A 217,379-nucleotide genomic window follows, 5' to 3' on the forward strand; every position below is an offset into this window, starting at 1 on the left:
GACATCAGGGACTGGTTCGATCATTTGGTGGTACAGCGGTCAGACAATCGGCTGTTCACTACAGCCGTCACACTGATCTTAACTCGTTCCGTAATAGAACGCTGTGTTATGGTAAAAATCACTATGCTATATGGGACTCCCACCCCCCCACCCCCCACCCTCCCAGCCGCCGAGATAATTTATCATCCCAACGCACAGACATAAAGACATAAAAAATATGTCTGGTTAAGGTCATCGGGATAAGGTCCTTATGTTATCTTGTTCCAGCTTCAATTGTTGGTGAGGTGAGGTGAAATGGGGTTTAACGTGCGTGTGTGTGCGCGTGGCCGCTTGAACTCCGGACGTTATAGTGTGTTGCCGACTGCCGCAGTTTAACATGGATACCCCACCCCAACACAGTATACGGACTCCGAGATAAAGCGTCAACTACGCTTTTCTATGTTTTATTTTTCACCTTGATAAGTGTAACTCTCTTCTTCTCGACCTTCCAAAACACCAGATTTTCAGGATGCCAGGTTCATACGGGGAACTAGCAAATAGGAACATATCGCTCCTGGTTTGAAGGATGAGGACAGAATCAAGTTAAAAGTATACGACTCTTCGAGCACTCCTCGCTCAAACGTCTGCGTATCTCGCCGAACCTGTCCAAGTACAAGTCGAGAACATCCTAGCGGTCTATCAGTCAGCATTAACCAACACTACCCTCGCTGCGGTCACCATCAAGGTATTGAACTCACTTCAAGTTGAGTGAATTTACAGAATTGAGAAACTTTTAGATCTCTTCTGAATATTTAGATATTCAAAGCCTGTTAGTACAAACAAAGAGGGGCGGTCGGGTAGCCTAGTGGTTAAAGCGTTCGCTCGTCACGCCGAAGACCCGGGTTCGATTCCCGACGTGGGTACAATGTGTGAAGCCCATTTCTGGTGTCCCCCGCCGTAATATTGCTGGAATATTGCTAAAAGCGGCGTAAAACCAAACTCACTCACTCACTCACAAACAAAGATGTGCAAACCAAGAACTCAAGTTCTTGCAGGACTGATGCCTCACCACTTTACAGTACAGTACACTACGGTTATAACGAACTCAAAGGGACCACTAATTTTAGTTCGTTATAACCGAAGTTCGTTATAAGCATATATGCAGCATATATACAGCAAATAGTCGGGACCAAAAAAGTAAGTTCGTTATAACCGTCAGTTCGTTATAAGCGTGTTCGCTATAACCGTAGTTTACTGTATATTACATTTCTTTAATTTTTGTTTTTAGCCATACCCAGAACACATCATTGCTCCAAAGTACATGTGAGCAGTTAAGATTAATAGAAAATAAGCACTGTATAAATGTATAGTTGTATTTATGCCGAGCACCAGATACTGCAACAACAGGGGCGGTCGGGTAGCTTAGTGGTTAAAGCGTTCGCTCGTCACGCCGAAGACCCGGGTTCGATTCCCGACATGGTTACAATGTGTGAAGCCCATTTCTGGTGTCCCCCGCCGTGATATTGATGGAAAGCTAAAAGCTGCGTAAAACCATACTCACTCACTCACTACTGTAACAACAAGTACGAACTTTTGACGTATTTTGGTATGAGGCGGCAAGGGCATCGAACCACCGAGATTCCCCTCTCTGGCAGACGCTGTATCCATTACACCATGGATGTGGTTGAGCTTTAAACGGATAACGCGAAGGAGCGACTCCTAATCCGGAGTCAGGAGCTGAGTGTACTATTCTAACAGTGACAGGAATAGATTCAGCTATTTGTAGCAAGCTAATATTCAGAGCATGTGTATCTAGTTGATATAGCCGTGTGGTCGTAGCTTGGTGAATGTTGTAGAGATAGGTTACATGGAGCTGCTGCGTTGTTTGTGTCATAATTTCATGCTAAACATGGCGTCGAAAGTTACACGCATGTCAGAAATAATGTGGGCTTTAAAATCGCTGTGACACCTTGACAGAATGCTCTCCAAGATATCCAGAGCAAATTAACACCCAGTAATTTTTTTAATTGAAGTTTACACGATATACGGCTTTTCCATTGGACGAGAGGTCGGTCACATGACCGCGAAATTGACGTTCCTAAGTGTATGGACGTCACAATTTGACGTCCATACTTTTTTAACGAGATCGTGTTCATGAAATGACGTAAACACTGACGGACTACTTCCACATTCCTGGGGAAACCCATGGGAATTCCCTAGCACGAAAATATACAAAAGCGTTCTTTCTGATCATTTAGAACCTTTATTCTTGGTCTCAGCGTTTCATATTACATTGAGAAATGTCAGAGAGCGTGACTGCATGATTGTTCACGAATATCCTCGCTGCGGCCTATCCTAATGAACAAACGATGAAATCCACATCTAAACTATCGTAGTGTCGACTCGACGCGTGTCTAAGCTGACATTGACCGTCTCCAGCAATCTATGAATTTACCTTAGTGTCTGTTTGAAGCATCTTTATTCACCTTTCAATGATCGGCAAGTTGATCAATGATGACTAACAAATGTAACCGCCACAGGTTCATTAACAACTTCGGAAATCTCTCCCGTCATGTTTATCGTGTCGGCCATTTTGACGTCATGTACTTGATGTAAATTTATTACGACGCGCTGTCATTGTGACTGATTTACTGATGTAGTTCTTTACAGACCTTTCTCATCTAATGAGGATCTGATTTGAACACACGTGTTGCGTAAGATATTTCAGAAGAGCAAGTTGTGCATCCATACGCCCATGTCACCTCTCTTTTTTAAGGAACTATTTTACTCCGCGATATAGCTGGTTGTTGTATGGCTGCCAGTGTAAACATGAAGTCACACGTACTAATTAAAATTTTGTTTAGATCTGGGCCTACATCCTTTGAAGTAAGAAATTGTGATATTTTTTTTTTAAGAATTGACTTTCACTTTGTGTGAGTTCATTGGAGTATGAACCTTCATAGAATGTGGGCCAAACATACAGTTTGGCCCTCACTCGATGAAGGGTTAATACTTCAATGAATTCACACAAAGTGAAGGTCAATTCTTAAATACTATTCCCATCCCCATCCCCGCAGCATAAACTCATCTCCTTATCAGGTTATACACTCATCTCCTTCTCAGCTCTAGCAGCCTTTTCTGAGTGCGGCGTTAAACAACAAACCAACCAACCAACGGTATATGTTATGAAAGTGACCCTTCATTTAACTCATCTTGGACTGCTGGTAGAGCGTCCGCCCGGAGAGCGGAAAGTCCGGGGTTCGATCCCCGACTGCGTCATACCAAAAGACGTTAAAATATGGTAATTGTTGTTACCCTGTCTGGCGCTCGGCATTAAGGGGCTAAAACAAGGACTGGTCGGCTCGGAGTCGGTATACTGTGTCTGAGTGGGGTATTCATGTTAAACTGCGGCATGGTATCTCAGTGAGCTAGCACTATAAATCGGCATCAGTCCGGACTAGTACAAGCAGCCACACAAACACACACACGTACATGCACGTCGCTATATAAGTGCAGTAATCTTGGACGCGACATTAAACCCCATTTCACCTCACCTGTAATTCTTTTATTAATATATTCCTACATGAACGGCCACCATTGATCATCCATAATTGATGGTAGCTAATGTGGAAACAAACATGACATGTTTTTTCGATGGTGATGTATTTGGTATGGGTATCAAATTAGACCCTAAGTCAACTTAAGGTCATTTCAAGGCGCCAATGTCGGCAATCTGACCGTGGTTGCTGTAAATAACGAGTTGTGCCAGAGACCAAGGTATAAGGTTGTGCGATCTACCGATCACTTCACACACAATTTCGCCGAAAATAATTCAAACAATATCATAGGCGATATTGAACCTTAAGTATGCAGTGTTTCGGCGACTTTGTTTCAGCCAAGAAACGTTTTGAAAACTGTTGTGATTTGTTGGTCAAATCCAGTTGTCATATGTAAATGTTCTTTTGTGTCGCAGCTCATATTAATCTAGGCCTGGTTTAATGTCATTGAAACTGAACGCTCAGAACTTCCTCATTGTAATAGGTTTTGACACAACTTGGAATCGTGCTGTGCGACTTGTTAACCTGCTTACTAACATAAACTGACTTTGAACAATCAGTTGATTCTGTTTGAAGCCCAGCTGAAACACGGCTTGTCAAGCTGACCCACAGCGAGGCTCCTTGTGAGTCACGTGATGTTCTACAGCGTACAGGAATGGACGGTGATAGATTAGGTGATATCGACACTAACTAATGGCTGCAGTGACGATAATTATCCGTTATCGATGCCGAGTCGAATATACTAGCGAGCAGTAATGAAAGGAAAGGGATGCCTGTCACAGAGTGCCTGGGCTCCGTTATCAAACAACTCTGATGTTCACCTGCACAAACATCGACGGATCTGATCGTTGTTACCTTTAACCTTTGTCTTCCTGAGTGGACAGATGTGGGCAGGTAGGTCCTGATATTGATTCCATCCTCGTTTATCAAGGGTATAATATTATCATGACAAACACCCTGGACCCATTCAACACTTGTCTTATCAGTAACTGATATTTTCTCTCTAAAGTTTGTTGTTTTACGCCGCACTCAGCAATATTCCAGCTATATGACGGTGGTCTGTAAATAATCGAGTCTGGACCAGACAATCCAGTGATTAATATCATGAGCATCGATCCACGCAATTGGGATAAGATGACATGCATCAACCAAGTCAGCGAGCCTGACCACCCGATCCGTTAGTCGCCTCTCACGACAAGCATTGTCGCCTTTTAGGGCAAGCATGGGTTGCTGAAGACCTGTTCTAACCCGGATCTTCACGGGTATCTTTACTGGACTGCTGTTTTTAGTGTTACGTATTTCGAATCGGACTCAAAACGAAATGGTTCGGGGGTATTATCACAATAGATGCAGATGTTATACCCTGAAATGTCGAGAATAGTAGATAAGGGATGTTTTTCTTTTATCTGAGACTAGGTCCATTGGCGTAAACGTCTGAGACGTTATGTCACCCGTGACAAATACTACTGGTTGGTACGTTCTGTTACGCCGCCATATGGCTGAAATGTTGCTGAGTGCGTCGTTAAACAACAAACAAACATTCTGATACATGTAATATTTCCAGACAGTCAGTTTACTGCTTAATATTGACCATATAAAAAAACTATAGAGCTTTTTTTTTATAGTTATTTCAGTTATAATAGTTTGAACCTATTTCATAGCTTATGGCAGGAGATAAGTTGTAATTCTAATCATATCAGTGGCTAGTCAAAATATGCAGCGTGCGCCTTATGAATTATCACAAGAGAACATTTCGTTTGAGTTTTTAATCACAATCGCTTCCTCGGGTTCACCGACTGATTCAGCTTGTCGTGGATATAGCATGTCCTCTTGGGAGGATGCATGGCAATTGACCATGGTACGATGCCAGATAAATATCAGTAGTTGGTATCTCAACCTAGGCTGTCGATAGCCTTACATAACGGCAGTCTTGGTACAATAATAATAATAATAATAATAATAATAATAATAATGATAATAAAAAATAAAAAGCAACAAAAACATTTCCATAATCATATAAAATCTCTGCTTTAAGACAGAAATGAACAGACACTTTTATTTGAAGAAAAAGTCAAACGGAAACATTTTGAACAATTATATAAAGTTCACGACTGCCGCCATAATGTTTTCGTGTTGTGGCATGGGGAAGTCATATGTTTCGGGCGACGAACTTAATTGGTATTCGGGAGAGAAGTTTATAAAAAAGGCCCTGGTATGGAGATTATTAGCTACACAATGAATAATGACAGGACTCCGACTCACAGTTTGACTTGGCGTGAGACAGAGCGGCGCTGTGAGGTCATTACGACAGTCATCGACAACTGCAGGGCTCCATGTGTGAACAACTCTGATGCAATATCTGTCACGCGTTCTCCTGCATCCTCGGACTATTGTTCACAGCCACTGGGGGCACATATATGTACCTGCTTACCTTTGTTTCTTAAATAATCTCACGTCAAGCTTAATGAAGGGGGGGGGCACACATATCGGCAACAATGTACAGTAAAGTACGGTTATAACGAACTCAAAGGGACTACTAATTTTAGTTTGTTATAACCGAAGTTCGTTATAAGCATATATACAGCATAACTAGAGCAAATAGTTCGGACCAAAAAGTAAGTTCGTTATATCCGTCAGTTCGTTATAAGCGTGTTCGTTATAACCGTAGTTTACTGTATGTCTGTGTATGTCATCTGTACCATAATGATTGACTTTCATCTACAGTTCTTAAGTATTTTTTCAGACAGAATGGATTGTTTAGATGCTTTATTAAAGTAAGTTGAGATGAGGTGAAATGGGGTTTAACGTTGCGTTTAAGATTATTTCATTTATAAAGCGACGTGTGTGTGTGTGTGTGTGTGTGTGTGTGTGCGTGTGCGTGTGCGTGTGCGTGTGTGTGCTTGTACTAGTCCGGACTTATGCCGGTTTTATAGTGTTAGTCCACTAAGATTCCATGCCGCAGTTTAACATGAATACCCCACTCAGACAAAGTATACTGACTCCGAACCGACCAGTCCTTGTTTTATCCCGTCGATGCAGTGCGCCAGGCAGGGTAACAACAAGTACCATCTTTTAATGTCTTCATATGACGGGGTAAAAAAAACATCCGGACCTTCCTCTCTCCGGGTTTTCAAGTTGATCGAGGAGTCTTTGTTTGGTAGTGAGGCGGGCGACGATGATAAGCTAATCATTAATATTTTATGACTTTAAAAGTCAGGTTTCTTGTCAAGGGAAAGGCAACGTACATTACATATATCATCAAACACTGTTTTAAACTTTCAAGCATGCACCGTTTTGTTGCTAATTTGGAATGGCGCTGAGCTATACATAATAGTTGGCGGTAAAGATTACAAATAAGCCGCATCAACAGTACTGGAGTATTATGTCACGTGACTGACATTAACTTCCTTTGTTCCAGATTATCACCGAGTGGGGATGAACGACACAGCGACAACAACTAATTACACAATAACGTCAGGAACAGCGTGTGGATGAAAAACAAGAAACTGTTTTTTTCTTTCTTTTTTCCAAACTCGTTCTGCAAGTATGTGTTTCCTGAAGTGAGGTATGATCCTGCTGGAAGGTCCGCGGAAAGACGCTTCCCTCAGAGGCTGGTGCGATGTGATGCTGGGACAAGGGGCTCTCTGCTAGGATCTACTCGGCATTTGGCAGTCTTGCTTCAAGATGACAACAAAATATTTCTGTATGACGAACTCTCGGCGTCTAACGTTACGGCGGACAGCGTCCGTCCTCGTCACCTTGTGCTTGCTCTGCTTTCTGCTTCATTCGTGGCTTACCCAGGTACGTCAGCAGGTACGTCACATCGTGCGTCCCAGGGTACGTCTCATACATAGGGGCGTTTTGTATGATGTAGGTGACACGTTTTCAGAGACATCACACACCTAACATTCATGTAATACGGCAGGTCAGAGTGTTGCCACACACTGTTAGAATGCATACAGAGTTACACTGTTACACTATGTACAATGTTTGTCCATGCAAGACACACTGTTACACTATGTACGATGTTTGTTCATGCAAGACACACTGTTACACTATGTACGATGTTTGTCCATGCAAGACACACTGTTACACTATGTACAATGTTTGTCCATGCAAGACACACTGTTACACTATGTACGATGTTTGTCCATGCAAGACACACTGTTACACTATGTACAATGTTTGTCCATGCAAGACACACTGTTGCACAATGTACGATGTTTCTCCATGCAAGACACACTGTTACACTATGTACGATGTTTGACCATGCAAGACACACTGTTACACTATGTACGATGTGTGTCCATGCAAGACACACTGTTGCACTATGTACGATGTGTGTCCATGCAAGACACACTGTTGCACAATGTACGATGTTTGTCCATGCAAGACACACTGTTACACTATGTACAATGTTTGTCCATGCAAGACACACTGTTACACCATGTACGATGTTTGTCCATGCAAGACACACTGTTACACCATGTACAATGTTTGTCCATGCAAGACACACTGTTACACAATGTACGATGTTTGTCCATCCAAGACACACTGTTACATTATGTACGATGTTTGTCCATGCAAGACACACTGTTACACTATGTACAATGTTTGTCCATGCAAGACACACTGTTGCACAATGTACGATGTTTGTTCATGCAAGACATACTGTTACACTATGTACAATGTTTGTCCATGCAAGACACACTGTTGCACAATGTACGATGTTTGTTCATGCAAGACACACTGTTGCACAATGTACGATGTTTATTCATGCTAGACACACTGTTACATAATGTACGATGTTTGTTCATGCAAGACACACTGTTACACTATGTACAATGTTTGTTTATTCAAGACACACTGTTACACTATGTACAATGTTTGTTTATTCAAGACACACTGTTGCACAATGTACGATGTTTGTCCATGCAAGACACACTGTTACACTATGTACGATGTTTGTCCATGCAAGGCACACTGTTACACTATGTACAATGTTTGACCATGCAAGACACACTGTTACACTATGTACAATGTTTGTTCATGCAAGACACACTGTTACACTATGCACGATGTTTGTTCATGCAAGACACACTGTTGCACAATGTACAATGTTTGTTCATGCAAGACACACTGTTACACAATGTACGATGTTTGTTCATGCAAGACACACTGTTACACTATGTACAATGTTTGTCCATGCAAGACACACTGTTACACCATGTACGATGTTTGTCCATGCAAGACACACTGTTACACCATGTACAATGTTTGTCCATGCAAGACACACTGTTGCACAATGTACGATGTTTATTCATGCAAGACACACTGTTACACAATGTACGATGTTTGTCCATGCAAGACACACTGTTACATTATGTACGATGTTTGTCCATGCAAGACACACTGTTACACTATGTACAATGTTTGTCCATGCAAGACACACTGTTGCACAATGTACGATGTTTGTTCATGCAAGACATACTGTTACACTATGTACAATGTTTGTCCATGCAAGACACACTGTTGCACAATGTACGATGTTTGTTCATGCAAGACACACTGTTGCACAATGTACGATGTTTATTCATGCAAGACACACTGTTACATAATGTACGATGTTTGTTCATGCAAGACACACTGTTACACTATGTACAATGTTTGTCCATGCAAGACACACTGTTGCACAATGTACGATGTTTGTTCATGCAAGACATACTGTTACACTATGTACAATGTTTGTTTATTCAAGACACACTGTTACACTATGTACAATGTTTGTTTATTCAAGACACACTGTTGCACAATGTACGATGTTTGTCCATGCAAGACACACTGTTACACTATGTACGATGTTTGTCCATGCAAGGCACACTGTTACACTATGTACAATGTTTGACCATGCAAGACACACTGTTACACTATGTAAAATGTTTGTTCATGCAAGACACACTGTTACACTATGCACGATGTTTGTTCATGCAAGACACACTGTTGCACAATGTACAATGTTTGTTCATGCAAGACACACTGTTACACAATGTACGATGTTTGTTCATGCAAGACACACTGTTGCACAATGTACAATGTTTGTTCATGCAAGAGACACGGTTACACTATGTACAATGTTTGTTTATTCAAGACACACTGTTACACTATGTACGATGTTTGTTCATGCAAGAAACACTGTTACACTATGTACAATGTTTGTCCATGCAAGACACACTGTTACACTATGTCCGATGTTTTTTCCTGCAGGAGACAATAGTGTTAAACGTGTCATAAAACAGATGAGAAAAACGTGCCATATCGACCTTCAAAAAACAAAATGTGTCATTTCCATCAACGACTAATTCGTACTTAAGTGATGGGTTGTCCGTCGTCTGTCCGTCGTGCGTTTACATTTCCTTACAGGTACACGAGATGTTCCTCCAACTCGCCCGATCCAGGACTACCGACCGGATGTAACATGGAATACAATGTGTTTATTTTCTCTTCGCAGGGCGGTGTTCCAGTTGAGAGACAACCTGATCTGAATTGGCATCTGAACATCCGGACCACCGTACCTCATGCAAATCACTCCGCCCTTCTTAAATTATCCAATCAACAGACGTACATCCTGTCCGCCATCATTCCTGCTGACCAATCAGATACCGCCAACCCTGTTGTCGTCGTGAATGCCTTTGACGGAAGTAACGTCAGGCTCGTCTGCTGTGTTTTAGAAGACGGCCGGAAGTTGCATGTCACGTGGGCTTCAACACTGAGACAGTACCATCATCTCATGTTCTTGAGTACATTGACCGAACTTTTCTACACAGCCCCCTACCCAGCTCGACAAATAGCCTGCCCACTAACGTCACCGGTAGGTAGCGCCACCCACATATCGTTGTCATCAAGCACGTGCAGCACGCACCCAGACCAGTACCAGACGATCGTGCACGTGCCAGAACGTGCAGGGCAGCTCGCAGTGTGTGGGAAGATCGCCTATAGCCACGCCCTGATGCCAGAGCGCCTCGTGGAATGGTTCGAGTTCCAGAGAGTGATGGGTGTGGATATGGTGTTGATATTCACTTTGGATATTACCCGCGATGTGCAGATGGTGTTTGATTTCTATGCCAAACAAGGATTACTGACGACAGTGCCGTATCAACTACCAGGTGAGCTATATATCACGTGTCATTGAAGTCACGGCATCGTCCCACAAAACCTTAGATATAGTCATCCAGCGCTCACTCGAAGCGCTGCTTTATCCCACAACGAGGCTGTATACATTATTACATTATTGTAAGTGTCATTGGGTTTTCTACACATATTGCCGAGTGGTTGGTTGTTTGTTTCATGTTGTTTAACGCCGCACTCAGCAATATTCCAGCAATAAGACGGCGGTCTGTAAATAATCGAGTCTGGACCAGACAATCCAGTGATTGACATCATGATCATCAATCCACGCAATTTGGATACGATGACATGCATCAACCAAGTAAGCGAGCCTGACCACCCGATCCCGTTAGCGGCCTCTTAAGACAAGCACAGTCGCCTGTTAGGGCAAGCATGGGTTGCTGAAGACCTATTCTATCCCGGATCTTCACGGGTCTATTCCCAAATGGTTTTTATGACACTGGTGTCTTGTAAAAAGAGGGTCATAGTACTTTGATGTATTTTGGTGACGTGTTACTTTAGGTTCCAAGTATTTTGATACCGCTCGATGACTTCCTTATTGCTAATTTTACTGTAAATTTGTGTTAAAGTAGTTACGATAAACAAAATATTTTCTTTCCCAATATAACATATCACTGACCCGGAGAGAGAGAAGGGTTGTTATAAATCACCGTGTTACCCAATATTGCATTAGGTGAGGTGAGGTGAAATTGGGGTTACCGTCGCGTCCAAGATTATTGCACTTATATAGCGACGCGCATGCACGTGTGTGTGGGTGTATGTGGCTGCTTGTACTAGTCCGGAGTTCATGCCGGTTTATAGTGCTAGCCCACTGAGATACCATGCCGCAGTTTAACATGAATACCCCACTCAGACACAGTATACTGACTCCGAGCCGACCAGTCCTTGTTTTAACCCCTTAATGCCGAGCGCGAGACAGGGTGACAAGTACCATCTTTTAACGTCTTTTGGTATGACGCGGCCGGGGATCGAACCCTGGACCTTCCGCTCTCCGGGCGGACGCTCTACCACTAGACCACGGAGGCGGTTCAATATTGCATTAGGTTCCTGACAACCTCGGGTAAACCTAAAAACAAGCTCTTCTTCCAAACCAAGGTTTTGAAATGGGTCAAACTTGCTTTGAGGTTTTACATATCAACTGTAATACCCAGGTTTTACAATTGATGTTTTACAAAACTTGACTCTTGATATGAACACAATTGTGTTTGATGACTGGCACATTTTTTTTACTACACGAAAATTCCATGACGTGAAACGAACCTGCAACCTCACATATCGTGATAAGTTCTGTAACCTACTGTTTTCCCACTGAGCAACCTGCGCATGTGATGAAAGGTCTAGTTATCATGTCAATGCTCCAGCTAGTCCATATTGCACTTGTTTTTTCTCTCGCACGCTTTGATCGAATTCCTTTTATACCGCGACACAGTGTATTGTTTCACTATAAGGTATGTCGATGTTTTCTTATTTTTCCGGGTATTTCTTGAATTAAGACGGTTCATAAGTTGGATAAAAGTCGACCCGTCGGTTTTGGTTGAAAATGTGAAACAGCGAGCGAGGGTAAGGCCCGTGGAGTGTTTTATCCTATTCTTATAAAAAAAACACATGAATCATACAGATTACTTGTGCGAAATACGCTTAATGTCGGAAAGCGCATGTTAAATCTCCAATTGTAAGTAAGTTAGATTACTTGATATTTGGGACAATACGCCGCCCCTGGCGCTGTTAGATAAATGCCTTTGTTGAGCGTAAGGCCAGGGTGCATTGTTGATTGATGAATGTAATTTGTTCACTCAACCTCGTCAGTGAAAAAATCATATTCGTCCCGTCAAATGTCAATATATGATCTATCTTCCCGTCGTAAGAGGCGACTAACCGGATCGGGTGGTCAGGCTCGCTGACTTGGTTGATGCATGTCATCGTATCCCAACTGCGTGGATTGATGATCATGATGTCAATCACTGGATTGTCTGGTCCAGACTCGATTATTTACAGATCGCCGTGTTATTGCTGGAATATTGCTGAGTGCGGCGTTAAACAACATGAAACAAACAAACAACCACTTGGCAATATGTGTAGAAAACCGAATGACGCTTGATGCATGTCATCGTATCCCAACTGCGTGGATCGATGCTCATGATGTCAATCTAACATCAGACCCGCTTGAACAGGTGTCAGTTATGTTGTGTTCTCTAACTCGTCAGTCTTGTTCTGTTCTCTAACCCGTGTGTCATGTTGTGTCTGCTTGTAGGTCATCTGGAGAGGAGTTTCCGGAAGGGCAACCGATCTTTCCCTCAATTCAGTCACGATGAACAACTGGCCATCTTTGACTGCCGCGAGAGGCTGTCGGGATATAGTCACGTGGCCGGGATTGACCTTGACGAAATCATTGTACCAAGGTCAGGCCAGACTCTAAAGCAGTTGTTAAAGGTAGGATGTTTATAGGAAACAAATGATAATTACAGTTGATGCAGTGTATGTCGACGGGGTTTGGCTGTACAGAGAACTTAAAATGTTTAATCTGGTGCATACGGATGAGTGAGTGAGTGAATTGGGTTTAACGCCGCTTTTAACAGTATTCCAGTTATATCACGGCGTGTCAGCTTAACGTGGGAGGAAAGCCCGAAGTGATGCAGGTCTCAGACGTTTACCACTTCGGTGAAACCCACGAGCACGGGTATGGTGCTGACAAACCTAGAAACATAATCGGGGCGAACCAGGATTCGAACCCACGGTCATAGGTTTCTGGCGTGCCCAAGGGATGCAACTCTGCACAGCGAATCGCGGGGCCTTAGACGACAGGGCCACCCTTGCCCCCCACACGGTTGAAGTATATCTTTTGTAGTGAAGACTGCATTGTAATTGAGACACGCTGGGAGTCTTGCGTAAATAAAGATAGTGTCCACGACATTGTGACACGGCGTGGTATAACTGAAATACTGCTCAAAGCGCAGTGAAACCTAGCTCTCTCGGTTACGGACATTCCTAAACTATTGCGAATAGATTCACGATTCATAGATGAAGGTTGACACCTATTGTAGTATTTTTGTTTTGCTTTTGTTAGTTGTAACACATGTTATATTTGGGATAACAGTTTCTTGGTTAAGTACAGATTCAAGTACTTTTTGGGGTCGAGTCCCATCCGTGACTCGAACCCACACTGCCAGAGTGAGGCACCTAATCGCCAGCACACCAAGTCAGCGATCTAACCCAATCAGCTGCCCAAGGCTTCCACAAAAATGAAAATTCGACAACTGGTAGTCTTTTGTTGGTTGTTTAAGGCCGCATTAAGCAATATTCCAGCTCTCTGACGTCTGTAATGTAAATATGATCGCAATAAATAGATCATACGCGAAGTGACAAATATCTTTAATTACAGAACTCCCTGTCAAAAGAGCATCCTGACGCTGGCGCATACTACTTCTATCAACAATTTCACATCACTGACTGGGGTCCGTCTCATCCGAACAACACGCTGACCACCATGCGCTTCTTACAGACGGACCCTCCGCGATGGGAGTCGCAGAAATTTGTCTACATTCCTGACCGGACAACTTATGGCCGTACGCACGAAGTGTTCGTTAAGTCAGGGTACTCAACGTACGTATGACAGGTTCAGTACATACAAGCAACTTCCGGTTGTAAATAGGAACTACAAACAATGGTCACGTGTCCTACATGCTGTACTGTAATAAGCTGGTTCCCTGCTCCCGATGCGCGTCGTCAACTTGCGCCATTGTGATATTAGAGACGGGGCCCAGCTTAGTATTGTAATAGCTGAAGTGAAATGGGGTTTAACGAGGCGTTCAAAATGGTTACATATGCGTGTATATGTGTGTGCTTGTACTAGTCAGGTTTAATAGTAGCTAGCCCGTTCACCCGCCGTAATATTGTTGGAATATTGCTAAAAACAGCGTAAAATCATACTCAATCACCAATCGACATATTTTGATGTTTAATACCGGTTTGTCATCTTCCAGATACACCATTCCACCGGAAGTAGCCATAATACACCACTTCCGGACATGCCCAGAGACTTGGTTAGACTGCCAAACGCGGGCGAGGATTGTTGACACAGACACACTGCGCTACCAGGAACAGATGGACTTCAGTGTCAAGACCGTCATGGAGGAACTTCAGGGCAAGGGAGTTAACAGCTAATGAATCTCTCGAAAACCGGCCGATTATTGCCTTCACGGGTTAATATCAGGGGAAACTGATGACCGTTGACTGTAGGGACGGAACAGCGACAGGGAACCAGTTTAAAGATAACATTCGCCACCATTCGGCTTATCCCGGAATGACACGAGTGGTCACGAAAGAGGAAACCGAATCTGACCGATGTGTGCTGACTGACCAGTGGACAAACAACGAGTACGCCCAGTACCCATAAAGCTTCCGAGCTGTATCAGGATCCACAGATTTCATTACTGAATTTGTTGAGACCTGACTGACTTAACCGACCTCAAATTATGCGTGACCATTTTCATCATTTGAGGCTTGCGGAAGTAGGCCTCACAGAATCGTTCGTATTGAAAAGATGTAATATCGATCCATTCATTGACTCGACACACACGATGCAGAGCTGTTATTGTGCTATTTTCTGTCAAACGTTTTTATATCTTACTTGTATTTAAATTATACAAGTTAGGGTGTGATAACCTTTCTTTGACCTTGACATACTGCGCCAGAATGAGCCAAAGCTACTGTCGTGCCGACGTGCAATTTTCTGTTGACGAGTGTTTCGATATGCCCCTCCATTTTAGAGCAAGCCAGACAACAGTTTGATGTTGCGCTCACAACGCCTCCTGTGTACTTGTGTGTACAGACGCTAGTGTGGGGTGTATTTTCAAAAGCTAAATGTCAACATTGTGTCCATAAAGGTAAACTGATTATTACTGTGGCCCATTAGGGACATTGAAATCTTTTCGCAAAGTGTGTTTCGATTTACCTTCGTTTGTTACACGTTCTCGTTCGGAATTCTGCACGATTCAATCTTTGTTTCAGCAACATTTCGAAACATACTACAAAACTACCGAAACATAATGAAAGGTAAAAACTTGAAACTTTGAAAGACAAATACCAAGGAAAAAATATATATTGATAACATCTCTTCAAAACCAAACAGGAAACACCAAGTGTTTATTGAAACGTCTATAAGTCAGGTGAGAATCACTCAAAATTTAACGAAAACCGCTGTAAAAATTGTTTTTGAATGTTTCACCAAAGACGTGTATTTTCGTGATCCACAAGAGACCGTGTTCTCTCATACATAATGAGTCAATATTATGAGACATGTATTGGGAGAGACAGTTGTTGAGATGGTGTTGTGAGAAACAGTTGTTGAGATTGTGCGAAACAGTTGTTGAGATGATGTGAGAGACAGTTGTTGAGATGATGTGAGAGACAGTTGTTGAGATGGTGTGAGAGACAGTTGTTGAGATGATGTGAGAGACAGTTAAGATGGTGTTGTGAGAGACAGTTGTCGAGATAGTGTTATGAGAGACAGTTGTTGAGATAGTGTGGTGTGAGGGTGTCACAAAGGTGTTCTATCAGATGGCATATTGACTTCTGTCCGTGTCAGTCAGGATGGTTTACCCTGCTTAATCAGTATTTGGAAGTGTGGTGCAAGTGGGCTTCCAAAACTGTGACGAAAGTTTGTAATCGAACCAGGATCGCCAACAGGCAACACTTACTTGCCCAAGTACTTTGATAGAATCCAATAGTGAATTGAAGAGGAGGTTGGACGTCACTACCTCATGACGTTGTTTACCTCCCGTTGTTGAGTAACCATGGTAACCGGAGGCGCCTACAGTATTCTTTTTTTGTTCAACAAGAAATAAACACCGACAGTATTAAAATTCACAACAAAACCTTCTTGCTGATCCATATTATCCAAATGAAGGACATTTTACTGGCGCTGTGGTCTTGATTGATGAAAATATCGTGACACGGAGATATTTTACTCCGATACGACACCTCTGTACAGAGACCCTATATATGGTCTCTGCTCTGTATAAAGACCCTGAGACTCCTCCAACGGAGGTCGCGTCAAGTGAACTTTCTTATCAGCCAATCAGCGTCGATGCCACTATATTGTCGGTACGAGTGAGCGAATCATTCGAAACGGTACATCTGATTTCTATATCTCGAAAACGAACTAAACCGAGACGTTCCGAAAGTAGAAAACAGCAGCGACTCTCTAAGTTTGTGTGTGGCTATGTTATATACCCTGTCCTTTCTGTGCGACATAACGTCTCCGTCGGGAAAAGGAGACAACAGAAGGAATATGTGTTCTGTGTGGACTTACATTTGTAAAAATCAACATTTTCGAGTCGAGGGGTGAGTAAATGAAGACGAATCATGTTGGAAAGCTGACAGCTGATAGCGTACCCATTGGGCCTCAGTTGGACTCGGATTCGCTCAGGATTCGCCTGGCGCGACTTTCAGTGGAGGTGTCCTGAGAACTTATAGCAGGAGGATATCGATCGGAGTCGAAAACAGATTGTAATGAGAGTGTGAGAATGAGAATGGTCTGTGAGTGAGTGAGTGGGAGGGAGTGCAGTAAGTTGGGTTAAAACCAACTGTGGACAGGCTGTTTATACATTTCTGGATTGGCGAATAGTTTTAATAAAAAATGCGACAAAACCATTTGTATATTCATAATAAATCTCTGCTATTGTACGATGTCGACAATATCACGAGCATGTGATTATAAATAACTATCAAATAATGATGGTAGCAGGTGATGAAGCAATGCCTTTGTATAGTGTAGTCGTTTCTACGATTCCACTTGACATTATGCACCGGAAGTACTTCAATAACCAGAAAGTATGTTTGTTGTGCGGGGTCATCATGGTCAAAAAGCAGGTCGGGCGGGACATCATGGTTCCGTGAAGATCCGGGGTAGAATAGGGGTGTTTGGGTAGTTAAGCAAGGATGGAAACTGGACATTTATAGTCAGCGAACTCCCTTGCCTCGAGAAGATGTATATGATCAAACAAGTGTCAAATTCCAGCGTATGTAATATAGATGATACATCTGAACCGTGAAGATCCGGGGTAGAATAGGTCTTCAGCAACCCATGCTTGCCGTAAGAGGCGAAGATGCTTGTCGTAAGAGGCGACTAATGGGATCGGGTGGTCAGGCTCGCTGACTTGGTTGATGCATGTCATCTTATCCCAATTGCGTGGAACGATACCCATGATGTCAATTCCTGGATTGTCTGGTCCAGACTCGATTAGTTACGGACAGCTGTCATATAGCTGGAATACTGTTGAGTGCGGCGTTAAACGACAAACAAACACAAATGTAGAAGTAGTATTACCCGGTACATATCATAACAGTTAAATCTGCTTGGTTCACACATGGAGTGCGCTATTATCCATATTTCCAGTACCAGGCGTCCTGTAGGATGTGCGATAGTAAAACTTGCCGATGCCGATGTATATTATGTGATAATTCCATATGAGTGAGTGAGTCAGTCGTTTGTGCAGTTATTCGCGGCGAGCGAGTCAGGAAATGTTTCCCAAATATTATCAAAATGTATTTTTCTGTTTAGGGAAACTAAAATTTTGAAATCTACAATGCCAATTGTAATATAAAAAATAAATGAAATATGTCACTTTGTACATGTCACCATGAGTTGTGCTAATTTGTGTGAAAATGAGGCCGGGAAGTTAGAGGGTCAGTGTGTCTTCACTGCATGTGTTGTACAGGGGAGATAACACTGGGTGTGTTGTACAGGGGAGATAACACTGGGTGTGTTGTACAGGGGAGATAACACTGGGTGTGTTGTACAGGGGAGATAACACTGAATGTGTTGTACAGGGGAGATAACACTGGGTGTGTTGTACAGGGGAGATAACACTGAATGTATTGTACAGAACAGATAACAACGCATATGTTGTATAGGGGAGATAACACTGAATGTGTTGAACAGGGGAGAAAGCAGCATTTATTACTTGCCCGTGAAGAGATCACCCGTTTGATAAACATACAGTTGTATTACACATTGTGTAATACCAAAACGCGTGCTTATGCACACTCGATGACCCCAGCAACCTTGTTGCTAGGCTGACATCACATGGCATTGTTTGGCAAGTAATAAATAAAATACTAAACTCGCTCCCGTGTAAAACCAATTTTATGAAACTCATGAATAGCTTTCGCTCATCAGATACAACTATTCACTCGTTTCATAAAATTGGTACGACACGGGAGCTCGTTTAGTATTCTATGTGTTGTATAGGGGAGATAACACTGCATATGTTGTACAGTGGAGATAACACTATATTGTAAAGGGCAGATAACACTGCAAATGTTGTACAGGGGAGACAACACTGTGTATCGTAAAGGGGAGATGACAGAACGTGTTGTACAGGGGAGATAACAGTTACACTGACCAGATGGGTGGACATACCTGATCGATTTCACAGAGAAAGTAAGAAAGATGCTGTTTTAAGCAATAGTCCAGTAATATGACGAACGAGCATGGTATAATGCTGCTTTTAACAACTAGGCTACCCAAATGTATTAGAAAATGTAATCATTAAGAGGTTTCAGTGAGTGAGTGAGTGAGTGAGTGAGTTGGGTTTAACGCTGCTTTTAACAGTATTCCAGTTATATCACGGCGTGTCAGCTTAATGTGGGAGGAGAGCCCGAAATGATGCAAGTCTCAGACGTTTACCTCTTTGGTGAAACCCACGTGCACGGGTATGGTGCGGACAAACCTAGAAACTTGTCGGGGCGAACCGGGATTCGAATCCACAATCATAGGTTCTGCACAGCGAATCGCGTCGCTTGGGTCAACCGTGCCCCCTACAGAGGTGATAGAAAGAGGAGTGGTTTTACATGAAAGAAGATCGGGTGATTGAATTTTGTTTTACGCGTCACTAATGTTTCTGATTATCAGGGTGCCTGTAACAAGAAGTTTGGACAAGATGAGGTGATTCTAAGTTTATACACTCCTTGCACTTATATAACGATGTGCATGCTTAATGCTGCTGGTAGTAGTGCGGACCTGTGCCAGTTTAATAGTGCTGTCGTCACAAAACGAAGAATGTGTGATACATTAAAATCAGATCATTTACTTTCTGTGTTCAGATGTGATGACACCTCCATACGCCGAAATCAGTTATCCGCCTTCTAAACGATGATTTCACTTTACACCATGTCGATTAGAAAATTTTGTTTTTAACAAAATAGAATCCACGCAGGACACAAAAATCTCCCGTTTGAGTGTACATCCCATAGTCCTTAGAAATAAAGTAGTTCCAGTCATGAGTGCTCTTGAGCGGATATTGTCTTGATTGCTTTTGGTTTGAACACTGATTTTGTTTAAGGAAAGTCCAATGTGATATATCTTTGGTGATTCAGGACAACCCCACAGGCTCCCCTGTGGGGCAGCCAAGCCAAGTCATCATCTGGGTTTATCATGGATTGGAGTCGCCAAAAGATCCTGGCAGAGCATTGGCCTCCGTGGCCACAATGATCCTTTAACAGATCAAATAACGAAGGATTAATATCTACTTTTTATTACAGGGTAAGAATACAGAAAACTAAGTGATTACAATTGGCAGGTTAACTAAAGGTAAACATATGATGCGCACAGAACTAATCATCCACTGATCAGCTAATTCAGTGTTCAACGTAATCAGGACTGGGACAAACACCTCCACCTTGGTCTGGGATCAAGGTGGTCACATCTCCATGGTTACCAACCATATTACCTGTGGCCATCAAGGAATTACATAAAGGGTTGCTGATGTTGTCTAATCTCCAGAGTGGATCCTGTAGCTCACTTCCACTCTATTGCTGTAGCTCACCTATCAGATGTTTAATGAACTGAAATTGCTCAAATCTTGGATTCGAACAACTTGGGTATTTAGATCACGGCCTTAGTGTTGCCAAATAAAACATCAAAGATTCCTGCCTCAACAGAGAGTGTCAAGAATACCTGGCCTTGTATTTCAAGCTGAGATATTGGTAAATCTCATCAATGGCATTTCTTAGTCTCCCTTGGACACCTTCATGAACAGCAAACCCAAGTACCAGACCTTTCCATTGAGAAGACTAATCTCACTCTGGACGTTATGCCAACAGTCGGGTGTTACATACTGGTAACCATGGGGAAATAATTCTTTCCAGAACCTAAGGTTTTGAACAGCATGGGATATAACAACACCAATAGCATCGGAAATAAAACATTACATTCAAGAACAATTTATCATCCAAAACAGGCTTCCTACTTGGAGAGACCAGGCGGTATCTCCTAGTGCTACAATGAATTTGCATCACAATGCTTTGCAGACCATTGTGATGTCATTGGTTACTATGATACCACAATCAAATTACACCACTTTTCTCCCTGCCAATGAAGATGGTTAGCTCTCCTTTTACACTCAAGGCATGGGTTGTTATGGTTTACAAACTGAAAAAGTTGGAAGAATGATTTGGATAATAAATAGAATCTCAGCCTCTCCTTTGGATATCAAACCATATCAACACACGTCGATAAAAAGGTAAAACTCCTCAGCAAGCCTCTGCATATTAAACCTTTCTTTTATCGACTCTTTACATATATTTTAATATCCAAAAAGACACATGGATGAGATTCTCCATATATTGGAAGCATGTATCAAGACAATATCATACCAGACAGTAATGCTGGAACAGTAGATAAAGATATTGGAACATAAATTTGTGTGATTATCTTATGTAACTTAATGCCTTCTCCAAGTAAACATGTGGAACTGAAAATGAAAAGATACATTGAAATATATCCAAGAAGAAATCCAAGTACACCACAGGATTGGATAAACTGAAACTACACAGGTTTTAGTTTGGAAGGTTACTTATAAATCCTTCTAGTCAGTGTGAATACTGTGAGCAAAGACTAGGCATCAACAGTGTCTAACTGAACAGAATGTATATAACAAACACATGCAAACATTTTTCACATTACAGTAATGGTGATAAGAGTTTACATCAAATAATTATGTACTGCTAATACAAACTTATGTAGACAAATCCACAACCCATCTGCAAATGCCTAATATGGACAGACACAATATATGGATAGCAGACTTGAATATCATTTCCGTAACCATGGAGGAAAAAAAAAAGGGGGGATCACTTGGTAAAAAACTTGAAATTTGACAAATTGCTCAAACAAAGAAGTATGAAAATGAGCAAAATGTTGTATTCAGTACAAAGATGGTACAAACCAAGTTTAAACAATGGGAACAGTCATTCCATTATCTTTGACGCAGCATGTGTGTGCAGAGTACCAACCTGCTGTGTGATACCCTTATAAGAATTTTCTGCTGGAGCAACATGACCTTACAAATGTATTAAATTATAAGCACGAAGACATTCATTATCAACACTGGTATATTACAGGTTTTGATTACCAAGTTCTTTTAATACTATCCTTCAAGTGAATATTAAAGTTCTGACACTGATGATGAAAAAGTATCTCCTGGAAACCAAAAGTGTTCAAGCTACTCATAACACTCATAAGTGAGTGAATGAGTGAGTATGGTTTACGCCGCTTATAGCAATATTCCAGCAATATCACGGTGGGGAACACCTGAAATTGGCTTCACACATCGTACCCATGTCGGGAATCGGACCTGTGTTTTCGGTGTGACAAGTGAACGCTTTAACCACTAGGCTACCCGACCGCACCCCCGTATCACTCGTGACTCACGAGTCATGGGCATATACCATATAGAACATAGATGCACCATCTTACTACACATCATTAGATATTCAATAGCTTGCTGTGTGATACAGAAAGACCATACCTTGTCCATTGTCAAGAGAGACAGATAAACACAATGTGCACTTGGTACATATCTCTACCTGCTATGGTTATTACAATGTGGGTTCATATACTGATATACAATTACTTTACTGAGAACTATTTTGCCTTTCAGAAAACTGATCTGTATGTAGGTTGATCATAATGCTTTTTCAATGTATATATAACAGCTTAAGCTGCATCCTTCAATATCCTGAGTATGTAACAAAGTGAAATAAAATCACATTTCTATTACCTTAAAATCTTGCATTATCATGTGTCCTATATCATCACTCTATACCATCCCCTTTGTCTGGGAAGCAATGTCACCATCACAATGAGATTTAATACTCTAGGATGATATGACGGTGCAACAAAGCTATGTAATTGCTGAACTTGTTAAAAGCTGTTCCTGTGTGGGATGAAAGTTCATGGTATGCCAAGTCTCAGTCTGAGACCAGAAGCAAGTGTGGACTGTTTCCCCAATGTCCTTGGTTACCATGACAGGGTCACTCATTTATTGGAGACGAGAAGCGAGAACATTCTCTGATCAAGTGGTATTTGTAACCGTGGAGGAATTTATAAAAAGATCAGAAACTTCAGAAAAATGTTTCCAAATCCTCAATGACAATGACAGGGTCACCCAGTTACTTAAGAAAAGAAGCCAGAACATTCTCTGATCAAGCAGTATTTGTAACCGTGGAGGAATTTATAAACACGGATCAGGAGTCTGAGAAAAATGATCCCAAATTTGATACAAGAAATATTACATCCTTCGAATCAAGCAGTATTTGTAACCGTGGAGGAATTTATAAACACAGATCAGGAGTCTCAGAAAAATGTTTCCAAAATGTCCTCACTTACAATGACAGGGGAGCTCAGATATTTGATACAAGAAATATTTCATCCTTCGAATCAAGCAGTATTTGTAACTGTGGAGGATTTCACAAACACAGATCTGGCATCCCAGAAAGATGTTTTCAAAATGTCCCCCGGGTAAATGACAGGGAAACCTACAAAAGGCAAGCTGAGCACCAGGTTCATGTCCCAGGATCAAGAAGCATTTGTAACAGTGGAGGATCTTACAAGCACAGTCAACTCCATCCACACTTTGTTGGGAAAATTGCCTCCATTCACATGACTCGACCCTCAGCCTCATGTCAGCAGTCATTGAATCAGAGGAGGTTTTACTAAGACACCAACCTCCATAGTTTGACTGATATCTGTAGGTGCTGACTGCAGCTGATTGCTTCATGTTGCATAGCTTGTTTACAGATATTTAAACATTGATTAACATTACTCACACTGTCCTGTGTGTATCATTGTAGCTCACCTGATTTCTCAAAGATACCAGGCACAAAAAAAATATGAGGCCCCTGAAACTTGTTACAGGGTCACCTAATTGTGCCACAATGGCATCATCTTTCATATCTTAGCTGTGTGCCTACATGTGGCAGACAGCACTCTGGTATCATTGGATGGATGGATGGACGACATGCTACGGAGCATATGATCTAAGTTAGCAGCTAATTACTCAAGCTTTATCAATGTGTCACAGAGTAACCTGTGGTACCAGTGTGACAGATTTTGTACTTACAACTTTGTTTAATGGGTTGTGTTCACAGGAAAACAAACTTTTGAAAGCCTTCCTTGTAGCACTGCTTGTCTTGAACATGAATGAATACATGCCTGTGGAGTTGGAGTGGGGAGAAAAAACCTGGACCATCATGGCGGCCCACTTTGTGTACCCTACTTTAAATCAGATGCCTGGCATTTCATTGAGATCAAACAGTAGTTTAAGGACTTCAGCATGTTTCCCAGGGTGTGTGTAGTGTCTCAAAACAGCCTTCAATTTAGAGCTGATTTAGTATGCAACATTTTCCAAAATCTGACAACCAACCTGAGCTCCACCTACAATAGTACTAGTTGCTCCTTGATTTGAAAGCACTTGCTCTAAGTGGTTACCAGAATAAGATATCATGGTGGTTTGGCTGTCACTAGTGTCTCGAGATCTTACCAAGTTATAACTTCATTATTTGAAAGTGGATAAAATATTTGTTATGAAATAAATCCCTTTTCAGGTAAAAATAGAGCCAAAAGAATATGTAGCTCATCTTTGGATGTTTGCAAAGTCATCAATCAAATAATTTGAGTAAAACATTTAACCAAAATCAAATTGAGTCATTGTAACTGGGATCATAAATACATGTATCACCAAAAGACATTTTGTGTAACATGCGAAGATCAAAAGGAATAAATGACCCAAAATCCAAATGCACAAAATATTTCTGTATCTAACTTCAACTCAATGTGAAGAAATAGCAGAAGCATCAACCAAACATCTTCCAGAGGCAAGTGAGTTAACTGACTATAAAAGTCCAGTTTCCACCCTTGCCGAACTAAAAAATACTCACGGAAATGAAAAAAAACCTGTTTTTTTTCGATCTCAGAGTTTAAATAAATAGTTAATATACAAAATATATACATATTCAAACAACTCAATTAGTACTAATTGGGCCGTGGCACAAATACAGCGTACCAAAGGTTTTTATGTCTTTTTACACGTAAAAGTGTGTAAAAATATGAAAACAGACTATTGTGAAACTGAGCATAACCAGGTGTTAGTAGATCAAGGTGAATGTCCATGACCTATGACACCTTGATGACAGGTGAAAACAGGTGCTTGAAACCCACGTGCATGTGATTTGTCAGTCATTAGTGATTTGTGAGTGGCATTGTGGGATAGTGAATCATCGTCAAAATATCAGAACGTAAAAGTAACATATTCCCTTCTCAAACAACAACTTACATGTCATTATTATTATGTACATAAACATAGCTGTTATTTTTATTGTTGTTTTGATAACTTTTTTTTCAAGCTAATTTGCATAATGCCTATAGCCTGTTTCTGCCATGTCAAGTTTTATTTTTGAATGTTGAAGTGCCTACAAATTACCTCCTGTGAAGTACATTTTGTATTGAGTTCGGCAAGGGTGGAAACTGGACTTTTAAAGTCAATTAACAGTCTTGCCTCGGGAAGATGCAACCAAATTGAACTAATATATGGCTGAGCTGGATCAGATTAGAGTAATTTGTTCACAAAGTTTTAACCTTGCAAAATGGTTTCAGAGCTTTGTCAAAGGTTGAAAGTCGATGGACGGACAACATGCCATGACATACACCAACCTCAACCGATGGTACAGGCAAGGTAGAGAATCTCAGACCATTCAACAAGTGTTGCAGAAAGGATGGACATTATAAAGGAAACAAAGATGTTACATGGGAGGTTCCACAGGAATGTTGGCTGCATGTTTAGCACTTAGTTCAACTGATCATCATTGTCATGTAATCTTTTCTTAGAATTGAAAAAGATTTGCTTGATATAGAATAAGTGAGTGAGTATGGTTTTACGCTGCTTTTAGCAATATTCCAGCAATATCACAACGGGGGACACCAGAAATGGCCTTCACACATTGTACCCATGTCTGGAATCGAACCCAGGTCTTCGGCGTGACGAGCGAACGCTTTAACAACTAGGCTACCCAACAGCCCCCGATATAGAATACAAGTAAAATCCTAGATATTTTTTTATATTTGTATACTTATCCTGCATTACTCCTTAATGCATATTACTGCTTGTTTCTTGACAGAGAAAAAGAGCTGTGTGAGGGTCATTGCTTGAAGAAGTTGCTCTAACTAGCTGAGAGGCCAGCCCATCACGCAGCTCCCACGTGACCAAAGGAAGTGACGTCACAGATCCTCACATTACTCTTGTCACTTGATGAGAGAAGACCTGTTTCTTTTGCTGTAACATAAAACTGATTCAAACCCTCACGTGTTTGCTATCTGAGTTAATGTTGTCTTGTCTTTGTGTTGTGCCTACGGTTTGTATTTTGTACATTCTATGTTTGATTAACAGGTGCATAACGTTATTAGATGCTTACTGGCGTTTTCTCTGTCAAGAAACAAGCAGTAATATGCATTAAGGAGAAATGCAGGATAAGTAAAAAATAACAGAAGTTAAGGAACACTAATCTTTTATAGCTGGTGGGTATTGTTAATACACAGTTTTCTATTTCTTGGTGTTCTTTAACTTCTTTGGGGTGGTATACTTTTTTTCAATATTTTGCAAATCAGCTTTATACCAACTTGTCTGTAGGACCAAGGCACCTTAATGGCTGATCTATCTTCCAACACAATGTTGTCACTACGAAATGGACATCTACCATTGTAGACGTTCATCTGTGACAGGTAGATTGGCTTGAGTTACCCCTACTTGGTCTGGGAGAATTTAAAGAGGGGACTTTGCATGGGTAAAACGGCTATTCTAGGACGTTTGAATCAAGTCCCAAAACACTCCTTGTCAGTTGCAGTGGCCAACACATATTCCATGAACAGTGTACAAGCATATTGGCATCAACAGACGAGTTGCAGCCTCAGTTAACTGCTACACAGGCTGTGATGATCCTTCTTATGCCATACTCACCAGGGTGAGTGAGAATGATTATGCAGCTGCTAGCAATATTCCAGCAATATCAGGGCAGGGAACACCAGAAATCAGCATTAGAAATTGTCACAAGTCTTATAGTCCTTGCCAAATGCCCAATAGTTAGGGCATCCTTAGGACTCATAGTAAATTGCCCTTCTTAAGGGTATTGCTATGTTTTATAAGGATTAGTGGAATAATAATGTCAGTTTCTAACACTGCAGAAATAATCAGTTATCATTGTGTACAATTGAAAATGCATTTCCTGCAAAGGACATGGTTATCTTCACAACTCATAGATACGTTACGATTTTATAGTGTGATTACAGCCCAAATAGGAAATGATGGCTGAGATGAAATAGAGGGAATTATGGGCTTCAAACACTGTACCCACATGAGGAACTGAACCGGGGCATACTGCGGGATGTTGAACGCTTTACCCACTAGGCTACCTCACCGCACCAACACTGACAATAACACTTCAAGGGACACGATGTTGACTGTTCTGAAGCATTTTTTGTAAACATATTTTTTGTAAACATTAGCTGACAACCTCCGAGCTTACGAAGTTTCAGTGACCACACCATGGGTGTACGCTTATCATGTGACAGACATACTACTACATTGGTTGGATGGTTTGTTGTTTAACGCCACACTCAGCAATATTCCCGCTATATGATGGCGGTCTGTAAATAATCAAGTCTGGAACAGACAATCAAGTGATTGATATCATGAGCATAGATCCCCACAATTGGAATACGATGACATGCGTCAACCAAGTCAGCGAGCCTGACCACCTGATCCCGTTAGTCGCCTTTTACGACAAGCATAGTCACCTTTAACAGCAAGCATGGGTTGCTGAAGACCTATTCTAACCCGAAATCTTCACAAGTCTCATACTACTACACCTGAGACAGTGAGGTGCATGAAATATAGCTTTACACATCGAAGAGACCGTATAGCTTGCTCTCCTTAGGGCTTTAATGACAGCACGTGGAGGATAAACATGCAAATGAAAATAGTTTTTCACATTTTAGGATATTTTCTAAAGGAAAGTTATGCTTGTCTAAATGTGTAGACTCAGACAGACAGGCTTTCTCTTCAATTTGCCTCTAATAAAAAAACACGACTGAAGCATGTTTATTCTGCGCAGCGCTTGCGTTGTTGGCTTTGCTTTGTTGTTTTGGTTTGAGAATTGAATTGGGCATGTGACGTCACTTGGAAACTATTTCACGCATCATTAACACATTAACAAAAACACACAGAACTGTCAATATACTGACCATCAGCAGCTAGTCAGATAAAACATATTTAAATTTCAATACATTTCTCTTTTTACAGGAAAATTAACTCCAGTAAAATCTGGAAAGTAATAACTAAAGCATTGATCTTTTTAAGAAATGTAATAAATTGGTGCAATATGCTAACTTGATCAGAACGTTTCATCAGTAATCTCTGATTGCTGATTTGAAATATTCGTCATGGTTTTGCAATAAAGTCAAAATTTGGCACAATTAGAACAAGTGTTCAACACGTTAAAAGCCTCAAATATCAGCATATATCAAAACCCAAATACATATCCAAAAGCACAAATCACTTCCCTTTCAAAAAGATGTGGCACAAATAAACTTCCATCATTGTACGATCTTTATGACTTCTTTCTGGTCACAAAACATAAAATGATATTTCTACTGACAACAATAACAACGGTGTAACGTGGAACATCTGGAGGAAGTCTGCTTGTCCTCAGCGTCGGCAGCAGAAGCTGAGAAGAAGGAGCAGCAAGCTTCCCGTGGTGGAGATCAGCAACAGCTGTTGCTGACGATGATGTCGGGGACATCTACTTCTTCTTTTTTGTCTTGCTAGCAAGTCTGAGCTGCAGCTCTTCAATCTGTTTACGTAGAGCCTCTTCTTCATCATCATCTTCATCATCAACTGAAACAAGTATAACAAATGGAACATGATGCTTGACGTGTTATGCTTATATTGTTTGTTTGTTTAACGCCGCACTCAGCAATATTCCAACTGTATGACAGCGGTCTGTAAATAATCAAGTCTGGACCAGACAATCCAGTGATTGACATCATGCGCATTGATCCACGCAATTGGGATCGATGACATGCATCAACCAGGTCAGCGAGCCTGACCATCCGATCCTGTTAGTCGTCTTTTACGGCAAGCATGGGTTGCTGAAGACCTATCGTAACTCTTCACGGTTATATTCTGAAATCAAATAATGCATCTATCAATACATATTCATGAAGACATCTTGACTTTTAGGATGTGATTCACAGTTTGCAGGTGCATGTTAATGCACGGTGAACAATTTCAACGTTTGTTTGCTTGTTTGTTTGGAGCATGAAACTCATACATGTGGTTCTTGAATGTGAACAGCACACAATGCTTGCTAAGCTTTGAGGCGCTCAAAAAGACATTTTCGCTTAACCCTAAATAACATCTGAGACAATTCGTGGGTTGAGTCCAAATAGTCGCACAACTGTACGCCACCGGTTGAGGGAGCACAACATCTGGCCCAAAGTCCATCAATGTGCCCAATTATGCTTCCAAGTTACCGTCAGCTTCGTGCAGGCAGCATGGGATGTTCAGAAGACATGACTGGGGCAGTATGCTGTTCACATAATGGGTTATGTTTCATCTGGACAGCACTGATGGTCATGCAAGGGTCTACAGGTGTCCTGAAGGACATTTCAGTGACTCTTGTGTTACTTGATGTTGGCAGTTTAGGGGGAAAATTGAAATGGTGTGTGGTGGCATCGCAACTCACGGGAGAACAACATCGTTGTTAATGGCAGTATGAATTGCGTATGCGTCAAGGACAACATCATTCAAGATCATGTTCTGCCCAAGAGCAAATGCAAACGCAACGTTATGTTGCATCAGGATAATGCCAGCTCACATGTTGCATGACTTTTTTAATGGGCAGCATAACATTGCTTTACTGTCATGGCTGGCTGTTTCTCCATACCTCTCCCGCATGTCTTGGATGAGATAGACGATGCCTACAACAGGACCAGAACCAGCCAGTAAGGCTAGGTCAGTTGGGACAAACTTGTGTTGACATTCTGAACAACACCCCCCTGGGTTCAATGCACAGCCACTGCCTGGCCTGTATCAGGTGGTGAGGTGAAATGGGGTTTAACGTCGCGTCCAAGATTATTGCACTTATATAGCGACGTGCATGTACGTGTGTGTGTGTGGCTGCTTGTGCTAGTCCAGACTGATGCCGATTTAGAGTGCTAGCTCACTGAGATACCATGCCGCAGTTTAACATGAATACCCCACTCAGACACAGTATACTGACTCTGAGCCGACCAGTCCTTGTTTTATCCCCTTAATGCCGAGCGCCAGACAGGGTAACAACAAGTACCATCTTTAAACGTCTTTTGGTATGACGTGGCCGGGGATCGAACCCCGGACTTTCCGCTCTCCAGGCGGACGCTCTACCACTAGACCACGGAGGCGGTCTCTCGCCTGTATCAACACACATGGTCACACCCGATATTGACATTGTTGAGTTGTTACACTACCCCTCTTTTAGGGCGTGTCACCTGTTGCCTGTTGCCAGGTATGGATTTTGTCAATGAATTTGTAGTGATAAAACATTTATCAGACGAATGACCCAATATTATATTGTTCTTTTCAATAACATAACATTTATACCACTTTATATGAATCACAGTTACTTTTTTTCTGTTAGTATACATGTCATACTACAGACTGAATTTCAACGTTAGACAGACGTAATTTAACAAGGTATTATACCACAGATTGAATAATAAAGTAGGGTGGGACATAACAAGGTGTGATACATATTATCATGGCTATACCACAAACTAAATATAAAAGTAAGGTGGGATACAACAAGGTGTTATACATATCCTGGTTATACCACAGATTGAATATGAAAGTAGGTGGGATATAACATTCCTGCTGGTCCTGTGGGCCGGGGCAGATACAGCAGAGATCCTATTCCTACGGAAATCAGTGAATCAGCAGAGCAGTGGGCCAGTTAACAGCGTATACTCACATATTCTCATTGGATGTTCATATTTGTTATTCCACAGGTGAACAAAAAGTACAGGAGGTCTATTTGAATTGTTAACATGATTCTATTTTCCAGTCAATATTAAGGAAGGCCAGTTGTTTTGAACACAAATCGGCATTAGATGTTCATGGTAAACTATACCATGTTAGTAAAATGTTAGAAATCTCACCTGGGCACTCTTTCTGGAACATTGAGTTGATGCTCGTGGCACCATCGTCCAGGCACATCTTGACCTTGTACACCCCATCCTGCACAGAGGACGCAGTGATGGTCAGCTTCTGGTTGTCGACCTTCTCGGCAAGCTTCATCAATTCCTCTGTGTTATTCCTCACGTCCACCCCATCCAAGCTGCACTTGACCACTTGCTCCGGCAGAATGGCGAACTCCGACTCCAGCGTCTTTATCATCTGTAACTCCACTCTGTCGAAGTTTCCATAGTCACAGAAGAACACCTTACAATCAGTATCTGTGACCTCCTCAACCCGCGCTCGATACCACGACTCGTACTGACTGTAGAAGGCACAGACCATATCCCCAACTTTTGGGGTGATGGTGTTTGGATTACTGGAACATCTGGTGTTGATTTCCTTCATGAGAGGTTCCAGTGCCATTGCTCCTTCGACAGTCTGGATACTGATGGCATTAAAGTCCTCAATGTGTGTCACGCAAGCTTCAACTGACGATCCGTCTACCGGGATTTCATTACAGGTCATTACCTGGGCAACAGGTGTGTTGAGTAGGTCGTTAATACTTTCCCCTTCCACCTGAATCTCAACTTTGTAACCTTGATCAATTTTGTCTAAAACAGTCACCTGTAGTTTCACACCACTAATTTTCTCTTGCAGCAGAGCCAGTTTCACAGGATCATTTCGGACAGTTACATTATTGAGGTGACATCTGTGTCCCTGGATTGGTAAAGATCGGAATTGCTGCTCCAACTTTTTGATATTGGCAGGCAGTACGACATCAGAGTTACCATAGTCACAGAAGAAGACCTTGTATCCTCCCTCCTTAGCTTCCTCCTCCACACGCGCTCGGTACCAGTTGCTGTCACGGGTGAACAAGGCACAGACGTCGTCTCCAACTTGGGGTGTGAGGGAGTCCGTACTGCTGGTGCAGTAGACATTAATCTCCTTCATCAGCTCGATCACCTCCATGTAGCCTTCAAATGTCTGGAAGTAGATACAGTCAAAGTCCTGAATGTCCATCACAATGGCGTCAAATGTTCCCCTCGGAAGTTCAATTGTGGCCAGAGCGTTTTCATCTTCAGAAGGTGCTACAGCAAACATGTCATTGATGTTGGTTTCATCTACCAACATTTCCACATTGTGTACATTCCCATTCTTGGAGAGTGCCGTTACTGACAACTTAACATTGGAAATTGTATTCTTCAACTCTTCAATTTTCTCCGGATTGTTTCTGATGGTCACCGTTGGCAAAGAGCACTGGATGCCTTGGATGGGGCAAGTCAAGAAGTTATCAGGCAGTTTTCTCAAATCGTTCATCTTGACCTTATCCGAATTTCCGTAGTCCAGGAAGAAGACATGACAGAATGTGTCACCTACTTGATCGATCCTTGCCCTGTACCATTTGTTATCGACAGAGAAAAGAGCACACACAGTGTCCCCCACAGCAGGGGTGACCGAGTCGGATGTATTCGTACAATGCACATTCAGCTCCTCCATCACTGGCTGGAGGTTAGTACAGCCTTGGATCGTCTGGATGGTAATACAGTCAAAGTCATGGACATCTGTCGCTAGAGCATCGACTGTGGTTCCTACATGCAGTTCGGCATACTCCACCATCCGCAACTCAGGAGGGGATGGACATGGCGAGGTTTCTCCTGATGATGGAGTTACGGGAGGCAATGTTTGAGAGGGTTGACCTTGGGGTGTTTCAGATTGCTGAATGTTTGGAGGGGCTGTTTGAGATGGTTTTGTTTCAAGAGATGCTTTTCCATTATGTGTACGGAAGTAGTCGTTAAGGAGTTCCTCGTCCACCCTGATTTCAACGCTGTAGACACTGCCACTCTTGCTCATGGCGCGGACATCGAGATTCTTGTTGGTCATCAGCTCCTGAAGTTGGGTGATGGTCTCAGGGTCATCCGTCACAGGAACACCGTCCAGCGAACAATGGATTCCTTGGATTGGGAAACAACGGAACTGATCGTCAAGCTTCTTTATCAATGAATATGGAACCATGTCAGAAATACCAAAATCCACAGAGAACACCTTACATTCTGAGTCTCTCAGTTCATCAACCCTCGCCCTGTACCACACACCAACAGCGTTGAAGAAAGCACAAACATAATCGCCAACCTGCGGGTTAACAGAGAAATGGTTGTTGGTACACTGAGCATTCATCTCTGCCATCAAGTCACAGAGAACGCTGTTTCCGTCTAATGTCTGTATGTAGATGACATCAAGTCCTTGAACAAACGTAGCAACCGCTCTTGTGTCAGTCCCATCTGTGGTCAGGCTTACAAACTTCATTGGCTGTTTGTCTTTCTCATCCTTTTGAAACATGTTGTTTATGGTGGCGCCATTGACCTCCATCACCACACTGTACACATCGTTCTGTCTCCCAACAGCCTTCACCTTCAGATGCACACCAGCGATCTTCTGTTTCAGTTTTTCCAGCATCTCAGGAGTGCCGCCATCAATGCCATCCAGCCGACATTTTATACCCTGCCAAGGTGGGCTGCCCAAGTGTGCATCAAGCTTCCTGATCTGTGAAAAGTCAAGAGTGTCCGAGTTCCCAAAATCAACAAAGAAAACTGTACATGTGGAGTGTGTCACTTCTGTGACCAGAGCTCGATACCACACACTGTCTTCACTGAAACATGCGCAGATATAATCATCCACTTTAGGCGTAATGGTTGCTTCGTCCTCCGTGCATGCTGTGATTAAAAGAGCTGTGAATTCATGTAGAGCTTTGAACCCATCCATGGTTTGTATGTATATTGACGAGAAGCTGTGGATGTCCGTGGCAACTGCTTCAACTGATGACCCGTCTGCTGGCAATGCAGCAGACGGCAACATTGGGACACATACAGAAGCAGATGTCTCTTTGGGTATAGTCAGGGAGTTTTCATTCAAGATGTCTTCCTTTAGGACAATGTCTGCTTCTGACAGGAACAGCTCATTGATGTTATGTTGACCAGCCTTGATCTGGACACTGAAGATGCTGCCAGAAACGCTGACCACCTTCACAAGCAGCTTCACCCCTGACACTCTGTCCTGAAGTTGTTTCACCTTTTCCTTATCATTCTTAATGCTCACCCCAGCCAGGCAGCAATGAATTCCTTGTATGGGAAGCTGACAGAACTTAGGATCCAGCTTCTTGATTGACGAGAAAGGCACATTATCGTAGTTCCCGTAATCAACGAAGAAGATTCGACAGTTTGTTTCCTTGACTCCATCCACTCGTGCCCGGTACCAATCCCCCTCGAACGGAGCAGCGACCATCTCCCCCTTGCCAGGTGTGAGGATGGCATTGGAACTCTGGCAGACCTCATTCAGTTCCTGCATCTGGTCTCTCAGAGCAAGGGCGTTATGCATGATCTGGAGGTACAGGTCGTCAAAGTCCTGTACGTATGTGGCGATGGCTTCCACCTCAGTGCCCGCCAGTGGCAGTGATGATTTCTGTAGGCTTGCAGCTATGATAGGTGGATCACTGGAGGCTTGGTTGGGGCTCTCAGCTGTGGAGAGGAACACAATTAACCTATATGGGGAATCAAACCTTGGTCTCTCAGCTGTGGAGAGGAACACAAGTAACCTATATGGGGAATCAAACCTTGGTCTCTCAGCTGTGGAGAGGAACACAAGTAACCTATATGGGGAATCAAACCTTGGTCTCTCAGCTGTGGAGAGGAACACAAGTAACCTATATGGGGAATCAAACCTTGGCTATAACCACTAGGCTACACCGGCTGCCCCAACCAGTGTTATTATACCATTCATATAACAATGCATTTGAGTATAGAGAATTACTTAGCATTATTCCAGCCAAACACAGAAGGGGACACCAGACATGGACTTCACACACTGTAACTGAGGCAGTACAGGTGACTGAGCCAACGAGCCACTAGGAGACCACATTTGGATGGAGTGCACTGAAGACACCAGATGATTGAAAACAGCCTATGGGCTGTTGTTCCACTTGTCAACCAATGAATGGTCCAGCTGAGCTAGCATTACTGGCTGTGTACTGTTCACATTAAAAAACCAAGTACATGAGTTAAATGATCCCAACAAACATTCAAATGGTGAAACGTGCAAATCATGAATCAGGCGAGATGTCTTCATGAATATGTATTGAAAGATGCTTGATTAAATTTTTATTAAACCTTATATGAAGCACAGTTACTTTCCCCCCAGTGAGAATATAATAAATGTTTCGCCATATTTTTTATTGCAAATTTGGAAATTTGTTTCAGACTTGGGGCTGAGTATTGGTCTCCGAGTTGGCCTAAAGAAATCTCTGCTGACTACAGGACCATTTCATCAAAAGTCTAAAGTTCTCTACCTGAAACAGCCAATTCTTGACCCACAAGTATGGCGCTGACTTGGACAGCTTCATTACCACTGTCGGACAGTTGGACCTGGTGGACATCGTCGATCGTTCCCTTGGGCAACATCATCAACAGCTGCCCCTCGATCCGCTTCACTGCATCTACTGCATCTTGGCTCCAGGTGGCGCCCGTGGGCTTAATTCCTGTTGTGTCAAAGGGCAAGTGTAAGATTTGACCAAGGCTTAAGCAGCATAGCAGAACATGAACGTGTACAAGTATGTCCTGCACAAATGATGAAAACTAACTGTAGCCACACTCAGCAATATTCCAGCAATAGGGTAGGTCTGTAAATAATTGAGTCTGGACCAGACAATCCAGTGATGAACATCATGACCTTCGATCCACACAATTGGAATACAATGACATGCATCAACCAAGTCAGCGAGCTTGACCACCCGATCCCGTTAGTCGTCTCTTACGACAAGCATAGTCGCCTTTTCTGGCAAGCATGGGTTGCTGAAGACCTTTTCTACCCCGGATCTTCACTGGTCTGTCTGTACATAATCGAGTCTGAAACGGACAAGGCAGTGATCGATATCATGAGCATTAATCTACGCCAATTGGGATACAATGACATGCATCAACCAAATAAGAGAGCCTTGCCGCCTGATCCTTTAAGTAACCTCTTTAGACAAGTATGGATTGCTGAAGTTCAATTCTACCCTGGACCTTCATGGGGGACAAGCATGCAAGGCTGAAAGCCAATTCTACCCCGGTCCTTCACAGGGAAAAAGCATGTGTGGCTTAAGACCAATTCTACCCTGGATCTTCAAAGGGGACAAGCATGGGTGGCTGAAGACCAATTCTACCCTGGATCTTCACAGGGAAGAAGCATGGGTGGTTGGAGACTATTTCTACCCAGGATCTTCAAAGGGGACAAGCATGGGTGGCTGAAGACCAATTCTACCCAGGATCTTCACAGGGGACAAGCATGCGTGGCTGAAGACCAATTCTACCCTGGATCTTCACAGGGAAGAAGCATGTGTGGCTTAAGACCAATTCTACCCTGGATCTTCAAAGGGGACAAGCATGGGTGGCTGAAGACCAATTCTACCCTGGATCTTCAAAGGGGACAAGCATGGGTGGTTGGAGACTAATTCTACCCCGGATCTTCACAGGGGACAAGCATGCGTGGCTGAAGACCAATTCTACCCCGGATCTTCAAAGGGGACAAGCATGGGTGGTTGGAGACTAATTCTACCCCGGATCTTCACAGGGGACAAGCATGCGTGGCTGAAGACCAATTCTACCCCGGATCTTCAAAGGGGACAAGCATGGGTGGTTGGAGACTAATTCTACCCAGGATCTTCACAGGGGACAAGCATGCGTGGCTGAAGACCAATTCTACCCTGGATCTTCACGGGTTCTGTGGCTTAGTACTGGTAGATTTTACACACTAAGCCTCATGATATTGTCCTGATACAATAGTATCTCAAAACTTAATTTGCACAAGTTTGCAATAATCATCAATATTTCAGTTTCACACTGCGCACCTAGATCACCCATGAATACATATGGCCGATGTGTGCTGCAATAGAGACATGCATGTTTTTAGTCAGTGGATTGTGTGCGTAGTTGGGGTCTCAGGGGATTTCTTGGTCACAACAGTGCTGAGCGGATGAATGTACTTATGTAGATTATTTTTAGGAATAAGATTTCTGTCTGATATATATGACTGTCTCCCAGCATGCCCTGTACAGATTACTCCGTACTGTGGAGCGTGTGGGACTTCCTGTAGCACCTAACAGGTCCCACTGCAGTCTACACAAGCACTACAGGGTGATAACGGTGCAGCCAGCATGTCAACAGGGGAAGGAAGGACGTATCAAGTGAGTTGGATAAATACACGAAAACAAGTCCAACCAGTAGGAAATAGCAGACGTGTGTTAGCAGGATAAGAAATATTATACATTTATAACCTTTTTTCAGTTCTGAACATGTCAAGGACTCTCTGAAAATAATTAGACAAAATATTTTACATACCTTGTAATAAAGGGACAAATTATTTTTAGGGATTTAAAAATAAGATACAACATTTTCCAGTTTTATCATTATTTAAAATGCCTTCATATATAAGCACAGATTAAATTCTTGGAATAAGATTTCTGTCTGATATATATGACTGTCTCCCAGCATGCCCTATACAGATTACTCCGTACTATGGAGCATGTGGGACTTCCTGTAGCACCTAACAGGTCCCACTGTAGTCTACACAAGCACTACAGGGTGATAACGGTGCAGCCAGCATGACAACAGGGGAAGGCAGACATATCAACTGAGTTGGACAAATACACAGCTCTCACAAAATATTGAAGTATGGTTTCAATGTACTGCAAAACAATTTTTGTATTGTGTGGTCTAATGTATGGGGATCGTTATGCTTTATCCACCAGTTGGTTACTGCTTCCATATCCACCAGCTGGTGTTACTGCTTCTATATCCACCAGCTGGTGTTACTGCTTCTATATCCACCAGCTGGTGTTACTGCTTCTATATCCACCAGCTGGTGTTACAGTTCTCCAATAAGTCTCCTCACCATGCAGGGAACACTTGAACACTAGAACCGGGAGCTCCAGGAACTCTGGCTGCATGGCCCGCAGGTCTGTCACTGTCATCTCCTCTAGAGATCCCACATCCAGCAGGCGAACACGGACCGCCACACCCTTCCGCTCGACCACCACACACCGGTACCACAAACCTGTAGAGCAAAGACGTAGTGAGACAGGTCCAGCATGACAGAGGTCCAGAGGTCAAGAGGTCAAGAGTAGTGCAAGTTTGGGGGAAAAAAAGGTCATTACCAGCCATTGAATCTAGGTATCAATCACCATCTTGATAAACCAACAAAACCAATCTGCTGAGAAATGTGGACATCAGGATGGTCTTGTGGAGATACCAGTCTATTCAACTAACAAAGTCCTGTACACCCCAATAGTGACACATCAAACAAATTGGTGGTTTTTTTCGACATTCAATACCTTCTCTTTTAATTGGAACATAGTTGGGTGAGTTGAAAGTATTTGACCAATATGCTTATCTGGGATTGATGCATTTCTTTGACTAACCCCTCCTTAGTCCCAGACTCCCCCCCCCCCCCCGGTCCTGGTCTCCTCCTTCCCCCTCCCCAGTCTCAGACACCACCCCCCCCCCCCCCCAATGTGCCTGACTCCCACCTCCCTAGTGCCAGACTCCCACCTCCCCAGTGCCGGACTCCCCTCCCTAGTGCCAGACTCTCCCCTCCCTAGTGCCGGACTCCCCCCTCCCTAGTCCCGGACTCCCCTCTCCCTAGTGCCAGACTCCCCCCTCCCTAGTCCTGGACTCCCCTCTCCCTAGTGCCAGACTCCCCCCCCCCAGTGCCGGACTCCCACCTCCCTAGTGCCGGACTCCCCTTTCCCTAGTGCCAGACTCCTCCCTCCCCTGTGCCGGACTCCCCCCTCCCTAGTGCCGGACTCCCACCTCCCTAGTGCCGGACTCCCCCCTCCCTAGTGCCAGACTCCCCCTCCCTAGTCCCGGACTCCCCCCTCCCCAGTGCTGGACTCCCTGTCCCCTGTGCCAGACTCCCACCTCCCCAGTGCCAGACTCCCCCTCCCTAGTGCCGGACTCCCCTCTCCTTAGTGCCAGACTCCCCCCTCCCCTGTGCCAGACTCCCCCCTCCCCTGTGCCAGACTCCCCTCTCCCTAGTGCCAGACTCCCCCCTCCCTAGTGCCAGACTCCCCCCTCCCTGACTCCCCTCCCCAGTGCCGGACTCCCACCTCCCTAGTGCCGGACTCCCCTTTCCCTAGTGCCAGACTCCTCCCTCCCCTGTGCCGGACTCCCCTCCCCAGTGCCGGACTCCCACCTCCCTAGTGCCGGACTCCCACCTCCCTAGTCCCGGACTCCCCCCTCCCTAGTCCCGGACTCCCCCCTCCCCAGTGCTGGACTCCCTGTCCCCTGTGCCAGACTCCCACTCCCTAGTGCCAGACTCCCCCTCCCTAGTGCCGGCCCCCCCTCCCTGGTGCCAGACTTACCCTCCAATTCCGTACAGAAGAGCTGGTTCACCTGGGGGTCAACAGCAGGAGTTGTCTGCTCCTTGTGGAACAGCCCCATGTTGCGGGTCAGAATGACGAAAGCTTCTTTGACTGTAAAAGAGGAATACAGAATGGTTAATATTCGAGAACTTGTCCAACATGTCCTGAAAGACTGTCTACTAATCATGACAACAGAGGAATCACCCATCAATCTCTGACAAAATGATCCCCAAAAATCACTGGATTCCCATCTGACATGCTTGATTGCAAAAAATGAAATAATTTCTTGATTTCCTATTATTCTCTTTTTTTCTTAAAACCGACTAACATACACCTACATCAGTCTCATGTATCCATTTGTCAAAGCCCCAAGCAGTGCAACATTCACGAACAATACACTACATACATGTAGCTTTAAATATGTGAAATTACGTTTGGAAATATATGACTTGACACCATTAATTGCGTCTCAAAAACCAAACAAATATTTCAGTTATCATATCACATGTCATGCCTTCAGAACATCGTCCTTGCACTACGCACACCTGACACGTTCCACTCACCATGCTGGTCAGCAAGTTGGCAGTACAGAGAACCAGGGTGTTCAACACATGCCACAATTACAGGTGACTTGCCATCAGGTGGCGTTGTCATGGCAACATCCTTTAGCGTGTAAACTGCCGAAGATGTCAAAGGAGGAGACAACTCATCATTCAAACATTGCCCATCCAACAGAGTGACCTTCACATCGTAAACGCCATCAGTCTTGGACAGAGCCAGGACCTGTACGACCGTGTTTGTGTGTTGCTGGAGGAGCTCAAAGTGGCAGGCGGAACCCTGTGGTACTTCTGCCAGTCGACACTGGATGGCACGGAGTGGAAGTAACCAGGCAGAGTGGTCCAGTTTCCTAATGTCGGCGAATGGTACATTTTCTCTATTCCCATAATCCGCAAACATGACCTTGCAGTGTGAGTCGGTGACGCTTGTTACGACCGATCTGTACCAGTCCTTGTCTACACTGAACTTAGCTCCAACCATTTCTCCCGGGGCCGGCGTCGTGTACGCGGGAGCCTCCGCACACTTCTCCAGTGCGACCAACACCTTCCTTGCTGCATCCTCATCCTCATCCTCAATCTGCACATACTGCACGTAAAAGCAGTCACTTGACACAACTTCAGTGATGGCAACCTGGACCGAAGTACCATCCAAGGGCAGTGTGTCGGTTTTGGGAACACCTGGAACATGTTCTTTCAATTTCCCAGCAACAGCAACAGAAATTGGCTCATCATTGACATCATACAGTTCAACACAAAGTTTTATGTCTTGTTTCAGCTTCACAACTGCCCGGACTTCCGTTCTAACTCCACCTGTGCCGGCCAGTCTTTTAAACAAGTCAGTGACGTCTTTTGGCCAGACTCCTGATTCAGGGGCAGTAACTCCGTGAAGCTGGCAAATAAGGCACTGTATTGGGAATTGTGCAAAGGCCTCCCTGCCAGCACGAAGACGTGTATAGTCAATGTCCTCCACGTTGCCGAAATCCACGTAAAGGACCTTCACCTTCGTCTGGTCCACTTCTAAAACTTCGGCTCGATACCAACCATCATCTTTAGAGAACTGACCAATGACAAACTCTCCAACTGTAGGGCTGCAAGATAAGAGTGAGTGAGTGAGTTGGGTTTTACGCCGCTTTTAACAGTATTCCAGTTATATTGCGGCGTGTCAGCTTAATGTGGGAGGAAAGCCCGAAGTGATGCAGGTCTCAGACGTTTACCACTTGGGTGAAACCCACGAGCACGGGTATGGTGCTGACAAACCTAGAAACATAATTGGGGCGAACCAGGATTCAAATCCACAATCATAGGTTTCTGGCGTGCCCAAGGGACGCAACTCTGCACAAAGAATCGCGGTGCCTTAGACGACTGGGCCACCCGTGCCCCCCTGCAAGATAAGAAGTATATAGATGTATTATCAATGAAGTCAAATGAATGTGATGAGGAGTGTCAGCGACCAGGAGTTTCACGCTATATTGATATAACGATTAAGAAGATTAACTATTCTGTATGAGTATACATAAGAAATTACCTGTACACCGGCAATTTCATGCTAAATATGAGTGAGTGAGTGAGTGAGTGAGTGAGTGAGTGAGTGAGTATAGTTTTTAGGCTGCTTTTGGCAATATTCCAGCAATATCACAGCGGGGACACCATAAATGGGCTTCACACATTGCACCCATGTCGGGAATCAAACCTGGGTCTTCGGCATGACGAGCGAACACTTTAACCACTGGGCTACCCGACCACCCCTAGATGTAAATGAAACATCATGTGACACCAACCACTGTTTATCAGAAAAACAATGTGGTGATTTGGGTTCTGAAGTCGTATCACTGTTAATGCAATGATCTCCTTCTGCAACCGCAAAGATCGATCGCCAGGTAAAATGACTTGAGCTTGTATCACTAAGTATTAGTAAAGACTATCTTAAAATGATGTCAATTAAAAGCAAGGGTCTCATTGCAGAACGTATCATGTCACAGTGCACTAACAATTTGCTCTCTGTGATAGTTCATGCAGGTAACCAATTCGCGAAATCTTTTTGCAAAAATCATAATTTGGCGGAGGACAAGCGTAAAAGCGTAGTTTTAGGCTCAAAATCGAAATGGTTGGCATCTCTGAACTGGAACTGGAGTTTGATTTATGTCTAGATCCACCCACCTCCGCCTTCATGAATGTCAAACAAACTAAAAGATGATGCTTTGAGAACAATATTTATGTTATTTGTAGCATGGTGTAAAACATATATATTCACCATAAAACAAGAAGTAAACACAACAGCTGTACAAGACCCAATACTCCCAAAGTTAACAACAACAGGCTCACCACTTAGGTCTCAATGAAGGGAAACTTCCCTTGAATTTTGTTCTAATCCAACAAAACATGCTAAGATATGGTTAGAATTGCTTGACTTTCAGTCAGTTTAGCTGACAAAGGGGGCCGTTGTGCAACACAAAGCAATCTCAGGGCTACAACCATCCCAAGTCCCACACTTTAACATTGATTTATAACAGTTGAAGTGCTAAGATCGCTTTGTGCAACAGGCCCCTGGGTGGCCAGAAAGCAATGGCAGGCAGGTCCTGACCTGGTGTGGGGTCCCTCCTGGGTGCACGCCGTCTCCACGTCCTGGAGCAGGGAGCGGAAGTTGGCCACGTTGTCGGCCTGCATGAGCTGGGCGGAGAAGTTGAAGGGCGACACACAGTCCAGGATGAGGATGGTCAGCTCCTGCCCCAGCTGCAGGGTTTGGGACAGCGACGTCATGTCCGTCGCAACCATCAGGGGGCTGAAACCATGGAAATCACAGAACATGCATCACTGGAGACTAAATTAATAATGCATACATTTGTAAGTCTTACTCTAAATATATTGTAAAATCCTTTATCATAGGGGCGAAATGTGTATTTGTAGATGTTGATCAATGCCTCATTTACGTGATCATGTGAGTGAATGTTGTTTTATGTCTCAGAACATGCTATTCCAGCTGTATCAAGCTGGCATGTGAATATGGGGAATCAGGTAAGTTAATTTTGTTGGATGGAAAACATGCAGGGCGATTATCCACCCCTCACCTAAACTTTAGAAATTCAGATTTTGATCTAATTTTGACCTTTTGAACAACGAGCAGATCACAGCAGTCGAAGGGAGGCAACTCTCATGGGGAAATGTTCCACAATAGGATTTAAGTGCAAGGACTACTGTAAACCCATATTGAAATATGGGAGCTACGATCGTCATGGCACTAACATCCCTTTATGGGATTGGTACCAGGGTACTGTTTGTAGAAAGAAGGATGTGACTCGACAACTACAACTCACCCCTTTGACCGAGCAAGTTTCTTCTCAATGAGCATGTCCTTCACCGACGCCCCTGAAACAAACAACAGGTCAGTTCAGAGTGGAAAATACAGTCTTTTTCTTCCTTTTCCCTTTGTCAACATTCAACAGACTCTTGTCAAGTATCCCCTCCAGGAATTCTGCATATAGGTATTCTTCAATGTTCATTTTTTTAGCGAATTATTTTTTTATGGGCAAAATATCTCCCAGGATTCACTGTACAGATTTGGTCGCCTCTTATGACCAGCATATGTGGCTGGAGCCTATTCACATGGGATCATTGTGTGGAGGTAGCTTTGTGGAACAGGACCCAGATAACATTGGTTTATGTTACAACATACAAGTGGATATGGACTATGCACAGGGGAGACAACTGCTGTACTGGGCTAACACAAACAAATGACATTATTCATAACCTATATTAGCTCCTAACATGACTCTTTTGAAAAATTTTACACAAAATAGTTTAAATTCCTTCATATATCAGCACAGATTAAATTCTTTGAAAAAGATTTCTGTCTGATATATATATCTGTCTCCCAGCATGCCCTGTACAGATAACTCCGTACTGTGGAGCATGTGGGACTTCCTGTAGCACCTAACAGGTCCCACTGTAGTCTACACAAGCACTACAGGGTGATAACGGTGCAGCCAGCATGTCAACAGGGGAAGGAAGGACGTATCAAGTGAGTTGGATAAATACACGAAAACAGGTCAAACAAGTAGGAAATAACAGACGTGTGTTAGCAGGATAAGAAATATACATTCATAACCTTTTTTCAGGTCTTAACATGTAAAAGACTCTCTGAAATAAATTAGACAAAATATTTGATATACCTTGTAATAAAGGCACAAATTATTTTTAGGGATTAAAATGTCTACTTCTTATTAAAAGTATTTTAAAAAATAAGATACAACTTCTTTCAGTTTTATCATTATTTAAAATACCTTCATAAAAAAGCACAGATTATATTTAGGGATCATCAGTTCTGTCTGATTTACATGACTGTCTCCCAGCATGCCCTGTACAGATAACTCCGTACTGTGGAGCGTGTGGGACTTCCTGTAGCACCTAACAGGTCCCACTGTAGTCTACACAAGCACTACAGGGTGATAACGGTGCAGTCGGCATGTCAACTGGGGAAGGAAGGACTCTACACTGAGGACTGTTTACTGGAGTCAGTCATACCTTCGTCAGGTAGGAACATCTGGCCTGTGTATCTGCCCTCCTTCTGTCCCTCGGCCTGGAACACACACACGCCCTGTGACAGCTCGGAGTGGAGCACAGACACTACCTCCTGGCTCCATCCCTCCTTCACTGGACGCACATCGTCAAGGCAACAATGGACTGCCTGCGGATAGAAAATTGATTGACTGATTGAGCGAATCAAAATCGAATGAGGATACAATACAGTGGGTAACAGAAGAGTGATTGATTGATTGATTGATTGATTGAGCGAGTAATTGTGTGATAAGTTACAGACAGGAATGAGGTGGTGATGACCCTTCAAAAGGTGGCATCTAATAGGCCCATGGCGTATCAAAATCGAATGAGGATACAATACAGTGGGTAATCAAAGATGGAGTGAGTGAGTGAGTGAGTGAGTGAGTGAGTGAGTGAGTGAGTGAGTGAGTGAGTGAGTGACACTTTTGAACAGTTTTCAAATCCTTTCATGCTATGTAAGTTTACTGTGGAAGGAAAGCCCAAAGTGATGCAGGTCTCAATATGTTTACCAGTTTTGGTGAAACCCATAAGTACTTGGAAACATCATTGGGACAAACCAGGATTCGAACCCACAGGTTTCTGTCGAGCCCAAGGGAGGCAACTCTGCAGAGTGAACTGCGGCATCTTAAACTGACCCCTTGTGCTTCCAAACAAGGGCAGAAGTGATGTCACAACTATAACTGATGTTCTCACTCGGTGTGTGGGGCCTTAAAACTAGAATTAATGCCCTCGGTGTCACTATGGGAGGGGGCAATTGTTGACCTCGTTCAATATGGTGTAGTTATATCCTCATTTCCACTCACCTGGGCAGGGAGTTTGCACATTTCTTCCGTTACATTCCTAAGCTGCGAGTACATCATGGTTGCCGAGTTGCCATAGTCGAAGTAGAACACTGTGGCATTATCCGGTGCTTTTAGAGACCTGACAACAGCGCGATACCACTGCTGCTCAAACTGTCCTGCAACTACATCCCCCACCATTGGCGTTGTCACCTTGTCCGAGCTGCTGCCACAGACCTGAAAACCAGCATGTCATACTTCACTAGTACAGTCTGGGTTCCCCCCAAGTAGTCGGGGTGAATCAGGATTCGAAATCACAATCATAGGTTTCGGGCGTGCCCAAAGGGGACACTACTCTGCACAGCCAATTACAGCGCCTTAGACAACTGGGCTACCTGTGGCCCCAGAAATGAGGAGAAACTTGACAGAAGACAAATCTTGTTACAAAACAAAACAGTGTTGTAACTTGTTCTTGTTGAACAAAACAGGTCCCTAGTTACCACACAGAACATTCAGGTAATAACAATGCATATTGTCCATGAAGAACAATCAGATGATAACAATGCATATTGTCCATGAAGAACAATCAGATGATCACAATGCATATTGTCCATTAGAACAATAAGATAATAACAATGCGTATTGTCCATTAGAACAATCATTTTATCTCTGAACATGAGCCATTTTATATTTATGTTGGTTCTCACCATCGACATGTATTGTAATGATTCACTGTTGCCATAGCTACAGGTCAGTGTACCTTGTTCATCTTCTCCTTCAGCTGCTCCAGTTTCTCCAGCTCCTCGTAGACGGCCAGCTGAATCCAGATCTCTGTTGGGCTCTCCACATGGGTCACAACAACCTGCAACAACAAGCACCCATCAACAACCTGCAACAACAAGCACCTGTCCACAACCTGCAACAACAAACACCTGTCCACAACCTGCAACAACAAACACCTGTCCACAACCTGCAACAACAAACACCTGTCCACAACCTGCAACAACAAGCACCTGTCCACAACCTGCAACAACAAACACCTGTCCACAACCTGCAACAACAAACACCTGTCCACAACCTGCAACAAGCACCTGTCCACAACCTGCAACAACAAACACCTGTCCACAACCTGCAACAACAAACACCTGTCCACAACCTGCAACAACAAGAACCTGTCAACAACCCACAACAACCATTTCAGGCCCTGGTTAATACATGCACTAAGTATTGATGAAAACTTTCAGTTTTCAAGTTAAGCTCCGGAAACGAAACACTGATGGACAGACAGACTGGATAATGACTAAATCTCTCTAAAGACGATCATAACTCCCACACCTTAACAAAGACTTACAACAATCGTAGGGCAAAGACTCACCTGAACAGCACTGCCGACAGGTAGCTGTGTCTTTGTAATGTTCTTGAACAAAAACCGAGTCACCACCTTTGGACTCGAGACTGTTTTCTTTCCGGCTAGACTTGCAGCTGCACCCTGTTTCCCACCTGCTGGCTGCTGGTGAGATTTAGTATGGCCACCACTAGCTGGCTTCTTATCTTTAGGAGGAGAGTTTTCACCCTTTATCTTATTTTGCTTGGCCTTGGTGTTTGTCTTTCCTCCACGCCCATGGCTGCCACGCCCACCACCCCTCCCACTTTCAGAGGAGGAGTCGCTGACGTCCCGCGATGACTTCCTTCCAGTCTTGCTGTAATATTGCTGTGAGGAAACAATCACTTTCTTGCCATCATAAAATAAAATGTTAGTCTCATCAAATGGCGCAACGATTTAGGCACAAATTATATTTAACAGTAATAATAAATTTAAAAATAATTTAAAAACAATACCTATTTCAAAATTTATTTCTATGTTCCAGTAATTTGGGTAAAAATACCAAACAAGTTTGGTTATTATTTGTATCATTTAAACTAAAATATACACAGAAATTCATCACAAATGATTTCTTCCTTTATAATTTATTGACAAAACAATGGAAACGTGGAAATGACTTTTCTCTCACACTGTTATTTCCCCTGTATCCATGACTACAAAATGTCAGCAATTGGCCATACTGGCCTTGACATCATCATATGTATGGAACTGCCGTGATATAACGGGAATATTGTTCAAAGAGGTATTAAACCCAACTCACTCACTTACTCCCATACAAGAAGTTACATCTGTCACGAGTGGGGTGTACTGACTTTTCAAGTGAAAGTCAAGGCATGTACACAAATACTCAGCTCAAAGTTGGCATACAATGCATGTAACAAATACATCATTATGAGTTGACATCTTACAAAGAACTATTTTTAATGAGTGAGTGAGTGACAATAAATTCTATGTTGAAACCGGACTCTCTGAATGGCAACTCAGGTGTGAACAGAATCAACTGTGGCGTGACAAGTAGGGGAAGCATCACAGTGTGACACGATGTCCGTATAGGCTGCTCGGCTGACTTGTAAGGTTTTTTTCAAGATGGAAACGGCCTAATAAAAATTCTGTGAAGAGTTTGTTTAACGCCACTCTCAGCAATATTCCAGTCATATGACGGCATTCTGTAGAAAAATCGAGTCTGGACCAGACAATCCAGTGATTCACATCATGAGCATCGATCCATATAATTGGGTTAGGATGACATGCATCAACCAAGTCAGTGAGCCTGCCCACCCGATCCCGTTAGTCGCCTCTTACAACAAGCACAGCCGCTTTTTACAGCAACCATGGGTTGCCGACAACCTATTCTAACCCGGATCTTCACGGGTCTCCATAGAGAGTAATGATACAATGACCCACCTCTAAAAAGTCGTCATTCACATAAACCTCAAACCGGTTCTCCAGTTCCTCTATCGAACAACTTCCCATTTCACTACAAACAGAATAAACACACAGTAAACATGGAGTAAAGTAAACACTGAAGTTTGATGCATAAATACCTTTCAGGACCATAACTTCATTTTGGACACTACAGACCATCAGCGGATAATAAGGGGCTGACCGCTTGATTTTCTGGCACATGAAGCACCGGGATTTATAAAAGAAATAAATGATTTACTCCTGAATATGCTGGAAACATAATAATTTTCTCTCTCTCAGATTTGAAAAGATAAGTATATTCTGTCTCACCTTATTTCTTGACAGCAATTCTTGTGTCGCCCTTCCCAGTCCTTCCGCTGACACTCAGCGGAGCAGTACGGCATCTTGCAGCGGGTGCATTGCAGCTTGCCTGGACAACAAAGAACTCGGGGTGTGAACGAGTTCCAAACAATGGTCAGCAGCAATGTCTTGTTTGTTCTCTTTAACACACTACAGTGCGGGAAGGGGGAAATGGTGGTGGTGGTCCGAAAGGACTACCATTTTTTTTTTGAGTGTAGTGTGCACCCAAGTATAATGTGCACACCCCTCTAGAGGATTCAGTATTTTGGAAATAAAATTTTAAATATTATGCAGAGAAAACTCGCAAGAACTACATGTTGACATAGAATCGTCAAACTACAACAAATATGACTTTTAACGAGTCAAAGTATGGCATTTATGATATATGTAACTAATGTTCGTTTCAAGGCATCAATAACGGTAATCTGACCATGGTTGCTGTTAATAACACAATTTAGCTGAAATTAATTAAAACAATATTAAATGGAATTTTGAATAAAATTGATGAAATAAGTTACAATCAAAGTCTTTATATACAATGAACTCTTTTTATAACCAGAACAGTGTAATTACATGATTAATTTGCACACTTCAGTACAGATTTGTTGACATGGTATTTCCGGTGTTACATGCTCACGGTAATGTCTTTGCATTGGGGGAACAACGCATCAAAACTCATTACGGCGTGTATAATGCGCACGCCCTTCTACACAGCTGTGGTTTCTTTTTTAGAAAAGTGTGCTATATACTAAAAAAGAAATACAGTAAGCCTGACAGTTCAATGACCACCATTCTTTTAGTTACGCCTAGGACTGTCCTTGAGGTGTGGTGTCAGTGTCTTAGCAGTGACATCCAGTGTCTACACCATGGCTAAACTTGTTTTGTTTGTTGTTTAACTCTGAACTCGGCAACATTCCAGTCTGGAAATAACTGAGTGTGGAGCAGACAAAACAGTGATTGACCTCATGAGCATCGATCTATGTAATTGGGATATGAAGGCATGTATTAACCCAATAACCGAGCCTGACATCCAGATGACCAATTCTAACCCGGATCTTCACAGGTCTACTTCACTACATAGAATCTAAGAACCACATATGGTTAAACAACAGTGTGTTGACAACCTTCTTCACAGCTCACCTTTCTTCTTGCAGAACAAGCAGGGTCGCTCGCTGCCCACTGTTACGGGCTTCTCTGTAAAGAAATGAACATGGATGTCACGTGTGACGTCCACACAAGCTCTCCAACTCGAAGCAAATACAAATACACTGTAAACAGGCAACTTCTGAGAATGATCCCAAAACAAAACTTATCTTCAGCATAGGTGAATATTTTTCTCAAATTGTAACAAAGTCAAACACATACTGTCCAATATTTCAAGGGTCCGAAATAGCTCACCTGGTGCCTGTATATTAAGACAGACTGATGCTTAATATACACCTGATTGTGTGATTTGAAAGTGACACACACTGGTATTGTCACTCTGAGAAGTTGCTTGTAAACAGGAGAGTACCCTGATCAGCATGCAGCATAATTGTGTCTTAGGTCAGAGTGAGTGAGTGAGTGAGTTGGGTTTAAGCCCGCTTTTAACAGTATTCCAGTTATATCAAGGTGTGTCAGCTTAATGTGGGGGGAAAGTCCGAAGTGATGCATATATCAGACGTTTATGCTTCAGTAAAATCCCAGAGCACGGATATGGTGCTGACAAACCTAGAAACATAATCGGGGTGAACCGGGATTCGAACCCACAATCACAGGTTTCTGGCGTGCCCAAGGGACGCAACTTTGCACAGCGAATCGCGACGTCTTGGACGACTGGGCACCCTGTCTTAGGTCAGAAAATCAGTGTAACAATAAAGAGGTAGCCCCAAGTGAATGAATAAGGACAGGTTTACTTTGTTGTAAGTAATATGTCAGCAGAGAAGAAAAATGACTTTGGCCTTCTTTAATGCAAGGTCTAGTCAAGGTAATAATTCCATCATCGCAACTGATCACGGAAATAAAGAAATTTCTTCTTTGATAAATACATTGTAAATCAATATTATACAAATATCAATACATTTACATTTTCTGAAAACGGAAAGATTGGGGATGAGAATGGATATTTCCCTTTTCAGCTGAAATGTCTTTTCAACAGAGCATGGTCCATAATTTGAGAATTTTATGGGGGAAGCCATCAGATTTAACAAATTTGTGGTCACTAAAATTCGCATTCCTGAAAGATGTGTTGATGGAGAGGTACGAAACATGATCACTACACTAAAACGTTATCACTTTCAGCTCACAACCAACCTCTTGCTACTCGCTCCGTGTCTGTGGAGTAGCCAGACCTATTTTGGTCTGGGGCAGTGTTCACTTGACCTCGACCGCGTCCACGTCCACGTCCATAGTAGTTTGGATTAACTTCCTGAAATGGGAAGGTGTGCGCCAGGGGCCCGCACGGCATGCCTCGGCCCATAGGGAACGTCCTGGTAGGATCCTGATAATGGCCGCCCCCCTGGAAGTGGCCTTGGTAAGGGAAGCTCCCAAATGCTCGCCCCATCCCTGGTCCATTGTACATATTTCCACCATCACCGTATCCCCCCCTTCCACCGAAACCATGGAAACCGTTCATGTCTCTTCCTGGGGGTGCAAAGTTGTTATTGGTATTTCCAAATCCGACACCAAATCCTTGCCCCATCCGGCTCAACGGCAGCTCCAAACCTTGGCCCTGACCACCAAGGTAGCCAGGGAAGTGACCAGGGTTACCATGGTAACCTCCTCTGCCACGATGACCACCTCTGCCCCCTTGACCTTGGTAGGGGTAACAGCCAGGGGCCACTACTCCTCTCTGACTTTCATAAGGATGACTTCCAAGTAGGCCATTGTTCCTCTTGTCTGCAAAAGAAATAAGCGTTTCTTGAAAACAAATACCAATGGCTGCTGTGGATATGAACCTCTTGAACAAATTGGGGCATCATTGGTGGGAGCAAGTGTGTGAAGTTTCAGTGTCATTGGTCCAATGGTTTCTGAGGAGATGATGCCGAGCAACCAGGCCATGGTATAAGCTCACCTGACATTCACTCAAGTTATCAAAAAATAGGCAGGTTCATGTTTCACAATTTTAATTCTTATTGTTGGATAATTCATCATAAATATTAAATATGTCAAATCTGGCAACTCCTGATTTAAATGAGTGAGGTTGCACTTTGACCCGTGTCCAGCAGCTAGACCACGTTACTAGAATTACAGAGCTATAGAATCAGGCCAGCAACACAACGGGTGAGGTGAAATGGGGTTTACCGTCACGTCCAAGATTATTGCACTTATATAGCGACGTGCATGTACGTGTGTGTGTTTGTGTGGCTGCTTGTACTAGTGCAGACTGATGCTGATTTATAGTGCTAGCTCACTGAGATACCATGCCGCAGTTTAACATGAATACCCCACTCAGACACAGTATACTGACTCCGGCCGACCAGTCCTTGTTTTAGCCCCTTAATGCCAAGCGCCAGACAGGGTAACAAGTACAATTTTTTTATGTCTTTTGGTATGACGCGGTCGGGGATCAAACCCCGGACCTTCCGCTCTCCGGGCGGACGCTCTACCACTAGACCACAGAGGCGGTCGCAACAAAACAGCCATCTGAAAGTGAGGGCTTTTGGACCAGGCACACCGCTGGTGGATAACATGGGGCAGTCAGCGCTTTCAGGGCATGAAGACAAGTCAGCCGTGTCTCACTATGTCCGCCTAATCAATGCACCATACACTAGGCACACCACTACACGATGTAGTGTGATGACCAAGGAAGCATACCCGGAGAGACACGTCGCTAAATGAGACACACCACTACATCATACACCAGTCACACTATGATGTAGTGTGATGACCAAGCGAGCATCCTCGGAGACACATTGCTAAATGAGACACACCACTTCACTATACACCTGGCACACCACGATGTAGTGTGATGACCAAGGGAGCATCCACTGACCTTGACCGGGCCTGCGATCTGTCGTCTCTGTATCCGTCAATTCATCCAACAACTCTGCTCGTCCCCGACCAGTTCTATCAATGGCAACATAACAGATTTACTGGTATGTCATGTTTATAATGTATTTCGTAATAAAATACATCTGAAAACCAAAAATATATATCAGCATTTCACTTGAGAAAAAAAACAATGCCTGAAACTACTGTCAGTGTGCCTCAATACAAACAATACACAAGTGTACACACCAGTCTCATATACTACTACTACTACTACTACTACTACTACTACTACTACTACTACTACTAACCTTGGTCGGCTGCCTTGGAAAGATCTACCCTGCAAAACAAATAGTTCTTCCGTCATATATTTTCACATCAAGATTATAGCTTCAGTAGAAAACTAGTCCTGTAGAAAACTAGTCCTGTACCACAAAATGGCAGACGTGGCAACTAGAATTTTCCATAATCAGGTAATCTGTGATATGAAGTTTCATCACTGGATAATATGATGATAAATGGAACAACAGAGAACATTCACATTAAACACGGACCCTGCTGTAGGTAAGACCATCTGCGTCTCCCGCCAACACGATGGTTGATGATGGCTTGTTGTTTAACGCCGCACTTGACAATATCCCAGCTATATGACGGCGGTTTGTAAATAATCGAGTCTGGACCAGACAATCCAGTGATTGCCATAATAAGCATCGATCCACGCAATTGGGATTGATGACATGCATCAACCAAGTCAGCAAGCCTGACCACCCGATCCAGTTGGTCACAAGGGTCTTGGAGATCATGTTGGGCAAAAGAGCCACTGAAGACGCTGATAGATCGTCATTCATTTCTAATTAGGACTTCGGGAGTAAGAGCAATGTGCAATATGTAATGCAGGATAAGTAATAAATAGAAAATATATCCTGTCGCACACTATACATTTCATCCTTTATCTTCGATCCTGGTGTGGAAACGATCTGAGAACAAAGTTTCCAGCTTAAATAAGTCTTTTCTGAACATCCATTGTGACCTTCAGATTACCATACCACCTCTAAAAACATTGTCAAGTTATATTCTGCCAATATTTTCCAGTGGTTTTAATGTTATCCCACTCCCATTCCACACTCCTGCTCTTAGTTGTCGGTTTGTCTGGTCCACACATGACTATGTACAGACTGCTGAGACAGAGCTGTAACACTCCAGACTAATGCATTATTATAGCTAAAATGGATAAAATTATCGATAAACCGCCCGCATGTTATCAGAAATGAGCGGGTCACTGTAACTTGATAATGCCCTCATATTGCTTGACGACAGGCCATTATTACGCCCGTTGTTAGGTGACGTCATAGGATAGGATAGGTGACGTCACGTTCAATAGTGACGTCATCTGGTTTGTTCTATGACGTTTCCATATTTGTAGAAGTGGGTCAGTGACATTCATGTTGATTGCAGTAAATGTTTCAAACCCGATATTGTTTCTTTTTATTTGATAACAAATTCCATCCATTTCAGCTATAATAACGATAACGCTATTTTTCAGGGCATTATCATTTGCAGAAGCCCTCGGTCTTTTCAGCTGCCCTCCTTCGTAGGGCAGTAAATGGAAAACCTAAGGCTTCTGTAAATCATAATGCCCTGAAAAATTGCATTACCCTTATAACATTACTCACTCTCAATGCTACTCCAATGCTGCCACTGCTTACCTTGTTACTGCGTTCATCGGAGTCGCTTCCCATGTTGCTTCTTCTCCCACAATTCAACTGACTGAGAAACTCCTCGTCTTCCTGCAAGGAGGGAAATGCACTACACAAACCTTATCCTCGAGTGCTGATAACCTATTCAACATCACCAAACAGATCGACAGGGATCCCATTATCAAGGGATGCAATCAGCAATCATAAGTTTGTGATTTTCAATTTTCAATATCAACAAATAAGAGCTTCGGACTCCATTGGCACAGAAAACCGAGCCTTGTTTCACATTTGGCTTGTTCTAATGTCAAGAGGCAGGAATAACTATAAAATATTAAATAATGTTGATTTCAAGTTAAAAAATTTCAACAAAAACTGGCTTTTACTGATCTTTTAAAATGAGTGAGTGAGTTGGGTTTAGCGCCGCTTTAAACAGTATTACAGTTATATTGCTGCGTGTCAGCTTAATGCGGGAGGAAAGCAGATGCAGATCTCAGACCTTTACCACTTTGGTGAAACCCGCGAGCACGGGTATGGTGCTGATAAACCTAGAAACATAATCGGGGCGAACCTGGATTCAAACCCACAATCATAGGTTTCTGGCTTGTCCAAGGAAAGCAACTCTGCACAGCGATCTTTTAATGTTAGGAAGTTATTAAGGGTAGATTGATAAGAAAACAAGAATGTAATATTCCAAATCCAGGACTTGTAGGAATTTAAGACATACCTTTCTTTTGCGTGCTCGGGCTGCTTTTTCTTCCTGAGAGAGAGCAACCTGCACTTTCAGTCGGTGGTTTCTGATGACAAAACCGTCCATCCTCCGGATTCCCTCCTCCGCCTCTCGGATGGAGGACATTTCCACATAGCTGAGCAAACAAACACATCACAGTAAGTTGTCAACTGACAGTCAGAAACAAACATCACAGCAAGTTGTCAACTGACAGTCAGAAACAAACATCACAGCAAGTTGTCAACTGACAGTCAGAAACAAACATCACAGCAAGTTGTCAACTGACAGTCAGAAACAAACATCACAGCAAGATGTCAACTGACAGTTAGAAACAAACATCACAGCAAGTTGTCAACTGACAGTCAGAAACAAACATCACAGCAAGATGTCAGCTGACAGTCAGAAACAAACATCACAGCAAGATGTCAGCTGTCAATGGTTGGGATTGTAAAGGTGATAACCTCCGTATCTCCCAGGGATTCAACTTGGACTCCAAACTTGGTGCCCACAGCAGGCATGTTTGAAATTTTAACTTGTTCTAAATTGGGATTTTTTTTACTTTTCTTATTTTTCTAAATTCAGAGGAATTGGGGAAAGTTTCCATTCCCATTTGTGAATTAAATTTTTTTACTGACTGTCACATACCACATCGTACCCAGGAGGGAGGAAGTGTTACAGGCAGTCAGCAGACGTCCAGCCACAGCACAGCAGCAGATGATCAAGTGTAAACCAGGGAAACCAGTGATCAGCCAATTCATGGAGACCGATCCAATTTCACTCCACTAGGACTCTGGACTAAAGTGGTCCACAGAAACCCATGCTTGTCAGTGGAGCTGACTAAAGTGGAAAGGGTTGTTGCCTCGGTGACTTCAGTGATTGGATGTCACCATACCAATGGGACATTCCCCATAATGTGCTTGTTGGTTGTTCAACGTCAAAGTCAGCAATATTCCAGCTATATGACGGCAGTCTGTAAATAATCCAGTGACTGACATCATGAGCATCAATCAAGCATAGACGCCTTTTACGGCAAGCATGGACTGCTGTAGACCTATTCTATCCCAGATCTTCACCCCATAACATAAACCACCAGCTTGTGGAGCATCGACTCTACTAAGAGGCTGCTGTAAAATGGCTGGAATACTGCTGATTGTGCAGGAATAAAGCATCAGTCCCTACCCAAACATGCACTGGGAGTTGTCCTTCATGGAGATGGCGACATGAGAGTTCAATACGGTGCCGACAGCCGCAAACAGGTTCATGAGTCCTTGCTGCAACACAGTTAGAGATGTAGGAATAGTGAGTGAGTATGGTTTTACGCCGCTTTTAGCAATATTCCAGCAATATCACGGCAGGGGACACAGAAATGGGCTTCACACATTGTACCCATGTCGGGAATCGAACCTGGGTCTTCGGCGTGACGAGCAAACGCTTTAACCACTAGGCTACCCGACCGCCCCTTGTATGAATAGAAGACGAGGTGTGTGGGTTTCGGGTAAACCTACATGACACTTGCAACTTGATGTATCATGAACAATACTAAGTCACAAAAGAAGGGTTTTATGGACTCGTTCACATCAAGAGTTGACCTTAATAGATTTACATTGCAACTCTTGATGTGATACAAAATAGTGTGGTTGTTGGACTCTTTTATAACATTAGAAGTTTAGTAAGAATTTTGGAATTTGAACAGCCCTGAGTTTATACATGAACTTGCTGCAATTCACAACATTACATCTAACATTAGGATCACGTTACTGCATAAAAACAACCTATCGGATTTCAAGTTTTCATGATCTCTCATAGTGTGCCCATAACTACTGAAAGTGATAACATAGCAAGTGATATAAAACTGCCATTAATCTTTTTAAAATGCCATTGTAAATGAATTAAAAGAAGTTCAAAATTAATAGAAAACAGCTGTTCGATTGAGCTGAGGTTAACTTGGGCCAAGTCACATGACTTTCATTGCCTCCGATAAAAGAGTGCGGCCTTTTGCTTCGAAGCAGTGTATAAGGGGATTATTCTCCTGCTCAGAAACTCCCTTCCAGGTGGAATACATATTATTTTTCAAGATGACCTGGACCAATCAGATCTTATCATTCTGACATGGAGGTATGATAAATGGTATGATAAATACTTGTATCTCAATATATTGCAATACGCTGAGAGCAGATAATGACAAAGATTCACCGTACCCTGTCAATTTCAAGTGGCAGGTTCTGCACATACAAGGTGATTCCATTGATGGTATTCCGGTGTCTGAAACAGAATAAAGAAGGATGTTCTCTCAGTGTTCGGCAATAAGATGGCTAATATACGATTCCAAGACTAATGCTATGACTTGTACATATTACACTAGGAATTTGATTAAAATGCTTTAAAACGATAATTTCAATTGACTGGCTACCTATAATATTGCACTGACTTCTTAATTTTACCAGTGGCTACCTAGAAAAAGATATTTGTACATGGTTACTTGGTAAAAACTTACACAAACCTGTAGAGGTTATGAATTCTCTGATGAAATCCTCTTTGGGGCACCTTTTGCACTTTCCTTGCTCAAGAAAATCTACATGACATAGTTGTAACCATTTTCCTTAATAAAAAATGTTACCACACAAAAAACTTCGTTTTTGTATGATATACGACCACCCTTACGGGGCCTCACCCTCCACGGCGCGCCACGCCAGGGGGAACAACTCTCACCCAAATCACTTTCCGTATGTCTAATGCTGACAGAATGTGGGGAGGTGGGTGGCTGTGCCCCAAGGAGGATTTCATCAGAGAATTCATAACCTCTACAGGTTTGTATAATTCTCTTTCAGATTAAATCCTCCTTGGGGCACCTTTTGCATCAAGATAGACTCCTAAATATAATATAGGAAGTGGCATCCGTCAGCAACAGGCGTAAATAAATACATCGTATTTGATTATTCAACAGAATAAAATATAGAGTTCAATAAATGGAACCAACCTTATCGTGAGACACCACCGTCGAAAGGCGGGGGCTAGAGACAGGGCGTAGTCGACCATATATTATGATAAAGCCTCTATTTGCGGCTTGTCATTAGTTGAGAACTCGAAACACCCCCCACCCCCACTTATTTGAAAAAGTGATACAGGGGCGTAGATAATAAGAGACTATAACCCGCGCTGAGCTAGGTCAGAGGGTCCCCGAGGATGGAAGGAGTGCGTGTGCAAAATACGAGTATTATCGAGTAGTAAGGACTGATATTTATCGACCGCAGAAGATAAAATCCGGACCATTACTGAGCAGTATAACCGGAGGACTGTCTAAAATCTCGAATGCTCAATCGGCTAGAGATTAGAACTTTGCCCAGTTCGGAGAACTGACTGACTGACCAAACCAAGCATGCTCGCTTGAGTGTTTGTCGAGTTGGTAATGTTTGATGAACGTGCTCGGCTGGCTCCAAATAGCCGTGGAGCAGATCTCCTCAATGGGCAGAGCCGCGGTGTACGCTTGTGACATAGCCACTGCTCTAACCGAATGAGCCTTCAACCTGGTGGGCGTAGGTAGGCCTGTAAGCGTATACGCTGTACAAATGGTTGAAACTATCCACCTCGATATGTCACCTACCCATCTGCCGGACGTCACCGCCACAAGGAACGCCGTCTTCCAGCTCAACAGCTGAAGAGAGAGAGACGACAGATCCTGAATGGAAGGACCTGACAGAAAATGAGGAACAATTGACAAGTCCCAAGGGGGACTGATCCGCCGGACTGGCGGTCGGATCCTGTCCACACCTGCTAAAAAGCCCTGCACTAATGGGTGTGCACCCAGAAGTGCCCCGTCGACAGGGATGTGAAGAGCTGCTGGGATTCGGGTGGAGGGCCCCGTTCTGGGATAGGAGGTCCGGTCGTAAAGGTAATATAACAGGAGGCTGAGCTAGAAACTTGGGTATTATTGGAAACCAACTCTGCGCCGACCAAAGAGGTGCCAGGAGAATAAGTAGTCGCGCAGGCTGAGTGGCTAGCTGAGACAGGACCTTGGAAATCAGAGGTACTGGGGCAAATGCCCACAGAACTCTGTCCGTCCAATCTAGCTGGAAGGCGTCCGGTGCCACTGATCTCGGGTCGGGGACTCGGGAGCAGACCGTTGGTGACTGGTGATTCACCGCAGACGCAAACAGATCCACCTGTAATGACCTGTATAACAGGGAGAAAATCCCGAATATCCCCAGTGAGGAGCGAGGATCCGGCGAGACAGAGCGTCCGCACGGACGTTGTCCACGCCCGGGAGATAAACAGGTATCACCCTGATATCGTGAGAGTCGCACCATAGTAGGAACTGCCACGTCTCTTGGCGAAGCGACGGAAACGCCATTCCCCTCTGCTTCCGGAAGTAAGTCATCACCGTTTGGTTGTCCATCTTTAGACGAACCACTTGGCCAAGAAGCAGATCTAGGAAGCTTTGGAACACCAACCTGACCGCTCTCAGTTCTAGCACATTGATATGCAGTTCGATCTCCTGCTGGGACCATAGTCCCAAGGCAGTGTGATTGTTCAGAACGCCTCCCCAGAGTGACGCGTCTGTTTGAACTGTGAGAGACGGAACGGGAGTGTCGAGGGGGAGCCCCCGGAACAGATTCCCGACCTTGGTGCACCACTGAAGGTGTGTAATGAGCCACTGCGGAGTCTCGAGATCTTCTGAGTTCGCCCAGTCGACGGAGTGCTTGTTGAATGGGACTCATTCTCAAGCGCGCCTGCCAGACCACATCCACTGTCGCCGCCATGTTGCCCAGTAACTGGAGCCATGTACGAGCAGTGTGACTTGCGGACATAAGGAACTTGCTATCTTGTGATAGAGATACAAGTCCGCTCACCGTGTTGAAATGCGCCCCTAAGAAGACTAGATTCTGAGTAGGGCTCAGATCTGACTTCTTGAGATTGACTATCCACCCTAGAGTGATCAGAATGTCTATCACTTCTTGTGTAGCTATCTGACTCAGGGATTGCGATAGAGCTCTTAGTAACCAGTCGACGAGGTAGGGATGGCAGATCCGACCTTGACCTGGCCACTTGGGCAGGAATCAACATCAGCTTGGTGAACACCCTCGGGGCCGTGGAGATCCCGAATAGTAGAACCCTGAACTGGTAACACCTCCCGTTGAAAGAAAACCTCAGGTATTTCTTGAACTCGTGGTGTATGGGTACGTGGAGATAGGCGTATTTTATGTCTATTGACGTGAGCCATTCTTCACGTTAGAAATTCTTCTGTCTCGACAGCTGAGATCACTGAACGCAGTGTCTCCACCCTGAAGGACGGTACCTCTATAAGTTTGTTCAGCCTTCTCAGATTGCGAATAGGCCTGAACCTTCCGTCTTTTTTGGTGACTAGGAAATAAGTCGAGTAGAAGCTCTCGCTTTCCTGTCGATCGCAGCTTTCATAAGAAGTGCGTTGACCTCGGCACGGAGAAATTCCGCCTTCTCTCGGGTAGCAAGCACCGTAGTGTGCTTTATCCCGGAGAAGGGGGGGCGGATGATGTTTCCATCGAGGCAAATGGCCATCCCTTAGAGTGGGCAGGGTCCAGGGATTGGGATGTAACTTCAGGAATAGAGCCAGTCGGCCGCCTACTGGGACATCCGGCTGTCGGCAGTTCGATAACTTGCGACTGTCGGTCCACCTGGGGCTCTTCGGACGTTAATTGGAACCTGATGGGTTCCCGGCCCCGCGAAAAAGCTGCCTCTCTTGCTCCTCCCAGCACCCTTACCTGAAGGAAGCGGCTGCTTCCAGGCAGGTGTGGACTTCTAACCCGGTGCCTCAGCAGGAGGAGTCAAGTGGAGAAGTCCGCTTACGTGGTCTTTGATGGAAGTATACAATTGAGTGGCCTCTCGGACCACCTGCTGAGCCCCAGGGAAGAGGGTGGCACCCATCTTATACGGCAAAGCAAGGAGGTCTTGGCGTGTCGAAGTCGAGTATTTAGATACCGACATCAACAGCCGACATTCAAGGGAACCCACCTGGCTCTGTGCTAGGTATCCACTAGTGGAAGCCTCGGCCTCGGAAGAGGCGTCTGGCTCTGCTAGGGAAAAATTGTGCGTCGGTAGTGCACGGGCCGGCGCCCGCCACCCCTCCGCTGGGGAGCGACCTCGAGCCGGAGCCGAAACCCGGTCTCGAAGCTGCATCCGGCCGGAAACGGGGAAGGCTTTAAAGTGGAGCAAGCTAACTTGTCTCTTTTTTGGGGCCCGTGGGGTAAAGGCAATGCCTATCCTCTGCCAGACATTTTAGGCAGCGTTCATGCCGGTCTTAGGGGGGATGGTAGCAGAACAACCCGTACACAGTTGAAGGTCTGTAAAAAAAGAACGTAATTTCAGAGGTGGGCGGGAAGGGTATTAAAGTGTATCAGTGCAATATAAAGATCGGAAAGATACGTGCATAAATTGTGAAACTAGAAGCAAAGGCGTAATGTAGAATGCGATTTGTAACGAGATATTAATAGCCAATGTCGTAGTATAATTATAACACCAAAGGGGGGCGTGTTGCGCACAAAGGTGTAAAAACCCGTAAAAAAGGTAATTGTAGTTTATAAATTAACACACCACCTTGGGTTTATGTAAAGGAAAAAATTGTAGACCAATGCTGTATGATATAAAAAAAAACCAAGCCGTTTTTCCAATGGCCTTGGTGTTACATGTAACAGCCCGTGGAACTACAATATGGACGCCATTACGGCCATTTGAATTCAAAGGTACCGTACACGTGGCGTATAATTACAACTCTATAACTTTACAATGCGAGGTATTACGCCTTTGCAATGAAAGAAATGTACCATACATACAGTTTGGTCAGCCATGGTTCTTGACGAACGATAGTTACTCTCTTATTTTGTCTTGTGTGAAATATCAGCACGTCTGTCTCTTACAGATGACATAAGGAAAGTGGTTTGGGTGAGAGTTGCTCCCCCTGGCGTGGCGCGCCGTGGAGGGTGAGCCCCCATAAGGGTGGTCGTATATCATACAAAAACAAAGTTTTTTGTGTGGTAACATTTTTTATTAAGGAAAATGGTTACAACTATGTCATGTAGATTTTCTTGAGCAAGGAAAATGCAAAAGGTGCCCCAAGGAGGATTTAATCTGAAGAGAATTAAAGTTTGGGGCCTGATGGTTACATTATAAACAGATTCCTGTCCATACAGTACCAGCCCCTGGGTTACCATGGTTACTAGGGCTTGGACGGGTAACTCAGGTACCCGGGTCGGGTGGGTACTGAGTAGGACCCGGGTACCCACAGGACTACCCGGACCCGTGGTTAGTACGTGATATATTGTCTAATGACTAAATTTATCTGGAACTCTATGGTTACACTACAAGTCATTAATGTTCGCTATTCTTTCTGACTATGCACCCATTCCTTCTGACTTTTCATATGGTTGAATAAACATATACTTTAAGTCAACTTCAATGTATGCATGACCAGATTGACACATGTATCTAAATACGTTTTGCCAGCGCTATGCTAAAAACGTTCCTATTCGGACATTTTGAGACATCAAAAGACGTAGAGTGGGTACCCGGGTAGGGTTGGGTAATAGGGGAGCTGATACCCGGGTAGTAAATTTGGACTTGTCCCAGCCCTAATGGTTACATTATCAACAGATTCCTGTCCATACAGTACCAGCCACTGGGTTACCATGGTTACATTATAAACAGATTCCTGTCTGTATAATACCAGCCCTTGGGTTACCATGGTTACATTATAAGCAGATTCCTGTCTATACAGTACCAGCACCTGGGTTACCATGGTTACATCATAAACATAATCCTGTCCATACAGTACCAGCACCTGGGTTACCATGGTTACATTATCAACAGATTCCAGTCAGAAATCAGAGTCAACCAGTGGGCCATATAACAAGAGACCTTAAACAAACTGCACTTCGAAGTAAGTAATGAAAAAAGAATTTCTCAGATTCTTAAATAAAATGGAATTAAGTTTTTACCGGTTTTCTAAGTTTTTTCCAGGGCCTTGATTGTACGAGTTGAACTGTCGGTTGTCGTAGTCTTCCTGACACGGATCCCATCTGTCAAGTTCAGCGCCACCCCTGCAGCAGAAAATACCGGGTTGGTTCTTACAACACTACTTCATGCTATTCTTGCTAAGTTATAAGATGAGATAGGCTTTATTGTGATATGTATAGCAAGAAATTTTTAAAAATTGTGTAATGTATCACTATACAGACTTGTCAGTCATAGACACTAATAGTTTTTGTCCACTAGTCCTTATAATGATAACATATAGAAAAACCTTTAAAATGCAAATTTCTACTAGTCCTTATGATACCTTAACCATTGGACACTTTTGCAAGGACTAAACATGCTAAAGGACTAAAGTACTGTCGGAAATGCTAGAAAACTGCTTTTTGTCTGTTAAAATGGGATATAATTTTTCACATACTGTTGTTATTGAAATATCGAATAACTACCGATCGCCCTACAAGTGGTTTGAAGTATTTCAGTCACAAGGAGTCCTATCGACAAGTTTCCAGGAGACAAATTTGAACGAAAACAGGAATTAACATTTATTTTAAGTCCAATGATGGCAGTCTGAAACGGACTATAGAAATATGCGCACGTGACTCTGTTACAATGATAATAATGTAGTCTTCATAAAACATCTACTCCATACACAAAAATCATTTTGAGAACATTCTACATGTGCATCTTCTAAAAGTTACAAAATGATGCTGTGTTTGTTAGGTTAACATTGCTCCCATGATGCATGTTACATTACACTTGCATAGCCATAACCATGGTACACGATATGGAGTCTGTACTTGGAAATGCATACAAGTTCTTTACACTTGAGAGAGATAGAGGGAAACTATTTATTAATTTAGATAGGGTGAATTACCGAACTGCCCAAGCTATGGTGTTTTTAATTCATATCATCAAGTCTACGGTATGATAAGAAAACAGAAAAAGGTATAGGGGTGGTCTCAAAAAAAAAACTGGGGCGTAAAAGGATATTAGACAGCTTTGATACAGGGTGATTAGGTGTATAGTGTACAAGCTTTATGAGCAGAAGGTAACCCTGACTTGTAGTATATTTTGGGAGGAATTAAAGATACAATTAATGTTTCCCTGACTTCACTATTGCTCTCCAAGAGATGGGATTTCGATACACTGCGCGTGGCGATAACCGAGCACTTTTCAGGGGAAAATATTCCATCCTGTCTATGAGGTCACATTATCTCTGAACCATTCATAACTATCACAGTCAGAGCGTTCAGATAATTACCCCGGTGAATCATTCCACTGACTACATGTGGCTATAGGCAGATGGACAAAAAACACCCATGGTACCATCAGGTAAAGGTAATCGTGTCATTGTTTTGAACACTGCAACTCATGACATGGGGCTTATTGATGGATGTTTTCGAGACGAAAAAGAAAAATGGTGATTTTCATAAGGAAATTATAGGAGGTGATGTGTTCATAGACTGGTCGGAACTTCAGCTATTGCCCATTTTAAACAACGCCAGTGTGATTGTCATAGATAATGCCAGTTAATATAACGTCCGGGAATCAGATACTGTCGCCCAAACCATGAGTAGTCTGAAGGAGACCATACAGGAATATATGACATTGGTCGACTTCAGACCATATAAAACAAAAGTACAACTCATGGAAAAAATTCGGCTGAATAAGAAACCAGTAAAGTACAAGACATGTGCTGGTGGCACAACACGGTTACGTTGTCTTACCTACGGCAGTCAGACATTCTGAGCTCAACCCTGTTGTGTCTATCTTGGCTAAATGTACAGGGTTTGTCACAGACATAACATAGCATTCAAAAGTACAGATTCATATACGTCATCAGCGGAGATAAATGCTACCTCAAAAGGCCAACTGTAGAACAACAAATACTTCTGGATTCCCAAACCGCAACCTTCCAATACTCATCCCGTTTCATAGCTCCGAACTAGTCCATCATGTTTCCAAGCAAATATAATGCAGTACATATCCTAAATTGCTACCTCATCAACGCATGTCAATTAAGTACAACAACAGCAATATTTTGAGACCACCCCCAACTCGGTGACATTTGCACCTGTGAGAATGCACGGGCCGGTGTGAGGTCATCACCTCGGGACAGGTGTCAGGTAAATACCTCAGGTTATAGGCCGTTTCATACATGCATGACAACATCATATACTTTTATAAGTTTATCATCATTTTACCTGTAAAAGTACATTTTAAGGGTAATCACAGTGTCAGTTAGGACAGGCTAGATTAGGGCAATTCGCGTTATTTTGATATATGCTCTTTTTTTAGTCCTACGACTCGTATTTATTATATGAAGCCAGAAAAGCAGTTATCTTGCATTTCCGACAGTACTTCTAACGTGCCAATTTCTAACACTGCTTTCGAATTGCAATATCGTGATACGCTTCAGACTTCCAATACCCATATAATACAAATTAAATAATAATAATAATAATAACAATAATAATAATAAATATATATATATGTGTGTATATATATACTTATATATATATATATAAAAATAAAATTAAAACAAGAGTTTGCCACTAACGTGGCTATATCCCCCACCCCTGTTGCAGAATTTATGACATAATTAAATCTAAACAAACCCTAACCTTTTATAACCGAGGTGGAACTTGTCATGGAATTTGTAAAAAAAGATGAGTTTAGAACCTAAGTCCATCTTGTTGCCATGGAAACGTAAAAAATAAATACTTCTAAAATTTCTAAATATCAAAAGGCACCAGTTCAGCATGTACCTGACAGACCTGCAAAGTTTGATGAAAAAATATTGAACGGTTTTTGAGTCCGGAAACGAACCCTACCCTCACAGAACCTAAGTCCATTTTGTTGCCATGGAAACGTAAAAAATAAAAATTTCTAAATTTCTTAATAGCAAAAGGCACCGAACGGTTTATGAGTTATGCTCCGGAAACGAAACGTGACGGACGGACAGACGGAACCCGTTTCAATATTCCCCGCCAACTTCGTTGGGCGGGGGATAATAATAGTGGTCAAGAGGGGAAACTGTCATGGATGACTGGTTACTAAGTACTAATGCTGGCTGTCTTCTTACAGAGACAGGGACATGAAAGAACTGAAACGTGAAATGCAGTATCTGTTGTTTAATGCCCCACTCAGCAGCATTCCAGCTACACAAGGGTGTATGTAATCAAGTCTGGACCAGATAACAGTGATAAACTGAGCTGTCCTGTACACTGACATGCCATCTAGCAAATCACTGAGTCTGACTACCTCACATGTCACCTTGCAAGACAAGCCTAGGTTGCTGGGGGCAAGTTAGTGCAGAAATCCAGAGCTCCAGATAAGCTTTTGGTATTTTACCCATGAATTTTAAAATCATTGGGTATCAGTAATTCTATCTGCGTATTCAAAATTCTGTTACCCACTACTTTTTACAAATGTGGGTATTTAAGTTAAATATTTAAAAACACTATTCATCTAGTCCCTGCAAACTGGTGTCGTGTGGGTTCGAGAGCTTTATAGGACTCAAAAATACCACAATACTTCCACAAGAAAGCGTGATGGCAAATGATCATGATGTAACCGTCATCGTGGAGTTTGGCAAGGTTGACGGAATGCCCGTTTATAATTTCAAAATAAGTTGCTGATTTGCTAATCGAATACGCAGGGTTACTTCACAATATTTTGATGATACGCACAAGTTTTATTTTTGTAGCATATCTGTAATGTTCGTTGCGTATTTGATACGCTTGGATTATATTTGACTGTGTATTTCTACATTTCGGATGCGTATTTCACGCAGATACGCGGCTTATCTGGAGCTCTGGAAATCAGACAGACACAAAATGGTTTGTTTCGACAGGAATCATTAGCTGCAGGCCGCCAAGATATATGCTGCAGCTGACAACTATGGCATAAAACAATTCTCCTTACCCCATGAAAATCCTCTCCCTTTGCCCGTAAGCCATCATCTTCTGCAATGACAAATATATACTGGTATTAAGCATGCTTAACACAACGGGACAAATGTTTGAAACATACTACTCAGCATGCTCAAATGAAATCATGGCATGACATATTGACTATGGTAATAAGAAAGCATAGGGTGGTCCTTTATCTTCCTTTGAGGAGTATGTGTCAGTTGTCACATACGACATACAGCTTCTGTCCAATCACAAGTCACTTGGAATTTATACATCTCTTTCTGTGAGGGGTAAGTCTCATAAGAACTGGTTGTGAATATAGTGACTTTATTGTTCATTAATCCGAGATGCAATAAACATATTTACAAATTCATAAGCTGAGCTCCAGACAACTTTTTGAGCAATTGAGTTTTTACTTGAAGGTTTCTATTTTAATTGGGTTATTACATTTTTCATTGGGTAACCAATATTTTTTCCCCTCATCTATTCATCACTCTATTGGGGTTTTCCCAAAATGAGTAAGCAAAAAAAATGAAATATGGTTTTAGATGTTATATGAAGGTTCTAAACATTGGCTTGACACAGAAAGTTAATTAGCTCGTAATTGTGCTTCGGAAATTAGCTCCATTGTACGCATGCTGAAGAAGCTTTATTGGGTGTTTACGTGTGCTGTTTTCAGACAACTGAGTTTTCCATTTAATGCATGCGTTTATGTACGTAAGTTAATTGAAAGTAATTGGGTTTTGAATAGTTTTGGTGGGTATTTTACGCAAATACGCAGCTCATCTGTAGCTCTGTATAAGTTAAGTTCACAAGTCTTGTACAAATTCTGTGTCAGTTCCATCTTCATTTTAATGAATTCCAAAAATGAAGGAAACATTTGAGTTGAAATGTGACAGCCAAAAGTTACGTAACTGACACATGAATGTTTCGCATGGCATCTTTCTCAGATATTACGTATTGCAGCAACAACATCTAATGTCCTATATTTAGCATCAATGGAATTGTCCTAAAATTTGAATATAGCTTTGTCACGCTGAATTAAGACTCCACATGATTTAAACAAAGCTGACATGAAGTATGTCTTTTTAATCATTATGCTGACAATTACGTGCAGAAGCAAAGCCAGGATCATCGAAAATTTTGACCTTCCTTCATCATGGTTACTGTCAGGTGCACCATGGGAAACATTCTGTGTATCCCAAACAATTTGTGGTCGGCGATTCAGCGATAACGTCATTTGAAGCAGAAACATGTTTGGCATTATCAGAACTGACTGCTATATTTGAAAAAAAATGTAAGTTCGATTCTGTCTGGACTACTTGTGACTTTCAGCCAATGAAAGGTGTTGACAGTATTTGCTTGTTTTGTTTGTTGTTTAACGCTGCACTCGACAATATTCCAGCTATATCACTGTGTAATTAAATAATCGAGTTTGGACTGGACAATCCCAGAGCTCCAGATAAGCTTTTGGTGTTGTGGGTATTTTACCCATGCATTTTAAAATCATTGGGTATCAGTAATTTTATCTGGGTATTCAAATTTCTGTTACCCACTAGTTTTTACAAATGTGGGTATTTAAGTTAAATATTTAAAAACACTATTCATCTAGTCCCTGCAAACTGGTGTCGTGTGGGTTCGAGAGCTTTATAGGACTCAAAAAAACCGCGATACTTCCACAAGAAAGTGTGATGGCAAATGGTCATGATGTAACTGTTATCGTGGAGTTTGACAAGGTTGACGGAATGTCCGTTTATAATTTCAAAATAAGTTGCTGATTTTCTAATGTATTACGCAGGGTTACTTCACAATATTTTGATGATACACACAAGTTTTATTTCTGTAGCGTATCTGTAATGTTCGTTGCATATTTGATACACTTGAATTTTATTTCACTGCATATTTCTGCATTTCTGATGCGCAGCTTATCTGGAGCTCTGCAAGCCAGTGATGGACATAATGAGCATCGATCTACTCAATTGGGTTACGATGACATTCATCAACCAAATCAGCCTGCCTGACAACCCGATCCAGTTAATTGCCTTTTACAACAAGCACAGTCGCCTCCCACAGCATGCATGAGTTCCTGAAGATCTATTCTAACCTGGATTTTCATGGGTCCGCTGATAGTAAACAATGACACATACGGCAACAAAATTCAGATGTTTACCATGTTTACATTCAATAATCGCAAAGCAGCTTTCCAAGTGATGTTAAATAATTTTGAGACAGTAAGTAACTCCACTAATTACACAAGAAATACCAATCTACATGTATGCACCCAATGTTCCACTGAGTGTAAGGTGAGGTGAGCTGAGGTGAAATTGGGTTTACCGTTGCGTCCAAGATCATTGCACTTATATAGCGATGTGGATTCGTGTGCGTGGCTGTTTGTACTAGTCTGGACTGATGCCGCTTTAAAGTGCTAGCTCACTGACATATCATGCCGCAGCTTAACATGAATACCCCACTCAGACACAGTATACTGACTCCGAACTGACCAGTACTTGTTTTAGCCCCTTAATGCTGAGTGCTAGACAGGGTAACAACAAGTACCATCTTTAAATGTCTTTTGGTATGACGAGGCCGGGGATCGAACACTGGACCGTTAATTGCAAAAGAACTCTAAACTGGGAATAGTCTATTAAATGTCAATATGTCTGAGTGGCATAGGAGCTCGCACTTGTCCTGCAACGCGAGTGGAGTAGGACCACAAAATGTTATCCCGACTGATACTGTCCATGAGAATGCATTGTGTGGCATGCATTGCAACCAGGGACCAGTACTGACTGTGTCTTTGGACCCCTTGTGTGTTCTATTTCCTCTACATTAAAACTCTGTATCCTTTCCAATGACACTTGTCATTACTAATGTGGAACTAAGTTATCTGAGTGTGATTGTAGTGCACAGACAACACCATATAAAATTTGATTTAGTGTCAATGTCACTTTTTACTCTGGTGCGTTTACAGTGCGTTTCAGTATATCACGTAACTAACCACAGGTCCGCGTAGTACTGTAGATCTAGTTACCAAGATCATGGGTACCAGAGATACCCGTCACGGCCCAAGCTCATGTACTCGATAAATGCAAAACACATCGAAGTCAATTATTCGATATCCACTAAGTGTCTGGCCATATGTTGTTATGAACGTTTCAAATCACTGTCGACAGTTGTCATGAAATCATGGTAGCCTATTCCAGGATTGAAATAACCTCGTGCTTCGGCTCCCGCCATCTTGCAGACGTCCCCCAGACGAGGACTGTCTCAATGTGTCTGGAGATATTTTCACTCAAACTATCTTCAAAACTAAATTATAAAGATATGGCAACGATGCCATAAAACTAACCGTTATTTGCCTTTTACCTGTCAGTTACCTCGACAAGGCATTTACTGTCTTAGTTTCCTTATTTTCTCGATTGACATTATTTTCATAACTTTTCCCCCATTCTCGTTTTTTCCACATGCCCGGCGATACAGCAGTTATTCCCCTTTGGGTGTGAGTGAAACCTCGACCGCATGGCATGGATTTTTCAGGTTTGTTCAGGTGGAGTAGGTTTTAACAGAAAACGTTGTTACGATGTTTGGAGTCTTTTATTGAGATTCTAGGGCAATTATTTGGTTAAGACTTTAAAAGTATGTATAATGAGAAAAAGATATTTTCTTCACGGCGAAGTCATGTGATCTGTTTGACGTTTCGCCATTTTGGATATGTTGGCAGCTTCCGTTTCAAGATGTCGAGTTTCCACAAGGAAATCTGACAAGTTTTTGTCCTAATACTTCCTATTGTACTTCTAGTTTGATTCCAAATACACAGGTATAGTGTGAACATTGCCTGATCTTTGTTGTTTGGGTTAATGAGAAAAAAACGCCTTTTACATTATGAAATGAAAATGTTTATCAATAAATCGAATATAGTCTTCACGAGTTCGGTCCCTTGAATGAGCTGTCAGCGACCGTGTCATTTGCTTGTTTACTTCCTAAGAATTGACAAAACTTTTTAAATATTACAACCGAAGAGGATATTTGCACTCATTAGCTCTGTATACAATGTTGGCTTTACATTATTGTTAGACTGCAAGCTGTCCGATACTTACTGATAAGCAATTTACAGTAAACAATATAGTCAAGTTAGAGGCTTTTCGGGCCAGGTTTTCTAGTCTGTCTCACAGTCCCTGAACCACACTACTCTCCCTGTCGTTCAGCCCTTACTCTAATGGTTTGGTCATAAATGAAGCAAGTCCACATGTTAAAAATCTCCCATCTCAATGGGGCTCCATTACAATTGCTTGTTTCTGGCAAAATTATATTTTCTTCAGACTACACATTAGTCTTTGGGTTTTCTTGGATGGGCATTTCTGGTGCATATTTTTTATCTGTATGCTGTAGTAAATGGCATGAGTAGAATTGAAACATTGTCTATCATTTATGCAGAACTGTAAATTGTAATTACCATAGGATGTACAGTAATTGTTAGATACAGGTCATAATCCTAAGCGGAGAAGTATCCACAAGTTATCAGTTTTTGTGCATGTAAGAACTGGTGCTTGGATGAAATACAATGTTAACTCATCATTTCAAAATGTTCATATTATGCATGAACCTTAGAGGATATATTGTTTCAATTCCTATTTGCACCTCATAGCAACAGTAGCAGCTGACATACAAATAGCGGCTTAGGAATTATGTAAAACTGGTAAAAGTAAGCCAGTATATTCTAATTGTGATAAGACCACCTCCGTGGCATAGTGGTAGAGCATCCATCAGGAGAGCGGAAGTTTGAGGTTCAATCCCTGACTGCGCCATACCAAAAGACGTTAAAATATGATACTTGTTGTTACCCTACCTGGCGCTTGGCATCATATGGGCTAAAACAAGGAGTGGTCGCTTCAGAGTCAGTATACTCTGGACATGTGAAGATCAGGGTTAGAATAGGTCTTCAGCAACCCATGCTTGCCGTAAAAGACGACTATGCTTGTCGTAAGAGGCGACTAACAGGATTGGGTGGTCATGCTCACTGACTTGGTTGATGCATGTTATTGTATCCCAATTGCGTGGATTGATGCTTATGATATCAATCACTGGATTGTCTGGTCCAGACTCGATTATTTACAGAACACCGTCATGTAGCTGGAATATTGCTGAGTGCGGCGTTAAACATAAACAAACAAAAACAGTATGCTGTCTGAGTGGGGTATTCATGTTAAACTGCGGCATGGTATCTCAGTGGGCTTGCACCATAAAAAACGGTATTAGTCTGGGCTAGTACCAGCAGCCACACACACATGCCTGCCTGTAGCTATGAAATTGCAATAATCTTGGCCGCGACCTTAAACCCAGTTTCACCTCACCTCACCTAATTGTGATAACTATGTGTGAATATTTTCTCCGGCACCCTCAAAATAACAGAAAAAACAGCAGTATTAGTGGGGTGGATGGCATAGCTTAGTAGTTAAAGTGTTCACTGCTTTGGCTGGCCCAGACCTGATTATGTACCATGGTTACATGCTGCTGTGATATAGACCAAATATTGCTGACTGTGGCGTTAAACAACATTCGCTTGTTCACTGTTAGAATGAAATATAAACTATTAAATTGTGGATTCATGTGTCGTGACATTTGACTTTTTTCTATTTATAAATAGGATCATAATTGTAAAATTCATATTTTGAGCTGATAGTATTTTCATGTTTTGTGCTGCCAGAGAAGTCAAATTTTGTCAGATTATGTCTGGTGTCAGCCTATAAGTGAACGTCAGGTTTCATTGCATGTGAAACCACAAGCTGTTACGAGCCACAGCGAGGTAATTTGTGCAATGAAGGCATGGATTACCTGTTAAACACTGCACATGCTGGCAATCTCTTGAGAGAAGTTCATTAGTATGTATTTCAATATGTGAATTGTAAGTTGATACAGCATGGGACATACAATGTCAATCAATATGGACTTGGCGTTCATTCTAGTTACCATGGCAACGTTTGGCAAATATGGAAGTATGTCCTAAAAGGACCCTTGAAATTAATAATGGTGATCCCCTGGACCCCTAGTTTTGTAGGTCAAGATCAACCCCTGTTGATTTGTGAGGGTTTTGTAGTTGCAAAGTGCTACATGGCTTTTTGTGTGTTATAATACATAGTTGCTCGCTTCCTAATCTGCTGGCTCGCCTGGCCCAGAACCAGCCATAATCTTGCTGGAGTGAGTGAGTGAGTGAGTTGTATGGCGCTTTAACAGTATTCCAGTTATATCATGGCGTGTCAGCTTAATGTGGGAGGAAAGCCCGAAGTGATGCAGGTCTTAGATGTTTACCTCTTTGGTGAAACCCATGAGCACGGGTATGGTGCTGACAAACCAAGAAACATAATTGGGGCGAACCAGGATTCGAACTCTGACTCATAGGTTTCTGGCGTGCCCAAGGGACACAACTCTCCACAGCGAATTGCGGCGCCTAAGAAGACTGAGCCACCCGTGCCCCTTGGTCTTGCTGGAATTTTGTTGAAGTATGGCTGAGTGAGATGTTGAACAGTATTCATTCATAGACCTTGTAGATCTGTTATGTGCATGATGTCTATTGATTCATAATTGTTGACAATTTGAATCAAAGAATCCTAATTGTGAAATGTTTTCATTTTAGAAAACTTTTGATGAGTTCTCATATTCGGCATGAGTGAGGGGCATCAGGAGAGTGGAGATATTGTGGAAAACCCTGAACCTGAAGCAGATGCAGAACTTCCTGTGATAGGCGGCGCAGTGGAAGATGATAGGGAGGTATTTCAGGCAGATGTGGCCGACCAACCAGAAGATGACGGTGAGGTAGCTCGGGCAGATGTGACTGACCAACCAGAAGATGATGGGCAGGTTGCTCGGGCAGATGTGACTGACCAACCAGAAGATGATGGGCAGGTTGCTCGGGCAGATGTGACTGACCAACCAGAAGATGACGGTGAGGTAGCTCGGGCAGATGTGACTGACCAACCAGAAGATGACGGTGAGGGAGCTCGGGCAGATGTGACTGACCAACCAGAAGATGATGTTGAGGTAGCTCGGGCAGATGTGACTGACCGACCAGAAGATGACGGTGAGGTAGCTCGGTCAGATGTTACTGACCAACCAGAAGATGACGGTGAGGTAGCTCGGGCAGATGTGACTGACCGACCAGAAGCTCAGGCAGATGTTGTTGACGAACCGGAAGATGGTGGGCAGGTAGCTCGGTCAGATGTGACTGACCAACCAGAAGATGAATGTGTGGGAGCAGAGCTGGAAGCTTCAGAGAGTGAACGACACACAAATGGATGTGATGATATTGTCGAAGACTTGTTGGATGTAGAGGGAGAGGCTTCGGAAAGTGAAAGACATTCGAATGAAAGTAATGACATAGTCGAGGAGGACCAATCACTCAGTGTTGAAGGAGATGCCTCAGAGAGTGAGAGACATGCTGATGGCAGTAATGACGTTGTCGAAGAGTTGTTGGATGTAGAAGAAGAGGCTTCGGAGAGTGAAAGACATTCTAATGGAAATAATGACATTGTTAAAGAGTCAATGGATGTGGAAGGTGATGCTTCAGAGAGTGAAAGACATGGAAATAATGAACACTCCCTGCATGTCGAGGGGGAAGAGGCCGAGGGAGTCTTCCCAGTGCAGATTGGTTCTGTTGCTGCCCTTGAAGCAAAAGTAACTGCCCCTGAACATGAACAGGCAAGAGTAACCTCCCCTGAATGTAGTCGATCAAGGGAGACCACTCCAAAACATAATGGTGCAGATCCATCTGCAAAATGTGGTGTGGCTGGCCAAAAATCTGTTTTTGTAGATGCGTCATTTTCTCAGGCAGACCAGTTGTGTTCTTCTGGGTCCAATTTCTCTGTTGCAAGTGGCCATGATTATTCCGAGGAAGATGAGGTATCACAAGATGCTGTGACCATGAACTGTGATGGTGGCACACACAGTGCAGAAAACAGTGTTAAGGTTGTGAATGAAGGGTCAGATCGAGAACGTGCAGATCTGTGTCCAATACAAGCAGTTGCTCCAGAGGAGGGAGATGCCAGTGAGCTTGTAGAAGATCCTCAAGCTCCTGAGTGTGATCGGAACTTTGCACTTGGACTCGACTCTGGAACCGAGCACAATTCAAACGAAGACCATCCATCATGTGAGCCCCCCAAATCTTTGGAAGGAGCTGTAGGACGTTCTATATCAGACATTTCAGGTGGTTCAAATGTGGAGCTGAAACTGCCCTCTCCTTCAAAATGTCCTGACAGTTCAAACTTGCCATCATCGGATGTAACAGGAGTAGGTGCTCAGTCGGGTCAAGTTAATGGAAACCCAGACAATGTGGAGTGTGGTACAGAGATAGGTGTGGAACTATCAGAAGAATATTCCGACGTTGAGTATAGCAAACAACAACAAAGTGTCTCTGCTGTTTCATCTACGGCAAACCAGAAAGAGACACAAAAAGACATATCTACTCCTCTGTGTTCTGTTCAGTCAAATTCTCTATCTCAAGCTAAAGCTAGTCCCGGTGGTTCTCTACCATCACATCTCGGTCACCCAAGTCCCGAACAGTCTCGTGTTTCAGGGGTGGACTCGGGTGATGTAGAGGATGACCTCCTGTCAGAACTCGATGCAGCATTGCATTCACACACCGATGCGTCCCAGCTGGAACCTATTGTAGAGAAGGCCACAGACTCTGCGATGGAACCGTGGATGGAAGGTGAGCAGCTGAGTGGCAGTGATTCCCTTCCTAATGGATTCAGTGTGGCCGAATTGTGTGACTCTCCTCAGGTCAAGGCGATCTATGAGCAACTGATGCGAATGCAGAAACAAGTGGAGGACAGTCAGACAAAACTTAGCAGGTACGTAACCCAGTGATTTTGCAGGAGTCAAATGGCAACATGGCATTTCCATTAGATCATCAACTTTGATATGACATTCGTCAATCGCATTACCAAATATGGAAAAAAAATCTTAAAACATTTTGGATGAGAATCAGTCAATATTCTAGAAAATGAACCAATCTGAAACCATGGTAACCATGGTAACCATGGTAACCAGTGAAGCTGCAGGATTGTTGTTGTCCTAAATCATGTAAACACATGCTAAATAATCTCCTTGAAATAATGTCTTGCCTCCATACCATACCTGAACACCTTGAAATAAGTACATATAATTTTAATAATGCATAACATCATAGCTGGGCACCCTGAATGTGCTGACAGGACCCGAGTCAAGCCAGTTCCAAGTCCTCTGCTGCTTGTCATAAGACTAAGAGGCGACTCCATTGGATTGGATGGTTGGCAATTGCCATGTTCTGTGACTTGGTTCATCACATTGCGGGCAGTGGGGTACCCTGATGGTAAAAGCATTTGCTCGTCATGCCAAAGACCCGGGTTCAATTCCCGTTTACAATGTGTGAAGTCCATTACGCCACCCCCTCACCCCTGTGATTTTGCTGGAATATTGCTAAAAGTGGGGTAAGACAATACTCACTCTAAGCAAATGCTAAGTGGTGGCAGAAATTGACCCCCATTCCCCCAGTCCTTGACCCCCATTCCACAGAACTACAGAACACTAAGACGTTGTGACTCCGATGCCATGTACATGATGTACACTTTTGACACAGATTTAATCTTGTTGAATGACACAGAGCATGTCACATGTATGACACCTGAAGACTGAGTAATGGCGTTTTGAGTAAGGACACTTTGATCATGTCGATAAAAAACATGACATTTTTTTTAACCTACTGAAACATAAGGAAGAGAAAAGATGGATGTCAACTTCTTGATTATAAGGTACACAACGTTTTGGTGTATATACTTACTCTTCCATCAGGTCTATGAATCCCATGACTTACTTACTTACTTTGGAGATTTAATGTGCGCTTTCCGACTGATGCGTATTTCGCACACGGGCCCGGCCAGGCCATTTAATGTGTTTCCGAAAGGGCGAAAGTGGTCTGTGCAACCCAAGAGGGGGGTTTAGGGGTTGCTTATATAGAATTTGGGAATTTTGAGATTTTGAATAGATGCCGATGGGGTTGGGGAGGAGAACTAAGGGAGCTGGGTATGGTGGATGTTTGTTTGTTTATTTTATTTTGATTTGGTAGGTTATTGTGTTTTTAGATGTGTTTTATTAGTTCTGTTTTTATTAAGAATACGCCTAAGGCCTTGAAGTTTTCTAGTTTATTTTGTGGGTTTAGTATTGCTTCTAGAGTGAGAGCCTTGTTTAGATTGAGGGTGGTTTGTAATGCGGTTCGATGTGTTAGGTAGTGTGTGCAGTGGATGAGTGCGTGTTCTGGGGTTTCTGGTTGTTTGCAGTGTGGGCAGTTACCTGTAGTGTGTTTTTTTATATATTTTTTTAGGTCGTTATTTAGGTTGGTGTTTCCTGTTTGGAGTTGAGTGATTACTCTGTCGATTTTTTTGATAGATGGAGAATTTTTGGTTTGGTTAATGGTTTGCTGAGCACTTTTTTTATTTGGCTATTCGAGTTTAGATATAGGTTATGCCCTTTTTGTGATTTTTTGCTTGTTTACACTTTTAATTTCTGATTTTGAGATGGGTAAGTTTAGGCTTATTTCTGGGATTTTGAGGGATAGTTTAGCTGCTTTATCGGCGTTTTCATTACCGTATATTCCTACGTGGGCGGGTATCTACAAGAAGGTTATTTGTTTGCCTGCATTAGTTAGGTCGTTGGAGCTTTTAAGTATTTGATTTATTAATTTAGGTCGGTTTGGGGTATTTTTGTTTTGGAGGGCGAATCCCATGAGGCAGAGAGCATATATATATATATGTACATGTAAGGTCAGGACATCAAAATTGATAAGCTAACAAAGGGTAGGATCTAACAAGGGAAACCAACAGATGATTGGCGCTAATAGGTGATCATCAAAAGACACTGGAAGCCAACACTTTGCAGTAATTAGGGCTCATGGTATGGAAGCCAGTATTTAAGTTATCATAGATAAGTAATCATGGTTATAGGTAATGGACACCGGGCAAACGGGAGGCAGGGGTAGTTAGCACTGATAGGTGAAAGAATGGACAGCAAAGAGCAAATTGAAGCCAGCTAGGTAATTAGCACCGGCAGAGATCAACACAGATCAAACAAAAAGTCCCAAGCACGAGGCAGATATGTTTCCTGGTGTCTTCTGATGTCAATGGCTTCTTGTAGTTTTCCTTGTCGCCAGTTTTCTTTGTCTTTGAAACATTTTAGATCTTTAACACTGCTTCATGTTTTAAACAATGTTGAAGTTACCTTGTGGCCACAAATCTACTCCAAAAATCTCTTAATAAAATACAACAATGGGCTGACAAATGGGGCTTCTCCCTTAACTCAGAAAAAACAACAGGAATAGTATTCAAACATAAAAACATGAAACCCGCCTCCCCAATCCTCCAGCTAAACAACCAAACAATCAAATTTCAAAAACAAACCAAATTCTTAGGACTTATTTTCGATGAACATCTCACCTGGGATACTCACATCCAAAACCTAACAACTAAATGCAGTAAAGACCTAAACACCCTAAGATGCCTAACTGGCTCTAACTGGGGAGCCTCCAAAGATACTCTCCTCTCTCTCTACATATCCCTAATTAGATCAAAACTAGACTACGGCTGCGCCATATACAACACCCTAAACAACTCTCTATCCAAAAAACTTGACTCAATACAATATCAGGCTCTCAAACTCATTACACGCACCCAACATGGCACCTCCTACACCTCACTTCAGGCCTTAACAGGAGAAATGCCACTAAGTCTACGCAGGGAACAGCTCAGCTTAAATTTCTGGGCCGCGTCCCAATCAAACCCTCTCATCCAAAACTTAATAAACCAAAACATCAGCCCTAAAAACCAAGCTCTAGCTCGTAAACACCCATTACTTACCCCAATATCCCAAAGAATAACAAACTACCTAAATGAACACCAAATTAAAAATCTTAAACAAAACTGCAAACAATCAAATATCTTCACCCCTAAACTTAAAATACCCAAAATAGACACAACACTAGCTAGCCAAATAAATAAACAAACCGACCCAAACATAGCTAAAACTACCACACTAGCATACATACACAAACATTGGCCAAATTGGTGTCACATTTACACGGACGGATCCTCAGATCCGACCTCCAAACACACGGGTTTCGGAGTCCATACCACACAACCAACTAAAACCACACAATCCTTCCGACTCCCAAATAACCAATCAATATTCACGGCCGAACTAATGGGCATGGCCTCAGCCCTCCACAATCAAGAATCCAAAAACAACCAAAAAATCCTAATACTTACTGACTCCCTAAGTGGACTACAAGCCCTCCAAAACAAAAATACCAAAAACCGACCTAAATTAATAAATCAAATACTTAAAAGCTCCAACGACCTAACAAAAGCAGGCAAACAAATAACCTTCTTGTGGATACCCGCCCACGTAGGAATATACGGTAATGAAAACGCCGATAAAGCAGCTAAACTATCCCTTAAAATCCCAGAAATAAGCTTAAACTTACCCATCTCAAAATCAGAAATTAAAAGTGTAAACAAACAAAAAATCACAAAAAAATGGCATAACCTATATCTAAACTCAAATAGCAAAATCAAAAGAGTGCTCAGCAAACCACTAACCAAACCAAAAATTCTCCATCCATCAAAAAAAATCGACAGAGTAATCACTAAACTCCAAACAGGACACACCAACCTAAATAACCACCTAAAAAAATTTAAAAAACACACTACAGGTAACTGCCCACACTGCAAACAACCAGAAACCCCAGAACACGCACTCATCCACTGCACACACTACCTAACACATCGAACCGCATTACAAACCACCCTCAATCTAAACAAGGCTCTCACTCTAGAAGCAATACTAAACCCACAAAATAAACTAGAAAACTTCAAGGCCTTAGGCGTATTCTTAATAAAAACGGAACTAATAAAACGCATCTAAAACCATAATAACCTACCAAATCAAAATCACATAAACAAACAATCATCCACCATACCCAGCTCCCTTAGTTCTCCTCCCCAACCCCATCAGCATCTATTCCAAATCTCAAAATTCCCAAATTCTATATAAGCAACCCCTAAAGCCCCCTCTTGGGTTGCACAGACCACCCTCGCCCCTTTCGGAAACACATTAAATGGCCTGGCCGGGCCCGTGTGCGAAATACGCATCAGTCGGAAAGCGCACGTTAAATCTCCAAAGTAAGTAAGTAAGTAACCTTGTGGCAGTTATGAAGCAAAATGGGTGGTTACTGCTTTCCATTATTAGAAAAAAAATTCTGTGAAAAATATTTGTGAAACATGACTGACTTCTTAAAACAATCTACGTGTTTCAAACATTGCTAATGAAAATTATCCTGTTTATTCGGTCAATACACAAGTACAGGGAAGTAAGCTGGTATACATGTTGGTGCATGATAGGTAAATGAATTCAACTGTTGTGCTTCAACCTTTATGTTCTGTCAGGAGCCCTGACAGTATTGATTTGGCTGTCTGATCAATGAGAAGTGCAAACACTCTGATTGTTGTGATGAAATACTGCAAAAACACAAACATGGAGGGTGGCAGATATTGATGTTGACACAAATGTTACCATAGCCCAGCGGGATATCTGGCACCATGTGTACTCAGACTGGCGAGTTGCACAGATTTATGTGATAATCATGATAATGCCTGTTACTGTAGCATGATCATGCTTATGTGTATCACATCTAAATGCCTTTCAAAGACAAAATTTCACCCATTCTCGATGTACGTTTATTTTAATTGGACACTACTCGTGAATAATGTAATTTCAATGAGAAAACATTTATGGGGGATGATGTCGTGTGAGATAGTTAACTCAAACAGAGATATATGTCAATCATATATGCCATTTTGTAATGATGTGTAGAACAGCATCTTTATTTGCTCATAAATCACTACAGATTGAGGCAAATGGAAGCCAAGATTTTATCAGGAAAAAGCGTTACAGGGGTGAGGAGTTCTAAAATTTTCAGGGCCCTGCTAGGTGGTTAGGCGATCTCAGGTTCGGCCACTTCAAGGCCTCCACCATTTAGATGTAGGCCAGTTAGTTTGGAGAAGGGCAAGTAACTTTTAAAAGGAGCAAGACCCGCTGGCTTCGAACAAATTTGTTGTTAAACTTAAATCAACCCCTGTTTGGGTGTTGGGTGGTTAAAGTGTGGACTCATGCTACTGCATTAGGGTGTTGGGTTTAAAGTGGTTAATGTTTTGTTTCAACAAAACATCATTATTTACAGGCCTCTGTAGTTATGGTAATATTGCTCGAATATTGTGGGCTGTGGCATAAAACAACTTTTTCTCACTCAGGCGGTTCATGTGTGACCTGACTGTCTTTGTTTCAATCTTGGTCATGCTGTCAACCACTTGGGTGACCATGGTGACTAGCTCGGACTCTCACAGATGTGAGATAGCTGGAATATTGCTGTGTTTTGTGTTAATTTGATTTTCACTCACTCTTTAGTGATAGGATAAAAAAGAATGTTTGGCACAATATACAGTCGCAGACGTAACGTGTACACGAGACGGGTGCTGTCAGCAGTACTCAGTGAAACACTTAATACTAATTAATTCAATCACCATGGCTGTGCTGTCAGCCGCGACCTCCGCGAAAGTAATTAAAGCGCTATGTAAAATCATCCACTGCCGAGAGGGACCACAATCCATCCAAGGTCGTGACTGGCGGGTCGCGTGTGCATTGAGGCATCCGCCTTCCTATTTTCACATACCCTATTTTCGAACAGTTAAAACATGTCAACATGTCATTCTGGACTGGATACACTTGAAAGTGTACACGTCGAAGCTAGCGACCAGTTATTGCCATTTTCTTCATGTTATTTCTGACATATTCCGTGTATACTCGGACCTCGTGGTACCGCGGCATTCATCGTATCGCTGCATTTGTGATATAATGAAGTCGCAAATGCAACAGATGTTTCCTTAACAATAACATATGTAACTTTTTAGGCAAGATCAACATGTGTAAAATAAACACAAACAGGATAGGGAGAATGTGTTCATGCAAAGATAATATGTTTATATGCATTTCACAATTTAGGTCACTTCATTGGGGAATACGAGTGCAGTGTGTTCGGAAATGTTTAACATAAAGCATGACCAAATGTCTGGTGATTTAATGATTGTCCATCATACGTGTCAAGTCAAGGAGCTCAAGGGAAATAGAAACCTGGAGTATAGCAGACATGACATCAATGAGTGTAAACAAGGGTACGGTTAATTACATGGGTTATCTTGGTTTCACTTTACAAAGTTGTGTGACTTCTTTGATCATGTTGATAAGCATTTAGAAGTTGGAGTACTAAGTAAAGATAAGAATTTATGGATAAACAACTTCTTTATTACAATTAAGAGCGACGTTTCAGTGTAGGTTCTAACATCGTTCTCAAGCAAGTGTGGATTAACCATTGAAAGGAATAAAAAATGTCAACAACAAAAGTGTGGATTAACCTGATTGACAAGTATTTAGGCAAATTTTAAGTTCAGTGAAGAGATTGTGAAAGTGACGAATGGTATAGTACTGACCCATGTACATGCAATAAAGAAGCAAAGAGACTGTTGGAATCAATAGCTTCGTCATGTACACATGGAGTGTACCGGATGGTACCAGATATATAGGGTGTGGGGGTATATTCGACTTGCAGCTGACAAGACTGCACACAGACTGCACACAGACCGCACACAGACTGCACACAGACTGCACACAGACTGCACACAGACAGCACACAGACCGCACACAGACTGCACACAGACTGCACACAGACTGCACACAGACAGCACACAGACCGCACACAGACTGCACACAGACTGCACACAGACTGCACACAGACAGCACACAGACTGCACACAGACCGCACACAGACCGCACACAGACTGCACACAGACAAACATGTGTAAGGGAGCAATGATGAATGCTGTTGCAGGTTACACAGTTACCATGGTTACACGGTTGTTTTGTAGATAACAGTCGTGTTACAGTTTACACTGTCGTGTTGTAGCGAACTCCGGCGCAGTGGTGACTCAGCATAACACCACTGCCACAGGCTAGTTTGCATATCACGTGACCGGACTTTTCTCTTGTTTGTAAACTAACACGCTTTTTTAGAAATCAATGTAGAACGGATTAATGCAAGTATTTGGGGTCGCTGAACATATTGTTTTGCATAATTATATAGATATGCTACTACAACTGCGACAGTGACTTGCATGACCATGATGACAATATATATTTATGCATCAAAGTGACCGTATCGCCAGCTCTCCGTTTTGACTTCGATGACAGCACATGAAGCCTTACAACCAATGTAAAGAAAGGATAACTACGCAAAAACAAATAGATTTTCACGTATTAGGATACTTTCTAAATGAACCGTAACCATTCTTTGACATTTGTTTATGAAAATGTGTTGACTTGTCATACATGAAACGGATGAAAAGCATATTCAATATCTTGAATGGACTGTGAAAGACGAATCGTCACATGGCGCTGGCCTGTGGCAGAGGCACTATGCTGGCCGGCTGCCGGCTGCATGGAACTCTGGGTAGGAGAGTGGTGTTGTAGGTTACCTTGTAACCGTAGTTACACTCATAGATTACACTGGTGATACCGTTTACATTGTTACCATGGTTACACTGTCATGTTGTATATTACAATGTTACCATGGTTAAAGTTTCATAGATTACACTGGTGATATGTTTACATTGTTAACATGGTTACACTGTGATGTTGTAGACTACACTGTTACCATGGTTACACTGTCTGACAGAGTACACAGGTCATACTGTTAACATTGTTACCATTGTTACATCATGTGTACACTGTCATGTTGTAGATCAAACTATTACCTTGGTAACTCAATTGTGTTGTAGGTTACACTGTTACCATGGTTACGCTATTGTGTTGTAGACTACACTCAGAGAAGCAGCAGCAAGTTGAGGCATTGGCGACGACGGTAAAGGAAAGGGACTCCTACCTGAGACAGGTGCAGGCCTTGAAGACTCGCAACCCCGACGACTACTACCTGCCCCAGATAAAGGAGGTAGGTCTACCCAGCATACAGGGCTATATTACCCATATGTTGTAGCAGGATCACGAGGGGTACATCACTAACAAGGGACACATAAAACTCCATGTAACCTGAGGATCCTGCCACAAATTCAAAATTGATAGAAAACAACTGTTCGATTAAGATGAGATTAACTTGTCTTATGTCACGTGACTTCCATTGGGCGGGGGGGGGGGGAGCGTGTGGTTTTTTGCTTTGAAGAGGTTTATTAGGGATTTATTCTGCCTCTCAGAAATCCATCTGCAGCCTGACTTGGTCGTGGCGGGGTATAAGAGATTTATTCCCCCACTGAGAAATATATTACCCTCCAAGGCACGTTACATAGTATTTTATCAAGATCACTGGGACCAATCAGATCTCATCATTCTGACATGGAGGTATGATAAAGGGCTATGTTACCCATATGTTTAGAATGATCATATGTAAATATTTGTACATGTGCATTTTAGCGATTATCTGATCAATAATCAATTCTGAAATGAATGGTAGAGTTTCATGCAGTTTGAATGGTTGAAAAACATGTGTTACATGAGATTAGATCAAGTAAATTGTTCTGACTTTTCACTGCGATTGAATAGTTTTCTTTATCCGTATTTTACTCATTCCCAAATTTGATAAAACCTTTAATTTGCCATTCAGCTCAGTTTGATTATATGTTTTCTAAAATCTGCAAGCCAGATAACTTTTGTATTCTACAATGTCGAAGAACATGAAATTATATTTTGAGATTTTAGGTGCATCTTGCTTATTGAGTATATTTCAAGACATTTTTGCAGTTGACCTCTGCAAATCTGAAAACTCATAATATTTATCCCTAATTAATAATACCTCTGTATGTGTGAACTGAATATGTTGAATGATTACTTATATTTATCATGTTTATTGTATAAGACAAGTCAGTGTTTCAGTTTACACCCTGTCAAAGGTAATAGTTCACATAGGGTGAAAACGTAGTGCCTCCATCATGTCTGTTGAACCATCTTGGTTCAGTGTTTTCACTATGTTCGTCTTTTTCCTGAGTCATGACCCAAGAACTGAACGCTGTATATCAGTCTAGGTCAGTGAGGCCTGGTATTTCCCCCTGTACAGGATACAGAGATATAGAATATGTGGCATACAGAGACGATATTGTTGTGTCTCCTCGCACAAGTCAGCATCCTGTTGGACATCAGAAGGTTGGGCCATATGTTGAGTGATGGCTAGATACAGAGAGGGTGTTACACATCAGGGGGTTGGGCCATATGTTCAATGGTGGCTAGATAAAGGGGTTGGGTGTTGGACATAGGGTGATTTGGCCATATGTTCAATGAATGCTACATACAGAGGAGAGGTTCTAGTCTGCATCCTGTTGGACATCAGAAGATTGGGCCATATGTTGAGTGATGGCTAGATACAGGGAGAGAGTGTTAGACATCAGGGGATTGGACCATATGTTCAATGTTGGCTAGATAAAGGGGTTGGGTGTTGGACATAGGGTGATTTGGCCATATTTTCAATGAATGCTACATACAGAAGAGAGGTTCTAGTCTGCATCCTGTTGGACATCAGAAGGTTGGGCCATATGTTGAGTGATGGCTAGATACAGGGAGAGGGTGTTGGACATCAGAAGGTTGGGCCATATGTTCAATGTTGGCTAGATAAAGGGGAGTGGGTGTTGGACAAAGGGTGATTGGGCCATATGCTCAATGATGGCTAGATACAGGGGAGAGGTCCAAGTTCAGCATTTCTTGTGTTAGCTTGTGTTTATAAGATATACTGGGCCCCTCCATTTCCCACTAACTGAGCATTAACTTATTATCATGAGTACATGAAAGGGATGTAATACATGTATTGCTTATAACACGATATTGAGTTTTATCATATAATGGGTAGGTTTCTCGGCAGGATAAAGCCTACGGATAAAAACGATATCCGTTGGGGTCATATGCGGATACAGATGCAAATATCAAAGGTCAGTGTTTATAAACAAACATGGCGTCGCCCTTGTCATTCTGCAATCGAGTCAGAATTAACCATCGGGAATCTGAAAAACTACAGAGATACTTGCTATCAGTATCAAAAGAACAGCCTAATATACTTAAAAATCAGTGTCTAACTGTGACGTCGCTAAGGCATTTTATAAGTTTTGGCAACATTTTGCGAGGGCACTAGGCCTAGCCAAGCGGGATCAGTAGCCATATCAGTGCTTGTAGACCTCTGCGGCTTGAAACCTTTTCCACAAATTAAAATATTTGGATTTGGCCGAAATATGTTTGAATTGTTACCTTGTTTTGTTATGTCGCTGTGTGCACATCCGATTGCACTTCTTAACGTTATAACAGGACAGACAGACTGTCAACAACGTCTGAGTTCACGTGGCCGTGACGTCCCAAAGACTAGGGTTAGAGTAGCTTCCCTTTGACAAAGGGCAGTTACTCTAGCGGGCAGACCGATGGATTACCGCGAAATGCAAGTAAAACCAATTGTTGTTTTGCGTATATGTTGCTTCGCCACTGTATAAGAAACAGATTTCAGTTGGAACTTTATTGGCTACTGTCACTGTCCGACTGACACATCACTTACCCTGTGACGTAATAAATATTAATGCGCGCATTCCAGGAAAACTTGCAATGTTTAGGTAATGTTTGTGAGAGAGGGAAAGCGATTTTCAAGCACAGAATTATAGAAGGACATTATATGATAAAGAGGTTATCACGCTTCTGTGTTTGTGGATGGTAAATATCCTGTATTAGGAATAAACACTATGTATTTAGCTCGCCAAGGCTCGCTAAATATAATGTTTATTCCTAATGCAGGATATTTACAATCCCCAAACACACTCGCGTGATAACCTCTATATATGTCACATGTATACCAGAAATGAATTAAGTACACCTGTCCCATGTTTCAGCTGGAGTACACTATAGCGCAGCAGCAGAATGAGATGCGAGGCCTCAAGGACAAGCTGTCCTCCCACGATTATGCTGCCAAGAGGGCAGTGTCCACACTGCAGAATGAACTCAAGGTCAGGGTTGACCAGGTCAGTGTGACATTGTGGACATATATCTGGGTGTTATTCCTTATAATTCCCCGTGTGGATTACAGAGCAGAAAGGTTCCCATTGCCTCATGCTTGTTGTTAGAGCAGACAAACATTAGGATGGGATGGTTGTGTTGTGTCACCTCGCTCATATCAGATCGTACAGAAATGGCATGCATAATAGCTGTCATAGCTGTGTCTGAGTAATGTGTCTGTCTCCATTCTTTCGCAGTGAGTGAGTGAGTATGGTTTTATGCCACTTTTAGCAATATTCCAGCAATATCACGGCGGGGGACACCAGAAATGGGCTTTACACATTGTACCCATGTCCGGAATCGAGCCCTTCTTTTGTAGACTTCAAGCAATCTCCTGATTTGGTAGTCCAAATGGTTGATTACGCATGGTTCTGGAGCATTCCCTTGAGGACTACCACTTTCACCATTAGATAGATGGCAACTCTGTAGCAGGACTAGTGACATTTCCTTGTGGACTACCACTTTCACCATTAGGTAGATGGCCACTTTGTAGCAGGACTAGTGACATTTCCTTGAGGACTACCACTTTCACCATTAGATAGATGGCAACTCTGTAGCAGGACTAGTGACATTTCCTTGTGGACTACCACTTTCACCATAAGGTAGATGGCCACTCAAGGAGGACTAGTGACATTTCCTTGTGGACTACCACTTTCACCATTAGATAGATGGCAACTCTGTAGCAGGACTAGTGACATTTCCTTGTGGACTACCACTTTCACCATTAGATAGATGGCAACTCTGAAGCAGGACTAGTGACATTTCCTTGTGGACTACCACTTTCACCATTAGGTAGATGGCCACTTTGTAGCAGGACTAGTGACATTTCCTTGTGGACTACCACTTTCACCATTAGGTAGATGGCAACTCTGTAGCAGGACTAGTGACATTTCCTTGTGGACAGCCACTTTCACCATTAGGTAGATGGCCACTTTGTAGCAGGACTAGTGACATTTCCTTGTGGACTACCACTTTCACCATTAGGTAGATGGCAACTCTGTAGCAGGACTAGTGACATTTCCTTGTGGACTACCACTTTCACCATTAGATAGATGGCAACTCTGTAGCAGGACTAGTGACATTTCCTTGTGGACTACCACTTTCACCATAAGGTAGATGGCCACTCAAGGAGGACTAGTGACATTTCCTTGTGGACTACCACTTTCACCATTAGATAGATGGCCGCTTTGTAGCAGGACTAGTGACATTTCCTTGTGGACTACCACTTTCACCATTAGGTAGATGGCCACTTTGTAGCAGGACTAGTGACATTTCCTTGTGGACAGCCACTTTCATCATTAGGTAGATGGCCACTTTGTAGCAGGACTAGTGACATTTCCTTGTGGACTACCACTTTCACCATTAGGTAGATGGCAACTCTGTAGCAGGACTAGTGACATTTCCTTGTGGACAGCCACTTTCACCATTAGGTAGATGGCCACTTTGTAGCAGGACTAGTGACATTTCCTTGTGGACTACCACTTTCACCATTAGGTAGATGGCAACTCTGTAGCAGGACTAGTGACATTTCCTTGTGGACTACCACTTTCACCATTAGGTAGATGGCCACTCAAGGAGGACTAGTGACATTTCCTTGTGGACTACCACTTTCACCATTAGATAGATGGCTGCTTTGTAGCAGGACTAGTGACATTTCCTTGTGGACTACCACTTTCACCATTAGGTAGATGGCCACTTTGTAGCAGGACTAGTGACATTTCCTTGTGGACAGCCACTTTCATCATTAGGTAGATGGCCACTTTGTAGCAGGACTAGTGACATTTCCTTGAGGACTACCACTTTTACCATTATGTAGATGGCATCTTTGTAGCAGGACTAGTGACATTTCCTTGTGGACTACCACTTTCACCATTAGGTAGATGGCCACTTTGTAGCAGGACTAGTGACATTTCCTTGTGGACAGCCACTTTCATCATTAGGTAGATGGCAACTCTGTAGCAGGACTAGTGACATTTCCTTGTGGACTACCACTTTCACCATTATGTAGATGGCATCTTTGTAGCAGGACTAGTGACATTTCCTTGTGGACTACCACTTTCACCATTATGTAGATGGCATCTTTGTAGCAGGACTAGTGACATTTCCTTGTGGACTACCACTTTCACCATTAGGTAGATGGCAACTCTGTAGCAGGACTAGTGACATTTCCTTGAGGACTACCACTTTCACCATTAGGTAGATGGCAACTCTGAAGCAGGACTAGTGACATTTGCTTGTAGACTTCCTCCGCTGTGATATTGCTGGAATATTGCTAAAAGCGGCATAAAACCATACTCACTCACTGACTCACTCACTCCTTGTGGACTACCACTTTCACCATTAGGTAGATGGCTACTCTAGCAGGACTAGTGACATTTCCTTGTGGACTACCACTTTTACCATTAGGTAGATGGCAACTCTGTAGCAGGACTAGTGACATTTCCTTGTAGACTGCCACTTTTACCATAAGGTAGATGGCCACTCTGTAGCAGGACTAGTGACATTTCCTTGTGGACTACTACTTTCACCATTAGGTAGATGGCAACTCTGTAGCAGGACTAGTGACATTTCCTTGAGGACTACCACTTTCACCATTAGGTAGATGGCAACTCTGAAGCAGGACTAGTGACATTTGCTTGTAGACTTCCTCCGCTGTGATATTGCTGGAATATTGCTAAAAGCGGCATAAAACCATACTCACTCACTGACTCACTCACTCCTTGTGGACTACCACTTTCACCATTAGGTAGATGGCTACTCTAGCAGGACTAGTGACATTTCCTTGTGGACTACCACTTTTACCATTAGGTAGATGGCAACTCTGTAGCAGGACTAGTGACATTTCCTTGTAGACTGCCACTTTTACCATAAGGTAGATGGCCACTCTGTAGCAGGACTAGTGACATTTCCTTGTGGACTACTACTTTCACCATTAGGTAGATGGCAACTCTGTAGCAGGACTAGTGACATTTCCTTGTGGACTACAACTGTATCAGATCAATTTTGCAGACTAGTGAAAATATAAATTAATTGCTAACCCTGAATAAAGTCGATCAAAAGATTATTGAACAGCTAAGTTATTATTTTAGTATGAGAACATCCTATTGTGTCCTTCATATTAACAATTGTTCCAAAAGGGATGTCAAAAAATTTGTCTCCCAAAGAAGAATGACAGGATAGCTGTACCTATTATCATGAATATGACACTATCTGTTCAGGTTACAAAGATGTATGAAGAATGTGTTCGAGAGAAGGACGCCATGGTTGTCAAGTACGCAGAGTCAGAACAGAAGAACATCGAATGTCGGAAGACGGTGGAGAAGCTGGAAACAAAGATCAGAGAATCTGCAAAGGACCGAGAGTCAATGGTCAGCAAGGTGAAGGCTGTCAAGATAGACAAGCACAGAGCAGTGGCAGACATGGAGGCCAAGGTGGGTAGCTCCTGGGTACAGCATTGGTCCTTGATTCATGGCATGCAGCGGGAATATTGCTCGACTCACTAAATGTTTTGTTATGTTTGGACCATTATCAAAGGTTTGGCGTTTCAATGAAAAAACAACATCTAATTCATTGAACACCTAATGTGTTTGCAGTCGTCGGAGTTGACGCAGGCGCTGAAGGAGATAGAGAAGATGAGGGAGGCGTTGTCATCTGCCGATGTGAGAATCAAGTGGGCACAGAACAAACTGAGGGCAGAGCTGGATTCTCACAAGGTAAGCAGCTTCACCAGCCTATGAAGACAATGTTGTATTTGTACATATACTCTTGTATGACACTAGAGACAATAAGACCCATGAAGACCTGTAGGAGAAAGGTCTTCAGCAGCCCATGCTTGCTGTAACAGGCGACTATGTTTGTCGTAAGAGGCGACTAATGGGATCGGCTGGCCAGGCTCTTTGACTTGGTTGATGCATGTCATTGTATCCTAATTGTGTGGATTGATCCTCATGATGTCAATCACTGGATTGTCTGGTCCAGACTTGATTATTTACAGACTGCCGTCATATAACTGGAATATTACTAACAAACAATCAAGCAAAACAAGTAAAGACGATCTTTGCTCAATCTTGTGTTTGCACTTTAAGATTCTATTGTACTGTTGGAGGATTTTGCAGAAACAAAAACAAATTAACATATAGATGCAATAGACATGAATCAATCAGTGGACACCACCAACAGTACAGACAGTGTTCAGGAAATTGGATGCTATGCACACACAGACTCTATCCTGTTTTCTATGATTTGGGGGATGGATTAGCATTGCGCCTGGAAAATTGTTTATATCATCATAAATTCAACTCACTCACTTACTCCCCTCCAGGAAACAAAGGCCACTCTGGAAAAGACCAACTTTAAACTGAAGGAGGCCAAGGAGGAGACGATGCAGATTCGACGAGACTGTCAGGCCATGATCAAGACGTACCAGGTGAGCTATCGCTGCGACTCTTGACACTAATTCTTTTGCTGGAACATGGCTCACAAAGCCATCCTAGGGGTCGGTCAGCCTGGAATAGATTATTTGCAGCAGCCAGTGATATTGCTTAGATATCACAGACAGACTGTGTGACTTTTGCAGGAGTCGGAGGAGATCAAGTCCAACTCCCTGGACAAGGAGCTGAAGGTGAAGGAGACGGAGCTGATCATCCAGCGCCAGGAGCGAGATGACCGCGAGGAGGTGGGCACTTAGTCTTGAATTGATATCACTAAGATGACTGAATTGTCCTGGCTGAATGTTATTATTTTTTAACCTGACTGAAGTTGAAATCAAATGATATGTTTGACAGGCATCAAAAGATATAGATATAGAGGCAAACTCATTGACATTAAAATGAAAAGCCTGTTTTGCAAGGCTTTCATTGTTTTCCTCCAGTTGGTTGAGAAATGAATTGAGCTTGTAAGCAACCATGGTGGCAATGTTTTTGCTAGGAAAGATAATTCTTCTGTAAAAATCTGACATTCATAGAACAAATGTAAAGACAGTGAAACCCAAAGAAAATTTTATCACCATGGCGAAGGGTCATCCACTTGTCATGTTTATATGACCTGCACAATGATGGGGACTGGTGTTCATGTTGCAGTTGTACCAGATGACCAGCCGGGAGCTGGAGTCTCTCAAGGTGAAGCACAAGGACAGCCTGGAGGAGTTGATCACAATCCGGGACAAGGTGAGCAGACACTACTAGCAGACGTCCACACACACTCATCTCGCCAGACTTCTAGGTCCATACACAATACACACACACCACTCATACACACACACACACACACCACACCACACCACACCACACCACACAACACACAAAAACACACACTACAAACATTTTCATTTCAGTGTTAAGATACATCTCTAAGATAACAACAACTGGAAATGTCTTACTAATTTGTAATCCTTCATATGATCTTGATATGGTTATCATATTTACCAAGTAAGCATCACTGTTTGGCCATGGTGTATCCTCTCAATGTTGCTGCAGTAAAGGTTTATCTGGTTGATGCTGTTCTTTACCACATGCATGATTCTTACCATGGTAACCATGTACCTGGTTGTTGCTGTGGTAACTATGTGCCCGATTGTTGCCATGGTAACTGCATGATTGTTACCAGTGTAACCATGTACCCAGTTGTTGCCATGGTAACTGCCTTGTTGTTATCGTAGTTATCATATGCCTGGTTGTTGCCATGGTAACTATGTGGTTGTTACCATGGTGACCATGTGCCTGGATGTTTCTGTGGTAAATGTGTGTGTGGTTGCAGCTGCGAGGTCTGGAGGAGGAGCGACACCAGAAGCAGGACATGCTGACCCAGTTCCAGGGCATCATGCAGCAGCAGAAGGAGGAGAACCGCGACCTCCACACCAAGACCTCCGGCATGGGGCAGCTGCAAGATGACTTCAGCAGGTCAGGGGTGCACCTTTGTACTCCTATTGTTAGTGGAGGGCAGGAGGCAACGGACACACCAAAGTGGTCACATTAAATACATTTATGCACATGGTGCCCAATCGTATAGGGTAAAACAATTCACTGTGCAGAGTTGCTTCCCTTAGGCATACCAGAAAACTATGATTGTGAGTTTGAATCCCAGGTTTGCCCTGATTATGTTTCTAGGTTTGTCAGCACTAGCTGTGCTTGTGGGTTTTACCAAAGACCTGCATCAAGTGCCCTACATGAAGCTCATCCTTGGATATAACTATAATACTGTTGAAAGCAGTTTGATACTGACTCACTGACTCACTGACTCCCTCACTCACTCACTCACTCACTCACTGTGTGCTCCCAGGGCCCAGGACATGATCAAGACGTTGGACCGGGACATCACCGACCTCATGGTGACCAACAAGGACCTCCAGCAGGACATGGAGGGGTGCCGTCGTCGCGAGTCCGAGCTCCTTGACCTCACCGAGAAACTGAGTCGGAAGAATGCCAAGCTACAGTCTGACAACACCAACCTCACTAACCAGGTGGGGCCTCGTGATTTCACCAGAATGGTGCATGCTGGGATTGTGTGTAGCACAGCAAATGCTGTCTTTGTTTGGCATTTTGAAGTTCACAGACATGAAGATTTATATTTTTAGCAAGGCAAAAAGTATGAAACACAATGATGAACGTAGAAGAAGTAACAGAAATATTTACACAAACCCTTAACAAGTTGTTTTCCTTAAAAAACATTCATGTCTTTAGATGTCAGATGTAAGATAACAGAAATCCTGCTTATAGTATAAGGGGCGGCCTATGTGGATTGGTGTAGTGGATAGAGTGTCTTCCCGGAGAGAGGAAGGATGGTGGTACTGGCTCCGTCCCCTGGCGGCATCATAGCAAAAGATGGTACTTGTTGGTACCCTGCCTGGCGCTTTGCATTAAAGGGATAAAACAAGGACCGGTCAGCTAGGAGTCTGAATGGGTATTGTTGTCAACCTGCAGCATGGCATGCACATTGCTATATCAGTGAAATAAACCTGAACATGACATTAAACACCGTTTCATCTCAACTATGTTATGTTACTGTATACTCATGGCTCATTAGCATTGTGTGTGTTACTGACATAAGCCTGAACAGTAACGGAGATGATTGTAAGGTTGACTGGATGGGAGAGTGACAACATCTGTATTTCTTATGCTTACTCTTGGGGGCACGGGTGGCCCAGTCGTCTAAGGTGCCGCGATTCGCTGTGCAGAGTTGCATCCCATGGGCACGCCAGAAACCTCTGATTGTGGATTCAAATCCCGCTTCGCCCCGATTATATTTCTAGGTTAGTCAGCACCATACCCGTGCTCGAGGTTTTCACCGAAGTGGTAAATGTCTGAGACCTGCATCACTTCGGGCTTTCCTCCCACATTGAGCTGACACGCCGCGATATAACTGGAATACTGTTAAAAGCGGTGTTAAACCCAACTCACTCACTCACTTATGCTGACTCTTAGTTCTGATAACATTTGGGCCAGTGGAGTAGCCCTGTGGTTAAAGTGGGTCACTCGTCACGCCGAAGACCAGGGTACAATTCCCCACATGGGTACAATGTGTGAAGCCCATTTCTGGTGTCCCCTGCAGTGATATTGCTGGATTACCGCTAAAAGCGGAGAAAACCAAACTCACTCAGTCATTTGATGACATTTATCTCTGAATGTTGGCAGGTTGTGACGTTGTCAAGTGAGGCAGAGAAGTGGAAGATGGAGATACAAGAGCTGGAGACTCGGGGCCAAGATTTTGTGAGTGTCTGTTTGTGAAGTTCCTTGTTCCATACATTTCATATACATTTTGAGAAAGCTAATGTGTTGTTAGTCACAGACCCTTGCTTAACTCTTTCAACACCGTAGGCCGGTTTTCCGGCCAAGAAACATTGAGTCCCCATACACCGTAGGCCGGTTAACCGGCCAAGCCGTAGTCACGTCAAAATAGTATATATTTTTATGGACCTACCTGTAATATCATTCATTTATTAAATCTATCACATTTCACAATGTCTGAAATACGTATTCCATTTCAATTTATAATTTTTTATTGATAAATTAAAAAAATATTCACTATTTCCCGCGATGTTATTGAAAATAAAGTTCTCTGACACACATTTCGACAACGGGTCCACATCGAACATGTCAAAGAGCAAAATAAAGACGTTTTGAACAAATCTTTGAATATATTATACAAAGTAATAAATAAAATCAACAAAAATATATCTAAAAGTAATCAAACTTACATCTAAGTTATTATTTCCATCTTTTCGTGCGATTGTGTGTAATTTAAGTCAAATGACATCTCGGCTTTCGTCGCCTTGAATGCTTGGCTCGGACACGATGTTTAATGCAAAAATATATGCATGAAAAATCTTTGTCACAGCTCATAACCTAGCATGATACATTCACGAAGTTCCATATTTTTAATATATATTGTGACTTTCTGCTTAAAACGTTCAAAATAACACAATTTAACAAAAATCTTTCGCCAACTACTGAAATTTATCAAACACGAGCTTGGTATCACAGCTGTAATTTGATTGGCTGCCTTAGGTCCCATGCTCAAAATTGACCAATCACGAAACTTGTAGCAGATTTCGGCAAGAAAGCGTCATTAGAAATCAATTTTAATCCAATGAAATCGCTTGTTATAACTACGGAAAAAAAACAGGCGATTTTACGAGCGTGTAGATGAAGGAATAAGCTTTCCATCGATGTGTCATATGCCATTCTTCGACGAACGTGTTATTCATATGAAGCCTCGAAAACGGGGGTATTTCTTCATGTTACTGAGCGGACAGCCGCTGTTATCGGGAAATGGGCGATGACAGAAACTATTTAAAATTCTTTTTCAAAATGATTTTCCAATTACGTAAACAATGAAAATAAAACAGAAGTAGGTAAGTGGATTTTGTGGAATCGAATCTTATATTTGCCGAAAATCGTCAAGTTTTCGCTTCCTTGGTCCTTAATCTGGATGTTAACAACGTGTTAGCTTACATTTTTTATTTACAACAAACTTAATTAAGTTGTAAATGCATTATTTTAAATAATGTGAAAAACATAACTTTCATATTTATAAACCATAGGATCAGACCTTTCAAATGGTGTATAACATGTAGTAGCAAATATATTTTACAAGCAGATATTTTCTTTGATAAATGTTGCCTTCATCTCTCACACAAGAGTCTCTGGGAACTTGGTGTCCCAGCAGTAAACTCTTCTGGTTGACTAGTGTTGAAAGAGTTAATGTCCTGTTGTGTGTGCCTCAGTATGAATGGGTGTTTTCAGGAGGATAATTGGACCACAGAACAGAGGAAGAGGAAGGAAGAGACGGAATCCCTCAGAGCAGAGCTGGAAGAGAAGACAAAACATGGTAGGAGGTTTATATTTTGACAAGGCAGAAAGTATACATACAGAAATAATATTTTGTTGAAGACATGTATGCACTTGTAACAGATGCGCTTAACTCATGGCAATTTTGACAAGTAGCAAGTATTGATGTACAAGCGCCTGTTGTGTGTTACATTTGACATACAAGGACCTGTTCTGTGTTGTCGTTGACATACAAGCACCTATTGTGTTACAGTTGACATACAAGCACCTGCTGTGTGTTACAGTTGACATGCAAGCACCTGTTGTGTGTTACAGTTGACATGCAAGCACTTGTTGTATGTTAGTTGCCATACAAGCACTTTTTGTGTGTTACAGTTGAGATACAAGCACCTGTTGTGTTACAGTTAACATACAAGCACTTGTTGTGTGTTAGTTGACATACAAGCACCTGTTGTGTGTTACAGTTAACATACAAGCACCTGTTGTGTGTTACAGTTAACATACAAGCACCTGTTGTGTGTTACAGTTGACATACAAGGTCTTATGTGTTACAGTTGACATACAAGCTCATGTTGTGTGTTACAGTTGACATACAAGGTCTTATGTGTTACAGTTGTCATACAAGCACTTGTTGTGTGTTACAGTTGACATACAAGCACCTGTTGTGTGTTACAGTTGACATGCAAGCACCTGTTGTGTGTTACAGTTGACATGCAAGCACTTGTTGTATGTTAGTTGCCATACAAGCACCTGTTGTGTGTTACAGTTAACATACAAGCACTTGTTGTGTGTTAGTTGACATACAAGCACCTGTTGTGTGTTACAGTTAACATACAAGCACCTGTTGTGTGTTACAGTCGACATACAAGCACCTGTTGTGTGTTACAGTTAACATACAAGCACCTGTTGTGTGTTACAGTTGACATACAAGCACCTGTTGTGTGTTACAGTTAACATACAAGCACATGTTGTGTGTTACAGTTGACATACAAGCACCTGTTGTGTGTTACAGTTGACAACTACCAGCAGCAGCTGGAGGATGAGAAGGACCTGACGCGGACGTTGAAGCGGAAACATGTCAACAACCTCAAGGTACACCCCCATCACTCACCCTGTGAAGTATGTGTGTCTTTGTCAACTGTTTCATGCTGCAGTTAATATGATACCAGTCAGCCTGTAGATGATTAGTGTGGACAAGACAAACCAGTAGTTACCAGGAACAGCCTGCAAAGTCACTGAGACCCTGATCCCACTTAGTTGCCTCATACGACAAGCACAAGAGTGCTGGATGTGCAGGAGAAAGGGTAGTCCTGCACCATGACCGTGGAATATATTTATTTTATGAAAAAATAATAATCTAGAAATGCATACAAAAGCATGTCTAGCCAGCTCAAGCTAGGTCTATAGGGAATTTTTTTATTTTTAGAGTCAAGAAGGATATTGTGTAATATAAGATTTCAGAGACTAAATTTTAGTCTAGAGAAAGGGACACAAGAATGTAAATATCAAGGACCACAATGACTGTTAATGTTTCACTTTTTTTTACTGGTAACCATGGTAAGTGTGTAGTGTATTCAGATGCACATATATATTTAATTGTTTTTATAATTTCTAGTTTGAATTTCATGAAACATTAGAATTTTCTTTTAGATATCCACTATTAGTATGTCTTAGTATTGACTGTATGCGGTGGAGTACAGGTGCTTGTTCTGTGTAGGACTTGACGCGGCAGCTCCAGCAGGCTCGGAGGAAGCTAGAAGCCCATGAGAACCACGCAGAGCGGGACACAACCAGCATGGGGTCTCGCACTAGCTCAAACGGGTCCCTCAACACCCTAGGAGATAACGCCACAGCTCACAACAATACCAACATTAACAGCAACCACAGCTCGAACAGCAACTCTAGAGCCCCCAGCCATGAACAGGTAACACTACACCCACCCAAGGCTGTTACCTGCCTCACTCACACATTTGTCGGATAACCTAATGATATCGCCGTCTGTTGTAGGAGTATCTAATGGTATCGCTATGTTAATTGTAGGAAAACCTAATGATATCGCTGTCTGTTGTAGGAGTATCTAATGGTATCGCTATGTTAATTGTAGGAAAACCTAATGATATCGCTGTCTGTTGTAGGAGTATCTAATGGTATCGCTATGTTAATTGTAGGAAAACCTAATGATATCGCTGTCTGTTGTAGGAGTATCTAATGGTATTGCTATGTTAATTGTAGGAAAACCTAATGATATCGCTGTCTGTTGTAGGAGTATCTGATGGTATCGCTATGTTAATTGTAGGAAAACCTAATGATATCGCTGTCTGTTGTAGGAGTATCTAATGGTATCGTTATGTTAATTGTAGGAAAACCTAATGATATCGCTGTCTGTTGTAGGAGTATCTAATGGTATCGCTATGTTAATTGTAGGAAAACCTAATGATATCGCCGTCTGTTGTAGGAGTATCTAATGGTATCGCTATGTTAATTGTAGGAACATGCAATGATGTCGCTGTCTTTTGTAGGAGTACCCAGTGATAACGGAGCAGGTGGAAGTGGACAAGCAGGTCCTCATTGAGCGGATTGTACGATTGCAAAAGGCCCATGCCAGGAAGAATGAGAAGCTCGAGTTCCTGGATGACCACATCCATCAGTTGGTGGACGAGATACAGAAGAAAAACAGGTGAGACACTAACCATGTGGTCAGATGTTCACCTGCATTGCCCAATGGCCTGACACAACACATGGCTTGGGCCCCTCAATTAGGATGTATCCATGATTTTATTTAAAAAATAAAATGTCTCCTAAAATTCTTGAAAATAATGCTTCAGACTGTTGAAAAAAAATAATTGTCTGCCTAAAAAATTACGTTGTTGCGAGGTATTTTTCTTAAAAAAAACGATTCTGGCTCATCTGGATACAAGATCCCAGGCAACCCCCAGAATATAAATTGGTCAGTCCCTTAGCCATGCCAGGACTCACTGTTTAGTGTTCGACCACCTCCGTGGTCTAATGGTAGAGCGTCCACCCGGAGAGCGGAAGGTCCGGGGTTCGATCCCCAGCCGTGTCATACCTAAAGACGTTAAAAGATGGTACTTGTTGTTACCCTGTCTGGCGCTCGGCATTAAGGGGCTAAATCAAGGACTGGTTGGCTCGGAGTCAGTATACTGTGTCTGAGTGGGGTATTTGTGTTAAACTGCGGCATGGTACCTCAGTGAGCTAGCACTATACATCGGCATCAGTCCGGACTAGTACAAGCAGCCACACACACACACACACACACACACACACACACATACACGTGCATGCACATCGCTATATAAGTGCAATAATCTTGGACGCGACATTAAACCCCATTTCACCTCACCAGTTTAGTGTTCAAAATCTGAATTTGCTCTCACACTGATCCTTAATCTGTCAACACCATGCTCCTGGGATATGTCAAAGATGACATGCTGTGAGGACGCAGAATTATTGCTTGAAGCAGCGATATGGCTTTAAACCCACAGGCTCGCATCATGTTGATTTCAGGCTATTAACGGAAACACAGGTGGTCTATTCATCTAAGGCACAGCAACTTGCTGTGCAGAGTTGCATCCCTTAGATGTGTCATAGACTTAGGATGAAGGGTTCAAATCCCAGATTCATCCTAATAATTAGGGCTGAGACGAGTCCAGATTGACTACTCGGCTACCCACACCCCTACTACCTGACCCTACCCGGGTACCGGCTGTTGGTCTCAAGAGATAGGTACAAAATGTCCGATTGGGACAATAGCAAAACGTGTTTAGATACACGTAGAAAACGATGTGGTCATGCATACACTGAAGTTGATTTAAGTTTTAGCTTTGTTCAAACATATATAAGTCAGAAGGAACGTGTTCATAATCATGAAGAAATGCGAACATTAGAGACTTAAAATTGTCGTGTAGCCATGTAGTTATATAGTGAATTTTTGTCATGAAACAAAATATCACGTGACTAACATCGGGTCCGGGTAGTCCTGTGGGTACCCGGGTCCTATTCAGCACCCACCTGACCCGAGTATCCGAGTTACCCGTCCCAGCCCTATTAATAATGTTTCTAGGTTTGTTGGCACCATACTAGTCTCACCAAGGTGGTAAACATCTGAGACCTGCATCATGAAGATGATATAACTGAAATACGGTTCAAAGCGACATTCATCCTAACTCACTCACTACTTTCTGTGTTTGCAGGATCATCCAGAACTACGTGATGAGAGAGGAATCGGGCACCCTGGCACCGGAATACATGGACGAAAACAAAGTAACATACTTAAACCTTCATTGTCACCTTGAACTCTGTCCTGACTGGCTCTCCAGGGGCTTCCATCAGTGCAGTTAAACAGTACTGTAGATACCTTGAATATGCGCTTACCATGAATACTTTCTTACCTTGATAATGTGCTTACCTTAAAATCATGCTTACCTCGAAAAAGTGCTTATCTTGAAAAAGTGCTTACCTTGAAAAAGTGCTTACCTTGAAATCATGCTTACCTTGAAAAAGTGCTTACCTTAAATATTTGCTTACCTTGAATAAGTGCTTACAGTGTCTAGCTTGAAAAAGGGCCTGCCTTAGGTAAATGCTTACCGCTGGGAGACGGCTACCCACATTAATTTCATAACACATATTAGGTGAGAGGTTAATACATGCATTAATTTGGTGATTCACTGAGAAGAAACAATTTAAGAACACCTGCTGCAAACTCCGATAATTAAATGTCTGCCCCACACCAGGCTCATTAAAATCAGATCTTTCTTTTCTCTACCGCTACACAAAGATCTGAGGACATCCCATAATGGGTCACGTCAGAATGACCTTTCATCCGTTCAATCAGAGCGTCGCTTACCAGATCAGGAAAGTTACAGTTGGAATTTGTTTTCTAATCATGCAACATCGAAAAGGTTAACACAGGGTTTTCAGAATGACATTTGCTAGGCTCTATGACCGATTCCATCAAAATAATCATCTATCTCTCACTCAATAGGATAAACATTTCAACAGAAAAGGGGCGGTCGGGCAGGCTAGTGGTTTAAGTGTTCGCTCGTAAGGCCAAATACCCGGGTTCCCTTCCCGACATAGGTACAATGTGTGAAGCCCATTTCTGGTGTCACCCGCCATGATATTGCTGGAATATTGCTAAAAGCGGCGTAAAACCATACTCACTTGATTCAACAGAAAGAACTTGACATAGCCGGTGGGAGGTACTGCCATAGAATCTTGGCCATCTATTAGTTATTCCAGAATGTTTTGTTCAGTTTTCAAATTTTGAATAGAGAATTTAGTCAAAACATTTCTCAAAGTCTAGCCATTGAAAAGTGGAATGGAAGTTGCCAGTTTGAAACTAGTGGCAATAGCTCAAGAAAATTACTTTCTGATTGGCTAATTTTAACTTCTTGTTTGTCATTTCATTTGTTGGCCCAAATTTGCAAAAGGTTCTGACACGACCTGTAATGGGATGTCCTCAGATCTTTGTTTAGCGATAGCGAGAATCAAGATCTGAATTTAATGAGATTGGCCTCACTCAGACACTGAGTCTCAGTTCCTCCTGGAATAAAACCCTGGCACATATTCAAGGATTAACGATAACAGTAAACATGATGCCAAGTAAAGATACTGATGAAACAGTACAGGAACATAGGCCCCCCCTTGTGTATTGTTGTCTTACTGTAGTGATATCACAGACCAACAGACTCCGGTTTGGGAGTATATATATATATATTGGTGGTCTGTGTCTGTGTTGATACAGGGGAGGTAACTCTGTGACTGTTGACACAGGGGAGGTAACTCTGTGCCCGTGTTGATGCAGGGAAGGTAACTGGTAATCAGTTGACCAGACTGTTGTGTTGCATGACATGGGAGATGGAAATAATAAATATGTTTTTGTATTTGTTACCATATTTGATGTCAGTGGAAAAGGCAGAAATATTTAATCTCGCCACTCAATGTTATCATTTTCAATGATGTCGTGTAGCTGTTTTCAGTACTGACGTGCTATTGCTTTTGTATTGTGTTAATGTGTTGTGAACTGTGTTTTGCTCAAGTCAAGGCTGACAGTGTGCGTGATGCTCGGCGTCTCGCGGTAACTCATGACGGTTCCCACAAACCCAGTCGGGTTCAATGTTCATTCAGTGTGGCAGATATGTTGGGTTTTTTTCAATTCCTTCATCTTTACCTTCAAATATGACCACATAATGAGAATTTTCATTTCAAATGGTTGATAAAAACATTGTCACAAACTCAGCACCATAAACACAAGCATATAGGGTAAGATTGAGACATTCCACATTTCAAGTATTTTGTTACCTTTTTGCCAGTGTTGTAACAACTTAAATTAAAAAATGCAAATGGTGCTTTTACATATTCAAAAGTTCAAATTTGGTTGCGAAAGAAACAATGAAACAGCTTTGCTCCACTGAGTGAACACTGAATCCTATGGCTGTGGTGATGACAGCTTACATAGAAAACCATCATCTATTAGTCTACCCTTGACAGTTGTGTCCAGGCCATCATACATCCCCATGTTCACATTTCATGAAACCATTTAGCACTTCTCAACTAACAGCATGAGTAAGTACCTCCTGCACTGTCCCAGCTTAACCCACGGTCTCAGTCCATCACATGGCTTCTACATTTGCTGTACCTTCAGGTTACGGGCTGAGAAATTAATTTATATTTTCACTCGTCCAAAAATATGATTTTCTACAGATTTGCCATCTACCTAATGGTGAAAGTTGTAGTCCACAGGGAAATGTCACGAAATTTTACTAGTCTTGGACAAGTAGACTTTGTACCCTGAGTTTCAGCCTAGTCTTAGGTGTTGTGTTTACCGGTCGTACCTTGTTCAAAGCCGAGACTGTTTGTGATTATGGCAATCATCAGTTGCCAGATTGATAATAATATTTATCCTATGATAGATTGTATTACTAATGTGATAAACCTTCCATGAACTTGGTGACAAGATCCCAGAAATATGCAATGAGGTCACCTTGTCAGAACTACTTTTTATGAACTGCAAAGTCTGATTTCTGTCTGTTTAGTTACCTATTGCCGGATGTTATGTTTGATATGCATTGCCAGATGTGTGAGGGCTTCTGTAAACAAACATGGCTTTTAATTATTTGACAGTCTGTAATAAATGGGGCTGTTCACTCATGAATTGAACTCCTATGCAGTTTCTAAAGTTACATTAGGCAATGAAAATATGTCTCAAGCTTTGATAGCTTTAAGAATAAATTTATGTGATGAGAAATTATTACTTGACTGTGTTTCAATGTTGTAAGTTTTGTTAATCAGGAGTAAGGCACACAATGTTAATCCCTGTTTGAGAAGCCCAGCGCTGGGACACGGAAACATGAGATGTTAGGACAGCTGTGTATTGTAGTGCTCCGGTTCAGCTGAACAAATCTCTCACTAGTCCAAGTTGTGTATATTTGTGATTTTGAACAGGAAGTGTTCTATTTGATATCAAAGACAAGTATACCTTGCAATTCATGACAAGGCCAGACCAAGTTTCTTTCTTGCTTTACTGAATTTCTCAGCCTGTGCAAAGAATCAAAGAGTAAACGTTGGTAAATGCGGGATTAGCAGCCATATTGCTGCAATTGAGGAATGTTTACAATTGAAATTGTTTAATCTATTTTTTTTACTTTTTGAAAAACATTTTGGTAGGTTATTAATTAAAATGAAAACAAATTGATCTGGATGAAATTCAGCAGTAAAAGTGACATCCCAAAGCACCCAGCATTGCTTCACCCTGTCTGTCTGGCAGCGTCGTCAGTGACGGCACTGTCATCTACGCCATGTTGTTTGTGCATGTCGATGTGGCTAACTTCTTGTGCTTTCTCTCTCCGCTAGCTGCGAGCTAGGACCGAGTCACAGGTAGGCTATTCCATTCACTTTGCTTGTCTCCCCTTTCCATCGCTCCTCCCCACCAGGGTGCGCTCGCGGTCTTCCTGTCGGTGTCACATGGGAAATCAGATTGAGTGTCGGGTTGCACAAAAGATGTTGGGATTATTATTTCAGTTACTTTATTCTAATTACTGTATTAAATTTCTTATTAAGTAAACTTTAAGAAATAATGTGTTGTCTGTAGTTTGATTTTGGAATAGTTTCAAACGATTTGTAGACCAAGCAGATTTCTGATATATCGACGTTTAGACAAGTTTTAGCACAAATAAGATACATGTATATTTTTTAAAAAACATGCTCCAGGTTCTGTTTGGTAACATCGCTGCAGTATGCTACTTGCTTGCCTTATATTGTTGTTACTGCTCAATGCTATTTTGTTGGTTTTTGTAATTTTCTTGTCTTTCTTGAATGTTGTCAATTTTCTTCATCTGTAAACTTGTTTCCATGGTGATCAGAATGGTGCAACTCCAGACCATCCCTTTGCGTTTTTGTTATGAAGCAGTTTCAATTGACTGCCCTCTTCTGGTGTTTTGTTCTTCTTATTGTTTTTATTGTTTGTAGTTTGTCATATGCATTAATCTGTCCTTACCATTCCTTACTGGCTTTCCCAGTTGTCCTTATCATCCAACATGCAACTGTGTCATGGCAGTCGGCAGTCTCGTGATGTATACAGCCACTCGTAGAGCATGAAACATTTGTTCTTTTTGTGATGCAGAATAAGGAGAAGTGGAATTCTTTAAATTTTTAGCAAAATTTAATTCAGTTTAAACATATGGGGCTGATAAATATGTTTTTGTGTTCTCAAGACTTCTGAAAATCTGACAATATGAAAACATTTTATTTTTTGTTTTTGATGATAAAAATGTAATGGGTGCCTGATCATTTCAAGCTAACAAGAATGAAGAGTTGATTGCTCACGATCACTGATCTCGTAATTGTCATTGCATGGCAACCCGTTATTTGTGTGCTAAGACCTGTCTGGGTGTTCTCTATGACATATAGAGAATCTCACCCAAATGTCTTTGATATCAAATATATCAACACAAGTGGGAAAACTCTGAGACTTGATCAGGTCACATTCAGGTGGTCAGACTTGCTTAATGCATGTCATTGTATCCCAATTGTGTGGATCGATGCTCATGATGTCAATCACTGGATTGTCTGGTCCTGACTCGATTATTTACAGACCGCCATCATGTACAATGACATAGCTGGAATATTGCTGAGCATGGCATTAAAAAAGAAACAAACAACAAAAAACACTTCATGCATAGATTTAAACAGGTCTTGGCGGTGGTTAAAGCGTTCATTCATGCTTAGGACCTTGGTTCAATCCCCACCATGGGTACGATGTGGAAGCCCATTTCTGGTGAACCCTGCTGGAATATTGCTAAAAGCAGCGCAAAACCATACTCAAACAGGTCCATTTTCATTATCTCATATTTCATGGCTGATCTTTACCTTGAAGCTGTCATTGTACCCATCATTTACAGTATCATGTAATGTCAGGTATGTAGGTATAATTTCAGTGTTTTACTGTCAGGTATGTAGGTATAATTTCAGTGTTTTACTGTCAGGTATGTAGGTATAATTTCAGTGTTTTACTATCAGGTATGTAGGTATAATTTCAGTGTTTGTATGTAGGTATACCTTCAGTGTTTTACTGTCAGGTATATATTGGTACAATTTCAGTGTTTTACCATCAGGTATGTAGGTATAATTGCAGTATTTATATTTAGGTATAACTTCAGTGTTTTACTGTCAGGTATGTAGGTATAATTGCAGTATTTGTATTGCAGTATTTGTATTTAGGTATAACATTAGTGTTTTACTGTCAGGTATGTAGGTATAATTTTAGTGTTTGTAGGAAGGTGTAACTTCAGTGTTTAACTGTCAAGTATACAAGTACAATTTCATTGTTTGACTATCAGGTATGTGGGTATAATTTCAGTCAGGTATATGGTTACAATCACAGTGATTTACTTTCAGGTATATTAGTATAACTTTGATGTTGTTCTGTTTGATCTTCAGTTGTTGTGTTTACAATGCTGTTGTTTTCTGCTAGTTCTGTCACAAAAGTCCAGAGACAAGTCTGTACCCCATGTCATGCAACGAGCTGGAGTAGTAGACATATGAATTATTTGTCTGTTGTATAGACCTAGACTCTATCCACAGCTGATAGGCATGCTCAAAGTGCATGGCATATTACCTTGGTCAATGAATCAGTATGCGTTCTCAGCTCCCTTGGCAGTATACCTGTTCAGTGCAGTATTTTCCGTCTCTCTATGCACTGCATGCTATAGAGAATCTGGACTACAACCATACTGACCTTGTGTGAACCAGGCGGTTAATGATGCTTTGGTTTGTCTGTACCAGTATACACTGGTAGTTTGACACTTCGACCACTTTAGGCTATCCTTGAAGATTAGCACAATCTCATTAAAATCAGATCTTAGTTCTCGCTGTCGCTAAACAAAGATCTGGGGACATCCCGTTACGGGTCATGTCAGAACAACCTTTCATCCAACCGATCAGAGCGTCGCTTACCAGATCCTGAAAGTCACGGACGGAACGTGTTTTCTAATCATGCAACCTTGAAAAATTTAACAGAGGGTATTCCGAACGACAGCTACGGGTTCTATGATTATATCCATACAATCTAGGCCATCTATCAGCCATTCCAGAACGATCTTTTTATCAGTTTTAAAATTTTTAATCGAGAATATGTCAAAATATGTTTCGAAGCGTAGTCGCCAGTTTGAAACTTATGTCGTAAAGCTTGAGAAAGCTGCCTACTGATTGGCTAATGTCGATTTCTTGTCAGTCATTTCATTGGTAGGTCACAGTTCGCGAAAGGTCCTTCTGACGTGATCCGTTATGGGATGTCCTCAGATCTTTGTTTAACGGTAGTGAAAATTAAGATCTGATTTGAATGAGATTGAGATTAGCATGACATGCAGTGAAATACTGTTCAGTGTGACACTGTCAAGCCCAACTTACTCACTCACACAACTTGTGTGGGCTTATTTTGAGTTTGAACAATGTCAATAATAGCTGTATCGTAACTGTTTTCAAAGAATTTATCAAGTCAGATATTTTGGAGACATTTCAGAGATGGTATTTATAAAGTATTTCCAGTTTCTTGTTTCTCAACGCTCAGCAAATGATTTTCCCATCAAATTAATGAAAACAAGAAAATCTTTTTGTGATTGTGTTTTGGGTTGAGATCTGAACACACTACAATTAAACAGGCAGCTTGTCGAAACTGACCACTGTACTGAAATAAATCAACCAGTGTAAGAGAAATAGTTTTGTGGTGTGTGCTGGGATGCTTGTGTACAGTTACCTCCCTTGTTTACAGGCTCTCCTGGCTAAGAAGGGTGGCATCATGGCATCCGTGTACAGCCAACACCAACAGGATGGCACCATGACCCTTGACCTCTCGTTGGAGATCAACAAGAAGCTACAGGGAGTTTTGGAGGACACACTTCTTAAAAACATCACACTGAAGGTACGTACCATATTTTCTTAAGTAAAGTGCACACTTTTTTTTAGAAAAAAAACACAGCTGTGTAGAAAGACATTACCGTGAGCATGTTACACCGGAAGTACCATGTCAACTAATCTACACTGAAGTACGCAAATTAATCATGCAATTACTATCAGGCTATAAAAAGTGTTCATTGTATATCTGGACTTATGTTTGTAACGTTTTTCATGAATTTTATTCAAAATTTCTTTTAATATTGTTTTTATTAATTTTGGTGAAATCAGGTGTGAAATGATCGGAAGATCGCACAACTCACTGTTATTAACAGCAACCTCGGTCAGATTACTATTGACCCCTTGAAACAAACTCAAAGTGACAGAATGGATGCATATGTCATAAATGCCATACTTTGACTCGTTAAAAGACATATTTGTTGTGACCAGTGAAGATTCCGGGGTAGAATAGGTCTTCAGCAACCCGTGCTTGCCGTAAAAGGTGACTATGCTTGTCGTAAAAGGCGACTAACGGGATCAGGTGGTCAGGCTCGCTGACTTGGTTGATGCATGTCATCGATCCCAATGGCGTGGATCGATGTTCATGACATTAATCACTGGATTGTCTGGTCCAGACTCGATTATTTACAGACCGCCGTCATATAGCTGGAATATTGCTGAGTGCGGCGTTAAACAACAAACCAACCAACCAACATATTTGTTGTGGTTTGACGATTCTATGTCAACACGTATGTCTCGCGATCAAGCGTGCAGGATCCTTGACGGTGACTGGTCAAATTGTTCCATGTGAAAAAAACCGCCTCCGTGGTCTTGTGGTAGAGCGTCCGCCCGGAGAGCGGAAGGTCCAGGGTTCGATCCCGGGCCGCGTCATACAAAAAGACGTTAAAAGATTGTACTTGTTGTTACCCTGTCTGGCGCTCGGCATTAAGGGGCTAAAACAAGGACTGGTCGGCTCGGAGTCAGTATACTGTGTCTGAGTGGGGTATTCATGTTAAACTGCGGCATGGTATCTCAGTGAGCTAGCACTATAAATCGGCATCAGTCCGGACTAGTACAAGCAGCCACACACACACATACACGCGCATGCACGTCGCTATATAAGTGCAATAATCTTGGACGCGACGTTAAACCCAATTTCACCTCACCTCACCTCACCCATGTGAAAAAAAATAACTGGCAATGGTGATCAGCTGCACCGAAGTGCTACGCTTAGGGTTATTATTTTAAAAAGATGCCACTGAATCAAAAATACTGAATCTGCTAGGGAGGTGCGCATTATACACGGGTGCGCACTATATTCAAGAAAATACATTAGTTAAAAAAATGGCAACATCACGCTGAAGGTACATAGATAACATAATGGTAACGTGCTGAAGGGACGCAGATAAACTGGTAGTAACCATGCTAACGTGTTTCATGAAAAGGTACTTACACATGTTTGTGTTTTGATCATTTTCAGGAAAGCTTAGACACATTAGGGACAGAAATTGCCAGGCTTTCCCAGGAGAACAGGCATATGCAGCTTACCATTCAGGAACTGCCGCACTGACAGACAGCCAGTTGGACGGATGGACAGACAGATAACTGGCAATACAAGAACTGCGTCACGGATAGTCAGAAGACAATCCAGCTGGACCTTGCACACTCCTTTCTCCATGTGTATTCTGAAATTGCGAGACAGCACTGTGTCCCGACTATCCACATCGCATAATGTCTCCATGCACATCGTTAAGAAGTCAGCTGTATGATAAAGAAGACATTGTCGAAATGACCAAGGATGGATATGGACTTGTGTGATTCTATTGACTGTGGTGGGGACAATGATCTTGTGTACATGGAGCTCTTTCTCTTCGTGTTGTGAACATTCCTACCATAAAATGATGCTGGAATTATCAGACACAACTAAGATGACCCAGTGTGGATCGAAAACCGCAACACTATAAACAGATACATCTCCTTTGTAACCATTCTAATCAGACTATTTTTGCACTTGTGGAACTGACTTCAACGCACAGCTATTCAACTGCAATTACTGTTTGATACTATATAAGACAGTGTGGCTCCAGCAATGTCTCGAGCTGTCCGACTCTTGGTGTGAATGAAACTCTTGGTGTTGAATGTTAGATATGAGGTGCTGCACTTGGTAGAAGTGACACATTGTTGTGCCGTTATTGAGTGGAATAATACCTTTGAGTAATTGGGGTAGACTGCCGATATCACTATGTTACCTGTCACGGAAGCGGCTGTGATTTATCTGTGATTGAAGCTTGTACTACAAAGGCTGTGACTATCCACAGATTGCTCTAAGTTATTCTTTTCTTGTTCTTGTTTGTGAAACGGTGTGTGAATCCATTTCCTAATTGTTCCCATGTCCATCCCTGAAGGATGGTACGGTCAAATCCTCAGATAAATCTGTGATAACTTGCTGCACTAGTGACTTACAGACATTCAAGGTAGAAGATTATCATGGTGGACAGTTGCAGCAGAAACCACATCTTCATGTGTACTGTGGTGGATCGATCAGCATGGTTGGAGTTCACTGGAGGTTGTGTAAGAGTTACATTATAACATCTTCCAGAGGCAAGTGTATATCAAAGCCTAGTTTTCTACCCTTGTCACATGAAGGCCACTTTTTTAGCTCAACCATGGCATTAGATCACGAGTTGTGCCCCTTGTAATGAAAACACAATATCCAATAAGATCACTGTTCTTATCACATATAGCTTCAAAAAGATGCCGACGACCTAGTCGATCAGATAAAGAAATCATTTGCGAACACATAAATATAGGCAATCGTTTTTCGATGAAAAAGATGTGTCAGTAAAGACAGGCAGCGGTAAATCACTTTCATACAAAGGCGTGGATGTTGGTTTTGTGAAACATTCTCTGATTGGACTATCGATATGTGTGATAGTCCAATCATATTTAGCACAGAAAAGTGAGCTTGATGTGGCAAGGGTGGAAACAAGACAAAAAGGCTAGTAGATACTCTTGCTTTGGGAAATGCCAAATGTGGTTTGCACTTTGCAGAAACAAATTAACCATTGTATCAGAACATCCTGTGAAAGTGCTGTTGATACGAACTATTTTCCCTATTACAATTATTTAGCCGTAACTTCAGCTGCCAATCTCCTACCTAGAGTCGGGTGTACCAACATTGTTTTCATTCTTATCTTTGTCTCAGTGTTTTCTCTTTTCAACTTATCAAGTACTTATGTTATTCATTCACTCCAACTTGTGAAAACCCTTTGTAACTGTTATCGTGGTTAGACATCAAATATTTATCTCGTCTCACATAGATTTCATGTGCACCTGGTCCTGATCCATGCTTGTTGGTTTGGAGGGGGGTGGGATGTTTAGGGATTTGTCTGTCTACCTGCTTGTATATGTGTGTTAGTGCCCTTGTAGGGTATAACAGTGTTTATATCTCATCTTGGCCGATGTGTGTAATATGTGTTGCTCACTCTGTTGAACCAACTGCCATGGGTTCTCTCTAGTGATTAAATTGATTTTTCCAGGAGTCATCAAAAGGGCAAAATACAGATCATTATTTGTTATTTTAACAGCTTAGGCACTAAAACAAATCGAAACATCGTCATATAAGATTTGAAAATTGAGGACCTGTGAAAATAAAACAAATGATTTACTTCCCGAGTCCAGGTTAGAGATGTTCCCAGAACCTATGTTGGTTGTAAGAGGTAAGGTGACTTGGCTGATGGCATGTCATCATACCCTGACAGTGTTCACAATATGAACCACTGGATTGTCTGGGCCAGACCGCTGGAATAATGTTGAGTGTGGCATTAAACAACAAACGAATCTCCTGTGATTTATTAGGAGATTGTAGCAGCAAGTCATTTTCAAAATTTCAAAGCTTGCAGTAACCTATGATGGTAACTCGATCCATTAGAGTCTATTCAGATTTTGTGGGTCGTCATACCCTGATGGTGTGGGACATTGCTTATCATATCAATCACTGGTGTGTGACTCAGTTATTTATAGATTGCAGTGTTATGGCTTGAATATTTCCAACTGGTGTGTAAGAGTATATACCAGCAAGGGGGATATCCTCGTAGGTGTGGTATAAAGGTCGTAAATCTGGACGAGGGCAGCACAGGGTGGTGTATTGTGTGGGTGCTCAGTGTCTTGTGGTCTATAGCAGAGTTGCAGTATGTGCTTTTATCACTGGAGACTTGTATTGGACACAAATGAAGAGCTGAGTATTCAGCATCTTTAACATTGAAATCTCTGCTTGATGGTTCAGTTGTCAACATTCCAGATACCGGCTCAAGTAATTATCTGAGAAACATCCAAAGTATAAAACATGTGCCCCCAAACCTAACCAAAGTTCTTCATGGCAACAGGTACATTCCTTGTTAATCAGTTTGGAAAACATATAAGGTTATCATAAGATTGTTGTCAATTGAGATAAACTCCAAAGCCTGACATCATCACTACTTCTTTGAAGATGTTGTCTTATGTGGATGTGTACAAGATTGTGATTATTTTCTTACTTCACTCACATCACTGTTTCCTTGAAGTGTGAGTAGCATCAGTATCCTGGGGATTTCATCCTTTCATTGTTCTATACAAGCAGAACGCACTTGGCAAATGAATCCGTGGTCAGCTTGTAACAGTATTTTCAGGAGACTTGCTTCCCATGGGTTGCTGGCCTTGCCACAACACACTTGATAAAGTGTATTACAATATAGTTGCGGGTGTATATTCTGTGTTATTGTCCTGTGATTCAGTTGAGTGTGATGAGAGATTCACAATGAGTGTGATATTATTATTATTAACTAGGTGTGTATGGATGTTATTGTACCATGGCGTACTGTAGGTAAAGTATGCATCATGTGAAAATAAATTATTATGACAATTATCATGGTGTTGCTTTATAGTTATATGTATATACCAATAAACCAATATCACAAACATGTTTCAATAGAGAACCAAGTCATTTCTTGAAAATGATGCTCCAGTCAGAGGAATGATATCCAATGTCATTGCCTTACTGCCTGTCACATGCAAACAGACCCTTTTGGAATATTTCAACTTCCTCATGGTGAGTTATATGTCCAGCCTTGTCAATAATAGTTCAGAAACAGATTCTTGATGAAGATCTGTTGTTATAACAGACGTGTTCAATATGGTCAGCAGTTGATCTTCATCAAGAGCCGACGGATGTGTGTCCTGTATTTTTGGCTGTATTGATCTGAATATCCTGAATCTTGAGAGATGTTTCCTGTATGACCAGAGACTGACAGGCGCCGAGCATCTCCTTGCATCTGAAAACAGCAGTAGAGTGACAGAGATCATGGAAACTTGAGGTGAAATGGGGTTAAACATTGCGTCGTCGGTGATTATTGCACTCATATAGCAGTGTGTGTGTCTGTGTGTGTGCGTCTGTGTGTGTGCATCTGTGTGTGTGCGTCTGTGTGTCTGCTTGTACTAGTCCGGACTGATGCTAATTTATGGTGCTAGCACACTGAGATACCATACATGAATACCCCAATCGGACACAGTATACTGACTCCGAGCTGACCAGTCCTTGTTGAGCGCCAGATCGGGTAACAACAGACCAGGCCTAGAGGAAACTGTGTGTCAGCTTAATGTGGTAGGAAAGCACAAACATGCAGGTTACTGATGTTTCCACTTTGCCTAAAGTATGATTGCAAGACTACAATAGGCCCTTGAAGCTGAAATAGGCGTACCCTTTCATCTGATGTTTCTGTGCCTGAAGTGTTGTCTTGCCGGTCAGCAGGGCGTTGGAGAAGGAACTGACATGGGGGGTGGACTGTCGCGTCATCACACTCAGCTCCCCCAGCAGCTGCTCACTCTCCAACAGGGCCGACTCCAGTTTATCTGTGTAAGGAGTACAACTCTGTCACATTCTGTGAGTGAGGGAATCTTAATATGGGGTACTGGGCTAGGACCAAGATCAAGGTGTTTTTCTAAGTGGGTCTCTGGAGCCTTTACTTACTAAATAACTTGAACTTCTATTTGCGATTCATTTTGAAAAGATTTATACATGGACAGCCATTATCAATTAAGTAGGACCACATTTAAGCTTTCAACAAATGAAAGGCACTGTAATAATATTCCCAATCAATGTCCATATTTCCTGACATGGCTAAAAGTGCACACACTGGCTTGTATCTCGGCAGTCGGCTGTAGACTCACCCAGGAACTGGTCTTCATCTGGTGGGATGTATATCCCCGTGGTGCGGATCTGGTGCCTGGTGGTGTCCAGACTGTCCGCCAAACTGTTGTACTCCCGTTCCATCTGGTCCAGACCCCCCACCACCGTCTCCAGCCCCGCTTCCTACAACATCCGACATATGGTTCAGTGTGGCAGATATGTGAGTCCAGCAAATATGTGAGTGTGGCAGGTATGTGAGTGTGGCAGGTATGTGAGTGCAGCAAATATGTGAGTGAGGCAGGTATGTGAGTGCAGCAGGTATGTGAGTGTGCAGGTATGTGAGTGAGGCAGGTATGTGAGTGCAGCAAGTATGTGAGTGTGGCAGGTATGTGAGTGCAGCAGGTATGTGAGTGCAGCAAGTATGTGAGTGTGGCAGGTATGTGAGTGCAGCAGGTATGTGAGTGTGGCAGGTTTGTGAGTGCAGCAAGTATGTGAGTGCAGCAAATATGTGAGTGTGGCAGGTATGTGAGTGCAGCAGGTATGTGAGTGTGGCAGGTATGTGAGTGTGGCAGGTATGTGAGTGCAGCAAATATGTGAGTGAGGCAGGTATGTGAGTGCAGCAGGTATGTGAGTGTGGCAGGTATGTGAGTGTGGCAGGTATGTGAGTGTGGCAGGCATGTGAGTGCAGCAAGTATTTGAGTGTGCAGGTATGTGAGTGCAGCAAGTATTTGAGTGAGGCAGGTATGTGAGTGAGGCAGGTATGTGAGTGTGCAGGTATGTGAGTGCAGCAAGTATTTGAGTGAGGCAGGTATGTGAGTGAGGCAGGTATGTGAGTGTGGCATGTATGTGAGTGTGGCAGGTATGTGAGTGTGCAGGTATGTGAGTGCAGCAAGTATGTGAGTGTGGCAGGTATGTGAGTGTGGCAGGTATGTGAGTGTGCAGGTATGTGAGTGCAGCAAGTATTTGAGTGAGGCAGGTATGTGAGTGAGGCAGGTATGTGAGTGTGGCAGGTATGTGAGTGTGGCATGTATGTGAGTGTGGCAGGTATGTGAGTGTGCAGGTATGTGAGTGCAGCAAGTATTTGAGTGTGGCAGGTATGTGAGTGTGGCAGGTATGTGAGTGTGGCAGGTATGTGAGTGCAGCAAGTATGTGAGTGTGGCAGGTATGTGAGTGTGGCAGGTGTGTGAGTGTGGCAGGTATGTGAGTGTGCAGGTATGTGAGTGTGGCAGGTATGTGAGTGCGGCATGTATGTGAGTGTGGCATGTATGTGAGTGTGGCAGGTATGTGAGTGTGGCATGTATGTGATTTCGGCAGGTATGTGAGTGTGGCAGGTATGTGAGTGTGGCAGGTATGTGAGTGAGGCAGGTATGTGAGTGAGGCAGGTATGTTAGTGCAGCAAGTATGTGAGTGTGGCAGGTTGGTTGGTTGACTTGTTGTTTAACGCCGCACTCAGCAATATTCCAGCTATATGACGGCGGTCTGTAAATAATCGGGTCTGGACCAGACAATCCAGTGATTAATATCATGAGCATCGATCCGCGCAATTGAGATCGATGACATGCATTAACCAAGTCAGCGAGCCTGACCACCCGATCCCGTTAGTCGCCTTGTACGACAAGCATAGTCACCTTTTACGGCAAGCACGGGTTGCTGAAGACCTATTCTACCCCGGAATCTTCACGGGTCGGGTATGTGAGTGAGGCAGGTATGTGAGTGTGGCAGGTATGTGAGTGTGGCAGGTATGTGAGTGTGGCAGGTATGTGAGTGTGGCAGGTATGTGAGTGTGGCAGGTATGTGAGTGTGGCAGGTATGTGAGTGTGGCAGGTGTGTGAGTGAGGCAGGTGTGTGAGTGTGGCAGGTATGTGTGTGTGGCAGGTATGTGAGTGTGGCAGGTATGTGAGTGTGACAGGTATGTGAGTGTGGCAGGTATGTGAGTGTGGCAGGTATGTGAGTGTGGCAGGTGTGTGAGTGAGGCAGGTATGTGAGTGTGGCAGGTATGTGAGTGTGGCAGGTCTGTGAGTGTGGCAGGTGTGTGAGTGAGGCAGGTATGTGAGTGTGGCAGGTATGTGAGTGTGGCAGGTATGTGAGTGTGGCAGGTATGTGAGTGTGGCAGGTATGCGAGTGTGGCAGGTATGTGAGTGTGGCAGGTATGTGAGTGTGGCAGGTATGTGAGTGTGGCAGGTGTGTGAGTGAGGCAGGTATGTGAGTGTGGCAGGTATGTGAGTGTGGCAGGTATGTGAGTGTGACAGGTATGTGAGTGCAGCAGGTATGTGAGTGTGGCAGGTATGCGAGTGTGGCAGGTATGTGAGTGTGGTAGGTATGTTAGTGTGGCAGGTTTGTGAGTGTGGCATGTATGTGAGTGCAGCAGGTATGTGAGTGTGGCAGGTATGTGAGTGCGGCAAGTATGTGAGTGTGGCCAGTATGTGAGTAAAGCAGGTATGTGAGTGCGGCAGGTATGTGAGTGTGGCAGGTGTGTGAGTGTGGCAGGTTTGTGAGTGTGGCAGGTATGTGAGTGTGGCAGGTGTGTGAGTGTGGCAGGTTTGTGAGTGTGGCAGGTATGTGAGTGACGCAAGTATGTGAGTGTGGCAGGTATGTGAGTGCAGCAAGTATGTGAGTGTGGCAGGTATGTGAGTGCAGCAGGTATGTGAGTGAGGCAGGTATGTGAGTGTGGCAGGTATGTGAGTGTGGCAAGTATGTGAGTGTGGCAGGTATGTGAGTGTGGCAGGTATGTGAGTGCAGCAAGTATGTGAGTGTGGCAGGTGTGTGAGTGCAGCAGGTATGTGAGTGAGGCAGGTATGTGAGTGTGGCAGGTATGTGAGTGTGGCAAGTATGTGAGTGTGGCAAGTATGTGAGTGTGGCAGGTATGTGAGTGCAGCAAGTATGTGAGTGCAGCAGGTATGTGAGTGTGGCAGGTATGTGAGTGTGGCAGGTATGTGAGTGCAGCAAGTATGTGAGTGTGGCAGGTATGTGAGTGCAGCAAGTATGTGAGTGTGGCAGGTATGTGAGTGCAGCAGGTATGTGAGTGTGGCAGGTATGTGAGTGTGGCAGGTATGTGAGTGTGGCAGGTATGTGAGTGCAGCAAGTATGTGAGTGTGGCAGGTATGTGAGTGCAGCAGGTATGTGAGTGAGGCAGGTATGTGAGTGTGGCAGGTATGTGAGTGTGCAGGTATGTGAGTGTGGCAAGTATGTGAGTGTGCAGGTATGTGAGTGAGGCAGGTATGTGAGTGTGGCAGGTATGTGAGTGAGGCAGGTATGTGAGTGTGGCAGGTATGTGAGTGTGCAGGTATGTGAGTGTGGCAAGTATGTGAGTGTGGCAGGTATGTGAGTGTGGCAGGTGTGTGAGTGTGACAGGTTTGTGAGTGTGGCAGGTATGTGAGTGTGGCAAGTATGTGAGTGTGGCAAGTATGTGAGTGTGGCAGGTATGTGAGTGTGGCAGGTATGTGAGTGCAGCAAGTATGTGAGTGAGGCAGGTATGTGAGTGCAGCAGGTATGTGAATGCAGCAAGTATGTGAGTGAGGCAGGTATGTGAGTGCAGCAGGTATGTGAGTGCAGCAAGTTGTGAGTGTGGCAGGTATGCGAGTGCAGCAAGTATGTGAGTGTGGCAGGTATGTGAGTGCAGCAGGTATGTGAGTGCAGCAAGTTGTGAGTGTGGCAGGTATGCGAGTGTGGCAAGTATGTGAGTGTGGCAGGTATGTGGGTGCAGCAGGTATGTGAGTGCAGCAAGTTGTGAGTGTGGCAGGTATGTGAGTGTGGCAGGTTTGTGAGTGTGGCAGGTATGTGGGTGCAGCAGGTATGTGAGTGCAGCAAGTTGTGAGTGTGGCAGGTATGTGAGTGTGGCAGGTTTGTGAGTGTGGCAGGTATGTGAGTGTGGCAAGTATGTGAGTGTGGTAAGTATGTGAGTGTGGCAGGTATGTGAGTGTGGCAGGTATGTGAGTGTGGCAGGTATGTGAGTGTGGCAGGTATGCGAGTGTGGCAGGTATGTGAGTGCGGCAGGTGTGTGAGTGAGGCAGGTATGTGAATGTGGCAGGTATGTGAGTGTGGCAGGTATGTGAGTGTGGCAGGTTTGTGAGTGTGGCAGGTATGTGAGTGAGGCAGGTATGTGAGTGTGGCAGGTATGTGAGTGCAGCAGGTATGTGAGTGCAGCAAGTTGTGAGTGTGGCAGGTATGTGAGTGCAGCAAGTTGTGAGTGTGGCAGGTATGCGAGTGTGGCAAGTATGTGAGTGTGGCAGGTATGTGAGTGCGGCAGGTATGTGAGTGTGGCAGGTTTGTGAGTGTGGCAGGTATGTGAGTGCAGCAAGTATGCGAGTGTGGCAGGTATGTGAGTGTGCAGGTATGTGAGTGAGGCAGGTATGTGAGTGTGGCAGGTATGTGAGTGAGGCAGGTATGCGAGTGTGGCAGGTATGTGAGTGAGGCAGGTATGCGAGTGTGGCAGGTATGTGAGTGCGGCAGGTGTGTGAGTGCAGCAAGTTGTGAGTGTGGCAGGTATGTGAGTGCAGCAAGTTGTGAGTGTGGCAGGTATGCGAGTGTGGCAAGTATGTGAGTGTGGCAGGTATGTGAGTGCGGCAGGTATGTGAGTGTGGCAGGTTTGTGAGTGTGGCAGGTATGTGAGTGCAGCAAGTATGCGAGTGTGGCAGGTATGTGAGTGTGCAGGTATGTGAGTGAGGCAGGTATGTGAGTGTGGCAGGTATGTGAGTGAGGCAGGTATGCGAGTGTGGCAGGTATGTGAGTGAGGCAGGTATGCGAGTGTGGCAGGTATGTGAGTGCGGCAGGTGTGTGAGTGTGGCAGGTATGTGAGTGTGGCAGGTTTGTGAGTGTGGCAGGTATGTGAGTGTGGCAGGTATGTGAGTGTGGCAGGTATGTGAGTGCGGCAGGTGTGTGAGTGAGGCAGGTATGTGAGTGTGGCAGGTATGTGAGTGTGGCAGGTATGTGAGTGCAGCAGGTGTGTGAGTGCAGCAGGTATGTGATCGCAGCAAGTATGTGATTGTGATAGGTATATGAGAGCGGCAGGTATGTGAGAGCAGCAGGTACCTGTACAGCCAGCTGATCATCCAGGACATTCTGGTGTCGGAGTCGAGCCAGCTCCATCTTCAGCTCGGCCTCCTGAGCTGCCAGCTTGTCATTGTTCCCCCACAGACCTGACAGCTGTGCCTGGAAACACATTTTGTTTGTAGAGACACATACTGGGACTAGAACGTGTTTTTAGTCCAAATAAATCAGCAAATTATAACCTAGAAATATAATGGTTTCATGCAGAAATATTCATGCAGAGTTTTGGAGGGAAACAAACACTACTTGTTTGAGACTTAGTCCAAATAGTTTCCATGGAAACAACAAATTAAAAAAAACATAATTTTAAAAATATGAAAAGGCAATAGTTGAGCATTTGGTCCTTGCACATGTACAGTTTCAGGCAAATATGTTCCTTAGATTGAGAGTCATGGCTCGGAAACAGTTAAGAGTTCTTTGAGACTAAAGTCCAAATAGTTTCCATGGAAATGTAACAAAATAATTTTTTGAAAAATTTCAAAATAACAAAAGGCACCAGTTAAGCTGATGAGCAATGCATATGGCTAGTTTCTTTTGAAAACATTGTACAGTTTTCAAGTTATGGCTCGGAAAAGGATGGGAACACCGACGCCAAGGGGAATAGTAACCGAGGCAAAAAGAATATGGGAGGAGAGACACAATCAGGATCTACCAGTATTCAAGGAAAACCTTCCTCTCGTGAAGCAAGACAATGCATTGGTTGATGGTTTTCTGTCCACATCTAATCACAAAATAAGCTCTTGTTCAGTTATCTGACAGTGTGTCAGTCTAATGGGGAAAGAAAGCCCCAAATAATGCAGGTCATTCATCACATTGGTCAACACCAAAGCACGGGAATGTGCTGACAGGGTTCTTAAAAGAAATCGGTGCAGACACTCTATGCACTAAACCAGAGACAGAGAGGGGATCGAACCACCGACCTTGCACTCTCTGGGCAGACACCCTATCCACTACACCAGAGACAGAGAGGGGATCGAACCACCGACCTTGCACTCTCTGGGCAGACACTCTATGCACTAAACCAGAGACAGAGAGGGGATCGAACCACTGACCTTCTACTCTCAGGGCAGACATCCTATCCACTACATCAGAGACAGAGAGGGGATCGAACCACCGACCTTGCACTCTCTGGGCAGACACCCTATCCACTACATCAGAGACAGAGAGGGGATCGAACCACCGACCTTCTACTCTCAGGGCAGACATCCTATCCACTACACCAGAGACAGAGAGGGGATCGAACCACCGACCTTGCATTCTCTGGGCAGACACCCTATCCACTACACCAGAGACAGAGAGGGGATCGAACCACCGACCTTCTACTCTCGGGGAAGACACTCTATGCACTACACCAGAGTCAGAGAGGGGATCGAACCACCGACCTTGCACTCTCTGGGCAGACACCCTATCCACTACACCAGAGACAGAGAGGGGATTGAACCACCGACCTTGCACCTTACTCTCTGGGCAGACACCCTATCCACTACATCATATAGGCAGTCCTTCTACAAGGAAACACAAAATGTGCCGTAAAACAAACATGATCATGTTGCAAAGAACATTACCATAGCCTCCTTCTCCTGTGACTGGAAGGCCATGCGAGCCTTGGCCTCCACAAACACCCACTGCAGGTAGCGGGCGTACAGCGTGTCCAGCTGGTCCTGGCTCACCTCCTCCGTCTTCTGCAACACACAGAGATGAGGGAAACATCATTGCATCTTCCATCAAGTTATTATTTTTATTTACGTCATACTTAAAATGAGCAAGTACTGTTCCTCTCGTCATGCACAGTCCTTGGGTTTTGAGGTTTGCTTCAATGGTATTTGAATCTAAGGACCCCTGAACTCTTAGGTGAGGTGAGGTGAAATTGTGCGTGCGTGCATGTACTAGTCCCGACTGATGCCAATTTATAGTGCTAGCCCGTTCAGACACAGTATACTGACTCTGAGCCGACCAGTCCTTGTATAAGCCCCTTAATGCCGATCACCAGACAGGGCAACAACAAGAAGCATATTTACGTTTTAAGGTCTTTTGGTATGACGTGGCCAGGGATCAAACCCCCGGACCTTCCGATCTCTGGAGGACGCTCTACCTCTAGACCACGGAGGTCTAACTTTTAGCATTAGGACTATAACAAAAATCCCTTTCATGCTTGTTTTGAACAATGCTTTGTTTTCCCCCTGAAAAATACATTGACCTGTATCCAGACATGTAATGGACAGTTTATTATTACAAGGCAAGTGAAGCAACTGCAAATTCATGGGCAAAAAAAACATTTCTGCAACCCAACCCCCAACCAGTTATCTAAATTCCTATGTGACAATGTCGACACTGTGACACAAGGTTCTAGATGGCTCGTCACCTTGTTAGCAGCCTGCTTCTGGTGTTTCTTGTCTTGCTTGATATGACTGATGTCCGCTGAAAAAAAGGAAAATAGATTCAATCTGTTTCTTGTGAGACATGTTTTGGATAAGTATCAAAGTGCCTCAAAACTAAAAAAAACCACTGACACAAGTTAAAACAATAGCAAGACTGGTGACTGCAAAAATTGAACTTGAAATTCCTTTACATTCACAAGGTTTTGTTGAGAATTATAGGTATCGTAGACTGAAATAATTAATCTGCATCTAATTTGACAGGCGAGCGGTTGTTTCACACACTTTTACACCCATGGTCTTACAGCACTTTAAGCAATATTCCAGCAACATCACGGCGGGGGACACCAGAAATGGGCTTCACATATTGTAGCCATGTCGAGAATCGAATCCAGGTCTTCAGTGTGACGAGCGAACGCTTTAACCACTTGGCTACCCCACCGCCCCTCCAAAGATAACAAACAAAGCAAGTTAGTAGAACTATTTATTTACATGTCTGGCATTAAGGGGTTCTCAGGTTAAAGGTATTGAGCAAGGGTTGCGCACCCTTGCTCTGAATTTGGGTATCGAAGGGCTTCGCACCCATTAGTGAGATGCCGAGTAGCCTTGAAGTGAAACGAAGACCAAAAATTGGTTGGGGTTTTGCACCCACAACCTACCAACAACCAGCGGATACCCAACAATTACTGTGAGGATGATTATTCCTCGATACGGAAATACCACATACAAAGGTACAAGATCGATATTAGTGATGAGTACCTGAGAACCCCCCAAAGTAATGATAGAAATTTAATAAGTGTATGAAATTTGTCTTGTTTGTTTGTTTGCAATATTCCAGCTGTATGACGGTGGTCTGTAAATAATCGAGTCTGGACCAGACAATCCAGTGACTGACATCATGAGCATCGTTCCATGCAATTGGGATACGATGACATGCATCAACCAAGTCAGGGAGTCTGACCACCCGAAGTCTGAAAAGGAAGTCACCTTTTACGACAAGCATGGGTTGCTGAAGACCTATTCCACCCCGGATCTTCATGGGTCATGTGAATGAAATGGTATAAACTGTATGACCAATGACAAAATAAACATCATGGTAAATACTAAAAGCTATAAACAATACAGGGTCATCATGATGTTGATGATCATATGTACAGGAGGCTGAAATAATTAATCTGCCTATAATCTAACAGGCGAGCAGCTGTTTCACCCACTACAAGAACACATACCGAGTGATATGACGGACGTCTCGGCTTGTATTGCAGAAGCGTCTATGTCGTGGGATATCATGGAGGTCACGTCATGTGTGGGTGTTGAGGTCTTCTTGTCGCTGGCTACTGCATGAGTGGAGGCTACAGGCGTGGTCACTTGGCGGCTGCGTGACTCGGACTTTGGCTTGCGCTTCTTCACAGAGCCTGGAGCTTCGATGCTCTTGTGGGAAACATTCTTCCCTACTGCGAAACTCTGCGACAGGAACATGCTTAGTTCGTTTATTTGATACAAAACATGTTGACAGAAAACATTATACTAAAATTGACTGTCATTCTTATAATTAATACAATTTAAGGTTTCAAGTCACTTGGGAAACAAACTTCTAGTGCTCTTGATAAATGTTTCTCTTCTTGATAGTTTTTCATTGTGATGTTAAAAGCTGTCAAGCATCTCTGAAGCACTTAATGTTGAAGCCTCCAAATAAGAAAGTATTTCAAACATTATTCTCTATATAATAACTGAAATTCTGCGTAACTGAGACAAGTTCCCAGTGCTACACAACCTACCCTCTCAGAGGAAAGTGACTTGGACGCCTTGGCTGCACTCTGCATGTAGCGTGACGGGATGACAGTGCCCCCTGATGGAGGAGGAATAACAACATTTTACCACTAAGTATTGCAGCACCATGCACAACCAGAGGGAGTGACCGATCTACTGACGCCATTGCCATTAACTCTGTAACATTCCCATCATTTCAATGTCTGTGTCCATAGAATGTTTTGCTAGTAAATTTTCATGAACATGGATGATATGAACACTCATTATTTGTAATGTTTTTCAATTTTTAACTTTTTCTTCTGTTGTAGTATAGAAACCATTAGAACAATGATGCAATGATGCAATGATGAGTATTTAGCTCACCTAGCTCCTCAAAGATAAAATGATGTATGGTTAGCTCACCTAGCTTCTCAAAGATGCAATGATGTATGGTTAGATCACCTAGCTTCTCAAAGAAGCAATGATGAGTATTTAGTTCACCTAGCTTCTCAAAGATGGAATGATGTATGGTTAGCTCACCTAGCTTCTCAAAGAAGCAATGATGTATGGTTAGCTCACCTAGCTTCTCAAAAATGCAATGATGTATGGTTAGCTCACCTAGCTTCTCAAAGATGCAATGATGAGTAGTTAGCTCACCTAGCTTCTCAAAGATGCAATAATGAGTAGTTAGCTCATGCAATGATGTGGAGGGATAGATAGCTCACCTTTCTTTTTGCCTGGCGTTCTCTTAGCAGAAGTCTTGAAGCTGGAAGATCTAAAACAGTAGAATCTTGTCCAGAAAACAAATGATAATACATGATTATTTCTTGCAAGAAAAATATCATGGGATGGGTGGATGTAAGGATTATTATTTCCGGCTAGAATCAACATATGTCAACAGTCTACCAGTTCCTGACAAGTAAATTCATGAAAGACTATTGACATTTCCTTGTGGACTACCACTTTCACGATTAGGTAGATGGCAACTCTAGCAGGACTAGTGACATTTCCTTGTGGACTACCACTTTTACCATTAGGTAGATGGCAACTCTGTAGCAAGACCAGTGACATTTCCTTGTGGACTACCACTTTCACCATTAGGTAGATGGCAACTCTAGCAGGACTAGTGACATTTCCTTGTGGACTACCACTTTTACCATTAGGTAGATGGCAACTCTGTAGCAGGACTAGTGACATTTCCTTGTGGACTACCACTTTCACCATTAGGTAGATGGCAACTCTGTAGCAGGACTAGTGACATTTCCTTGTGGACTACCACTTTTACCATTAGGTAGATGGCAACTCTAGCAGGACTAGTGACATTTCCTTGTGGAATACCACTTTCACCATTAGGTAGATGGCAACTCTGTAGCAGGACTAGTGACATTTCCTTGTGGACTACCATACGAGATTACAGTGTACGACCTATTTGTTTGAGTGGTGACCATGGTGATGCTCGGATGTGTTTAGGTTTTTGTTTGGTTTGTTGTTTAACGCCGCACTCAGCAATATTCCAGCTATATGACGGCGGTCTGTAAATAATCGAGTCTGGACCAGACAATCCAGTGACTGACATCATGAACATCGATCCACCAAATCAGCGAGCCTGACCACCCGATCCCGTTAGTCGCCTTTTACAACAAGCATAGTCGCCTTTTTTGGCAAGCATGGGTTGCTAAAGACCTATTCTACCCCGGATCTTCACAGGTCATGAGTTCAGGTGATTTGTTTTTTAGAAGCTGGAAACTTTGTTCAAGCATGTTTCCATATAGTAACGAAAGAAGAAAGAAGAAAAGCATCGTGCGAGATAGGATAAATTAAAAAATTTAGTTATATGTCTGATTTGATTAAGAATAAATAAAATTCCAATTCGGGAAGACATGGATGATGTAGAACAATCTCTGTTCATAAGTAAATTGCATCTGAAGTTGTCGTACCCTTTCTTACTGCTGGACACATATTCGAAGAGAGAGCAGGCATCACTCTCGCTGATGACTGACGGAGCATCGTTGTCGGACAACTGTGTCTCGGACACCACAGTGACCGGTTCCACCACCCTTGTAGAACAGTCAGACTCCTGCAGACATAAAATCATCTTTGACCACTGGCACTGAACACAAATCTGAGCTGAGCGCCCAGTTAAAATAACATGACACACAGACATATAATCAAACTGCATTGTTCTTTCAGGATTGAAACAGATGGTTACATCACAAGTATTTAACTCTGCTTCAGCATCTTGTCTACAATACAGCCAACATGATGACTTCTGTCTCCTGTCCTAATACACAGGAGTGAGTTAGTGAAGTTGGTCTTATGCCGATTTTTAACAGTATTCCAGTTATATCAAAGCGTGTCAGCTTAAAAGTGGGAGGAAAGTCCGAAGTGATGCAGGTCTCAGACGTTTACCACTTCGTTGAAACCAGCAAGCACAGGTATGGTGCTGACAAACCTAGAAACAATCGGGGCCAACCCAGAATTGAACCCACAATCATAGGTTTCTGGCATGCCCAAGGGACTAATAGACAGGAAGCCATCTGTTCCAGCTAACATAACAAAGTTCAAATCAGATTAAATATACTGAGGGCATGCTTGGAAGAAGCTTGATTTTGAAGATGCATTTTGAGTGGTTATTTATTTCAAGCTCATTAGCGAGAGTGAGTGAGTGAGTGAGTGAGTACGCCACTTTTAGCAATATTCCAGCAATATCACGGCGTGGGACACCAGAAATGAGCTTCACACATTGTACCAATGTAGGGAATCGAACCCGGGTCTTTGGTGTGACGAGCGAACACTTTAACCACAAGGCTACCCGACTGCCCCTCATGAGGAAGAGAAATTCTGTGGTGATATTCACATCACATCAGAACCAAAGCAATGGGGTGAGTGAGTGAGTATGGTTTTACGCCACTTTTAACAATATTTCAGCAATATCACGGTGGGGAACACTGAAATGGGGTTCACACATTGTTCCAATGTTGGGAATCGAAATCCGAGTCTTCGGCGTGATGAGCAAACGCTTTAACCACTAGGATACCCTGCCACCCTGGGGGGCAAGGATCCATAGTATATATCAGAATAGAAGTAAGGTGAAGTGGGACTTAACGTCCCGTTCAAGCACTTAGGTGACACTTTTTTTTATTTCTTGGTTTACGGATTTCAAAATTGAGGTAGGCCAATTTAAAAAAAAGAAAAAAAAAGAAAGCCTCTCACATTTTTTTTACTTGAATTTTGTCCTAAAAAGTTAGGTAGGTATGAAAAAAAATATCCTGGAGTAACGAAAGTAAAATAACTCAATTTTTCAAAAACATTTTATTAAATCACTGGCACTCAGCTTGTGCACAAATGGCAATATAACAATATTCATGTCATGGGTGGAAATGCATGAAAGACACCGCTATTTTGGCAGCAGTGGGCGATGTATAACTCTTTCAACACCAGCCTACCAGAAGATTACTGCTGTGACACCAAGTTCACAGAGAGTCTTGTGTGATAGATGAAGCCAACATTTATCAAGGAAATTATCTGCTTGTAAAACATCTTTGCTAAAACATGTTTGGCCATACACTATTCATGCTATTGGAAAGGTCTAATTAACCCTATTGTTCATAAATATGAAAGTTATGTGTATCACATTATTTAAATAATTCATTAACAACTTCATAAAGTTTGTTTAAATAAAAATAATGTAAGCTAAAACATTCATAACGTCCAGATTAAGGACTAATGAAGCGAAAATTTAACAATTTTCGGCAAATATTAGATTTCATAAAATCCACTTACCTATTTCTTTTTTATTTTCATTTGTTTACATAGTCGGAAACATTATTTTAAAAAGAATTAAAAATAATATCTGTCATCACCCATTTCCCAATGATAATGGCTGTCCGCTCACTAACATGAGGAAATACCTCTGTTTTCAAAGCTTTGTATGAACAACACATACGTCGAAGGCTGCCATGTCAGTATACAATAAAAAAAAACTTATATTGTTTCACCGACATTATCTGCTACAAGGTTCGTGATTGGTCAAATTTAAGCAAGTGACATAAGACAGCCTCTGTAAATTACAGCAACGGTAATTTTCAGACTTTGGCAAAAGGTTTGGGTTAAATCTTGTTATTCTGAAAATTTTAAGCATGAAATCGCGATTCATATTAAAAATATGGAACTTTATGGATGCATAGTGCTAGGTTACGAGCTGTGACAAAGATTTCTTATGCATATATTTTGGCATTAAAGACATCGTGTGCGAGCTTAGAATACGAGGCGACGAAAGCCGAGATGGCATTTGACTTACGATTACATGCGATCGCATGAAAAGATGGAAATAATAACTTAGATGTCAGTTTGGCAACTTTTAGCTATATTTTTGTTGATTTTATTACTTTGTATAAGATATTCAAAGATTTGCTTGAAACGTCTTTATTTTGCTGTTTGACATGTTCGATGAGGACCCATTGTCGAATTGCGGGAAATATAGCGTCTAGTGAATACATTTCTAATCTATAGATTAACAATGATAAAATCAGATGGAATACGTATTTCAGAAATTGTGAAATGCGACAGATTTAATAAATGAATGATATGACAAGTAGGTTAATAAAGTTATAAACTATTTTGCCGTGACTTGGTCGGTCTACCCTGCGGTGTGTGACTCGTGGCTTCTTGACCGGCCAACAGTGTTGAAAGAGGTAAACTGTTCACCACTGCGCTTTGCGTTGACAAGCTTTGATGGTATTAGAGAAGGATCCCAGTGAGAAATATCAGAGTGACTTCCCTTTGCTTTACGCTCGACGAGGAAATGAAATCTCTCTTTGTTTGAACTTTTTGATGAAAAGATCAGCAGACATAAAAAAAAGGGAAATTTTCTTTTTTCTTTTTTTTTGAAAGAGCGGCGCATCCGTAAACCAAGAAATAAAAAAAGTGTCGCCTTATAAGCGATGTGCTTGCACGTGTGCATGTGGCTGCTTGTAGTCTAAACTAATGCCGTGTTCATAGTGCTAGCCCACCGAGACACCATGCTGCAGTTTAACATGAATACCCAACTCAGACACAGAATACTCCGAGCCAATCAGCCCTTGTTTTATCCCCTTAATGCCGAGCGAGCGCCAAGCAGGGTGACAAGTTCGAACTTTTAACATCTTTTGGTATGACATGGCCGAGGATCAAACCCTTGACCTTCCGCTCTCAGGGCGGACGCTGTACCACTAAACCATGGCTACAGTCCTATCAGAATACAAGGGAGCAATGATACATTGGATTATCAAGGATGACAACACAGGAGAGATTTTGAAGTCGGAGTTCAACTCCTTCATTCTTTCCACTGCGACCATTCAGCCCCTAGTACCTTTACTGAGCACTTCCCAATAAAGGTACTAGTATCTGTACAAAATGTTATATTGAAAAGACAAAAAGAACATCTAAATCCATATGTCAATTCTGTCTTCATTGACAGTACATGTTATAAACTGCTCCATAAAGATTAGAATTGATCGTACTTAGGTTGAGTTCTTGTCTCCAGAATAAGACATCACTATAAACTTACATGGGAGTCGTCAAAGTTGGGTTGTGGGTAGTGTGGAACCCGTGACTGTCCCGCTACTCTGTCCTCACTTGGCTCCACAAACACAACTCGGGATGCTGACATCGGGTCCTTCTGGGCCCCTGGGTAACAACACACAGAGTCAGCATACAGCTTCATCCTCAACATTCCGAACCTGGCAAAAACTACCATGCAGACAGGTAGTACTGATATCAATGTCAGTTTTTGAACATCTTTTGAAAAAATTATTACTTATAGAGGTAACTGACCCGTGAAGATCTGGGGTAGAATAGGACTTCAGCAACCACCCATACTTGCCGTAAAAGGCGACTATGCTTGTCGTAAGGGGCGACTAACGGGATCGGGTGGTCAGGCTCGCTGACTTGGTTGATGCATGTCATCGATTCCAATTCCAGACTCGATTATTTACAGACTGCCATCATATAGCTGGAATATTGCTGGGTGCGGCGTTAAACAAGAAACAAACATAACAAACATAGAGGTAACTACTGCTTGAAATTATGTCATGTCCCTCTCTGCTATTGCATTTGAATCAAGGACCCCTTCAATTCTAAGACTTTTCTGATGGACTGTTTCCAATAAACATGTGTGGCTTCATGGCCAGTTGGGCCGCATGATCTTTGTTTAAAAGAAGAAATGATTACAAAATTTAGCGCCTTTCTCCTCATAATATGGATAAAAAACAACATGCTGCTGCTTGATGCTGCAGACAGTAACAGTTCTGCTTATCAAAGAGACTTGTACAAAACGTGAGTCTTGGCCAGACAAACCAACGGTTGATGTCGTCAGCTCCATGACAAGCAATCAACAAAGTCACTGAGTCCGACCAGCCTATAATATGGACAGGCTTCACAGTGATGAGGATGTATTCTAGCTCGGGTTGGAAGTGACGCCAGTTTGAGTAACGTGGAGACTGGTGGTGTTTACCTTCTATCTGCGTTTCTCGGACAACCCTGGGGGAGATGGCGTGGTGGTGGGAGGGGTGGTCGTCTGTCATGGAGAGGTGGGGAACCTGGTCTACCTCCACCTCCCACTGGGATGAACCTGCATCTCTGTAACCATGGAAACACACACTTCAGAAACTACTAACTTCAATTTTGTACCAAAATGACATTAATGGCCATAAAAAGATTTTTTTTTCAGGGCTGCACCATCTGGCATACTTTTTTAAATTGGGATTCGAACCTCTTGAACATGTTCAACAAAGTGCAGTGTGAACAAGTGTGTGAAATTTCAGTTCATTGGTTCAGTGCTTTCTTCGGAGAGGATGTTTACGATGGACGACGGTCAAATGAACCTTCAGTTCAGGTGATTTAAAAGAGGATATCCAAGATTATAGCATGGGTAGTGTTATTTACCTGACCTGACCTGCCTCTGTGCACTATGTACTGAGTGACACACCACTCAGATATCTAAGATTATAGCATGGGTAGTGTTATTTACCTGAGCTGCCTCTGTGCGCTGTGAACTGAGTGACACACCACTCAGATATCTAAGATTATAGCATGGGTAGTGTTATTTACCTGAGCTGCCTCTGTGCACTATGTACTGAGTGACACACCACTCAGATATCTAAGATTATAGCATGGGTAGTGTTATTTACCTGAGCTGCCTCTGTGCACTATGTACTGAGTGACACACCACTCAGATATCTAAGATTATAGCATGGGTAGTGTTATTTACCTGAGCTGCCTCTGTGCACTATGTACTGAGTGACACACCACTCAGATATCTAAGATTATAGCATGGGTAGTGTTATTTACCTGAGCTGCTTCTGTGCACTATGTACTGAGTGACACACCACTCAGATATCCAAGATTTTAGCATGGGTAGTGTTATTTACCTGAGCTGCCTCTGTGCACTATGTACTGAGTGACACACCACTCAGATATCTAAGATTATAGCATGAGTAGTGTTATTTACCTGAGCTGCTTCTGTGCACTATGTACTGAGTGACACACCACTCAGATATCCAAGATTATAGCATGGGTAGTGTTATTTACCTGAGCTGCCTCTGTGCACTATGTACTGAGTGACACACCACTCAGATATCTAAGATTATAGCATGGGTAGTGTTATTTACCTGAGCTGCCTCTGTGCACTATGTACTGAGTGACACACCACTCAGATATCCAAGATTTTAGCATGGGTAGTGTTATTTACCTGAGCTGCCTCTGTGCGCTGTGTACTGAGTGACACACCACTCAGATATCTAAGATTATAGCATGGGTAGTGTTATTTACCTGAGCTGCCTCTGTGCACTATGTACTGAGTGACACACCACTCAGATATCTAAGATTATAGCATGGGTAGTGTTATTTACCTGAGCTGCCTCTGTGCACTATGTACTGAGTGACACACCACTCAGATATCTAAGATTATAGCATGGGTAGTGTTATTTACCTGAGCTGCCTCTGTGCACTATGTACTGAGTGACACACCACTCAGATATCTAAGATTATAGCATGGGTAGTGTTATTTACCTGAGCTGCCTCTGTGCACTATGTACTGAGTGACACACCACTCAGATATCTAAGATTATAGCATGGGTATTGTTATTTACCTGAGCTGCTTCTGTGCACTATGTACTGAGTGACACACCACTCAGATATCTAAGATTATAGCATGGGTATTGTTATTTACCTGAGCTGCCTCTGTGCACTATGTACTGAGTGACACACCACTCAGATATCTAAGATTATAGCATGGGTAGTGTTATTTACCTGAGCTGCCTCTGTGCACTATGTACTGAGTGACACATCACTCAGATATCTAAGATTATAGCATGGGTAGTGTTATTTACCTGAGCTGCCTCTGTGCACTATGTACTGAGTGACACACCACTCAGATATCCAAGATTATAGCATGGGTAGTGTTATTTACCTGAGCTGCCTCTGTGCACTATGTACTGAGTGACACACCACTCAGATATCTAAGATTATAGCATGGGTAGTGTTATTTACCTGAGCTGCCTCTGTGCACTATGTACTGAGTGACACACCACTCAGATATCTAAGATTATAGCATGGGTAGTGTTATTTACCTGAGCTGCCTCTGTGCACTATGTACTGAGTGACACACCACTCAGATATCTAAGATTATAGCATGGGTAGTGTTATTTACCTGAGCTGCCTCTGTGCACTATGTACTGAGTGACACACCACTCAGATATCTAAGATTATAGCATGGGTAGTGTTATTTACCTGAGCTGCCTCTGTGCACTATGTACTGAGTGACACACCACTCAGATATCTAAGATTATAGCATGGGTAGAGTTATTTACCTGAGCTGCTTCTGTGCACTATGTACTGAGTGACACACCACTCAGATATCTAAGATTATAGCATGGGTAGTGTTATTTACCTGAGCTGCCTCTGTGCACTATGAACTGAGTGACACACCACTCAGATATCCAAGATTTTAGCATGGGTAGTGTTATTTACCTGAGCTGCCTCTGTGCACTATGTACTGAGTGACACACCACTCAGATATCTAAGATTATAGCATGGGTAGTGTTATTTACCTGAGCTGCCTCTGTGCACTATGTACTGAGTGACACACCACTCAGATATCTAAGATTATAGCATGGGTAGTGTTATTTACCTGAGCTGCCTCTGTGCACTATGTACTGAGTGACACACCACTCAGATATTAGTAAAATCTAAATATTTTTTACATTTGTATACTTATCCTGCATTACTCCGTATTGCATTTACTGCTGTCTTTGACAGAGTGACGAACTGTGTGAGATCCAGCTGCTGAAGAAAGTTGTCCCAACCAGCTCAGGAGGCAGCGCCCTCTCACAGTTGGCACGTGACCCGGAAGTCATGACGTCACACAAAAACACATAACTGCTTTAAACATAACATCTGAAACTTCGTGGGGAGGTAGCGTAGCGAAAGGGAGGGCACTTAGACTTCGTAATGCAGGATAAGTATACAAATGTAAAAAATATTTAGATTTTACTAAATTTTTTAACTTATCCTGCATTACTCCGTATTGCATCTTTATCAGACGGCATGGCCGGTGGGCATACCTGCAGATGTGAACCATATTAAACCCTCGTCAAGGTCCGATGAATCCGCACCGCATACAAGTGATGACCGGAACATCTACGACCATTCCTGTCTTCAGGAAACAAGAGTCGATGCAAAAACGAAACGCCCGAATAGGTAACCGAAATACAATGAGGCGTGTTGCCAAAATATATAACTTACCGAAGAGCGAAAGCGAAACGCAGTAGAGCCCTCTAATCTGAGGCGATAAACACCAGAGAGTTCGACGGGCCCCGCTCGGGGAATCGAAGAATCAGCGGCGTCGGCGGCAAAATCTACGACCAATCCCAAGAGCGAATGCGAAACGCAGGATAGCCCTCTAGGCTGGAGGCAAGGAACACCGGTGAGGTCGACGGGCACCGCTCAGGTATCAGAGAAGCAGCGGCGTTGGCGTCGGCGCCGGTGTCCACATCTACTACCATTCCTGTCGTCAGGAAACGAGAGTTGATGCAAAAAGTAAAACCCGGATAGGTGACAGCAATAGAATGAGTCGGGTAACCCAAAACTAAAACTGACCTAAGAGCGAATGCGGAACGCAAGAGATCCGTCTCGTCTGGGGTGATAAACACCAGAGAGGTCGACGGGCCCCGCTCAGGGTATCGGAGAATCAGTGGCGTCGGAGATAGATGACCTGTTGGGCTACAACCAGGGACCAAAACTGTGAACGCCGGCGACAACTTTCAAGGCTACATCACGGAAGTAGTGGTTGGTGAAGGCGGTGTCCGATCGCCACGAACAGGCTTCCCTGAACGACTGGATGGAACAGTATACCGTGAAGAACCAGTGTAAATACGATCGCCCTGATCTCATTTTATTTCAGGTGATAGCCTTTGGGGGGAGGGTCCAATCCGGCGGCTCATAAGCTTTAAGGATGACCGTCCGGAGCCACAGGGAAAAGTATTCCGGCTGACCAACGACTGCGACGAAGGGGAGACCGGCAGAAAAAGGTGTTTCCTAGACTTGCGGCAGTCTTTAGATCGTAGAATAACCTTCAGTGCCCTTACTGGGCATAATGACGCTCATCCTCATCCTCGGCACCCACACTGGACGAGGGGGGAGGGGACAAGGAATGATCTATCAGGCTGTCCTGGGAGTTGAGTCTTTACGCTGACGTCCCAGTACGGTCCATGATGAACGGCGCCCTGGGTACCGCATTCGAACCGGGCACGGGAGACGTCGAGGGCGTGCTGTACATGGACTCGAGCGGCAGTAGTCAAAACCAGTAGAAACACCCGTCTTCTACTTAAGGTCGTAGAAGGAAGACGAGGGGAGTGGTTCGAAGGGCGTTGAAGACCACATTCAGATCCAACGCAGGCGGTCCGAACTTGGCCTTCAGGTCTTCAAGACTGAACGAGCGCAGCCAGGCCCGTAGGTCGGGAATTTTCGTCTTTCTCCGATCGTCCGGGATGGCCAGAACGGAGTAGATGGCGACCAGGTGTGTGGGGGTGGTAAGCCCTTCAACCGACGGGTGCTACGCAAGTACAGAAGGAACTGATCCAGGATCTGCGGTGACGCTGTCATCGGATCCTGGTGTTTGTCAGAACAAAATGCCTGGAACAAGCATCATTTATCAGCATACAGTCCCCCTGTAGATGGACGGTGGGCTGAAGCAATAGCCTTGGTCGCTCTAGCCGAATAGCCCTTGGCTTTCTGCAGGTGTGTCAGGCGTGCAGACGATAACATGCGGGTATGAGGGTGTGGCAACAGACCGTGTGGATGGAGCAGAAGGTTGGACCACACCGGAAGTTCCAGGGGTTGTCTCTGGGTATGTTTCGGAGGTCGATAACCCAACTTCTGGCTGACCAATAAGGCGAGACCAAAGTCAATGGCAGGGGTCGAGTGGCCTGGATCTCTGAAGAACCATGGGAGGGAGAACCGGAGTCGGAAAAGCGTACACGCGTTATCCTTCTCAGGAACGATGGAAGGCTTCGACTGCCACAGCGGTCGTATCCGGCACAGGTGGAATGGAAGACGACAGCTGGCCACATTCAGATATGAGGCAAACAGATCTAGGGTTGGGGTGTCGACCGTTTGACATATTCTGGCCCGAGGCGCCGGAGAGCGTGAGGCGTCGGAGAGCTTGAGGCGCCTGGAACGCCGAAGATGGTGATTCTCGGGGGCGCCGGTCGAGTTTGTAGCGCCGGGAGAGGGGCGAGTACTCTGGGTCCGCAAACACCACACTACGGTGACGTCGTCAGTGGACACGATCAACAGGGCGTGACCGAGAAAGCACTGTCAGCAAGCGACGTCCTGGATAAGCCTTTATCTCGAGGCTGTTGCTGTGCCAATGGTGTTGATCTCTGGATCACAGGTGGTCACAATGTGGGCTGGTGTGGGCCACTAGCCACTGACAAGGTGGCAGGGGAAGTAGTCAGCAACAGGGGTCTGCGATTGCGTACCGTCGGTACGATTCCGAAAAAGGTGTGATCGCCTGCGAGCCAACCTCAAGTAGACGAAGTAAACCAGCTTCACAATCGACCGCCGGGGCATCGACGTAACCGGGTAGTAGGAAGTCGAGGCAATATGGCCATTGCACGAAGTAATTAGATCGTTTTCATCCCTGAAGCGGCGTATAAGTACTCCTGTTCTTATATCGAGGTGACGATGGAGGACGACAACACGATACGAGGCAGGTACGCAACAGGGGTCAGTGGGACGGCCGAGGGACTTTAAGTATCAAATCGACACTGTGTCCGGTAGTCAAGGCGGAAGATAGGAAGGTGTCGTAGTCGAAAAGATCAAACCGGACGAAGGAAGGCGATCTTTTCCATCCCTTGAACGCCTATAGGCGCTATCGTTCTTACAGCGAAGGGTTGATGAAACAAGGTTCCTCGTGACAGCCGTGTTGGTAGAGGAGGCCTATTGTTTCCAACATCCGTGCATGGATGGACTGCGACAGGCGCCTGGTTGAGTGGTAGCACCAAGCGTACAGGTAGACATGGAAACCAATCTGTAGAAATACATGGCACCCCTTGCCATGGTAAGTTGACCTAATTCCGGTCGGAGTTGTTGACAGTCCGAGTACTTGACACGTGACATGTAAATCACACTGCGCAGTAGCCGAGAAAACCGCCTTGGAGTCAGAACTGAGGTGCAAACTCCACACACAGACAATCCTCAATGAACTGCGTGAGAGACGATCAAGTGGTGTACCCGAGTTTTGCGATAAAACACGGAACCCCATGGGCGTCGTGGAAAACCCGGTGAGCGCCGAGGAAGAGTCTCTTTCAGGAACGCTGGCGCTAGGGTAGGGTAGAACAGCGTTGGTGTCGGCGATGTCGACGAAGTAAACTCTTTGTAAGTGGATGTCATCGTCGAATCTGATACAGACGCTGTTCACATGACGCTCTGTTTCGATGGAAACCCGCAGGTCATCTCTCCGGAATCATAGCGCTTTAAACGACGGGATTATGGATAACGTCTCAGTGGGCAAGTTGAATCAGGCCAACTGTCTATTGGTTGAAAAGATTCCACCCAGGAACGAAGTAGAACGATAGTCACGATCCCGAAGACCGACGGGAGAGTAGCGACAGGAGCGGCGACAGTTGTTTCACCATGCTTCTCCGTGTGACGAGTTATGAGACGGCAGCAAGAGAAGAGGGCAGTGGCGCCGGGGAGGCGATTGCCGATGGTGCCCCTTAAGCCGCAGTAGAAGATCGGATAGTCGGCTCGTTGATCTGAGCTTGATAAAGCTTGTTGATCTGGGCGCCGGAGGTCATCTTAGGCGCCGGATATATCATAGGCGCTTCTTCCGTAACTCTTGAGGCGCCGGAGTAGTCAGAGGCGCCAGAGACATTAGAGGCGTCGAAGATCATGAGATCAAAGACCTTAGAGGCGCCGGGAGCGCCGAAGACATCAGAGGATGCGGAGGCGCCGGAGCGCGGAGACATCAGAGGCGCCGGGAATGCACGAGGCGCCGAGACATCAGAGGCGCCGGGAGCGCACGAGGCGCCGAGACATCGGAGGCGCCGGGAGCGCACGAGGCGCCGAGACATCGGAGGCGCCGGGAGCGCACGAGGTGCCGAAACATCAGAGGCGCCGGAGGCGCCGAGACATCGGAGGCGCCGGGAGCGCACGAGGCGCCGAAACATCAGAGGCGCCGGGAGCGCACGAGCCGCCGAGACATCAGAGGCGCCGGAGGCGCCGGGAGCGCACGAGGCGCCGAGACATCGGAGGCGCCGGGAGCGCCGGAGGCGCTGGGAGCGCACGAGGCGCCGAAACATCAGAGGCGCCGGGAGCGCCGAGACATCGGAGGCGCCGGGAGCGCACGAGGCGCCGAGACATCAGAGGCGCCGGGAGCGCACGAGGCGCCGAGACATCAGAGGCGCCGGGAGCGCACGAGCCGCCGAGACATCGGAGGCGCCGAGACATCAGAGGCGCCGGGAAATATCAGAGGCGCCGGGAGCGCCGAGACATCAGAGGCGCCGGGAGCGCACGAGGCGCCGAGACATCAGAGGCGCCGGGAGCGCACGAGGCGCCGAGACATCAGAGGCGCCGGGAGCGCACGAGGCGCCGAGACATCGGAGGCGCCGGAGGCGCCGGGAGCGCCGGGAGCGCCGGGAGCGCCGGGACATCAGAGGCGCCGGAGACATCAGCGTTGATGTGGTGGTGTTGGAGACCGTGAACGGTCGTATGTCGTGCCAGGGGAGGCAGACTCTACGTTGGGAGCGCTGGAGCCGCCGGTGGAGTAGGAGACCGTGAACGGTCGTATGTCGTGCCATGGGAGGCAGACTCTACGTTGGGAGCCGCCGTTGGTGCTGGGAGCACTGCGAAGCTCCGCTGAGCGCTGCTGCCGTCAACGTAGGTGGGGGTCGACGAGCACGTTGAGCGAGGTGTGTCCTGGATACTCGCATGAGCTGAAGGATCACAGCGACGAATGACTGCAACATCGGCACTGCCTTGTGAAAGTACAGGGCGTCGTACAATCACGACAGAAAGGGGCGGCCCCGACCAGATTTGTTCCCGCGGCAACAAGTGCAGCGAGGCAGAAAATCTGGAATTTAAGCAAAACATAACTATGTGGCAAAGCCACAAAGTGCGGGAAGCATAATGTGATTCAGAAACTTTGTATTTCAATGAAGTTTATGAGATCAAACAATGACGCTAAAAGGTAGCGAAAAAGCATAGCTTTAAGCAAACACATAACCATGTGCAAACACGTAACCATGTGGCAAAACCACAGAGTACGGGAGACATAATGTAACTCAAAAACTTCGTATTATATTGAAGTTTATGAGAAGAAACAATTACGCTGAGAGGTAGCGAAAAGGCAAGGTTTTAAGCACACCAAAACAACATACATAAATGTAATGTATTACCCAAGCCAAAGAGAGAATTCAAAACGCAGAACACGACATTACGTGGCCACGTGGTGAATGGCCAAAATGGCGGGAAAGAAAACAAAATGGCGGGAACAACATTGCGCCCGTAAATTACTGTGACGTGAGCCACAGACGAGCGATAAACGTTACAATTTACGAATGGGAAGACCCTAAGGTCACGGCCCATAACAGGTAACAATGTAGCAGCATATAATGAATGTAGAAACACGCAAAATATAAAAAACAAATAATAAGCTTTAATTTCCACAAGGGATACACAGTACGTCCGTCCGTGGAGGTGACAAAGCAGTTATGTGTTTTTGTGTGACGTCATGACTTCCGGGTCACGTGCCAACTGTGAGAGGGCGCTGCCTCCTGAGCTGGTTGGGACAACTTTCTTCAGCAGCTGGATCTCACACAGTTCGTCACTCTGTCAAAGACAGCAGTAAATGCAATACGGAGTAATGCAGGATAAGTTAAAAAATTCTAAGATTATAGCATGGGTAGTGTTATTTACCTGAGCTGCCTCTGTGCACTATGTACTGAGTGACACACCACTCAGATATCTAAGATTATAGCATGGGTAGTGTTATTTACCTGAGCTGCCTCTGTGCGCTGTGTACTGAGTGACACACCACTCAGATATCCAAGATTATAGCATGGGTATTGTTATTTACCTGAGCTGCCTCTGTGCACTATGTACTGAGTGACACACCACTCAGATATCTAAGATTATAGCATGGGTAGTGTTATTTACCTGAGCTGCCTCTGTGCGCTGTGTACTGTGCGCTGTGTACTGAGTGACACACCACTCAGATATCTAAAATTATAGCATGGGTAGTGTTATTTACCTGAGCTGCCTCTGTGCACTATGTACTGAGTGACACACCACTCAGATATCTAAGATTATAGCATGGGTAGAGTTATTCACCTGAGCTGCCTCTGTGCGCTGTGTACTGAGTGACACACCACTCGGACCGGAGACTTCTCAAAGCCCATCACCACGTCTACCTCCGCCTTGTGTGGAGAGAGGGTCTGGCGTGAAGCATCCAGCACCAACACTTGCTTGTCCTGCATGGAGTGAAGAAGTTAGGTTTAACACTGCTTTGACCAGTATTTCACTTATAATATTTGTTTGCATTTTAAGCAATGATGATCTTGATGTGAAAAAAAACCCTGAAGTGATGCAGGTCTTGAACTTTAACCACTGTGGTGAAACCCATGAGCATGGGTATGGTGCTTACAAACTTAGAAACATAATCAGGGTGAAACGGGATTCGTACCAATCACAGGATTCTGACACGCCTAAGGGAAGCAACTCTGCACAGACAGCTGGACCAAACATGCCCCTGTCCTGCGTGGAAGTCAGGAAAACAACACCTACCGAGGACCAGTAAGAGCAACAGCCTTCAGCATTAATTCTTTGAAACTATGTCCCTTATATGGGATATATCTTGGATTCTAAACATGGCAAGCAAATGTGGGAAAAAATAAAATATCCTTTGGTCCAAAACTCAGATTTTTTAAAGCTGTTATTTGAATAAATTCTATGGTGTTTTAACACTGCACTTAATTGCAATAATCATGATAATATAAACGTAAGGAAGACAAGTTCTCTTTATTGTCCCTGTTTTCTTTTCTGACATCTGCTCAAAACAGATAGAAGGCCATATCAGGTTGTGTGACTGAGTGAGTTGGGTTTTACACCACTTTTTGCGATATTCCTGCTATGTCACAGATTGTACCCATGTGCAGGGTTAGAAACTAACAGTTTTTGTCCACTAGTCCTTATAATGATAACATATAGCAAAACCCTTAAAATGGGCCAATTTCTACTAGTCCTTAGGATACCTTTACTATTGGACAGTTTGGTAAGGACTATAGGACTAGTGCCAATTTCTAACGCTGATGTGTGGAATCAAACACAGGTCTTCGGCGTGACAAGTCAACGCTTCAACCAGTAGGCCATCCGAGCGCTCCATATAGAGGCAACACTGTTTCTGTCTCCACACGTTAACATAAGGAGCCATGATTCCTCCATCAAAGCACAAGAGCAACAACTGACCTTTCTGAGTTGAGGGAAGTCGACCTCAGAGTCTGTAAGGTCAAGGCTGTCTTGTGGGGCACTAGGTCGTGGTGACCTGCTCTCTGTCTCCCGGGGAGCTTGCCTATAAACATCAAGATATTATACATCAGAATTTCTGACTGGTAAAAACTGTGAACATAGTTAATGGTAAAACAATAAAAACAGTGTTATCACTGTCCCCCGCCATGAGGCACATTAGAAGTTTGTTTGTTCATATAGTAGTGAACATAAACTATAATAAAGAGCCCCATAAAGCCTTAAGAAGACAGTGGCACTTGGGCCGCTTTTTGTCATCAGAAAAAAATGATTAAATGTTTTATTAAAACACCATGATACACACAAAAGGCTCTTTCACTGTGAAAAATAACTCAGTCTTGATAAGTATATCTAAGATAAGCTAACTCCAGTTGTTTTTGAGAAAACTTGCCCCCATTGCACAAATAACATGGATCAAAGGCCATAACCCTGTTAACAATTAATTGATGGCACAATTCTTCGAACGCAGTCTTGATAAGTATCTCTTAATTAACCATGCAAACTTTTATTCATGTTGCTTCAGTAGTTTCTGAGGAAACTTATCCCCATTGCACACACTATGTGCTAAGTGACATAACATAGGTTACTGTAGGTAAGTTACCGAGATATATCATCCTACAGAATCACTGTAATAATATACAGAGCTCCAGATAAGCTGCGTATCTGCGTGAAATACGCATCAGAAATGCAGAAATACACAGTAAAATAAAATCCAAGCGTATCAAGCGTATCAAATACGCAACGAACGCTACAAAAATAAAACTTGTGCGTATCATCAAAATATTGTGAAGTAACCCTGCGTATTCGATTAGCAAATCAGCAACTTATTTTGAAATTATAAATGGGCATTCCATCATGATCATTTGCCATCACACTTTCTTGTGGAAGTATCGTGGTATTTTTGAGTCCTATAAAGCTCTCGAACCCACACTACACCAGTTTGCAGGGACTAGATGAATAGTGTTTTTAAATATTTAACTTAAATACCCACATGTGTAAAAACTAGTGGGTAACAGAAATTTGAATACGCAGGTAGAATTACTGATACCCAACGATTTTAAAATGTATGGGTAAAATACCCACAACACCAAAAGCTTATCTGGAGCTCTGATATAACAGGGTTTATCAGGAAACTGTCAACCAGGAGTCATGAGTCACCAATAAATAAGCATTGTTTTTTACACATTGTCTTACAAAACAGATCTTTTGTCAGTTGTTTTAAATATGTGCTAATTTATACAAAGAAAACTGGCAATGGCAAAGGACATTAGAAAACTAAACAGTCAAATGTTTCAAACAACATATGAAACATGAGGATACTGAGTGTACACCTACTTGCGTGGTGTCAGCGTTCTTTCTGTTTGTTTAGGTGCTTCAAAGCCTGAAATTAGAAAAAGCTTCCATGATATCTCTATGGCAACACACACTTCACGTTGAGTGAGTTGGGTTTAACAGTGCTTTTGTTTAGTAACATCAGGGTGTCAGTTTAATGTGGGAGCAACACACAAAGTGATGCATGTTTAGCAGGGCATGGAGTCATTTCACAGATGCTATCTTCATCTTGACAGCTTGCTGACAGAGTTAACATCTTTGGTCATGAGGACAAGGCATCCAAACATTGATCAGAAGGTACCTGGTTCGATTCCCAAGGACTCGCAAACGTTATGGACAATACACATCTTAGATGTCTTGACATCATTGAAACCCACAAGCATGTATATAGTGCTGACAAATCATCTAGAAACATGAGGGCAAATCTGGCCTTCAAACCCATGATCATAGGTCTCTGTAATGTCTAAGGGAAGCAACTCTGCAAAGCAAATTGTGGAGCCTTAAACTGGGCCATTTTGGTGAAACCTACGATCATAGGTTTCTGGTGTGCAACTCGGCACTGCAAATTGTGGTGCCTTATGACTGGGCCACCTGTACCCCCCTCACACTGTAAGTAATCTAGTGCATCTATATGGATGAAATGCAAATTAAATAGCTATCAGTAAGCTCTGGAGCTGACAAAATGTTACATTCATGAGGGACAGTTGGAATCTTTTTGACATGATCCTCAACAACTGCATGTTATGTCCAGTTTATTTCTTCGGACAAAGTATTGTATCACCTTGTGGAAGTCGGATGGTTGGTTGAGGTGGTTGCCCTGCTCCAGATACAAGACGACCTTGAGCCAGTCGACGCCTGAAACAACCAACATGAAAGTCAGCATAAACATTGGGTATAAGTGTGCTAAATAATCAAGGCTGGTCAAGACAATCCAGAGTTTGACATTGCGAGCAACAATTAATGCCGTCTGGGTAAAATGACATGCAATCAACCAAGTCATGGAGCCTGGCCACCTGATCCATTTGGTCGCCTTTAAAGACTAGCATAGGTTGCTGGGGACCATTTGTATCCGGGACTTCACACTGGAAGTAAACATCACAGACCCCACGACTTCTCTTGATTTGTAAAACTGGACATGATGAGGTTGTCTGATTTTCACTCCATTATCTTAGCTGCTTCACATTGTCTAGGGCAATGCCTGCTAATGGTGGACAAGACAAAATTGGTCACCTTCATGTTCAAGGATCCATTACAGACAAACTCTAAACCATGTTCTAAAATGGTGATGAAAGACAAGTGGTCCTTGTCAATAATCCTAATGTTAAACAACTGTATATTTAAGGATTCTCTACATAATGGGAAATTCCTCCTAGTCTTATACAAAGGGATTTTATCCACTTGCCATTATAACAAAATGAGAAATAAAATTGTTCTTCTGAGATTGTGAGAACATATGATTCAAGCATAAAAATTAACATGAATACCTCACTGTCTGTTTCAGCTCACTGAATGGACTCATTTAGTGGCTCCGATGTTATACAGTGGTAAGCTAGGATACATTTCTATATATCCCCGTGTTATGGGTTTTCGGACGGTTAAGAAACATTCATAGTTTTCTCTCTAATCACACGACCAGCTGTAAAATATCTCCTTCACTTATCAAAGACAAACTTTCTCTTTTAAAAAAGCCATTATTTGACTACTTAAAATGTCTGTGTGCTGCTACCCCATGGGTTGCACAGTAAACATGGCTGTCTGAAAAGGCATGATGTCTGAAGACCTATAATCTGAGTGACAATACAGATAAACAGTTACAATATGTGTGAAGCCCATTGCTGGTGTTCCCAGTGCTGGAATATTGTTAACATGGTTAAAAGCGGAGTAAAACCCCTCACTAATGAGTAAGTGAGTGAGTGAGTAGGGTTTAACGCCGCTTCTAACATTATTCCAGTTATATCACGGCGTGTCAGCTTAATGTGGGAGGAAAGCCTGAAGTGACGCAGGTCTCAGACGTTTACCACTTCGGTGAAACCCACGAGCACGGGTATGGTGCTGACAAACCTAGAAACACAAATATGGCCGAACCGGGATTCGAACCCACAATCATAGGTTTCTGGCGTGCCCAAGGGACGCAACTCTGCACAGCGAATCGCGGAGCCTTAACCGACTGGGCCACCCGTGGCCCCTCCCTCACAAATGAGAACAGCCAATATGAACAATAGTCCACTGCGGAGATTTCCGATTAGAATAGGTCTTTATCAACCTATGCTGGACGTAAGAGTGGCGATCAGATAGATCCTGTGTCAGGCTATCTTGGTTGTCCCGACGGCTTGGGTAGTTGTACACAATATTAATCACTGGATCGTCTGATCCGCACTCGATTATCTAAAGATCGCCGTCATGTACCTGGAAATATTGTTGAGTTGTGTGTGAACAGTAAACAATCAGTAGAAAGGTATCCACGACAATGAGCAAGATGGTAATTTCTGAAAAGGAGGGTCAGAAACTAAATGAAGAGCAAGTGAATAATGGACGAGACGGGCTCTGAATGACACACGCTTATCTTTGCTGTACCATAAGACAGAGATCGGAATAGATAAATTCCCACCAACCTGTTTTTATTCTGACCCACATTGGACTTAGGAGCAGGGCGATACAAAGATCGCTTAATCCCACTAGTTGACATTTTCAGTCAACCGCTTTCGTTGAGCTTGTTCCGTCCTGTTCAATCTTCGCGCCAGGCGCATGCGTATATTCTCTATCAATTTCCGCTATAACATTTCCGGATTTGCGTCGGGCGCGCATCGCTAGATATTTTACTCCTCTTCCCACCATATTGAAAATCCTTACCGGGAGTGATTTGGGTTTAACGCCGCTGACAATCATGAATACCTACGAAGAATAAGACCACATAATAGTCTATTCGAGTTTTATTTAAATCATTCAAAAAAACACCAACTCAATTTGTATATGTTATGATGCTGTCTCTGTAGAAATAAATGATCAATGATGTAGTCAACCAATGAATGCCACTACATAAATCGCTCGTTTCGTTATTAAATATGAGGTGCCGTTTTTGCGACAACTATCCATTATCAATGCTCCACCCGTCTCTACTGACACGAATCCATAAATTAATGCTCCACCCGTCTCCACTGACTTCGATCCATTAACTAATGAGCACAATTGCACGGGACATTTCCCACACATTCTAGGTCTCACTCAGCACCAGATTTATAAGAGCAAAATATATCATTCAATATGGGAGGAAAGTTTTTCAAATAGCAAATTCACATATTAACTTTTTTTCATGCCCCTACCCAACCACCCAAGTAACATATTGTCATGACACCCCCTCCCATAATACATGACGAGTCCCTAAATAATGTACAAATGTAGAAATAAACAGATATAATATAGGGCATTGTTTTACCACTGGAAAGTTGAAATCATCCCTCTTGTGCTAGTCTTGTGGGTAGATTTCTGTTACTCTGGATCCTTGTGCATAAATCTAAATATGAAACAGACGAGGTGGTCTCATTGGTCTCCTCTATTTCTAGCTCTCAGAGCCCTGTTCCACAAAGCGATCTTAGTGCTACGTTGATCGTAAGCCTATGGTAAAGTATGGGAGTTACGACCAACTTAGCACTAAGGTCGCTTTGTGGAACAGGGCCCAGGTAGGTAAATCAATGAGGGGAATTGGCTACTTGACCATTATTGAATGATGCCAGATCAAAGATATACTTGAAGTTAAATTTAGCCAAATTCCCTTGTTTTTGACTTTTCAATCCGAAATTAAAAGAAGCAACAAAATAATCCTCGTGCCTTGAACAATACACAGACATTGATGTTGTATAGATGCTTAAGATAAAACAGATGAATACAATTTTTCAATCGTGAAGTTTCCTTTCATATCATAATAACATTTCATATGCGCCTTCGGCGTTCAGATATCCTGTAAAGATCCGGGTTACAATCGGTCTTCAGCAACCCAAGCTTGTCGTGAGAGGCGACTAAAGGGAACGGGTGGTCAGGCTCCCTGGCATGGCATCATATCCCAATTCACAGGGGGTAAGAGTAGACTAACATTTAGTCTCTGAAATCTTATATTACACAATATCCTTCTTGACTCTAAAAATACCTCCCTATGCTGATTTCATATGTGGAATAGAGCTAGCTTGAGCTGGCTAGACTTGCTTGTGTATGAGTTTCTAGATATTTCTTTTCATAAAATAAATATATTCCACGGTCATGGTGCAGGACTAGGGGTAAGAGCTGGCCGCGCCAAACCGGAAGTTGGTAGGCAAATACCATTTTCTCGCTGGAAAGTACAAAATGGAATTTCTCTGGGGCACGAGAAGCATGATTTAAACAGGTTTTTAGCCCCTATAGATAATATTTACAACAAAATCGAACACATTTCATGCACCGAAGGGCTTCCGGGCCACAATCAACATACAACACTCGATAATAAGTTTAATGTTCTTTACTTTACTATATCAAAGCCATATCGACGAATCGAAAACTACGTGCTTTTCAGCGTGAAAACGACATTATTAATTCACACTAGCCTACTTTTGTGCCGATTTTAGATTTATTGGGCTTTTTTAGGACTTGTATTAATGTATAACCTTTGAGTGATGAACATATTCTGAGTTATTTAACAAAACAAATTGGTCTGGTTGAGGAGTTTCTATACAAGCTGACTGTCTTGGTAGTTGTACCTTGACAACATCTCATTTGTTCCTTGTCCCTGCCTTTCAGGTTGCCGATAAGCCAAAGTGACGCCATGTTGGAGATATTTACCCTTCTAGGAATAATGGAAGCAATTTAACATTGCTATTACTGATTACAGTGAATTCTTCTAACATGCTGTTATAGGCCATAATTAGATGTGTAGGTCTTCAGACATGTTTCACACATTCATTCGTGTTTCCGTTTGACATGGGCGCTTGATGATAAGGGACTTGCTGAGTGAGTGAGTGTGTTGGGTTTAGCGCCGCAGTATTCCGGTTATATCTCGGCGTGTCAGCTTAATGTGGGAGGAAAGCCCGAAGTGATGCAGGTCTCAGATGTTTACCACTTCGGAAACCCACGAGCACGGGTATGCTGCTAACAAACCTAGAAACATAATCGGGGCCAAGTCGTCTAAGGCGCAGCGATTCGCTGTGCAGAGTTGCGTCCCTTGGGCACGCCGGCAACCAATGATTTTGGGTTCGAATCCCGGTTCGCCAAGATTATTTTTCTAGGTTTGTCAGCACCATGCCCGTGCTCGTGGGTTTCCGAAGTGGTAAACGACTGAGTCCTGCATCTCTTCGGGCTTTCACAATGATGTACAATGTCTGTGTGATGGTACATCCCCCATTACAGGGCGAGTAATCGCGATAAACATGACCGTCAGAAAACGTATGGCTTCTATTAATGACAATTAACGGTTTTCATAATATTTATTCATTTATTTGACATGTAATAGCATTGTTATTCCATATCCATATATATTGGGGCGAAAGGAATTCTCCCACGGCAGACGCATACACTAAGTTCTCCCCAACATCCGGGGAATAACAAGATGGAGGAAAAGGAAAGCAAATTCGATGCCAGAAAAAATACACGATTTGACTGATAAGACACACCAAGAAGCATGGATTGACAACGGCAGTTTTGTCTCTAAGTTACAGTAGGTAGACTTTGTCTATATCGGATAATTTCATACCAGAAAACAGGAACAAATACTCTGTGACAGTTTCAACGGGCATCTGCAATGTCGACTCGCTGTGACACCCGTTGACTGATCTCGGCTATCACATCTTTGACTGCTGGCATATGTTACATAGGCCGCGAAGCTAATTGATGTATATTATCTGTTTTATGACATCACTTTTTCTTAACTTGCCGACTGCTGCATGTGTCGTTTTCATCAGTCTATTAGACGTGTGTTTTTTTTCATGTGACACAACCAGTAACGCCGTGACCAAATTTGGAATTATATTTCCCGATTTACTGCTCCAGTTAATGATGTAACAAACGAACTCACAGTGTGAATAAGGAAGTTTAACGAAGTTTTTGTGTGGGCACTGGATAGAGTGCAGTTCGCGGTGTAGCGTAGAGGTGCAGACGCCTGTTTGACTGACGATTCACTGATGTGGATGCTGTGATACTCATGTAATGGTCTTGAACATATCTCCCTAATATTGTTGCAACACCCACCAGGGAGAGACATGGCCACTAGTTCCAGACTAGAGGAAATATAAAATAACTTTTTGTTTTCTCCACAAATCAAGTTATATTACAGAAACCATGAGTATGAAATACAGACTATTTGGATATGACCAATGGTTTCTACGCCAGCCTGCATATTATGCATTGTTATGGTTAGGGATATATGCAGAAACATGCATCTTGTAAAGCACCTTGATACATTTCATAATTGTCCTAAACACTTTGACTTTGGATATGTGGATGCTCATGATACTTATCATTCTTGATGGAAAAAAGATTAGGTCGTGTTAATATGCCATGAAAATGTGATACCTTTATCAGCAACTTTTTATATTTGTGATATTTTCAGTTGGAAAACATATCAAGTTAGTGATTAGTTGACTTTTATGATCCTTTTACTGCAAGACGTAAAGAATAGCTTACAAATTAGTTTAACATGACAAATTTACTTGGTTTATTGCATGTCATCATATCAGATCATATATAAACTACTGGATTGTCTGGTCTATGGACTTGATTGTTTACAGACTGCCATCATTTCACTCAAATATTGCTGAGTGTAACATTAAACAACAAAGAAAACAAGAAGTCCTTCCAGATTTATGCTTCGTGTCTAGCTGTCATGTAAAACCAGTGATAGAAATTAGGTGGGTCTTGGACCCTCAGTCCCTTGAGGTGCTTTGCTGAAGTATTCAAATGTGGAGACACCCAAAACTTTAAATTTGAACATTAGGCTTATGAATCATGGTCATGTGACAAGGGGCTTTCGTTCTTGGAAAATTGCTTACCCTGGTAACATGCATTTTATTAATTATATAGAGGTAATTTTAATATCAATATAATCATTGAAAGGTCCACTAAGGCATTTTGTCTCCAGCAAAATCACTGACTTGACAGTCACCATCACTTCAAGTCTTTGCAAGTGCTACACAAGTTACACTAGAGTCCAACTGTACGGAGGGATGTGGGTGGTGATATTCTGATACAAAGCCTTAGATTTTCCTTTGCTTTCAGCATGATCAACCTGTTAGTGTTTTACTCCCAGTCCCATGGCTGGTTAATTAAGACTTGTTCATAAAGCATTATGCAATCAGATTTAGACTTTAATTTTGTGAAAAGCAGTATTTAGATAATCCTAGCACGAATGATTATTGAAATTGAAAAAATATTATTGAAAATCAATACAGATTTAACATGATTAAAACATGATTCAATACATGGGTATGTGAATCGAGTATCGTCCCAACAGGTGTAAATTTGTTATACAGGGGTGAAATGTGTCGCCTCCAATTCCCATGGTATTTCCCAAATATTCCTGCATCATTCTGATTAATTATTATGGTAACCAAACATAACCATCTGTAATAGTTTAGCCATTATTCTCACAGAATTATTACTTATGTTGCAGTATTCATCAACAATGGGCAACTCGAAGTCGACCAAGACCGATGTGGTGACGCAGGGGATGCCGCAGAGGGAGCGGGACCTCCATCTGGCCGTCATGGGCAACGACCGCAAGAGTGTCAACAGCCTTATTGCACAAGGCGCTGACATTAACTACCCCTGGAATAACCCAACTGTCCCCAGCGTCAAGGACAGTACTACCCCCCTGCTGGCTGCTGTGTCCCTCAACCATGTGGAAATTAGTGTGGTGGGTAAACTCATGATCCTCAGGGGCTCCAGAACATAGATCCCCAGTACACCAAGCTTGTCCCCCATTTGAGGCAGATTGTACCTCCAATACCCGATAATTGTCCTTTTGATTGCGGATTCTGAGCAAAATAGAACCCCCACTACCTTATACTTGTCCCCTGTTGGCATTATGGGCAGGATAGACCCTGATATCCCATGCTTGTCCACATGAGGATTTTGAGGCGGTGAAGGCCTTCAATACCCCAAGCTTGTCCCCAATTGAGATTCTGGGGCGGAGTAGGCCCTCAATACCCCAAGCTTGTCCGAGATGGGGATTTGGGGGTAGAATAGACCCTCAGTACACCATGCATGTCCCCAATGAAGATTCTGATGCAGAATAGACCTACAGTACCCCAAGCTTGCCCTTCATGCTGATTCTGAGAAGTCTGTGGCAGGATAGACCCTTAACACCCCATTCTTGTCCCTAATGGGGATTTGGGGGCAGAATAGACACTGTGATTTTGGGGCAGAATAGAACTCAGTTCCCAGTGATCAAGGAAAATGAAACTGTCTTGAATATGTGGAAACTTTTCACCACAGAGACTGTTTGCCTTTCAGATGTTGTTGAAGGCAGGTGCTGGAATCAACCGAACGGACAAGAGAAACTGCACCCCGCTCTACAAGGCTGCTTTCCATGGCCGACCGGTCTTAGTGGATATCCTTGTGCAAGCAGGTGAGATGCTGATAGCAAGTGTAGCAGTTGTTTTGTTATTTCATTACTGAATGATTGGCCCCATCGCTGAAAATCGCTGTGCAGAGTTGTATCCCTTAGGCATGCCAGAAGCCTATGATCAGGGACAGATTTGCCCAGATTGTGTTTCTAGGTTTGTCAGGGTCACACCATGCCACAGTTGTAATGGCCAACCACATCTATGATGTGCCTTCCTCCCACATAAAGCTCATACACTGTGATGTAACTGACAGACTATTCAGAGCAGCATTATTAAACTGGCTCATTTACTCTCTCACTTACTCTCACACATTCAATTATGTTGTGTCAGGATCTAAACTAATTTTAAAGAGAGTCTTACTTTAGCCTGTTCCTCTTGTTATGCCAGGAGCTGATATCAACAAGGCGGACCTGGAGAGTCAGACTCCTCTGTATATCTGTGTCCAGAACGCTATCGTACACTCCAGCTACGCCACGGTGGAACGACTGCTTGCTGCAGGTGCATCCGTTAACATGTAAGTAGGTTTGGGGCTGTGGCATAAAGCCACAGAAGTAGCTAGCATGTTAAAGACCATCCTTCATGACAGTACAAGTAATCAGAGCTCCAGATAAGTTTTTGGTGTTGTGGGTATTTTACCCATGCATTTTAGAATCATTGGGTATCAGTAATTCTATCTGGGTATTCAAATTTCTGTTACCCACTAGTTTTTACACGTGGGTATTTAAGTTAAATATCTAAAAACACTATTCATCTAGTCCCTGCAAACTGGTGTCGTGTGGGTTTGAGAGCTCAAGGACTGAAAAATACCACAATACTTCCACAAGAAAGTGTGATGGCAAATGATCATGGGTAACTGTCATCGTGGAGTTTGGCAAGGTTGATGGAATGCCCATTTATAATTTCAAAATAAGTTGCTGATTTGCTAATCGAATACGCAGGGTTACTTCACAATATTTTGATGATACGCACAAGTTTTATTTTTGTAGCTTATCTGTAATGTTTGTTGCGTATTTGATACGCTTGGATTTTATTTTACTGCGTATTTCTGCAAATCTGATGCGTATTTTATGCAGATACGCAGCTTATCTAGAGCTCTGAGTAATAGTTGTGGGATGATACACCAATGCATTGGTGGATCACCAATATTGATCTTAGTCTCACACTAAGTAAAAAATATCGATTCCCACCTTAAGTGGATATAATAACTGTTACACCAAACACTAATTACTAAATAGTAGTGAAAATTAGTGGTGAAAAACGTAAATGTTTTCGGCCATTGTGACATACTTGACACTGCCAACTGTAAATCGTCAGGGCGCCTGGTATTTGGCCATCTTGTCTATGAAAAAGATGGCTTATGCACCAGAGATAAGAACACATGCAAGTATCGTGATATGTATTGGATTGCACAGTTGGTGTATCGTTCCAACCCTAGAATTAGTCTTAGTAATGTTTGAACTAGATTCACGATAGTCATGATTGTACTGACCATCACTAGGATCGATAGAATTGGTGCTCTACCAGTCAAGAACATTGGTGGGGGTTTCGGCTTTTTGTTAGACAATAATTTGTCGGTCATTGTTTCAAGAACGAAAAAAATCGACAACCCAGATCCATGAAAAATTAACTGATGGATTTTCTGAAGCATTTGATGTAAGAAAAAATTTTGATTCGCTGTGCAGAGTTGCGTCCCTTGGGAACACCGAAAACCTATGATCATGGGTTAGAATCCTGGTTCGCCTTGATTAAGTGTCAGGGTTTGTTAGCACCATACCCATACTCATGGGTTTCACCAAAGCGGTAAACATGAGACCTGCTTCACTTGGTGGAACTGGTGTGAAAGTCAATTCCCTCACACCCTTTTCATAATAATATTGCTAGTAAACATGAAGCATAGCTAGTTTCCCTGTTGGGATTCCAGGTTAAATATAGGTCCCCAGCAAGAGGTGACTTAAGGGATAGATCCATACTATCCTGCCATAATGTCTAGCCGTCCTGTCTAGCCATACCATGTATCCATACCATCTAGCCATACTATTTATCCATGTGGTGTGTCTGCAGGGCTGACAAGTCGGGGAAGATACCCATCCACGTGGCAGCCCACTGGAAGCTGAAGGACATGATCCGAATCCTGCTGAACGCCAACAGCAACATCAACTCCATGGACCTGAAGGGCCGCACGCCGCTGTACGTGTGCGTCAGCTCACTCAGCACGGGGCTGTACTTCGAGGACCTGAAGTACCAGGTGCCGTGCATCAAGGTGCTGTACGCAGCAGGCTGCGACATGCTCAACCTGGTTGACTGGCTCAAGTGGAAGGGGCCGGGAATTCCTGCTGAGATGCTGGCCGACGACGACAACTTCCGCAGCTGGTACAAGTCGAACATGAACTCGCCCCATACCCTGGTGAACCTCTGTCGAAAGACCATCCAGCAGCAGGTCTGCTACCAGGAGAACCTGGTCAAGGTCATTCCAAGGTTGCCCGTTCCTCCCAAGCTGCAGACGTACCTGTCAAGGAAAATGTTCCATCTTCCCAAACCTTGACTCTGCAGATGCAAGCTGTGATTGCACATGTTGACAGTTGCAATCCCTCCCTCGGGGCGTGTGACTGTTGCAGGTCTATAGAAGGGAGGGAGGTCCAAGGGGTCAGGAGTTCCCTCCCCTTCTATGGCCTATCATCCACTCCTGAGTTACCCGAATTTATGTTTTTTAGAAACAAAAGTATTATCAAATTAAGTTTGTTGTTTCAAATCATCGACTAAGAAGGGATAGATCCAAGGGTCAGGATCTTTTCTCTTCTTTATTGACCAAATCAAATAATTTTTGTCAGTTTGACTTTTCTCGAATTTATGATGTAGAATTTGAATGATCCTGCATACATGTTTGACAAGTTTTATGAAGGACAGTTATCCAAAGGGGTCGGATATCTGTCCTTTTTAGTCATATAGCATGTTGCCATGGATACAGAATATTATTTTGAAGACCTCTGTTTCATACGAATTGACAAATACCACTGCTCTTGGACAGTGATTTGTTAGACCGTACAGTAGGTAAATAATTATACGGTAGGGTCATGAGAGAGAAAGGTTTGAAACAGAGGTCATATTGATTACAAATCCCTAACAGCACAATCATAATAATCTTCTGCAATCACAGCTTGGTTTGGCCATGTTGAACTTGGCTACACAAGTTTCATTGCGGCTGTATGTTGAGTCATCTCCATCTCAAAGCTGCATTGATGGTATCTGTATTTGTAGAACAAGGACATGGATGTATCACTTAAGGTTATCTACATATACTGCAGGTATACGCAGTTGAATGGGCTTCCTTCTCGAGCAGCTGTGTCAGATTGAGTGATTTCTCATTGGAGCACATTGTGTGGTGATTCATGTTGCCTACAGCAGTTGTATCGCTGCAAGACTCAAGTACCGTGAAGTACTTTGTGTTGGAGATGACTCAATATATTCCACAGTCTTAGTGTCATATTGTTTTGTTTTTGCTGATTTTTGCAGATGGCTGTCAAATAATTGTGATGCAGTTCCATTTCAGAAGTGGTTTTCGGGGAGAAATGATTGATGTTAGTTCGTAAATATTAGTAATTTACAAGTCTTGAACATTTTGATTTTTGATATTCATTATGGAGAAGAAGAAAAAGATTTTGTGTTTTAATGAGTTACATGAAAGGTTACAAATACACATGTCAGAGGTCAGACACTGTAGATGGCATTGTGTTCCTGCTGTTAGATATTGTCTAAACTGCTGATTGACAATGACATTGTTGATATCACTTAAGGATTGTATTCCAGTTGTTTTGTGTTTATAGTGCTACTGTTGACATGGAATTCTTGAACTTCATGTATTAATATTTTATTGTATACAGTGAATTTTCTCCTATATGTTGGTTATTTCCTTGTTTGAGATTTGCATCAGAATGTTCTGAAGATTTCAGGTAATTATTATCAGGAGACAGAGTGTTGTCTTCAATTGGATCTTCCTGGCAGAGTATGTTACTTATACAACCTCTTCCTGGCAGAGTATGTTACTTATACAACCTCTTCCTGGCAGAGTATGTTAATTCTACAACCTCTTCCTGGCAGAGTATGTTACATATACAACCTCTTCCTGGCAGAGTATGTTACTTGTATGTTTGTTTGTTGATGTTTATGTTCTACTAATTGCTGGCAATGGAATATTATGAGAAGATGGCAAGGAGGAGATTGTTGTTTTTTTTTCCACTGAATATTCATTACACAGAAATGTTTTCAGGCAATATATTTTGAAGAGCTGGGATATTTCATTAGGGGTCTGTGTTAATCTGATTTTATTGCTCTACGCAAACAAATAATTAAAATTCTGTTTCACAAAAATTTGACATACTGTGTTTGGTATGTAGAATGGTAAAGCAAGCTGACTAATATTTGGAATGTATTTTGTGATAGTCATATATCGTGGTCATAGTTCAGGCGTAATTCAAGGAGTACTGCAATCATGTTGACACATTATGAAAAGTCCCACCTCGATTGGATGAAACTGTTTAGCTACCAATCTTACTATAATAATCTCTTCCTTGCCATTTATCCTACAAAGTTATGTAAATATTACGTCTACAAGTTGTGCTTTGAAGTGAATATTTGCAGTTATAAATTATACCATATGATATATCGTCACCAGTGTGGATGACGCTGGTGTTGTTTAAGGTCAACGGTCATAGCAAATCCATTCAAGATGTTTTCGAGTTTGAAACTTTTGTGAAATGGAGGAACGATATTTGTTTTCTTGATCGGGTCTGCTATGTCGTTCATCTTGCATTGAAGGATATGAAATTACAGCAGGTCTGTCTATGTTATACATTGTTTATTTTACTCATTAAGTGGCACTCCAGCACTGGTCAATATTTCTGTGGGGAAAGTGTCCACTTCATATGTTCTCATTATCAACTATATTCGTAGATCAATCAACACGGTTTCCGGTACAGCTAACATCGGTCGATCCTTATGTTATTTTCAGTAAAAAATAATTTTAAAGAAATGAAGTCCTACAAATAAGTCTGTACGAAAACGTTGCTTATTCTTTTGAATTTCAGGGCTCTGATCCAGATAGTAATTCCACCATGGATGTTAACTTGACCTTATATGGTCATGGTACTTGAACAGTGCCGGTTAATTTGTGTGACGGCCCTGGGTCAGATTTATGATAAATTAAACATTAAATATTTGTCAGAAATTTGGGAAGTACTTTGGATAGACTTTCTCATCCATCTCATTGTGAACCTCGTGCTCTATGGAATCCCACAATGCGCTGGTCAGGGAAAGAAGTAGTCATAATTGTGTTTGTTGTTTAAGCCAGAAAGCAGTTATTCCTTACTATGGTACCAGCTCCTGTTGAAACTTACATCCCACCAAGCCAAGCTTTAATCTAGTCACCAAATTCAGTTTGATTTCTTCCAATACTGTCTCTAAAGTCTAGGATATGGTCACTGGAGTTCATGCATCAACAGGTTAGACAGTCACTATTCAGCCGAGACCAGTGAGATAAGGCAAAAATTAGTTGGTTCTTATCAACTAGACCACCACAAAAGAATAAAATGAGCTGTGGACAAGGATTGAACTCCTTGGGTCTTCCCAGGTACTGTTTTTGATGGATATCGGGATAGATCGGATTGTGAAGGACGTTGGTACATACTTACCAGAGTGGTGTGTCTTATGGGTTATCTACAAAATAATAGACAGCCATTGACACTTCTGCTGCATTGAAGAGCTTAATATGGCCTGTTGCAACTCATTTGAACTGCGTTAAACGACTTCCGTTTCTCGAACAGGGGTGTTGGCAATTGCGTGCACTAGTGTGCGAACAGTCATCACTGCAGCCATAGAACTAGCTGCCACTACTGGCTGTTGGAAAGTGCTGAAAGTTTATGTGGTTCACAATGGCGTATAAGTCCAACTCTAGTTGCAAGTTTTCGTGGCGTTATGTTTCAGGTTTTTGCTGTAGATTTATTGTACCTGAATATGCCCAACATGTCTGCTCCTTCAGTTTAACTTGTATTGTTTGTAACACAAGTTCCGCATACATTGACAAAATAAAAACATTTCAGAAAGTGGTTGGAATTGTTGTCTTTCCCGTGGGACTTTGGGGGCAGAAGTAAGTTGAGTTTGGTCAGGCTCCTCTTGGGAGGTTGACAGATGAACAGAAGTATTTCACAATGTATGGAGTGCTGACAGAACGACAGCAATATTTCACAATGTACCGTGCTACACAAGCTTGACAAGTTTCAACATTATTGGAACTATTACACTAGGGTGCAACGACAGTTTGTCATGAGTTGGCCATACTACTTGGCATCCAATTTTGGCGGCAGTGGGTGAATATTGGTCCTGCAGCAAGTGAATCTGGAACAGACAAAGCCGTGATAGCCAGGATGATCAACTGTCCACGTCATCACGGTTCACCAACCAGCCACACTCTGCAACCACCTAATGCCCACTGTAGCTGCTGGCACAAGCCTTTCTTCACGATGTATCAACTGCTGGTTTGTCTGCATCAGTTGATTGGCCACCTTGATATACATGAAAAATAATGGCTGTGACGTTAAACAACATTCACTCACAAGGAGCTACCGATTGAGCCCCCTGCTCCAACTCTGGGACAATAATATGTACGCCAGACATGCAACTAACAGGATTGGGTGGTCAGGCTCGCTGACTTGATTGATACATGTCATCGATCCCAATTGCGTGGATCAATGCTCATGATGTCAATCACTGGATTGTCTGGCCCAGACTCGATTATTTTACAGACCGCCGTCATATAGCTGGAATATTGCTGAGTGCGGTGTTAAACAACAAACCAACCAACTCCAGACATCACAAAGATTATGTTTTTCTAAAATATACTGGATATATCTAATTGTTTCTTTAACATTTTATTGCACAGAAAGACTCATGTGAGGGGAAATAAAGTTATATATGCTACTCAAAAGAAGATAAAGAACATCTGATTCTAATAATAGGAAAGAATGATGTGTTCCTTGACCTCTTTTGACTATCATTCTGCCACAACCTGGGTTTGATAGTGTAGCAGGGCGTGGAGTCGTCCCACAGATGACATTTCATTCATCTGAATGGTTATGACGTCAGAGCTATGTAAAGTATAATGCTGGATTCAAAGTATTGTCTCATTCTGGATCGAGGATGAAAGTTGTTCATCACCTGACCCTAATTCTTAGCTTCTCATTGGCTAATTTCAAAACTAAGATAGTCTTCTTTGCACCAATCTAACCACCTCACAAGCACAGCTTATGAGGCAACAGACTACACATACCCGTAAGGTCAAGGTCAACTACGATTATTATCACAGCATTCACATCTATAACATTCAACAATTGCTTAGAATAGGAGTTACAATATAGATATAGTTCTGTTTGGTAACTGGAGGCACAAATATAAAAGGCAGCTGTGACAAGCGATGTCACTTGACATCATGATGTCTAAATCGGCCAGCGGCATTTGGAGCAGTTCTAAACTTTGATGTCGATAAAAATCTTCCTTCTTTGTATGTGTGTTTGTGTGTGTACATGTCTGGGTTTGATTTAGTTGTATAAAACATGCAACAAGAGCAAGCTAATATTTTGGTAAAATAAATATCAAATTTGTGTGACTAACTCCACACAAAACCTATCTTTGAACACACTCAATACCTACAAAGTGTATTTACCATAAACTTTCTTGGCATGATGTCATCAACCTGTGGATACTTCAAGATCATGTGCACATGTTCCTGTCATGTTTCACAGCAATGCGGCATTAATTTATGGGACACTGGCAGCAGGCTGATCTGTTACAATTTAAACTTTGATATATTTATGGGACCAGTGTGCAACTTGGTTTTCATGTCAACATGCTTCTGATGCAAGCTAAATCAAATTCCTTAAATCAAACTCTGGATCATCTTCCTGAGGCAAGGGAGTTAACTGACTATAAAGTCCAGTTTCCATCCTTGCCAAACTAGGCTGGAATTATGGAGTTATATTTAGGCTGGACTAACAAGTAACAAAATGGACATCTGGTTTGTAAACTGCCATACAGATTTTGGTTGAGAGCTGGATTTGCAAAACGCGTGTACCATCAATTTAGCATCAACATATATTTTCCAAATCTTTTCATGTTTTTAATCAAGGTGCTCAAGTGATTTGGTGTGCTTTGCTAAGTGAGACCCATTTTAATACAATAAAGATCTTGATTATTGATCAGATCGTCTACACTGGGCGCTGCCATTTTGTTTGAATGCAAGTGATATGAGAGGTGGAATCTGATTGGTCAATGGGAGGGACATAACTCGTAATAGCCACTGGCTCCCATGGTTACGGTTGGCAAGACTAGCATCACAACAACCCATATCGAAATATCGAAAGTCAACAATCAGCATTTAAACACTATACAATGTCCGGCCATATCTGTTTGGGGGCACAGTCTTCAATTCCGGTAACAAGTCCAGCCACCCTCTCCCTCTTGTATCCCAGGCAGTGAGACACGTAGCGCACTCCATCCACACTCCGGTCCTTGTTCCTATGCTGATGGCCAAAAACATGGATGGACGAACCTATCTGCCGAATCTGTGTTTCTAGGACCTTGCACCCAGCATAGCGGGTGAAGTTGAAAGATCGTGGATTTATATGACCTTTCTTGTTTGCTTCGACAGCGCTCTCAAGTCCAAGTCTTTTCCTTTCCGTTTCAATTTCTGCAAGTTCTTTATCTGAAGGCTTGACGAGATCTGTTCTTGGTAGAAAATGGCTGAACGATATAACAGGGTCTGTGTATTGTTTCATACATGTCTGTGAATTTAGATTGGCAAAATATTTGGATCGTGTTCCTTCTAAACTTGGCCAAATACACAAATGATTGTCCATCCACATGTTGTTTGACTTGTCTTCACCCACTGGGTTCTGTGGTTTGATGTAGAGCGAGTCTTCTGAGTCTTCCTCTGGAGTTGAGTACCAGGAGAAGAGTGGCACAATCCACACTGCGGCCATGTTGGATACACACAATGACTCCGGCTCGGTCACGACCCCCATCTCCTTGCATGTTGTGATTATTTTGTGGAATTTAGTGATTGAATCTTTCTCCTGCTCAGGCTTCCTAATCCACAGCTCATGGTTCCCTGAAACAACGAGTGAGTGAGTGAGTGAGTGAGTGAGTGAGTGATCAAGTGAGTGAGTGAGACTGATCAAGTGAGTGAGTGAATGAGTGAGAGAGAGACTGAGTGGGTGAGTGAATGAGAGAGAGAGAGACTGAGTGAGTGAGTGAATGAGTGAGTGGGTGAGAGACTGAGTGGTTGAGTGAATGAGTGAGTGAGAGACTGAGTGGTTGAGTGAATGAGTGAGTGAGAGACTGAGTGGTTGAGTGAATGAGTGAGTGAGAGACTGAGTGGTTGAGTGAATGAGTGAGTGAGAGACTGAGTGAGTGAGTGAATGAGTGAGTGGGTGAGAGACTGAGTGAGTGAGAGACTGAGTGGGTGAGTGAATGAGAGAGAGAGACTGAGTGGGTGAGTGAATGAGTGAGAGAGAGACTGAGTGGGTGAGTGAATGAGTGAGTGAGAGACTGAGTGGGTGAGTGAATGAGTGAGTGAGAGACTGAGTGGGTGAGTGAATGAGAGAGAGAGACTGAGTGGATGAGTGAATGAGAGAGAGAGACTGAGTGGGTGAGTGAATGAGAGAGAGAGACTGAGTGGGTGAGTGAATGAGAGAGAGAGAGACTGAGTGAGTGGGTAGTGAATGAGTGAGTGAGAGACTGAGTGAGTGAGTGAATGAGTGAGTGAGAGACTGAGTGAGTGAGTGAATGAGTGAGTGAGAGACTGAGTGGGTGAGTGAATGAGAGAGACTGAGTGGGTGAGTGAATGAGAGAGAGAGACTGAGTGAGTGAGTGAATGAGTGAGTGAGAGACTGAGTGAGTGGGTGAATGAGAGAGAGAGAGACTGAGTGGGTGAGTGAATGAGAGAGTGAGAGACTGAGTGGGTGAGTGAATGAGAGAGACTGAGTGGGTGAGTGAATGAGAGAGAGAGACTGAGTGGGTGAGTGAATGAGAGAGAGAGACTGAGTGGATGAGTGAATGAGAGAGAGAGACTGAGTGGATGAGTGAATGAGAGAGACTGAGTGGGTGAGTGAATGAGAGAGAGAGACTGAGTGGATGAGTGAATGAGAGAGAGAGACTGAGTGGGTGAGTGAATGAGAGAGAGAGACTGAGTGGGTGAGTGAATGAGAGAGAGAGAGACTGAGTGGGTGAGTGAATGAGAGAGAGAGACTGAGTGAGTGAGTGAATGAGTGAGTGAGAGACTGAGTGCGTGAGTGAATGAGTGAGTGAGAGACTGAGTGAGTGGGTGAATGAGAGAGAGAGAGACTGAGTGGGTGAGTGAATGAGTGAGTGAGAGACTGAGTGAGTGAGTGAATGAGTGAGTGAGAGACTGAGTGAGTGAGTGAATGAGTGAGTGAGAGACTGAGTGGGTGAGTGAATGAGAGAGACTGAGTGGGTGAGTGAATGAGAGAGAGAGACTGAGTGAGTGAGTGAATGAGTGAGTGGGTGAGAGACTGAGTGGTTGAGTGAATGAGTGAGTGAGAGACTGAGTGGTTGAGTGAATGAGTGAGTGAGAGACTGAGTGGGTGAGTGAATGAGTGAGTGGGTGAGAGACTGAGTGAGTGAGAGACTGAGTGGGTGAGTGAATGAGAGAGAGAGAGACTGAGTGAGTGAGTGAATGAGTGAGTGGGTGAGAGACTGAGTGGTTGAGTGAATGAGTGAGTGAGAGACTGAGTGGTTGAGTGAATGAGTGAGTGAGAGACTGAGTGGGTGAGTGAATGAGTGAGTGGGTGAGAGACTGAGTGAGTGAGAGACTGAGTGGGTGAGTGAATGAGTGAGAGAGAGACTGAGTGGGTGAGTGAATGAGTGAGTGAGAGACTGAGTGGGTGAGTGAATGAGTGAGTGAGAGACTGAGTGGGTGAGTGAATGAGAGAGAGAGACTGAGTGGATGAGTGAATGAGAGAGAGAGAGACTGAGTGAGTGAGTGAATGAGTGAGTGGGTGAGAGACTGAGTGGTTGAGTGAATGAGTGAGTGAGAGACTGAGTGGGTGAGTGAATGAGTGAGTGAGAGACTGAGTGGTTGAGTGAATGAGTGGGTGAGTGAATGAGTGGGTGAGTGAATGAGTGAGTGAGAGACTGAGTGGGTGAGTGAATGAGTGAGTGAGAGACTGAGTGGGTGAGTGAATGAGTGAGTGAGAGACTGAGTGGGTGAGTGAATGAGAGAGAGAGACTGAGTGGATGAGTGAATGAGAGAGAGAGAGACTGAGTGAGTGAGTGAATGAGTGAGTGAGTGAGAGACTGAGTGGGTGAGTGAATGAGTGAGTGAGAGACTGAGTGGGTGAGTGAATGAGAGAGAGAGACTGAGTGGGTGAGTGAATGAGTGAGAGAGAGACTGAGTGGGTGAGTGAATGAGTGAGTGAGAGACTGAGTGGGTGAGTGAATGAGTGAGTGAGAGACTGAGTGGGTGAGTGAATGAGTGAGTGAGAGACTGAGTGGGTGAGTGAATGAGAGAGAGAGACTGAGTGGATGAGTGAATGAGAGAGAGAGACTGAGTGGGTGAGTGAATGAGAGAGAGAGACTGAGTGGGTGAGTGAATGAGAGAGAGAGAGACTGAGTGAGTGGGTAGTGAATGAGTGAGTGAGAGACTGAGTGAGTGAGTGAATGAGTGAGTGAGAGACTGAGTGAGTGAGTGAATGAGTGAGTGAGAGACTGAGTGGGTGAGTGAATGAGAGAGACTGAGTGGTTGAGTGAATGAGAGAGAGAGACTGAGTGAGTGAGTGAATGAGTGAGTGAGAGACTGAGTGAGTGGGTGAATGAGAGAGAGAGAGACTGAGTGGGTGAGTGAATGAGAGAGTGAGAGACTGAGTGGGTGAGTGAATGAGAGAGACTGAGTGGGTGAGTGAATGAGAGAGAGAGACTGAGTGAGTGAGTGAATGAGAGAGAGAGACTGAGTGGGTGAGTGAATGAGAGAGAGAGACTGAGTGGGTGAGTGAATGAGAGAGAGAGAGACTGAGTGGGTGAGTGAATGAGAGAGAGAGACTGAGTGAGTGAGTGAATGAGTGAGTGAGAGACTGAGTGCGTGAGTGAATGAATGAGTGAGAGACTGAGTGAGTGGGTGAATGAGAGAGAGAGAGACTGAGTGGGTGAGTGAATGAGTGAGTGAGAGACTGAGTGAGTGAGTGAATGAGTGAGTGAGAGACTGAGTGAGTGAGTGAATGAGTGAGTGAGAGACTGAGTGGGTGAGTGAATGAGAGAGACTGAGTGGGTGAGTGAATGAGAGAGAGAGACTGAGTGAGTGAGTGAATGAGTGAGTGAGAGACTGAGTGGGTGAGTGAATGAGAGAGAGAGAGACTGAGTGAGTGAGTGAATGAGTGAGTGAGAGACTGAGTGGGTGAGTGAATGAGTGAGTGGGTGAGAGACTGAGTGAGTGAGAGACTGAGTGGGTGAGTGAATGAGTGAGAGAGAGACTGAGTGGGTGAGTGAATGAGTGAGTGAGAGACTGAGTGGGTGAGTGAATGAGAGAGAGAGACTGAGTGGATGAGTGAATGAGAGAGAGAGAGACTGAGTGAGTGAGTGAATGAGTGAGTGGGTGAGAGACTGAGTGGTTGAGTGAATGAGTGAGTGAGAGACTGAGTGGTTGAGTGAATGAGTGAGTGAGAGACTGAGTGGGTGAGTGAATGAGTGAGTGGGTGAGAGACTGAGTGAGTGAGAGACTGAGTGGGTGAGTGAATGAGTGAGAGAGAGACTGAGTGGGTGAGTGAATGAGTGAGTGAGAGACTGAGTGGGTGAGAGACTGAGTGGGTGAGTGAATGAGTGAGTGAGAGACTGAGTGGGTGAGTGAATGAGTGAGAGAGAGACTGAGTGGGTGAGTGAATGAGTGAGTGAGAGACTGAGTGGGTGAGTGAATGAGTGAGAGAGAGACTGAGTGGGTGAGTGAATGAGTGAGAGAGAGACTGAGTGGGTGAGTGAATGAGTGAGTGAGAGACTGAGTGGGTGAGTGAATGAGTGGGTGAGAGACTGAGTGGGTGAGTGAATGAGAGAGAGAGACTGAGTGGATGAGTGAATGAGAGAGAGAGAGACTGAGTGAGTGAGTGAATGAGTGAGTGGGTGAGAGACTGAGTGGTTGAGTGAATGAGTGAGAGAGAGACTGAGTGGGTGAGTGAATGAGTGAGTGAGAGACTGAGTGGGTGAGTGAATGAGAGAGAGAGACTGAGTGGATGAGTGAATGAGAGAGAGAGAGACTGAGTGAGTGAGTGAATGAGTGAGTGGGTGAGAGACTGAGTGGTTGAGTGAATGAGTGAGTGAGAGACTGAGTGGTTGAGTGAATGAGTGAGTGAGAGACTGAGTGGGTGAGTGAATGAGTGAGTGGGTGAGAGACTGAGTGAGTGAGAGACTGAGTGGGTGAGTGAATGAGTGAGAGAGAGACTGAGTGGGTGAGTGAATGAGTGAGTGAGAGACTGAGTGGGTGAGTGAATGAGAGAGAGAGACTGAGTGGATGAGTGAATGAGAGAGAGAGACTGAGTGGGTGAGTGAATGAGAGAGAGAGACTGAGTGGGTGAGTGAATGAGAGAGAGAGAGACTGAGTGAGTGGGTAGTGAATGAGTGAGTGAGAGACTGAGTGAGTGAGTGAATGAGTGAGTGAGAGACTGAGTGAGTGAGTGAATGAGTGAGTGAGAGACTGAGTGGGTGAGTGAATGAGAGAGACTGAGTGGTTGAGTGAATGAGAGAGAGAGACTGAGTGAGTGAGTGAATGAGTGAGTGAGAGACTGAGTGAGTGGGTGAATGAGAGAGAGAGAGACTGAGTGGGTGAGTGAATGAGAGAGTGAGAGACTGAGTGGGTGAGTGAATGAGAGAGACTGAGTGGGTGAGTGAATGAGAGAGAGAGACTGAGTGGGTGAGTGAATGAGAGAGAGAGACTGAGTGGATGAGTGAATGAGAGAGAGAGACTGAGTGGGTGAGTGAATGAGAGAGAGAGACTGAGTGGGTGAGTGAATGAGAGAGAGAGAGACTGAGTGGGTGAGTGAATGAGAGAGAGAGACTGAGTGAGTGAGTGAATGAGTGAGTGAGAGACTGAGTGCGTGAGTGAATGAGTGAGTGAGAGACTGAGTGAGTGGGTGAATGAGAGAGAGAGAGACTGAGTGGGTGAGTGAATGAGTGAGTGAGAGACTGAGTGAGTGAGTGAATGAGTGAGTGAGAGACTGAGTGAGTGAGTGAATGAGTGAGTGAGAGACTGAGTGGGTGAGTGAATGAGAGAGACTGAGTGGGTGAGTGAATGAGAGAGAGAGACTGAGTGAGTGAGTGAATGAGTGAGTGAGAGACTGAGTGGGTGAGTGAATGAGAGAGAGAGAGACTGAGTGAGTGAGTGAATGAGTGAGTGAGAGACTGAGTGGGTGAGTGAATGAGAGAGACTGAGTGGGTGAGTGAATGAGAGAGACTGAGTGAGTGAGTGAGTGAGTGAGCGAGTGATCAAGTGAATGAGTGAGACTGAGTGAGAGTGATCAAGTGAGTGAGTGAATGAGGCCATCGATGAACACAAGGTAGTAGGTGCTGGCAATCATAATAAAAGCAATCTGGAATGAAAACATGAGTTATCAGAATGGAAATATAGACTGAATACTCCATGGTAGACTTCCCAGATCAGATGTTTTTTTCTAACTGTGAACCTTATACAGCACCAAGCTCCATCAACGGTTGTAGAATCCTCACCCGGAACGTAGTAGACCCTGAAGAAGACTTGCTGCAGATGTTGCAGTGTTTGTTGAAGGAGAGGCAGCGAGTCTGTGACGTCACCCGCCACTATCAGTGCATCATTCTCGTAGTCCATGGGCGACCATTTCTGGATAATGTCCATGTTCTCTTTGTAGTCAACATGGAGGTCAGAGATAGCAAACACTCGACGCATAATGGCTGACACAGCAGGTCTCAGTTTCATCGGCCTCTGTCTGGAATAGTCAGGTGGAAATTGTTTAGTTTGCTTTCCTCATTTAGTTCAACATCTTAAACAAAACATTTTTAAAATTTCCTATTTTCTGGATTGACAGGTGTCATTTACAATCTCTTGACAAAATGATGAAAATACAGTATCTTATATTTTGCTTGTCTGATCTGTCAATCTAGATCTTGACTGGATTGACAAGAAAAACAAACTACAATCACAAAATGTATTTGGGCATTGTGTATACCAAACATTGTTTTCAACAAATTAGTGAGTAGAAGACGTACAATTTTTTGGATAACAACTTCTGGTTGATTGCATATAGCGCCAGGTAAGGGATTTATACAAAATGAATCAAACCCGCGTCGCTGACATGAGGACTTGACACTACCCCCTTCTCTAGAGATGATATTGCTAGAAAATTTGCTATGTTCAGTCATGCGTATTTTATTCAAATGGAAGTTCAGTATCTCAAAACTACCCTAGTGGACACTCTTCTGTTTACACTATCAACATGCTGCTTGTGTACGAGATTTCCAGTTTAAGGAAAACCACCTGTGTCAACAGGAAGACCGCTTGTTTCGCTCAGGAAATCTGAACTCACATTAAATCCTCCACAGTCAGCTGACTCGCTCGTAAACGTCGAACTACTTCCGTGTTGGTCTAGAGTTATCTCCCCTTGTCTACACAATTTCATAAACGACTTGCTTCAGTCAAAATACTAGTTTCAGTTAATTTAGTGCTGTTTTGCATTTTACCTCCCTAAAACGGTATACAACTGTGAAAATCACAGGGATAAATATATCATAATGATGGATACTTAGCGTTCACGTTCAATTTAACACGGCAAGTCTGTTGTCATAGTAACAGTGCGGGGTATTTTCTTTATTATGGGATTCGTCATTATTTTGTCAACTTAATTAAATTAAATGTTTCAATTTTAGTCTAAACCTCTCTCCCAGTGACGCCAAAAAAATGGTTATGACAATATTACAAGTATATGGTTTTACAGATATATCAACCGGACTGTCAGAGCGGCGAAACCCTTCTCACTCACTCACTCACTCTGACGCCGAGCGTGCAATAGCCTCGTGGCTTTCTAACTCGTTCTTGAAAAGTATTCTTATTTGTGCCTTTCTCTTTGGCTGTTAAATGTCTCTTGTTTAGAACTTCATGCCATCATAACCTATTAAATAACACGTGGGTAGGTGGCTCAAACTTCCCGTCAATGAACGAACATGTGAACACAGCGCCATGGGCGATTGTATTTTTCTTTGTCCTTGTTTAGACACCAACGGAAAATATTTGTTCAAAATTCATATGTTAAAACCAAAATATGCTTAAAAGTAAAGAACATTTAATTGTAAAAAAATAAGTGTTATAAACAAGCTTCTGTGTATCCTGTAATGTCACTATGGAAACTGAAATCTTCCACGTTAACCATCCCGCATCTTCCCAAGGCAAGAGAGTTAACTGACTTTAAACTGGACATTTTCAGTCTGTTAACTCTCTTGCCTCGGGAAGATGACCATCCCGCCATCTTATGTATATAGTTTGTAAATTTGTACCTCATGTGCCGAGTACCCGGCCTGAGTGTACATAAAGTCCTGTTCTACCCCGTCCTCCAAAATGCCACCCGTGAAGATCCGGGTTAGAATAGGTCTTCAGCAACCCATGCTCGCCGTAAAAGGCGACTTTGCTGGTCGAAAGAAGCGACTATCGGGATCCAGAGGTCAGGCTCGCTGACTTGGTTGATGTATGTCATCATATCCCAATTGCGTGGATCAATACTCATGATGTCAATCACTGGACCGCCTGGTCCAGACTCGATAATATACAGACCGCCGTCATATAGCTGGAATATTGCTGAGTACGGCGTTAAACAACAAACAAACAAGGAAACAAAACAATGTCGATTTCAACATGAGACAGAACGACGTCGTGCACGACGAGGTATAACAAACGACAACACGTTATACCACAGACTATTTATTCACATAAGGAAAAGCTACGTCATATGTTACTGACAAGCGATATGGGCATCATCAATACATTAGCTGATATTCAATATGACAAACGATGGTGAATTACCCGAATGCTTAAGGCTGGAAATTACTCTTGCCACATAAATCGATAATACATCGATAATAATACCTCATGTATTACCAAGCGTAATGTCTTTGAAAATAACAACACATTATTGTATTTATCTTAATAAATGACAATTATGTAATCGTTAAAAACAGTTTAGGGACTTTGCCTTATTGGCTATCATTTGCATCCTTTTAGGGGGGCCATTAAGGCCGTGTATAGTGCACGCGACTGTGTTGTGGAGCTGGTGTATGTTATGGCGGCGAGATCCGGCTTTTTCAGGAAGACAAATATAAATATTCGCCGCAGTTACACGTTTCACTTCGCCCTTGAAATGACCTTGAGTGCCCCCGTGTCAGCTTGTAGAAATATAAAGGTGACTTTCTCCTCTCGGGTAGGCAGACAGACAGCCATCCGATGGCGGCCACGCCACGCACACGAGTGCGGAAACTGCCTACCGTAAACCTGATAAACTTCGTGTCCATATATACTACTCAAAAGAAGTTAAGGATTAGCCGATTCTTTCATATCACTACAGGTAATCTCTCATTTCAGGGCAGATTAACAATTGTAATATGAAAGAATCGATTATCCTTAACTTATTTTGAGTAGTATATGATTTAACTTGGGCATGTTCCTGGGAATATGAGTTATATGTCAGTTAAATGTCAGTCGTATATGGAATACAATCTCATTAAAATCAGATCTTAGTGCTAGATACCGCTACTATAACGGTAGCTGGCAGTAGTGAGTGAGTATGGTTTTACTCCGCTTTTATCAATATTCCGGGAATATCATGGAGCTAGCAGTAAGATATGATTTGAATGATATTGTACGGACTGAAAACAAATGCGGAATTGATTCAAGTGATTTAACCAAACACGTGTGTTAAAATAATTGCGTTTTGTCATTTTACGAAACTTTAAAATGTTAACAAGCAAAGCACAGAAACATTATTTACAGCAAAGGTATATAGAATCTGTCGTTTGTCGAAATGCCTTCCTTGGCGGGAGATTCTAAAGCTCTGGCAAGTTGACAGTTCCAGTAAGTCTGATTTAAGTGTTTCAAAAGACACCCTTTTATCCTCAAATTAATTATGTTGATCAAGCGTTTAGTGATACCCTATATGATGTACGTTGTCATCGTGACTTCAGTATTTAAAGGCCATCGTGATATAGCCGTTATATGCACTGCTGAAGTTGCAAACAAACAAACAAACAAACAAACACACGATCAAAGAGATTTTTATTTATGTCATATATTCGGGAATTGTAAGCCCCTTATTAAATTAATCATATTAGCATAACCATAATATTTTATGACAATCTTTTATAGTTTTTTAATTATTATTGACAAACATTAAATCAAGACAAACATAACCCCTTTTCTATTACATATTTATCAGTACTATAAGTTTGCATTCTTGATCACGACCAACTTATCCCGCACAATCCTATCTCCAGCATGTTTACCTGGAACGGCATAGATAACACACCCATCTAAGTGTGTGTTTGTTTCTGCACTGTACGCCGTGTAGATAACATGCGAGGACAGATAACCGCCTAACTCCGCAGTCAACCCTTGTCAGTCGCGTGAAAATGTCTCCGCAGGAATTTGTGAGTTGGGTTAACGTCATTGAGAACTGTATTCCAGTTATATCACAGCGTGTGAGCTTAATGTGGGAGGAAAGCCTGAAGTAATGCAGGTCTCAGACGATTACCACTTTGTTGAAACCCACGTGCAGGGTATGGTGCTGTACTTCTGAAGTAAAACTGTGCACATCACGTTACACGGGTCAAACTCAAACCATAGGGCTTATTTGCCATCGCGTTAAATGGAAAAGCTAGCATTGAAACATCAACTATGCAAGTCGGGACAGACCTGAATAAGTCAACTCCTTCTATACAAATGGTTCACAATAGTACGCAGCGCGGGTCATTCGAAATACGGCTGCCTTCAGCGTTATAGTCAATGCAGGGTGACGTGACTACCTCGTTGTTGCGCGCTAAATGTAAACTACACTGCTAGCTTGCTGATTGTGTAGTCTTATCTATTTTGTCTATATTTTTTTCTATACAGGTTGTCTAACGTTCATGATGACAACGTGTAGACCGTACAAGATGAATTTGATCCAGCTAGACGTACATTTTTTATTCCTACATTACCCGGCGTATATCATGTTGACACAACCCGTCTCTATTGCGGTATGATGTACTTTCAACACACACCCTGTATTCATCAAACCAGGTCGCACGCTCTAGCGAGCGCGGGTTATTTGAAACGACGAGGCCACGTGAGTTGTCAAGCGCGCTCAATTCAAACTGGGCTGACGGGTACGGTCTGTCTATTTAGGGCAGCACGCTATACACATAGCTCTATTCATAACCCTGTACTTTTGTTTTCTTATGAATTCTTTTCTGCCTTATAAACACACACCTTTCATTCCTCCCCTTTCCCGACGCGCTGTTGATCCATGAGTCATCCTATCTGACCACGTGACTTGGATCAGCCAATCACCTTCCCTATTTTCCCTCAACCTCCCTCAACCAAAATGACATTCTGCGGACTTAGACTATACTACTTTTGTCGTTTAATGTCGCACTCAGCAATTTTCCAGCCATAGATATGACGGCGGTCCGTAAATAGTCAATCTAGTGATTGACATCATGAGCATCAATCTATGCAATTGATGACACCCTGAAGGGCGAGGTCGAGAAAGGATATATTTTAAGCTGCATTTTGAAAACTCAAGCTTTGTTTCATACAAATACAGATGGTAAGTCTCCCAAGAATTTAAAAGGGGGCCTTCCCAACTGTTCTGCCCACTTCTAGTCAAGGTCAAGACCTTGTGATAACATCCTCCATAATGCAGGGTATTACATCTCCATTCTATATCAATAAATAACCTCAGCCCATGGCTTCGTTTTAAACCGATTCAAATTACATGATGCTGAAAAAAGCCTTCAAATCAATAGGCATTAATGAGTGAGATAAAGTATTTGCTGAATTATTGATAAGAAAAATTGAGATGACATCACTTCCGGAACGAGGCTGCGGTGGCGAATGGGCCAAGGGTGTTATTCACAACAGAACGGAGAAATACCACATTGGGTAATCGAGGATCTTGTAATTAATGCCTTGAGTAAAACTCCAAACTCACTCTGCGTTTTGAGACATAATTACTAGCTTGATCGGTAGCCGTAAAATGCATGTCGATAAAATGGAGTTTGAATGACATGAATCAAACTTGCAATGACTAGTTATTGATCTCTTCAAACAAGCCTAGTCCCGTTCTAGGACTGTTTAACTCCCGTACTGAACATACCCAGTCATAGCGCTAATTGTAAGGTCGCCATGTGGAACTGGGACCGCGGATCCTGTGGCTGACGGCTGCGTCGAAGTATGTTTCCAATCTGCTGAGAGTGAGGACTTCCACAGTGGTTTTCAACGGAAGTTACAACCACCGACGGAGCTGGCCACCTGAATTGTCTTCCATGGCAGCCGGCACTATTCCAACTGTGACATAACTGCCTGCACATTATGTTGCATTGGTCAGGAAAATCAGTTGTTGGTTGCAGAAACGAAATCTACTTAGTCATGAAGTTGGTCCAGTCAGAAAGCTCACACCTCCAGCTCCTCATTGTAATCGGCACGAGGTTTTAGGATATTGTTTTTTTTACCTTTAATTTGAAAGGTTGGGCATAGAAGGGTTTTTGTTATGACGTCATCCATGTAGCACTATTCATACTTGTGTGTTTGTCTGTTAAATGATTCCCTCCGGGGGTGGGGTAGCCTAGTGGTTAAAGCTTTGGCTCGTCACGTCCAAGGCCCGGGGTTTAATTCCCCACATGGGTACAATGTGTGAAACCACCGTGATATTGCTGGAATATTGCTAAAAGCGGTGTAAAACCATACTCACTCACGAATGCTTCACCCACAATATTCCAGCTATACGACCCACCCTGTGAACAATCGGGTCTGAACCAGGCGATCCAGTGATTGATATTGTGAGCAACCAAAGCTGTGGTTAGGGCACAATGACACGCAATCAGTCAAGTCACTGAACCTGAACCTGAACCATTCAGTTGCCAATAACGACAAGCATTACTGGGGACCTATTCAAACTCGGGGTTCCCACAGGGTGATACCTTTCTGGGGACACATTCTAACCTGGAATCACCACAGCATGTAGACTTGGCCTGTTCTTCATAGGGATGAAACAACATAATCACACTCCGTTCTGATATTATTGAGTGAGAGAATTTTGTTTTTACATCACTTTGTATTTCAGATGAATCGTTGTATGTGGATTCCAGGTTCGAGTGAATGAGTGAGTGAGTTGGGTTTAACACGCTTTTAACAGTATTCCAGTTATATTGGGCCGTGTCAGCTTAATGTGGGAGGAAAGCCCAAAGTGATGCAGGTCTCAGACGTTTACCACTTCGGTAACACCCATGAGCACGGGTATGGTGCTGACAAACCTGGAAACATAATTAAGGCGAACCGGGATTCGAACACACAATAATAGGTTTCTCGCGTGCCCAAGGGACGCAACTCTGCACAGCGAATCGTGCCCCCTCCCCTCCAGGTATGAAAGGTCCCCAGCAATCATGTTGGTTGTTAGAGCTGATCCATTTGACTGGGTTGCTCAGTTTTGGCGACATGATTGATAGCGTGTGTCATTGGAGTGTTCACAATGTGAATCACTGGATTGTCTGGTCCAGACTTGACTATTTAAAGGCTGATGTCACATAGCTGGAATATTGCTAGGCGTGGCGTTAAACAACAAACAAACTATCAAATGACCGAGTCAGATTAATGTGGGCAGGGTAACGAAGGACCAAGCCGTTCACCACTATGAAGAAGCCCACGGGGACATGCTCACGTTATTGATCACAACAAGCAAGGTGTGGTTGCACTGCTTTATTGAAGTACTCCAGTGTACAATGAACAGACAGACAGAGCTGATACAAATATACACATTCTGATTACCTGGTCTACCTCACCCAACAGGGTATCTACCTGCTACCCGTGACAGGACTACACAACATGTCCACCCCGCGACCATAAAAGTACCAAAACATGTTTCAGTGAAGACACTACCGTCATGGGCCTAAAGACACAAACTCCCAGTATAGGTTAGATTCCCGGTCCACAAGATCATCTTTCTACGACTCCAAAATGGCCAGGGGATACAGGAAGCATGTACCTGCGTCAGGTCCCCTGTTCTGATCACACCTCACTTTGGTTGCCTGAGGCCCCAAGGGTAGGAACCATTGGTCACATCCGTCTAGTCCAGGACTCATTTCAGACAAGTGGTATATGTTTGACAGCAAAGAACTAGTCTGTCTAAATTCTCACTTGCCCATACACATTTTCACTTGTCTGTCTAAATTTTCACTATTCAGCTTATAATGGACCAGTGGTTTGCATGACATCCTTGGCTACAGTGAGTTTGGTTTTCAACGCTTTCAGCAATATTCCAGCAATATCACAGCGGGGGAAACTAGAATGGGCTTCACACATTGTACACATGTCGGGAAGGGTCTTTGGCATGACGAGCAAACATTTTAACCACTAGGGTACATGACCGCCCCCCCATCCAGGTTTACAAAATCCTGTATCAGTCACTGGTTGTATCTTTCTGGCACCGAGGCCTTGTCCGATGGTTTTCCACCCTCCCATACTGAGGATCTCGTATCTGACACTCATGTGTTGGGGTAGGAACCCTTATGAAACAACCACCCAATGTCCAATACTGGAACAGGCTTGAAGATCGACAACCCCTCTGGTCAGTACACTCCCAGGTCAACACTCCCTAGGGCCTGTTCTACAAAGCGATCTCAGCACTTGTGAGAGTCGTTACAGTCGTGGTGATAAGATCTCTCTGTGGCACCGGGCCCTGCTCAGTTTTCACTGTACCTGGACCCACCCCTGAACAAGACATCAATGAACTAATGCCATCAGTGCACACTGGGACGTGTGGAAGTAGGAGCGGTACCGGGACGTGCGGAGGAGGGAGCACTACACAGATATACTGGTGTGTGACAAGGAGATACATCACTGGTTGATACATCTGTTTTAGAACAGCTAGGACAAAATCGTAACATTTGATTCTTCAATACATTATCTATGTCAATAATCCTGCTGACTAGGCGTCTCTCAAAAACTGATTTATAGTCTTTATTGAAATGAGTTGGCAAACAAATCAAAAAACATATTTTACTTCTGAATGACATCTTAAGTTCTTGAACAGCTGGAGCTGAATCCTGGGCCAATCAATAGATAAAATGTCAATATTTAGGTACAGCAAGAAATAGATGTCTCTGAAGCTAATGAACAGATCACATGTGACAAGATTTCGTTAATGGTGACAATATCATAATCTGACAATTCTACCTCTGCACCACTTAACAGATACTGTAAATCGTGAAATTATTGCGTCTTCAAAAGAATGCGACCACTGCCCCTAGCCAAAAATGCGACTCTATATGAATGCGACATCCCCCTCCTCTCAAACATCAGTAGATTTATATCTAAAGAAAATGTCCTCTGCCAGGCTTACAGGAGAATCCTCACCTTAATCCAATCACACACCAAATAGCACCGCTTATTAGAGCTGAGTTGAGTACTTCCACTAAAACAATACATGCACGCTGATTCGTGTCGGCCTTTGACGCAGTCGCAAAGAACAAAAACACCGCATTGCGTGGGTGGCGCCTGTCTGGACTTGCAGGTGTGATCAGTGATGACATAAGTGAGTAGAACTCTTGTCTTGACGCCAGCAGTGACAATTCACAGGATGTAATTAGTGTTTGAATGACATGGTTTACAGTATATACTTGTTACAATAACAAGTGTGCAATACATAGTTGTTTGTTTTCAGCATATGTCTAAGTTGGTATTTCTGCTATCCAAAATGTCTTATTGTTTATATAAATGCAATGTTTAATAATACGCACAAAGGCCGTTCGCATTTTTCGCACTTAATTCACGCTCGTGTTTATTTCAAGATTTACAGTATGTGGTGACAATATTGCCTCAAGCTAATATCCTCTACGTAGGTCAAGTGATGGAATACTCTCTATATACAGAAACAACATAAACTACATATAAGTCAAATACACAGCCATTTGATGAGAAGCCTATATATAGTCTCTACATAACACATATATCACAGTGAAATCTGGTGTTGTCTCCCCATAATACAAGTCTAACTCACTAGGTGGTGTTCTACCATAACATGGTATGATGGTATGCAATGATAAATTGATTCAAATCTCTTTCATCAGACATAAGCCATAATGTTCACAATATTTTAAATTAAGATATAGTTTAGCACTGAAATAATTGTCTAAAATGTTTCAATGGATATTAGTTTTCCAGAAGCAGTAAAACATATTCAAAATTTAACACAAAAAAGGCAACGACATTAAAGATCAATAAAACAATTATCCAAATGAGCTTTTAGGAACAGAATAAAATATTACAAAAAAACCTCCAAACAGTCACAGATTCACTTTGTGAAATGATGTATAAACAATGCAAATTATTCAAATTATCTCACACAGTACAGACAGGATTATTTACAACTGGAATCAAACATATTTATGTCGACAAGCAAATAAACAGGGCAAAGTATTGACAATGTTAATATACATGGTTCCCCTACCTTCTGGAAATATTGCCAGTCAGTCTACTACAAACCCATTAGTGTCAAAATCAAGATACACATTTTCAAATTGAAATATTAAATGAATGATATAATGAATTGATATTGTGGACTTGGTTAGTTTGAAGCAGGTAATCTTTCTCTACACATTTTATAACAGTAACTACACACCTGTCACAGCACTTTCAAACAATGGAATGTTGTTTACTCGTGACAAATAATTCACAAAAAACAGCTTCTCGTCTCTACACTTTCCGAGACATTACTAATAATGACTAGCATTTCAGTGTCATGATGGAATAAACACGATCTCTGTTGGTCACTTAGAAAGATTGACAACCAAAACAAAATATATCATTAAATCATAAATCACAGACAACAAACACAGAAGGGACTTAAAGAGTATAAATATCATTTGTTCAAAGAAGAGTTACAAAATGTCGCTATTCCTAAGATATACTATTCAAAAGAAATCAAGGACCAACAATTCTTTCATATTGCTAAAGTAAATCTGTCATGACAGATTTATTATAGTATTACAAAATAATGGGTGGTCCTTAACATCATTTGAGTAGTATAATAGCACTGATGATAACCTGATAAACATAGATCTCTATAACACAAGTGGTATGTTCATGTGGGAATATTACAATTCTAGTGACTGAATGTTGCTTTAAACCCGGTGAGCAATTAATAGCAAGTCAATCAGCCTATCTGCATTCACATTAAACCCACCATCTCCAGATTATGAGCAATCTCATATCATCTAGAATGTTGCACATTGGATTCTAAACGATCGACTACCATCAGAGAAAATTATTCCATATATGAAACATTGCGTAGTTCAATTCTTGTGGAACATGAAGACGGGTTCACACATATATATTACTATGATTCTCATCTCCAGCACACTGACAGGGCTGTGGGACAACATGAAATCTGTCACTCACTTAGCTTCCCATGAATTTATTTGTAAGAATAATAACAAAGGTTTCACAAGACTTTTTTGAACAGCTCAGCTTTGAACAAAACAACAGATATTTCACTTTGAATGGTGTCATCTAATATCAAATATTAATTTGACCAAAAAAACAATAGTTGGGTTCATAACATTTTGAAGAGTGAGTTTCACAAAAACCAAATTTGATAGGTAACATTTGATTTTATTAATATACACCATCCTATAGTTTACTGTCTGGAGTGTCTGCCGCAAGGAATACTGCAAGCTGAGAAGTGTCGTGTTACCATGGTTACAGATGATTGACATTACAAGGATGTGACCTGGTCCTTGGCAGCGCTAGCGTGTGAGCGGGAGGCGTCCCTGGGGTAGTATTTGGCGAGTGTGGCCGCGGGGATACGCTTCAGCATTTCTTTGGGGAAAATACGCAGTAACTGCCAACCGATATCCAGAGATTCGAAGATTGTTCTGTTCTCATAATGACCTGTGAGAAAGACAAAAGTCGTTAAATTAATGTGTAAACTTAGTTATAGTTGACAAAGTTAGAAAGTCTGGAAGAATGACGTTTTAGCTTACAGCATACTTGAGTGGGTGCATAGGTGAGTGAGTGAGTGAGTGAGTGAGAGAGAGAGAGATGGGTTCAATGTCGCTGTCAACAGTTACATTAGCTTCAAGTGATGCTATTCAGACCTCAGACAAAGGATCATATTCAGTGAGAATTTGGCATACAACATATAATTCTTTTACAGAAAGTGATAGGTGATACATGTATCAACAGTGTTGTAGTCGTGTTGAGGTGTAACAGCCTAATGTGTGAGGTCACAGCTCCAAACACTGTGGGGACACACAGGAATGGAGCAGACAAGACAAACCAAGCATGATCAGGATGAACCTTGGAAGCTGTAAACGTACCTTGTGAGATGAAGTTTTTCTCGAACTTGGTGAGGAACTCCAGATAGAGGAGATCCTCCGGGGACAAGGCTTCCTCGCCCACCACAGCCTTCATTGCCTGCACATCTTTACCGATGGCGTAGCACGCGTACTGAAACAGGCACACAGATTTACTGGTGGGACTGGTGCAGTCTACTTTGCTTAAACAGGCAAATTTAACTATTTCCCTAACAGTACACAAGGGATGTAATGTGGGTGGTTTTACGCCTCCCACATTAGGCTTTATACCACGAGCCGAAGGTGAGTGATACTGCTACAACAAATTTATCTCACCGACATGTTTCAACCTGCCATTGTAGAAGATGTAAAACAAATTGAAAACTGATAGAAACAGCTGTTCGTATGAGCTTAGGTTTAACTGTGGTGTGTCATATGACTTTCATTGACTCGTAAACAATGTGCAACTTTTTGCCTCTTAGCAAAGGGACCTATTCTCCCGCTCAGAAATTTACAGGGTGGAGCCTGTCTTCTTCATGGTGGGGTATAAGGGATTTCTTCTCCCATTAAGAAATCTATTTCCCTCCCAGGCGGGATACATCATAATTTGTCAACTGATCTCGAGGGGTATGTGGTAATTATGCATCCATTCTGCATCAGAATCCCAACAGACATAGTTTGTTACAGGTACACATGTACTCACCAGCTGGTTGGAAACATCGGAGTGGTCTTCCCTTGTCATGCCATCACCGATAGCGGACTTCATCAACCTGGACAGGGAGGGCAGCACGTTGATTGGTGGATAGATCTGGAGACAGAGGTACCGGTAAATAAACATCTCATCACAGAAGCAATCTTTCAACATATCGGTTCCTCTAGAAAAACCATCAAAAGAATTGCCTGATAGTATTCATTCAAAATGATCCTTTGACATAGTGTATACAAACCTGTATGATGGAAATTGTTATTGTAATGCTTTTATTAACAGTACTGTCTTGGTTAACACAGTGATTGATACTGACTAATATTGATTGATACTGACTAATATTGATTGATACTGAATAATACTGATTGATAGTGACTAATACTGATTGATACTGAATAATATTGATTGATATTGAATAATATTGATAGATTCAGAATAATAATGATAGATATTTTTAAGCTGGCTACCTGTCTGTTATGGAGCTGTCGGTCAACGTAGATCTGACCTTCTGTGATGTAACCAGTCAAATCTGGGATAGGGTGGGTAATATCTGCAACAGACAACACACAGCATGAACTACACACACAACACACGATGCACCCCAAACAGATCACAGTGGCTAGGGTAGTTCTTGTATACAGACAGAGTGCATAGGGAAGTGCTTGAAATACAGTCAGATGGATCTGCCCAACATACAAAGGGAGTGAGTCTGTACAGTATGTCATGTCACTTTTCTTTTCAGGCACAACTAGAAAGAAACCGAGGCATGGACATCATAGACACTTAAAACTTGGTGAATGAGAATGGTTTTGCAATGTTTTCAACAATATCACATCTTCCCGAGGCAAGAGAGTTAACAGACTATAAAAGTTTCCACCCTTGCCGAACTAGGCTGGTATTATGGAGTTACATTTTGGCTGGACTAATGAGTCTATGCATAGTCCAATCAAAATTGTGCCCCAAATCGAAATCCGGTTCGTAAACTGTTGTGCAGATTTCGGTCGATTGCAGAATTTGCAAAACATGTGCACCGCCAACTTGTTGTCAGCAGATATTTTCTAAATCTTTTCATGTTTTTAATCAAGGTGCTCAAGTGATTTGATGGATTTCGCGATGTAAGACCCGTTTTATCACATTATAGATCTTGATTATCGATCAGATCGTCCTGACCAGTCAGGGTGGCCTCTTTGGGATGTGGATTTTCAATTCCTACTGCAGGACCCGGTTTTTTGCGTGCGTGGGCAAGTCACTGAAGCGCTGAAGTGCTGACTGGGCGCCACTATTTTGTGTGAAGCAAACGCAAGTGATACGAGAGGTGGAATCTGATTGGTCCATAGGTGAGGCTTAGAATGAATATAACTGGTAATAGCCACTGGTGGCGCTAGGATCGAGCCCAGTAATTCCAGCCTAGTACGGCAAGGGTGGAAACTGGACTTTTAAAGTCAGTTAACTCTCTTGTCTCAGGAAGATGGCAATATCATGGAACACGAGAACCATGAGAAATGGACTTACATCGGGGGAATTAAACCCAATCCATCGACATTAGGAGCAAACACTTTAACCACTATGCTACCTCACAGCCCATTACTAATTTGGTGCCAACAGAAAAAGGATGACTGTTGGGGTGAAACAGGGATTTAACTTCAGTAGACCCAGGAAGGATGAGTGGAAATTACCATTAGTAGCATAGGATCAAGCTCTAACTTTCATCTTCATGTTTTTGAAATTGAATTTTGTTAGCTAACCAATGCACCACTCGGCTACAACATGTACAACGTACCATCGTTGGGCATAGTGAGGATGGGGATCTGTGTGATGGAGCCGTTCCGCCCCTCGACACGACCAGCTCGCTCGTAGATAGTGGCTAAATCTGTGTACATGTAACCAGGGAAACCACGACGACCGGGCACCTCCTCTCTAGCTGCCGACACCTGCATCACAAATACATCAAAGAGTGATAAAGTGTTGTTATGGTCAAGAATTGATCGTAAAACGTTCCTGCCTTACATATTTCTGTATAGCATTCTGGAGTGAGTGAATTTTGTTTTATGTCTTTCAGCAATGTGAGGCGACAACTTCTTTCAGTCTCAAACAATTAACACCAAAAATGAACTTTGTATTTTTGTTAGTTGTTTAAAGCTGAACTCGTCAACATTTCAGCAATATTCTGTAAAAGATGAAACCTGGACCAGTGATTGATAACATGAGCATCCTCCACTCAGTCATGATGACATGTTATCCATTAAGTCCATCAAATTCATTACAACCAGCTGGGCATCAATTCTAATCCGAAATCCCCAAGCCGCATGCATACAAGTGTTACACCATGGCCAAGTCTTGTACTGACCTCTCTCAAAGCCTCGGCGTACGAGCTCATGTCAGTGAGGATGACCAGCACATGCTTCTCACACTGGTACGCCAGGAACTCGGCCACGGTCAGAGCAATACGGGGCGTGATGATACGCTCGATCCTGGACACAAGAAAATAATGTCATTATGATTTTGCTGAAACATATGCATTCAAATCTGATGGAAAATAATAATTGGTCAGGCAGCCCAGTCTAGACACAGGACATCTCAGTCTGCAACCATCTTTGACTATTCCCACTAGTCACTGGTCATTATCCAGTCCTGATTTCTGCAGGTGATGATTATACATTCAATTGTGAACAGAAGAAAGCCAGGGCATTATATCGCTGTAAACAGCTATGTGAATAGTTAATACCATTCTTATCATGCTTATTGAGAAACTAAAAGTGAGTGAGTTTGTTTTTACGCCGCTTTTAACATTGTTCCAGCAATATCACAGCAGGGGACACCAGAAATAGGCTCCACACATTGTGCCCATGTGGGGAATCGAACCTGGGCCTTCAGCATGATGAGCGAACTCTTTAACCACTCTACCTCACCACCCCAGAAACTAAAAGAATATGTCCAGCAACTCTCTACTGAACTACTGCTGTGTGATGGAAGCATTAGGTAAAGAACTCACGTAGGATCGTTAGCTAAGTTCAAGAACAAGCAAACATTCTCCATGGAACCGTTCTCTTCAAAGTCGTGTTTGAAGAATCTAGCTGTCTCTCTGTTGACCTAGAGGCAGAAGGAGGAGAACCCTTACAGAACTGTTGATACATGTAACAATGGCACTTGAGAACGTTATACACTATCCTAATACATGCCTACCAAATTCCATACAGAAGGAGTTCAATATGTACTGACATACTATGAAAACGCTTAGCGGAATTTGGAAAATAATTTTCAGCAAATTAACAGAAAAAGAAGAAATTGGTATGTTGTGAGGCCTGAAGGTATGCACCATTGCATTAATTTTGTCTGAGTTTGAATCCTCATTTACCGGGACATAATCTTTAAGTCACTTGTTACTTATCAAGAGTCAAAATCCTCTACTTGTTTTGAAAGAGTTTCTGTATGTCTATAGCATACAGTGAATCTTAAACATTACAGGATAACTCCACTGAGCCTATCAGTTCATCTAAGATGACTGCCACATGACAAGGTTAACATAAGGTTATTGATAAATGAAGCATGGTCATGGTGATAACCCTCCTCTGCCTACTTACACCCATGGCAGCGAACACAATGGCGAAGTTGTCATCATGGTCATCGAGCACACTCTTCCCTGGCACCTTGACAAGGCCGCCCTGGCGACAGATCTGGGCAGCAATCTGAACACAAGAGTCACATTAAGTGGGTTGTTACGGTTACTGTAAGCATCTGACTAATGGGGCAATGAGGATGTGTTTGCAGGGAATAGAGTACACGATAACCTAGAGCTTTTCTGTTACAGCATCAGAATCTAGAAACCTATAAATCTTTTTCATACTTTCTTAACTGTTTGTTTGTTGTTTAATGCTGCACTCAGCAATATTTCAGCTATAAGATGGTTGTCTGTAGAAAACAGTCTGGATCAGACAATCCAGAGATTGACATCATGGGCATTTAGTGACACCCAGAATTTTTGTCAGTCAAATATCGCAAAATGTGTTGTAATTAGCGTTCAAGTTCACTATTAAAAATAGACGCTATGAACATGTATCTACAGCTAGCTTTTCCTTTTGAACCCGCTCTGAAATATTTATAGTAAGAAGTTTCCATGTGATAGATATTATATAACCTATGACCTATGTATCATGATACATATTGTATTGTGACCTTGTAATGTTTTACCCTTAGCATTCATGTGGGGAATCAAACCCAAGTCTTTGGCATGGGCAAACACTTGTACCACTGGGCTACGCAGCAAGCCCCGACAGTGTACTCACTTCATTGTGTGGCAGACCGGCGGCGGAGAAGATGGGGATCTTCTGTCCACGGGCAATACTGTTCATTGTGTCGATAGCGGAGATGCCAGTCTGGATCATCTCCTCGGGGTAGATTCGGGACCAGGGGTTGATGGGCTGACCTGCCGTTCAGGAGTTAAGTGTGTGTAGAACGCATTTATCTTAACACACTTGTTAACTGCATGCTTCACTAGCTTGATAACACTCTGTTATTTCACCAGGAATGGATCTGAACTTTTGTCATGTCAGCAGTTTTAAGCCATGTATCACCAGGAAAGGAAATTATGTATGCTTTATATAGCTGAAACAACTGAGCGAAGTATTTAGGCCACTGTGACCTAATTTTCAATGGTTTGTATTTCAATGAGCGAGGTAATTCAACAATTCTGGTTTGAAGAAAATTTTACACAGGAATATTATGCCTACAGTAATGACATGTCTCAAAGATACAAAGGCAAAACATGATGCTACTACATGGCCTCCATTAACCCTGGCCTAGACAGTTGACAAATGGCTGCTCACCTTGAATATCCAAGAAGTCCTCTGCCAGGACGGGAGGACCGTTGTCGATGGGCTTGCCAGATCCATTGAACACTCTCCCTGGGAAAACAAGTAAGCATGGAAGTGTTACATGTGAGGTGTCCTTTCATATTAAGTAAAATGGCCGCCATAAAATGATTATCTGAGCATAAAAATGCCACAATAACTTTCCTCGGAAACCTGTAAATATATTGACGCCACAATGAGTGATAACTTCAGTTACAGGTAAATTACTGCCTGGTCAACACAAGGTAAAAACTGATGAGGATGCAACACATACAATGTGGACTTCATTTTTGTACAAGCATGACTGCCAACTCATCACTTTGGCTAACAAGTAATTTAGGACGTTTAAGAGGCCTGAGATGTGCTTACATAATTCTTCAAATCTGTTTCATGAAAAGCATCATCTACAGATGATGAGCATGTAACATGTGAAGTGCAGCCAAGTACTGCTCATCGTCACAGCATCAGATGGTTCGGAACAACTTTCTACAGTCATGATGATGGTAATACATACCCAACATGTCCTCCGACACCGGCATCCTCAGGATGTCGCCAGTGAACTCGCATGTTGTGTGCTTGGCATCAATACCTGATGTGCCCTCGAACACCTACACCAACAGAAGAACCAGCAAGAGTGAAAGAGTGATAAAAACAGTATTAGATAGTATCAATCCAAGTCAGCGGTAGAAAATAAAACGTTTAGTCCACTAGTCCTTACAATGATAATATATAGCAAAATTCTTAAAAATGGCAAATATCTACTAGTCCTTATGATACCTTAACTATTGGGCAGATTGGCAAGGACTATAGGACTAGTGCCAATTTCTAACCCTGCAAGTGGACACCACCACTGTTCAATGTTCATGACCTTTCTCAATGTTAACACCCACAGTTAGCACTATGCTTCTAGTCAACTCACATCAGTCATAGGAAGATACGCCACTTTGAGTGTTTGACCTGTTTTTAATGACTTTCTGAACAGTTTTCAGTTATATCATGAGTGAGTGAGTGAGTTGGTTCATTGCCACTTTGTACATTATGCAGGTTACATCACAGCCTGTCAGCCGGATGAGGGAGGAAAGTGATGCAGGTCTTTGACGTTTACCACTTCGGTGAAACCCACAAGCATGGGTATGGTGCTGACAAACCTAGAAACATAATCAGGACAACCTGGTTTTGAACCCATTATCCTAGATTTCTGAAAGGCAGAAGGGAGGTAGCTCTGCACAGGAAGTTACAGCACTTACGACAAATCGGACAGTCATCCTCCACAAGAAAATTAGTAAGTTAGAGAAAGATATGTGTGAGAGGTTAAATGCACACATGGGAGTAATGTGTGTGTGTCTATCTGTGTCCTAACCATGACATGCACCCTTACCCCTGGGCCTCCTCTATCGTGTGTAGCACCTGCTTCTGACAGTGAGGTCTACTGTGTTATCTTGGATGTCATTACAGGAACAACTTAACGGTCATTTTTTTGGTTTTGGTTTGGTTTATTGTGTAACACCGCACTCTGCAATATTCCAGCTATATGATGGCGGTCTGTAAATAATTGAGTCTGGACCAGACAATCCAGTGAATGATATCATATGCATTGATCCACGCAATTGGGATCGATGACATGCATCAACCAAGTCAGCGAGCCTGACCACCCGATCCCGTTAGTCGCCTTTTACGACAAGCATAGTCACCTTTTACAGCAAGCATGGGTTGCTGAAGACCTATTCTACCCCAGAATCTTCACAGGTTAACGGTTACGTAGTATTGTTACACGAATAAGGTAATACGTCACTGATCTGTAGTAATACCAGGGATGACTTCCTATGTGATTATGTGACCTGTCTGGAGTGTAAGTACAGCCAGGTTGTCATGACAATGACTGTGAACATGACACACAAACCAATCTTCTACAACTATAGAGGTCTAAAGCTGGCATTCAGGTAAAGACAGAAGACTGGGTGTTCATTCAATCTCCTGTTTCTGAAACCTACAGCAAAGAGAAACTGTAAAAGGACCCAATCTATCACTAGTGCTGCTGTTGAATTTGAGAACAATGTGAAAGAGCTGAATTGCTAAGAAACTGTTGCATATTTAAGTGTCCACAGCTCTCTAATCACTACTTCGGCAACTGTTTTACTGAAATGTGTACCAGTCTAAATCTTCACATTTATCAAATTTTTGCATGTTAGCATGTGCAATATCTGCACTTGAACATATGTAATTGAACATATGAATTAAGTGTTCTCACAGGAGTCCGTATCTAAAAATAGACGCCCACGGGCTCGCTTGTGGAGATGGTCATGAATATGCATGAGGGCGTCTATTTTTAGATACGGACTCCCGTGGTGTACTTTAACATAGTAGCTCCTGCTTTAAAATATGTAACAACTGCACATTAACTTCAATTTAACATCATAACTGCACCCTAACATTAACTGGACCTTAACATATCTGATAACTTTACTTTATCAACCAAAACTGGCTCCCACAGGAGATATGGCTTGGATGAGATCAAGCGATATCTACACTGTAGATATCGCTGCAATGAAATAAAATCACAATGCTTTGCAGACCATTGTGACATAACTGGTTACCATGATGTCACAATCAAAAGACATCACTAATGGCTCTGCTACTGAAGCTGTTTGCAGTACTTTTTACACTGAAGACACTGCTAATTACTGTCTACAAATTGAAAAAGTTGAAAGAATGATGTTGGATGATAAATAAAATCTCACCCTCGTGTCTTTTGATATCAAATATATCAACACGGCAGGGGACACTAGAAATGGGCTTCACACATTGTACCCATGTCGGGAATCGAACCCCGGTCTTCGGCGTGACTAGCTAACGCTTTAACCACTAGGCTACCCGACCGCCCCTGTACCTTAACAAATGCAATAACTGCACATTAACTGCACTTTAACATATCAACTGGACCTTAACTCATCTGATAACTTTACTTTGACAAATGTAATAGCTGCACTTCAACATATCCTGATATGTGATAACAGGACTTCACCAGACATTTGTAACACCTTATTGTTAAGGGTGAAACGATACACCGATATTCCGATGCATCGCGATACTTGACCCACGATACGATATACGATAAACGTGGGCCCATTTATCGATACGCCACGATACGGAACGCAAATCTCAAGTACAGCGTTTGCTCGCTATTGTGCCTTTCAATAAACCGCACACTTGGTTATAGCGCGCGGTAACGCATGGCTCCCAAAAACGTACTTACATTTTTAATAAGCTCAGGTTTTACACCGACAGATGTTTTTCCCCATCTCATTAAACATTATCAGCTGATCCCCGCAAGCACATAACAATGGAAATACAAGTCAGCAAGTCCGAACTGAAGTACGCAATTCAATACCATTATTATACTATCTTGTTATTAAAACGTGTTCATTATATATCTGGACTTGTGTTTGTAGTATATTTTATTAATTTTACTCAAAATTTCATTTAATATTGTGTTCATTAAGTTAGGTGAAATCGTGTGTGAAGAGATACAGCAACCACGGTCAGATTACCGCTTTTGTACGCATTGAAACGAACTTTAGTTGTCAGAGAATGGATACATATATGAAAAAAGGCCCTACTTTGACACGTCAAAAGTCATATTTGTGGCAATTTGGCTAATATATGTCAACATAACGTTTTCGCAATCGAAATACATGTAGCACGGGAAGTCCCTAGGGTGACTGGTCAAATTGTTCCATACATGTACGTACAAATATCCTGTAACAGCAATCACCAGTACCAAAATGCTACACTTGTGGTTCTTATAATTTTAAACATATATACAGTAAAAGCTGCAACTAAGGTAACACGATATTGAATATATTATTCCTGATAAAACAAAAAATTCAGATACAATTTCTTCGACCATTGCATCAAAATTCTTTGACGTTGTATCACTGGTGGAGCACATTAATTATTTGCTGGTGTTTGAACTTTGAATTGTTTTTAAGGAAAGTTAGAGAAAGTTCCACTTTGAAGCTGAACAACTTCAGTAGTCTTGTTATTATAAAATAATTTTGACTGTTCCAAAATCATGAAAGGTTCAAACTTGACATGCTTTAAGTCTTGTTTTTTTTATCATTGCGTATCGAGATACGTATCGTATCGTGACCAGAATATCGAGATGCGTATCGTATCGTGACCTTCCTGTATCGTTGCAGCCCTACTTATTGTATGATCACGTGTATGCTGATCTGGCTGATTGATACTGATCCACCTGTTCTCCACCTGAACACATGTGACGATGTGACCTGTGCTCGTCATGTTGTGTGTGAGCAGTGTTATGTGACCTCCGACCTCGCAAGTGACTTAAAACTGGGTCGCCCACTTGACTGATAATAGGGTCAAAAGTGAACTTGTCAGGCTTCGTCAACATCAGGACCACAAACAACATAGAACATCCCTTGATCACTGAGATCAAGGATGTTAACACACTATTGAGCAGAGGGCACACCACACAAAGCACGCTACAATCGTATTTATTTGTTTAAATTTTTGGATTTTACAACATTTTTGACATTCTTAAAGATGTATTTCTGTACCGTAACATGGTTATTTGGCAGTAAATTTTGCATTTTTTAAACATGTTAAAGGTTTACTGCTAATTAAGTATATTGCAAGTGATTCCATGGCTAACCATGCAATTTTTTCTTACGCTTAAGTTTCTGTAAACCGAAAACAACATTGAGGCCATGCCCACAAATGGACAAGTGTTCGTTTGTTTTGTTTTGTTTATTTGTTGTTTAATGCCGCACTAAGCAATATTCCAGCTATATGACAGCGGTCTGTGAATAATTAAGTCTGGACCAGACAATCCAGTGATTAACATCATGAGCATCGATCCACGCAATTAGGATATGATGACATGAATCAACAGCGAGCCTGACCACCCAATCCCATTAGTTGCCTCTTATGACAAGCATAGTCACCTTTTACGGCAAGCATGGGTTGCTGAAGACCTATTCTACCCTGGATTGTCATGGGTCGTCAAGTGTTCCCTATTGGCTGATGCTAGAATGGTCAGGGCTTGTGTTGCTTTATTGAGCTGGAATGTTGTCTTCTGTGTTTTTGAGTTAATGATTAAAAAAGGCAGTTTCTGTTATTACTGTTGACATATTTATTCATAAGAATTTCTTCAATGTTTTGGCATAAATGTCAATGTAAAAACAATGTGTACATTTTCAGAAAATCTGATACGCGTGTGCAAATCACTTTTTATGTTATTGTTGAAAAAAATACTGAACATGTTAAAGTCTTAAATAAACCAATGAGAAAGATTTTGAATATTTTGGAAAGTTTCCTGGCTGAGAAGAGTTGTCACTCTCTTTGCATTCTGTCATCACAGTCGTCAATGTATATTTGAAAACTTTTCCATATCACACAAAATTCAGCGACTAACAAGAAAGAGGAAATGTTGGTGAGTTGTTTATATGGTAGACAGCTGTACCAGCTTTTAGTGGCCTGAATGCTGAGGCCTTTTCTGCCTTGAATTCCCTACATATTTTGAAAAGAAATGCAAACTGCTCCCTGCAGTGAGGTAAGTTAACAAGTTTCTCCTGTCTCATATACCACCCAGTCTGTCAAATGTGTTATTGCATCCTGCATGTGTCTAATGGTGATCCTCCGACTCGTGACACGACCCATCTAATGGTGATCCTGCTGTATGGGACATGACCCATCTAATGGTGATCTTGCTTTATGGGACATGACCCATCTAATGGTGATCCTCCAACTAGGAACACGCCCCATCTAATGGTGATCCTCCAACTAGGAACACGCCCCATCTAATGGTGATCCTCACACTAGGGACACGCCCCATCTAATGGTGATCCTCCAACTAGGAACACGCCCCATCTAATGGTGATCCTCACACTAGGGACCCACCCCATCTAATGGTGATCCTCCAACTAGGGACACGACCCATCTAATGGTGATCCTCCAACTAGGGACACGACCCATCTAATGGTGATCATTGGACTCTGGACACAACCAGCACTTTCCCCTCACCCTATTGTATCACTGGAACATCAGGTCATGTGACTGACTGGTACTGACCTGCACAACAGCCTTTGACCCACTGACTTCCAGCACTTGTCCACTTCTCTGACTGCCATCGGCCAGCGTCAACTTGACGATCTCGGCAAATTTGGGGAACTGAAAGTACAAGACAACAACATGAGTGAATGAAATAATGTTGCTTAACATGTTCTCACTGCGGTCAGCAATATTGCTGATATCTCAGCAACTATAAATAATTGATTCTGAACCCGATAACCCAGTGACTGAAAGATGAAACTTATCCTGGCTCTAGTGACGGGAGGGGAAATATTGATCAGCCATCAGCCAAGTCACACAACTTTCACTACTTCATCCAGAGTTCGAAAATTAAAGATGGGGACCTTGGTGTCCACTCCTATAATGTCTGAATCTAGGCATTCTTGAGACCCCTTATAATTTTAACTTTTTGAATTTCGAGTTATGATAAAGTCAGCTTGACTACAATGCTTACTTATTCCATGTATTAAGCGCAATCTTATTAAAATCCGATCTTAGTTCTCGCTATCACTAAACAAAGATCTGAGGACATCCCATTAGGGGTCATGTCAGAACGACCTTTCATCCGACCAATCAAAGCGTCGCTTACCAGATAATGAAAGTGACAGTCGGAATGTGTTTTCTCATCATGCAACCGTTAACATGGGGTATTCGGAACAACAGTTACGGCCCGCACGACTGATTTAATCAAAATAATTGTCTAACCCCTCGCTTCCGTGGGATAAACATTTGAACGGAGGAGGTGTTGCACAGTACGTGGGAAGCAATGCAATACAATCTCAACCATATATTAGACATTCCGGAATGTTTGTTTGCTCAGTTTTCAAAGTTTTAATCAAGAACTGTTTCAACATATTTTTCAAGCGTAGTCTGAAATGGAAGGCTCCAGGTTGAAACGAGTGCTATAATGCTTGAGAAAGCTGCTTTCTAATTGGCTGATGTCGACTTGTTAGTCATTTCAGTGGTCGGTCAAAGTTCGCGAAAGGTCTGACCAGGGGTCCGGAAACCGTCATATGCGCCGGACACGTCCGATTGGGAATCTCAAATGTCCGGTCTAAAATATTGCTTACCGGACATTTAAATTTTTCTGTCCGGACATTTTAAAAAGTATTGTCCGGACATTCTTAAATTTTGACAGGACATGATCAACAGTTAGGACTGAGCAATTTCTGTCTGCAGTTGTAACACAATGAAGATTATCTACACTGACAAGCTTTGTTTGTTTTGATTGCTGTAAATACATCGTACCTAGAATGATTGTCCAATCGGTCAATCACTGTAATAGGCAATAAACTGAGTTGACACTGATTAATCGAGGATTTATTACTGAGAACATCTTGTTAATTTGAGTAAAATGTGTTTACAACTGTACATAAATACCTTGCATCATGATGTACCTCATTATCCTCACAATGCTACGATACGTAACCTCGGTCAAGAAGCGAAAGCGTGACGACAGCCAGTCGACCGATGCAGATCAGTCGAGCGATCTGCCAAACCCTCAAAGTCAGAATGATCATTTTGTAAGTCGTGGCTAACGACTTTCACTTGGTTGACATACAACGAGGATTTGCAGATTTTATTGTTTTCAGTAGCTAGTCGTATATTGAATCTTGATTGACCGCCATTTTGCTTTCTGTGACGATCGATATCAAATTTTTTTATGGTCAATAATTAAGTACAGATGAAAAAGTATTCAAATAACTATTGCTATCAATGATAGTTTAGGATTTATGATTATATTATCTGTCTTGTTTTTAAATAATCTTTAGTTTAAAAAAACAACTTTTCCCCGTGAGGTCACGTGATAACCAAATATGGGATAATAGTCTCGATCCAAATGTTACAACGCGTACACTTGAGCAGACTCATGAATATTAATTAGACCGTTCACAACGTTGACAGATCGTTATTATGACAGAAACAAACGTATGTTTTCCATATATATCTAAAATGATATAATTTGTTATTAATTGTCCGGTGAATTAAACAATTTAAATTGAAACAATTCATAATTCATCATATTATGAATACGTAACAACTTGTAATTTGTGTGTAAAAAGTCGTACTAAAACACGCTGTTTGAAGGGGGCGTGGCATAAATGTAAATGTCCGATTGGGATTTTAAATTTTCCGGACCCCTGGGTCTGACTAACGTGACCCCATAATGGGATGTCCTCAGATCTTTGTTTAGCGGCAGTAAGAACTTATATCTGATTTTAATGAGATTGTACTAAGCGCGACCAAATTCTAGACTAATCTGTAAGAAATCTTTATACAAGCGCTTCCTACTAAGACTGAAATATACAAAACAGTCCCTATTTTCTTGTTAGTAGCGTGTCAGGGGTCATCTTAGTTTCATTGATGTTTGAACTAAGCCTCTCAACTAATGTTCGATCAACTAAAACAAACTTAACTTACTATGTACAGCTTTGATAAGCGGCTGCCATAGTCAGTTTTCTAAGTGTCCGGGTGGGATTGTAAGATCGAAAACAGTAATTTCAAACATTGAATTCATCCATTAAAGTTGAATGTTACAACTAACCCAGGTTACCAAGGTTACAAGAGAATTATTCTACCATGCTCATGAAGGCATCCGCATGAGGAAAACAACTGATTCTGTAATTATTGCACCTTCTGAAAATGGCCACAACATTTAGGCACAACAGAGGTACCTCTAACACTCAACATGGGTCAGTATAAACTATTACAGAAATATGAAAACAGGCTTATAATAATGAAATAAATCATTTTAACATGCTTAATGATCACAGCAAATTCTGGGATTCATCTAGACCTGCTCAGTATAGCTCCTCTGAATTTACGAAATGTGAACATTGAAAAATTATAAATAAAATCCATATATGTCATCATGGTCATATATTCAATACCATGATTTCCACCCAAGTTGCCTGCCCACCTAGATGAATCCCTGTAATTACTGTTTTGTGTGGTCCTATTTTGTCTCTTCAAAAAATTGTTAATTCACAAAAATAAATTGCCTTCTGATTTCAGGGTAACAGTAATACAAAATTCCTAAGATATATTCACACACAGTTCCCAACTCCTGGACACACAAAGGGCACCTGTTTAGTCACTGGCTGTTGTGTAGAGCCAGGGCTGACATGAACCTAGAACACACTGGCTGTTGTTCAGAGTCAGCTTCAATAACAAAACATCCACAAAGCTGTGTCAGTGTTTCACAACTTTCTACACAGGCACCTACCTGCACAGAACAGTGTCTACACAGTAGGACGTGAACAGCATCATTACAGAGGGGTGTTACTCACTGCTTTATCTCACAATATTCACAGGCAGGTTTATTGGTTGAAGGAAATTACTGAACTCGTGTAAAACATTATGTACTTGTTCTCTGAGGTAAAGGATAATTAATCCTGAGGTGAAAAAAATCCATTCCCGGTCACAGTGTAGGCAGCAATTTAACACCAATATCATGGTGACCTTCACAGTGTAGGCAGCAATATTACTTCAATATCACAGTGCCCTTCAAACTTGTCAGCAATTTAACACCAATATCATGGTGACCTCACAGTGTAGGCAGCAATATTACTTCAATATCACAGTGCCCTTCAAACTTGTCAGCAATTTAACACCAATATCATGGTGACCTCACAGTGTAGGCAGCAATATTACTTCAATATCACAGTGCCCTTCAAACTTGTCAGCAATTTAACACCAATATCATGGTGACCTCACAGTGTAGGCAGCAATATTACTTCAATATCACAGTGCCCTTCAAACTTGTCAGCAATTTAACACCAATATCATGGTGACCTTCAATGTAGTCAGCAATATTACTTCAATCATGTTCAATATCACAGTGCCCTTCAAACTTGTCAGCAATTTAACACCAATATCATGGTGACCTACGCTGTGTAGACAGCAATATTACTTCAATATCACAGTGACCTTCAAACTAGTCAGCAATTTAACACCAAGATCATGGCAACCTTCACAGCGTAGGCAGCCATATTACTACATTATCACAGTGACCTTCAAACTAGTCAGCATGGCAACCTTCACTGTGTTTGACTCCCCACCAAGTACATCATCTGAAGCCAATCACGATCCCGCCTATACTGGTGGAATACTGGTGAATGAATACTGGTAATCGTGGCATCCAACCACTCAATAATTTCAGCCTTCGCTCATAAACCTTGTGTAAAAAAAACCCATTTCACAGAAATTGTAAAAATACTAGTACCAACGGGACATGTTGGATACAGAAAACAAAGTGAACCATCCATGAATCCTCTACGGGTAATTACAGTGGGTATATCATTCACTTCACTTCTGAACATTTATTTACAGGTAACTTGAGGACCGTGGGCGGTCTGGTTAACAGATGAGAGTTTTCAGATCAGGTATCCAACAGATGTCCACTAAACTGATGGCTAATCTTTGGGCATAATATTCAGCTGACACCAGATGTTCCTCAACATCAGGCTATTATTTAAACAAGCAGCATAATGCGACACTTGATCAGTCAGAAGTTGATGTCAATTTGAAAAATTCAATTTTCAGCCTGCTCTTTGACATGTTCAAGACATAAAATATTTTTCCTGGAACCTTGTAGGAAGAAGGAGAATAACAATGGTCTTGTGACAAAAACACTTATCTTTCAGAACGTCCAGTATGTCGAATGTAAACCTGAGGGGAATTTTTTTTCCCCAACACTATCTGGAACAGATTTTGTTCAAAATTAAAAATTCCCTGATCCCTTGCACCACCAGCTTAGATAACGCTGGTGGTAAATTACCAGTTGGGGGAAGCCACAGTATGCGTTCATACACCTTGGATCATAACTAAGATGAATCTGGAATCAATGAATCCATCCCATCAGCTAAGGGAGGCCACTCTACACAGTGTTCATACCTCGGGGACCCAGCCCCAGAAAACACCAAAAAGCAGCTTACCTTGACATCGTCCAAGATAACCAAAGGTCCATTTACGCCCGACACTGTTTTGTAGGCTGGAAAATAATATGCAGACAGTTAATACATGATGACAGCAACATATGGCGGAATTATTCATGGGCATCATAATGCAGCTTGAATATAATTACCAGGGTCATAGTTGGGGGAAAACAGTTTAGACGAACAGCTCATGAGGGCTTTGAAATAAGTTTATTCTGAATCTAAAATGTAATTAGTCTGCCTTGTGCGGCTGACTATGTTTACATAAGATCAAGATGCAAAGAAGCAAATAGCTGACATTATGGTTATTGTCTGTACCATAGTCTGTCATACAGACCCTGAAACAAATATATCCAATACAGCTCCTGAAAGTCTTTAATACTAAGCAAGTTTTTTTCTGAAAAATGAAATCTCATGGCTTCTTTTCATCAGATTTTCTTAATATAATCTAACAAGTGTTATTTTCCTGTAAAATAGGTTCATTTCAGAGACAAGATGTTAGCCTATCTGTTAGGGGTGGGACAGGTACCCACAGGACTGTGATATATTGTTTAATGACAAAAAATATCTCGAACTCAATGGTTACACTAAAAGTCACTAATTTCTTTCTGACTATGCACCCTTTCCTTCTGACTTTTTATATGGTTGAATAAAGATATGACTTAAATCAACTTCAGTGTATGCATGACCAGATTGTTTTATACATGTATCTAAATACGTTTTGCAGGGCCTTGGTTAAAATAAAATCCCAATCGGATATTTTGTACCTATCTCTTGAGACCTACAGTGGGTACCCAGGCAGGGTCGGGTAATAAGGGGAAATAGGGGACCTAATCCACCCTGTAATCTCCACGGGGTATTAGAAATAGGGGACCTACTCCATCCTGTAATACCCATGGGGGATCAGAAATAAGGGACCTACTCTACCTTGTAATACCCATGGGGTATCAGAAATAGGAGACCTACTCTACCCAGTAATCTCCATGGGGTATCAGAAATAGGGGACCTACTCTACCCTGTAATCTCCATGGGGTATCAGAAATAGGAGACCTACTCTACCCTGTAATCTCCATGGGGTATCAGAAATAGGGGACCTACTCTACCCAGGAATCTCCATGGGGTATCAGAAATAGGAGACCTACTCTACCCAGGAATCTCCATGGGGTATCAGAAATAGGGGACCTACTCTACCCTGTAATCTCCATGGGGTATCAGAAATAGGGGACCCACTCTACCCTGTAATCTCCATGGGCTATCAGAAATAGGGGACCTACTCCACCCTGTAATCTCCATGGAGTATCAGAAATAGGGGACCTACTCCATACAGTAATCTCCATGGGCTATCAGAAAGAGGGGACCTACTCCACCCTGTAATCTCCATGGGCTATCAGAAATAGGGGACCTAATCCACCCTGTAATCTCCATGGGCTATCAGAAATAGGGGACCTACTCCACCCTGTAATCTCCATGGAGTATCAGAAATAGGGGACCTACTCTACCCTGAAATACCCATGGAGTATCAGAAATAGGGGACCTACTCCACCCTGTAATACCCATGGAGTATCAGAAATAGGGGACCTACTCCACCCTGTAATCTCCATGGAGTATCAGAAATAGGGGATCTACTCTACCCTGTAATCTCCACGGAGTATCAGAAATAGGGGACCTACTCCACCCTGTAATCTCCATGGAGTATCAGAAATAGGGGACCTACTCTACCCTGAAATACCCATGGGGTATCTGAATTAGGGGACCCACTCCACCCTGTAATCTCCATGGGGTACCAGATATCGGGGACCTACACAGTTGCCAAAATCAGGGGTACAGTATAAAAGAGGCCTGTGGCGTATGTTGACCGTCCCCCACACAGGGTTTAGGCCTCCATCAGGCAGATTTGTTCAGGATCGATGGCAATCAATGCTTCCCTGCAGCAGCGGCTGACTTTCAAATGACGAATACCAGCGTCCCTTCTTCGTGTTGATCAATAACCACAGTGAGAGACGCCCCTGCCCACAATGTGCCCTCTCTCCGAGTTGGAGACATATTGTCTCATATTCCCATCAAGTCTCTTTCAGATCAGAAGTAATTGTCAAACTTGTATTCACCCATTGAGCTATTTGCTCACACTTAGCAAAACTTAGCTGTTTATGGTTTGGTGCAAATTGTCCGTAGTTCCGCATCAGCATGATCAGTTTCTTAACAGCTTCCAAATACTGCTCTGATGCGATTCCCTCATAAACATGACAAAAAGTCAGTATAAGATAAGAATGGATTTGGCAGACTTTGTTCTCAGCAATCAGTACAGATATGGTCCACAACCCACTGCTTGAGCCCTGACTCAGGACGGATTAGGCTGTACTCTACTCTGTGATTGGGGGCTTGTTCTAAATTTGTCTCTCAACAATCAGTTAGTACATAGAGAAGCTCATCCTTGTGCCTTATGATCATGATGATGAGAGTCGAAATATTTGATATGAAAAGACATGATGGTGAGATTCTATACATCATTCAAATTCTTTGGCTTGGAAACAGTACTAACAGTCCTCAATGTAAAAAGCACGGCTACCAACTTCAGCAGTTGGTGTTATTTGATTGTGATGTCAAGGTAACTGATGACATCACAATGGTCTGCAACACATTTCATCTCCTAGGAGATATGGCTTGACCTCCCCCAAGTTTTCGATGATAAACAGTATTCCATGGACATTTCTCAATGTAACATAACATGGTCCTTAGATAAAACTAATGTTCCCATCAGTAAATTAAGGGTGGGATATCTAAACGTGGTAAAGACATTCTGTACAGGATTAAGTGGAAGGTTATCTTAAAGCAGTGTTAGAAATTGGCACTGGCCAAACTGCCAAATAGTTATCGTAATATTTGCCATATATGGGTTTTGCTATATGTTATCATTATAAGGACTAGTGGACTGAAACTGTTAGTTTCAATCACTGTTAAAATGTTCTTAAATTTGGGAGAGGACCACACAAGAGAAACATACTTTCTTTATTGTCTGATTATAATGATTCCTCATAATTTCTTCAACATATTTATGATAGAAAACTAAACTCAAATGGTTTGTCTGTGGAAAGTCATGACAAACATATTGGAGCATGTGGCATGTTTGGGACATGTAGGAAGGGTTTAAAAATATTCTTTACATTTAGTATGTGAGTGTCAAAGTTTCATAAAACCCTTGCATGAAATATCTTTGGCCTGATAACCAATATAAGAAATGGCAGCTGTTACTCCATCATAGATAAAATGCTCCTCCAAATCGATGGAAATCTACCGAATCTTGTGATGAACACAACCAAAAGCTGCTGATGAGGCTAGTTGACCAATCAGATAGGTTACCCTAAAGTGTCCATGGATAGAAATATAGTTCTTGATAAGTGTACCACGAAATACTGATATAATCTTTAAGAGTTCCTTTTTCAATTTAAGTGTGCCAACCAGAAGAAAACTTTCAATATGTAAGTCAAAATAGGTTATTTGAAATTCTGTTTATCAAACACGATCATATGTGCATCTTTCCCTTGTTTGTCCAGAATACACAAAAGAATATTTATCACTGGCATCACATGATAAAAATAGTCACAAGGTCATCCTGTTAAACAAAATGTGAATTCAAAGTGTACTGTTAAGGTAATAATAACATATTTTGATCATGTCTATAAATTTAACATGTTAACACAAGGAATCTGGAACCCACTGAACATTATACAGTGATAGTTAGTTATACAGCATCTCCAGCCCCAACTGGGCAATAAAGAACCATAACTCCCAAGTACATCTCACCATTTCCCTAGATAGTACTATTGATTAAAGCAGGCAGTGCTTCACCAGACACTCTGTATTGGGAACACAAGTTGAGGATTGAAGCAACCGTAATGAAATAACTATTCCACTGATGGATCTAAATAAGTCTTTGCAATTACATAAGTATTATACAGCACAAAGGCATCTAACTACTTGACGTGGTTTAGCTCTTTGGGCAACATCTGTAACGAGGTTGGCATTGACAAAGCGGGCACTATCACCAGCTCATGACTTATGCAACTCTTTGCTCATAAACTTTTCATGTCACAATTTTATGACCAATGAAATATTTAACAGTCTACTACAAAGACTAATGTCAACTAAACCTGATCACACAAGTGTAGGGTAAAATCAATTACATAACCTGCTTTCATAGATTTTATTTTCCAGTAAATAAATGAGAGAGGACCCCAAATGGTGCCTTTTCTTTTCAGGTGTTTTTCCAAGTATTTACTCACATGGAATTATTCAGTTTGGGTATTGATATTTTTCTTTGGGTATCAAATTATGTTTTGCTCTCTTGGGTCCAGTCTATAGGGTATTTTTAAACCAATGTGTGAGCGTTTCAAACATCAGTCAGCTTAACATGCTGTTTTATAGACCTTCTATTTGTATCTGTCGATGTGATGCCCCATGTGTGTCACATATTGCGTAGGCTCATAACAGCAATATATGTTTAAGTTATACAATTAGCAAGAAGTATCACTTTTTTCATTATACACTGACGTAGACTTTGAGTTCATGAACCGTATTCGACGTAATAAGCGCCCAGGGTGCTCTCAAAATTAGAAATAGGGGGCTCTTATTAGAATATTATTTTGGTGGAAAAAACAGAGTTGAAAAATAAATTTTGTGGTTTATGCTGACGGTCTGAACTGTTTATATACGACAGATATATTTTTCCAGGATTTTAATTGCCAATAATTAAGGGTGCATATAACACACGAGTGCGTATTATACACAAATAAATAAGTCTTGTGTACATTGATCAATCGGAAGGGATTCTAATTGGGATGGTTCACTTGTTAATATGTTGGCAAATATCGCTGTGGGCGCTTATTACGTCGAATACGGTATATGTGATGCCTGCATCAGTTCAGTGAGTAAAGATCTGTAAACTCGACAAAGACATACAGGCACACAAGGTGAAGAGTGACACAGTGTCATTATACCATTAGGTTGTGTATGATCTTCAAGCACATTTGTTCCCAAGCAACACAAACTTGGGGTGATGGTCAATTAGTGTGTGTACATAATGCCAATATGCAGCTTGTCAGGAGCTCTGCTTGTGTAAGAAATAAAGTGGTTCTAGAAATGCACACATTTTTAATCTGATCACGCAGATGTCTACGTATGTGATCAGGACTGTGTGCTTTCATCCATGGAGGAGATTAACAGCAAAGCCTCATCTTCACACTCACACAGCTTAGCCCGAGATATGATGAATAATGAGCACTTAAACCTACTTCTACAATCTCAAACACACCAAAGTAGGATCATACACAAATCGCTTCCTTTCACACCATACGCTTGACATTAAACGTTGAACATGTTCAGCTGCAACCGGAACACTGCAGCCACATACTGGTGGATGTCACAAGGCAGCAGATGATAACAGAAGGGACAATTTCAGCTTCTTGGATTGAAAATAACACATCAAGACAAGAGCAAACCTAGATAGGAGTTGAAACATGAAACAGCTGACCACCACAACAAATTGTCAAAGTGCAATTCAACATGATCAATTCAGCTATCACACCTCTGCTGTCACAAGCATGAGGTATGCTGGGTTAGAAAGTAACATAAACAGTACAGAAATCCAACATGATCTAAGGACTTCCTTTATATTTAAGTTTTAACATACCAGTCTCATACAAAACTACAGGTAGGGGGGAGGAGTTGGCAAATTCCAACTACATGTACTTGTTATCGTGCTGATGGTGAAATGAGTCACCAAGTTCGAAAATAGATCAAAAGTATTCTTCTACATGTCCTAGTTGGAACACATCAACTCTAAGCACACCTAAACATCTTCACGAGCGTCTGTACGCACACTTGATAAAAAATGCACTTTAATTCGTGCTTTAAAAGAAAATGATTTGACAACTTTGTTCACGAGTATCAACCATTGTCAACAATGGAAACTTTAACACCAGCCATGCTGGGCAAATGTAAACACCGTAAAATAATAAAAACTTGAACTATTCAATTATTTTAACCAATAGGCATGGTATGATATAATTAACCCAAGACAAGGTCATCTGGTTCAAGGTCATAAAAGACATTTGCCATTGTACGCCTTCTTCAAGATTCCTATCTAGCATGCAATACAAACAAAGACTTCGCTTTCACTAACATCAGTTTTATGGCAACTAGGATATAAACACACAGGAAAAACTTTTGTGGCCTTTTTGTTACAGATGCAAATTTGATCCATATCATTTATAACTCCAAAAATAATATCCCTTGTCTGTTTGAGACCAAGAACTCACAAAACCTTTGTGAATATTCAAACAAAACAGTCTGTATTGTCTTTGGCTTAAGCTGATAGCCACTACAATGTTTCTTTCTTGAGGGACTTTGAAGGAATGAAGTGTGTCTTGAAGGTTGTGCCTTCTGATTCTCATATCGATAATGCATACTTTATACATGCACACTCCACGCCCTAGGGTATGCTCAATGTTCTGCAGCATGAACACCAAGTATGTACAAGTGAAGGAAAACTGATCAACAGTTGTGCCAGTGTAATACAGAGAAGTAGATGTGTTTAAGTCTTGATTTAAACAGGCCTATATTGATGGTGTCTTACATGCTGTATGGAAGATTTCTCCACAAGACAGGAGTCCTAGTGGAGAATAATGAGATACGTTAAACAAAACCAAGGGATTTATCTAGACCTGCTCAGAGGCCGATATTCGTCCTCAAGTCCTTCAGTTAAAGTCAGTAAAGGGTCCCAAATTTGAGTGACAAATTTTCCAGTTCATGTTAATATAGTTCAAAGTAACGTGAGTGAGTGGGTATGGTTTTACGCCGCTTTTAGCAATATTCCAGCAATATCACGACAGGAGACACCAGAAATGGGCTTCACACATTGTACCCATGTCTGGAATCGAACCCGAGTCTTGGGTGTGATGAGGGAACACTTTAACCACTATGCTACTCGACCGCCCCTTTAAAGTTATGTTGTGGTTTTGTACAGGTGAGTCTTATGACCAATGAACATGAAGAAGAAGAAGAAGTGCTTTTAGTGATGAAATCCAATTAGTCAATTGAAGGGAATCTAGAACATGTTAAATTAAAGTGAAAATACCTCTGAATATAGGAAAGGAGGAACTTTATAAAAAATCCAATAATTCAACAAAATCAATTTTTCCCAATTGACTCCAAGGCACTAAGTTTTGAACCCTAGATAAATCTCAGAATCCGTGGCAAAACTGTTCATGTCTAATGCCCTAGTCATATCTACAAATGTTTTACGACAGTACATACTAAGCACTATGATTCCCTGGTAGCCAGCAACATGGGAATGTGTCACTAGTGTAAGTACGACCATGCGGCCCACTTGGAACAACCTGACCCACATGCGGACCCCCTCTTACTCCTTCAGGGGCGGTCCACCTATCTACATCGTGTAGATCATGGTAGATAGGCCATGAGTAGGATGATAGACATGGAGAACAGTTTCACGAAAAATTTAATTGTCATCAAATGTTTCTCTAGGCCTCCAAAGCTTCCAGAGTCAAATTTGGGAATTAATATTTCTTTTTGACAATCTTGATATATGCAGCATATTATCTTGTAAACAAATGTAACATGACACTACAAGTAATATCAGCATTCACTATCCAACGACAAAGGGGAAATGGTGTGAATTATCAATTATCAAATAAATTTATTAATATTTTATCATAAAAAACCATGCTAACATTCATCATGGTATTCCACAGCCCTTCCCTGTTAACCATATCTTGTTAGAGAGAACATTCCCACAAGCATAATCAATTATTTTATATATATAAGTGCTCACATTTTCAATAACATGAATAACCGTGATAACAGCTCTCAAAATTGTGCATAATTTTTGAACAACTCCTAACCTATTTTCAGATTATAATCATGATAACACAGTATATATATTCAAAAATTAATTGTGAACCTCCTGAAACCTTAGTTCAACAATGTTTAATGTTTTGCACTCTTCTGTGTTGTGATTCAACATACTGTCTGCAACAGCAGTACATGACAAACACGAGTAATGTTTTGAAAGCATTAGCCAACTGCTGGGACTATTCCAGTGCAAGTTATGGAAATGTTGAATGCCGTTATATAGAGCAGAAATTCTGACTGAACAAAATACATCCTGAAATGTGTAGTTCATAGCCTCCAGGCATAGGACTGCTTGATTAAGGACCAACTCATCAATTACTTTGACAAACCAGGAAAAGATATAAATCATTACCCATTTTAACTGATATGAGAAATAATTAATCGCTTATGCTTGGAGACCTGCACAGTAAAATGTGAAACCAGTAAACAAAGTCAGAATGCAGACTGTAATGAAATGAGTGAAATTAAAACGTGCATGAAGGCGAGATTAACGTCCATTGTCTGATGCCCATCAGTGTGGGAGATGAGGCTGTAGTTATGGCTTGTGTGAAGCTGAATGATGGCTTTGTCATGCTTGTGTGATTCTGGTAGTACTTTATCATTATTGCTTTACTGAACATGTTGATCCATCTCATAAAAGTTCAGTAAATTTTATGCCAACCCACAAATCCCTAGAAGCCATAGCTCAACCTCTCTTAAACTATGGTAACATGTTTAACATATTTAAAGTCTTTGATAAAACTTTACAGCAACTTTATTTAATGACCATGACTTCACACATAAATAAAGTGTAAATATTTCTTAATCTTTGATCAACATGAACATTACCATACTAGTGTTAGTAGTGATAAGATATGCACAATGTATTGATTTAAAAAGTACAAGATAGGACTAAACATCCATAATAGAGAAAGGCAAGTATTCAGGGTAAATATTTCTTAAATACTACAACTGGGATGTAATTCCCCACCTCCACACACCATAAACAAAAATGTTGCAGAAAATGCTTAAAAATACCAACAATAATGCTATAGACGGTTGAAAGAAATAATAATGTTTTGTAAGCCATTCAAGATACATTCTGTTTCTTAAAACAAATGTTTTGCTCATAGTTTTGATTATGAAAATATATCTGGTTTTACAGTTGAAATCTGAAATTTGAAAGTCTGTATTTAAAAAATTACTTTTCTCACCCTCACCTACAAAAATGCATAGCTATGTAAACTAAGACAAAACCTGGTCTACATGTAACTGGCCTCCATATTACTTATTTAATTTGACAACATAGCAGACCATGCTTAATAATAGCAGCTCATCATGCCTACATCCCATCCTGTGTAAGATCACAACACTAGGGCACATTCACCTTGATCTTAAAGTTCAAACACTAAGGTTATCTACCCCCAATTGTGCAGGGCACTGTCATGATAGCATGGGCATGGCTGTATTTATTAAAAAGTGGTATACACATGTAAGTGATTTTCTGGGTATTACCATGATTATCCACTATAGTACAGCTTCTTCAATGTTCCGATATTAAAGACACATAATAAAAACTGGCACATGATCTATGTAGGAGTGAGTGAGTGAGTTTGGTTTTACGCCGCTTTTAGCAATATTCCAGCAATATGGTGGGGGGACACCAGAAATGGGCTTCACACATTGTACCCATGTCGGGATTCGAACCTGGGCCTTCAGCGTGATGAGCGAACGCTTTAACCACTAGGCTACCCGACCGCCCCGATCTATGTAGGACAATGAGAACTATCACTATAAATCAACTGAGCAAGTAGGATTGTTTCGTTTACCACAAATAACATAAAACACTGAAAAAATATTTCATGAACAGCCTTTGTCATGTTATATGCATATTTTGAAGCTGTGAAACATGTCAAACGGAGTCTGGAACAGATCTACAATCGAGATGATATCTAGTTTTCACAATCTACATACAACTGTTACATGTAGGAATAGAAACTGTAGACCCTGTGATAAATTTAGTGTTCATCTGTTTCACATAAGTCATGAGTATAGAGTGACTACAGATGCTGTGGTTTGAAGGTAATGATAATTTCCTTGTTAACAGCTGTTGGATACAAACTTTCACTTTATAGACGACATTTGCAAAACACACTGTTAAAGTTCCATAAATCTCATAAGTCAAAACAGAAATAATTTAAAGATTTTGTTCCTAAATTTCAGTTATTGTATTCTCAATGTCAGAAGAAAAACAAATAGAACATGTTAATACAATCATCATTTCGGGATAATATGTAATCAAGTGCTAGGATTATGTGATCCTAGCATTGGTAACTTGAGCGTATTTGACAATGACATTCACCCCCCCACGTAACATAAATTATAGCAAATAATCAATAATGAACACCTCAAGAATTCAACCTGAAAGAAAATGATTACGAATTGATTTATTTAAATGGTCCATATGTTTATCAACCAGACATTTGTGACTTATGTCCGGCTTTAGTTGAAGAAACAACGCCGGCACATGACCACATACACAGTTGAGTTTCATTCATGTATGCGAAATCATGTGTTCTTGTGTCGGCGTCCGATGTTTTGGTCTATACGCTTTATAACTTAATCTTAACATGCAATGTGAACGAAATAAACTTACTTATTCTCGGCTGTGAAATGTAATTTCTCGACACCGCCAGATGGTGAGTTTTTCTTGCTTCAATATCACTGAGAGGCCCATTCAGCGAGCGCATATCTATCTGCCCACCTTTCGACGCCATCTTAGCAAATCTGTCATGTGACTGCAGTGTCACGAGTTCACAAAGGGACGTAACTCTAATATTGATCACAACAGGCGCGTGTATATGACGCAGTCATAATTTTAACGCATCTAAGTTTACCATATTGCTCAGAAGCACTCATTACCAATTCCATTAAGTTATTTTAACGGAGTCATACTAATATACGATTTAGTTCAGCATTTGTAGCAGTTTTGAAAGCGAGGACTTGTAAGTTATTTTTTCTTGAAGCAATTATTTAAGGTTTAAGCGCGTGCCCGGATGAGGTATTCAGCCTATTCAGGTGCGATGTATTGACATGTATCGCTGGAGAATGCTGTGAAAATATTTGTAAGTGAAACAACTTTTACAGCATGAACGCTGTAACAGTCAGTTAATTATTGTCTGTATAAAAGCAAGGACTGAGCGAATCCGGTTTGATTTGGAAAAGCAAACACGGAACAAACACATCCTGGTTTGGCTGTTCGGAGAATAGTTGACCCCTGCACCCATCGTGACGTGCACAATATTTTCGCCAGTTCACGAAAGTCCTATTGCCTTATTTCGTGCATTTTTTTTTTAACAAATCAGATCTTAACCAGTTTGGCTGCACAACTGTATGTTTTCAAAGAAAAAAAGGGGTTACAATTTTACATAATTATACATTATGCTAAATATGTATTAAACTATTTTGATTTTAAACACATAGAAACATTAATCGGATTAAGGTGCTGACGCCATTAAGGCAACAAGTAAAATGGAAAGGCTATCGGAGAACATGCAATTTTTGATAGAAATACATGTATTAATATGCAGTTATGTGTTTGTTTTTAACATTACCGTACTTAAAGCAAAAATTGTTTAGAAAGCGAAAAGGGCCACTTGGGGCGTTGTGGCTACTTTAAGTACATGGATAGGGTAACCAGCTCCTTGTGTAGTTATGGCAATAACTAACTCTTTTAGATTGATATACAAAAATATATGTTAGTAAGCTTAAAAACAAGATGTTATCTGGGTTATTTCAATTAAACTTGCAATGACACATATTTTGACTAGGCCTAGTCTCCTGAGTGAGTGAGTGAACATGGTTTTACGCCGCTTTTGGCAATCTTCCATCAATATCACGGCGTTGTGTAGAAATAGAAATAGGCTTCACACATTGTACCCATGTCGGGAATCGAACCCAGGTCTTCGGCGTGTCGAGCGAACGCTTTAACCACTAGGCTACCCGACCGCCCCTAGTCTCCTGAAGATGTGCATGTATTTGGTGAGGTTCACCATACAAGGTGAATAAACTCCTAAATGGACCCCAAGCCCTGGACTGCATCAATGCATGCATCACTACGCGTGGATGGATGGCTTTATGCGGGGTTTCCCTTTCACGGGGACAATGACGCAAATTTGCGTTCGGTCATTTCTGAGACTTTGCCTTAAGCTAAGCTGATTTTTGGCATTGGTTGTTTACATTTCTTCTATTAAACGATGCTAGTGTTACTTTAAACATGCTTTTAATTCCCGATACTTAACCCTTAAGGAGGACGCACTCAGCAATATTCCAGCTATATGACGGCGGTTTGTAAATAATCGAGTCTGGACAGGACAATCCAGTTATTGTCATCATGCGCATCGATCTACGCAATTACGATGACATGCATCAACCAAGTCAGCGAGCCAAGTTAGTGGCCTCTTACAACAAGCATAGTCGCCTTATACGGCAAGCATGGGTTGCTGCAGACCTATTCTTACCCGGATCTTCACGGGTCCACCATTCAGGTGTAACATACAATGAGTATTTTTGAATTTATTTCAACTTCAATATAAAGTACACAGAACGCCAGGGCGTTTTACAAACATTTGCGACTGCTTGGCATATTGTAGAAGGTAGAAGGAGTTATGTCCCCTGTATGTTTCTACACGGTCGAGTTCATACGATAATGCCCAGCTTTAACACGTGGTGATTACTTGCTCCCACTGTTTATCGCAGACCATTCTGTCGAGTCATTATGTGTAATGTCCCTACACGACGTCATTTACATCACGACGTGTCAGCCCAATGCTTAAGGACAAGCCAAAGTAACACGTGTAAGACGTTGACCACAGTGGTGAAACTCGCGTTATTGGGATGACGCTGGACTAACATTTAGTCTATTCAATCTTATATTACACCATATCTTCCTTGACTCTAAAAATAAAAAAAAGAGCTGGCTAGACTTGCTTTTGTATGCGTTTCTAGATTGTATTTTTTCCATAAAATAAACATATTCCACGGTCATGGTACAGGACTTGTATGATGCTTATAACATGGATCTCATTCTGTTGTAGAAAGGTGAACCTTTATACCTATAACATATTAAACAGAAAGGGCGCGATATGGGAGCGTGTGTGAGATTTTCGTTTATTCGATCCATCAGAATTTGTTTACTCAACGTGAGTGGTAGAAATCTTTCATTTTTCCCAGATATATAATGTATTAGAAATTCCTCTTTTCCATCGCAGTTACCGGTGGTAAAATGAACTCTTAAAAAAGAAGAAACGCAAAACGGATATTTTTGGCCATAAAAGCAAAATTAGCGGACCAGGAAGTGCAAAATGTAGAGGTTTAATGTGTCATAGTGTAAGTGACAAATTTCCCGGATGAAAATGATCACAACAAGGACATGCAAACGATTAGTCGGTAAACACGTTCGATTCGCAAAACGCACCCAGTGCACAAAAGGGCCATGGAGCTGCACGTATTGCACGTGCAGCAGCACTATGAAGCAACGTTATAGGCCGCTTGTAGACAGGGGAATGCCGATCAGCTGCAGCCAGAAGAACGTTACGCCGAAAACTACGTACAGGAAGTGGACAGGTTTGGTGGGCGTAGCGTTATGATGTGGGTGGCTATCTCTCATCATGGCAGGACAGGTTTGGTCCATATCCAGGGCAATCTTACGGCTCAACGAAATTCTCCTACCGCACGTCCTCCCAATTGCAGCCAACGGCAACGGTGTATTCCAGCAGCACAACGCTCGACCGCATACAGCACGGATCACAAGAGCCTGTCTACACAACAACAACGTTGATGTTCTCCCTTGCGTGGATCGATGCTTAAGATGTTGATCACTGGATTGTCTGGTCCAGACTCGATTATTTACAGACCGCCGTCATATAGCTGGAATATTGCTGAGTCGGATTTCATTCAACATATGAATGCTCCTGGAGCTACATTATGGTTTGAGACCCGGTCAATGGATCAGTCTGCATTAGATTTTCGTACTCAGCTCCCTGGGTAGAATACAACCTAAGCTGCCTGTGAGGCGCTATAGAATGATAACTCACTATGTCATCCTACCGGGTACCCATTTACTGCTGATGAGGGGCGATGGGATAGCTTAGTGATTAAAGCGTTCTCTCGTCACGTCGAAGGACGGCGATGGAGCCATCGTGCTAGGTGCGACATCACTGCGTTAAACAATCCCCCATCACGCCAGAGGAGGTTTAAAAGTGAATGAAGCTGCTGTAAAATCAATTGTGCGCACCATAAACAGTCACCCGTCTCATTGTCAGATGGTTACTCCAGCATGACATCTCTCCGCTGAGCTCATTAACATCGGATCTTCTGCTCTGCAGGTGAGGTGAGGTGAAATGGGGTTTAACGCCGCGTCTAAGATTATTGCACTTATATAGCGACGTACATGCACGTGTGGCTTGTACTAGTCCGGACTGAAGTTGATTTATAGTGCTAGCTCACTGAGATACCATGCTGCAGTATAACATGAATACCCCACTCAGACACAGTATACTGACTCCGAGCCGACCAGTCCTTGTTTTAGCCCCTAAATGCCGAGCGCCAGACAGGGTAACAACAAGTACCATCTTTTAACGTCTTTTGGTATGACGCGGTCGGGGATCGAACCCCGGACCTTCCGCTCACCGGGCGGACGCTCTACCATTAGACCACGGAGGCGGTCTGCTCTACAGAGGGATATCGTATAGGTATGCCTGATTGGAACTTAATGAGATTGAAACAGTTGCACTTATAAATGTTTAGGGGAACACACAGCCACATACTGGGTTAACAATTTACACCATGAGGGATTCCGGGTTGAGATCCGCCCCAAGCAACCTATGCTGTAAGATGCGATTTCATGTGTCGGGCTGCCAGACTCGCTGACTTTGCTGATTGCGTGGCATCGTACCCCAAAGGCGGATCACTGAATTATCTGTTTCAGAATCGATTATTTACAGGATACAATGACATAGCGGGAATATTACTCATTGCGGCGTAAAACAACAAACAAAACGTTGAAGACCAAGGTAGGGGTGAGGTGAGGTGAAATGGGGTTTAACGTCGTTTTAAGGTGCATGTTCCGGGTCGAGTTCAGGGTGTTCCCGGGTGTAAGGTGCATGTTCTGGGTCGAGTTCAGGGTGGCCCCTGGTGTGGGTGCATGTTCTGGGTCGAGTTCAGGGTGTTCCCGGGTGTAAGGTGCATGTTCTGGGTCGAGTTCAGGGTGGCCCCTGGTGTGGGTGCATGTTCTGGGTCGAGTTCAGGGTGGCCCCTGGTGTGGGTGCATGTTCTGGGTCGAGTTCAGGGTGTTTCCGGGTGTAAGGTACATGTTCTGGGTCGAGTTCAGGGTGGCTCATAGTGTAAGGTGCATGTTCTGGGTCGAGTTCAGGGTAGCCCCTGGTATGGGTGCATGTTCTGGGTCGAGTTCAGCGTGGTCCCGGGTGTGGGTACATGTTATGGGTCGGATTCAGGGTGGCCCCTGGTGTGGGTTCATGTTCTTGGTCGAGTTCAGGGTGGCCCCGGGTGTGTGTGCATGTTCTGGGTCGAGTTCAGGGTGGCCCCTGGTGTGGGTGCATGTTCTGGGTCGAGTTCAGGGTGGCCCCGGGTGTGGGTGCATGTTCATGGTCGAGTTCAGGGTGGTCCCTGGTGTGTGTGCATGTTCTGGGTCGAGTTCAGGGTGGCCCATAGTGTAAGGTGCATGTTCTGGGTCGAGTTCAGGGTGGCCCCTGATGTGGGTGCATGTTCTGGGTCGAGTTCAGGGTGTTCCCGGGTGTAAGGTGCATGTTCTGGGTCGAGTTCAGGGTGGCCCCTGGTGTGGGTGCATGTTCTGGGTCGAGTTCAGGGTGTTCCCGGGTGTGGGTGCATGTTCATGGTCGAGTTCAGGGTGGCCCCTGGTGTGGGTGCATGTTCTGGGTCGAGTTCCGGGTGGCCCCTGGTGTGGGTGCATGTTCTGGGTCGAGTTCAGGGTGGCCCCGGGTGTGGGTGCATGTTCTGGGTCGAGTTCAGGGTGTTCCCGGGTGTAAGGTACATGTTCTGGGTCGAGTTCAGGGTGGCTCATAGTGTAAGGTGCATGTTCTGGGTCGAGTTCAGGGTAGCCCCTGGTATGGGTGCATGTTCTGGGTCGAGTTCAGCGTGGTCCCGGGTGTGGGTACATGTTATGGGTCGGATTCAGGGTGGCCCCTGGTGTGGGTTCATGTTCTTGGTCGAGTTCAGGGTGGCCCCGGGTGTGTGTGCATGTTCTGGGTCGAGTTCAGGGTGGCCCCTGGTGTGGGTGCATGTTCTGGGTCGAGTTCAGGGTGGCCCCGGGTGTGGGTGCATGTTCATGGTCGAGTTCAGGGTGGTCCCTGGTGTGTGTGCATGTTCTGGGTCGAGTTCAGGGTGGCCCATAGTGTAAGGTGCATGTTCTGGGTCGAGTTCAGGGTGGCCCCTGGTATGGGTGCATGTTCTGGGTCGAGTTCAGCGTGGCCCCGGGTGTGGATACATGTTATGGGTCGAGTTCAGGGTGGCCCCTGGTGTGGGTTCATGTTCTGGGTCGAGTTCAGGGTGGCCCCGGGTGTGTGTGTGCATGTTCTGGGTCGAGTTCAGGGTGGCCCCTGGTGTGGGTGCATGTTCTGGGTCGCGTTCAGGGTGGCCCCTGGTGTGGGTGCATGTTCTGCGTCGAGTTCAGGGTGGCCTCGGGTGTGGGTGCATGTTCTGGGTCGAGTTCAGGGTGGCCCCTGGAGTGGGTGCATGTTCTGGGTCGAGTTCAGGGTGGCCCCTGATGTGGGTTCATGTTCTGGGTCGAGTTCAGGGTGGCCCCTGGTGTGGGTGCATGTTCTGGGTCGTTTTAAGGGTGGCTCCTGGTGTTGGGTGCAGACCTGAACAGGTTAAAGGAACGCATTGCCCTTGTACAGGCGAGTGGGTGCAAGAAAGAGGCATTAAAGGGCAAAAATAAAGTTTGCGGGGAATATATATATATACTACAAAAAAAATACGGAACTGATGAAATCATAGTGACAGTGTAATGATGATAAACGTCTGTAAAATTAAATTGAGGCATGTAGATCAATATCTGGTGTGTCCACGACACCTTGATGGCATACTGTTGATTAACCTGCGTATGGTCGCTCTTGGTATTTCCCGGCATTACGACTGAAGATCTACTCCAAGCTGGGCCACGTGGGCAGCTGCTGGGTCTCAATGCCCGAGAACATCCCAAAGATGCTTTTTTAGGGACATGCCACGCGACTGAGCTGGCCAGTTCAATGTCCGTATGCCTTCTCGTCGGAGATAATCGGTAACGACCTGGCCACGATGTGGTCTGGCATTGTCATGTTGTAGTATAGTTCAAAATATATGTCAATAATCATAGCGAATGTCAGGACGCATGTCGATGCTCTGTAAAATGTCCATTTACATTAATCAAATCAGTTCGTCTTTCATGTGTGATATCGCCCCACACCATGACACTACCGCACTCATTACGATCATTGTCAAGAATTGTTGCCCTGGTATACCGCTCGCCGCTACGTCGCCATCTGTGAATTAGGGTAAAACCTTCATTCGTCTGGAAACATAATGAAACGCCATTGGCGCAGAACCCATCTCTGGTGTTGACAAGTACACCCCAATCTTTGCTGATGATAAGCTATAAGGGTCACACCCTTCTCAGGACGTCTTGCTTTTAAGAGGGCTGCCGAGCCGTTTTTTAACTGTAGATGTTGAAATTTGTTTTCCTGGTTTGAACGCAATTGTCTATTGACAACAGAAGCAGATTTGCATTATTGCCTGGTGTAATCAATGCAATGAGATGGTCTTGTCTAGGTGTCGTTTTAAAGCCTGTCATGCCCGGGTCCCATTGCAACCCCACCCGTTTGACAGTACTTGTCTCATAGTCGACAATTACACAATCTGTTTAGCCAAACATTCGGGCGACCTTGGATATTGACTTCCCTCTCTCTAGGGGGCACGGGTGGCCCAGTCGTCTAAAACACCGCGATTCGCTGTGCAGAGTTGCGTCCCTTGGACACGCCAGAAACCTATGATTGTGGGTTCGAATCCCGGTTCGCCCCGATTATGTTTCTAGGTTTGTCAGCACCATACCCGTGGTTGTGGGTTTCACCGAAGTGGTAAACGTCTGAGACCTGCATCACTTCGGGCTTTACTCCCACATTAAGCTGACACGCCGTGATATAACTGGAATACTGTTAAAAGCGGCGTTAAACCCAACTCACCCACTCACTTCCTCTCTCCGCCGTACCCACAATTCACCATTTTGTCTGTTCATTGAGATACTGTTTCGCCCACATTTTAAGCGTGCGATAAGCTCAATTGCAGTAGTGATATTGTGAGTTCCCCTACAGGCGCACGCGCTTTGGCTTCTGTGTGCACGAGCATCACGTGCTGTTGATGCACGATGTGAAAGTTTATTCTGATTAGATGTTGCGTTCAGATGCAGCGCCACGGTATTGTAAACGTACACCTCAACGATTTCTACATTCAAAAATTTTTTGTTTTCTTATTTTTGTCGGTAGGATATATATAATAATTACTGGGAGAACGTCACCACCAAGACGCCAATCTACGTATTTCATAACAGTAAAACATTTTCGCACTTTCTTAATGTGAGGTGAGGTGAGGTGAGGTGAGGTGAGGTGAGGTGAAGTGAAATGGGGTTGAACGTCGCGTCCAAGATTATTGCACATATATAGCGACGTGCATGCACGTGTGTGTGTGTGTGTGTGTGTGGCTGCTTGTACTAGTTATAGATTTATAGTGCTAGCTCACTGAGATACCATTCCGCAGTTTAACATGAATACCCCACTCAGAAACAGTATACTGACTCCGAGCCGACCAGTCCTTGTTTTAGCCCCTTAATGCTGGGCGCCAGACAGGGTAACAACAAGTACCATCTTTAAACGTCTTTTGGTATGACGCGGCCGTGTATCGAACCCCGGACCTTCCGCTCTCCGGGCGGACGCTCTACCATTAGACCACGGAGGCGGTCCCTTTCATAATGTTAATGTTGTATAAGTAAATAACTGCCACTTATTAGACATGTTCAAATGGCTGACAACTACCCTTTCTTCTTTATTATTCTTGTGTTTAGGTCTTCTGGCGGCATGATTAAATCCATGTGATAGAAAAAGGTCGAATTTTCGAACTTATAGAAATATCATCTTAGCATCAGCACCTCGTTGACGTAAGAAAAGGTTTTTAGCATACGCATTAATTGCTATTATCTGCATATCGAAAGAAACGTAGCTTGGGTCAAATTCTCAAATTTTAGACAAACATGCTTCATGAAAATGAAAGAGGTAAAACTCCTTCCATAATAATACGAAATCTCTGCCAAAAGCAGAGTCTTTGGAACGATTCTGACTTATCATGAGCATGTGTTTATGAATCACTATCTAATAGTGATGATATTACGTGTTCGCGAAAAGGTGAGCATATCCTGCCCAACCAGTTGTATCCGTTATAAACACACGCAAGGAAGTAAAATGTTCACCTTAAACGAAAAAAAAGACATGGGAAAATTTGTTTCATAGTTAAAACAGGTAATTGCATCACTGGAGCGTCACATTTTGAAATGTCCTCCACGTGTCTAACATAAAACCTTTTAAAAGTCTTTTCTGTGGCCCTGATTGATATAACCCTGATTAAACAACTATTGAGCAAGAGTCGTTATAGGGAATTGCATCGGACCTAATTTTTTGTTACCGATGCGTCAAATTTGGAAACGTCCTCCACATGTCTACCATGAAACCTTTTGAAAGCTTTACTGAGGTCTTGAATGTTGTAACCTTGATCAAACAACTTCTGAGCAAGAGTCGTACGCCGCTCTTTGAAATCTTTATAGTAGGGCTTGGACGTGTAACTCGGGAACCCGGGTCGGGTGGGTACTGAGTAGGACCCGGGTACCCACAGGAATACCCGGACCCGTTGTTAGTCACGTGATATATTGTCTAATGACTAAAATTATCTGGAACTCCATGGTTACACTACAAGTAATTAATGTTCGCTTTTCTTTCTGACTATGCACCCATTCATTCTGATTTGTCAAATGGATGCATAAAGATATATCTTAAGTCATCTTCAGTGTATGCATGACCAGATTGTTTAATACATGTATCTAAATACGTTTTGCCAGGGCTATGCTAAAAAAGTTCCCAATCGGACATTTTGAGACATCTCTTAGACCTACAGTGGATACCCGGGTAGGGTTGGGTAATAGGGGGATTGGTACTCGGGTAGTAAATATGGACTCGACCCAGCCCTATTTTATAGAAAGAGCCTGCTCGACTGTACCTCAAAAGTTGTGAAATGTAGACACTAAAGGCTGGGGCTGCTGGAATATTGCTCAGCATAAAGGGAAGTTGACTATTGGAAAGATGAAGTAATCCTTTTGATAATTATGAAACAAATGAGGCGGTTTCACTGACATCATCAGCCCTGTGCAGCCAACCCATGCTTGCCGTGGAAGGTGACTATGCTTGTCGTAAGGCGACTAACGTGATCGGGTGGTCAGGCTCGCTGATTGGGTTGATGCATGTCATCGTATCCCAGTTGCGTGGATCGATGCTCATGATGTCAATCACTGAAATGTCTTGTCCAGACTCGAATATTTAAAGACCGCCGTCATTTAGCTAGAATATTACTGAATGTGGCGTTAAACCACAAACAAAAACATACGTGTATTTCTATCACATGTGGGTCAGTAGAAGGGAGTTGGCTGTTTGACCCTTATTGAACACATCAGATCATTGATATACGTGAAGCTTAAGCTGGCCAAATTCCCTTGTTTTGAGAAGACATTCTGTCTGGTATGCACAAAGAAACAGATCAGCAAGGAGGGGGCACATTTAGTGCCCATGGGGATGCTAACTTCTTACCTAATTAGCCTATTCACAGATTTCACATATATGTTACCGACGAGTGATTGAGTGAGTGAGTTGGGTTTAACGCCGCTTTTAACAGTGTTCTAGTTATATCACGGCGTGTCAGCTTAATGTGGGAGGAAAGCTCGAAGTGATGCAGGTCTCAGACGTTTCCCACTTCGGTGAAACTCACGAGCACGGATATGGAGCTGACAAACCTCGAAACATACACGGGGCGAACCGGGATTCGAACCGATGAGGAAGTCCAGCGTTTCACATATTGTTTTCTCAGTTAATTGCAGATGGCATTTGCTTTCATTCTTGACACATTTACTGAATCTTTGAAGATGTAACTTCATCTATGGTCACCTGTTATAAGGGAGAAGTGTTTGCTTGTCTATTCAACTGTGACTAAATATTGCACATTTACCGAAATCCCTTCAATATGATTTACCTTCCAATACAAACAGCCGACGTACGAAACAGTTCTTAGTGATTGATAACCGAGGAGAAACGTGAATCAAGACAATACCCTGGACTGAATGTTTTACCGAGGTCCAGCTGCTGCCAATGTTCTTCTTTCGGGGTCCATACATCGAGCGAGCTGGTATATGCGGTCCAGTTGTTAAAGGGGGACTACACTTGGGGACATTAGCAGGCCCAACAAGTTTGATTCAACTTGGTCTCACCTCCTTGTCTGCTTACTAAATATTTATGATATATTAAAGTCAAGCAGTGAATGATCGCCTCGATTAGCCAGAAGCAGTGAGTGAGTGAGTTTGGTTTTACGCCGTTTTAGCAATATTCCAGCAATATCACGGCGGGGGACACCAGAAATGGGCTTCACACATTGTACCCATGTCGGGAATCGACATAAAGACGGAGTTTCACATATAGTGAGTGAGTGAGGTTTTACGCCGCTTTTAGCAATATTGCAGCAATATCACGGCGGGGGACACCAGAAATGGGCTTCACACATTGTAACCATGTCGGGAATCGAACCCGGGTCTTCGGCGGGACGAGCGAACGCTTTAACCACTAGGCTACCTGACCGCCCCTAGCCAGAAACAATGTCTGAGTATCGCGCATGACACATTTGCACCATCTGTTGCCCCTTATATGTGAAACTGGGCGGTCAGGTAGCCTAGTGGTTAAAGCGTTCGCTCGTCCCGCCGAAGACCCGGGTTCGATTCCCGACATGGTTACAATGTGTGAAGCCCATTTCTGGTGTCCCCCGCCGTGATATTGCTGCAATATTGCTAAAAGCGGCGTAAAACCTCACTCACTCACTATATGTGAAACTCCGTCTTTATGTCGATCACTGGGAAACAAAATTAAAGGCACACTACGTTGTAGTCATGTTTCGTTGATCCGGACATTTGTCATGCCGGACATTTATATTTATAACACTACGGTCCAGATAATCAAAGTTTCACTCTATGTGTAGATTTTGAATGTATTCCATATCATTTTGACTAAAATATGTTTAAATCAATAGTATTTATTAAGCTTATATCCACCAAGAGGCGAGGTGAGGAAGATCAAACGTCTTCAAAAGGAACGTCAACCTTTAATCTTCAGTCACTTAGTATAAGCCATAAATCTTTGCAAACATTTTCATTTCGACTTTAGCTTTCAAAAATGACGCCGAACATATCGAATGTAGGTAAGATCCCGTATGCATACCAAGACTAAAGTTCCTGTTAAAGCTGGTATGCTGCAATTAACCTTTGACCCGTTATAGAGATATTTACATTATCTCGATACAACAAAGATATTGAGGTTTGTAAATTAAATGGCCATGCAAAAATCGAATTTTCTTGAGATAAATTATGTTTTGATTGTAAAGATATAAGATGATAGATTGAAGTAATAAAGGGGTACACCCGGTACGTCCTGCCTATGATTTATCAACACAGGTCTGTTACAGAGATGTCGATAAAGAGCAGAACCACCTGCACCGTGTTTGGCGTAGCGTCCGCGTCAGAAAACCAGGTGCTGACAATACGCAGCTTGCAAGAGTGAGTGAGTGAGTGAGTTAGGTTTAACGCCGCTTTTAACAGTATTCCAGTTATATCGCGGCGTGTCGGCTTAATGTGGGAGGAAAGCCCGAAGTGATGCAGGTCTCAGACGTTTACCACTTCGGTGAAACCCACGAGCACGGGTATGGTGCTGACAAACCTAGAAACATAATCGGGGCGAACCGGGATTCGAACCCACAATCATAGGTTTCTGGCGTCCCCAAGGGACGCAACTCTGCACAGCGAATCGCGGCGCTTTAGGCGACTGGGCCAGCCGAGCCCCCTCCGCGTCAGAAAACCAGGTGCTGACAATACGCAGCTTGCAAGAACACGAACATACAATACGTACACGTAAGAAGCACGTATCTAAGATTTGGAAAAGGGGCGGCTGGATAGCCTGGTGGTTAAAGCGTTTACTCGTCACGCCGAACACCCGGTTCTATTCCTCTCACGCGTGATGCCCAATATTGTTATATCGCTGGAATATCGCTAAATTCGGAGTAAAATCTAACTCACTCACTCTTTACGGCGGTTCAAAAGAATACATGTAAATATATCATTATCATTGGAAAATCAAAGCAGATAAATATGAATGGTACATTTCTTGTATTGTTCTTTGTCTGAGATTCTTGACGGTTACCATTTATTTAGAATCATTTCTTAATGCGCTGTATCATGGCGAGAGAGAGAGAGAGAGAGAGAGAGAGAGAGAGAGAGAGAGAGAGAGGGGAGATAGGGGGGGGGGGGGGGAGGGGGTGTGTGTCTTCGTTCAGTTTGGAGGACAGTCCAATCTCATTAAAATCATATCTTAGTTCTCGAACTTAGATCTGATTTTAATGAGATTGGAGGACAGTCACGACAACCTCTAAGCTACATGGATTTATAAGATCGAAATGTAAAAACCTCACAAACTCAAAACTTTCAAACTTTTCACAGATCATAGACCTCATCAAACGAACTATGAATCTTGATTTATTTCACTTGCTGATGTCCCTTTTGGGTGTCCCTTTACACATATTATACAATACAAACCGTGTACAGGATAGTGTTATTAATCACTGGATTGTCTGGTTCAGACTCGATTATTTACAGACCGCCGTCATATAGCTGGAATATTGCTGAGTGCGGCGTAAAACAACAAACCAACCAACCACAAGATAACTGTATAGTGGGAACACTTCCGTGGTCCCTT

General features: G+C 42.6%; 7 protein-coding genes across 9 annotated transcripts; 3 read left to right on the forward strand and 4 right to left on the reverse strand.

The window, feature by feature from the left end:
• Positions 1–6,976: 6,976 nt before the first annotated feature.
• LOC139452491 (uncharacterized) lies at positions 6,977–15,609 on the forward strand. The gene is made up of 5 exons (XM_071233987.1): positions 6,977–7,349; positions 10,045–10,699; positions 12,973–13,151; positions 14,101–14,321; positions 14,702–15,609. Exons 1-5 carry the CDS (start codon positions 7,221–7,223, stop codon positions 14,880–14,882), a joined length of 1,365 nt encoding a protein of 454 aa, XP_071090088.1. The 5' UTR covers positions 6,977–7,220; the 3' UTR covers positions 14,883–15,609.
• Positions 15,610–20,257: 4,648 nt separating this feature from the next.
• LOC139453376 (tudor domain-containing 6-like) lies at positions 20,258–70,463 on the reverse strand. 2 transcript variants are annotated; one of them, XM_071235057.1, is made up of 25 exons: positions 70,372–70,463; positions 67,016–67,056; positions 63,052–63,153; positions 57,286–57,349; positions 56,267–56,358; positions 55,085–55,223; positions 54,370–54,450; positions 52,975–53,003; positions 52,668–52,741; positions 50,987–51,571; positions 49,835–49,888; positions 48,665–48,764; positions 48,335–48,407; positions 46,922–47,257; positions 46,307–46,408; positions 45,571–45,783; positions 44,732–44,894; positions 43,525–43,576; positions 42,795–42,992; positions 40,220–41,301; positions 39,657–39,767; positions 38,189–38,350; positions 35,607–35,795; positions 31,249–34,779; positions 20,258–28,948 (listed from the first exon to the last, which is right to left on the reverse strand). In XM_071235057.1, exons 2-25 carry the CDS (start codon positions 67,051–67,053, stop codon positions 28,854–28,856), a joined length of 7,665 nt encoding a protein of 2,554 aa, XP_071091158.1. In that variant the 5' UTR covers positions 67,054–67,056; positions 70,372–70,463; the 3' UTR covers positions 20,258–28,853. The 2 variants fall into 2 exon arrangements, with proteins under 2 accessions (XP_071091158.1, XP_071091157.1); XM_071235056.1 differs by having other exon boundaries at positions 70,355–70,463.
• A 252-nt stretch (positions 70,464–70,715) lies between these two features.
• Positions 70,716–111,501, forward strand: LOC139452109 (coiled-coil domain-containing protein 186-like). Of its 2 annotated transcripts, XM_071233429.1 has the most exons (20): positions 70,716–70,822; positions 73,637–75,848; positions 83,950–84,082; positions 87,000–87,128; positions 90,381–90,593; positions 90,756–90,875; positions 91,484–91,588; positions 91,739–91,837; positions 92,241–92,327; positions 92,917–93,059; positions 93,439–93,619; positions 94,791–94,865; positions 96,402–96,486; positions 97,459–97,538; positions 98,164–98,370; positions 98,966–99,123; positions 100,658–100,727; positions 104,319–104,342; positions 107,734–107,883; positions 109,336–111,501. In XM_071233429.1, exons 2-20 carry the CDS (start codon positions 73,666–73,668, stop codon positions 109,423–109,425), a joined length of 4,332 nt encoding a protein of 1,443 aa, XP_071089530.1. In that variant the 5' UTR covers positions 70,716–70,822; positions 73,637–73,665; the 3' UTR covers positions 109,426–111,501. The 2 variants fall into 2 exon arrangements, with proteins under 2 accessions (XP_071089530.1, XP_071089531.1); XM_071233430.1 differs by lacking the exon at positions 104,319–104,342.
• A 1,030-nt stretch (positions 111,502–112,531) lies between these two features.
• Positions 112,532–144,313, reverse strand: LOC139452298 (HAUS augmin-like complex subunit 8). Its single transcript, XM_071233719.1, has 17 exons — positions 144,197–144,313; positions 142,366–142,439; positions 141,588–141,633; positions 140,196–140,298; positions 139,062–139,201; positions 129,682–129,806; positions 128,737–128,855; positions 125,126–125,265; positions 123,914–123,963; positions 123,218–123,288; positions 122,669–122,903; positions 121,427–121,482; positions 120,630–120,746; positions 119,047–119,166; positions 114,060–114,201; positions 113,591–113,741; positions 112,532–113,164 (listed from the first exon to the last, which is right to left on the reverse strand). The coding sequence occupies exons 1-17, from the start codon at positions 144,268–144,270 to the stop codon at positions 113,047–113,049; spliced, it is 1,881 nt and encodes a 626-aa protein (XP_071089820.1). The 5' UTR covers positions 144,271–144,313; the 3' UTR covers positions 112,532–113,046.
• Positions 144,314–147,146: 2,833 nt separating this feature from the next.
• LOC139452413 (ankyrin repeat and SOCS box protein 8-like) lies at positions 147,147–156,255 on the forward strand. Its single transcript, XM_071233883.1, has 5 exons — positions 147,147–147,261; positions 149,212–149,454; positions 150,054–150,168; positions 150,554–150,680; positions 152,228–156,255. Exons 2-5 carry the CDS (start codon positions 149,224–149,226, stop codon positions 152,706–152,708), a joined length of 954 nt encoding a protein of 317 aa, XP_071089984.1. The 5' UTR covers positions 147,147–147,261; positions 149,212–149,223; the 3' UTR covers positions 152,709–156,255.
• An 842-nt stretch (positions 156,256–157,097) lies between these two features.
• LOC139452550 (uncharacterized) lies at positions 157,098–165,804 on the reverse strand. The gene is made up of 3 exons (XM_071234068.1): positions 165,769–165,804; positions 164,936–165,171; positions 157,098–159,320 (listed from the first exon to the last, which is right to left on the reverse strand). Exons 2-3 carry the CDS (start codon positions 165,159–165,161, stop codon positions 158,596–158,598), a joined length of 951 nt encoding a protein of 316 aa, XP_071090169.1. The 5' UTR covers positions 165,162–165,171; positions 165,769–165,804; the 3' UTR covers positions 157,098–158,595.
• A 6,359-nt stretch (positions 165,805–172,163) lies between these two features.
• On the reverse strand, positions 172,164–204,072 carry LOC139453305 (V-type proton ATPase subunit B). The gene is made up of 14 exons (XM_071234958.1): positions 203,921–204,072; positions 193,357–193,412; positions 188,420–188,518; positions 182,841–182,934; positions 182,303–182,380; positions 181,763–181,902; positions 181,061–181,165; positions 180,472–180,569; positions 179,827–179,950; positions 179,260–179,410; positions 177,947–178,029; positions 177,477–177,581; positions 176,798–176,927; positions 172,164–176,369 (listed from the first exon to the last, which is right to left on the reverse strand). Exons 1-14 carry the CDS (start codon positions 204,039–204,041, stop codon positions 176,194–176,196), a joined length of 1,560 nt encoding a protein of 519 aa, XP_071091059.1. The 5' UTR covers positions 204,042–204,072; the 3' UTR covers positions 172,164–176,193.
• Between the last annotated feature and the right edge of the window lie 13,307 nt (positions 204,073–217,379).

Source organism: Haliotis cracherodii, unplaced genomic scaffold (assembly GCF_022045235.1).
Source record: "Haliotis cracherodii isolate W230 unplaced genomic scaffold, xgHalCrac1.p SCAF_9, whole genome shotgun sequence".
In the NCBI taxonomy this organism is placed as follows: Eukaryota; Metazoa; Mollusca; class Gastropoda; order Lepetellida; family Haliotidae; genus Haliotis; species Haliotis cracherodii.

Bases quoted from the DNA above. Each gene is read 5' to 3' on its own strand.
- LOC139452109 (XM_071233429.1), top strand. From the start codon at position 73,666: ATGAGTGAGGGGCATCAGGAGAGTGGAGATATTGTGGAAAACCCTGAA. The intron at 90,876-91,483 runs GTAAGCAGCTTC...ACTCCCCTCCAG, and splicing joins CAGAGCTGGATTCTCACAAG to GAAACAAAGGCCACTCTGGA. The intron at 91,838-92,240 runs GTGGGCACTTAG...TTCATGTTGCAG, and splicing joins AGCGAGATGACCGCGAGGAG to TTGTACCAGATGACCAGCCG.
- LOC139452298 (XM_071233719.1), bottom strand. From the start codon at position 144,270: ATGTCAACTAGTGGGATTAAGCGATCTTTGTATCGCCCTGCTCCTAAG. The intron at 114,202-119,046 runs GTACCTGCTGCT...CGGATGTTGTAG, and splicing joins ATGATCAGCTGGCTGTACAG to GAAGCGGGGCTGGAGACGGT. The intron at 113,742-114,059 runs GTGAGTCTACAG...CTCCTTACACAG, and splicing joins AGATGAAGACCAGTTCCTGG to ATAAACTGGAGTCGGCCCTG.
- LOC139453305 (XM_071234958.1), bottom strand. From the start codon at position 204,041: ATGGCGTCGAAAGGTGGGCAGATAGATATGCGCTCGCTGAATGGGCCT. The intron at 181,903-182,302 runs GTGAGCAGCCAT...CCTGAACGGCAG, and splicing joins GGACTTCTTGGATATTCAAG to GTCAGCCCATCAACCCCTGG. The intron at 177,582-177,946 runs GTAGCCAGCTTA...CTCTGTCTCCAG, and splicing joins GACAGCTCCATAACAGACAG to ATCTATCCACCAATCAACGT.
- LOC139452550 (XM_071234068.1), bottom strand. From the start codon at position 165,161: ATGAAACTGAGACCTGCTGTGTCAGCCATTATGCGTCGAGTGTTTGCT. The intron at 159,321-164,935 runs GTGAGGATTCTA...TCGTTGTTTCAG, and splicing joins CAGGGTCTACTACGTTCCGG to GGAACCATGAGCTGTGGATT.
- LOC139452413 (XM_071233883.1), top strand. From the start codon at position 149,224: ATGGGCAACTCGAAGTCGACCAAGACCGATGTGGTGACGCAGGGGATG. The intron at 149,455-150,053 runs GTGGGTAAACTC...TTTGCCTTTCAG, and splicing joins ACCATGTGGAAATTAGTGTG to ATGTTGTTGAAGGCAGGTGC. The intron at 150,169-150,553 runs GTGAGATGCTGA...TTGTTATGCCAG, and splicing joins GGATATCCTTGTGCAAGCAG to GAGCTGATATCAACAAGGCG.
- LOC139453376 (XM_071235057.1), bottom strand. From the start codon at position 67,053: ATGATGGCTTACGGGCAAAGGGAGAGGATTTTCATGGG. The intron at 54,451-55,084 runs GTATGTCTTAAA...CCCTCCTTGCAG, and splicing joins CCCGAGCACGCAAAAGAAAG to GAAGACGAGGAGTTTCTCAG. The intron at 53,004-54,369 runs GTAAGCAGTGGC...TTTGTTTTGCAG, and splicing joins CCGATGAACGCAGTAACAAG to GGTAGATCTTTCCAAGGCAG.
- LOC139452491 (XM_071233987.1), top strand. From the start codon at position 7,221: ATGACAACAAAATATTTCTGTATGACGAACTCTCGGCGTCTAACGTTA. The intron at 7,350-10,044 runs GTACGTCACATC...TTCTCTTCGCAG, and splicing joins TTACCCAGGTACGTCAGCAG to GGCGGTGTTCCAGTTGAGAG. The intron at 10,700-12,972 runs GTGAGCTATATA...GTCTGCTTGTAG, and splicing joins AGTGCCGTATCAACTACCAG to GTCATCTGGAGAGGAGTTTC.